This window comes from Hyperoodon ampullatus (assembly GCF_949752795.1).
Source record: "Hyperoodon ampullatus genome assembly, chromosome: 12".
Classification (NCBI taxonomy): Eukaryota; Metazoa; Chordata; class Mammalia; order Artiodactyla; family Ziphiidae; genus Hyperoodon; species Hyperoodon ampullatus.
In genome coordinates, this window is record NC_136925.1 from 81,841,594 (window position 1) to 82,075,629 (window position 234,036).

At 48.2% G+C, this 234,036-nt stretch overlaps 2 protein-coding genes and 1 pseudogene across 3 annotated transcripts; 2 read left to right on the forward strand and 1 right to left on the reverse strand.

The window, feature by feature from the left end:
- Positions 1 to 63,964: 63,964 nt before the first annotated feature.
- IGF2R (insulin like growth factor 2 receptor) lies at positions 63,965 to 172,218 on the forward strand (the record flags this gene model as incomplete). The annotated part of the gene is made up of 48 exons (XM_079716398.1): positions 63,965 to 64,113; positions 84,255 to 84,394; positions 93,776 to 93,891; positions 95,490 to 95,588; positions 101,079 to 101,211; positions 102,123 to 102,252; positions 104,238 to 104,343; positions 106,859 to 107,021; positions 107,180 to 107,354; positions 108,195 to 108,298; positions 113,677 to 113,841; positions 116,283 to 116,423; positions 117,543 to 117,683; positions 118,761 to 118,898; positions 119,482 to 119,629; positions 120,133 to 120,310; positions 121,006 to 121,121; positions 121,567 to 121,735; positions 123,269 to 123,448; positions 125,794 to 125,895; positions 127,059 to 127,160; positions 129,718 to 129,913; positions 132,674 to 132,844; positions 133,643 to 133,786; positions 133,867 to 134,042; positions 134,305 to 134,392; positions 134,845 to 135,060; positions 142,067 to 142,197; positions 142,456 to 142,553; positions 148,335 to 148,471; positions 149,605 to 149,795; positions 151,241 to 151,367; positions 152,098 to 152,217; positions 152,510 to 152,766; positions 153,033 to 153,251; positions 155,263 to 155,412; positions 157,579 to 157,740; positions 158,861 to 159,068; positions 159,404 to 159,550; positions 160,274 to 160,508; positions 161,197 to 161,333; positions 163,523 to 163,637; positions 164,365 to 164,511; positions 165,081 to 165,268; positions 169,187 to 169,373; positions 169,853 to 170,005; positions 170,980 to 171,049; positions 171,770 to 172,218. The coding sequence occupies 48 exons, from the start codon at positions 63,965 to 63,967 to the stop codon at positions 172,166 to 172,168; spliced, it is 7,464 nt and encodes a 2,487-aa protein (XP_079572524.1). The 3' UTR covers positions 172,169 to 172,218.
- Positions 172,219 to 177,909: 5,691 nt separating this feature from the next.
- Positions 177,910 to 211,633, forward strand: LOC307061574 (solute carrier family 22 member 1; the record flags this gene model as incomplete). The annotated part of the gene is made up of 11 exons (XM_079716750.1): positions 177,910 to 178,320; positions 183,694 to 183,797; positions 189,003 to 189,157; positions 191,445 to 191,613; positions 192,818 to 192,932; positions 193,170 to 193,276; positions 197,022 to 197,236; positions 200,487 to 200,595; positions 207,628 to 207,740; positions 208,912 to 209,011; positions 211,525 to 211,633. The coding sequence occupies 11 exons, from the start codon at positions 177,910 to 177,912 to the stop codon at positions 211,631 to 211,633; spliced, it is 1,707 nt and encodes a 568-aa protein (XP_079572876.1).
- Positions 202,757 to 203,093, reverse strand: LOC307061091 (large ribosomal subunit protein eL42-like; annotated as a pseudogene). Its single transcript has one exon. The product of its transcript is annotated as a large ribosomal subunit protein eL42-like (transcript).
- Positions 211,634 to 234,036: the final 22,403 nt, after the last annotated feature.

Below are 234,036 nucleotides of genomic sequence, written 5' to 3' on the forward strand. Positions count from 1 at the left end.
TGTCCTTTGCTGCTGGTGTGACCTCAGGTTTAACCCCCAGGGACCTCATTTCCTCAGTATAAAATGGTAACAGTAATAGTCCATACCTCCCGGGCTTGTGGTGAGGATGAACCGAGAACATGAGGTATGCAAAGCACATGGCACACCTCAACGTTAAGAAACCTCAGTCTTTCTGATGCCTTTAAGTGGAAGAAGAAATACACATTTCTGTTCTGTAAAGCACAGACACACACAAACACAGACATGCATACACACACACACGTGTACGCACAACTCTATGGTGTACAAACATTGTTACCTGTTTTTATTTTTATTTTATTTATTTATTTTTTTTGTGGTACGCGGGCCTCTCACTGTTGCGGCCTCTCCCATTGCAGAGCACAGGCTCCGGACGCGCAGGCTCAGCGGCCATGGCTCACGGGCCCAGCTGCTCCGCGGCATGTAGGATCCTCCCGGACCGGGGCACGAACCCGCGTCCCCTGCATCGGCAGGCGGACTCTCAACCACTGTGCCACCAGGGAAGCCCTGTTACCTGTTTTTAAATGTTGAATGTTCTTTCTGTTTGCTACTTGAGAACTTTTCATGGGACAACACTTCTATAGAAAACATCTGCAGATGTTATAACCCCCCAACCGTCGTGTGTTAGAGCATCATTTCCGGCTGTGAGGGAGAACGTTTAGCTACCAGTAGAGGAATTTCTCACGGCTTCCCTTCCCTCTGTGGGAAGGCTTGATGCAAAGAAAGTCTGTTTTGAAATCTTTTGCTGGATATAAATGTTTATGAATGAAACTTACTTCATGAGTTCATGAGGGTGATTGGAACCTCACCACTCCCCCTGCCCCGCCCCGCCCCCATGAAGTGGGTGATGTGTTTATAGCCACAAAGTTCCCGCCTGCAGGCAGGTACAGGGTCCTGAGCATATTCTTCTGTCATTCCTGGAAGGAGGCTCCGCAGCAGGGGCTGAGGAGAGTGTGGCCATATCTCGGAGGGAACCCGGACATTTCTCCCAAGACAGATCTTTGCAGGCTTTCATTGGCATCTCAGTGCCCTGCGGCTTGCCTGCCGTGACTTGCGTCCGTACCTTCAGGCACGATGTCCCAGGTTTTAGCTGGGAAGCCCATCGTAGTTTATGGACCACGTTGCTGTGTTTGGTTTCCTGCTGCCTCTTCTGGACGTCCCATGAAAATGGCCACGCTTCATGTGACTCTGGGGGAGTAAAGTGTTCACACCCATAAATCAGCTCATTAATATTTATATAACTGTGGGTCTCCGAAGGTTCAGAGAAGCTGTGATGAAATGGTTCCCTGTTCCCACCTGTTTCTGCTCCATCCTCTTCCTTTGCAGGAAACGGTCACCTGTAACCATGGGGCCAGCCTCGCTGGGAGCGATACGCAAAGCTTTCCCACCCAGCCAAACTTGGAGGCAGGAGGCTTTTCAGTGGGTGATGACATCTGATTCAGAAACAAAGCAGCTTGCTTTCAGGAGCCCAGATGGGTGTGGAGCAGTGACATTTAGGATGATCTTATTTTTGATTGAAAACAGAGCATCTTCGCTGGGAAAGAACAGAATATGGAGATCAGAGTCAGTCTCCTCCGTTCCCCATCGTCTGCCCTGAGGCCGCGCTGCCTCTGGGTTAGTGAAAAAGGGATCAACCTCATCTCATCTCAAAGGGATCTTGGTCTCAAAGAGGAACTTAAATACTCTTAGAAACCAGGAAATTTCTACACCGCTGAGACCACTAGTCTCTGGCCATGGCATCTGCCCTGTGTGTGAGCCCCCTGTGCGTCATCTCTCGCCCCGTCTGGGAGACCTCTGGTGGCCCTGGTCCAGTCACTCTCACTGTGTCCCCCTCATTCTCTGTCTCACCCAGGCTGTTGAGTGGGCAGAGAACCCTCCCCATGGTCTGATTAGGGCTCCAGCCGAGGTGCGGTCCTAGCAGGCTGGCCTCTTGTCAGGGCCCCGTGAACTCTTCCTCCATAACCTGGGCAGCTCTTCCAAACCCCCTCTCTCTCTCTGAAATCTCTCTGTCTGGAACCTTTCCCCTCACTGTCACTCTCTCTTCACTACCTTCAGACATAGGTGACTGGAAAAAAAAAAGAGTCAAGCCGTTAGGCAATGACTCTCAGGTCCCCCTCCATCTAGGAGGACCCCAATCCTCACCATTCCTTTCCTCTTCATCTCCACTATGAAGATTTTTCTTCTCTTCCAAATTTTCCTGTCCGCCAGCCTCCCAGACAATAATCCAACACTTATATTAGCAACCAAAGTGGTTTTCTTTTCCTTTGGCTGAACAGCGTGACATATGGGGTCTTAGCTCCCCGATCAGGGATTGAACCCACATCCCCTGCAGTGGAAGCATAGAGTCCCAACCACTGGACCGCCAGGGAAGTCCCAAAGTGGGGTTTTTTTTAAAGTGAAAAACCAAGTCTTTGAAGTGGTCCAGAAGGTTCTCCGTGACCTGCCCCCGTGTGACTCTCCGGGGCTCGTGCGGCTCACTTCTCCCGTCCCTCCTACCCTCCTCGAGATCCTTTGGAAATGCCAAGTGCACTCCTATTCCTGGGCTTTCCTCTTCAATGTTCCTTCTGCCTGGGATGCTTCCCCACAGGTCTCTGCTCCCCCCTCCCCTCAGGATCTGGTCAGATGTCACCTCAGCAGGGGGCTCTCTGCCACCGGACAGCAGCCCCTGCCCCCTCGCTTCTCCTCCCTGGTTCTCCTCCGCACTCATGATCATCACTGTGTCACACATCGATTGGCTCGTCTGTGCCTCTAGAAGGTCAGCTCCCTTGTCTGTGCACCTAGAGGGTCAGCTCCCTTGTCTGTGCACCTAGAGGGTTCAGCTCCCTTGTCTGTGCACCTAGAGGGTCAGCTCCCTTGTCTGTGCACCTAGAAGGCCAGCTCCCTTGTCTGTGCACCTAGAAGGTCAGCTTCCTTGTCTGTGCCTCTAGAAGGTCAGCTCCCTTCTCTGTGCACCTAAAAGGTCAGGTCCCTGGAAGCACAGCTGGAATCCGCTGCTCCCCTCTCTGGGCTCATTTTCTCCCACAAACACGCAGGCTCTATTGCTTGCATCTTCACACAAACCAATAGTTCAAACAGGGAAGCCGTTCTCCACACTCCTGTTCAGCTCCTCCGCCATCTCTCCTTCCCTTCACAGACAACCTTCTGGAAAGGCCCTTGCACGCTCATGCTCTGTCTTTTCTCCTTACCAGCCCCCTCCACCCCCTGCAGGCTGACTCCAGACCTTCCCACCAGCCCAACTGGCCCAGCGAGGAACATGAGTGCCTTCCACGTTGCTCAGCTGATGGCTTCTCTTCTACTCATACCGTTTGAGGCATCTGACATGCTGACCATCCTCTTCCTGAGAATCTCTCTTTTCTCGGATTCTAGTTAATCACTCTCCCTTCCAGCTCTCATTTGAATCCAATCCTTCCTATTCGGAGTCATCTCATCTCTGTCATTGCTCTTTCTCTGCTCCTCCTTTATTTAGTTATTTTTTATTGGAGTCTAGTTGATTTACAATGTTGTGTTTTAGTTTCTGCTGTACAGCAAGGTGATTCAGTTATACACACATACATATATGCATTCTTTTTCATGTTCTTTTCCATTATGGTTTATTATAGGACATTGAATATCGTTCCCTGTGCTGTACAGTAGGGCCTTGCTGTCTTTCCTGCTCCTCCCTTAAACGTGTCTGTGTTTCCCGGGATTCAGTACCTGGGCCTGTGCCCTTCCCCCTCTGCACCGTCTCCCTGGGTCCTGATCCACAGTCGCTCACACAGTCATGACCCTCAACTCTGCACTGACTGACAACACTCTGCACTGGGCTCTGGTCCTGTACGTTCAGCCACCTAGAGGACACTTGAACTTGATGCCCTGCAACACCTCAACTGCAGCCTGATCAGTCCCCACCATTCCTCCTGTATTCCTCTCTCAGGGTGACACCCTAGTCACCCTGTAACCCAAGCGATGCTATTCCCTTTGCTGAGATGGCCCTCCCCCACTATTTTTATTTCTTTATATATTTTAATTTTTTTTGTTATTTTATTTATTTTTATTATTATTATTATTTTTTTGCATTACACGGGCCTCTCACTGTTGTGGCCTCTCCCGTTGAGGAGCACAGGCTCCGGATGCACAGGCTCAGCGGCCATGGCTCACAGGCCCAGCCGCTCCGCGGCACGTGGGATCTTCCCGGACCGGGGCACGAACCCGTGTCCCCTGCATCGGCAGGCGGACTCAACCACTGCGCCACCAGGGAAGCCCTCCCTCACTCTTTAATCTGGCAAACTCCACTTATTCATCCACATCCAGCTCCCGCATCAGCCACTTAGCTGCGCCTGCCTGGAACCTGGCTTCCTGGGTGACCATATCACACCTTCTCTTTCCTGGTCTTTCTTCCTGCATCTTCTTCCTGCCCTCACTCTCAGCTGATGCCTTGCTTCCCTTTACCAAGAATAGAAGCTTTCCACGTCTTACCAACATCCCATCTTCCGATCCAGCTGCACCTCTCTGCACACAGCTTTCTCCTCCTCTCCCTCTGGGCCCCCTCCCTTGTTGCCTCCGCCCAGGGACATTTCTCCAGCAATTCTGTCCTCGTTGTCCTGTATCATCAGCTTCAGTCCAGGCCAAGAGAAGACAGATGTTCCGGAAGCAGGAAGGGGGCGAGTCGGTGCAGCATCAGCCTGGGCTAACTGGTCCCCCGCCCTGCGTGACGGTTGTTTCTCTGCAGATAACACTTGTGCACTGAGTTAGCAAGCAGAGGGCCCAGTGGTCCCCTGTCCTCTTCCTCTGCCCTGTGCCTGGTGGAGATGGACTCGGGACAGAGCTGTATGGGGAGCACCCGGCAGATGTCTCATGAGATTCCTACAATTTCACTGCTAGTGCAATAATTCCCCTGAGATTAAATTTGGACTTTTCACTCAATCCTTTGTAAAATTACAAATCATCTGTGGAAGGGACAACATACCAAGTCGTATATAATTCTTTCTGTGCTTTTTCTCAAGGAAAGGAGTATTACAAGACTAGACACCCTGGTGTTAAGGCTGCAGAATCAGGAAGTGGAGAGTTGGGGGCAGGGGTACAGGAAGCAGGAGGAGGAGCCATAAGGTACCTGGTCTCCTGATAACACGTACAGGGAGCTTCTTTTCTTTTTATTTCACATTCGACTCCCTAACATTACAGAATCGTATTGAGAGTGAAAATCCTCAAAACAGGAAAACACTAATAACCAAATGTGTCATTTATAAAACTGGTTCCCACCAAGCCTCCCTCTCTGCTTAGAATGCGGCTCTCTCCCACTGCCTCATCAACATTTTTGTGAATCAATCTCACAACAGTTGACAATGCAAACACCACGCAAACTGACTGCAAAGTTAAACTGGCGATCCTGCAAGATATTTGAGATTCTGTGGAGCTGGTAAGAGAAGTAGGGGTAATAACACTGCAAACTATTGTCAAGAGAGCAGGGGGCAGAGTTAGACCTGATGGCAGTTGAATCAGAGGAAAATAAATAAGGATAGTGATGAGATGAGAGCTTCCCAAAAGAAGGGTTTTAATGTGAAACATTTAAGGAAGGGTCTTGGGAAAACTGATGAAGCCCTCAGGTATTTTTGCAAAAATTAGCCATTTCTCAACACTCAGCAAAAGTAACCATGAAGTAAAGGACATCATATCATGATATCGTGTCATTAGCTCTTTTCTGCAGCTGACAACAAGAAGATATTGTCATTTCTCAAGGTTCTGTGGGATCATTGAGCTCAGCTGGGTGCTTCTCATTTGGGGTCTCTTGTAGCTGCCATCAGATGTTGGCTGAGGCCGCAGGGGTCTGAAGGCTGGACTGGGAAAGAATCCAAGATGGCACACTCACATGGTTGATGGGCGGGCCGCTGTGGGCTCAGCTGGAGAGGCCGTCCAGAGCTCCCACACGTGGCCTCTTGATGTGGCTAGAGTTTCTTACAACATGGCCACTGTGTTCTGAGGGAAAAAGCTCCTGAGAATGAGCTTTTCCAAAAGGCCCCAAATCAATATGTGGTTGATATTACAGATATTCCCCATTTTATTGAGATATAATTGACCTAAAACATTGTATTAGTTTTAGATGTACAACATTACAATAAGTTTTGATAAAAAACAAAATAAAAATTTTTTTCATAATTTTAATTTTACTTTTCAAAATAATGTATTCAGCTTTTTCTTTTTTTCAGGATTTACTGTGAGATTTTGGTCTTCATTTTAACAAGTTTCCTTTCTAAGAAACTTTTTAAAGAACGTTATTAAAACTAGTCATTCTTGGATAAGGAGATCCTCTTCACTAATTATTATTTTAAAATGTGTACATATGCATGTAACACAAAGGTTTAAATTGTCAAAGCAGATTCAATGTGAATTATAGATCTTACCCAACAGAAAACTAATGATTCAAGTAATACAGGCAAAGGCAGGCACCAATGAAACATTCTGTCCTGGAGGAGCCCAAAACTGAGATGCAGTTCTCCAAACGTCCCCTTTTCCTACACCAGAACATATTTTAGTTTCCAACTGACTGATGAGTTTTGAGTGATGAAGACAGACATATGGTTCTCGAAGGAAGACATTTAGGTTTGGGGCCCCTTGGCTTTATACTCTGTTACTTACACAGATAGAAAATATGTATGTGACCACTTCCCCTTCTCTGCCCCATAAACCTGTATATTCCAAAATTTAAAAAAAATTTTATTTTATATTGGAGTATAGGTGAATAATAATATTGTGTTAGTTTCAGGTGTACAGCAAAGTGATTCATATAATATATATATACATGTATCTATTCTTTTTCAAATTATTTTCCCATTTAGTTTATTACAGAATATCAAACAGAGTTCCCTGTGCTATACAGTAGGTCCTTATTGGTCTATACATTCCAAATTTATTCACAATAATCAATCTTGACAGATCAGGTATATCCTGCCGAAAATAGGACCATTTCCCTGAGTACAACATGTTTACAAGGCAGTCTGACTGAGGTTAGATTCTCTTCAAGGAGCCCCAGTTGAGGTGATTCGTTCCCCAGGGCACTCCCTGTAGGGAAGAGAGTTCCAGGCAAACACTGCCTTTCTAATCTCTTAGCCAACACCTGACTAAATGCTTGAGGCAGAGACCTTGTCTTACAAGTAGGGGAGCGGCGAGAGGACACTGCACTTGTGGTGAGGAGATGAAGACTAAAGCCTGACTATTTCCTAACTGTGCAAGAGTCAACACATTAACCTCTCTGACTCCGTTATCTATACTCAGTGACTTAGTTGGAATTCCCTCCAAAGCAGAGCCTGAGGCAAGGATTTTGTTCCTAGAATCTAAATGTGTAGAAGCTCATCCCAGGGAGCACGAGAGGGAGTGAGGAATTCAGATGGAAACAAGGAGGTCAAAATAGGGTGACTCAGTGAGTACAGGGACCCAGGACAGTGGGGACCCTCTGAGGGACCACAGGTAACTCACCTCAGAACTGCCCTCCTTGGGGGTTCAGGTGGTGCCGAGCCACCACCTCCTGCCCCTCATAGGCGAGGGTCACTTTCAGAGTGACAACATCCAGCTCTTCTGGGCCTGCCCTGTGCCAGGTGTAGTGTGGCCTGAGGTGAGCACACTGCTTGTAGGTGACCTCAGGTGGCCCCGTAGCTGCCTGACAGCATCTGCTCTAATGGGATAAAAATAACCTGCCTCACAAAGTAATTGTGCCAAGTAAGTGAGATAATGTGTGTGAAACTCTGTGTAAACTGGGGAGCAGCCACCAAAAGTTAGCTGTTCCTTGAAGACATCACGCTAAGTGATGGACCAATCACGGAAGCACAAATACCATACAATCCCGCATATGAGAGGCGCCTAGAGGAATCAAATTCCCAAAGACAGAAAGTGGAGGGGTGGGTGCCAGGGGCCGGCGGAGGGGGGACAGGGAGCTATTGTTTAATGGGGACAGAGCTTTAGTCTGGGAAGACGAAAAAGTTCTGGCGACGGTGGGGATGAGTGCGCGACAATGTGAATATATTTCATGCCACTAAAATGTACACTTAAAAATCATTAACGTGGTAAATTTCACGTGATGTATATTTTAGCGAAATAAAAACAATCCGTGCTCACACGTTCGAGGCAGTAGGTGTGATTCTCAGCTTGCTCGATGGTATCTGGCCCTGTGATGAGAACCAAGCCCATGGTGCTGATGGCAAAGAAGGAAGACAGACTTCCTCTGTCACCCCGGGGGGCGTGGCCCTGGCGCTGTCTCCAGGGACAGCGCAGAGACAGGAGGCTAATTAACAGTACAGCTCAGAATCAGTTTTTTTTGTTTTGTTTATTTGTTTTTTGCAGTACGTGGGCCCCTCACTGTTGTGGCCTCTCCCGTTGTGGAGCACAGGCTCCGGACGCGCAGGCTCAGCGGCCATGGCTCACGGGCCCAGCCGCTCCGCGGCATGTGGGATCTTCCCGGACCGGGGCACGAACCCGTGTCCCCTGCATCGGCAGGCGGACTCTCAACCACTGCGCCACCAGGGAAGCCCCAGAATCAGTTTTTTGAAACAAGTGGCGTCTCCTCTGAAGCAGCCCCACTCAGCCTCAGCGAAGCCCCTGCAGAGGCCACAGAAGGAGCTTTTAGGGCTTCGTGGGCCTTGCTGTCTGTGTTGCGATGACTCAACTCTGCCATTTCTTGTATGAAAGCAGCTGGAAACAATAGTAAATGAATGAGTACAGTGGTGTGCCGATAAAATTTTCTTTACAGATACTAAAAATTAAATCTCATGTAATTATATGTGTCATAAAAATTCTTTTTTCCTTTAACCATTAAAAAATGTCAAAAATTACTCTTAGTTTGTAGGAAAGCAAGTGGTGGCCAGCTCTGGCGTCAGCTGTACTTTGCCACCCTGGCCTAGAGTATTCTGGGAATCTCTCTTCTGGAATGGCCTTCAGTGTGGCAGCAGCACTTTCATTTGGACTCCTGACCTCCCTGGTGGCAAATCTTCATTGCTTCCTGGAGACTGGACTTTTCAAAAGGACCAGCAGACATCCTGACCCAAACCTGATGGATGAGACTGGTGTAAAGCTGAGAAATTTCATTTTTGGAAAATCATAAGGTGATACTAGAAAACGAAGGAGAAATTTTCTATGGTGGAAATATTCTTGGTTGTAAATAGAATTCCAATGCTATGCTCAGAGACCATTTTACGCAGTCATGCCAAACTACATTCTCTGGATTCAGAGGGACTTACTGGAGTTTTTCAGAAACCAGGAATGAAATATTTGTGCGTAAGAATTCTTGTTGGGGTTTTAGAAGGATAAAGATCTCGCATATGCCTCTTGGGTACAGCATGAATAAACTCTAATTGCTAACAAATTAAAAAACCAGAACATTTCTAATATTGGGTTGATTAGCACTTGTAAGCTTTGTACCATCACCATCTTAATCTAGGAACATAAGCCTTGTCCCGAGTTGTGGGATAAATATTACAGGATATTATTCATGCAAAGGTCACGATCACACTGATTTGTTGATGTATGCTTTTGATCAAAGTGTACCCTTTAGAATGATTTGCTCTTAGTCAAACACAGAAAGCTAAAAATATTCCTTAAAGCACAAACAAAATAACAGCACAATGAACCATCATTAAAAATCCTTCAGCCTGGGCTTCCTAGGTGGCACAGTGGTTAAGAATCTGCCTGCCAGTGCAGGGGACACGGGTTCAAGCCCTGGTCCAGGAAGAACCCGCATGCTGCGGAGCAACTAAGGCCGAGAGCCACAACTACTAAGCCTGTGCTCTAGAGCCTGCGAGCCACAACTACTAAGCCCACATGCCACAACTACTGAAGCCCAGACACTTAGAGCCCGTGCTCCGCAACAAGAGAAGCCACCGTAATGAGAAGCCCGCGCACCGCAACCAAGAGTAGCCCCCGCTCTCTGCAACTAGAGAAAGCCCGCGCGCAGCAACGAAGACCCAATGAAGCCAAAAATAAATAAATTAATTAATTTAAAAAAAATCCTTCAGCCTCATTACTGGTTGAGTGTGCACGAACGTTTATGGGAAATCGAAGTGGGCTCCCGTGTCTTCCTATCTTCCTTCTTCCAAGGAGAGAGGAACTCGATGGGGCCGGAGGGACCAAGGGGCCCTTTCTCCCTGCATCTGAGTCAGGGACTCACTAACCCAGTGAGGGCACGACAGCTCAGATTGTGTGTTTGGAGGGCTTAACACCCAACTCTTGCCTTTTATCTCTATAGACCAGAACAAGGGTGTTTTCAGTGTCAGGTTTGAAGGGCCTTCGGTTAGACACATGAAGTAGGAAGATCAACGTTAGTTTCACATGGATGGAGTGTGTCCATCAGGTGGGTGGCCCGGCTCAGTCCTCCCCATCCAGCCGTGTTCTCTGGGCCCGTCCATGGGGAAGGGGTGCAGCGCCCTCTCCCCAGGGACCCGCGGGTGTTAATCATCACTCTTAGATCATTCCTGCTCACCTTGGCTTTTCCTCACTCACCTTGTTCCCTACTTTCTATCATTTTCCTTACTCGTCTTAAAATCTGATGAACTGAGATGAGAGAAGACGATGCCAGTGAGGGCCCAGCATCGTTGAGGCTACAGATGTCGGAGAGAACCCCTGGGTCCCCGGGCCCTCCTGGCACAGATCACGGCACCAAGGAGAACAGAATGAAATGATAACGCTGCGCAAGTGGCCTGGGAGATGGGGTGAACCTGTGCCCTCTCTCTCGGGTTAGAGAGAGACCCCTGAAAGACCGGGGGTGCTCATCAAAGCTGGTCTGAGTTCAGTGAGGGAGCATCGGGAGGTCGAGGCAGGACACCTTTGTCTTAGGAGTTGAGCGGTATCTGTTGGATGACAGACAAACTCTGCAAGTTAGGGTTTCTCAGGAGGTGTCCCCAGAGAGGTCCCAGCTCCCGCCTCGGTCCACAGCCTGGGATGAGACCAGGGGACTCCTCAGAGAAAGAGTCCTCCCTCCAGGCCCAAGTGGCTCCTGGAAGGGTTCCTGGTCCACAGGGAGACCACACCAAGAGGAAGTGCTGAGATAATTTATAGTCATTGGACAGAAGAGTTTCACGTCTGTTGAATCTAATAATTAAGACATTGGACTTGTATTTTACATGACTTTGTTTTTCACTTCATTTTTCAAGTCGTTTATTTTTGTTATATTTTGCAAAAGAAAGAGTCTGCAATGGATTGTTAATAAAAACAAAAGGATAATGTCCGTGGCCACAGATTGTTGGCAGACACTGCTCGAAGGCTCTGTGGACTTAGATCATCCCTACTTCTCCTTTCTCCTCCTGGGGAGTTGTTCTTAACTGTAAAGTCATGCTCTTGTGTCCTGTTGTGCTGTACCATGTTATGCTGGGTATGGGAAAGCAGGCATCAGCAACCTGAAGAACGGAAAGTTCTTGGGTTTCTGTCGAGGAGGCTGAGTGGCAGCCTCAGGGTTGGCTGCCCTGATGAGTTGGTCAGGCTGCTGCTGTTGACACTGGCCACATCCATCACCTGGACACCCCCGCGGAGGCCGGGCTTTGCTGCCTGCTGCCTCTGCCCGCCACACAGTTACACTCTCATCACGTGTGGGCAGAGTCCTGGGCGAGTTTACACACTCAGGACCTGGTCACCACAGGGCAGGTGGAGGGGGTACCTGCCCTCGTGACACCTGGGCCTCTACAGTCCACAGATGCTCCACATCAGGGGACCCTCTGAAACGGCAAATGCCTGCTCCACGACTTTCCTGCCCACACATGTCCCTCCCCCATTTCTAAGTGCTCCCACCTCCCTCTCCAGCTCAAAGCATCTCCAGTTATTGCATCAGCTCCGACTCTAGGATGTCTTGGAGATGACTTTTCTCTTCTTTTTTCTTGCCCTGGAATCCTTTTCTGGGTTTAGAGAGAAGCAACGAAATAGGAAACCCTAAGAAGAAAATCACGGGGTAGCGAATATTCATCATTTTGGTAATTAGCCTCTGAAAAGTTATTTTTCATTCAATTTACATTCTGTCAAGCTTCAATCTGTACACCTAAATGGTGCGTCCTAAGGTACAGCTTTAGCACGACCTACATGTGAAGGAGTGGATGATAGTAAAAAATTATATGATGACCAGCTGTGAGAGCTTTTTTTCGATTCCATGATTTTTCATAAGAAACTAAGGGACAAACTTCCTTATCGTTTCAAGAACCTTGGTCAGCTTTAAGTTTGGGTATGTGTGGGACTTGTGTTTTAAACAAAAGGGGGTCAGTTGATTTTGTACAGTGAATTTTTCACATCTTTTAGAGCAATATTATTTTTTAAAAATTCGTTTTATTGAAGTATAGTTGATTTACAATGATGTGTTAATTTCTGCTGTACAGCAAAGTGATTCAGTTATACATATATATTCTTTTCATATTCTTTTCCACTACAGTTTATTACAGGATATTGAATGTAGTTCTCTGTGCTATATGTGTTGTTTACCCATTCTATGTATAATAGTTTGCATCTGCTAATCCCAGACTCCCAATCCAACCCTCCCCATCCCCCATCCCTTAGCAACCACAGGTCTGCTCTCTATGTCTGTGAGTCTGCTTTTGTTTCGGAGATAAGTTCATTTGTGTCATATTTTAGATTCCACATATAAGTGATATTATATGGTATTTGTCTTTCTCTTTCTGACTTACTTCACATGGTATGATCATCTCTAAGTCCATCCATATTGCTGCAAATGGCATTATTTCATTTTTTTATGGCTGAGTAGTATTCCATTGCATATATATACCACATCTTCTTTATCCATTCATCTGTTGATGGACATTTAGGTTGTTTCCATGTCTTGGCTATTGTGAACAGTGCTGCTATGAACATAGGGGTGCATGTGTCTTTTTGAATTATAGTTTTATCCAGATGTATGCCCAAGAGCAGGATTTAGAGCAATATTCTTTTCTGGAGTGCACATGAGTTCACAAGTAAGACCAATTGGCCATTGTTATGAGACTTCATTTGCATAAAGAATGATACCTACCTTGTGAGAAGTAGAAACTAATACTACCAACTCACATCGCTATCTACTGTTTGCCAGGCACTTTTCTTAGGGCTCCAGTTGTGTATCTCACTTAATACAACCTTATAAAGACATACTATTATTATCTCTACTTTTCAGACCAACGTCCTCACACTAGTTAACGGTAGATGAAGAATCCAAGCTGTGATGGTCTGACTCCGGAACTTCTGCTCTTTGTCTTGCTCCTATATTAGAATCTTTCCCATGTTGACCAAAGATCACTTCCACTGTGGATTCTGAAAAGGAAGCTGAGAAATCTATGCCATGTAGACGACATGAGGAGTCACTGGGGAAAGATGAAGATGTTCCTTCAAGCTTAATATCTTTCGCAGAGACGAGCGGTGCAGAGTTTAGCTGTTAGGAAAACAAAGTCTTGATGTCCTGTCTCCTCCGTCGTTCCCCTGTCTTCCTCCCCCAGCCCAGCTGCTGCGGTTTGCTGATATAACTGCTAAACTCTACGGAAAAAACAGAACTGGGGCTGCTCCAAGATTCTCATCTCAGGTTTTAAAGGAAGGTTCTGCAGGACACCGGGCTGCCATTGCCCACCAAGCAGACCAGAATAACCCAGGGGATGGAGAATTAGGGCTGCCTCTAGGGAGTGTCTGCAAATTCCTGCTTCATGGGCCATTTTTACCTTTGGTGGTTCCTCCTGGGAACGGATCCTGTGGACCTGTGCCTTGTAGACATTCCAGTGCAGAACCTGGCAAGTTGAAGGGTACAGAATGAGAATGTAAGACAGACGGGGCTGGAAACACGATGGGCTCGAAAGCACCTTGAGAAGAATTGGAAAGAAATTAGTCAATACAACATAAGGCTAAAGACGTGACGAAACACTTGATAAATGAACTAAGAAGGCTGAAATTGGTTTGAGAAAGATAAGAATGAACAGTACACAAACGTATGAATAAAGCATGAATTGTGTCATGATTAGCAGGAATCCATACCTTCTTTCATCAAGGAGCTTAAATGTTTTAAAATAAATTTTAAACTCTTTATGTACCCTATTCCCCTCCCCATTTTTGGAGCCCCTTCCTTTTCCAGAATGATCCAGGACAGTAGATCAATGACCCACCCTTTTAGCCTCAAGCCTCCAGAGAGGCCTCATCTCTGACAGCTTTCGTCTCTCTCAACTAACTGTCGAGTGAATGAATGAAAAAAGCTTTCATATGAAAAACTAATAATGAATAAATGAATTTCCTCTTTCCCCTTCTGTGTGCCAGGCTCAGATTCTGCTTTGGGAAATTCCTTCAGGGCAGTCCGTGTTTCATCTACTCACACCTACATCAACGGCTGCCCTACATTTTCTCATTATCACTGTCTTTCAATTAACATTTTGTCACACATGCTGCATAACATATCCTTTTTGTGTGTGTGCTTTTTATAAAAATGGTATCATATTCTATGTAGCTTTCTGAAAAATTCTTTTTCCACCTAACATTATGTTGCGGAGTTCACCTGTGCTGTTGTGTGTGGTTTAGTTCTCTTACTTTGACTGCTGAAATACCACAGTTTATTTATTCTCCTGTCAGTGAATTGTTTCCAGGTTTTTTTTTGTTTGTTTTTAAGCTGGAAATGGTTCTGTTTGGGAGCTTTTCTATACATGTCTCTTTGTACACTTGTGCAAGAATTTCTCTTGGGCACATACCTGGAAGTAACATTTCTGGGTCAGATTTATGATACCATAGCAGAGTGTTTTCTGAAGTGCAGCAGGTCAGATGGTGTGAACCAGTTCACACTCCCCCACAGTACACAAGTCCAGCTGACCCGCTCAGTGGGTGCAGAAGATCCGGCTGATCCTCCGTACATGTCTCAGCGTTTGCCAGTCTGGAGGGTATAAAACAGTATACTGCTGTGGACTTAATTTGCACTTACCAGAGTCCAAAAGAGTTGAGCATCTTTTTATGGTTATTAGCCATTTATGCTGGACTGAAGTGAAGAGTGTCCCCTCTGTCCCCAAAATTCATGTCCACTCCAAAAAAAAAAGAAAAAAGAAATTAATTATAAATAAATAAATACGAAAGAAAAACAGACAAACAGACCAAAAAATTCATGTCTACTTGGAACCTCAGAATGTTACCTTACTTGGAAATAGAGTCTTTGTATATGGAATTAATTAATTTACGATGGGGTCATTCTGGATGAGGGTAAGCCTTGAATCCAATGACGCGTGCGCTAATAAGAGTGCCCTGTGAAGACAGACTTAGAGGGAGGGCAGCCATGTGAAAACAGAAGAGGAAATTGGAGTTGCATCTACAAGCCAAGGAATGCCAAAAATGGCCAGCAACCACCAGATGGAGACAAAGAAAGATTCCTCTCTCGAGCTTTCAGAGGGAGCATGCCCCTGCCGGCACCGTGCATCTTTTCCACTGGTCAAATTTTTAAAAATCTCTCTGGCAAGACCATACTGCCTTAATTATTATAGCTTTAGTAATTAAGTCTTGATATCCGGTAGGGAAATTTCCTCACCCGATTTATTTTTTTAGGAGTAATGTAGCAAATGCTGTCAATGTACCCCTTGGGTTCCTTTACAAGGTCCATTTCACTACTAGAGTTTCCCAGGAACACTTCCTAATAAATTACTTTCCTATGTACCCCTGTCTCAGGGTCTTCTGGAGAACTATTTAAAAATTTTGATATTCCACATACATTTTAGAGTATCTTTTCAGGTTACATAAAAATCCTGTTGTGATTTTATTTGGAACTGTGTAGAGTATATAGATCAGTTTAGGTGGAGAATTATGCCCTTATGTTATGAAATATTTTTTACATGTGAATATAAAATATTTTTCTATTTATAAGTCTTTAGTAACTTTCAACAAATGTTTCATAATTTTCTGAGTAATGATCTTGCACATATTTTATCAGATTTATTTCTATAGTTTTTACTGCTGTTGTAAATGTTGAGGGTTTTGTTTTAATTTCGCTTCCTAACTGTTGCTACTCTATAGAAAAGCGATAGACTTTTACTCTTGGTCTTAATGTTTGGTATGCCTGGTAATTTTTGGTTGAATTCTGGACGTTGTATATGAGAACTATATGTCAGGATCTCTTTGTCAGTCGAGTGAAGCGCAGAGACTCCTTCTTAGAAGATTATTTTTAAATGCAGAAAATAAAATACATGAGATTACAAAGAAATCAGTGATACTGAATTGTAGCCCAAATGATCTGGGGGGTCCATAGATCCTAGTTGAAGAACATGTAGAAGTTCTGGGTGATGTTATCTTCCACCAGAGAAGGCTCACGGCAAACTGTGGTGAAGTAGAGAGAGTGGAGTTTGAGGACCTCAATCCAGTCACGAGCTGAGCTGATCTGAGACTGACCTGCAGTTTTGGAAGGCTTTGTCTGTTTCTGGTTTGCACTCCCCTGCTAGGGTGCCACCCCTCCACGAGTTCCAAATAGGAGCTTCTTTTAGTGTTTGATACCTCCCAACAAAGTGAAAATCTCAACCACCCAGTGTTTTAGGGAGTAATATATTTAGCAGAAGCAGGTATATTTCTGCAGATAATAGCCTCTGACAGAGTGTAGATATCAAGACTTCATCACAGGGTTCTGACATTTAAGAACTCAGGGGTTTGGAGTTTTATTGGCTTTTAAAGATAGGCAGAGCTTAATAGGCCAAATAAATTATCATTTAGTTTTCTGCTTAAAATGCTATAAATGGCATTTTACAAGTTCTGTCTGTCATCTCTTTTTATGAGGAACATTAACTATTCCTCTAGCATAATATTTTTGTGAAGGACAGGACATTTCTAAATATATTAATTAATTACTAAATAATAAGACAAATGAAAGGTCAGAGGTCACTTGTCTTCCATCTTTTCTTTCAGTGATCCAAAAAATTGTTTAAGATGTTCTTAATGTACAGTTCTGAACTTATAGTTAATTTACATTGGGTTTTGGCAACAGAAAGGGTTATATAATTGTGCAACCTCCTTCTACCAAATAGAGATCTGAGTTTTAAAAAAATCTCACTATTTAAATTTAGAAAATATTGACCCTGGTTACGAAGGAAAACTTTTTAAGACTTATTTTTTTAGAGTCATTTTAGCTTCACAACAAAATTGACAGGAAGATACAGAAATTTCTTATAAGCCCTGCCCCCACATATGCATAGCCTCCTCCATTATCAACAACCTCCACCAGAGGGTATATTGGGTACCACTGATGGACCTGCATTGACACATCGTAGTCATAGTCCATGGTTTACATTACAGTTCAGTTCTTATATTGTACATGCTATGGATTTGAATGAAAGCATGATGGTATGCATCCATCATTTTAGTATCATACAGAGTAGTTTCACTGCCTTAAACATCCTCTGTGCTCTATTTATCTCTCCCCCAAACGTCTGGCAGCCACTGATTTCTTTTTTTACTGTCTTTATAGTTTTGCCTTTTCCAGAATGTTATATAGTTGAAATCATACAATATATAGCCTATTCAGATTGGCTTCTTACACTTAGTAATTTGTATTTAAGGTTTCTCCATATCTTTTCATGGCTTGAAAGCTCATTTTTTTTTAGCTCAGAATAATATTCTATTGTCTGTATGTACCATAGTTTATTTATCCATTCACCTATTAAACGGTACCTTGTTGCTTCCAAGTTTTGGCAATTATGAATAAAACCACTGTAAACACACATGTGCAGCTTTTTGTGTGGACATAAATTTTCAACTCCTTTGGGTAAATACCAAGGAGCATGGGTGCTGGATCCTATGTTTAGTATGATCAGTTTTATAAGAAACTGCCAAACTGTCTTCCAAAGTGAGTGTAACTTTTTGCATTCCCATCAGCAATGAATGAGAGTTCCTGTAGCTCCACATCCTCATTAGTATTTCGTGTTGTCGGATTTCTGGATTCTGGCAATTCTAATAGGTGTGTAGTGGTATCCCACTGTTGTTTTAGTTTGTATTTCCCTGATGACATATGATGTGGAGCATCATTTCATATGCTTATATGCCATCTGCGTATGTTTTTTGGTGAAGTATCTGTTAAGGTCTTTGGCTATTTTCATATCAGGTTATTTGTTTTCTTACTGTTGAGTTTTAAGTGTTCTTTGTATATTTTAAATAACAGTTCTTGATCAGATGTGTCTTTTGCAAATATTTTTTACCTAGTCAGTGCCCTGTCTTCTCATTCTCTTGACGTTGTCTTTTACATAGAAGTTTTTAATTTTAATGAAGTTCAGTTTCTCAGTTTATCAACTATTTTTTCATGGATTGTGCAAGAAGAACTTTTTTTCTTTTGATTTTTTACATATTTTTTCTTGTTAATAAAGATACAACAATAAATATAGTATAATACTCTCCATATCACATTATTTCAATGACTTGAGGTCAGCTGGAAGAAAAATACAGTCCTCCATAGTATGTGGCTTTAAAATTGTTATTCTGATTCTCCACCTTATCTGTTTAAATCAGTTCAACATTTATTGAACATCTCCTACATGCCATACACTATGCTAAGCATCAGTAATGTGGTCCTGGCTCAAAGAGTCTATATGTTACACCATGCCTGAGTGTCAGCAGTACAGGATTGCTCCATAGACTAAGTGTACCAACAAGTCAGGAATCAAAAACAAAGCAAAACAAAATATTTTTTGAACGCAATATTTATTTTCCATGAATTTATTTAGCCTTTTGCATTCAGAAAAATCTAGAAATTATTTTTAATTTCAGCACACATGTAAGTTTGGAGTTTTATAGTTTAGTGTTCTTATTTTGAAGTTCCTTGAGGGCAGGTGGTGGGCATCATACCCTTTTCAGTGCTGGGGAGTACTAAAGGTCTCAGTGTAGTTTGAGTTTAAATTCTGACTTTGCAAACTCAGTTGAGAGAAACTTAGAAGATAGAGACAGAATACTTCATTCACCCTGCCTGCTTCTCCTCCCCAGCACACCCTCTAGAATTCTTTGGGCTAGGGGCAAGAAATTCAAGGAGGGTGGGGAAAAATTTGATTCAGAGAATGTGGGGATTTCAAAGTTACCTCTCACCTCCCAAGAGTTTGAAGGGTGGGCAGGAAGGGTCATACAAACGTTCTTCCATGAGACGCGACTCTTGTGGTCAGTCAAGAGTTTCAAGGCTGATCAAGGAAGAGACAGGACCACGAGGTGGCAGTGTTGCACAATAAGAATTATTGGGTTGCCTCTGGGGAAGTCCCTCTCAGCAGGCGACCCTCCAGGGACAGTGGGCACTGGGCCACCACGAAACTGGGGAAAAGGGTGGGAAACTCCCAGGGTGTCTAGGTGATGTCACTCAGCAGCAGGGTGGATTGGAGAGCTCCCAAGGGCAGCAGGGATCTAGGGTGGTTAATTTTATATATCAACTTGACTGGACCATGGGGTGCTCAGATTTTTGGTTAAACCTGATTCTGGGTGTTTCTGGATGAGACTGACATTTGAATTGATAGACCGAGTGAAGCAAATTGCCCTCCGCAACATGGGTAGGCCTCATTCAATGCACTGGAGACCTGAATAGAACAAAAAAGCCTTAGTAAGGGAGACTGTGCTCCCTCTGCCTGCCTGTGCCAGGCTGGGACCTTGCCTTTGGACTTGGACTTGGACTTGAACTGGAATCTACACCATCAGCTCTCCTGGATATCCAGTTGCCAACTGCAAATCTAAGGAAGTCTCGGACTCCAGAACCACATGAGCCAATTCCTTATAACAAATCATTTATATGTATATATATGTGTGTGTGTATCTCTATATCTATATATCTTTCTAGCTATCCATCACTCCTATCGATTCTGTTTCTCTAAAGAATCTAATAAGGGGTCTTTTAGAGCTACAGGGTTTGTCTTATCCATGGCTAGTGGATGTGTTAAGTGCAGTTTCATGTGGTATGTAAAGTAGGCAGTCTCCAAATGGCTAAAAATACATTTATTTGGACTATATGTGAAACAACTGAATGTGTGAGAAATTGAGTTTGGGTGCCAGTGGGCTCTGAGCTAACAGTCCTAGCCTGCTGTGAAAAAGAAAATGACATGGGGACCATTTTAGGCCAGCGTACAGGAGCCCTCTGTGGCCCATTTATATAACAACTCTGGAGGGAAAAGAGGAGGGTCCTTAATTAGTGAAAGTCTTGATAGCTGATTGCGCTTTCCCTAATTCTGGAGTCCTCTCTGTTATGGGATGGCAGTGCGCTGAGGGGACCTTATATTTCATGTGAACTCTCTATCACCCTTGTTTGTCCACTCCACACGAGCCTGGAGAGGGGAGTGAGGACTCAGGTAACCATAGCAACAGTAACAAGAAGAGCTGCATCCTCTCAGCCACTATCTATGGCTTTACGTTTCCCTGGCAGAGTTCCAGGCAGTTCTACATACTTCAGTGCGTCTACTGCAGCCACTGTGTTTGCTTAATAGTGTTCATTTTGTTTTAATAATTTAAAGATATTAAATGCTTATTATAGAGGATCTGGGAAGTAGAAAAACATTGAGAATTAAAAGGGACCCATACTAGAGATAACTACTAACATTTTTATATACTTCCTCGTAGTATTTTTTTTTTTTTTTTTTTTTTTTTTGTGGTATGCAGGCCTCTCACTGTTGCGGCCTCTCCCATTGCGGAGCACAGGCTCCGGACGCGCAGGCTCAGCAGCCATGGATCACGGGCCCAGCCACTCCTCAGCATGTGGGATCTTCCTGGACCAGGGCACGAACCCGTGTCCCCTGCATCAGCAGGCAGACTCTCAACCACTGCTCCACCAGGGAAGCCGTCCTCTTAGTATTTTTAAAGGCATATTTGTAAATATTGAACATCATTAATGTTTTGTATTCAGCTTTTTGCACTTTACATTAAATCATATGCTTTTCCTGTGTCATTAAGTATGCTTTAGAAGGATAATTTTAATGTCAGCATAAAATGACACTCTACAGTTTTAGCATAGTTTGTCCAATTGTTGGATGTTCAGTTTGGTTCCCCGTTTGCCCATTGATAACCCATGGCCAGTCACTGCAGGGCCCTGGATGCACCCGCTGCTGTTGCTCCAGATGAGGTCGGGAAGGGCTCTCTGCCCTGTCAGTGTTAATGCTTCTAGGCATCAAAGAAGATGAAAGCACTTTCTCAGTCTCTCTCTGCATCTCTGATCTTACAACATTTGTTTAATGTCATCCTATTAAGTGGGTCCAAGCCCTCTTCTGAGAAAGGCTGAAGCTGCCAAAGCCAATAAACCAAACTGGCTGGAAAAGGAGAGCAGGGCTGGCTGACTGGAAGCTTCCTGGGTGATAAATGAGGCATTATCCCAAAAAGAACACTACACAAATGTGGTGTTTTCACATTGAATTCATGTTAAAACCCATAATGAGCCACTTCGTACCCATTAAGATGGCTGTTATTAAAAAAATGGAAACTAGCCAGCGTTGGCAAGGATGTGGAGAATCGGAGCCCTTATGTACTGTTGGTAAGAATGCAAGTGGTGCAGCAGCTATGGAAAACAGCATGATGGGTTCTCAGAAAGTTAACGCAGAACTACCATATCATCCAGCAGTCCCTCTCCTAGGTATGTGCCCAAATTGAATTTGGGCATAATTGAAAGCAGGGACTTGAACAGGTATCGGTCTACTCTGTTCATAGCAGCCTTATGCACAGGAGCCAAAAAGTGGAAACAATCAAAATGTTTACCAGGAGATGAACAGAAAAACCAAATGTGGTATATCCATACAATGGAATATTATTTAGCCTTGAAAAAGAGTGAAATTCTGATACACACTACAACATGGATGAACCCAGAAGACAACATGCTAAATGAAATAAGCCAGACAGAAAAGGATTCCACTTATGTGAGGTACTAGGGTAATGAGATTCATGGGACAGAAAGTAAAGTGGTAGTTGCTTGGGGCTCGGGAGCAGGCCAATGAGGGATCATTGTTTACTGGATATAGTTTCAGTTTTACAAGACGAAACAGTTCTGGAGATGGATGGTGGCAGTGACTGTACAAGACTGTAAATGTACGTAATACCACTGAACTGTACACTTAAACATGATTAAAATGGTAAATTTTTTGTTATGTATATTTTCCACAAAGAATAAACATGCACACGATGGTTGCAGAGCCACAGGAGTAGAACCTGACGCTAAAACCTAGTAGAAGAGTGAAAGACTATTTTTTTAACCTTTAAATTTTATTAATTTTTTTATATTTAGGAGTTTACAAACTTCTTGATGTTTTCCTTAATGATTCCATTCTTTAAAAAAACTTTTTAGTTTATATTGGAGTATAGTTGATTGACAATGTTGTGTTAGTTTCTGGTGTACAGCAAAGTGATTTAGTTAGACATATACATATATCTATTCTTTTTCAGATTCTTTTCTCATATAGGTTATTACAGAGTATTGAGTAGAGTTCCCTGTGCTCTACAGGAGGTCCTTGTTGGTTATCATCTATTTCATATATAGTCGTGTGTGTATGTTACTCCCAACCTCCTAATTTATCCCCCCCACCTCTTTCCCCTTTGGTAACCCTAAATTTGTGTTCTAAGTCTGTGAGTGTGTTTTGTAAATAAATTCATTTGTATAATTTTTTGGATTCCACATATAAGTGATATCATATGATATTTCTCTGTCTGACTTACTTCGCTTAGTATGATAATCTCTAGGTCCATCCATATTACTGCAAATGGCATTATTTCATTCTTTTTTATGGCTGAGCAATATTCAACTGTATATATGCGCCACATCTTCTTTATCCATTCATCTGTCGATGGACATTTAGGTTGTTTCCATGTCTTGGCTGTGGTTGCACAGCAGCAGAGGTGGAGCCCTACGCTAGAACCTAGTAGAAGAGTGAAAGACCTAAAAAAAAAAAAGAGTTCAGGTTGATTGCCAGGTCCACCCAGGGAAGGAATGGTGTGTCTACCTTGCTGATATTATACTCTCTGCAAATAGAACAGGGGGTGCTCAAGGTTTGTTGAATGGATGCACCTAAGCTGGAAAGGCTCCCAGGGAGCCCTCTGGGCCGGTCATCAAGTTATTGTCTCTCAGCAAGCAGCCTCTGCACTCAGCTGTGTGATGCTGGGGCCGGGGCTCTGCAAACAAAGTGCTGCTTTGCTAGTGGCTCCTCCAAGTTACTGCCAACTGGGGGCCCAAGAGGGAGGTTGAAGGCGGGGGGGCACTCCTCCTTGCTTCCTTCCTATGGGCTCCGTGTCTGCTTGTGTGCTGAGAAGCCAGAGCTGGTGTACTGAATTAAGAATATGCAGATTTTGACCTGCTAAGTGGGGGTGGCAGACAAGACATCCACTCGGGGACGGCAGGGAGCTCCCTCAGCATCTGAGCTCCCACTTTGAGGGCGTGAAAACCCTGGGGTCACTTTGATTGAAGGTGCAGTTTCAATAGACCCACACAAAGAAAGTAGAGTCACAAGATTTATTATTACTTACGGATCCCAGAAACGAACGGGGCACAGAGAGCCGAGGGGCGGGCAGTCCCCCATCCCAGGTCACCTGGGAGTAGGAGACAGCAGGGCAGCGAACAGCCAGTGCTTATTAGATGGTTGGGGCGAAGGTCACGGACTTTTCCCAGGCTTCACTCTAAGCGGTTATTGTAAAAGATGTCCCAGGAAAACTAAAACAGGAACTGTGGCGGGTGTCCTAAACTCAAGTCTCCAGACCCTGGGTGTGAGAAGTTATCAGACTATAAAATGCCTAAGCAGCAACTCAGAAAAACAGAGTTGTTTTCCTTAAAAGTTGTTTTTCTCAGAAGTTGTTTTTCTCATCACAGCTTGTGATCCTGTGATCCTCAACTCTGCCGGTATCACTGAGCCCACTTCAGAGACCCCAGCATCAGCTGCCAGTAGCCCCTCCTCAGAGGCCGGGATTCCAGGGCCACGCCCCACCAAGAGTCTTAGTAATACCAACCCCGTCTCTTTGTTCTCCAGCCCCGGGGTATGTCTCCAGCAGTTCCTTTAGTGTATCCTTAAAGATACCTTAAAGGTACTATAGGAACCTCCATACTGTTCTCCATAGTGGTTGTATCAATTTACATTCCCACCAACAAGGGAGATGCAAGAGGGAAGACATACGGGAACATATGTATATGTATAACTGATTCACTTTGTTGTAAAGCAGAAACTAACACACCATTGTAAAGCAATTATACTCCAATAAAGATGTTAAAAAAAACAAAGTTATTATAGGGTTTCCTCTTGCCCTTTCAGTTACCTAATTAACAACTTTATATGTAAGTGACAGTCTTTTATATTAAATTCTTTCTGCTCCAATAAATGAGGTGGGCCCTGTCTCCTGCCCAGGAGCTGACTGGGGAGCCTTGCAGGAGGAAGGGTGTACAAGGGTTCCCTGGGGCATGGGGAATTGGACCTGGTGGGGAAAGCCCAGCCATCCTCATTATCTTTAACCTTCATGTGGCTACTCCCACCCTTAGGTGCTTCCTGCAGCTTCTGTCAGGTCCAGCCGCAGGGCCAGTACAGGAAGTTGTACAACCGGCTGTCCCTCCCTCAGGACCAAACTCAAATACCTACAGGGACCGGGCAGCGGATAGAAAAGACAAGGCTATCTGATGAGACCTCCACCTCCACCACGGCCCCCACTTAACCCTCCAAAATTTGGAAGTTAGTCTGGGGAAAGGCACTGACCAAGGTGATTTCTACTCTCCAGTGGATTGATGGCTCCACACAGAAATTAAATTCAGTGTCAAACTCCAATTTAAAAAAAAAGAATTAATTTAAAAAAAGACAAGGCTAGATAGAAAAGTGGCCGGGAGTACAGCAGGGAGCACTGGCAAGGAGCTGAAAGGTCAGCGTAAGGGGGGCAGACACTGTCAGTCCATCACTGCCAGGAGAGAGGCAGGCTCCGCGGCGCCTGATCTTCTCATGTTTTAAAAGCCACAAATGTGGGGCTTCCCTGGTAGTGCAGTGGTTGAGAGTCCGCCTGCTGATGCAGGGGACGTGGGTTTGTGCCCCGGTCCGGGAAGATCCCACATGCCACGGAGCGGCTGGGCCCGTGAGCTATGGCCGCAGGGCCTGCACTTCAGGAGCCTGTGCTCCGTAACGGGGGAGGCCACAGCGGTGAGAGGCCCACGTATTGCAAACAAAACAAACAAAAAAGCCACAAATGTGGATTTTCATGTGACGTAACCCCATTTTATTTTTTGTTTATGTATTTTTATAAATTTATTTATTTTATTTTTGACTGTTGGGTCTTCGCTGCTGTGCGCGGGCTTTCTCTAGTTGCGGCGAGCGGGGGCTACTTTTTGTTGCGGTGTGCAGGCTTCTCATTGCGGTGGCTTCTCTTGTTGCGGACCACAGGCTGTAGGCGTGCGGGCTTCAGTAGTTGTGGCACACAGGCTCAGTAGTTGTGGCTTGTGGGCTCAGTAGTTCTGGCGCATAGGCTTAGTTGCTCCGCGCCATGTGGGATCTTCCCGGACCAGAGCTCAAACCCCTGCCCCCTGCATTGGCTGGTGGATTCTACCACTGTGCCACCAGGGAAGCCCCATAACTCCATTTTAAAACCTTGGTAACTAATTTTTAAAAAGTCATATATGAACCAAACATTGAATGACTGTGGGCTATTGATCTGCCAGGTTGTGACATCTGCCCTGGAAAGCCAACCCCTGGAATGCCTTCATCCTGCATGGTCCCAGCAGGCCTGGGATGTGTTTGCCACAGTCTTTCTCTGAGAGCTTTAATGTCGAGTTCTGTGAGTTTCCGCGTGTGCCTTTACTTCTTTTCCCAGGAGGCCGACTGACCTGGGAAAAGTCCCAGCTGCATCCCTAACATGCCAGGCTTCTTCTAGCAGATATGCAGATCGGGACCCCGCAGGACCCTGGCTCCTTTTGGTGTTTCTGACTTTAAATGGATAAAATGCGAGACCCAGTTTTAACCTGGCCAAAGCTACCTTGCTGGGCTTGGGGAAATCAGAACAGCATCTTCTTGAAGCGAGTGTGGCAGCTTCAGGAAGTGGGGTGACCTTTCACCTGATTAGTACCTAAAGAAGTATTTACTTAAAAACCAAAGAAGACACAAGATAGCCTATTCTTATCTGCAGGGTTTTGAAGAGAAGATGAGACAAAGATATTTGGGGTTTGGGGGGGCTACCTGACATGCAGTGTTTCCCTGTAAATATGCCAAGTCGCTCTGCTCAGGATGGCGCGAGGGGTGAGGCCACAGGTGGGGTGGAGCGGGGAGGCGGGCGCAGGTGGAACCAGAGGAAGAGGAACGGGGGTGTGATAGTGAGGTGCACGGAGGCCAGTCGCTCCCCATCTTTTGCTCTGATGTCGCTCAATTTCCCAGTGACCTGTTCACTGGCGCCCCAAGTCCACACACACTTGTCCTTTGTTATCAGACAGCAACTGTTTCCAAGTTTTTTGCTTCTACACAAAAACTCACAAGCAGTCCCTAATTTTTCTCATGATAAAGGAAAACATGAGGTTGTCTCTATGGAAGAAAGAGTCAGCACGGGCGTTAACCTGGTACCAGTGATAACTGGGTACCCCACCTTCCCCAGACGCACTGGAGAATACGGACGGCACACTCACCAATGACTGTGAACTGTGGTCCAAGCTCGTGTAAACGTCCCTCAGCCTCGGGGATTTGATGGTACTTCGACCACAGGGCTCATTGTCGTCCCAGCGGTTCACCGATGAGGTGCGGGTCCCCGCAACCTGAGGGGATGACTTCTAATGCACCTGGGGTCTCTTTTTATTTTGCACAAAATAAAGAGAATAAGCAACATGGGGTATGAGGGCCACACAGCAGAGCTTGGCGTTAAAGGGACACTGAGAGCAAAGTAAGGGTGCCCCGCGCCTCCCAGAGGCTCTATCGCCGCGGCCTCAGCTCGGAGCTCACTCACGAGCCCCAGCGAGGCCAAGTTCACCGCCTGCCACACTTGGAGGAGAGCGGCCCTCAGCGCAGGGCTGTGCCGGGTCCTCGGTCTGGCACCCAGTCGTGAATGCCGCTCTCCCTGTTTCTGGGCAGGCGGCTGGCCGGGGAGATCTGGCTCTCCAGCCTGAAAGTTGGACAAAAGGCTGTGTAAGGTCGTGAGCTTGGTGACGGCCCCGCACGACTTCCCTCCCTTCTGAAGACTCAGTGTCCAACCACTCAAAGTATTGTTCAGTCTGAACTGCCCCTGGGGGACCAGTCCCTCCGCAGGCACAGAGTTAATCACAGCAGTGGACTCTAACATTTACACTTTTTTTTTTTGCAGTGAGCATTTTTTTTTTCCAAGGGCTTCAAATGCTTGGCTTTTTATTTATTTATTTATTTATTTATTTATTTATTTATGGCTGTGTTGGGTCTTCATTTCTGTGTGAGCTTTTCTCTAGTTGCGGCGAGCGGGGGCCACTCTTCATCGCAGTGCGCGGGCCTCTCACTATCGTGGCCTCTCTTATTGCGGAGCGCAGGCTCCAGACGCGCAGGCTCAGTAGTTGTGGCTCACAGGCCTAGTTGCTCCGCGGCATGTGGGATCTTCCCAGACCAGGGCTCGAACCCGTGTCCCCTGCATTAGCAGGCAGATTCTCAACCACTGTGCCACCAGGGAAGCCCTGCAATGAGCATTTATTCAAACAATAAGCAGATAAAAATCGAGCTGTTCGCTTGGACGCAGGGCAGACCTGAGACCTGCTTGCCCACCCGCCCCTTGACGGCAGCTCCAGCCCCGCGGTTGGCCCGAGTCCTCTGTGACCCCTGGTTCTCTCGGGTCGCACGTCCAACGTGGCAGCAAATCCTCTTCCCTCTACCTCCAAGATGTATCCAGGGTTCTCCTCCTTCTCGCGTCCCCGTTCTGCCACCTGCTCCAAGCCACCTTCACCTCTGACTTGGATCAGTGCAGGGGACTTAAGTGGTCTCTCGGCTTCTTTGCTTGTCTTCTTGCAGGAGCCCAAGTGCCCTTTTCAGGTAACAGCCACATCATGTCATTCTTCTGCTCAAAGTCTGCAGTGGCTCCCATCCCGCTCAGCGTAAAACCAAAGGCCCCACAGCAGCTTACAGGACCCGACCTGCCCCAGCCCTGTTAGTTCTCTGGCTCACCTCCTACCCCTCTGTCTCTCATTCTGCTCCAGGCACACTGGCCTCCTGGGTATTAACCCCAGCACACCAGGCAGGCTTCCACCTCAGGGCCTTTGCACCTGCTCTGTCCTGGCCATGAATGCTCTGCACGGCTCTCTGACTCCTTTCACTGCTCTGGAGCACAGGTCACTGCTGCCCTCTGGGTGAGGCCTTCCCAGGCCACCACGTGCAGAATATAACCTTTTCCCTCCGTGAACCCATCCCCCTCCCTGCTTTGTTTTCTCCACATCACCATGAACATAGGTATCTATTTTGTCTCTTTCCCACCCCTCCCCCAGCATAGACTCCACGAGGACAAGGATTTGTGTGTTTCCTTCTGAAGCATCTCCTCACAGAGCAAGGGTTGAAAAAACACCAGGTCGGAGGGCTGTGTATGGCCCATTTCTGTACTATATGACCATATCAGGCTATGAACACGAATGCTTATTTCAAACAACTGACCTATTCAGGTAAAAATAAATCATCATGCCCCCACGGTGTGAGGGTAACACTCATCCCAATATTCCCCTCATGTCAGAAAACCACTGGCGGGCTTCCCTGGTGGCTCAGTGGTTAAGAATCCTCCTGCCAATGCAGGGGACACGGGTTGGAGCCCTGGTCCGGGAAGATCCCACGTGTCGCCAAGCAACTAAGCCCGCGTGCCACAACTACCGAGCTCGTGTGCCACAACTACTGAAGCCAGCGAGCCTAAATCCTGTGCTCCGCAACAAGAGAAGCCACCTCAATGAGAAGCCCGCGCACCGCAATGAAGAGTAGCCCCCGCTCACTGCAACTAGAGAAAGCCCGTGTGCAGCAACGAAGACCCAACGCAGCCAAAAATAAATAAATAAAATAAATAAATTTATTAAAAAAAAAAAAAGAAAAGAAAACTACTGGCTCCCAGTCTCTTGGAGGTGTCTATGTCCTTCTACACCAAGTTGAGAACATGACACCTACTCCTTTAAAAAAAATGCTTTCTTACGGTAAATTTCAAATATAGACAAACATTGAGAAAACACTGGTTTCCCATGAACTCATGGCTCAGCTTCAACAGTTGTCAACATTCTGCAGCCTGTTTTCCTTTACCCCACCCTGTTTGGTGGTGGTGTTTGTAGTGATTGCTGCTGACGTATTTTAAAGCAAATCCAGATAGTGTGTCTCCTGTAAATAATTCCAGATGTATCTTTGGAGGTTATTCTTGATCTAAGAAGGGCTCCGCTCTGTCTGAGAAGGTCATGTCCTTCAATCGAAGGAATATCTTTGCAGAGAGGCACATGGGCCTGGAGGAGAAAGGGAGACCCAGGCCAGCCAGGCTGGAAGCCAGTCGGTAGTACACGGTGCAATGGTGGCTCCTCCAGCCGGCGTCCCAGGCAGCTAAGTCTGGGGTTCAAGGACCCCAGGCCCCCCATCATCTGGGAAGAGGTAGCTGCCCTACTTGCTAAGGCAGATCACACAGATCTTCTCTTGCCTCTTCTGGCCCCATGTCATCAGACACAACCCAAACTCAACACACCCACGGCATCTCAGCGGCTAATTGGTTAGAAATGACAAGAGTCTGCATGGCCAGCCCATGAGGACTCATCCTGGTCAACATCTCCAGGTGGGACAACACTGAAAGCTACTACTACTGTATCATCAGATGTGGTTTTCCGAGCATCACTACAAGGAATAGAGTTTTCCATTTGTGAAATGTATTGGACAGCAATCAGAAATGCACCAGGTCTTTAGCAGATTGAAAATTATGGGGGAAAAAGAGATTGTCATGAACGTGAAAGACCTTTTTGACAAAATGAAAAAAATGTTCGCCTAAGTGTGACTTGGAGGGTGTACATTACGGCTCTATGACACGTCCCACAGCTTGGCCTGATGCTAAAGACTCTGGTTCCACAGATGCCGGAAAGGGGATGCTCAGCCCCTCAGCTCCTTCTCCACAAGGGCTCGTTGGAACATTTACAAAATCTGTGTCGAAGCACATCAGAACCCAGGTGTGATCTCCTTCTGGAGCCATGTCTCTTTTCTCCTGGGGCTTACCTGAAAGGAAACTCACCACCAGGGTGTCAGATCTGTTGATGATTGGCTGGCATCATTGCTACATTAGCATGGTCAGGAGCGTTATGTCTGATCATTCTATATTGGTTTCAATGGGCCACCAAGGAGCCTTTGCCAAATGACCAGCAATGGCAGTCTTCCTACTTCCTCATTTTTGGGCCCTGGGCCAATTGGACCATCCCCAGGCTGCAGAGAAAGCCACAGGTCTCAGTGGATACCAAAGGGGCAGGTGACCCAGTGGAGGCTGTAATGTGGAGGGGTCCAGAGAGGGTGAAAAGCTAGGGATCTTGGAGTGAGACAGAGGAATCCCAGACCCAAAGAGGGTTGAAGGAGAGGGTGGTGGAGAATGGGAGGACATAAGGGTGAGGAGGATGGGCCCCTGGGCTGCTTGGTCCCTTCTGGGGGGGGGTATTGCATGTATCTAAGAGGTGACAGAACGTGGTAATGAGGAAGCTGATGGTGGGGGCCCCTTTGCCGGGGTCTGTGTTCTGGCTGTGGCAGCACCCTAGTTGGTTGCTCCAAACCTCACCCTCCCCGTGACCCAGTTTCCTTATCTGTACAACGGGGATGAGTATAACAGTATTCATCTCACCTGTGGTTGTGAGGAGTAAATGCCATTCTACGAACAGCACTTAGAATGTGGGGTGCAGGAAGCTGCAGAGTGTCAATCATGATGACTTCCTAGCCCTCGGGCCTCAGCTGTGGCTGAGATGTGGTTATGGATGCGGAATCGGCTCCGACTGGCTGGGTATTTATTAAACACCTTGGGCTCGGCTCTCACCCATGCCAGCTTATGTGCTCCCCATGGAGAGGTTGTCGGGCAAGAGACATTACCTTTATTCTATGTGGGAGAAGCTGAGGCTCAGAGAGGGTGCCTTGCTCTGAGTCACACAGCAGGATGTGGCTTCACGCTTACCTCCTCTCCTCTATCGGCACCCTCCCTCCTCCCCTGCCCCCAGGCCTTGGGGGAACTGTGGCTATCCCTAAGAGCATGCCTACTGAAATAAAAGTAGGAAGCAATGCAGGAGGCAAGCGCCAGAAGCCATTTTCCGAGGGCCTGACCAGGGACATGCTGCTCGTAAGGGCTCCGGTCCACGATGCAGCCGCTCTGGGGACACCAGGGCCACTGCGGGGCAGTGAGCAGCTGTGTTCCGGTCTCAGGAAGCCTCTTTCACATCTACTGCTGCCTTTGGAAGCTCCTGGTGCTCTTGCATCTCAGGTGGGCTTGACGGAAATCACGTGGTGAAGGAAGGAAGCCCGCAGGGGACCTCAGCCACCGAGCCCACAGGATGCTCAGCACCAAACTGGCCCTGCAGCTACTTGTTCAGTTATGTAGACTGGAGGGCATTTGACTCTGTGAGCTCAAAGCTTTCTTCCAGTGAGAGAGCCTACATTTCCATCTCTTTCTATGAAAAGACCCCCAAGAGTTTTGCGTGTAAGGAAAGAGAGAGAGAAATAGAAGCCAAAGCTTAGTTCTCTCTTCTCTCTTTCTTTAACAGGTTCGTGTTTGCTCTTCCGCTGTTCTTGATTGTGGGAGTAATTCAAAGTCCCAAGCATGCAAAAACCAGTTGGAAATGTTTTAAAAGTGCAGCCAAATAGGCATTTCTCTTCCAAATAACAAGTCTGATTCCACTGTTGGATTTTTTCAACTTTTCACGAATTATTTAACTTTGATTTTAATGCTTTCTCACTGAATAAATATGCCTAAATAGGTTAAAGGAACAGAGAAATAAGATCATCCAAAAACATGAGTCATACAATGTGCTCTAGTGATAAGAGTCCTGGACTGGGGATGAGAAAACGTGGTTTTGCTTCTGACCCTGTCATGGGGTGTGGACTCTGGAAGCCATTTACCTCTTGGGGCCTATTTCTTCCTCCGTCAAATTAAGTGGGTAGGACTCTCAGGGGGGCAATTGTTATTTTGGGGATATTCACTTCCTGTTTCCTTTTTCTTCTGGTCATGGGACCCTGGCTTTCCTTTGGAGCATCACCCTTCTTCCACTGTCATGTTTTCCAGATGGGGCTCCAACAGAAGCCTGGATTTGGGGATCCCTTCTGTGGCAGGAAGGAATCAGAAAGGATGCTTCTCATAGCATGAAGGGACCTCCTAGGAATGAAATTTTTATGTTAAAGTAAAAATGGCTAAGGCACAAAAGTATATCTCATCCCCTGTATCAGTCAGCAATGCTGCATAACAAACTGCCACAAATTTAGCAACTTAAAACAACATACATTCATCATCACAGAGTTTCTGTGGGTGAGGAGTCTGGGCATGGCTTAGCTGGGTCCTTAGCCTGGGCTGTGGTCAAGGTGTCGGCCGGGACTGAGTAAGACTTGTTCCCACACTCCTTCAGGTGGTTGGCAGAATTCATCTGCTTCTTGTCACAGGGCTAAGCCTTTGGCTTCTTGCTGGAAGCTGCTCTCTGAAAATAGAGGCACCCATGACTCTCTGTCTCCTGGGCTGCTCACTGTGGCCCTTGACTTCACAGCAGCTTCTTCAAGGCCAGTGATGAAGTGTCCAGCATGTTTGTTAGCAAGATGGATCTTATCAATATGTGGTAAACTGATCAAGGAGCGACATCCCATCACCTCTGCCATGTTCTCTTGGTTACAAGCAAGTCACAGGTCTTGCCCGCACTCAGGGGGAGGGGATCACACAAAGGTATGAACCCCAGGAGGTGGGCTTCCTTGGGGGTCACCTAAGGGCCACTCACACATTCTTACACAGGGCTCACACAGGGAAGGATTGACTTGACCTGTGAATGAGTATCTAACACCTTCCCTGTTCTGTTGGTAAGTACCTAAAAGTCTCAGATTGATGCTGCCCTTGTACATACTATGCAGTGGTCAGTATGAACCTGAACTCCTCCTTGTGACTTTTTTTTTTTTAAGTAATAACTGTGTTGAGGTCCAAGATAGACCTGCCTTTCATGGAATTCCACTCAATAGTGTGTATTGTCAGGGTCAGATTCCAGGCACTCTGTTTTCATTTAGACACTTGTGTTTACTGGATGGGCTTCCTCCCAGGCAAAGCTGTAACCAGGAGACAGGTTGGTGTTAGTGGGTGATAGACCCTGTGTTTTTGTCTTTATCCATTTGTGGGATTATCCCATTAGTGGGATACTCTTCAGTATCAGCCTTGTCAACCCTGCTTCCCAGCACAGAGAATGGATGTTTTTAAGTCCTCCATCTTTATTACACAAGAACAATGGTGACCATGACAACAGCCTGAAGTTCTCGTGTTTAAATTCCATGCTTTCATACCTTCTGTGAGCACTGAACATCTCCAGACTCTCCTTTGAGGAGGCTTTCAATATCTGTTCTACTTATCTCTGATTAAACCAGGAAAAATGACACAATCAGCACTGGGGAGAGGGAGTAACAGATGGGCGGGTGTCTTCATCCAGAAGGGTGGGGGAGAAACAAAAACACACCCAGGCTTCTGCTTCCTGGAGCATCTAAGGACCATCTTACAGCTTGAAGAAATAAATACCCAATCAGAGAGGAGCATCTGGAAGATGGAAGGTTAATGGTCAATTTTCAGTTGGGAAGATGAAAAGAAAGAGGATGGTTACTTTTTAGAACTGTAGTGTTATTTTTCAGCAATTTTAGTAAATCTTCCCTTTCCCTAACTTCCCTTTCAAATGGCTATGTTGACTTTTTAAAAATAATGTTTTAATTTTAAAATAGTTTTATATTTACAGACAGTTTGTGAAGATAGTACGGAGAGATTCCAGAGACACTACTTCCCTTTTGGCTCAAAGCTTTGCAGCGTGCAGTCGTGAAGCTGACACAGAGAGTCAGTACCGTGCCCGGAGGGTGTGGGGAGACGAAAGACAGTCTCTTTTTTCTATTTCCTTTTTAGTACATAACTGGCTCACAATTTTCAAAGCAGAGGGATTGGGAGTGATGTTGGAAGAGGGACAGGGAAGGAAAGGAGATAGGGCCATGGATTCTATAACATTCTCAAATTGTGTTTTAATGGCTAATTTCAGTCTCCTACCATCTGCACATCTCTAGAGAAACTGCTAGCAAGTGTCCAGTTGGGTGACCCCGTGCTGGGAACACCAGCAGGGCTCGTTCCTGAAGGAGGATGCTCCTCCCTGCCTGGGGGAGGGGCTGCACCCGGTCACTGGGTTTGCTCTTAGTTTGGCTCAGGTGCTGGTTTAGGGAGCAGGGAGCAAATGATGGGGCAATTTTCTGCAGTTTCCCACACTGATATTCTCCACAGAAGCCCAGAATATTCTCTGCTGCAACCTGTGTGGCAACTGTTCTAAGACCATTTAAGCAAAAGGTGGACCCTGCTGCCCTCTGGGAGGAGAACACGGGCTTTTCATTGTCCTGGGAAAGAAAGAGGAAACTGCAGACTCTCCTGCATGGAATGGACCTCAGGGACATTTTTAAAGCATTTTCTCATCCCACCTTAAATTCTACTACTGTAATCAAAACAGTGTGGCATTGATAGAAAGATAGATGAATAGATCAATGGAACAGAATAGAGAGACCAGGTGAATGGATAAACAAATGGTGGTATAATAGAATATTACTCAGCCAGAAAAAGGAACGAACCATTGATACATGTAACAGTGTGGATGAATCCCAAAATAATTATTTTGAGTGAAAACATCCAGTCTAAAGGAGTCCATATTATACGAATCCATTTATGTAAAGTCAAGAAAATGCAAACTAATCTGGGGTGCCAGAAAGCAGATCAGCGGTTGCTTGAGGGGAGCAGTGAGGGAGGGAGGGTTTACAGAGAAGAGACACAAGGAAGCTTTTGGAGGGGGGTGGATATTTTCACCATCCCGACTGTGCTGACGGTTTCACAGGCGGGTACATATATCAGAACTTACCGAGTTGTCTGCTTCAAATGGACAGTTTATTGTCTGTCAATGTACAAATTATTGCATGCCAATGATACCTCAATAAAGCTATTGACGTTTTCAAAATTCCTCTACTGAACAACTGCCAAGAGCTTTTCAGCAGAGTTCCCTTTATCAGAATCAGAGATAAGCCAGTGCCAAAAGCTGCAAACCAGGAATCACTCATACGGAATGAGAAGAGAATTTTCTGTGTTCAGTCAGAACGATGGAGTGAGGGGATGGAGAAGAACCAGCTGGTTGGCGTGTCCAAGAGCCTTCCCTTCATCCTTCACCTGGAAGACAGCTGCCTCGGATGTGCTGACCTCTAATAGCAAGGCTTCCTGGCACGGTGCAAATGCCCTGCAATTTTCCGCTGGACAGATCTGAACTTGAATCCTGGCTCCACCTCGCACTGGTCTCAGCCTTGTAAACTTGCTCTCTTAGATCCTGGCTCAGTCAACGTGGAGAGGTCATCAGCCCCTCGAGGGCTGTGGGGAGGATTAAGGTATTGATGATGAAGAGTGCCTGGCTTGAGCAGGTATTCAGCATGGGCTTGAATTCTTCCCTTCCCTTATTCTACTGGACATGAATCTCAGTCTACCAAGCCAGATGTGCAAGAAATTGGATAATTGGAAATTTTCTTTACTTTTCTGATAACTGAATTTTTTTTTTCTTTAACTATTTTCTAATTGAAGTATAGTTAATTTACAATGTATGTTAGCTTTAGGCGTACAGCCATGTGATTCAGTGATACATATATATCTATTCTTTTTCAGATTCTTTTCCCTTATAGGTTATTACAAGACATTGAATATAATTCCCTGTGCTGTACAGTAGGTCCTTGTTGTTTATTTTATACACAGTAGTGTACATATGTTAATTCCAAACTCCTAACTTATCTCTCCACCCCCAGCCCGCCATCTCTTCTGGTAACCGTAAGTTCGCTTCCTATGTCTGTGAGTCTGTTTCTGTTTTATAAATACTTTTTTAAAATTAATTCTTTTTTTTTAAATTGGAGTTTGACACTGAATTTAATTTCTGTGTGGAGCCATCAATCCACTGGAGAGTAGAAATCAACTTGGTCAGTGCCTTTCCCCAGACTAACTTCCAAATTTTGGAGGGTTAAGTGGGGGCCGTGGTGGAGGTGGAGGTCTCATCAGATGTCTTGACTGGCCTTTGAGGAACAAGTGGTGCGGCTCATGGTTGAGTCATAGCTCGTGCGACCTCAGCCCCCTGCAGGCTCTGTTCCTTTGCTTCCTCATGCCCCATTCAGGGAAGCAATTGGCACGGAAGTTAGAGGCATGGGCCTAGAGACTGCTTGGATGTGAAGATCTGCCCCACCATTTCCTAGCAAGGCAAAAACTTCATTTTCACATCCCCAAACAATAGGGATTAAAATCATTTAACTCATAGGGTGGTTGTGAAAATCAAATGAGTCAGAACTAAAACAGTGCCCAGAACTTGGTGAGTCTTTGATAAATGACATTTATTTTGTCGTACTGGAGTGTGCAGGGCCCTGTCTGTCCTTCTGCCTGAGCTCTTGGCCCCTCTAGGCTCTAACAGGAAAGGTGGCACTTGGCCCTTTTGGTCTTATCTTCCCCCAGATGATCTGGGGGTTGTCTGGGATGGAGAGGTCAGGGCCCAGGTTTCCAGCATAATCGACTCACTTAAGGCTCTTCTCTCCAGAGAGGCCCTATCTGGGAATCTTTATCCAGTTTGGGGGAGAAAGGGGAAGACCAGAGCACCTTGTTGCATTCTTCCCCAAAATACATTCAAAACGTACCTACAACCAGGCTCTCAGAACTCAAAGCCAAGTACTGACTCTTTTGCTTCTGCATTCTGTGTGATGCAGGACACCAATGATGAGCCATGTGGGTGGGCACCCTGTGACTGAATGTGGACACAGGGACATGCAGGGGGCACCCTGTGTTAGCATCTCCAAAGGTTATCCTTTGCCTGGCTCGCTGGGGTCTGAGAGGAGGTGCCTGGTACAGAGGGAGAATTGCCAGCAGAAGCCCCCTGGTGCCCTGACCCCACAGGTACTGCAGCCGAGATGACTGCATTAGACTTCTCCATGCAGAGACCAGACCTGCCGGGTCAGAACCTCCCACAGCATGGGCTCAGGAGAGCGGCGTTACCTGTGACCTGATGCCCTTTGCAAAGGTCAGGACTCAACAGAAAGGGGTGAGGATGACCCAGGAGTAGAATGGACTCCAACTCCACTTTCTTCTGGGGACACATGATGTGTTCTAAGGTAGCTTAACGGGGAGGCTAATAAAGTTTTGGACGAGAACTCAAGTTGAAAAATACAAATTGAAGAGCAATGTCATCCTGCCACCTGGTGGTAATAACATTCTGTGAATTCGTTTCTGTGGCCAGTAACCTAACGGCTGTCAGGGAGCACTAACTTTTCCTGAAAAGGATGACTGTTTAATCCTACACAGTGTCTTATTAACTACCACTATGCTTTCTATGAAAGATAGGTTATTTAAGTGTAAAATATATCATTAAGATCAGTCTTTGTCGTAAGGTAGATAGCTAGTGGGAAGCAGCCGCATACCACAGGGAGATCAGCTCCGTGCTTTGTGACCACCTGGAGGGGTGGGATAGGGAGGGTGGGAGGGAGGGAGACGCAAGACGGAATGGATAGGGGAACAGATGTATATGTATAACTGATTCACTTTGTTATAAAGCAGAAACTAATAAAAAAAAAAAGGTCAGTCTTTGAGGTGTATGATCCTTAAAATATTCATTCAACAAACATCGATCTTCCTATATGCAAGGCTCTGGGGGAAAATATACAATCTCTGTCCTCAACGAGGTCAAAATATACCAGAGAATAACAATATTTTATGTAAATTTCTATATTACAAGGCAAACCCCCAAAATGTATGTGTCATGTGAGGATCTCTGGATAAATGAGGAAGGAAGTTGATGACATGGGAAACTGGGGGAGGTCTAATGAGGGAGGTGACATCTGAGTCCAGGGAGTCACCAAACACAGGAGGGACATAAGAGGATCTGTGAGGTAGAAAGGTCACTAGATTAGTGGCGAGCAGTGACCTGCAAACTTTTTTGATCATGTACCACTAAAAATCAAACAAACAAAAAAAGTGAGCATGTATTCCATTAAAAGTATTTTATTTATAAAAGAGAAAAGCTTATGGATTTATGGATATAACATGTAAATTATAAGGCATATATTAAGAGGAAAAGACTAAAATAATAGAGTAGCCCTTGCACTTCTTTCTTCCTACTGGACTGTTAGACCTAGCTACTTTGGATGTTGCTGGTGTGGACCAGTGTGGGCAGGAAGATGGAGAGAAAAGAATCAGAGAAACTCTTGGAGGCATTAAGACAGTGCAGGCAAAAGCTATTATGGACCTAAGTAAGGTGGAGACAGAATGTGAGAAAAGGGAGAGACTTTGAGAGAGAGAACTAGAGGATCGCCAAGAGTTAGGGAGAAAGAACTGTTAAAGATACTTCTGAGTTTTTTGGTTTATTTTGTTTTGAAAGTATATACCTTTGAGAAGATGTTGAATCCTTTGCTGAAAGAGGATGCAGAAGAAAAGGCAGATTTCGGGAGAAGATAATGAGCTTGTACGTGTCGAGTTCTAAGTAGCAGCGAAATCTGTTTGACTTCCATAGGGATCTGGAAACTTCTTTCCTGAAGTCCAGAGTGGAGTAGTGTCACCTGATTCAGAGGTGATGGCTAGCGGTAGGAGGGTATGGAGTTGCCCAGGGAAAGATTACAAAGTGAGGAGAAAATAAGCCAAGGACAGACTCCCAAGGACACAGAGTCCCAGGGGCAGTTACGGTGCAGGTTCCCCAGGAATAGACTCTGCGATGGAGGATTGTGAGCTTGTGAGAGGCTCAGGACCATCACCTGTAAGGAGTGAGGAAACAGAGCTGAGTGGAGGAGACGTCGAGATGTGATGTGGTTTCAGCAGGTCTCAGCCGATGCCACAGGAGCTCTGAGTCTGGGATGGCCCTTCACGAGGTATGCGGAGGTGTGGCTGGCAGGTTCCTACCGGCTCGTGGAGGGTGACTGTGTGCATCTCCCTGCAGCTCCTCATTCAGTGATGAGCTTGATCTGGAAATCGGCCACAGTGGGTGGGAGTATTTACACCATGGAAATTGCCCAACTTTACAAACCAGGGCTTTTCTTCCCAGAGAACTGGTTGCTAAATATATACCAGGATACACAGCGATGTCTCTAATGAGGTAAGGGGATGGAATCTTCTTAACTTTGCATTAACTAGTCGTTGGCTGGGGGCTGCCCCTGGAGAGGGGATGTCACTCAGGTGGGGCATCTCCCTTCAGTTGAGGACCACACCCGGAAAAGAACACAGCTGTGAGCCTTCAGCAGTAAACATCCCCTGCATCTGGGGAAACTAGTGTCCTAGAATGTGAAGGGGGAAAGTGGGCAGGGCACCATCATCCACTACAGCCCACTTTTTGCACAACTGCTTCATATATTAAGTTCACCTCATCTGGAAACAGCTACTCCAGGATTCTGGTCAGTCTCTTTCCCTGGGAAACATACAGGAGGAAGATTGGTCTGCTCAAGGTCACATGCTATTCATCGTCCCCCCCTCCTTTTCCATCCATTCTAGATTCCCCTGCCACTCAGCCAGTACCTCTGCTGGTCTAGGCAGCCTTCCTGGTAGGATGACCCAAGTATTCATCTCCGGGGGTTGAAAATCCTGGTCATCATGCCCTTCTCAGGCTGTGGCTGTCACATGATGACTATTTACCATCAGAATTGAGCAGGGAAACATCAAGACCACCAGTGTGTAAATGTGTTCTTCGACACCCCCATGTGGAAGGACAGACTCTCCTGATGACCAGGGCCAATTCCCTCCCCCCCCCCGGCATGAAGAATCCTTTTTTTTTTTTTGCCAGCTTATCTCTTGGCACATGGAGATCTGGTGGCCACTGTGGCCCCAAGGGAAGCATTCCTTCTCTGGAAACCAGGGCCTCTCACCCTCCCCCTCACCCCAGATCCAGGATCCTTCTAGAGATTCATCCGTCCAACTTTTACCAAGTATGTTCCACGTGCAATGTTCTTCAGAATGAGTCCGGTTTCCTGTCTGGGAGGAGTTGAACCATTATTAGCCTGTGGTTTGGACTCAGAACAGGGATACAGCTGTGCTCCCTTTTAAGTGTCCCCTGAGCGCTCCCTGTGGGGAGTGCAGGCTCCTCTCTAAGGAACAAGAAGAGGGACAAGAAGAAACGTGATTCCTCCTGCCCAGACAAGCCTGGTAGGGAATAGCTGGGCAGTCCTAGAACAAACACTGCGTGTTTGTCAACATTTGGGATTTTATCCTGTATGTTGTATGATACTTCCTTTTCCGTTAGCATGTAAAGCATGTTCTCTTAAGCAAAGTGTATCACAAATAATATGGCATTTTCATCATGGACCTTTCCTGTTCATCAAACACCTCCACTCTGTTTTAGAGTTTCTTGCCCTGATTTTTAGATAATTCAAGGTGTCTCTGTCTCAGGGTTGTGGAATTCCTGAAGCGAAATTAATTTTCATTTACCTAAAATACCAAACCACACAATTATTAAGGGTGGAGAAGAGTAGAGAGGGAAGAGAAAGATTATTTGAACAAACAAGAGAGAGATGTCCTCATTCCCCAAATATAGGGAATGATAATAATAGGCTAGGTCTTACTCTTTAATTGCTCAGGCAGTGTTATTTTTGCCTCTCCCACTAGGTTGTTGATTCTTTGATGCTTCTGGCTTTCCATGCTGTTTACCACAGCTGAGGAAAAGTCAAGGGCTGGTAACAGCAAACAGGGGTGTTGAATCATTTAATTTTTGCCAGAGAAAAGTTCACTGAGCCCTTCCTGGACTGAACTGATTTTCAACTTTATAATGAATAGGCCACAACAGATTCTTCTACTATATGATCCAAGCCTTCACGTTAGGCAATTTTTGCCAAACGCCTAACCTAAAGCTTCCTCCTGGCATTTATCCCTCTTACTCAGTCTTCTTAGGAAAAACAGAAAATACTCACTCAAAGTATATTACTTTTCTGCTCATTTATTTATCAACTATTTTACTGAATTCTTCTTATGTGCACAGCATTGCATTGGTCACTTAGAGGCCACAGTGTTGAATGTGTTCCTGGTTTGAAAAGGTGATGAATAAACCCACGTACATATGGTCACCTTATGTTTGGTAAAGGAGGCAAGAGTATACAATGGAGAAAAGACAGCCTCTTCACTTAGTGGTGCTGGGGAAACTGGACAGCTACATGTAGAAGAATGAAATTAGAACACTCCCTAACACCATACAAAAACATAAGCTCAAAATGGATTAAAGACCTAAATGTAAGGCCAGACACTATAAATCTCTTAGAGGAAAACATAGGCAGAACACTCTATGACATAAACCACAGCAAGATCCTTTTTGACCCACCTCCTAGAGAAATGGAAATAAAAACAAAAATAAACAAATGGGACCTAATGAAACTTCAAAGCTTTTGCACAGCAAAGGAAACCATAAACAAGATGAAAAGACAACCCCAGAATGGGGGGAAATATTTGCAAACGAAGCAACTGACAAAGGATTAATCTCCAAAATATACAAGCAGCTCATGCAGCTCAATATCAAAAAAACAAACAACCCAACCCAGAAATGGTCAGAAGACCTAAATAGACATTTCTCCAAAGAAGATATACAGATTGCCAACAAACACATGAAAGGATGCTCAACATCACTAATCATTAGAGAAATGCAAATCCAAACTACAATGAGGTATCACCTCACACTGGTCAGAATGGCCATCATCAAAAAGTCTACAAACAATAAATGCTGGAGAGGGTGTGGAGGAAAGGGAACCCTCCTGCACTGTTGGTGGGAATGTAAATTGATACAGCCACTATGGAGAACAGTATGGAAGTTCCTTAAAAAACTAAAAATAGAACTACCATATGACCCAGCAATCCCACTACTGGGCATATACCTGAGTAAACCATAATTCAAAAAGAGTCATGTATCACAGTGTTCATTGCAGCACTATTTACAATACCCAGGACATGGAAGCAACCTAAGTGTCCATCAACAGATGAATGGATGAAGAAGATGTGGCACATATATACAATGGAATATTACTCAGCCATAAAAAGAAACGAAATTGAGTTATTTGTAGTGAGGTGGATGGAGCTAGAGTCTGTCATACAGAGTGAAGTAAGTCAGAAAGAGAAAAACAAATACTGTATGCTAACACATATACATGGAATCTAAAAAAAGGTCGTGAAGAACCTAGGTGCAGGACGGGAATAAAGGCTCAGACCTACTAGAGAATGGACTTGAGGACACGGGGAGGGGGAAGGGTAAACTGGGACAAAGTGAGAGAGTGGCATGGACATATATACACTACCAAATGTAAAACCTATAGCTAGTGGGAAGCAGTTGCATAGCACAGGGAGATCAGCTCGGTGCTTTGTGGCCACCTAGAGGGGTGGGATAGGGAGGGTGGGAGCGAGGGAGACACAAGAGGGAAGAGATATGGGGACATATGTATATGTATAGCTGATTCACTTTGTTATAAAGCAGAAACTAACACACCATTGTAAAGCAATTATACTCCAATAAAGACATTAAAAAAAAAAAGAAACAAAATTGAGTTACTTGTGAGGTGGATGGACCGAGAGTGTGTCATACAGAGTGAAGTAAGTCAGAAAGAGAAAAACAAATACCATATGCTAACACATATATATGGAATATAAAAGAAAAAAAGGTTCTGAAGAACCTAGGGGCAGGACAGGAATAAAGATGCAGACGTAGAGAATGGACTTGAGGACACAGGGAGGGGGAAGGGTAAGCTGGAACGAAGTACGAGAGTGGCATGGACATATATACACTACCAAATGTAAAATCAGTAGCTAGTGGGAAGCAGCTTCCTAGCACAGGGAGATCAGCTCGGTGCTTTGTGACCACCTAGAGGGGTGGGATAGGGAGGGTGGGAGGGAGGGAGACACAAGAGGGAAGAGATATGGGGACATATGTATATGTATAACTGATTCACTTTGTTATACAGCAGAAACTAACACACCATTGTAAAGCAATTATACTCCAATAAAGATGTTTAAAAAAAATAAAGAAAGAACAGATATGGAAAAAAAAAAAAAAAAAGGTGATTTATCCAGAATATGTGTGTTGGAAAACCTCTCTAAGTCCATTCCATAGCCTGCCTGGTCTTTTAAAAAATTATTATTTAAACAGGTTTGTTGAGATATAATTCACATACCATACAATTTTGCCTATTTAAAGTCTATAATTCATGAACCTATTTGTAGGACAGGAATAGAGACATAGACATAGAGAACAGACATGTGCACATAGAGGGGGAAGGGGAGAGTGGGACGAATTGGGAGATTAGGTTTGACATAAATACACTACCATGTGTAGAATAGATAGCTAGTGGGAACCTGCTGTATAGCATAGGGAGATCAGCTCAGTGCTCTGTGATGACTTAAATGGGTGGGATGGGGGGGAGGAGGTCCAAGAGAGAGGAGATATAGGTGTACATATAGCTGATTCACTTCATTGTACAGCAGAAACTAACACAACCTTGTATAGCAAGTTTACTCCAGTAAAAATTAAAATAAAATAATTCAAAAAATGTAAAGTATATAATTGAATGGTATTTAAGTATATTCACAGATATGTGCAGTCATCACCACAGTCAATTTTAGAACATTTTCATCACCTCAAAAAGAAACCCCATACTCTCTAGCTACTTGTCCCCCCGCCATCCCTCTCCCCACCCCTAAGCTACCCCTCATCTACTTTCTCTATAGATTTCCCTTTCCTGGACATTTCATATAAATGGAATTACATAATTTGTGCTATTTTGTGTCCTTGTCAACACTTGTTATCTCACCTTTTTGATTTTAGCCATACCAGTGAATGTGAAGTGGTATCTTGTAGTTTTGATTTGCATTTCCCTAATAACTAATGTCATTGAGCATCTTTTCATGTGCTTATTGGCCATTTGTATATCTTTCTTGGAGAAATGCCTATTTCATTCCTTTGTCCATTTTAAAATTAGGTTATTTGTCTTTTTATAATTGAGTTGTAAGAAGGTGCCTGGTCTTTAAGGAGGTGGGGGTGGCGGGTTAATATTTGAAGCAGCATATCCCAGTCTGGGGACACATGGTCCTTAGGAGTTTCATAGATGTATTATAATTTTGAAAAACATTTCCAAAAAGTATACGTATACCAGTCACGAGTTCTCACAGAATAATTACACTCTCAGATTTCTTTCCTTGAGTCAAGAATTACAACAACCCAGAATGGTCACACGAGTTATGTCAGGCTTGTCAGGAGTTGATGACACAGAGTTCTCTGGAATGAGATTGACACGTTGGACAGAGCTCCAACACATCGTACAGAGCCATGTCTCAGGCAGCCACAGTTCCTGACACATCCAGCATGCACTCAGCCTCAGATAAGAATGAATATAAAGTGACACACCAAATCTTAGCAGTGTTTAAGATCATTTCTTCATTCAGCAAACAGTAGACATTTTGTTGGTGGTGAAACTAAAAGAATAATTTGTAAGGAAATAATTGACTTCATTTATCTCTTCTGTAAATACGAAATTTCTTCTTTAAAAAGACACCACTTGTATTATCATTATTTTTCAGCATTCTTCTGGCTAAAGATAATCCACTCCATTTTCTCACACCTTGTTATCATTTATCATGCTCTCTCCAGGGTCTTCATTAGCAAATCAGCAATGTGTATGGAGTATGACGTTATAATTTGGATACATTGTTCTATTTAGAACCTCACCAATGGGGGAGCTGAAGGCTGGGTATGCTGTATTCCTATTGATACACTCCAGCATCCCCTGACCTGGTTGATAACACTCTAGCATCCCCTGTTCCTAGTGATGATACAATCTGGCATCCCTCTTATACTAGAACCCCCTCCCTCCTCCAAATCATAGGCAACACTTTCTTTTCTAATATGGAAGAATTTTTTTAAAAAATTTATTTACTTTAGGCTGCGTTGGGTCTTCATTGCTGCATGCGGGGGCTTCTCACTGCGGTAGCCTCTCCCACTGCAGAGCACGGGCTTCAGCAGCTGTAGCTCAAGGGCTGTAGGGCACAGGCTCAGCAGCCGTGGCCCGCTTGCTTAGTTGCTCCGCGGCATGTGGGATCCTCCCGGACCAGGGCCCGAACCCCTGTCCCCTGCACTGGCAGGCGGACTCCCAACCCCTGCGCCACCAGGGAAGCCCCTCTAATATGGAAGAATTTTAAAGCTGCGGTAAGTGTTGTTGTCCTCTCTGGATCTTTTCTTCTAGCGTATTTGTGCCTTTCGCACTCTCGTCTCTTGACCACAGCCTTGGTTTTCTCTCCCGTGCTGTCACGGTGTGCTCCTTCTGTGAAACCTTCTCTAAAATCCTCTAAGCAGAGTTAGTCATTTCCGACCTTGAACTTCCAGTGCACTTTCCGGAGTCCTTAATGATGCTGGTTAATTTGTTTGCTTATTTATCCATTTGTTCAACAAATTTGGTAGGTGCCTACTATATGTAGGTGCTGTGCTAGGACTACAGGTTCCACTGCGGCAAAATCCCTACCCTCACCAAGCTGACAGTCTAGTAGGGGAACCTACCATAACTAAATAAGTGACAATAAAGTATGAAATGCTATGTATGGAGCAAAAAAGAAAAGAAAAGAGGCTGAGATAGAGAAGAAGGTGTGGCGAGAACAACTGTTTGGCACGGTTGCAGCTGGCCTCTCCGAATTTGAGAAGGCGCCAGTTTCCTCTGCTGATGTGGGAAAGAGAGTTCCTGGAAGAAGAAACTGTAGAAACATACGCCTGAGTCAGGAAAGAAGGAGCGATCACGCTGTTCACAAAGGGGGCCAGTGGGACAAAAGGTTAGTGCGGGGGAGAGGTGGAGCCAGAGGACGAGGAACAGGTTCATGGTCTTGGAGGCCAGAAGCCAGGGCTTGGAGTAATTTACAAGTGCAATGGGAAACGATACTCTTTTAGCAGGAAATGGCTGTGACCTCATAACAGGCATAAATTTCTCTATCCACAAACTGAGGTGGGCAGAAATGTGACTTTTCTAAAATGGAATTCAGCTTAGCTGACAACCTGTCATTTCTTCTGAAGGAGGAGAACTTCCCCTTGCCATGATCCAGTTGCCTCTGGTTTACAACAGATCCTTTTGGGAAACTGCTTGGTTAATTGGTGATCCTCTCCAACCTCTCTCCCTTGTCCTTTCTCCCTGGGAGGTGTCGGGGTTCGGGGGAGGGTCCCCTACTGTTCTGGGGCGGGGAGGTGCTCGATGGTCCTTGGTCATCTTGTTCTCGCTACCTTCCAAGGAGGTACACTGTCCTGCAAGGCCACCCTCACCGGGGCCATCTTAGTTGGTCTCTGTCCCAATCGGGAGAGCCCAGGACCCCTGGCCACTCTGGCCATTTCCTTGCTGCCTTGCCCCCTGTCAAGCTTCTCAAAGGCTCACCTGCCTGAGCACCTCAGCACTGCTGCCCAACCACTCAGGGGCCCCGTGGGCGCAGAAATTGTCTCGGGGGTTTGCAGCCTCTGGGATGAGTTCCTGGGGGCCAGGCAGCCTTCAGTTTACCTGGGATCTCTACCACGCTTGCTGCACTCTCCCATTCCAGCAGCCAGCCCAGGAGATGGGATGCTGGACCCCTTCCCAGGGACCCCTCCCAGCATCTAAATTATGGGTGACTCACAATTGCCTTTTTCTCACTTGCAGGCTGAGCTTAGCCTTTTGGGTGGGAAATGGCTCTTGTGTTTCCACGTGCTTCCACTCTGAAGGCAGAGTTACCCAAGTCCTGGGAAGTGTAACAGGGTCACGATATTCCACCTGGTTGGGGAGAGTAAAAACTGGTTCCACTTAGGCCCTTGGTCAAAAGTCAGATTTCCCTTCATCCCGCCAACCCCACTTTCAGGATGCTCACATCCACGAGCACCTCTGTCCTCCACATTAGGGGACTCGGGAGTGACCTGGGCCCTCGGACAATAGACTGGGAAGTCTTGAGGCACAGGCGTGAGTCAACCAGAACCAGCGGACTGGGGGGCAACAGGGTGCTGATCATCAACAAAGGTACCAGGGGCTGGTCTCTCCGACTCTTTCAGACTCAAGGCTGCCAGAGGCCCACATCCGGCATTCTTGGAGGGACCCCCGCTTCCTCTCTGCTTCCTCAGCTCCTGTCATATTTTATCTCAGCTCTGGGAGCTTAAGCCAGCTCTGTAACTCTGCATCTGAGTCTTCACATCCTCAGGGCCCCCAGGCAACGGCTCCTGAGCCCAAGAGATAAGTATTTGCAAACGTTGCTGTTCCTGGTCTGGGTCAAGTGGGTGACTCAGGCCCACCGGTAGGGAGGAGGGGCCGCGTTACCAGAGGACAGCTTTCAGGTGGAGTGGGGTTGGATTGCTGAGGGAGAAATTCACCAGCGAGTGCGTTGAAATCTGATTCTAGAACATTCTAAACATCTAAAACTTCCCAGTGGCTGCCGCCTAGCAGCAGCAGATGAGGCTGCAGTAGGCTAGCACAGATGGTGGCTGGGCCTGGGGTGGCCCTAGGGATGGGGACACACAGAACTGTGATTTGTCTTGTATTTTGTATTTGTAGACCTACTATATTGTGTGTGTCTCTAAGTAAGGGACCTTCTTTCAATATATGAAGGACACTTGGAGACTAGTTCTGCATATGAGTGGAATTTATGAATTCTATTTCAGTCTATTAACCTTTCTCAACCTTTCAGGGTCATCTTGATTACATTCTTGTTCTGGCAAAGACTAGCCATTCCATATAAATTTTGATTAATGGCAACAACTAGCCAAAGAAAGCAGCTGTCTTTTGTAAACACACTCAAGATCTACTTTGTCTACTGAATAGTCATCTCCGGAGGGGCTATACTCAGGAAGGATCCTGTTTTGTAGGCGATTAGACAGTGTAATTAAAAGAGAATGTGCATTTGCTGTTTGTTCTTGAAAGGTGTCTAATTTCTCTTTTTAGCCTAAAACCGGCAGGTTCCAAAGTTCGGGCAAATTAGAGCTCAATTAGCCTTGGTGGAGCCCACACAAGCGGTCTCTCTCATTGTCCAAAAAGGAAAGTTTTGCTGGCGGGATGCCCAGGTCAATGAGCGACACACCCCTGGTACTTGGGTGCCTCCCGCCGAGATTTCCTGTCCCTTTGGTGGCAAATCTGTCCCTGCTGTGTGAACAATCACACCATCTGCCTTGAGTCTGCAGGACAGGATAGCGTGAAGCAACAGTCCCTAGGTATAATTAGCCCACCCCGCCGGCCTATTCTAACTTCTGTAACCACAATGCCTATAGCATACTCTTGGGAAACAGAAAATCATTATAAGAACTGCTCAGTGGAGCTATGTGACAAACTCTAGAGCAGAATTGCTTAAAGCAAAGCACAGCGTTCAAGGTGGAAAATCAAATGCAGAACAAAGGGACACTTAGAACAGCTGGTTTGCCGGGACCATTTTCTGGAGTAGCAGCCTGTAATGGTGTGCGTTTTTCTTAAGCTACAAGGAGGATTGATTTATTCCATGAGAACATCTGTAGGCCTGGAGCTGGAGAGGGTGTTGCTTTTTTTGCAACTGTAATTGTAAACAAGAATGCTGGCAGGGCCTCTTTCAACAGAGCAGAAATATGTATTCTAAAACCAAAGGGGATCTTCACCCCTGCTCCCATGACTTTATAACAGAGGCAATGAAGACTGTAAGGTGGCTGATGCAGGAATGTGGGTGAGGTGACGTCACACACTGCACTTGGAAACTAGTGCAAAAGCATCTAATTCTGGGGTTCCTGAGCCTTTTGCTCTCAGGATTCCTTGGCACTCTTAAAAATTATTGAGGAACTCAAAGTACTTTTTTTAAAATGTGGGTTATATCTACTGATATTTACCATATTCAATATTAAAACTGAGAAAAATTTAAAACACAGGAATAGTGAAACCCTTAAGCCATTAGCTGAGCAATCTGACATCATCACACCTCAGGGAGCCTCTGGAAAATGCCACTGTACATGTGTGAAAGACTGAAAAAAGCAAAATACATCCTAGTATTATTATAAAAATAGCTTTAACCTCATGGACACCTTAAAAAGGGCTCAGGTCCCTGGACCACACTTTGAGGACCGCTGATATAGAGAAATGTAAATAATTCCTGGGTCCCTGATGAATACCACTGAAGAACTGAATTCTGGGCACAGAGGGACACTCCATTAGTACTGTTTAGTTTACAATCTACAGTCCAAAGAAAGAGTCACAGCACAGTGTGGAACAGAAGAGGGTTCTCATTTTATAGAAATTAAAAATACATCTCCAGAGCAGGTGTACAGCAAGAGAGCAGCACAGCTGAATGTCAAATTTCTTTCTATTAATTCTTAGTCTAACTTTTCATGTGCATTCAACACATGATTTGGTCACTGATATTTAACAACCGTCACCACACCTATACTATTTATCAAGCAATGAATGTATACGGAGCACATGGAAGTTCTCTGTCAGGACAGTGGTGGGCACTTTCTAGCCACTAATTACTATTTGTATTTTGCAGATTCGGAAATTAAAGTGGAGAGAGGTTAAGTTAGTCATCCAGATGGCCCAGCTAGAAGGTAAGAGGAGAACACGTTTTCGGACCCAGGATGCCTTTTGAAAGCCCAGATGCTTAACCACAAAACCATAGTACATCCCATAAACACCCCTGTGCCTTCAAGGGCCTATGGAAAAAGGCCCAGACATGTAGACCTATGTCACCAGTCAGTCTCTCTCACCAGGTCGATTCAACATCAAATAAGAGGATGTTATTACGTGCTTCTTGTTGTCGGGAAGAAAAACTTTTCCCTTCCTCCTTTCGAGGTTCTTTGATTAAATTGACCTAAAAATTAATATGTAAATTGACTGGTCTAATAACTAAATTGATAGAAGACAGATTAACAGGAGAAAATTTTAATTACGTACATATGGGAGCTCAATGACGTGAGACGCAGGACAAGTTGGGCAGTTGGGGCTTATATGCCATCCTGAGCTAAGGAATGGGATGGGGTCTGGGGCTTCCAAGGGGAGGAGGGGGATTCGCAGGCCAAGAGAAGAGCAGGTGTTTGGTAATTAGATGTTTGTCCTGCCACAGGTAGGTCCTTAGGATAAAAAATCATCTCTGATCATAGATCTCTTTTTGGCCAGGCCCCCTAACTAAATTTTTTCAGGTAGTTAAAGGAAAGGTAAACGGTTTTCTTGAATCTGCTGGGTTTTGATTGCCTTCGGCTCAAAACAATCCACATTTTGGGGCGGCCTATTCTGCTCCCTTTCAGCGTTGTATTAGATTCTGTGGAGGACACAAAAAATAATATATGGGCACAAAAAAATCAATAAAATACAGCCCCTGCCTTTGAGTTTACCGAAATAAATGCCTCCACATGGGAAGCTAACTAACGACATGAGTGAGTCAGTACATGGCAAATGCCAAGGAAGAGGAGTGTCCTTGGCATTCAGAGTGGAGGCGCCACTGGGCTGGAGGGAACCACCACGCCATCATAGAGAAGGAGGGTTTGTGCTCGGCTGCAAGGCAAGATGGAAGGATTCCAGGAAGAAAGACTGGAATTGGGATCAGAAACTAGACTTCAGCTGAGCCCCAGTTCCATGCTGAGCCGGGCAGCCACGCAGCCGTGACATGTCCAGGGGCTGGCGTGGGTCTCACTACCTCTGGGCAGCTTGTTGTCCCCTTTCCTTGCTTGTGTGCAATGGGCACGTCCCGAGCCCTGCCACCCCAATGTGGCTCGTCCACTCTGGAGCTGACCCTCAGCCAGCAGCGCCCCAAAAACATGAGCTCTGCTCATACTTCTCATGGTTTCCCCACCGGCCTCTTCTCCCTGAGCCTCCTCTGAGATCTCACAGACCCGTATCTCACTCCAGGCCCCTCCGCTCCCTTGTTCTACAACCTTAGGCAGTCGCCTTATTCTCTTAGGAGCTGCAATTTGCTCATGTGTAAAATGAAGAAAATGATGCCTTACAGAGTTGTCGTGAAGGTGAATGATTGTCAACCCCGTACGTGTATAACACTCGGTACACTGTAAGTTCTTGATCAATGAGAACAGCTATTTATTATCCATCTCTCATATACTGTACCAAGGACATAGTTGCCAGCAATATAAGTTATGAAATGTTGTACTGGATTACTTCATTACTTCGTTTCAAATTTCAAATCGTCATGGAACTGGGTCATCATGGATAGATAAAAAAAGAAATAGAAAAAAAAATACTGCTAGTTGAGAGAACCGTCTCCAGGGGGAGTGGAGAGAGAGGGAGGGAAAATGAGACAGGGAACATTTTAACTTTATAATGTTCTCAGCACTTTTTGATCTTCATAAATAACCACAAGTCCCCATTAATACCCTTTTGATACTAGAGAATATTACTTATGAGGGCTAGTCAGATCTAGTATGTAATTATTTACTCAGGGGCAGAAGTTGGGTAGTGAAAGAAGATGATTTTTTTTTTTTTTCGGTACGTGGGTCTCTCACTGCTGTGGCCTCTCCCGTTGCGGAGCACAGGCTCCGGACGCGCAGGCTCAGCGGCCATGGCTCACAGGCCCAGCCGCTCCACGGCATGTGGGATCCTCCGGGACCAGGGCACGAACCCGTGTCCCCTGCATCGGCAGGTGGACTCTCAACCACTGCGCCACCAGGGAAGCCCAAGAAGATGATTTTTGATGCTAGTCCCACATTCCTCAAACTTAACTTTCCCCATTGCTGTTTTCCAGAAAAGGAAGGAAGAAAGAAAGAAAGAAAAGGAAGGAAGGAAGGAAGGAAGGAAGGAAGGAAGGAAGGAAGGAAGAAAGAAAGAAAGAAAGAAAGAAAGGAAGGAAGGAAGGAAGAAAGAAAAAGAAACTGCTTTATAAGAACCTTCGCCCACTCTTGCAGATGCCACTACTTCATCACTTTGACAGGCTAATAATCCCTGTTGGTTTCTTTCCACCAAGTCTTTCTTATGTTGGTTGGGTATCTCAAGCTAGGAGAAGTGATAGTTTGCAATTAAAAAAAATTATTCAAGAGAGATGATGATTTTCATTTTTAATGAAATAAGGGTGTCAAAGGCATGTGTAGACAATCAATGTGACTGAGACCCAGTGATGATCTGTAGGAGGATTTGGATGATTATTTCAATCTTACCAATACCCATATTGACAGAGATTTATATTGAAAAATTTGCATGCCATGTCACACACACTGCTATCACATTTAGATCTCATAACTACTCTTTCAATGGGGTTTTCACTTAGGATGCCTTTAGCTGAAATAACAGATGACCCAATTTAGAGCTAATAAAGAGAAGTTGAACATTTTCTTTTTTTTAGCTCACATGCAAAGAAGTGTAGAGAAAGGCTTCTCTCGGCCATCTGCATTGTCAAATATTCTCTAAGGCTGGTAGGATGGCTGATGGTGATGATTAGACCTATAAGATTCCCTGTTCATACCTTGGGGAGAGAGAGAGAGACTAATTTGTGCAGCAGCATTTTCTTAAGAGCAAGGATGCTGATTTCCCAGAAGCCTTCAATAACCCTCTCCTTGTGTATCACTGGCATGGAATGGCTTAGGCACAACCATTTTTGAACTAATACGGCCCAGGAGATAGACATCTTTGACTGGCTCAGACTAATCAGCTGGGATGTAATAGATATCAAGCAGTCAACCACAACATCCTCTGCATGTGTCCATTTTCTAGATCTGGGTTGGCAGACTATATAACACTTGGACCAAATCTGGCTGATGGCCGGTCCTTGTAAATAAAGTTTTATTGGAATGTAGCCATGCTCATTTGCTTACGTAGATTTATAGCTGCTTTCATGCTACAATAGTAGAGCTGAATAGTTGTGACAGAGACCACAAAACCTAAAATATTTACCATCTGGTCTTAAGAGAGTGTTTTTGACCCTGGTTCTAGATGAAGAAAGTGTGGTTGAGGTTAAATGACCTCCAAAGTCAAAGAGGCAGAGACTGGATTATAACTCAGATGCCCAAGGCTCTCTCTGCTACCAGTTCCACTGGGAGAGTTTCTTGGGATAGGCTTGCATTTTTTGTGAGGTGTGCCAATGCAGCCTTTTGTACACAGCATCACTGACATAGGCCTGCTGAAACAAATATGTCCATAATGACAAATTCAATTCTTAGGAACGACAAGTTCACATGCTACTATAAATAGAGAAATAGGTTGGGGTATGAGAACACTGAATTCTATAATTCATCATGATAAGTTTGACACACCATTAAAAAAACACAAACAACTGGGACAGGAATAAAATTTGTCATTAACCATTGGGAATAAAATTAAAGATTTTCAGAAAATAACTTCACATAGATGAAAGGTTGATTCATGTTACCTTGATGAATTTTATTCACAAGAAATTAGTTTTAAAAATGAAGGAGAGTGGAATCTAGAAAAATGGTACAGATGAACTGGTTTGCAAGGCAGAAATAGAGACACAGATGTAGAGAACAAACATATGGACACCAAGGGGGGAAAGGGGGATGGGATGAATTTGGAGACTGGGATGGACATATATACACTAATATGTCTAAAATAGATAACTAATGAGAACCTGCTGTATAGCACAGGGAACTCCACTTCGCTGTACAGTAGAAACTAACACAACATTGTGAAACAACTATATCCCAATTAAAAAAATTTTTTTTAAATGAAGGAGAAAACAGTGGAATGAATGAATACAGTATTCACAAAAAAGACTTACCTCTGATATCTGCTTTTCCTTGATTATGCATTCACTAACCCTTCCACCTTTTCTTCTTCAGCCCCTCACCTTCCCCTCTGCCTTTCTGTAGCAGCCAGTCTCCAAGATGACTTTCAGTTACCCTCAGCTTTTGGCATTCATGCTTTTGTGTAGTTCCTCCCACATTATATAAGTGTTGGTCTATGTGGCCAATAGAATATGGGCAAACTGATGGTATGTAACTCTAAGGCTTTGCCTTATAAGGCATTGCAACTCCTATCTTGGTTTCCTGGATTGCTTGCTCTGAGGGAAATCCAGTCACCGTGCTGTGAGGATGCTCAAGCAGCCCTGTGGAGAAGCCCCATGGAGAGGAACTGAAGCCTCCCACCAACAGCAACACCAACTTGCTAGCCACATGAGTGAGCACAATGGAAGCAGGTCCAGCCCATCAAACCTTCAGGTGATGGCAACCTTGGTTAACATTCAACTGCAACCTTAAGAGAGACACTGAGCCAGAACTTCTCTGCCAACCCACAGAAAGTGGGAGATAATAAATGCTTATTGCTATTTTAAATCATCAAGTTTGGGGATAATTTGTTAAGCGGCAATAGATAACATATACATTTCTTTCATATTAGGTCAAAAGATTCATGATAGAGTAGCAGGCAGGTCAGAATGAAGGGTTAGCAATGAAACAAAGGACAAAGAAGGAGACTAAGTAAGAAGTCAAATGACGTGAGGAGGAGGGAAGTAAAAGGGGGAATGTATGATAACTACATGGCCCAGATTTTTCAGAGCAGTACAAGCTCACTATTCTGATAACAATAACAGTAGTAGCTTTTATTGAGCACTTACTATGTGTGGTGGTATCTCTAAGTGTACTTTGTTTAAGGGACCACGGTTCTGATTTCTTGGATTAGAAAATATGCACCTTAGAATAAGGGAAGAGGAAAAGGGAGGGAACAGTAAGTATGCGGGAGAAAATCTGGACAGTAGGGAACTTTGAAAATAAGACTAAACAAAAAATATATATTTATATGGAACTTTTTTTTTTTTTTTTTTTTTGCGGTACACGGGCCTTTCACTGCTGTGGCCTCTCCTGTTGCAGAGCACAGGCTCCGGACGCGTAGGCCCAGCAGCCATGGCTCATGGGCCCAGCCGCTCTGTGGCATGTGGGATCTTCCCGGACCGGGGCACGAACCTGTGTCGCCTGCATCGGCAGGCGGACTCTCAACCACTGCGCCACCAGGGAAGCCCTATATGGAACTTTTAAAACTTGATGAGGGGCTTCCCTGGTGGCACAGTGGTTAAGAATCCACCTGCCAGTGCAGGGGACACAGGTTCGAGCCCTGGTCCGGGAAGATCCCACATGCTGCGGAGCAACTAAGCCCATGGGCCACAACTACTGAGCCTGTGCTCTAGAGTCTGCGAGCCACAACTACTGAAGCCTGCACACCTAGAGCCTGTGCTCCGCAGCAAGAGAAGCCACCACAGTGAGAAGCCCACGCACCGCAAAGGAGAGTAGCCCCCGCTCACTGCAACTAGAGAAAGCCCGCGTGCAGCAACAAAGACCCAACTCGGCCAAAACAAATAAATAAATAAAAAACAAAAACAAACAAACAAAAACTTGATGAGGTAAGGGGAAATGTTGAAAATATCTATGTGTGTATTATAGATATAAGACACTCTTCCTCTTTTCCCTATTTCATTTCATTTTTCCATTCATTCAATAAGTATCTAGGTACTGAGCAATCACTGTTCTGGCCCTGGGATCCAGCACGAGCAAACAGTCACAGAGCTTGCATTTTAGGAGGACTTTCTCTTTCTCAGTGGATGGTATCACCAAATACCCAGCCATCCTACCAGAAACTTGGGAATCATCCTAATTCCTCTCTCTCTCTCTCTCTCTCTCTCTCTCTCTTCCAACCTCCACAGCTGGTCCCCGGCATGCTGATGAGTTTGCACTTCTTTCTGTTCTCTGTTCCCACTGCTGCTGCCTTCACGTGAACATTCATCATTCTACCCTGGTGGATCAGTTTCCTGGGGCTGCTCTAACCAGTGCCACAAACTGGGTGGCTTAGAGCAACTGAAATTTATCGGCTCATAGTTCTGGAGGCCGGAAGTCCGAGATCAAAGTATTGGCAGGGCCGCGCTCCGTCTGAAGGCTCTAGGGAAGGGACTGTTGCGGGCGTCTCTGCTAACTTCCGGTAGTTCCATGGCTCATGGTGGCATAACTCCAACCTTCACTTGGTGTTCTCCTGGCGTGTGTGTCCGCCTCTTCACATGATGTTCTTTTTATATGGACACCTGTCATATTGGATCATGGGCCCACCCGACTCCGGAATGACCTCATCTTAACTAATTGCATCTGCAAGAACTCTGCTTCCCAGTAAGGTCACATCTGGGTTACTGAGGATTGGGACTTTAGCATCTTTCTGACGGGTACAATTCAACCCATAACACCTGGGTTAAGTTACAGTCTTTTCAACCAGCCTCCCTGCCTCTAGTAAGTCTCCCTCACATGACCCCTACACCTGTCCTTCACAGGGTGGTCAGTGTGATCTGGCTAAAATAAAAATCTGATTATGTGGCTACTCAGCTAAAAATCCTCCCGAGTTTCCCTTCTCTTTATTATTATTATCATTATTTTTTATTGAAGTATAGTAGATTTACAATGTTGTGCTAATTCTGCTGTACAGCAGGGACTCAGTTATACATATGTATATATTCTTTTTCACATTCTTTTCCGTTATGGCTTATTACAGGATATTGAATATAATTCCCTGTGCTCTATGATAGGACTTCATTGCTTATCCATTTTATATATAATAGTTTGCATCTGCTAACCCCAAACTCCCAATCCTCCCCTCTGCTACCCCTCTCCCCGTTGGGAACCACAAGTCTGTTCTCTACGTCTGTGAATCTGTTTCTGTTTCATAGATATGTTCATTTGTGTCATATTTTAGATTCCATATATAAGTGATATCATATGGTATTTGTCTTTCTCTTTCCGACTTACCTCTCTTTAGCAAAGCACAAAGTTCCTCAAAATCTGGCTTGAGCTTCCCTCACTAGCACCTCCCCTCCTCAATTCCCCACCCCATCCCCAATCCTTTACTCTGACTTGTGTTCTGGCTAAATCAGCTCAAATTGTCTCCTTCGGGAATCCCTCTTAGAGGAAATTCTGTCTCCCTTAGCTCCCTGTAAGTCATTGCCTACCTCCTTATGACACTAAGTAGTAAATCGTTGGTTTCTCATCTTTCTTCTTAAATCTCTGAGTCCCTTGAGGCAGGGACTGTGCCTTCCTTGCACTCCTAGTGCTGAGTACAGTGTCAATTAAAAAATAAATATTCAATATGTGTTTGTTGAATTAACTTTACTGTCTTCTCATGGAATTATGCATTTTGTGGAGAGTGAGTAGAGAAGAGAAAGATGATGGTCCAATTGTCCTATTATAGTTTTTTTTTGTTGTTGTTGTTTTTGTGTTCACGGGCCTCTCACTGTTGTGGCCTCTCCCGTTGCGGAGCACAGGCTCCGGACACGCAGGCTCAGCGGCCATGGCTCACGGGCCCAGCCGCTCCGCGGCATGTGGGATCTTCCCGGACCGGGGCACGAACCCGTGTCCCCTGCATCGGCAGGCGGACTCTCAACCACTGCGCCACCAGGGAAGCCCTAAAGTGAGATTCTTGCTGGAGTTGCCACAATGCAGCTGCCACCATTCATTCTCACATGTGTGTCTCATAATGAGCTCCACACAGTTTTCAAGGGGAACTTCACAGGAACTTTCTCTTCCTCGGCTCCTATGAATCCCCTCTGTTTTCTTTCCATGTCTCTGCTTCTTTTCTGGCCTGTTCTCTCTTCTCCATAAACATGGTGCTCCCCAAAGGGGCACTTTGCATTTTCCAAACATGGCCACACCTTAATACCTGTCTCCTTCCACTTGCTCATGGAGAGCTGGGGTCCAGGGCTCCTCCCCCTGGATCTGGGCAGGGCCTAGTGACTGCTCTGACCCAGAGCGCACACCCAAACCAGTGTTCTGGGACTTTCAAGCTGAGTCTCCCTCTCTCCCCCTTCTCTCTCTCTCTCTCTCTCTCTCTCTCTCTCTCTCTCTCTCTCTGCTTGGCTTGGAGCCCAGCCACCCCGTTTGAAGGAGCTCAGGCCATGTGTCGAGGCCACATGCAAGGCATTCCAGCTGAGGTCTCAGCCAACAGCCAGCACCAACCATCAGCCATTGGGGAGAATGAACCTTCAGATGATTCCAGCTCTGAGCCATCGAATCTTCCAGCTGAGGGCCAGAAGCCATGGAGCAGCAAGGAGACCTCCCTACTGGGCCCTGTCTGAATCCCTGACCCACAGAAACTTGTGAGAATTGATACCTGATGATTGTCACTTTAAGGTAATTTATCCTACTCCAGTAGATCACGAATACACCAAGAATCCATTTTGTTCTCTCCTGGGCTCTTTCATTCACTCTGCTGATGTCCACTCACCCCTCCTATCACCAATGCTCCTGTCTTTGCAACTGTCTCCCCTGTAATTACTCCCAGCTCTGTTTAGTGTTGTATTACCAGTGACTGCAGGGCACCTTCCCCTGGGTATTCCTGACTAGTTATTGCACAGAAAGACACAGCATCTTTCTTTTCAAATCCATTTTTCTTCTTCTGTTCCCTTTTTCTGTTCTTGGTATCACTTTCCAATCTAGAAACCTTAATCTTCACTGCCGCCTTCAGTCTGTCCTGTCCAACCAGTTGCTAAGCGTTGCACTGTGTTGTCAGTTGGTATGTTTTGGGCTGCAAGGAATACAAAAGCCAGAAAAACATGGTGTAGCAGTCTGGATCCAATCAGAGGATAGAAACAGGGGATATTCAATATGGAAAATGATTAACTATGACAAAAGAGAAACTATAAGATATAAAGGAACTCTATGTGGTACCCTAGGGCTGGTACCAAGGGAGGACCAGCTTGGAAGGGGTTTAGATCTCATTGGAGAAGGTGTGGTTCAGCTCACTGAATAGCAGAGAAGTTCCCTAGTATAGCCAGGCTGGTCTGTAGTTGCATTAGGTCACCCTCTGGCATGCAGGTAGGGGGGCAGGCAGTCAGCAACCAGTGGTGTGGATGTCCTGGAAACAGCAGGAAACTCTCTTCTCTTGAGATTTCCCTCCAGAGCGTGTTCTACTCTCGGAAAGCTTAACATCATGCTCATTGTAAAGAGAACTACTTACAAGAATCCCTTTGTTCATAAAATAGCATATATTGAAGGGTGCACTTGGAGCTGAGAGGCAATAAATTATTAACTAACACACATGGCTTAAGCAAATGTATTTATCATGTCGTAAAGTGAATGATCAGATACTGGCCAGTTCTATGGTTTTGGTGAAGTGGTCAGCAACGTCACCAATGATCCTGATGTTTTCCATCTTTCTCCCACTGTGTTGGCCATATCTTCCCTTGGAGTTACAAGGGGCTGTAGCAGCTACAAGTGCCTTATACAGACAGTACTGCTTCCAGGAAAAAAAAAAAAATAAGTGGGGTTGGGGGGAGAGGATTCCTTTGCATCACTTATTGGAGAGAAAAACATTTTGCAGAAAAATCTCAGGAGACTTCCCACCAATTTCCACGGTCAGGATTGGGGCATATGCTCTCTCTCCATTGTGAGAAAGGCTGTGTTGCAAGGGTCTCACATCTTTAGCTCTTTAGTGGGAGGTGGGCTTTGCCAGCAAACGAGGGCATGGGCAATGCCTGCGGGAAGGTAGCCAACTACATCCATCTCTATTCCCATGCCCCCTCTCTTCCCGCCGCCGCTGTTCCAGGTGGTCACTGGGCACCTAAGTGCCCTGCAGAGTCACAAGACCTGAGTTCTACTTTTGGCTGGGTGTTAACCAAGTGGGAACTAGGTGTTCCTGGGGAAGGGCAAAAGCCTTTCCACTGTCTCTTTTGTCACCTTAGTTCTGGTGCTTTTATTAAAGTGGCTTTCAGTCCATCCTGCAGCTAGATGGATTTTCCTGAAGAATAACTGTGAACTAACTCTCCCTCTCTCTCTCTCATGGTCCATATCTTTCAATGAGAAGGAAGTTTATGAGTTAAAATCTTGGACTTCCATACTAGATCATATCATTCACAATGAAGCTCTTACTAATTGCATGACCTCAGGGAAGGTATTTAATTTCTTTATACCTGAATTTCTCATGTTTTACGCGTGGATAGGATTACTATGCTCAGAGGATTCTATAAAGAGTAAACCATGAAATACAGGAATGGTTTTTGACACAGTGACTTTTTAATAGGTAGTATTTTATCAGCCATTATTGTTCCTCACTTTATATCCAATTAAATCTAAATTTCTTAGGTCCCCATTTAAGATCCTGTAGGAGCTGACCCCAATACAATTTTTCCAAACTTATATTAAAATTGACTATCTCCCCTACTAAATCATAAACTACTTGAGGGAAGGAGCACATTCCATAAGCCCAGGATTTAGTGCAGTCTTTGGCCAGAGTTGTTTCTCTGTGTTCCCATGTGGTTTTCATTCAAGCATTCCTTGGCCTGCAGATACCTCACTCCTCCATCCTCATAAGGCCGTCTTCTCTGTGTGTGTCTCAGTGTCTCTACACCATTTCTTACAAGGGCACCAGTCATATTGGACTGAGCCCACCCTCCTGTAGCTAACAAAAATTACCCTGTAATGACCGTATTTTCAAATAAGGTCACATTCCAAGGTAATGGGGATTAGGACTTCAACGTATCTTTTTAGGGGACATAATACAACCCATAACATGGGGTCTTGAGCTACATCTCCAAGTCTCTGTTTTCTCAAAGGTTTGCTGCAAAATTTAAATGAAACACAGGAGAGTTATGCCCTCTACCATTTGACTTTAGAGTATCTAATATGCAATTTACATTCAAGTTTTCCCAGTTATCCCCAAGTGTCCCTTACACCTTCCTTTTTAGGGATCTGGGCTCCAGTTAAGGGTCATGCATCACATTTTGTTGTCTTGCCTCTTTATTTTCCTTTAATTTAAGACAGTGGTGAGACAAGAGGGAAGGCGGCAGGGCACAACCATTAAAATAATGACACAGCCCCTTGAGGATACAACAAGAACTGGTTAGAACCAATTATGTCCAAGATGGCAGAAGATCTGACTTCCAGTAGACCTTGAGCCTCATTGTACACTCACTGTAATACACTAGCATATGCTAAAGGACACAGCCACAGGCGCCATGACAATTCCTAGGCTGACTGTAATAGGCCAAAAAGTGGGTGGTAGTCCAATTCCTGGAAATCCCCACCCCTTCCCCCAAAATAGTTGGATTAATCCTCCCACCTGTTAGCCTATGAAATTACCCAGCCCATAAAAACTAACCACCTCCACACCCCCGGGCCACTCTCACCTTCTGAGACGACTGCATTCTGTCTATGGGATGTGTATCTCTCTAAATAAACTCGCTTTCACTTTACTATGGCTCCCTCTTGAATTCTTTCCTGAGTGGAGCCAAGGACCCTCACTTGGCAGCCCATCCCAGGAACTCTCCAGAGACCTGGGAATTCTCTCACTCACCTTTTGCAACAGTGGTTCTCATACCATCATGTGTATGAGAATCTCTTACAAAGCTTATTGAAACAATTTTCTGGGGCCCATCTCCAAAGATTTTGAGTCAACAGGTTGGAGTGAGGCCCATGAATTGGCATTTCTAACAAGCTGGCAGGTGATGCCAAAGCTGCTGGTCCAAGCACCACACTTTTGATAACTACTGATCTAGAACAAGGGTTGGCAAACTTTTTCTGTAGAGGCCAGTTGGTAAAATACTTTAGACTCTGTTGCAACCAGTCAATTCTGCCATTGTAGGCAAAAGCAGCCATAGGAATACATAAGTGGATGCTGCTACATTCCAGTAAAACTTTATTTATAAAACAGCTACCTGGTCAGATCTGACCTCAGTCTGTTGTTTACTCTTGCTTTTTTTTGGGGTGGGGGGTGGAGGAGGGAAGGGGGGAAGTCTTTCAGAGCACTGCCATTTTGGAATTGTCCAGTTCAGTTTTCCTGTAGAATGTTTCACAATCTGGATTTGATAGTTTTATTTTTTATTAGATTTAGGCTAAACATCTTGGCAATAACACCACATAAGTGATATTGTGTACTACAGGGGGAAATTGTGAAAGACTTTGAAATGGACCAAAAAAATTATTGGGTAACTTCAGTGGAAAGCTAGATGCTGTCTAATGCAACTTTGTGCTTTAGCTGATTCTATGGGGTTTTGAGCCTTTCATTATCTTTGAGCTATTTTACAACTCTCTAAATTGTGGAATACTGATGGTAATGTCTAGGATTCTTGTCTTTAGAAATGCAAATTTTGTTCCTTTGACATCCATTGGACCCATGAGCATTGACTCATCTTCCATCTATTAGGCAACTTAACTTCAGCATTCCTGACTGCACGTGTATGTGTTGGATTGTCTTTGGATTCTCTTTCGAACCAGTTGGAACATGTTAGTGGTCTGACATTAATGAGTTAAGTATTATCTTTGACACATGTTCATTTTACACCTGCATCTGAGTCATGATTATACTCTCTTTTAAATATTATCCTTTAGCAGTATTTTTCATTGCATCATTTTAGGAAGCAGAAAATGTTAGTTTTACCAAATCTTGGTGATATGAACTTTAATTTCATGATAAAGGTGGTTCTACCAGACCTTTCCATTGTAAAGATATATTTTTCTTTATTAGGGAAATATCCTTTGCGACAAAGTGAATAATCCGGTTTGCAATTATTTTTCACCTGATGGTTTTAGTTTCCACTGAAGATCTTTGCCTGTATCAATTATAACTCTGGAGTTGCAAAATATGAACCCTTTCATGATGCCCACAGTTGGACATCTGAGCATGCCCTTTGAGCCATCACACCAACTTTCCTTTCTTGGGCCATATTCCTCTTTGGCAATATAGCTTCATGGCCAAGCCACACGCTCTGGGACTGTCTAGCTTGAGCTTAAACCCTGGCTTCTCTGCTTACTAGCCGTGTGACTTGCAAGCTTTTTAATCTCTCTGTGCCTCAGTTTCCTTATCTGTAAAATGGGTGCTATAAAGATACATCTCTTATAGGGTTGTGTTAAGATTAACTGAGCTAAATCAAAGCACCAAAACCGTACTTGGCACATAATTACCTGCTCAATAAATGTAAGCTATACTTGTATGTGTTTGAATTCCTGCTTTGCCACATCAAAGTGGCTTTGGGTAAGTTACTTAACATCTTTGTGCCTCCCTTCCTCATTTATAACACAGTTCCTGGATTCACGCATGTTAAGTGCTAACACAGTGTCTGGTATGGAGTAAGCATTAAAAAGGATGAGCGGTTACCATCATGATTATTCTGTATAATAATCAGATTATTCTCTGTAAGGTAAACTTTTTGAGTTCATGTCTTTTCGGATTTACCTTCTTATTTTCATTGTGCCTAGCTCAGTCAGTCACATAGTATGGGTTTAATAAAATATTTGAATAGAGGGATTAATAAAGCTTTGCTGAGTGGCACTCGCTTTATAGTTACATTTTTGCCTCCTTTATATTTCAAGTTCCTATATTGGTGCCGCCCTCCCTTATTGTAGGAAGCCCACGCTTGGGAAATAACATTGTTACACAAGGTTGTGAAAAGCTCTTCTGGGCAATGGTTGGAAAGCCCCGTGTAGGGCTCCGCGATCTACCTCCGTAGGGCAAGAAAAGTGGGTTCCCATTCATCAAAGATCCGAAATAACAGGGCTGTGCAGTGGCATTTACGGCACCTTAAGTCTAAGCCTTATTTTCCCCTCCCTAACGGTAGAGGGTGGGAAACGGAGACTCCAAGTTGGGAAGCACCCACATCGCAACCCAGAGTGAGCGCTGGGAGAAACTGAGGCGGTGGCCGGGTCCCCGCCGTGGCAACAGCCGGGACACAGGCCTCGAGCCCACACCTGCGCCCGCGAGGCCACCGCGCCGCTTCCTGCCCAGCGCGTGCAACGCTCACGTGACCGGGCCTGGGCGGAGCCCGGCGGGCGGGGATCACCTGAACAAGCGAGTCATGTGAGCTGGGCGGGGGAGGGGGGCGGTGCCGCCCGGTGGTCACGTGACCCGTTCCGGGGCCGCAGCTGAGCCCAGACAAGCCGCGCGCCTCTCGGGCTCCTGCTCTGCTCTAGCTCCTCGCGCTCCTCTCCGCCTCCGCCCCCGCCTCCGCCCTGGCGGCGCAGCCATGTCCCGAACGCGGCCCCCGGCAGCCGCGCGCCGCTAGCTCCGCTCCAGCCGCGCAGCCGGGGCCCGGTGCGATGGGGGCCGCTGCCGGCCGGAGCGCCCACCTGGGGCCCGCGCCCGCCGGCCGACCGCCGCGCTCTCTGCTCCTGCTGCAGCTGCTGCTACTGGTCTGGGCCCCGGGGGCCGCGGGGACCCAGGGCGCCGAGTTCCCCGAGCTGTGCAGGTGGGTGGCCCGCCTGGCTGCAGGCTTCTGTCGCGGTGCCCCAGCGCACGGCGGGCGGGGTGGGGGGCAGGGGCGCTCGGGGGAGGGGCCGGGGTCCCCGAGTCGCCTCAGGTCCGGGCTTACTCAGCCCGTCCCCGAGGGAAAGTTGCCCGCGTGGTGGCGGAGGATAAGAGACTGGGGGTCATGGGCGCGGGCGGGGGGCGCGGGGGCTCCGGCGGCCCGGCGCTGGCTGGGGTCCGTCGTCGGACCACTTGTGGCTGTCACTAAGTCCGGGGCGGCTTTGTGTGCGAGCGGCCGGCCGCCGCCACCCGCCCGGGTGACACGCTGCGGCCACCTCACGCCCAGCGCTTGCCCTCTCAGTGGTGTGCCTGCGAAAGTTGGAGGACGCAGGAACTACCGCTCTGCTTTGTTCCCACTCCACGTTTTCCTCAAAGTTCCACCAGCGGGGCTTTGAGGGGGCCCTTAGTGTGGAAAGACTCACCCGCACCAATGGCCGTGGAGTTGGGGGGGTTTTGGTTTCATTTGCTGATTGCTTTCCTCCATGTGGGTTTTCCATTTTTTCTTTAAAGTAGCCTTTCTGCAGGAGGTGACTTTTTGGGGGTTTTTTGGGATCGGGGGAATGGAGGGTGGTCATCCACTATTGGCTTTCAAGACTTCACCCTTCACTTCTCCGAGCCTAACTTCCTGTCTAGTTGTTCACATGATGTCATTGTCTCCGGGTGGATTATTCTAGTGGAGTCTTTTGCTCTGGGAACCATGATTGTATAATCGCACGTCCCAATGAGGGCTGTTAGTGTCCTGCCATGGCCGGGAGTCCTGGGGCTGGGGAACTGCCAATTCCGAGAATTTTCTAACCAACTTTCTCTGGACTGTTTAGGATGATGGAAAATACAACTTTTATTTATGTTTTAAACTTCGGTTTAAAAAAAAGGATGAAAAGTTCTGAAAGATTAGTGAACAGTCAACAGTTATCCCTGGTGTTAGCAAGTTACTTCGCAGAATGAAGTGAGGTTTAGCCCACTTTGAGCTGAATTTTGAGTTTGTGGTAGCGTTTATGGGGTTCATATTCTTCCCTGGCATCAGAGATGGTCCTATTACCCCTGAATTCAGAACTTGGAGAAATTATTACACTGAGGAGAGTAAGGCTGAGCTCGCAATCGAAACGGAAAGGCCCGTATTCTTTCTTTTCCCTTTTTTGGAAAGGGGTAGCGGGGCGGGAGGGAGAGTTTACAGCACATAAGTTCGTGGGCCAGTTAGCCGCCATAAGGTGGTTACTCACGGAAGCCCCCGTTACAGAGAAAAGGGCCCTAGCTGACACAAGGTCAAGCTGCAACTGACCTTTAAAGGAGGAAGTTTTGGAATAATGGCTGCTGTGACCAAACGCATCTGTGAGAAGTTAGCTCAGCTGGGCTAGTGGTGTTGAAGCCTTGGTGTTGTTAGCAAATTGGAATTGATTTCTTAATAGTTGAGGTTAAAGTTGGCCTCAAGGGCAGACCCCTACTCCGTGGCTGCGGCAGGGGCCCTCACTTTTGCTTTAGGGTGGTAGTCGTCCCAGCGCCTGGAACCTGGTTTATGAACCTCATCTCCAGGTGGACTTCGGCCTCTTGGTCCAGAAGGAAATGGCCGTTGTATCTTGAAATGCTTCACCTCATGGTCACACATGGGCATAACTTAGGAAATGCTCCACGATGTTCTGAGGGGATATGCATTTAGCATGTGCCCTCTGCGGTCATAGGAGAGCTTTCACGTTGGTTTAGGTCCTTTCTGCCAGCCTTCCTCAGGACCGCAGCCCCAGGCAGGTCACAGCTGGGCTTGTGCACGTTTCTTTCCCGTTACTGCTCTGTGGTTTCACCTTGAGACTTCCCCAGAGCTGTGTTTAAAAATCTACACTTCAAACCCACTACCTGCAAAGTGAATTCTTTTTATTTGTTCCTGTTTCAAATGGATTTCTTGGCTTAAATACTTATTAAGACTTGTTTCTTTCTTTCTTTCTTTTTTTACCCTTGGGGAAGGGGTTTAAAAAAATTGGTTTTCTTGAATGAGGTAACACTGGCTAAAAAATTCCTTAACTCTAGCACATATTTGAATGGGAACATGGGCTGAACATCTTTTTAAATGCAGTTTGAAAAATTCTACCAAGTAGCACCAAAGCCGGATGTGTTCAGCTGCCTTTTATTCCATCTCTGGGCGTCCACTTGTAAATAACTCCCCAGGTCTCACTGTGAGTGTGAAAAGCAGACTTCTGCTGTTACTGTTTGTGCAGCTTGTTGGTGGTAGCAGTCCCCATAGACAACGGGTCACGTTCCAAATGTTTGTAAATTGGTTGCTTGTAATGAGAAACATGTTTTTCCGTGGAAGATTCTCCTGTTCCTGGTGGTTTGGTGCCTGGTGCGGTTTCCAGATCCCCTCAGGCGCAGGTTTGGGGTGCCCAGATGCCACCCAGCATCAGCTAGAGCCCTGGCAGGCAGTTCTCGTGTCACTGGAAAAGGGAGTTGGATTTCCGGGAAAACAACCTCTCCTCCCAAGCCCAGCTCTCTAGAACCTGAGAGGGTACTCTTCACCTGCAGTCCCTTAGGACCAACACGAGGGAGGTCCGGGCCTGCTTCAGGGTTGCCTGCAGGGCACCCGTGTGGCTCTGACACCTCCTGGGGTGAGGGTGGTGGGCAGGGGGCTGTCCCCTTGCAGTTAGTTAATGGCGGGGATGAAGGCAACAGCGAAGCAACTGACTCAGCAGCAGCTTTAATATCTTTGTGTCTGTGGAGAGAGCTGGACAGTGAAAAGCGGGGACGACAAAGGCAAGTTTCCCAAAGTGTATCTGCTCTCTCGGCACTTTTAGTGCTTGTTCTTTGGAGAGCCTCAGTTGTGTGTTTTTTAAGCTTCACAAGGATTGACGCACCAGGTGAGTCCTATGCTGTGGAAGAAGTCGGTGATTCTTATCGCTCACCTATTTTTTGGGACGTGGTGTGTAGTAGAAAGAAAGCACTTGAATCCAGAGGTCGGTGTGACTGCCCGTGGGACTGGCACGCATGGAGGGGCCTGGGGCCCGAAGGAGTGCTGTGCTGGTGAGGGGTGTCCAAAGGTCGCTGGGGCAGGACCCACGAGAGCAAGAGGTGAGGGAGGCAGAGGGCAGCCATTCAGAGTCACGGAAGTGACCAGAAGGCCCTCCACTTGTCCCTAGCTTTACTCTGTACTGTGTGAGATACATTTTGTAAAAGGCCATCTTACGTATGTAATCGGTTAGTTTCCACCCTTTATTTTGGTGTTAAGAACGTTCTTAACGAGTGCGGTTCTAACCGTTTGTACCAGTTATCAAGTAACGCTTTGGGCTGGCTTGATTTAGGTAGTTAAGTACCTTAAAATTTATTCAGAACAAGTTTTCCCCCAACTGTTTGGGTATAAATACTGGAAAGTTTTTGTTACATTGAGGACAAGAGAATAATGAAGCCAGCTGGGAGTTGAGGTTGGTTTAGTTGATGTTTCTAAGGAGATATTTTTTTTTCCCTGTGATTTTTCTGAAGGAATAGTGCTTATATGCCTAATTTAGGCCACATGTTGAACCTGGACCACATCCATTTGTGTATGTTTCTTGCAACAATAAGTGTGTGTAGCCCAAGATTGTTAATTAGGGGTATGTTAGACCACATGCTTTAATTCTTAGAACAGCATCCTGACAGATTCCCAGGAAATGAATTCCTGATCGGGCTTCATGTCTTTTATCAGTGTTTCACGGAGGGATTTTTAAAAGATGGGGTCGAGTAGAATAATTTAGATGTCTCATCTTTATTTTGATCTTGGCATAAAACTGTATTGTGCTGGGCAGAGAGAATTCATAAGGGTCAAAGAACTGGGACTGATGGTGGAAAGGAGCTTGTTCCTTTGCAGATACTGTTCTTTTTCTCCTTTTTCTTTTCTCTTTCCTTTTTATTGTCCCAGCCACTAGCCCTCTTGGTACTGCCCCCACTGGTCATGGAGGTGGAGGTAGCTGAGACCTGGTATACCTGTGGGTCCTTTGTATCTTCCTCATAGCTGGCTCATGACCAGTGAGGGACAGAGGCTTGAATTTATGCCAATGGTGTCTCCTCCCCTTTAATCCTGGCAAGGTGACACAGGATTCATTTATTCTCCAAGTATTCCTTAGGCATTTCTTAAGCAGAGGGGAAAACTGGAAAGGGCCAGCGCTGGAGTGGAGACACCACCAACTGAACAGATCCAGAAGACCGCTGGCTACCGCTGCTCCCCCCAGGGAGGCAGCAACAAACGTCCTTCTCCCTTTATTTTTGCTAATTTTATTTTATTTATTAAAAAATTTTTTTTTGCAGTTTTATTTATTTATTTATTTTTGGCTGCGTTGGGTTTCTGTTGCTGTGCACTGGCTTTCTCTAGATTCGGGGAGCGGGGGCTGCTCTTTGTTGCGGTGCGCGGGCTTCTCACTGTGGTGGCTTCTCTTGTTGTGGAGCACGGGCTCTAGGCGCAGGCTTCAGTACTTGTGGCACACGGGCTCAGTAGTTGCGGCTCGCGGGCTCTAGAGCGCAGGCTCAGTAGTTGTGGCGCAGGGGCTTAGTTGCTCCACGGCATGTGGGATCTTCCCGGACCAGGGCTCGAACCCACGTCGCCTGCATTGGCAGGTGGATTATTAACCACTGCGCCACCAGGGAAGTCCTGCAATTTTAAATAATGTGTAGTCTTAGTTTTGATTTTCTTTTTGACCCAAGACTAATCTAAATGTTACTTGTTTTTGCCTATTATGAACAAAGCTGTTGTGCATATTTGTGTATAAGATTTTGTGTGGACATAACGCTTTTTTTTTGATACCTAGGAGTGGGATTGTTCAGTGAATGGGGAGTGAGTGAGTTGTCAAACTGACTTCCAAAGTGGTTGTTCATTTTGTATTCCCATCAGCAGTGTGAAGGTTCCAGTGTTTCTACATCCTTAACAACACTTGATCTTATCGGTCTTTTTAATTTTAGTCATCCTAGTGCGTGTCTCGTGGTATCTCAGTATGGTTTTAATTTTCATATCCCTGCTGACTCATGATGTTGAACATCGTTTTTTGTATTTATTGAGATGCCTAATGATGAACATCTTTCATGTGCTTATCAACCATTTGGATATCTTTTGTATTGATTCTTTAAAAATTTTTTTTTTTGTTTTTCCTTGTCATCCCTTAACACACTTTTTTGGAGGTCATCTTACTGTGTTTTAAGAGTTCTTTATATATTATGGGTCAAGTCCTTCCTCAGGTATGTATAATGTGTATTTTCTCCCAGTCTTTGGCTTGCCTTTTTATTTTCTTAATATATCCTTTGAAGAAAGGATATTTCTTAATTTTGATGGACTTCAATTTATCTTTTTTTTTTTTTTTAATTGTTTGTGCTTTTTGTAGCCTAAGAAATCTTTGCCTGTACCAAGGTTTCTCACCCTCAGCACATTTGACATTTGGCCTGGATAAATCTTTGTTGTGGGGCCTGCCCTTAGCATTGCTAAGAGCACCCCTGGTCTCACCCATTAGATGCCAGGAACAACCCTTCCCCCCATTTGTGACAAACAATAATGTCCTCAGACATTTTAAATGACCCCAGGGGGTGGGGAGGAGGCAAAATTACCTCCAGTTGAGAACCACTGGTCTACTCTAAGGTCAAAAATATTCTTTCCTATATTTGTTTCTGGAAGTTTTATAGTTTTAACTTTATGTTTAGCCCTGTGATGAATTTTGCAAGTTAATTTTTACGTATGATGTGAGGAAAAGGTGAAATAGAAATAGATCTGTTTCTATTTCCTGATATTTTATATAGGAGGCTTGCAACTGTGTTTTTAAGTGAGCTTGGGCTATAATTTTCTTTGCTGTACTATTCTTGGCTGAATTTAGTATAAAGAATGTTTGCTTTGTGGAGAGAGCCAGTTAGCTTTTAGTATTTTATATGCTGTGGAACAGTTTTTGTATAGGATGGACAATTTCTCTTCCTTAAATTTTGGTAGAACTCACTAGTAAAAATATCTGGGCCTGGTGCCTTTGTGGATGTAGAATGTAGTGGAAGAGGAGTTTTGATTATGGTTTCCATTTCATCTACTTTGTTTATTAAGATTCTGTACTTTTTTTTGAGCCAATTTTGATTATATTTTCTGAGGAAATTGTCATTTTAATTATGTATTCACATATAAATATGTAGCATGCTACATATTTGCTTTTGGAAATACTTTCTGAATCTGTAGGTACATTTTTTTAATTCCTGATTTTTTTTCCCTTAACATATTTACTAAAGACTTTTCTACCCTTTTTAGTCTTTTCAAAAGAACTAGCGTTTTAATTAGTTAATTAATTTATAGTTGACTGCATTGGGTCTTCCTTGCTGTGCGCATGGGCTTTCTCTAGTTGCGGCGAGTGGGGGCCACTCGGTTGTGGTGTGCGGGCTTCTCATTGCGGTGGCTTCTCTTGTTGGGGAGCACGGACTCTAGGCGCACCGGCTCAGTAGTTGTGGCTTGTGAGCCCCGTAGTTGTGGCTTGCGGGCTCTAGAGTGCAGGCTCAGTAGTTATGGTGCATGGGCTTAGTTGCTCCGTGTTGCTACTTAGGTTTTTTTTTTTTTTTTTTTTTTTTTTTGCGGTACGCGGGCCTCTCGCTGTTGTGGCCTCTCCCGTTGCGGAGCACAGGTTCCGGACGCACAGGCTCAGCGGCCATGGCTCACGTGCCCAGCCGCTCCGCTGCATGTGGAATCTTCCCAGACCAGGGCACGAACCCGTGTCCCCTGCATCGGCAGGTGGACTCTCAACCACTGCGCCACCAGGGGAGCCCTACTTAGGTTTTGATACATAGTTTTTTCATCCTTCAGTTCTAAATATTTCCTTCTTGTACCCAAAAGTTCTAACTATTTAAACTTCCTGGACCCACTAATTTTTAAAAATCTTTTCTTTCCCCAGGTAAATGGACTCCCCCCCGCATTGTGGGCAGTAAATGTGGTGAAACTGTGGCCTAGCACCTAGTCAAGTTAATAGTGTTCTGTGTGTTTGGAAAAAATGTTCTCTGCTTGGGTCAAAGTTTCATTAATTGTGCTGTTCAGCGGTTCGTTATCATAACGTATATTTTGTCCTGCTGGGTTTCTCTTTTATACTTTGTCTCTGACTACCACTTTGGTCAGGGCTCCAGAAGAATGTCTGGTGTTCTGTCTGCCAGGCTAGCAATTCTCCTGTTGTTCATAAGCTCTTCAACTTTCCTGTTTTTAAAAAAAATTCCAACAAGGTTTAGAGTTGATATATATTCACAGCTGCCTGTTCTTCATGGATGCCACAGCTTTCCTCATCCCCTGGAAGATGTATTGTGAAGTTCTGCTCTGATTGCTCTATTAATTCTCTTTCCTTGGGCCCAGTTTCTTTGTTGGCATTTGTCATCTCATTTTCATGGTGTTGGTGCCCTTGTGACGACTGGTGCTTCTTGATCGTGCTCTTTGCAGTAAGCCTTCTCTGGGACATTTGTGGCCTCTTTTTGTGCAGCTGTGCAGGATCGAGCTGGGAGCAGTTGTTCGAGCTTGGCTGCAAGTTGCTGGGGGGAGACCGGGGGATGGGCAGGGCGTTCCTCTGGCTGGTGTGTCTGTGTGGCTGGTCTGAGGTGCTTTTCTGTCCTAAGTATCACACCCAGCCCTGTTCCTGCTTGGAGACAGCTGCTGGATCTCTGTTGATTGCGGTTGGCAGGGTACAGTGAGGGCTGCCTGCAGGTGGAGTCGGGAGAGCTGGGTTACTGTGCTGGTGTGGCAAATCACTTCTTTTCTCTGGATCTCCGTTTCCTCCTCAAGAGGGCTGGGAGTGAAGTTTTGGAAGTCAACTGTCCTGCTTTTGAATGTGGACAGTTACTGATCTGCTGAGTTTTGGTTTCCTTCTGTGTCAAATCAGGGTGCTAATCATGTTTTTAGTGTGGTATGAGAACCAGAGTGCGTTCAAGTGCCTGGCCATCCTCAGTGTTCATAAATGGTGGTGACGGCAGTGATTGCTTTCTTTCTATATGTTGAGTCTCTGCATTAGGTCAGTGATATTTTTAGCTGGTTACTCTGAACCCCCGGGTTCTCCGTTAGTGCCTAGGGCTTTCTGCCTCAACCAGAGGGCGTCTTTATCCATTCTAGCCATTGGCACTCCATGTAAGAGTCCTTTTGAGAAAGAAACATCTCCATCATTTAAAAAAGCTTTAAAACCACTGGGCTGTGTGATTCTCAGGGTCCATTTTGCATCCAGAATTCTGTGGTTGCGAGGTATGTATCCTTCAGGATTCCTTTAGCTCTGAGTAGCAGAAAGCCCAACTCGAGTTCGCTTGCACAAGGAGGTGTAGGGTTGGGCGGGCGCCAGGTGCCATATGTCAGGCGGCCCCAGGCCCTTTCCTGCCGTTTTCTTGGCATCGCCCTCCTTCCTGTGGTGGCTGCATTAGTCCACCATCCAGGGGAGAAGAGAGAGCCTCCTTGTTTGTCTTTCGTAGGGGCCCTCAAGGCCCAGAGGACTTCGGCACGGTGTCCGTGGTCAGAAGGGGCTCCCATCCCGGCTTCCCTGGAGCGGGTGGGTGCTGGGTTCCGGGGCGTTTGTTGTAGGTGGGGAGCGGGTGCAAGAATGCGGGCCTGCGGGATGGATGTGAAAGTCCTTCGTCAGCTCCACTTTGCTGTACCACTTAAGAACCAGCTGCTGCTGCTGGGGTTTTGAGGTGCCCAAAGCAGTGTGTCACGCGCCTATTTCCGTCCTTATGGTAACCAGCGCGGGGGGGGGGGCGCGGCCTGTGTGCAGGGTGGGGAGATCCCAGTCCCTCTAGTTTCTGGGAGCGTGAAACTTGCCTCTCAGATCGACCAGAGACCTTCAGTGGGATTCTGCTGTTGCTTTTAGATCCTTTGGTGAACCTGCGGAGGGCAGCTTCCCCAGGGCGAGGGAGCAGTGTCCTGCACGTGTCACTGTTCACTGGGGGCCAGGAGAGTTGCAGGAGATCAGAGGTGGTGAAAGTATCAATTCTAGTTTTGTTTCAGGATATGGAGGGACCAGGGAAAGACGAAGGAATGTGGCAAGAGTGAAACGTGGCCTTTGCCGGCGGCAGCCTGGGAGGAGCCGTCTTTTAAATCAGAGCCTTTGTGCTTTAATGCTGTGAATATTCCTCGCACATACGTGTGTGTGGTGATAAAACATGCGGAGGGCACACGGAGAGCTCATCCAGGGGTCGACGGCCCATTGGGTCTCGATCGTGTGTGACATTAATTTGTTGCCATCTGTGTGATTCTCTCTAGTTGAAAACCAGTTAGACATTTAGAAAACACTGTTCTGTACTGAAAGCCACTCCCCAGCACTCCTGGCCCCTCACCTCTGGCCTGCAAACAGAAACCGAAACCACCAGCATGGACGTGCTGAAGGGGTGGCTTCCTAGAAGTGACAAGGTGGCGCCTCCACTGAGCCACCTTCTGTGTCCTCTGAGGCCCATCCACCTGCTGTCTGCCGGAGGAGTGTTACCACAAAACAAAGCGAGAAGCCCACAAGGCTCTCTCTCTTCTGCCTTTTGACAGTGGATCCTTTACAGGGGGCCGTGTGAGTTAGACACTTGGGTGGACGGGCTGACTGAGGCAGGGGAGAGGGTCTGTGGGTGGAGCTGTTTCACGGAGGGTGCACTGTCCCGAGGTCTTGCTGTAGGCGGAGACCTGCGCGTCTAACAGGGGAAGGGTGTTCTAGGCAGAGGGACCCACGTATCAGTGTTCCGGGGGGGATGCTGGCTGACGTGGCTGGAACACCATGAGCGAGGGAGAGGGTGGAAGGCAGGAATGTTTAGCAGAGGATTAGCTGGGGGCCAAGTCCCACAGGCCATCAAGATGACTCTGAAAAAGAACGTATGTGTGCGTATAACTGAATCACTTTGCTGTACAGCGGAAATTAACATTGTAAATCAACTAGACTTCAAGAAAAAAAAGTGAAAAAAAAAAAGTACAGCTCTGGCCTTTATTCTGAGGGAGGCAGGAGCCTGGGAGGATTTCGAGCACAGGAGTGACCTAGAGGGGAAGCTGGTATTTTTGATGGACCAGGTAAGAAGTTATAACAGATTGGACCAGGGTTGTGGTGACAAGTGGTCAGATTGTGTATACTTTGAAGGTGGAGCTGATACGATTTGCCCATGATTGGATATGGAATGTAAGGAAAGAAGGAGAAAGGCGGACTCTTAGGTTTTTGGTCTGAGCACTTGGAAGGATGGAGTTCCATTTTCAGAGATGGGCAGGGTTGTGGGGGAAGCAGGTTTAGGGACCGCCTGGAGGGATTGGGTGGAGGTTGTGACAGTGTTCGCAGGTCATTCAGGGAAAGTGCTTGGGGAGGGGTGGGGGGATATAGTTGTTCTTTTAGATGAACGCAGGAAGGTGACAGCTGACGTGGCACTGTGCTTCCGGTCCCCAGCTGGGTGTTAGGGTCTCTGAGTTGTATGACCCCAGCATCTTGAAAGCAGAGACTTTTCTCCTGTGACCACATCACTGGCCTTTGTGAAGAACTCCCCCCAGAGAGCGGCCTCGTCAGTATCGCGAGCTAACCAGCTGAGCTGACTGCCCGGAAATTAGGAAGGCAGACTTTCTCTTGTACTGAGGGCTCTGAAGGAAGGGTACCAGGTCTGGGAGGGTTTGGGGGACATTGGTGATGGCCTGTGAGGGGACCGAGCCTTAAGGTTTGATTTCTCTGCCATGGGCTGGGTTGACGTTAAAGGCAGTTGAATTCCGACCTCCATATAATTAAGGAGGAGGTTTAGCCTGTAATTCAACCCTTCTTTCTGCATTTGAGGAACAAAGTATGAGAGCATCCAGATTTTAAAAAGGTCCTCAGCGAGCAGGGTTTCGGGTTGAAATCCTGGCCTGCGTCCTGGTACCATAGAGTTGATGGGAACAAAAATGCAGCAGGTGTAGCAGAGGGAGGACAGGCCGGTCCTTCGTGGTAGATTTCTGTTGTGGAGGGCACTTGCCGATTTACTAAGAAGCCCAGCCTTGCAGTGCAGTGAAGCTTCTGACTCATCGGACCTCTGTTCTGGTGGCAGCTGGTGGCTGCATGGTGCAGGCTTGGGTGCTCCCAAGTGCCTGTTCTGTCTTCTGAGACGTCCCAGGAGGTGGCTGGTGTGTGCGCGTATCTCTGTGTGTGTGTGCGTGGGCGCGTGTGTGTCCAGAGCCCCCGGTCTCTGTCTTGAGCTGCTCCTGGAGATGGCCCCCAAACAAGGGCCTGCCCCCCGTCCCTTTCCCTCTCCTCTCCAGGGCCTGGCAGTGTCATGTGACAGTCCTTTAGGATGGGCTCGCCAAGGTAGGTTGGTGAACTCAGTTTTTAGGCAGTCTGAGTCCTGCTGTTGATCCAGGTGAGAGCTTAGATCGTAACAGTCTCAAAAGCTCCGTGTTCCCAGTCTTGGTTTTCCTCGCTGTGGCTGTGAGGTAGACAACTTTGTAGACTGGAAAGGCGGGGCTCAGAGAGCTTAAGTGTGTCCCACAGGGCTGGTCAGGGTGAGGCAGGATTCAGGCCCAGGTGTGTGGGCTCCTTCCCCTGTCGCCCTGGCACCTTTCTGGGGGAGCTTGCCTCTAGTTCACGTGACCTCTCCCGGTCACTCACTGATGATGCCCGTTTTAAAAGCATCCCTGCCAACCCCCTGGTGCCTCGGGCCCTAACGCTGACTTAGAGCCTCGCCTCCAGCGGATCCCTCTCCAGACACTGGCTTCCTGCTCCCAGACCCTGCGTAACTACCAGGGAAAACCAGAGACTAAAAGTCTGGCATTTCCTTGCTTTTTTTTTTTTTTTTTTTTGCTGGCTCCATATCTTTATCCACAGCTTTGTGGGCTTCTTAGAATAGGAAGTGAAGTACTTCCTATATAAGCTTTGGCCATGATGCTGTGTCAAACTCATGTGTCCCCCGGCCTTCAGATGAGGGTGCATATTTATTGGGCCAGATCAGGGTGCATGTTTATTGGGCCAGATCAGATTTTTCTCTCTTGGTGTCAGCAGCAAAAAGGTATCGACAACGGTGGTTACATGATGCTCTTGACATTTCTGCTGCAAATGTCCATTTTGGAAACCCTGCCTCTTTCCATGACCTTTCCCTCTGCCATTTCCCACCACTCCCTCCCCTCTTCCTATTTTAGGAGACTGTTGCAGATTTTGAAGGTTGGTGGTCTGGAGGTATGAGCTGAGAAACTATCTGATGATGATAAGGGGCAGTACTGAGCCAGATGTTTCCTGAGTATTCTGTTAGAGGACTTGGATGCAGGCCAGAAGCAGAGAAATCTTTTCTGATGTTCAGGTTGCAAAGACTTTGCATTCCGCACGTCCCCCAAATTTGGTATTTGCTGCTCACTCTAGATTCAGAAAAACATTCCTCTAGCCAGTGACCATGCTATGTGAGTTTAGCTTGTATATCACCAACTTTTTTTTTTTAAAAGGAAACCAAATTATAGATTCATACATGCTTACTAATTTTGTCACTGATCACATCGTACCTCTATCCTGCTTTATGTACCAATGATTGTAGGCCAGTAATCAAGTGTTTAATAGCCACATGGCCATTACCATAACCCCAAGACTCATGGCGAGTGGGGGAACTAAGATTTCAAAAGAGTGTGGCCGTGTGGCAACATGTGAGTGAAAGACAGGATGAAGGTTCATGGAGCTGTTCTGGAGGGAAGGGACTCAGTTTTCTTTTTAAAAATATTTTATCAATTTAAAAAATTATTATTTTTGGCCACACCACGTGGCTTGTGGGATCTTAGTTCCCTGACCAGGGATCGAACCCACGCCCCCTGCAGTGGGGGCTTGGAGTCTTAACCACTGGACCGCTGGGGAAGTCCCAGGGACTCGGTTTTTTTCTAAGGTTTTTTTTTTTTTTTTTTTCCTTTTCTTTGAGGGGTTGGGCATACCATACATTTTATAGTGGGACTTTATATACTTCATTTTAGATGTTTGCTTTTTTAAAAATTTAGAGAGAACCCCAAATTATATTTGCAAGGTGTTGCAGTTTTGCAGGTATTCAGTGATGATAATATATGAAAACTTGAGAGGTGTCACATTAACACACCGGTGTCACATAGTTGAGAATAATTGTCCAGTTGTAGCCTTCTGGCTTTTTACTTACTTATTTTTTTTGCGGTACGCGGGCCTCTCACTGTTGTAGCCTCTCCCGTTGCGGAGCACAGGCTCCGGATGTGCAGACTCAGCGACCATGGCTCACGGGCCCAGCCGCTCCGCGGCATGTGGGATCTTCCCGGACCGGGGCACGAACCCGTGTCCCCTGCATCGGCAGGCGGACTCTCAAGCACTGCGCCACCAGGGAAGCCCGGCTTTTTCTTTTGACTGCTCTCTCTTGGACAGACGTTTGCACCACATTCAGCGGAGATGGCTTTGTGTTTCTCTTCATGAAGCTTTCTGATCTCTGGGCACTTGTGATGGTCGGTTAGACTTGCTTCTTCCTTGCTGCCTCTAGCGTGGTCCCGTTTTGACCAGGTTGCGTCCTCAATGTGGCATTTGCTGAACAGGACTGGGAAAGTAGAAGTGCCTTCCTGTCTCTGGGGTGGTTGACACAAGCATGCTACTTGTGTACTTCCTTCTAATTGGTGATCTGCCAACACCTTTCAGGATATTATGAAATGTAAACCAAAGGAGGTTAAAATGGAACCTCTGTGCCACCGAATAGACGCAGACTGACTGCCATCGTCCAGGGTAGTTTCGGCAGAGGCGGTGGGATTACAGTCAGGGGCAGATGGTCTCAAGTTTTCTTTAACCAAGGGAATGACAGCCTGTGTGCTCACCTTATACAGTGAGATGAATTGTCCACCTCCAGGGCATATCTCAGCCACAGAATTCATTTTATTTTTGTATTTTTTAATATAATTAATGAATTAATGAATTCATTTTGGCTGAGCTGAGTCTTTAGTTGCGGCATGTGGGCTTCTTAGTTGTGGCGTGCATGAGGGATCCAGTTCCCCGACCAGGGATCGAACCCGGGCCCCCTGCCTTGGGAGCGTGGAGTCTTACCGCTGGACCACCAGGGAAGTCTCCAGAACTCACTTTAAAATCAGACATCTCTTAAAGTCGTTTGCCTTGTGTGTGACCTCTGTCCTCTGCCCTGTTCCCTGCTGGCTCGATGGTTTGATTGCAGGATGTTTCCCAGTTAACTGATGACGCTATTGGACTCTCGGCTGAGGTTTTCGGAGGGCAGTGTTCTGCTGAGCTCAGGAGTCTTTTTAAAGGAGGGTGTGAATCTGAGGCGGGGAAAACAATATAGATGTGTTCCTTCTTAGTGGAATTCTCAACCGGCCTGGATACAAAAGTGAGGTGAGGGCAGCCCGTGGGCAGGAGGGGGCTGAGGGAATTGATGTTCTTTCCGTGGAAACGAGTTGGATGAGGGAACACAGGTTGCTGAAGGCAGTGCCTCTGGTGTGTGGCAATTCAAAGTGTGAGAAAGAGAAAGCAGAACTGGACGGGATGGGGGGAAATAGTAGCAGAAGTTGAAAACTTAGGCAAGAACTTGAGCTCAGAAAAGTGTCTCATCTGTTGATCAGTTTGACTTAGGGTAGCCTGGATCTTCACAAAGGTCACAGCCTCTCCTTAGGGGCCGTGCTCAGATGCATTCACTCACTCTGGAAATCGACAGGCCACACAGGATCTGCCATTTTATTTTATTTTATTTAAACTTACTTTTTCAATTTTATTTTAGTTTTGGCTGCGTTGGGTCTTTGGTGCAGCACGCGGGCTTTCTCTAGTTGCGGCGAGCGGGGGCTACTCTTTGTTACCGTGCGTGGGCTTCTCATTGCGGCGGCTTCTCTTGTTGTGGAGCACGGGCTGTAGGCACACAGGCGTCAGTAGTTGCAGCACGTGGGCTCAGTAGTTGCGGCTCACGGGCTCTAGAGCGTAGGCTCAGTAATTGTGGCTCGTGGGCTCTAGAGCGCAGGCTCAGTAGTTGTGATGCACGGGCTTAGTTGCTCCACGTCATGTGGGATCTTCCTGGACCAGGGCTCGAACCCGTGTCCCCTGCATTGACAGGCGGATTCTTAACCATTGCGCCACCAGGGAAGCCCTGGATCTGCCATTTTAGGGGCATCTATTGTGACAAGGTTTAAACTGTAAAGTTTCCTGGAATGGTTTGCCAGCTTCAGTGTTGTCAATGAAAGTAAATATTTTCTGAAAAGTTAAAAAAAAAAAAAAACGTAAAAAAATTGCAAGTCAATGAGGCAGTTTACCTCAGTGTCAGCGCTGGCCTGTGGGGCTGAGACAGGCCTGGCTGATGCCCGGCCTTGTCATTTCATCCTTGTGTGATGTTGGGCAAGGGGCTTCGACTCTCTGAGCCTTGGAGGCTCTGGCTCTGAAGCAGAGGAATTCGGGGGAGTTGATTAATGGCGTGAGGTGCTTGGGTGGCTTGCTGAGCGGCCGTCAGCGCCTGTGGTTGAGAGTTTGCTGTGACGCGTTCTTAGTTCACTGACCGGCTTCCTTCCCAACCTGCCAGCATATATTGATTCTGTCCATATATATGTCCGTATGTCATTCTGGGGCAGGGGACACTCCTGTCCAGAACCACGGGGCAGTTGGGGATGCCAGACACCTAAGAAGATCTAGCGATGGGTGGTGGGAGATGCCAGGAGGGCTGGCATCAGAGCTAAGGACGCAGCAGGGACCAGCCCACGCGGTCCGGGGGGCGTTGCATGCGTATCCGTGTGTCTAATCGTCAGGTTTGCTTTGAAATGAATTTGGAGTTTTTAAGAGGACGACATTGGCTAGCGGCATTTTATACTCTGGAAAATGAGGTAAGAATGGCAAGGATCTTGCTTGCTTTTGCTAATTTTCAAAGCCAGGGTTCTAACATAGGTGGTTTTGTGTCCAGAAGAACATTTCTAACCGGGATTAGGCTGCCTCCTCAGAGGATATGAACTGAATTTTGCAAGACTTGGAAGTGGGCGGGGCTTCTGGGTGATGCCCCTGTGGACCACCCGCTTCCTCCGGCCGTTGTGGTTCTTCTGTGCCACCTCTTTGCATCCTGTTTCTCACAGATGAGATGGAGGACAGCATAGAACCACAGTGTCTTTTAGAAGAAGACTTGACCTGATATGAGTGTCAGAGTTTTGGTGAAAATGCCCACTGGGCTTTCATACCTATCCTGCTGCAGGAGATGCTTGTAGCGCAGATGTATTTAAAACATTCGTGTGTGTGTGTGTGTGTGTGTGTGTGTGTGTGTGTGTGTGTGTATCTCTGAATGAAGACTACATTTCCACACAACTTGCAGGTATTTTATTCCACGGTTTGTTTCCTGCTAAAAGTTTAAAATTTTAATATTACAGCTTAGTTTTCTCTTTGGTCTAATATGTTGGTCTCATTTTTTCCTGTTAGTTTTTTTTCCTCTTTATTTGTGTAGGTCCAAAAAGCGTAGTTTAGAATATAGACTTCTCTGGGAATCTCAGCTGAACGGTCTCAGTTGCTTGGCTCTTAGATAAATCATACTGTTGGGTTTCCTCTTTTTGGCTGTACAGGTTCACTTTATCGCAGAGAATTTTCTAGTGGAAAACTTTTGGAGAAAAGATTATTATTCATTAAATGTATCATTAAATGTTATTTAGTCTATGTACTTTTATTGTTTCTGAATCCATTCTCTGGTTCTAGAATATGATCATGGTGCTTTAAAACTTTAGCATAAATTTAAAGAATGGTTTCAGCCTAGGCCATTCTGGTCATGTGGCCTTCAATCTGGCAAAGAGTGTAGAATCATCTAGTTCCAAACATGTAATTTTCTTAAAAAGTGATATCAGATATTTCTGTGATTTTCAAGTTTAATGAAGTCATCTTTAAAAAATATTTCCTACTAGTGAAAGCTTATCTAGATGATACCTGAATCTAACTGGGGGCGTACCAGGATACACCGTAGTTTTTGGAGTGTGCTCCATGAGTTTTCAGATCGATGATTTCAACGGAATGATTATCCCTGAGCTCCTATTGATACAAGGCACTGGGCATGTGTATCTGTTTTAAAGCAAACACTTGTCCATTGGAATCCAAGCGTTTTAAGCCCTGACAGCCTGCAGATGCCCTTTCTCCATTTTTAAGGGAGATGACTAAGGACTCTTTGCCCAGGTGCTGCAGTTTGGATTTGTGAGTTGCTGCCCTGTGGTGTGTGGTTAAATGAAAGTCCTGAAGAAACCCAGCACTCACGTACTTTCACAGGGTCCTCACCCCTTAATCTGATAACCGCGTATCTTTTTTTTTTTTTTTTGCACGGTAGCGGGCCTCTCACTGCTGTGGCCTCTCCTGTTGGGCGCGCAGGCTCAGCGGCCATGGCTCACGGGCCCAGCCGCTCCACGGCACATGGGATCCAACCGGACCGGGGCACGAACCCGCACCCCCTGCATCGGCAGGCAGACTCTCAACCACTGCACCACCAGGAAAGCCCACTGCTTATCATTTTGATAAATCTTGACAGAAAGAAAATATGATGATATACAAATAGAGAAAAGAAATATAGTTGACTAGAGCAACGTTTTTCTAGGAACGCTGCTTTCCAGATAATCAGGACAACCTCCCGCATTTTACTCTTTTCCATCTCTTTGCTGCTCCACAAACACAGGCACTTTCCTTCTAGCTTATTTAACTATCACCTCTGCAAAAAACAGCAGTGGGTTTGTTTTAAGAAAAGCGTAGCATTTTCAGTAACCACGTGGATGTCTTTGGAGTTGATTCCTCCTCATTCACTCATTCTAAAATACCTTCACACACCTCTCATGTTCTTAGGATTCTGGAACACTTTCATGGTGCCATTGCTTTAAATTTGGCTTTAAATCTGATGTCTGCTATCCTGGAAAAGCTTAGGGGTCCTGAGTAAGAGATTCACGATTTTCCTTAATTAACTGTAATTAATAGAAAAGTTTACTAATCCTCTGCACATGAAGACCCTGGCTTAAATCTTTAAGATCCACAGAGTGGGTCTTTGAGTGGCCTTTCTTTGCTTCAAGTACAAAATCAAAACTGCTTCCTTTAATCTGTGTGACCAGGTGTCCCCATCTCCTGGACGTCATCTTCTCCCGGTCTCTTCTTTATCCACCTCGCTCGAGCCACAGGGCCTTCCTTTCTTTTCCATCCACGTGCTAAGTTTATTCCTGCCTCAGGACCTCAAAATGGCTAGTAAGTCTGCTGGATATTCTGCCCTCTGCATCTCCCCCTGGGTTGCTCTTCTTTTCATTCAAGCCCCAGGGTGAGTAGGATCTCAAAAGACTTCCCCAACGACATTAAGTAACGTTAAGTAACTACTGGGTCATTTCCTATCACATTCCGCTCTTTTGTTTTTGTGAAAGCATGCTCGTGTTAGGAGATGGAATTTTCCTTTGTATCTCTTTACCTGTTTGTTGTCTGTCCTCCCCTGGAATATACACTCCAGGAGGGCAGGGGTTTTTTGGTCTGATTGTTGTTTGATCATCGCTGTACTCCTCACTAAGTACTTAAGAAAATATTTTGTGAAGCGAATGAATGAAGGTTAGTGAAGGTCAAAAGAAACAGGCCTTGATGGATGATTTTCTCGTGCCTGGTGTTATTTGGGTCATTTTCTAGGGCCGTGTAACTCTCCTGACTCTGGGCGATATCTCTAAGGTGTTACCGATGAAGAAGCTGAGTTCAGTGGTGACTACTTTTGAGCCCAGCTGGGCCCTCACCAAAGCACCCCAGCCTGTTTTTCAGGTTTCTCGCACTTCCGAGGCTGTCAGAACTCCCAGGGGAGCATTCTGCAGCCCTGCCTGCATGCTGACTGTGCCCAGGTCCTTGGGTTCCTGGCAGGTGGAATGGATGGGTCCCGAGACCTGGGTTCAGGAGAGTGCTTGGCTCCTTGCCTGCCAGTAACCCTGTGTTAGGGCTCCTCCATTGCTGGGCGGGGCTCTGGGGAGGCGGGCTCTGGTCAGGGAGGGGTGTGTTGCCCGGTGTTTTGTCACCGCTGTGGTAAGTGGACTCCTGGGGGGAGTGCATTCTCTCATCCAGCTGGTACTGCTTTGGGTACTCCTGACACATACACAAGCACTTAGGGTTTAGCAACCTCAGGGCCTCACACCCAGGCCCTCCACAATTCCAGGATAGGCCTAGCCGAAGCAAGTCTGATTTGATTTATCTTTCTTTCAACAATACTGTTGCATGAATGTATCCTTGCGTTTTGCGAGGAACTTTTTATTTTCTTTCCTCATTTCCTGTCTACCCTTGCTGAGGAAGTTTTACAAAATGGACACAACATTTTCCCTGGGAAGAGTGGAGACTGGAGAGTAATTTTTATGACAGGACTGACAGAGCATTATCGTTGACCCTTGAACAGTGTGGGTGTTAGGAGTGCCACCCCCCTACCCTGCCCACCGCCGTTGAAAATTCGCATAGAACTATACAGTTCGCCCTCTGTATCCGCAGTTTGCTTCTGTGGAGTCAGCCAACCATGGATCATGTAGTTCGGTATATGGCAGTACAGTACTTAGGGGAAAAAATACACATAGAAGTGGACCTGTGCAGTTCAAACCCATGTTGTTCAAGGGTCAACTGTGTTTTGTCCCAAGTGTGCATTTTGGTTCATGGGCAGTTGCTCAATATCTACTTTGCCAGAGGTTTGAACAGACAGCAAGTTTTAATGCATGTAGAATGCTTGATACATTGAATCAACCTAAAGTAAATTTTGTCTGATTTTGGATCAGTTGCCTCATGGCACAGCTTCACTTTGTCAGTTCAGATCTGAACTGTAGCTGTAAAAGGTAAAACCAGAACTAGAACTGTCTTTCATGCCATAACTAGTTTTTAATTAAGATGAAGTTAAAAACAATCATCTGGCTTTTCAGCATTCCAGTGTGATTGGAAAGGTCACTATCTTAAAATTCAACATGATTCTTGAGCAATGACTTAGACTTCTGAGCTGATATTCTTAAATTAATGGTAGAATTTTAAGTATTTCAATGTTCATGGAGTCTTGAGGCTGCTTCAGGGTGGATTGAACCAGAGTGAGGTGGTATTTAGTGGTTTCTGCCCTGGCTTCTATTCAACTTAACATAGTTTGACTTTAGTATTTTTGGCTAATGAAAGTGTATCTTCTAGGTTATGGTAATCTTAAGCAACTGTGGCTTGAATATGAAACTAGAGAGAAGTTTAATTATTGGCAGATCAGTGACAGTGACAAATTGCTTTTCTTCCTTTCTAGTTATACATGGGAAGCTGTTGATACCAAAAATAACATGCTTTATAAAATCAACATCTGTGGAAATGTGAATATTGCCCAGTGTGGACCATCAAGTGCTGTTTGTATGCACAGCTTGAAGACAAACAGCTTTCATTCCGTGGGTAAGTAAAACTACCCTTAAATTACTGGATGTGCAGGATCCCAATTTTGCAAAAATGACTCTATGTATATACAGCTGTCTATACAATTATATATGCTTATGATACATAATATACATTTTATGCTTTATAGGAGTTAAAAGTGGTAACAATTTAAACGTCCAATTTGAGACCAGATTAGGTTACTCCCATCTAGCGGATACTGTGCAATCATTATGAAGAATTATGCACGTTTGTGTGTATTGATATAGAAGGACGTTTTCTACATGGATCTCCCTTCTCATGTTTTTCTTAAACCCTGTCTTTACTTTTCTCCCTCTTTCACCTCATTTCCTCTAGTACCTAGCTCCCTTCCCCCTTATACCTTTCTGCCTTCTTCTGTGGTGGTTTGAGTCTCAGGCAGTCTGTATTCACATCGGGTCAAAGACGGTCACTGGTTTTGGGCTTACACTAAAAATTAAATAGTCCTAAGGACCGCCCATCCCAGAGGAAAAGGCACAAACCTTTCTTTCCTAGGTAGGGCTCATTTCATTTCCCCAAAAGCCCTCTTTTTTTTTTTTGTCAGTATCCCTTTCCTTCGGCAGGGTAATCCCGGTGGTTGACAGCCCTACCAAGTTACGTGGAGTGGGAAAGGGACAGATGCCTAAAGAGACAGTAGGGCAGACATAAAAGCCGCCAGTGTCGTCCTTGGATGTGATGTCATGGATGTTGGTGGGTGGTGACCTTTTGACCAAGGCATTTTCAATGGTGAGGTCTGATGGTGAGGGTCAGTCATGAAGTGGAGACAGCGTGTGACCGGGGACAGTGTAGCAGTGAGAAGAGGGAACTCAGTAGGTTCTTGGAGTTGGGAGGGGCGGCTTACTTTGGTAGCTCCATCTCTCATCTTGAATGGAAATTCCTAAGCACAGTTAAAAGGGGCTTTTTAGAAAGTAATGGTTTAGAGTAAGAAGAGTGAGGTCTGGGAGGTCTCCTGTTCAGGTCCGGCGTGTGTTTGGTTTCCCTCTTTTCCAACACGGAGACGGTAAGAGGGATTTGAGGCCCTGGGTAGAGATCTGAGAAAGCACCAGGTTGTTCTGAACTCTTGGACCAAATTTTATTACTTTGTGATATACTTAAAAAACTTGGAAATGAGATCCCCAGTTTCCTGGTTGGGATCTTTTGACCATTCAGAGAGAGAGGCCACAAGTGGGCCTGTTGGCCAGTGTTACTTAGGTTTTCAGAAAGAGGAAAAGTAGTTTTCCTCTTGACTTTATTATAAGACTTGGCTATAGTATTTTTGGCTAATGAAAGTGTGTCTTCTAGTTTGTGGTAGTACAGTATAGTGTAATGTAACATAGATGTATACCAGATGCACACAAGTCACTAGGAGGGTGATTTGTGAGGTTGACACAAAATTTGAGAATGACCAAGTCGGGTCAGCTTTGAAAGCCAGGCAGGAGAGTTGATATTTTCTGGGGTAGGTAGTGGATCTGTTATAGGTTCTTTGTGATGGTAATGGGGGAGGTAATCTGATAGAATGTGTTTTTAGAAAGCTGAGCCTGATGGACTAGGAAAGGGTTGGTTAAAAGGGAGAGTTAAAAAGATGAGTTGTTACTAGTTGATGATGATATAAACCAGCTGTTTCTAATCTCATTTTACCCCCAGACACACATGACATACTTTTCTTAGGGCCTCAGACTCCCTGAGGGAGAGAATGGTATGCTAGCTGATGTGTACTTTCTGCACTAGGGGTTATTACCCTGTCCTTCAGCTCAGGAAAGTACACGACTAGGAGCGAATGAGACTGACATTAACATCATCACAGATAATCTTGAACCTGATCTAATTTTGCTAATTCGTGTTGTATGGTAGAAATAACTAAATTTGTTATTGTAAATTTAGTTTTATAACTAAAAACTAAATTTGGTGTGCACTTACATGCCAGGTGTTACGTTTTTAAGTAGACTTATCTCATTTAATTCATTCAACAACTTTTGCAGTAGATGATCTCATTTCCCTCATTTTATAAATGAAGAAACTGAAGCATTAAATGGATAAGCAGCTTGCCAGAGGTTGCATGGTTATGGATTTGAATGCTGGCAGGCCAGCTGCAGAGCCTGTCGATTTATTCAGGGTTCTTGCTCCGCTAGTCACAGGGTCACATCAGACAGTTGTAGAGCTAATATGGGAACTACGGTGGGTAACCTGAACTCCTGACTCTTAGAGGACAGCTGGAAACTAACATGAACTTCCCAAAAAGGAAAAAAAAATGTGAATTTTTAAAATAGCCACAAAAACTGGAGCAGATCAGAGGAACAGAAGAGTTAGTATAACAGTAGATCCAAATACATGCGAGAACTTAACGTATAACCTAAAATTTGTATGTAATCAAGCTGTTTATCTGTTAGGAAACAACGTTAGACCTCTCCTTCATATTGTGTAACAGAAATTATGGATTAGTTAAAAGTAAAAAGACAGTAGAACATTGGGAAAAACCTAGTAACGGAGAAACTTAATCTGGAGGAGGTAGGAATTTCTCTTAATAAATGGTAAGAAAAACAACCCAGTAGAAAAATGGCAAAGTCTAAGAACAGGCAATTCACAAAAGAAGAAATCCAGATGGTCCATTCAGCTTCATTAGTAAGCCAGGCATAAATGCAAATCAAAGCAATAATGAAGTCTAGTTTTCCTTCAGTCACATTGGCAGAAGTTTAAATGGTTGAATCATGGGCTACTGGCAAGGAGCCTAGAAGCGGGCACATTCATACATTGCTATAGGAAGATGGTTGTCTATAACCCTTCTGGGAAGATCATTGTTGATGTGAGTTTTATAGTGCCCACAAGGGCAGTTTTTGTACTTAGAAACAAATATTAAGACCTCAACTTTGGTTTAAATAATATTACATTATTTTTGATAAAAAATCCTGTGTTCTTCCTTAAGCCAAGGATATTATATTGTTACATATATAAATCTAACAGAGTTTAGCAGTCGTTTATATGGGGTCTGTGAACAACCATTTGGTTCCATTTACAACTGAATTGAATCATCTTCACATTTTAAAGTGATTTATACATTTTATGTATTTGATTTCTCTTTAAAGTACTTCAGATGTCTGATCTGACAGTAAAAACTTAAGGACTAATAATAATTCTTAAAAATTTAATAGTTTAAATGTAGAAATATGATAAACCTGAAGTTCTCTTAGTTGTTCAAATACTGTCACAATTCTAAATCAATTGCTTAGTTATAACCTTTGAATTAGTTATAAAATTAGACATTGCAAGTATGTAAACATACTGAATATTTTCACATTCCTCCTAAAATCCTAAATATTAATACCATGGTTTTCATTTAATTAATCTTTCTGGGGGTTAAAAACTAGGTGTCCACTTCATGAAGGCTGTTACCAGCCCATTTAACCGAGGTAGCAGACCCACTAAGGAAGGATGTTACGTGAGGTTACTCACCACCAAAGCCTGGGATTCTGACTGGCTTTTTTATAGGTGACCTGGGTGTAGGATAGAGTGAATTCAATTGTAGTTGCCGGTCATGTGACTTCATTTACTCTTAAGGAGCCTGACCCTTGACTTCAGGTGATACTTACTGTCTGATTCTTGTGTGCACTCACAGAAATCTACAGCAGCTATCCAGGTTGAATTTTGTGTCTCTATTAACATGTGAAAATACCTTTTCCTCTTGTAGCTTTCATTTTCTAAAATTACATAATTCTGTTGGATATTTAAGATGATATCTGGTGGATTTTTAGGTATAACTCATGTTTTCATCTCATTTATAGTCTCTCCTGGTTGTCTGGCATTGTCCGTCAAATTTTAAAACTTCGATTCCTGTAATGTACTTTTGTAATCTTACCAACAATGGAGGAATTAATACTGTACATAGATTTTTGTACAAAAACATTACTTGTAGCATTGGTAATTGTGGCAAATATGCTGAAACAGCCTAACTATGGGGATAGTTCAATAAATTTTAGTGTATTTTATTGATTTACTTGGTTAAATCACACCATGACAGATATATGTATATATAAATATTTTTAAAACAGCCAACACTTAATATTCATTTATTTATTTGTAACAAATATTTGAATCAGTCACCAAAACAGACAAAAATCCCTTTTCTCATGGAGCTTACGTTCTAGTGGCGTGGGAGACAGACAAGAACAAACAATGGCTCAGTGGTATATCAGACTGTGAGGAATGCTGTAAAAAAGAAAAGGAGTGTCAGGAGTGCTGGGGGTCTCAGGAGTGTGTGTTCAGGAATATTCACTGGGGTAAGTGTCGCTGAGAAAGTGACATTTGAGCAAAGACTTGAAGCCGAAAAGCAGTGGGTCACGTGGCTCTGGGGGAACAGCCCGTGCAGGGGACAAGGGGAGGGGAGTGTCTGGTAGAAGCGAGAGTAGAAATCTCAGCGTGTTCGTATAAAGAGGAGCGGAAAAGTGAGGCAGTAGCTGTAGGGGAAAGTTGGACAGAGGGGATTCTTAATTTGGTGAAATAACACGTGAACAGCACACGTCGAAAGACGATACAATAGAGAAGGGAGGGTGGACAGCGAGGGAGGCCTTCCTTGCTGGAGCACGTCGGAGACTAGCACGGAGAGGGCTGGCGGCCTGGCTGGCAGGCTCTGAGCGAGGTGCTGAGGAGGCCCGGCGGCCGCGAGCTGGGCCCCGAGGCAGGAGGTGGAGGCGCGATGGCCAGGCCCGGCAGCCTCAGCGAGGCCGGGTTGCGAGCTCGGCTGGGCTCGGCCGCGGACGGCGAGGGGGACAGGCGAGGCCTGGCAGGCCCGGAGCGCGGCCTGGTCGGGCGGGCTCTGGTGAGCGCGGCCTGGCGCGCAGGGTCTGCAGGACCCGGCGCGGCCTGGCTGGCAGCGCGTGGCCGGGGCTGGCGGGCGCGGGCGAGCGCGGCCGGGCGGGCCTGGCGCGCAGGGTCGGGAGGACCCGGCGCGGCCTGGGCTGCGGAGCGTGGCCGGGTCTGGCGGGTGCGGGCGAGCGTGGCCTGGCGGGCGCCCTGGCGCGCAGGGTCGGGAGGACCTCCCGGGGCCTGGCCGGTAGCGCGTGGCCGGGTCTGGCGGGTCCGGGTGAGCGCGGCCTGGTCTGGCGGGCCCGGGCGAGCGCGGCCTGGAGGGCCCGGCCTGGAGAGCGCTGTCTGGAGGGCCCAGCGCGTGGTCTGGCGGACCCGGCGCGGTCTGGCGGCCCCGGCCTGGAGACCGCGGTCGGGCGGACCCGCCACGGCCTGGCGGGCTCGGCAAGTGCGGTTTGGTCGGGCGGGCCCAGGTGAGCGCGGCCCGGTCTGGGGGGCCCGGCCTGGAGGCCGCGGTCGGGCGGGTCTGGCGGGCCCGGGGTGCGTGGCCTGGTCTGGAGGACCCGGCCTGGAGAGCGCGGCCTGGAGGACCCGGCGCGGTCTAGTCTGGTGGGGCCTCGCCAGTGCGGTCTGGTCTGGTGGGCCCGGGCGAGCTCGGCCTGGTCTGGCGGACCCGGCCTGGAGAGCGCGGTCTGGATGACCCGGCGCGGCCTGAAGGGCCCTGGTGAGCGTGGCCTGGCGGGCCCGGGGCGCAGGGTCTGAAGGACCCGGCGCGGCCTGGCCTGGAGACCTCGGCCTGGTCTGGCGGACCCGGCCTGGAGAGCGCCGTCTGGTGGGCCCGGCGCGCGTGGCCTGGTTTGGAGGACCCGGCCTGGAGACCGTGGTCTGGAGGACCGGGCGCGCACGGCCTGGCGCGGTCCGGAGGACCCGGCGCGATCTGGCGGGCCCGGCGAGCTCGGGCTGGTCTGGCGGGCCCAGCGAGCGCGGCCTGGTCTGGCGGACCCGGCCTGGAGAGCGTGGTCGGGAGGACCTGGCGCGCGCGGTCTGGTGGGCCTGGCGCGGTCCGGCGGGCCCAGCGCGCGGTCTGGAGGACCCAGCGCGCGGTCTGGCGGGCCCAGCGCGCGGTCTGGAGGACCCAGCGCGGTCTGGCGGACCCGGCCTGGAGAGCGCGGTCTGGAGGACCCGGCGCGGCCTGGTCTGGCGGGCCCGGCCTGGAGACCGCGGTCTGGCGGGCCTGGGGCGCGCAGCCTGGTCTGGAGGACCCGGCCTGGAGAGCGCGGCCTGGAGGACCCGGCGCGGTCTGGTCTGGTGGGGCCCCGCCAGTGCGGTCTGGTCTGGCGGACCCGGCCTGGAGAGCGTGGTCTGGCGGGCCCGGCGCGCGGTCTGGAGGACCCGGCGCGGTCTGGCGGGCCCGGCGAGCGCGGCCCAGCCCATTTGGCGCCGTCCTCGGGAGCTGGCCGTGGGCCTGGCGTGCTGGCCGCCGCCCCGCAGTCCTCGCCCGGCTCTCGTCCGGGGAGGACGGCCAGGCTGGCCGGTTGCCGCGGTTGTCTGCCGCGGTTCACTGCCGCGGTGCACTGCGGCCTCTCTCCGAGTGCCGGGGTCGGCAGTCGGTCCTGGCCGCCAGGTGGAGCGGGCAGAGGAAGAAGGCAAGGTGGACAGGCGGGCGCGATGCCGATGGGGCCTGACGTTGAGGGATGCCGGTGCCCCGCGCCGCGGTGGCAGAGGTCTGCCGGATCCCTCCCGGCCTGAGGCCAGGGCCCTCCTCGTTTTCTTTTCAGGGCGAACCCAGCAGTTACGAGGAGCCCCCAGGAGCTCTGGGCACAGGGCCGGATGGGGCCGCCGTGTGGGGGGACAGGAGGCGTGGGGGGAGGGTCTTTAAGGTGGGGGACCCGCAGCCCGGGAGCGCCCCCTCCTGGCCGCTGCGCGCCGCTTCCCACCGGCCTAGCCCGCCCTCCGTGTATCCCGGAGCGCAGCGCTGCAGGGCGTCGAAGCCCCACCCTCTCTCCCGGTCCCAGGCACGCCCACTGTGGGCGGGGCTACGGGCGCTGTCCTCGGTCCCGCCGCCGCCTCAGGGCATCTGCGCCTATGCGGTGGAGAAAAGATTTTCAAACAGAACCCTGGAGTTTCTGGCAGAGAAGGACGATTCTGGCAGGCAGAATCACGTAGGCAGGCAGGAGAAAGAACCGCTGTACTGTTGTTGGTATGGTGCTGTGGGTCTGAAAGCCATTATCCGCTCTCCATTGGCGTCTTAAGTTTTACCCTTTCTGCTCTCTGTCTCTCTCTCTTAAAGATCTCTGACGTATTTATCAAATTGGACCAGTTGTAATCCTGAGGTCATGACACGCACTCATCATCAATCTGTAAAGTAACCTCTTTCTGTTTTTTAATTAGTTGTTTTGGATAATGCAACGAACCCCTTCTCTAACAAAATCTAGGACCTTGACTATAACCACTGTCTGTGTGGTCTTCCATCCTCCTGTCTCTCTTCACTGGAGGTAATCATTCGCTCACATCCTGTATTTGAACATTTTCTTTCTTCTTTCCTCTCTTTCCCAGAGTCTGTCTGTCTCTCTTTCTCAAATGTCTGGCTGTATGTGGTGTTTTTAACTTAATAGAAAGTATGTATCACGCTGTGTGTAATTTTTTGGGACTTAAGTGGTAACGATATTATATTGTTGGAAAACAACTATATTATCTTTCACTGTGATTTATTCCTCTGATTCCTACGTACTATTGTAGATCTACCAAAGTTAATTTGTCCACTCTTCTCCTGATGGGCATTTGAGTTGTTTCCAGGCTTTTAAGAAATTAATTAATTAGGTTGTGCTGGGTCTTAGTTCCCTGACCAGGGATCGGACCTGGGCCTCCTGCGTTGGGAGCGCAGGATCTTAACCACTGGACCACCAGGGGAGTCCCTGTTTCCAGGTTTTTGCTAGTGTGAAGAACACGAGATGGTCTTTCACATGTTTCTTGTCATGTGTACGTCCATGGCTTTCGCTTATGTATTTACCTAAGAGTTGAATAGCTAGGCCTTAGGGTACATGAATGTTCAGTGATAGGACACAATGCCATGCCCACTTATGCAGTGGTTGTACCAGTTCACACTTCCACCAGCAACACAGGAGAGCTCTGGACCTTCTCTTCTCCCACATTTGGTATTTAATTTTTGTCGATAGAATGGCTGGAATTGGTAAGCCGCATGGTCTTGATCACCAGTGATGTTGAACACCTCTTTATTTATGAAGGTGTTTTTCTCCTGTCTGATCATGTCTTGTCCATTTTATATTGAGTTATCTGTTGCATGTGATCAATTCTTTCCCTCCAGAAGCTTTAGAATTTTATCTTTGCCTTTGATATTAGAATCACCATACGGTGACTAGGTGTGGGTTTCCTTCTCTCTCCTCTCAGCGGGTTTTCTGTGTCAGACGTCGTTCGTTTTATTTTCTAGAATTATAAAAAAAACTTTTCGTTTTTGTTTGTGTGTGAGTATATATCTTCTTGATGCTAGTTCTTTGCCAGCTCTTCGTATCTCCTAGTTTACAACTTGTTCTAAACTTTTTAAAGCTATTTTTTAAAAATAGCTTAAATAGCTTTCCTTAAGCTATTTTTTCATGAATATAAACTTTTAAATTTAATAAGCCACATTTATTATTTTTTTTGTAGTTAATGCTTTTGAGTCTTCAGTATTTTCCTACATTAAGATCTAAAAGATAACTCTAGCTTTTACTGAGTTAAAATTTGGTTTCTGATGTTTACATCTTTTAATTCATTTAGACTTGATTTTTGTATACAGTGGTAGGTAGGAATTCCGTTTTTATCCTTTTTCCTGTATGGATTGCCATTTTGTTTCCAGTTTCATTTATTGAACAGTCTCTTTGCTCACTGACCCGATACGTTACTTCTATTGTATATCAAAGTTTGACTCATAGATATGTCTGTGTGCTCTCTGTTCTGGTGTCTTGATCTCTGTTACAGTCTGTCAGTTTATTTGTTCCTATGCCAACTACCATCATATTGATATTATAGAGACTTTTTATTGCAGTAATATCCCAGGCAAACTGAGAAGTGATCACCGTACTTATGGACCATTCTAAAGAATTTTGATTTTATAGCATGTATGATGGGAAGTTATTGAAGAATTTCAGCAGCCGAGCTATATATTTCTCATTTATGTTTTTGGTGCAAGATGGACGGGGAAGGGAAGATGGTGAGGGACGAGACAGGAGTTGGAGGCAAGGGGCCCAATTAGGAGGCTGTTGCCAGAATACAGGTGAGAGGTGACAGTGGTTTCAGTAGTTGTAGAGAAGGAGAGAGGTGGATGCATTTGAGGTGCAGGTAGAAGCAATTCAACTTTCTGATGTGATAGGTGAGAGGAAGATAGGACTGAGTGCAATGTGTTTGGGGCTTAAACAGCTGGCTGTGTGGGGATGCCATTCCTGAGATGGAGAATTCTGGGGAAGGGGCAGTTTGTAGGTTGGTAAGCTTTCAAATGAATTATAGTGCCATGTTTAATCTGCTCATGCTTGGAAATAGCTTTATGGTTATGAGTGTTTTGTGGCTTGTTCATGCTCTTTTCTTTCCGAATAGGTGACTCTCATTTTAAGAATGCAACCAGATCTCTCCTGGAATTCAGCACACCAGTGATCTGCGAGCAGAATCACAGAATCCAGAGTAGCATCACCTTCTTATGTGGGAAAACCTTGGTGAGTCCACACAGAGGCACTTTATCATCTTTCTTTTAAAAATGTTTGTCCTTGGGGCCTTCTCGCTGTAGCGGGTATTCTAGGACAGCTAAGTGAGCAAAATTAAAAACGCGAGCAAACAGATGAACAGAAACCCCAGCCTAATTACCGTCACCATTAAGAACCAATAAGTAAACAAAGCCTAAGCCTATAGTTACAAGGTTTAAGTGAAACTTGACCCACATCCTGTGTAAAACTACAGTGTAAAGATTAGGGTGTTTAAACTCAAAGCACTGTTTAATGTTTATGTTGCAGGCATACATTTTTTTTTTTCTTTCTGAAACTTCTTCTCCCAGCCTTTTGTTTTGATAGTTTTCAAGGCAGTGTGTTTATTGTTTTAAACATTTGTCCTCATTTACATTAAATGGAACATATTAACATCTATCTAGAAGAAGCCTTGGCCAGTGGGTAATGGGGTTCCCAACTTTTGGGGGTCTTACTAGTGTTGAAATGGGACCTAATTGTTTAAAACATGATGTTTGTGTTCTCACTATCTGCATATTGTATGTGATTTTTTGATTTTAATCTTTAGTGTTTAGAAAGGGGCTCTCAGCAAATGATTGCTAGCTTTTAGCAAAAGCAATTTGTGTACAAACCCTGTGAATGTTCTCTAATCAGAGTAAGAATCCGTGTTCAGAAAAATCAGGTTGAGTGAAACTTACGCAGTTACCAGATTGCTTTGAAATATCATTTTTAGAATTTGGTGCTGTGACTGTTGCATTTTCAGGGCCATACTGTCTTGTCTGAAGAACTTTAAAAATAGAACTTATATTGTTAACTTTGGACCAGCCTATCAGTTGCACTATTGCCCATGTTGAAACCTTGGGAAAAAATCTGTTTGCAGTGGTATGAAATCTGGAGGTCTGAGTTACGGAATAAGCTAGCTTGTTGTTTGAATTTTAAGTAAATGGTCTTCGAGAATTCTGTGTTCACCGTGTGAGAACCAGAATTCACAGAACTCTTTAGATTTGCACGTGGGCGCACAGAGGTAAGTCCCCGCCATGTCTTATCAACCAGCCACACTGTGGCTGACCAGTTCAGAGTCCTCGCTGGTCCCCTTCTGCTGGGAGGGGCCGCCCTCAAGTGCAGGGGCGTCTGAGCAAGGCTGGTGTACGAGCTCGGTCAGGTCCAGATGGGCCTCCTCCCTCGGCTTCCAGGAAGCATGAGGTCACATTTTCTGGCTTTGGTTTTGTTGGCATTTGGTTCAGAGAACATTTGGAGTTTGAGAGTGGGAGGTCAGTGAAGATTACTTCCCATGAGCTTACTGTACTTGCATAGTTGGGGCAGTAGAACAGTTTTGGATCATTTATAGCCAAATTCCAACATGATTTTATGAAGCTTTTGTCTCAGAAGTTTTGGGTTTGGGAACTTCTTGATGACCTTGTTTAACTAAAACAGTTGTGTGTCGTTCCCCACCTCCCGCTGCTGGTTTAAAATTTTTCGTTAGCCTTCACTGTTTCTGACTTTAAAAAAAAAAAAAAAAAAAAAAAAGAACACTTTACAATATGCAGTATGCTAACTTATTTTTCCTTTTTTTTTTTTTTTTTTTTTTTAAATAGGGAACTCCCGAATTTGTAACTGCAACAGACTGTGTGCATTACTTTGAGTGGAGGACAACTGCAGCCTGCAAGAAAGACATATTTAAAGCAAATAAAGAGGTAACAAGGGCCCTTCAAGGTTACATGCTTGTGAAATACATTCTGGGAGCTTTAGGATTTGAAGTACTGATGCCAACCTTTTGGGGTAGAAATCTTTTTGTGGTTTTCAAACTCCATTTGAGCAGAGATACCATGTGATTTAATTGTTAAGTTGCCCTGGATGGTTCTTATTTCTACGACAGGGCATCTTAAATACACAGGGTGGACTGGAAATGGAATGGCTCACTTGTGTAGAGCAGGTTAGTTCTTGATTTCTGATGCCATGCAACTCAAGAGCTAAGTCACAAGTCGAGCTTGGGTTTAAGTATCATGCCACCTACAGATGGCATCTCCTCAGCCTTGGGGTGGCTTCTGGACACCTTGTGGATCCAGGTCAGGTGTGCCTGGCCCTTCAGTTCTTTGCCAGCTCACCTCAGAGACTAGACGACTGTCATCATTACTTCCGTTCTTTCTCTGGTATCTGGTCACGTGTTCCTGGTGATCGATGAAGCACCCTCTTCCCTAGCCTAGAGCCTCTGACTTTGCCTGGTGCCGGAGGGCAGTTTCCTCTGCCGCCTCCCCACCCCCACCAGCCTGGGTCTTAAAGGTGACTTCCTGTGTCCACCCAGACAACAGTCTTCACGGGTTGAGTTTTCTCACTTTTCTCTGTTAGTTTTCTGTTCTGAAGGGTTGAGTTCAAAGACTCTCAGGAACCAGGAACTGACAGATGAGAGTAATCAGTCACTTCTGCTGAGGACCTAAAGTGTCGTCATTTCAGAAGGGCAAAAAGAGATGTTTGTTCTTAAAAAATAAAACCGAATTTAGGGATTCGGAGGAGGAGGAGGAGGGAGCGGGAGATTAAAAAACAAAAACAAAAACGAATTTAGTTACGAATAGTAAGTTATCACCGACTCTTCAGATGTGGCAATCTACAAAAGAAAAGGCAGTCGGAATGCTGCCTCCATGAGTGTAAGGAATGTTCAATGGGAAGAAAGTTCAAAGTGTGGAAAGAAATAAGGCCTAATGAAATGACACCGATATTTAGTAGGAGATGGTGTCCAGTTTAAACTTTGCATTTTGAAACTTAGCTTAAACTGTTTGCCAGTGTACGGTTAACGGCAGGAAAAGCATCTCTGAACCACAGTGCCAGACACCTTCTGCTCTCATGTGAGACCCCAGGCCTTCCAGGCCCCATGGAGCTTCCTTCCCTTGGGCCCTGATTCTCCAACTGACAGTTATTACACCCACTTTTCCTGTTTTAACCGAGCGTTCTTTTTACCTTGCTTTGCTGAACTGACAGTTGTTTCCCACCACCTAGGGAATAATTGCTTCCCCAAAGAAATATAGAAATAGTGACTTGTTTTTGATTTTCTTTGTGCTGTAGGTCAGAAGTCACAAACTACATCCTGTGTTTGTACACCCTCAGAACTAAGAATGGTTTTTACATTTTTATAGGATTGTAAAAAAAGAAAGCAGAGAAGAATACACAGCAGAGACCTACGTCACTCACAAAGCCTAACATGTTTACAGAACAAGTGTGCTGACCCCTGTTCTAAGTCGTTTTGGGGGGTGGGAACGGGGAGATACAGTCTGTGTTTTTCTCAGAAGTGACGTTTAACTTCTCTTAGAAGCTAAGCTGATCCAAAGATGCAGGAGGAATGTTGGTATGTTCCCAGTGATCATTTCTTTGGGCCTGGTTGGCAGCTGGGCTTTATTCATGGAGTTTTCATTTACTGAGGGCATGTTGTGGGCTAAGCATTAGGAATTTTATTACATTTTGAAAGGGTTGTTGCATTCATGGAGCTCATAGACCAAAGGTATGGAGGGCATCGCTCTGCCTTAGGTGTAGCTAAATTAGACAGGAAGAACCAGAGAGCATGAAGGCTGCTGCAAAAGCGGCGCTGTCACCGCTAGCAGATGACTATAAAGCACAGTCCCTTTTCTCTGTCTTCAGTAGGATTTGATTAAACCTTACAGACTATATGATATAACTTCAAAAATTATATGAAATGTAGAAACACTCATCATTCCTTTAAAAAAAAACCTAGATTTGGTTTAGTGGCAGTGTGGCCTTGATTTCCACACCTTATTTATATCTCCTCATTTCTTCTGTTGGTTTGGCTTTGTCAGATTTAGAATGGTGTGATGGGCAAAGAACAAGGTGGTTCCAAAAAGTGCCTTTTAAACCCACCCGTGTGGTGCTTGTTCAGTGGATTCTGGTGGGGTCGTTTTAGATCATAATTTCTGTAAAAGCTCGTGGACGTACATCCCCTACCATTCCTACTCTTGGGAACACAGAGAATGCAGAACTGGCAAGCTAGTGGTCTTACCGGAGTTACATAAATACGGTTAATGTACAGCCATACACCGTTAACAAGGGTGACTCAGTGTGCAGTGTGGGGAGCTGGCACCAGCCTCCTTCCCCGGCCGCTGCATTCCTGCGCTGATGAATGTCTCCATTGCTCTGCTCGGGGGAGCAGGAAGTGGGAGGACTTTCCCCAGGAGCCTTGCTTGTTTTTCCGATGCTCCCTCCAGTTCTGGGGGGCGCTGCACTGGGCGTGTCTCCTGTTCCTTCCTGGAGTCGGGAGACAGCCAGAAGTTGCTCACGGCCTTGAGCTGGGTGTCCGCAGGCGTGGCTCACTGGAAGCCCTCAAGCCTTTCGGTGACTTGGGGCTAGTTTCAGGAGCGTGACCCCCTCTTCCCTCCTGCTGTGTACCGTCCCGCTCCCTCTTCTTTATTTTGTAGCTGGAGAGTTGCTTCTTTGTCTCCTTCCTTGAATTGCTGCCCCGTTGAGTTGAGTTCATGCTTTCTGTATTATCCTGCTAGGGGATGACAAGCTTTAGATTTGCAGGATTATGGACACGGGTTACTTTTACTAGAGCCTCCTCCGGGTCTGCAGTCCTCCCTTTCTTGCACTTCCATTGCCTTTCTGCAGGACGTAGTGCCAGGCGTGGTTCTGGCCTCCTGACCTCACCTGCTCTGTGCCCATGCTTGGTTGGCATCAGGATCTCTGGTCAGCGTTGTAGGCAACGGGAGACTTTGCTTTAAGGGTTTGGTTGAAGTGAGTTCAGGTGCCCCCCCTGGGGCTCCGAGGGGGCGAATGTCCTTGGGTTCCATCCGTTTGCGCTCCACGAAGTCTCTGCACACAGGACAGGGGAAGAGGGTTAGTGGGTCAGCGCATTCCTGCGGGTTTGATAGCATCTTTCCGAGAAACATTTAAAAGCTAAACATTAACGTTAAGCAGTTAACTTTTGTAAATGGACCTGCCTGTGAATAGCTTCAGTTTTCTAAAGGACAGTTTAAGGAAAATTATCCATAGGAAGTGATGAAACAAACTGTTTTGAAATGATTGCAGAGAACATGAGTTTTTAGATTATTCCTTGGCTGAGGTGATTAGAATGATATGGGGATGTTTCACATAAAGACTGGGTGACCTGGGCCTTTACGCGGGGGCACATCTCTGGGCTTGAATGCTTTGCCTTCCGAATTTGGTGGAACTTTGAAAGCACAGGGTCTTGCCACCTGTAATGGGTTCCTTGACATTCCTCCTACACCCCTTTTTTTTCCTGCCAGCTTTATTGAGGTATAATCGACAAATAAAACTGCATATACTTAAAGTGTATAATGTGATTTGATATACTCCTTGACTTTAAAAAAAATAAAAGACCATTCATTCATAGAGATGAGAGAGTGCTCATAAATTAGAATCCAGCTAGAGGCCCAGAGGAGGAACTTCTCTTCATGTTAGTGAACAAGATGTTTAACGGACCCTTGTTAGGTTCTGGGTACTGTCCTAAGCCTTGCTTAGGGCTACAGCGGTGACAAGGCCCCTGTCCTGCGGGAGCTTACACTCAGGTTAGCAGATGGGGGTGCCTGGTGATAGACACCAGTGCTGTGAAGAAGAAGAGAGCTGGCGATGTCAGAAATGGCCCCACTAAGCAGGTGACACTTCACCTGAGGCCTGAACGCAGTGAGAGAGCCGTGGGGCTATCAGGGAATCATTCCAGGTAGAGGCAGCATCGCTTCCATGGGGCTGAACTGCACCCAGAAGCCAGCGTGGCTGCGTGGAGGGTCCCCGAGGTTGGAGACCGTGGAGGAGCTGAGATTTCACCCTCAGTGTGATGGGAGGCCACTGGTGGATTTTGAGCAGGGAGTGATGTGACCCAGTGGAATTTTAGAAGGATTGATCTGGTGCTTGTGGAGACACTGGCTGGGGGTAGGGGACATGGAAGCTGGAACCAGGGGTCCTGTTAAAAGAGACTGTTGCAGGCGAGAGGTGATATCAGTTTGGACACGGGTGGTAACGGAGGAGCCGATCCAGGGTTGGGTTTGAAGTGCTGAGAGGACTTGCTGATGGTTTGGATGTGGAACGTGCGGGTTCTCCATGGCCTTCATAGTTTGGCCCTGAGCAATGGGCTGAGTGATTGTGTGTTACTGAGGTGGGGAATGCTGGGATGAGAGCAGGTTTCGAGGGGAAAAAAGGCCTATTTTAAATATGCTAAAGTTGAGATGCTTTTGTGTATCGAAGTGACAATGGTAAATAACAACAAATGACACTGACATTGACTCACCAGCACCCGCACCAAGATCTTTACGTGTATTAACTCGTTCAGTCTTTACAGCAACCCTATGAAGTATCGATAGTTACTGTAATTATTCCCACTTGACATATGGGGAAACCGAGGCACAGAGGCTCGATTGGCTTGTGGTCATACTAAGTGTCAGCCCCGGAGTTTGGACCCGGGCATTCTGTCTGCAGAGTCTGCCCGTGAGCACAGCTTTTCTGCTGGCGTTGGCTGTGAAGTCTGGGCTTGCGGGGAGAGGTCACGGCCAGAAACATACACTTGGGAGCCAGTGGCGGGTATCTAATGCATCGTGCACAAGGTCACCAGGGGAATGAGCATAGACAGGGACGCGGCTGAGAAGTCAGCCGTGGGATACCTCTTCATTTAGGGTCCGTTCAAGGGAAGTTGAGGCACATTCCCAGGAGGCTGAGAAAGCAGGCTGTGGGCAGAGGGACCCCAGGAGCCCCTGGAGGCCAGGCAGCCAAGTGAAGAAAGAGTTTTGGGCAAGGGAAGGCCATTGGCCTGAGGCCGGGGGGAAGGCCGAGATTGGTAGTGGGGTCAGAGTGGGTAGTGGCTGCGTCCAGCAGAGGGTGACGGAGAGGGAGAGAGGACAGTGACGGTGGGCAGGCGGGAACGTCTGCGCTGGTTGCAGGGCTGCGGCGTGGTGGCCGCGGGGGTGTAGGGACAAGGGAGGATGTGTGTGAGAGGCGGCAGCAGGGCAGCACGCCAGGGGGGGACAGGGATGGCGCCGCTGGGAGGGAACAGGTGGGCGGAAGCAGCCGGAGCCCTGTCGTCCTTGGCTTTGCGGTCATCAGGGGACCTCACGGCCTGGAGACCCTAAGGCGTGGAGACTGGTGTCCCATGATGTGGGGCATAGGCTTTGCTGAGCCTGCGGCCCCCAGGAAGGTATGTGTCGAAGACTTGTGTTCTCTCCTGTCTCTCCTAGGTGCCGTGCTACGTGTTTGACAGGGAGCTCAAGAAGCATGATTTAAACCCACTGATCAAGATCAGCGGTGCTTACTTGGTGGACGACTCTGACCTGGACACTTCTCTGTTCATCAACGTTTGCAGAGACATAGGTCTGAGTCTGGGGGCGTTGTGGGTGGGGATGGTGAAGGATTTCTCTGGAGGCTTCAGTATCTTTGTCCTTGCACCGTATTCCTTTGTGGATAACCCTGTCACCTATTGGGCCCCTAAGAAAGCTTGTCCCCAAAGATGCTCTCTGCACAACCCCTCCCCTTTGCCCCCAGGAAATTCTGATGCCATCGCAAAGTCCATTCTGACCCTTGGCCATGCCAGCGTGTTCTGTCTGCCACATGCTTTGGGTTTCAGGATTCTTAAGTAAACCTTCCTTCTCACGATGAGGGGAGAATTGGCTGATTTGGGTACTGGGGGTGCTGAGAGCTGCCGGGGCAGAGGAGACATGGAAACCCCCAAACTGGTGAGGTAGCGCCCTGGCAATTGGATCCGTCTGTAGTTTGACCAAAGTTATAGAGACAGAAAAGGGTGAATCTAAGATTCGAACCCAGAGCTGTCCGTAGGTTGTTTCCATGAATCTACTCATCTTTCCACCAATCCACTCCATGGAGACCCTGCATTTTCTTGTCTGTAGGTGATTCTAAGGTTCCTGTAGCTCTAGGAGAAGGGCTGTGTCCCTTAACTACCAGTAGCGTCTTAGTCCCTCTTTATAGGCACCTCTTATGTACCAGGGACAGGGTGAGCATCTTACATTGTTTCGCCCTCACCTCCGGCTGCCCTGCAGAGCAGGAAATCTGTTCCCATTTTCCACTTTCAGATCGGTCATTGGCTTGCCCCGGGTCTCAGGATGGGATGTGATCCTACTCTTCTTGGTTTCCAAACCTCTGCTACCTTATATCAGTTATGGAGACTTAAAAAAATTTGATAAGTTTTACAAGGGACCCTGGACCTAAGGTTAAGTGTGATTGCTACACTTGACGCATTCTCTGATTCAGTGTCACACGTTTTACAGAGGCGCTACGGGCCACGAGTCCGGAGGTGCGTTCCTGTCCCACCGGCACTGCCGCCTGCCTGGTGAGAGGGGGCCGGGCATTCGACGTCGGCCGGCCCAAGGAGGGACTGAAGCTCGTGAGCAATGACAGGTCGGTCTGCTGGTGGCACGTGTAATCTTCAGCAAGAGCCTGGCTTTTCAGGGAGTTGCAAGAATATCCCTTTTCAACAGGGCTTGCAGAATTGCTACTTCGCACATGCTTGTAAAGTGATTGGTCATTGCTTGAGTCATGTAGGCTTGGTGACTTAGGCAGGAAAATGTATGTCATGATCCAGCCCATATCCATACGGGTATCCACTTCATGAAGTCACACCTACCTTAAGGTGTGTTTGGGTATCTTCCCTCTTTGTCACCTGTGACGTTGGTTTTATGTCCGTGGTTTTATCTGTTCTTTTTTTTTTTTTTTTGGCGGTACGCGGGCCTCTCGCTGCTGTGGCCTCTCCCGTTGTGGAGCACAGGCTCTGGACGCGCAGGCTCAGCGGCCATGGCTCACGGGCCCAGCTGCTCCGTGGCATGTGGGATCTTGCCAGACCGGGGCACGAACCCGTGTCCCCTGCATCGGCAGGCGGACTCTCAACCACTGCGCCACCAGGGAAGCCCTTATCTGTTCTTTAAAAACACCGTCCTGGAGGCGAGTGACAGGAGGGCCGCTTTGCCACCGCCCTTCTGGGCGCAGAGTTTGCTTCCCGACTGGGACAAGGGGGCGCTCCTTAGTTCCCGGTGGGGATGTTTCATTTCTCCTAATAAGCTGTGTTGCTTACACACATTCTTCTCATGCGTTTGTACCTCTCTTGGCGGGGAGAGGTTTTTCTCCAGTGTGTCACACGTGACCACATCCTGAACTTGGATCAAGGATTTTGATTTTCTCCCTGTTCCAGGAGTCTTTGGTAAACGCCTCGCTGCACCTGCTCTAGTCTGGAACTAGTGGTGTGTCACCGTGTGCAATAGATCACACTTCTGTCCCCAGAAAGAGCTGGAGCCTAACCTAAATTTAAAAACATCTGAGAGGTTTCTATATGTGCGTCTGTATTCGTTTGCCAGAGCTGCCACAGCAAGTACCACAGACTGCGCAGCTTCAACAGCAGAAATTTGTTGCCTCTCAGTTCTGGAGGCCGAGCTGTCAGCGGGTTCTTCTGAGACCTTTCCTCTCGGCTCGTAGACAGCCACCTCCCCGTGTCCCCTCACGGCCTCTCCTCTGTGTGTCTGTGTCCCGATCTCCTTATAAGGACACCCATACTCTCTGATTAGGGCCCACAGCAGTGAGCTCAACTTACTCACCTCTTCCAAGGCCCTGTTTCCAAATACGGTCACATCCTGAGGTCCTGGGGGTTAGGGCTTCAACATACGAAGTTTGCGGGGACACAGTTCAGCCTCTCGCACCGTCCTAAGTGATAAATGGGTGTCTTTCCCTACTGGGAGGGCTAGAGACGACTTCGGAAAGTGTGGGCGTCGAGCGAAAGCCTAAGCGTGTATTCAGAGGAAAGGAAGGTCATCTGTTTTCGGTGGTCCTGTGGCCGGTGCACCGGGAGCCGCGGCCACAACCCACAGCGAGGCCAGCACCCCCGTGGGCGGTTCCAGGCTCTGCCTGACCGCGGGAGGCCGTGTCGCCAGCGTGCTGGGCTGTCTCCAGGCTTAAAAAAAAAAATGAAAAGATCTTCGACTTGCCCTGAGAAGTGGTCGTTTAGAGAATAAGTGGTCGTGTAGCCTTGTGGGCTGAAATGCAATTGGCCGGCTGGGCTGTGTTTGTTTTGTTTTGTTTGATTGTTTATAATCTTTTTTGTTGTACTCAAACAGCTTTTCTTAGTATTTAAGTTTATATGTTGGTTGTTCTACTTATTTTTTTTAAGCACTCATTGAAGTTTACTTAAAAAAAATTTTTTTTTTCCCAAATGGAAATAAATTTAGGTTACTTCGTACTATGGCTTCTTTCATATTGTAAGCTTCTGTTCTCCCTTTCCGCACACCCGGGGAAAAGGAGAACAGAAGCTTGAGCTGAAGGCTCAGGCAGCAGACTAATTGGAATGTAATTTGTACTTTTGTAACCCTAACCCTCTTCTCTCAACGTGTATCCTCCAGGCTTGTCCTGAGTTATGTGAAAGAAGGGCCAGTTCATCCAGACTTCTGTGAGGGTCACAGCCCGGCAGTGACTATCACGTTTGTCTGCCCGTCGGAGCGCAGAGAGGTGAGTGGCTTGTCTGAGAGGACGCCCCAGTGGCGTGAGCACAAGTCAGGGTGGGGCTGGTGCAGGATAGATGCCTCCGTGGAGGCGGCAGCCATGCTTCCCGGGACGGACTCGGACGCACGTGCTTGGCTCGCTGTTTGCTGTTTCTCAACGACCCAGAGGGGTGTCTATGCTAAGAGAATGGTGTTCGGTTCAAGGGTCAAGTGAGATATTAAGTGGTTCATAGACAGATTTTAAAACATTGTAGAGCGATGCTGGTTGGAATGAATATTTGAAAAGACTGTATGTATCATCCTAAACCTGTGATTTCACATCTGTTATTGCTTCAGACGAGGCAAGGTAAAAGTAGCTCATCGGTTTATAGAAACATAGTAAGAAAGGAGGAGTACAGGTGGTATGTAGACCTGGCAGAAACGGCTCGGGCCAGCGGCTGAGGTTCCGGGGATGGGTACCAGTGTAGGAGAATTAGGGCCAGAAGGGAGGTTCCTGCCAACTCAGAGTGGAGCGTGTCACCCCGTCGCCTGCCTGCCTCCCCCCTCGCACTCTCCCAGGCAGATTGACTACCCTGTCCTCTGGCTGTTTACTCAATTCTAGTGCGGTTGTAAACTCCTTGAGGGTAGGGCCTGCGTCTGGGGTGTCCTTGGGCCCCGTGCCCAGTGGTGTCTCACCGGTCCACTGCTGCTTAAGTGTCTTCGCAGATGCCGTGCTGATGAGGGGAGACATCCCCGGGGAGGAAGGGTAGGGCTTTCCTCCAATTTATTTCTGCCTTCTCCTTGTAGAATGAAGTAGGAGGAGCTGAATTCTTTTGCCAAAGAATGTCCTCCCCTCCCCCCAAACAAACGTGGAATTTGCTCTGGTTTCTGGCTGGCAACTGGCCTGTTTTGTGTGTGTGTGTGTGTGTGTGTGTGTGTGTGTGTGTGTAGGGGTGGTGTATGGAGACAGAAGTGCAGTCCAGCCAGCTTTCCATTTGTTGTCCCCAGACTTCTAGGGTCGCGTGATGTCAGCTCAGCAGAGACCCGACTGACCAGTAATCAGCGTTAGTCCTGAACGTGATACTGAGGACTGTTTATTTATACTATCCATCCTACAGATGTGATACTATCCATCCTACAGATGTGAATCAAAATCTTTTGAGCCTGATGAGATGTTCTAAGCCGGCAGTGGTTTTAGTGTTTCCCTTTCTTACTTGTGCTGCATTCAGTGAGAAATCATTTCACACTCTCACGAGGGAGAGAATGGAGAGTTCCCCTCTGTTCTCCATGGGATGTGAGGCCGTTGCGCTGGTGGCTGTCAGTGGAGCTAAGGGCTCTGTTTCCAGCCTGACTGTTCCCTGGGAAGAACTTGGCTGACGTGGGCTTGGACCCCTTAATACTTGAAGGTTTACTGAAGAATTTCCACTGGCTCGTTGAATGCTTTTAGGAGCTGGAACTTGAGGAAACATTCACCTTGCCACACAGGTCTTTTTAAAAGGGTTTTATTGAATTTACGTACTATAAAAATACACCTGTTTTAAGTACAGTTTAACGGTTATTAGTGTACTAACAGAATTGCACAGTCATCGCCACGGTCCGTGTTAGAACTTTTCCGTCACCCCAGAGAAGCCTGGTGCCCGGTTGCCATCACCCCCTTGCTCCCCCAGCCCTGGCAGAGCCGTGGACCACCTTTCTGTCTCGCCTTTCCTGACATCCCACACAAGTGGAGTCACACAGCGTGTGGTGTCCAGCTTCTCTCGCTCAGCACTTGGTCCACATCACTGTATGCACGTCTGACTGCCCTGAGCCAAGGGGTTAAAGCATAGATTTTGAGTCAGTAGTCGGGGCTGGACTGCAGCTCTACACCTTACTAATCATGTGACGGTAAACCCGGCACTTAGTCCCGTGCCTGGCACGTAGCAGGTGCTTCGTAGACGTTTGCAGAGTGAGGGGCCTGGAATCAGCACAGCTACTCCTGATGCTAAGGCCAGTGAGCCGTTTCTCCCAGGGAAGGTTAGAAGATGGCACTGCACCCCAGTGAACAGTGACTTCATGGCATCCTTCCCAGAATCCGGGTTTGCGGTGGGTGATACCCTGGCTTCACCCAGGGGCAGGAACAGATTTGAATACAGGTGAAGTGTGCCCGAGAGCCATGGACATTCCTGTGGAAAGGGGCTAGGGACCATCTCCCCAGATGCATGCAGGCTCAGTGATGTCCACCCAGCGGGCAGGGGCGGGGGGGCGTCCATTTGGCACAGGCTCAGCGACACCTGTGATTGAAAGGAGTACATGGACCACAGGCCCTTCACACATCATGACTGCTTGCCAGGGGCGTGGTGGGCGGGTGCTACCGTGTTCAGGGCGGGCTCACAGGCTGACGCTTGCGTGTGACTCTGGAAGGGTTTCAAGGAAATGCAGTCGGAGGAAACAGAAAAATGTCAAACCCCAATAACATACCTTTGGCTTTTCAGAAGCATAGAAACATCTGCATTTAAGCTTCATGAAAAGAAGTAATTCTGTGCCTTTCACCTCGTTCATGATAGGGCACCCTTCCCAAGCTCACGGCGAAATCCAACTGCCGCTTTGAAATCGAGTGGATCACCGAGTACGCCTGCCACAGGGATTACCTGGAAAGTCGGAGCTGCTCTCTGAGCAGCGAGCAGCACGACATTGCCATTGACCTCCGGCCGCTCAGCCAGCTCGGAGGTGAGTGGGTGCCTGGGGGCCGGGAGGTGGGAGAGGGAATGAGAGCCCAGGGGCCGAGCTCCCCCTGCCCGGGGGTGGGCGTTTCAAGTTTGATGCTGTCACTTTGCCACACCTGTGTGCGTAACAGAGCCTCTTCTTGTTTATTCCCCTTTCCTTAGCTTCAAACTCCTCGTACTATACTGCAGAGGGAGAGGAATATGTTTTTTATTTGCATGTCTGTGGAGGAACTGAAGCACACATCTGTGGTGAGAAAGATGCTGCAGTTTGCCAAGTGAAGAAGTCAGATTACACTCAACTCAAAGTGGCAGGGAAGCTCCAGAATCAAACCCTTCGGTGCGTACGGCCTTCACGTTAACTTTAAGTGCATCGTGCGTGTTTCTGTGAAACATAACATACTCCCCTGCCTTCCTTCTCCTTCCATTTTCCGCAAAGCACAGGGAAATCAGTTAAGCTGGCATGATTTTCCTGCATGAGTCAGGCAAGTGCCGTTCGTCCCTGACCAGGTGGATGTTTTTCCTGGCTTTACAGTAAGAATGCTTCTTTAATATGGTTCGCTTTATAATCTGTTGTTTGTAGGGAACCGTACTGTAGGAAAGCTGTGTCATTAGTTGATTTGGCTTTTGTAGTTTACAATTTACGTTTCCGAGGAGTTTTGATTTTTCTCTGGCGGTTTGAGAATCTGAAACACCATTGGCATCACACAGAAGTGTTGAACAACTAGGAAAACGCATTGATCACAATTCTCGTGACCCTTACCTCGGTAGTTACCTTCACAAAAGCTTTATCAAAATGTAGTGTCTCTGACCTGAGGGACCAGGATCCCTCAGGTCAGACTTTTTATGGCGGTTGCTGGAAAAGCTGTGTCTTCTTGGGCATTACTTATTTTGTACAAAATCCAAAAAAATGAGAGCAGAAGAGTCCTCACGGTCCTAGCAAAACCTTCAGTGCCTTTTTCCAGCCAGTTCTTACTTTGAAGTAAGAGGACGAGAAGCCCGTCCATTTGGAATTCATTTCCTGTAGACGGTTCTTCCCCAGCCGACGAGAGGGCTCGCTGTTCTGTGTCGGTGCTGATCTGTGCACGGTATGCGAAGGCTTACTGTAGAAATGTTTAAAGATTCAAGTTTCTTTCTTGGTTCTACCAAACGTCTGCGTGTGTGTATTACAAAAACCTAGGTACTCAGACGGAGACCTCACCTTGGTATATTTCGGGGGCGATGCATGCAGCTCCGGCTTCCAGCGGATGAGCATCATCAACTTCGAGTGCAATCAGACTGCGGGTGAGTGCGCCCTGGGTCAGCCGTGTATCTGCATGGGTGGGCGGGGTCCGTGGAAACGTGGAGCGCTGAGTGGGGTGGTCACACGTCCTCCTGCAGACGTGGCCCCTTTGAGGCCCCCTCTGTCGTAGCGGGTAGGAGTACCCCACCCCGCCGTGCCAACGGCTGACACACACGTCTTGTTTCCGTTTTCTGTTTGTTTGGGGACTGGGCCCAACATCAGGCTCGCTGGGAAAGCCTCTCTGTCCTGAATTTTTGCTATCACGGAGTGCGTTCATAGCCGGCAGTCTGGGTTTACTCACCACCTTCTGATGGGTTGTCACTAAACAACTCTTCTTTTAGGAAATGAGTTTCTAGGTGACCCTTTTTGCAAATGGTGGCCCTGCTGTAGAGGTGGGATTTGGGGATCTCGAGAGACCCCAGGGCAACTTTAAGTAGAATGTTTGGTTTTTCTGAGTGACTCGGAGAGGCTACCTTGAAGTCACAGTGGCACTGGCATTTCACAGAGCTGCGCTGCCGTCCGTATCTCAGAGATTCTGAGCACGGTTTGCACCCCTTGAGAGGTGATGGGATCCCACCATCGTGAGAGAGCCACCCCATCAGTGGATCCCCAAGCTGTGACCCCAGGTGCCCCGCAAGCCGGCCGAGCCCCTGCACAGAGCTCTGGTCTGGGAGCCGCCTGGGTCTGGCCCCGTCCGCACAGCCGGCACAGCCTCGCACGGCCGCCCCACCCCTGAGGGTCTCCTGGCCCCTCACTGTTTGTTTTGTGCGTTTCTATGGTAGAGCTCTTAACCCTCTGGTCACGGGGCAGGTTCCTGCGTGACTCACTGCGGGGCCTGGGGGAGGCAGCTGTGCGTGACGGGAGCTGTGCTCCAGAAGCGGGTCTGGTGGTGGAGGCAGGCAGGAGGGGTGGCAGCCACCGCCGAGCGCTGGTCACCCGCCCGGAGAGCCGGCAGAGGATCACCTGGGCTGAAGCAGGAGGGACACCTCACAGCAGGACGCCCCTTGACTCCTGGCTCCGCCGGCCGTCGTCACCGTTGCTCTCAGCCCCCTTCCCCCGCCACGTGCGCTCCGAGCTCACGTTGGAGGCATGTTCTCAGTTGATGCGTTGAACACATTTTATTAGTACCTGTTTGCTCAGACCCTGCGAAGCCTAGGGATGCTGTGATGGCGGAGAGCTCCCCGGGCATTTACACACCAGAAGCAGAGAGAGAGGTGAGGGCGGTGATGACCGTAGTGCAGGCGGACACGGGCAGGTTGCGGGTGCCTGGCCAGGTCTGTCACCTGGGCCTTTTATCAGGAGGGAGGCACTGAGGTCAGGGGTCTGGGGTCTGGGTGCCCCCGAGGACCGAGGCACTTGAGAGGAGGTGCTGGGTGAGGGAGCCCTGCAGGACAGTAGGGGCAAGCCGGGTGGCCATGGGGGCTGGTCTCTGTGGCAGGAGGAACAAACAGCTCACGCAGAGGCGGGAATTTGGGTAGCTGTGAGCAGGTCAGAGCTGGGTGTCCAAGCCATGGCTAAAGAAGAGGTGGAGCGACATTGTGCAAAGCTCGTGTGTCCTGCGGAGGAGCTGGACTTTTATCTAGAGATCAGCGTGAAGGGACTAAGCAGGGGTGGCCGTGCATCTGGCTTGGGCGTGGCCTTTGGATCCATCTCCCTTTGGTTTGAATGCCCGCCCTGCCTTCCCCAGATTCTCCATCTTTCTTCCGTCATCCTCACCTCTTCCAGGCTCGTAGGAGACCCTCTCCGAAGTCCACCCCTTCTACTCTGTGTCCAGGCCTCTGGGAAATGCAGCCTCCGTCTCATCCCAAGTCCCCAGACCCTCAGGCGCTCGGGCCGCCCGGGTCTCCCGACGCTGGGCTGCTCTGCGGTGGGCGACTTGTGTGGGCCGAGGCTCCCTCTGTCCTGTCGCCACCTCCTTTGGCCCTGGTCTGTCTGCACTTTTTATAAATGACTTGGCCGCGATCTTTGGGAATGCGCTGATCTCATTTGGGCATGTTGGGAGGATGGAACAGTGATCCAGAAAGATCCCAGCAGACGAGGAGGATGTTGAGAAGGGCCCGTGGTCAGGGGCTCCCAGGGAAGAGGGATGGACATCCAGGAGTCGTGCCAGGAAGCTAGAGCCCAAGGGGGCTGAGGCGGGAAAAAATAGGAGAGGCCATTTGTTTTTCCTTTATTCCTTTTTGTCATACAAGTGTTCAAATATATAAGTAGAAAGAACATTAGAGTAAAAACCTACACACCCACCACTCAGGCTTAACAGCCGTTAATGTTTCACCAAACTTGCCTCATATTTATATGCTCTGTCACGTTACCAGTGGATCGTAACACTCCACCCAAACTGCAGGAAAGGACATTCCTTCACGTAACCTCAGTGCCATTATCAGGCCTGGCAAAACTAATAGCCAGTGCCTTAATCCTGAGGACTCATGTCATTGTGATTGTGACACGGAGACCAGATCCAGAGACTTTAGATGTTTTTGAGCCTACTCTCAGGCTGGAGCTGGATTATGAAATATTTAAGACTCCTCTAGCTCTGTGATTTGGAGCCAACTGTAGGTACTATACTCTATGTACGCTAAAGTTATTTCATTATTACCTTGTTTGAATTTAAATTTAGAGTTTTTAGAGAAAACCCCTTGGTGGATTCTGTGTTTATTGGCTAAATGTAATAATGTATTTTTGCATGTTGAATTGGGTGTTGATTGGCTATGGAATATTATGAAATGTGGTTTATAGTTCAACTTGGATCTCCAGGAATTATTTATGCTTCTGAATCTAGGGTTTCATGCATTTCAAGTCACAGAGGTGCATAAGTTTATTTTTTTGTCCATAATATATGTATATTTTACCATTTGTTTCAATAACTTATATCTAGTTTGATGTAATGTGATAACCTGATTATTGGTGATCCTGTCACATAAGGACATTAGACCGTTTTGCGGGGAGGAGAGGGGTGTTAGCATAGGCCAGTAAAAAACTGTCCACAGATTCAGGTGACTCATGATCACGCTGAAGACTTATTTTCTTTAATTCCGTGCAGGCGTTAGGGGGCTGTGCTCCACGTGGTCTTCTGGGGACCTTTGCATTTTCCACCTCGTGTTGCTGCTGTCTGTGGACGTGGCTTCCAAGGACTCTGCAGAATGGGAACAGCAGTTTTTTTAATGGACCAGAACTAAGAGGCATGGCCCAACCTCAAAGGCAGTGAGGCGGGAAGTGCAGTTTAGCCGTGGGCCTAGAGGGAAAGATAAACCGGTTCGGTGAGCAGGCAGCATGGGTTTCTGTCCCAGAGCGGTGGGGGGATGGGGCAGCCGGTGGGGGGATGGGGCAGCCGCCTGCTGCTCAGGCAGGAGCTTGGTTTCACTGGGAGGGTCCACTTTTTGCCTTCAGCTGGCGCAGAATCCACGTACCCCCAGGACACGTAAAGGGTGTGCTGGGGAATGTGCTGGAGCCTGGAGAGCCAGGAAGCTTTCAGGATTGAGATTGATGGAGAGATTACAGAAAGTCATCCTCATCCTGCTGGTGGGTGGAAACCGTGGGGCATAGCGATCCTGAAGGCAAGGCCATTGTGTTTAAATAAACAGCGTGGTTTGGTAGTGAGGAGACTTCCTTTACTATTCTCTGAAAATTCTTCGAGGAATTAAATAAGAATGCAGGTAGGGTGCATGCCAGTGGTTATTTAAATTTTATTTAAAATGGGCTCTCCTTTTATTTAAAATGGGCTCTCCCAGCAGATCATTAGTAAGTTTCAGATGCAAATGTAGCTCCTGTGTAGGAATGGACCCTGGAACCATTCATAGTATTATTTAATCGTCTGTAAACTTATCTGGTAAAAGAAAAACACTGAATGCATCAAGTTTTCAGGAAACACAGATCTTTTCTGAACAGTGAAATACCAATCCAGTGGGACTAAACTGTATGTAAAGCTTGAAGGAGCAGGGGTGGGGAGCATGTTGAAAAGAGGCGAAGCAGCTTCACTGCTCCCTCGGTGGAGGGCACGGCGGACCCCCAGCTAGAGCGGGTGCTGTCGGAAGGGAAGTTGGGAGCACTGGTTCTTAAAAGAGAATGGCTTAGAGGACTTACTAAAAAAAAAAAAAAAAAGAAAACAAACCAAAGACACACAGTAGCGCAGGAAAGTCTTGCCTTGTGGTTATGAGTCTGGCTCCAGGGCCAGACCGTCTGGGTTTGATTTCTGGCTCCTCTGCCCTCTAGCTGTGAAGCCATAGGCAAATTATTTAGCCCCCCTAAATCTGCAAAATGGGACTAAGAGCGTCCCTGTGTCGTAGGATTTCACGGTTGAAATACGCGAATGTATGTGAAGTACCTGACACAGAGCCTGTTCTCTGCATCCAACCCCTGTGGAGGGCTCAGTGCTTAGCATGGTGCCTGCCTCAGCTTGTGCTCCGGGGGCCTTAGCCGCTGTCGCTGGTGTTATAATTATGATGTTTATAATATTAAAGATTCAATAGAAGTTGCAATTGAAACAGCATTCGCCCTTGGTACAGAATCTTATTTCCCTTTCCGTTAGAACAATGTGCACTTCAGGGCCCTAAACCTCAAGAAAGGTAAATCATGTAGGAGGTCCAGAGGAGGATCATTAAACCATCAAGGGGCGGAAAACGGACCTAAGCGCCAGCAGTGCACTAGCTCGGAAAGGCGAGGGGATAGAATTTCTGGTACGGGAAAAGTCAACAGAGTTTGCTGAATCCCAGGCTACGTGGACGCGGAAGCGGCACATGAAGGCCTGGCTTGCAGAGCGGAGCTGAGCCGGGAGGGCTCACGGTTGAGAACCCCGTGGGGCTCCCTCAAGCTGATTGGAGTGGGGTGTTAGAGACCCACGCGTGCCAGAGTCCCCAGGATCCGGGATGCTGGCCCCTCTCGGGGCGAGGTTACTAAACCTCAGCGCCCTTCAGCTGGGAGCGGCTGCAGACCGTATCCCTCTTCCGTGCTCATTTTAGGGGCGAGTCCTGGGGAACCTGTCCTGCTCACACTCACATCATTAAGCCAGTGGCACTCCTCTGGAACTGGAGCCCTGATCTCTGCCCCCCTTTGGGTGACTCCCTGTTCTGGCTTGGTGTTTATGAGCCTCTCGGAGACTGACCGCAGCCCTTGAGCAGCCAGGCGCTGCCTGGGGCTCACACCCCGCTGCAAACAGGCTTCTGTCCTCTTGAGACCATCCCACCGAGATGAAAGGGACACAGGCCTGCCCTGCAGGGTTTAGGTTGTGTGAAACGCAGTAAAGCCCCTCTGATCTCTGGGTTTGAGCCCGGAACTTGTTTGCCTGCACAGCTGCTGTGGGTGTCCTGTTTGCTGTCTCTGCCCCTGGGGCGTTCCTGGGTTTTGGTCACATCATGGGTGCTTTCTTCCTTCTGATGCGGCACAGGTAACAACGGGAGAGGGTCCCCCGTGTTCACCGGGGAGGTGGACTGCTCCTACTTCTTCACGTGGGACACGAAGTACGCCTGCGTGGACGAGAAGGAGGCTCTGCTCTGCGGCGTCTCCGACGGGAAGCAGCGCTTCGACCTGTCGGCCCTGGCCCGGCACTCAGGTAGGCCCACCGCCCGCTCGAGCACGTTCTCTCGCCTCTTTCCCACGAGTACGTTTGGAGATGCTGTTCCTGTTTTCCTTGTCAACTGACTGTATCGTGGCCTTTCCCCGCTTCTCACGGAGCAGTGTGAATTATCAGAAAGGACACTGAATCAGGAGGCGAGATATCTGAATTTGAGGTCGGCGTTACTGTTTTCTACTTGGAATACCTTGGGCTCATCTTATCGTAGTTCAGTAAAAACGGCCAAGTGCCTTCTGTGTGCCAGGCCTTGTGCTTTGTGATTAGAAAAAAAAAAAAATTTTTTTTTTAAACTTTTGTTGCTAAGAGGGTAGATCTTAAAAAGTTGTCAAAATCCCCACGAAAACGGGCGCCTCTGTGTGGTAATGGTCGTTAACTGCACTTGCTGAGGCAGTCGTTGCGCAGTATATACATACATCAAATCATACTGTACACCTAAAACCGCTGCGGTGTCATGTGTCAGTCATAGCTCAGTTAAAAAGAGTTTAAGCTCTTAGAACAGCCTTCAGGCAGGCAGTGTTCCCACTTAACAGAGACTGTGAGGCCCAGAGGGTTGCACACCTGGGCTGACAGGTGTATGTCGTCCCCGCCGCCCGCCCCGTCTCACTGCCTCTTTCCTGTCTCTAAATCAGGATTTGCATTCCCTGACCAACCTCAGATTCTTTTGTGAGGCTGAAAGGAGGCGGGATGTGGGACCTGTCACAGGGGCTGGCTCACGGTGAAGACCCGTGGAGGTTAATTTATTTGTCCTGTGAACCAAGGCTTGCGGAGTGTTTGTTGCTGGCGGGGGCTGGATGAGGTGTCGGGGATACGGCAGCAAAACCTGGCGAGCACGACCCCTACCCCCCGGGCCTTGGAATTTAGCAGGGGGCACAGAAGGCTGAACAAAAAGCGTGGGGCCACCCAACAGGGATAACCAGATCTAGGTGGGGATTTCTAGTTTCACCCTTTTAGCAGCCCTGGGATTGGGCATAGATAGAAGCAAGTTGCCTCTGTAAAGTGGAATAATACACAAGACGGAGAATGGCCTGAAGTCACATGGTAACCAGCTACTATTGGAACGATTACTCACGTGTTCAGAGTCCCAGCTGCTTGGGAAAGCATCACATTAGAAGGAGAATTCCTCCTTCGTGGGGTGCTGGAACGCTCTCCTTTGAACGCGAGCCCCACTATAGATGCTGTCGGGCAGCGAATTGCCCGGGGAATAACCGTCTCGGTGCTTTCCTGGTTCAGCACCTTTGAGCCCTGGGGCAGGTGCCGTGGTTACAGTCTGTGCCCTGGCCAAGAGGCTGGATTTCTGTGTGCCGAGCGGGAGGAGCTCTCACCTCCGCTCAGACCCGGGTTTGAGGCCCGGTTCTGCCGCATCCAGCTGTGGTTACTTGAGCAAGTTACACCCCCGCCCCCCAATTTTCTTACGGTAAACTGAGTGGTGGTTTCAGATCCTAGGATCTGCGAGGATGCAGAGATGCGTTCGTACTCAGCCGACTTGGGCCACCTCTCCGGTTCTCTGGGACCCAGGTTATTTGTGTAGCGTTTGCACCCAGATATCTAAGGAAGCTGTGAGGTGAGAGCTCACATCCTTCCCTGATAGTTTAAAGAAGTCCTCCTGCCTGAACGCTCTTCAGCCCTCCCCAACCCAGCCACAGCTTTCAGGACAGTGTTTGTCCTTGTTCACTGCGTGGTCGGCCGTGAGTCCTTCCCGGTTATTGACACCGGCGTGTAGTCGCTGTGTTACCAGCGATGCGGGATTTTCCTTTTAAACCCCAGTGTCCAGTCCGCACAAGACGCATCCTCACTATCTGTGTGTCCACCTTCCCACGCGGTTCCAGTGATGCCTTTGGGGGCTGTTTGGGGATGGTCCGCCTTTGACTTGCTGTCTGCTCTCAGCCTGTGTTCCTTCTACCTTCCACGGATTTTCTTCTGTTCGTGCACGACTGAGTCATGAACGCTTTGAGTTAAGGGACCACACGTATCTTGTTTATCTTCCGGGGGCACTGAGCACTAAGCCCTGGGCCAGGTCTGCCTTATCTGTGGTCTGGAGGCAGATGCGTCACCAGTGGCATCTCAAGTCCGGCCTGGCGTCTGGCTTTGCTTTTCAGTTTCTGATTCCGGACTTTGGGGCTTGGGAGAATTTTGCTGTTTAATCCTCTGGCAGCCCCCCCACCCCCACTTAAGCCTCCTCTTCGGAGGAGCTGTTCGGGGCTGGCTCGTTTCTGTCACATTCAAGACAGGCTTGAGATTTTCACTGAGTTTGTGTGCCCTCAGCCTGCTGGGTCCAGAAACGTGCGTGCCTGATGTCTAGCAACCACAGGCCTGGTGAGCTTCAGGCCTTTACCTTCCGCTTAATCACCATTTATGGTGTGACTCACAGAGAAGTAATCACTGCCTTTGGCTGGAAGACTCTTTTTTTTTTTTGGTTACAGAACTGGAACAGAACTGGGAAGCCGTGGATGGCAGCCAGAGGGAACCAGAAAAGAAGCATTTCTTCATTAACATCTGCCACAGGGTCCTGCAGAAGGGCCGGGCGAAGGGCTGCCCCGAGGACGCGGCCGTGTGCGCTGTGGGTGAGTGATGCCCTGTGCCTGTAGGTAACGCGGAGCCCGGCTGCATCCAGGTTGGAGTGAATTAGAAGTTCTTCCTGCGGTTTATCTCAGCCTCCTTTCTGTGGGTTCAGCGTATAAAGGATGGTGAAGAAAAGAGTTTAATGACTCAAATGTAGGGAACTGGTGCACTCGGGTGTCTTGAAGTTGGCTGAAGCCTTCTGATGTGGCCTCACTGGAAACGGGAGGCGGCGGGTGGGGGGAACTGGTTACCTTTCCGCTCCGTCACCTGTGGAGGAGCATTGCCAGTGCTCGTGTTGAACTGATTTTGATTTTTAACAACCTTTCTGCCTGGAATTGTTCAAGCGTTACGGCTTCAGGCCAGTGGTGTCTCGTAGCCTCGTGTGAGAGCACTGGACCCCTTGGGTTCCTTTTGCTGTAACTGTGTTGGTTGCGACTTCTCAGTTGGATGTAAGTGTTTATAGCATATTAGTTGTTTGTCACTTAAGACTCCCCTGGAAAACGACAGGCGGTGACAGTAATTGGAATCTGTTACAAGCATTAGCTGAGGGATTGTGAACCCAGGTTGGATTTTAGGAATTCTCCCAGGATTCAGACTGGGTGGTGTGTCTTTTAAAAGCAGGTCCAGCCATGTCCCTGCCTTTATTTAAGAAGGACTCGAGACAGACCTTCAGTAAAAGTTCACTGAACCAAGAAATAAGTGGTCACGTTTTTGGCTGGCTGAACAGGTTTAATTAGTTTCTGCTTTGGTCATGGGACAAATAAATGCTGCCCCCTCGGTTTCGACAGGCCTCGTGTCTCAGGAGAGCTGAGGGCCCCGCAAATGGGGGAACAGTGTTGTTTTCCGGGTGGTGTGACGTGCGTTCTTGCCTTTCTGCCTCTTGTGCCCTCAGAGGATGTTGTTTATTCACTCTCGGGCTTTCCTCCTAAGCCTGAAGGTGCCCTTGGGGTCCTCAGTGTGGCTGCCACTGACTGCCCTGCCAAACTTGTCACTCGAGAGAAACCCACTGACCCTCCGAACACCTGCGGGGTCTCGGCTCATTTCTGGTACCTCTTCGTCTGTGTCATTATCATTTTTAATCACGTCTCCTGTTTTTTTCCCTTTTCTTTTCTCTTTTCCAGATAAGGACGGAAGTAAAAATCTGGGCAAATTTCTTTCTTCTCCCACAAGAGAGAAAGGACACATTCAGCTCTCTTACTCAGATGGTGATGAGTGTGGCGGCACGAAAATACACACAAATATAACACTCGTGTGCAAGCCAGGTACACGTTACAAACGCGCGGCGCCTTCGTGGGCTTCCCCAGCGGCAGCCGCATTCTTTAGTTTTCGGTCTGCTGCCGGCCCCTGCCTGGGTGACCAGGCAGAGCGGGCTCGGGCCGAGCGCGGAGGCTCCAGAAGCATTAGTGTTGGTCCCTCGGACTCGACGCCCCTCCCCAGCCCCAGCGCAGCGATGGAGAAACCATATGGTGTCCAGGGGGGTCGTGCTGCAGTTTTCCAGATGAGTTATGCTCCTGGCACGGCTTCCTCTTCCTGAGGCCTGGTGCAGGCTGATGTGGAGGCCGCTCCACTTCCTCCGAGGGGGGAGCATCACAAGTGCTTGAAAACACTGTCCGTGATCTCAGCGTCGATACACACAATGCACCTTGTTTTTCGGGGTCAAGGTCTATACAGATCCACACATTTTTATGTTCCTCAAAACATAGTATTTTGTGAAGACTCTTTTATGTTTCACTGTTGTGTTTATAATTTTTAGGGGCTTCCTTGTTGCTAATGGCTTGGTTTTACTATTTTTAAGCATTTTCCCTATTGTTGGGTTAATAGCATGTTTCCAGTGTTGGTGATTGTGCTGTGACATATCCTCTCTACCTCTTGTGGGGAAATTTCCTTTGGATAAATTCCCAGCTGTGGGATAAGTTCAAGGACCAGGACAGTTTTTTGTTTTGTTTTGTTTTTTAAATTTTTTAAAATGGTAAAATATACATGATACAAGATTTATCGTTTTAAAGGAATTGTGATAAAATAGATGTAACATGTAATTCACCATTTTAATCATTTTTGAGTGCACAGTTCAGTGGCAATTAAGCACCTTACATTTACATTGTACCTTAAATACGTTTACACCACCATCCATCTCCAGAACGTTCTCGTCCTCCCAAACTGAAGCTCCGTCCCCATTAAACACGGACTGCCCCCCAGCCCTGGCCCCCAGCCTTGTCCTTTCTGTCTCCGAAGGTTTGACCACTCTAGGGGCGTCAGATCAGCATTTGTAGGAGGGTATTTAGAACAAGGGAAGCTTTTTGAGACCGGATCAGTGATGGGTCTTTCTTCCCCATTGGCAGGTGATTTAGAAAGTGCCCCAGTGCTGAGAACTTCTGGGGTGGACGGTTGCTTCTACGAGTTTGAGTGGTACACGGCGGCGGCCTGCGTGCTGTCCAGGACCGAGGGGGACAACTGCACCGTCTTCGACTCCCAGGCAGGTGTGTGTCCGAGCGCCTCGTGGGGCGGGCAAGCCTGCACCTGCTTAGCTTGTTTTTGTTTTGTTCTTAACATTTTCTGTGAGTGTTTCAGAGGTAATCTGTGTTCGAATTATATTCATACGGTTTGACCAAAACTCTGAAAATCTGGTGTTTCAGGCTTATCTGAGATAATGAAAAACCGGTCATATTCAAAGTCGAGGTAGGTTTGCTGATCGCAAAACCTGAGGAGCACAGGAAGTAAATCATGTTTGAAAAGGCTTTTCACATGAATTTCTGGCCAGGAAACCCAGCACCGTTGACTTCTCACGGCCGTTGTATTGTGGTCGTCCCACTTTGAACACACTGGTTGTTTATTCACCCAGAGTTCTGGGCTCTGACGTGGGTCTTCGGTGACTGCAGCAGAAGGGGCGTGGTGATGGAGGACCCGCCTCCAAGGGGAAAGTGTAGGTGATGGCGGTCCTGGTAGCTCCCGTCCCAGCCGTTGGGCAGGCCTGGCCGCGAGCTTCTCCTGGAGGCCAGGAGCTGAGGGGGCTCTTCTTCGCTGTGGTCTCACTGACCTGGGATGGTCTTGATTCTTTTTTAGGGTTTTCTTTTGACTTGTCGCCTCTCACAAAGAAGAATGGTGCCTACAAAGTTGAGACGGAGAAGTACGCGTTTTACATCAACGTGTGTGGTGCGGTGTCCGTGGGCTCCTGCCAGCCGGACTCGGGAGCCTGTCAGGTGTCAAAAAGGCAAGTGACTGTTCCCAGTTCCCGGTCTTGCGTTAGGTATCTTGTGCTCACAGGTATTTTATTCTGGAGTAGGTGTGTTGTCTGCTGACATCTTTGCTTTATGACGAGTGTGTAAACTCTGGGAAGACCTGGACTGAAAACCGGAGGATGCTGCTGGGGGTTTTCGTTTCCCAGAGAAGGAACAGGACAGGAAGTGGACTCGTGCAGCGCCTCACCTCTGTGGAGTTGGCACTTCTCAGTTGCTAGATGGACTTACGTACACGCTTCTCCTTCCAGTGTTGTGTTAGTCCAGGGAGCTGTGCCTTAAACCAGCCGCGCTGAGCGTGGATTTGGGTCTGGTGTGGGGTGGGATTGCCCTCGCCACACCGCTGTGCTGAGATCCTAACCACGGTCCCGGCGCTGCCACCCCCTACGCTGTCCCCGGCGCTTCCTTCAGCCTCGCAGCATCACAGAGCTTCTGGTCTTGGTATCTTTCCTGAGAGACATTTGTTTATTTGTTTTAGTGGTGGGAAGTCTTGGAACTTGGGACGCAGTAATGCTAAGCTTTCATATTATGACGGGATGATCCAGCTGAACTACAAAGATGGCACGCCCTATAATAATGAAAGGCACACGCCAAGATCCACGCTGCTCACCTTTCTCTGTGATCGAGATGCTGGAGTGGGTTTCCCTGAATATCAGGTAGGGGTTGTGCTGTGTGTGTGCCCGGGTGTGCACACGTGTGTGCCCGTGTGTGTGTCTGCAGAGCGACGGGGGCAAGGAGGGAGAGAACGTCAGTCTTGTAAAGGCAGGGGAAGAGAAAAAAGTGGTCAAGACAGAGCTTGTGACTTTTCTGGAGCGAGACAAGATTCTGTTGTTGGTGACGTAGGAGCTGGGATGGTCCCTGGGGATAAACCGTGAAGTTATCTGGCTCCCCAGGACTTACACAGGAGCCTGTCCTGGGACCTTTTATTTAGAAGGAGAGCTATTATTAGTCTGGTTTCCTGGGCAAATCATCATCTCCTACGATTTGCCAGAGGACATGGGCAGTATTCATTTTCTGAGCTGTTGCTTCAGTGGGCTGTACATCTCAGTCACAGCCCATGACACTGTTGGTTTTGGGTACAAAACACACAAAAGCATCAAAACCATCCCATATTCCCGTTTAACAGAGGATAGCTTTGCATCTTAATTTATTGCTGGGCAATCTTCCTTTTAATAAAATGAGAGGGGATGGGCAAAGTAAGTGAACTTTCCTGTGGTTTTTATTTAGAAAACAATGCCCCGTCTTTTTAGAAAGGCTGGCTTTGTGCCCCGTCTGTTTAGAAATGCCGGCTTTGTGTAACGATCACTCTTCTCTGCCACCCCTCCCACGTCTGCCCTCGTCCTGAGATTAGGAAGAAGATAACTCTACCTACAACTTCCGGTGGTACAGCAGTTACGCCTGCCCGGAGGAGCCCCTGGAGTGTGTGGTGACTGACCCCTCCACGATGGACCAGTACGATCTCTCCAGGTGAGGCGTGTCAGCCAGCCCTTGGCCTGGCCCCAGTCCAGACAGGGCTGACTGAGGTCGATTAGACCCTGCTGGTGAGCATGCAACTCAGCCGATGAGAGGGAGTCACGTTAGTTCTCGGTACAGGACCGAGGTGGGGAGCTTTAAGCAGAATGAATTCTGCGAAATGGTCCTGTAGCCTGTGCGAGATTAACCAGTCTTCGCCCAGCAAAGCCTCAGTCTTCACCGCATCATTTAAAGCAATGCCTGTCGGTGCAGAGGTGCGGGGCCAGTTCCAGGTGTGCCGGGGGCTGCATTTAGTGAGGTCGAGAACAGAGGTGTGCCGGCTTTGGTAGTTTGGTGGGCAGGGCATGTTTCCTTCAGTATTTCTCTAACTGCTTAGAAATGAATCGTAGGACCGAAATCTGTCAGCTTGAAAAGCATGCATTTCCCTTTGAAATTTCAGTCTAGCAAAATCCGAGGGTGGTCGTGGAGGAAACTGGTATGCCCTGGACAATGCCGGGGCACACAGCACGTGGAGGAAGTACTACATAAATGTGTGTCGACCTCTGAACCCAGTGCCGGGCTGCGATCGGTACGCGTCCGCTTGCCAGATGAAGTACCAAAACGACCAAGTGAGTCTGCCGTCCCCTCCTGAGCCCAGGACTTGGTGGTGGAGGGGGCTGTTTCGGGACTATCGGGTCTAAGCAGGCCTGGCTGCTGACGAGAAGCCCTCTGAGTGGGAGAGGGGCTCGGGGTGAGCCCTCCTCCCCCCACAGATGTCGTATTTGAGTCATTGTTCAGATTTAAAAGTTTAAAAAGCCTGGGTGTCGGGGACCTGTGCTCACAGTACTCAGCAGAGGAAGTGTCTCTGGGTGAGCAGCAGACATCTGTAAAGAATAGCTTTTGCTTCCAAAAGCTCTTACTTCTGGACTCATTAGGGGGCCACCTGCTCGGTAGAGTTGCTGTGGATGAACTAGATCCAAGCGTTAGCTCTCGCCAGGGTGCAGACTGCGCTTTGTCATCCGATGGAATGCAGTTACTGCCGGAGCTCTGGTATGTTTCCCTGGGCTCCGTGTACACGGTGCGTCTTAAAATAAAGAGGTATGTGTGCTTCTTTAAAAATAGCATGTCGGGAATGTACTTTCCTGGCTTCTGTTGCACGGCAGCTTGGAGGTGTTTTAAAGGAAGCTGGCGAGCGCTCTCTGGTGGTTCAGGGTGAGCGCCCCGCGGTGTGTGCACGTGTACGTACGCGCGCGTGCTCTTTGTCGGAGCAACGGCCTCAAAGGACAGTCAGTCCTCATTATTCACAGATTCTGTATCTGCGAAGTTGTCTACTTGCTCATGTTGATTTGGAACTCCAAATCAGTACCGGGTGCTTTCACGGTCTTCTGTGGACGTGCGCAGAGTGGCCTGACGTGGCTCTGCGTTCTCGTCTCAGCTCTCCTACCCAGATGTCCAGAGGGTGGAGACACAAGGGGCGGGCGGTGCGGTGCCAGAAGCTCCTGGCTCCTGGCCCGGTGGGCGGGGTTTGAGTCCTTCCTCTGATGCCCGTTAGTGGGGTGGCCTTGGATAAGTCACTTAGCATGTCTGAACCTCGTTTTCTCTTTTGTAAAATAAAGAAAGTAGAATCTATCAGGATCTTGAGGATGCAAGATCACAGTCTGTGTGACATAAGTGTACGTTTAGGTACCTCCAGTCGTCCCTTTTGGTGTGTGGGGAGAGGACTGGTTCCAGGATCTCGGCAGATACCAACATCTAAGGATGCTCAAGACCTTTATATACAGTGTCGCAGTGTTTGCACATCACCTACACGCACCCTCACTCTTAAGTTCCCTCTAGGTTACTTATAATACTTAACACAGTGTAAATGCTATGTTAATAGATGCTGGTGGCAAATTTAAGTTTTGTTTTTTCTGGAATTTCTTTCCCCTGAATGTTTTCGATCTGAAGTTGGTTGTACCTGCAGAGGTGGAACCTGTGGACATGGAGGGCTGACTGTGTTTCCCCTCTGTGTACGAACGGTGGTTCTGTATTCACTAATTCAGCATTTGTGGCGAGTTTCTAGAACACAAGTACTGTGAATAATGAGAATCCACTGTGTTAGTAATGAGGAAATCAGTTGTTTTCTCTTCAGAGGGAAACATAACGGACATGCATGTTTGCAGGGTTCATTTTCTGAAACCGTCTCCATCAGCAACTTGGGGGTGGCGAAGACGGGCCCCACGGTGGAGGACAGCGGCAGCCTCCTCCTGGAGTATGTGAATGGCTCAGCCTGTACCACCAGCGATGGGAGACGGACCACCTACACCACCAGGATCCACCTCGTCTGTTCCAGGGGCAGCCTGGTAAGGAAGGCGCCGCTCGTCACCTGTGACCTTGGTTGCTTTGGGTTCCTCTGTGTCTCTTCACAGGGACAAAGGTTGATCTTAATTCTGCTTCAGGTCAGCATGTGATACAAACTCAAGGAGGCCAGGAGCACGGTAATGGTGCTTTCGTGGCTGTCCTTTCTCAACTTTAAGCCTGGTCTCTTACTGCTGGTTTGTGACGTACACTGTATGGTCTTCTGTAGACTTGAGTTCTGTCTCTGAGTGGTACAGACGCCGCCCTGCCTGATAGTTCCTGTGAGTTGGTGATCTGAGGATCACGGCTGCAGAATAGGTCTTAGAGACGGTTCAGTCCAAACAGCAGACTTCATAGATGAGGAGACTGAGGCTGGGTGCAGCTCAGGCCAATGGGTGAACACGGAGGGAGGTGTGTGTAATATGTCAGAGAAGCAGGAATGAAAAATCAAGGCTGGGAAATGGAGAAGGTGATGGAGATTGCATTTGGGCCCGAGTTCCTCAGCCAGGGCAGAACAGAAGAGAAAACTCCAAATAAAAATGCTCCGGGGTCATTGGGAATAGTCCCCATTGGTTTTTAAAAAACAATGTGGTGGAAGATGTATAACGTAAGATTTACCATTTTAGCCATTTTTAGATGTACAGTTTAGTGGCATTAAGTACATTTACAGTGCTGGGCACGCATCACTGGTGTCCATTTCCAGAACTTTGTTATTCTAAACTTAATTTGATTTTTTTTTTAACCTGGAGCTTTACATTTATACCTGGGTCACATGTTTTTTTGGATAATTGCCAAACTCTTAGATGAACACTGGTGGGAATAATAAAGAGCTCATGTTTATTATCAAACAGATTATTTCCAAGGGCTGGTTATACTTTTTAAGGGTCTGCTACAGCGTCCTCTCACTTCGTAGACAAGAACCCGGCCCGGTGTGTCCACTCCTCTCCGCAGGCAGGGGGCCTCAGTCACTTAGATACTAGGCGTCCTGCAGACGCCAAGTTTTCTCTGTCCTTTGCCAGCACACGAGTTCTTCCCAAGAGATAATGTCATTAGAGCTTAAGGTCACTCTGATAAGGGAAGGAAAATGTTAGCTGGCTGAGCACAGCCTGAGTTGTGCAAGGAAAGTGTCGCATAACTGAGCTGTAAACACACGCTCTGATAAGCCGGAGTCGGCTTCCCGATTTCTGCTCTCCGTCCCAGGAAGGAATGCTGGCTGCCCAGCCCGGCCCTCAGCCCTCGGCCCTTGCCTCCTGCTGGGCACGTCCGGGCGTCCCCTCCCTGGGCCTCATCCCACTCCGCTTCCCCTCTCTGGTGTCTCGTTGCCACGGAGATAGTGGACAGTTCCAGGAAGTTCTCTCGGACCCTTATTTTTTCAGCTTTCCTGTGACATCCCATTTGGACAGGGTTGTTCAGTTTTCAGAGCGAATGCACGTTGTTACTGTATCCCTCAGCGGTGCTGCAGGGGGAGGCGCATTTCATGGGCCCAGGAAACACTGAGTGAGGGTCATGTCCCGGGGGGTTCCGCAGTCCCAGGACTTTCCACAGCCGCGTGGTGAGGCAGAGGGCTGGGTGTGTGTTCAGTTCACTGTTGGTGATACTGCGGCTGAGAGGGTGGGGACTTCAGATCAGAGGGCGCTTGGTGGGTGAGGCGTGCGGGACAGCCTAGCATCTCCTTCAGCCGTGCGTCTGGGCGGGCGTCTCACCTCCTCCGTGCCTCCATTTGCTCCTCTGTACACAGAGGGCGGGTAGAGGTTGTCCTGAGGCTCAGTTGAGGAATGCTCATCACACTTGTTATTGAAAACACACCCAGGAAAGTGCCCAGATGGTCAGTGACTCACAGCGGGATGAGCCTACCCGTGTGACTAGACCCACGGCTGCAGATAGAGCCCGGGAGCCTCCTGGAGCCCCTTGCCGGTCCATTTCCCCCGCCCCGTGCCGGTCCCTCACCCCATAGGTCAGTCTCGCCTGTGTCTGCGCTTGCGTGGCTGTGATCCTGTGCACGGGGACCTTTGGCTCTGGCTCTTGTCCTGCATCTGGGTGTAGAACGGTTTTCAAAAGCGTGGACTGGACTCAGACCTAGGTTTGGATCCCAGTTCTACCACTGACTCCTGGCGTGACCTCAGGTGAATTTCCCAGCATCCGAGTGTAAGAGAGAACAAGAACATGTCCTTGGTAGGAACGCTGAGGACATTAAGTTATAATCAGATAAGGCACGTGAAGCACCTAGCCTAGCACTGTCCCATGGTAATCCATAGATTTTAGCTCTTTTTATTTATCAGGCAAGTATTCTTTTGGTTAGAGCCAGTTCCACTTTCTCATATTGACGTTTATCCCGGATTTGTCCTTTCAGAGCACCCATCCCATATTTTCTCTCAGCTGGGAGTGTGTGGTCAGCTTCCTGTGGAACACGGAGGCTGCCTGTCCTATCCGAGTGACGACAGACACAGACCAGGTACGGGTGCGGTCCCGGGCCTCTGGCCATGCCCACCCGGGTGTCCAGGCTCCGTACCCACCACCCCCCGCCCCCCGTGCTGCCTAATCCCTTACAGCGTCTGCATTTCCCCCGCCTTGACAGCAGGCGTCTGGAAAAGTCATCCCGTGTACCTCTCCCTCAGCCCCGGCTCCCAGTCCCGGGACGAGACCCAGGACCTTCAGTTTTCCTCTGGTTTCCTTCCTTTCTCTCCACATCACTGTCCCTTCAGCGTGGCAGTGGCTCTGGGCTCTCCGTCACCGCAGACAAGGGTGCTTCAATAGCACGACCATGCCTAAAGCGTGCCCCGTCGTCTGTCGGACACAGCCTGTGTGGTTTAACGTGATGTTTAAGGTTTTAGTGCTCCGCTTCCAGCCACATCCCTGCTTCAGCCCCGCGCCCACTGCAGTGCTGGCCTCGTGCCGCTCTTCGGCCTTGGCACGCGCTCCTGCCCTCGGGTGAACCCCTGCCTGCAGAACGTGGCAGCCAGCTGCTCTGAGATGTGTTCTCTGCCCTCCCAGGGGTGCACCTTGTGTTCACAGCACGGGGTGTTTTTCTTTATGATGGGACGGATTTCCCTCCCTCCCTCCCTCCCTTTTCAGGGCTCCGTCAGGCAGCAGAGCCCACGCTCACCCAGATGAATGTTCCCGGCGCGGGGTCCCGGGCTTGTGGGACCCAGGGAGGGTGGGAGTCGGGGCACGCCGCCCTGGCCCGCTGGCAGTGCTTTCTGAGGCTGTGGCCACTGCTCCATTCTCCGCATATGGCGAGTGGGGTGGAAAAAAGACACGAGGCGGTGGGGGAAGAGGGGTGCTCGTTATCCCTCCTAGAAGAGGGGAAGAGACAGGTAGTTATTTCTGGGTCTCTTACGGTTCCTCACTTTTCTTTGGGGGTCAGCAGTGGTCTTGTTCAGGTAAATGAAGCAGCCTTAGGAGCTCAGATGAGGTCAGCATCTCTGAGCTGGTGCCCCCCTTGGAGTGCTTCAGATGCGGTGTTGGAAGGGGCCGTGAGCTCTCCCAGGGCTGCTTCTCGGACGGGGTTTAGCGTCAGTGCAGTCCACACGGGGCAGGCTTTGGAGCCGCTCTGTCTTTGCCGTGTTCTCATGGACCAGGTTTGAATGTGCCTCTTTGCCTCTTTTGTTCCTGCAGGCCTGCGCCATCAGGGACCCCAACAGTGGGTATGTGTTTGATCTGAACCCACTAAACAGTTCCCAAGGATATGTGGTCTCCGGCATCGGGAAGACTTTTGTGGTAAGGCCTGTGTCATGATTTCCGATTTGCCTTGCAAGGACGGGAGGCTGCGTGAAGGTCACCTGCAGCTGGTTGCAGGGGAGGCAGGTGCCCTCAGGACTTGCCTGGGGCCCTGTGATGGCGGCGTTTACCCAGGAGGAGATGAGAAGAGCCAGCCTGAAGGGGAGATGAGGGGAAACCGTCGCCCCATCCTGTTACGGGGCAGATGGGAGGGTGTCATTCTTTAGAAAAGAGGCTATTCCTAACCCGTGACCCTGCGTCTGGAGTGGTGGTCCCAGGCCAGCAGCGTGGGCATCGCCTGGGAGCTTGCAGGAGGTGCAGTGTCTTGTGGGTGGGGCCCAGCAGCCTGGGTTGTTTGTTTGTTTAAAATTTATTTGTTAAAAAAAAAAAGGGGGGCTTCCCTGAAGTGGTTGAGAGTCCGCCTGCCGATGCAGGGGACACGGGTTCGTGCCCCGGTCTGGGAAGATCCCACATGCCGCGGAGCGGCTGGGGCCATGAGCCATGGCCGCTGAGCCTGCGCGTCTGGAGCCTGTGCTCCGCAACGGGAGAGGCCACAGCAGTGAGAGGCCCGCGTACCGCAAAAAAAAAAAAAAAAAATTATTTCCTTATTTATTTCTGGCCGCGTTGGGTGTTAGTTGCTGCGCGTGGGCTTTCTCTAGTTGTTACTCTTCGTTGCGGTGCCCGGGCTTCTCATCGCGGTGGCTCCTCTTGTTGCACAGCACGGGCTCTAGAGCGCAGGCTTAGTAGTTCTGCCGCACGGAACACAGGCTCAGTAGTTGTGGCGCAAGGACTTATTTGCTCCATGCCATGTGGGATCTCCCCGGGCCAGGGCTCGAACCCGTGTCCCCTGCATTGGCAGGCAGATTCTTAACCACTGCGCCAACAGCAAAGCCCCAGCCGTCTGTTCTGACAAGGCACCACGTGGCTCTGATGCCCACTGGGGTTTCAGAGCCACTGGTCAAGTGGAAATTATATTCGCCTATAAGAGGGAGACGACCGATGGCAGTGCTCCGGGATCTTCTGACAGCACTTCCTTCATGGGCGGCCCTGACAGGGTGTCTGGAGCGGTGAGGAGGAAAATCTCCACTTAATGCTGTTCTGTCATAAACTAAGCGCTGCTAGACAGGGAGAAAGCTTTTTAAAAATCTTTATTGAGGTTTAACTTCTTCTAGCAAAATCCACAGTGGAAGAAGAGAATACCCTTTGAAAGCAGGAAGTTGGGGTGAGAATGTCATAGCACTTTGCAAAGGGGACTTTGCAGGCACAGCGCATGCGGGAGGGCCTGCGGATTGTTCCAGAGCCAAAAGGCACCTGATGGGGTTCGTCATTCAGCAGCACGGTGGCTTGCAGCCCTCCCTCTCCCCACCCCCTCTCAGAAGTTGCTGCTCTGGAGTTTGGCTTGTAACAGGTTATCATAGGTGACATATATTTGGCTGTCTGTGTGAGTGTGAGAAGCAGACAGGAACTTTGTTGAGCCCCACAGGGAGCATGTCAGAAGAGGAGAGTCCCATAGAGCACATGCCAGAGGCGGCGAACCCAGGGAGAACATGCCAGCAAAGAGGAACTCTGTAGGGGACATACTGGAAGAGGTGACCCCGTAGACAATATGCTCAAAGCAGTCCAGAAAGGCTGTGCCCGTGCGGTAGCAGGGGCGGGAGGCGGCAGGTGCACAGTTGTGGACAGCAGGGACGGACTGTGGACAATGCAAGTGGAAGCGGAGTTGATTAGTGGGTGTCTAGGCTCCTCGGAGTCAGGACACAGCCCTTGTGCTGCCAGAAGGGCTCAGGCCACCACCGCCCACCAGCCGGCTGCTTGGCACTGTTCCCTCATCACCTGGCCCTGCTGGGCTCAGCTGCCCCTACATACTACGTACTTCTGTGACCACGCAGCCCACGTGGCTGCAGGGCACCTGCCTGGGTGTAGTCTTAAGTGGCCATTTCTTAAGTAGTAAACTTTGGTCTGAAGGAAAAATACTTTGTACATGTAGTTCTTAACTTTTTATATGTCATCCACGGACGCATACCAGTTGTAGAGAAGTCTTTCCTTTCTGTGTCTCGTACCGAAGACCGTATCCTACTTCATTATATCGACCACTGGATTTAAATCGAATGGTATCAACAGCTTTAAGAAATACAGGGGTGTCCCATTATATTTACTTTTAATTAATGTGACTTCAACCATATATGCTTTTCCTCATATAATCAAAAATACTGTAAAATTCTGGCTACTTATGGTCTCTCTCTTATACATGCTGCATTGTGATATGCAATGTGTCTCATGCATTTAGAGATACAGGGCTGTATAAATAAAGCCTTACAGGCAATTTATGGGCATTGCCGTTTGGACTTTGCTTTTTGCTTTATGTGCTAGCTTCAGGGTTTAATTGCCCAGGCATGGAAAGTTGGTCATTTGCCTAATAAGGAACAAATTATGCAGTTGTTTGGATAACAAGCAGGCAACGCTGTTTGGCTGGGCAGGGTTTGGGTTGCTCGGGGTTATGTTCGCGGTGAGTCACGTGGCCTGAGTTGGTGTGTGGTTCTCGCTGTCTGGCCTGCAGTTTAACGTGTGCGGCGCGATGCCTGTCTGTGGCACCTTGGATGGAAAGCCAGCGTCCGGCTGTGAGGCAGAGACCCAGACGGAAGAGCTGAAGAATCTGAAGCCAGGAAGGCTGGTGGGACTGGAGAAGAGCCTCCAGCTGTCCACCGAGGGCTTTATAACTCTGACCTACACGGGGCTTCCTTCCCACCCCAGAGGTGAGCTCACGTCCCTGTGCTTGCAGCTGACCGGTGTCCTGGGGGTTCTGTGACTGTAAACCTTTCAGAACGTGACGGGAGTGCCTGTAGACTGGGTCCCGGCCACCCTCCCCACCTCTGAGCCCCACGGGCCCAGCCTCTGGTGTGTTCTCCCAGCCGCCTGAGTGCGTCCCGCGGCCGGAGGGGGCCTGGCCACTAGGTTCTGCTGCGCCCGCCCCCAGGCGTCCTCCACCAGCACCTCCAGCGGCTCCTCTGATAGGAGTGTGTTCGCTCGGCCTTTTGTGCTGTGTTTTTCAGGTATTAAAGAAGCGGTGGGTGAAGATAACAGCAGTTACTTTGTTTTTTCCTAAATTTCTTTCTTTCTGCCAATTCCTCTACTCAGTCTTTATTGTATCTTTAAATACAGTTTTGCATCTCCAGTGGGTTCACACTTCTACTCCTTCCTGCAGCTGTGACTGTAAACTGAAAGTTGCCATTTTTGGTGTCATAAGGTGCAAGGCCGAGTCTGAGGGCCTCGGGAGGACAGTGGTGGTGGAGTCACAGCTACCGTCGTGAATGCTCGCCGTGTGTGCCGGTCCCGTGTGGAGTGCTGTGTGCGCTTAGTGGGTTGGTTCTCCGCCAACCCCGTGCATCTCATTTGCGCTCACACCCTCTGCTTAGCCACCTTCTTGCTTCACAGGTGACGAAGGCCCCGGAAGGCCCTGAGCCCTGGACACAGCCACTGGCTCAGCGCTGGGCGGAGCCAGGGCTGACAGCCAGGTCTCTCGATCCTCATCCTGGCTCTGCGGGCTAACACGTTTCTGTTTTGCGTTGAGGATCGGAGGCCCACAGAGGTGCAGTCACACCCACAGCCAGTGAGCAGCAGGGCTGAAGTTGGAACCCACGCCTTCTGACTTCTAAACCTGTGCTCTTCGCACCGCACCGGGATGGACTCAGGAGGGGGCAGTCGTGTGATGTGTGGGGCGGAAAATATGTGGGACGTCGGAGTCGACGTCAGAGGAGCTTAGTATCCAGAAGGGAGTGGGGATGGCCCTGCCCTCCTGCACGCGTGACAGCCCGCGGTCATCGGCTCCTTTTGTGCATCACGCTCAAGCTGACGGACCCATTAACACGCTGGGAAGGGAACTCCTAGGGCTCGAAGGGATGAGTTCAGGATTCCTGTGAAGGGGTTTTAAGAACTGGGGTCTTCTTAACTTCAGGGACAGAAAACATGGGGCCTGGGGGCTGCTCTCAGATCCTGGAAGGGTTGTCCTAGAAAGGGAATTGATCTTGTTCTGTATCATTTGTCGGGGAGGGTTTGGACCACAGACTGAGAGAATTTTAGTTGGTTGGAGGAGAACTTAGTAGAGCCGGGGGAGTGGTGATCCTTCGCTTTACAGATGGAAAGTTCTTCAGCTCTTGGTCAGAACAGTCAGGTGCTCACTCACTCCAGTATCCAGAAAGCAGCGTGCTTCATTCTTGTTTATCATTCTTCTGCTCTCCAGTTCCAGAGTGCGGTTTAAAAATGAAATAGATTAGGCATTTATATATAGTTTTTTTGGGGGGCCCTAATTGTGTGGCTGACAGCCGCTGACATTTATTCTGCTGAGTTTGAATCCAGGCGCCGGCAACCCCAGGGGCGCAGCACATGTATAACCAGCCCTTAGAGCCGTGCTGCCCCGGACTTGCTTCTTACCCTCTTTTTGCCTCAGTTTCCTCCTGTATTAGCTGGGCATCTCTGGTCCCCTGTGAGGGTTAACGTGTTGCTGACCCTAGGGTTCTTCCCCTAGTGCAGCCTGCGGCGCTCACCACCCACCCGTGGTCCCCTCCCTGCGGGAGCCTCCGCGTTACCCGTCCTGCTTTGCGTCCTCCCCACCCCACCCCAGTGGCCTGTGTTCAGCTGGGCAGTTGGAGCGATGTTTTAAGTGTTGGGCGACATCTCTCCCAGCTCAGACCCCCCAGGGCTCCACGTGCGCCCAGAGTAGCAGCCAGCCCTGTGCAGTGGCCGAGGGACACTGGCTGCTCCTCTGACGGGGTCACCCGCCCCTGTGCTAGCTCACTCCCGCTGACCTCCTGCTTCTGGAGCTGTGGAGGCCCGCTCTCGCCCGTCCTCCCCACCAGAGCCTTTGTCCTTGCTGTTCCCTCTGTCCGCAGTGCTCTCCCCTCAAGACTGCCAGGCAGTTCATTGCTTCTCTTCACTTCTTCGGGGTGGGCTCAGATGGCACCTTCTCAGGGAGCCCGGCCACTGCGTTGGAAACTGCCATGCCTCTTCCCCACCACCCTTGGGGTTTCTTAGGCCCTGTCCCTGCTGCGTTTTTCTTCATTTCCAACTGGTCTGTGAGGGGTTGCCTTTAGTTTGCTTACTACTTGGGCGCTGGACCGGTGTGTCAGCTCCCAGTAGGGCGGGTTTTCTTGTTTCTTTCACTCCTGTGTGTAGTAGGAACTTAGTAAATATTGTCGAATAAACCCATAAAGAAGAGTGACATTTTTCTAATGTTTGGATGGATAAACGGATATAGCATTTGCACACTTCCTGGAATAGAAGAATGCCAAGACACCAGGTTCACGGTGTAAACCGTCTTTACGTGGGTCGCTATCACAGTGAACATGGCCACTTTGTACTTCAGACTGGGTCCCTGAACCAGACCTGGCGCTTCGCGGTGATTGTCTTAGAGGGTGGCTCGGAGGCTCATTCCCGGGCACACTGTCCTGGTGCCACACGCATGTACGGCTGCACAGTGATTGCTGTGGTTTCCTACAGTCTGGTCTTCTTGTTCCCAGGGAGGGCTGATGCTTTCATCATCCGCTTCACCTGCAATGACGACGTTTACCCAGGGACCCCCGGGTTCCTGCATCAAGACATTGACTCTGACCTGGGGATCCGGGACACTTTCTTTGAGTTTGAAACTGCATTGGCCTGTGTACCTTCTCCGGTGGATTGCCAAGTCACGGGTGAGGCCGGGGGACCAGGAATTAAGAGGCCGGTCAGAAGCGTGTGTCTTTGCCTGCATGTGTGTCTGTGTGTGTGTGCACGTGTGTCTCTGTGTACCGTATGTTTTACTTTACAGGCAGCATGATACATGTGTTACATATTTTCTTTGAACGATACTAGAATTGTAAAGCTTCTCTTGAAGAGAATCTAGATACATAATTAATGGTTTTGAGCTATAGTTAGGGATCAGAAGCTGGTTAAGAACGGAGAAGAAAACTAGGGGAAAAAAATCAAGTACACGGTCAGAGCTTCTTACAGTGTAAGAGAAGAAAAGAACAAGAGGATAAAGCTCCGTAAGGTGTACCTGGATGCTGAGCCGCGTCTCCAGCAGCCCTCATTCTCTGTGGTGGCCCCCAGCCTCACCTCCACACCTGTTGTAATGGAGGTTTTGAGGGTCAGGGCAGGTGTATGTTTCTGTAGGAGAAGCCTCTCAGCTTCCTGTGGATCTCCTCATTTCTCTGTTATGAATGTTTTTTTTTTTTTTAAAAAATATTTATTTATTTATTTATTCGGCTGTGCTGGGTCCTAGTTGTGCCAGGCGGGCTCCTTAGTTGTGGCATGCATGTGGGATCTAGTTCCCTGACCAGGGATTGAACCCGGGCCCCCTGCATTGGGAGCGCCGGAGTCGTAACCACTGCACCACCAGGGGAGTCCCTGTTATGAATGTTAAGTTCGTGCATCCTTGGTCTTTGGGGTTGAAAGGCGGTGCCCAAAGCTGCCGGGAAGGCAGGGATTTCCAGCGTTTTCATGTGTTTCAGACCTCGCTGGGAACGAGTATGATCTGAGTGGCCTAAGCAAAGCCAGGAAGCCTTGGACTGCAGTTGACACCTCGGCTGATGGAAAAAGGAGAACCTTCTACTTGAGTGTCTGCAATCCTCTCCCGTACATTCCCGGCTGCTACGGTGAGTTCCGAGCATTGGACTCAAGTTTGTCCTGCCTTTCCCTCCACCCCCAAGTTCATCGGCTTTCCTGGCCCTTCCAGGCAGCGCAGTGGGGTCCTGCCTAGTGTCGGAAGACAACAGCTGGAACTTGGGCGTCGTGCAGGTCAGTCCTCAAGTTGCCGCCAACGGGTCCCTGAGCATCGTCTACGTCAACGGCGACAAGTGCGGGAACCAGCGCTTCTCCACCAGGATAACGCTTGAGTGCGCCCACACCACGGTGCGTGTCTGTCGTGCCTCATTCTCACGCCCCTCCAGTCTCCAGATCTTCTGTCTGATGTAGAACTTGCCTGAGTTTTCAGGGGTTTTAGGCCATCCATAGAGTTTGACTAGAATGTGCTGTTTCCCCCCAGATCTGATGTGTTTCATAAGTGCCATGTACTTTTCTCGTGGAAGTTAAAAGTTGGGTATTAGTTCTAGCTACCATTTGACTCATTTTTTAAATAAATGAGAACACAGCGAGCTGTTGGTTTCTGTTGTAGGGATCCCCGACCTTTCAGCTCCTGGACGACTGTGAGTATGTGTTTGTCTGGAGAACCGTGGAAGCCTGTCCCGTCGTCCGTGTGGAAGGTAAGACCCGGCCCTGCTCACTGATGCTGGTGAATGTGTGAAGTAGGGGCTGTTCTAACAGCATCTTAGATGGGAAACCCCGTGCGTGATCATGAAATGTCCATTAGTGGGCGGACAGCTGCTTATCCTTGATTTTTTTACTCCACTCCATTGCTCACTTTGCCAGCTACATTTTCCTCACCAACCCAGACTGATGGCCTCTCAGCATCTCACGCTTGAGAATACGAATGTGGGGTTTGGTTTTGCTTAAGTGGACCTTCGTCCTGTGACCTAAGCTTTTCGAGAAAGCTATTTGCCAGGCGGTTTGTCTTATGTATACAGACAAAAGGAGAGAACGTGGAAGTGATGTTTAATGCCTCTTTTAAGACAGTACTCAGCTGATTAAAAGTGCAGAACTTTTGCCTCAAGGTGTAAGTGTGTGTAATTGCCCTTCCCTTCTCGTGTTCTTGAAGGGGACAACTGTGAGGTGAGAGACCCAAGGCATGGCAACATGTATGACCTGAAGCCTCTTGGCCTAAATGACACCGTCGTGAGCGCTGGCGAATACACCTATTACTTCCGGGTCTGTGGAAAGCTGTCCTCAGGTGTCTGCTCGACCGATGACAAGTCCAAAGTCATTTCATCCTGTCAGGCAAAGCGGGGACCCCAGGGATTTCAGAGAGTGGCAGGTACCATGGTTGTTTCTTCTCTTTTTGCAAAAGAATGGAATTCCACATTTAAGATGTTATGATTATATCTTATGATTTAAGATCTAAAGATTATAACTTTCCTGAGTAGGAGGAATGTCTGTTGTGTTCTGTAAAACAGTGTGTGAGTGATTTTTTTTCAATCTTTATTGGAGTATAATTGTATCACAATACTGTGTTAGTTTCTGTTGTACAACAAAGTGAATCAGCGTATGCATACATATATCCCCATATCCCCTCCCTCTTGAGCCTCCCTCCCACCCTCCCTATCCCATGTCTCTAGGTTATCGCAAAGCTGATCTCCCTGTGCTACGCTGCTGCTTCCCACAGCTAAATATTTTACATTCGATAGTGTATACATGTCGATGCTACTCTCACTTCACCCCAGCTTCTCCCTCCCCCTCCACCCCGTGTCCTCAAGTCATTTCTCTATGTCTACGTCTTTATTCCTGTCCTGCCACTAGGTTCATCAATGCCATTTTTTTTTAAGATTCCATATATATGTGGTAGCATATGGTATTTGTTTTTCTCTTTCTGACTTACTTCACTCTGTATGACAGACTCTAGGTCCATCCACCTCGCTACAAATAACTCAATTTCGTTTTTTTATGGCTGATTAATATTCCATTGTATATATGTGCCACATCTTATTTATCCATTCATCTGTCGATGGACACTTAGGTTGCTTCCATGTCCTGGCTATTGTAAATAGTGCTGCAATGAACATTGTGGTACATGACTCTTTTTGAATTGATTTTCTCAGGGTATATGCCCAATAGTGGAATTGCTGGATCATATGGTAGTTCTGTTTTTAGTTTTTTAAGGAACCTCTATACTATTCTCCATAGTGGTTGTATCAATTTACATTCTCACCAGCGGTGCAGCAGGGTTCCTTTTTCACCACACCCTTTCCAGCATTTATTGTTTCTAGATTTTTGATAATGGCCATTCTGACCAGTGTGAGGTGATACCTCATTGTAGTTTTGATTTGCATTTCTCTAATAATTAGTGATGTTGAACATCTTTTCTTGTGCCTCTTGGCCATCTGTATGTCTTCTTTGCTGAAATGTCTATTTAGGTCTTCCACCCATTTTTTAATTGAATTGTTTGGTTTTTTTTTGACATTGAGGTCCATGAGCTGTTTGTATGTTTTGGAGATTAATCCTTTGTCCTGTTGTTTCATTTGCAAATATTTTCTCCCATTCTGAGGGTTGTCTTTTCATCTTGTTTATGGTTTCCTTTGCTGTGCAAAAGCTTTTAAATTTCATTAGGTCCCATTGTTCATTTCTGTTTTTATTTCCATTACTCTAGGAGGTGGGTCAAAAAAGATCTTGCTGTGGTTTATGTCAAAGAGTATTTTTCCTGTGTTTTCCTCTAAGAGTTTTATAGTCTTACATTTAAGTCTTTAATCTGTTTGGAGTTTATTTTTGTGTATGGTGTTAGGGAGTGTTCTAATTTCATTCTTTCACATGTAGCGGTCCAGTTTTCCCAGCACCACTTATTGAAGAGGCTGTCTTCCCTCCATTGTATGTTCTTGCCTCCTTTTTTGTAAATTAGGTGACCATATGTGCATGGGTTTATCTCTGGTCTTTCTATCCTGTACCACTGATCTATATTTATGGTTTTGTGCCAGTACCATACTGTCTTGATTACTGTAGCTTTGTAGTATAGTTTGAAGTCAGGGTGCCTGATTCCTCCAGCTCTGTTTTTCTTTCTCAAGATTGCTTTGGCTATTTGGGGTCTTTTGTGTTTCCATATAAATTGTAAAATTTTTTGTTCTAATTCTGTGAAGAATGCCATTGGTAGCTTGATAGGGATTGCATTGAATCTGTAGATTGCTTTGGGGAGTATAGTCATTTTCACAATATTGATTCTTCCAATCCAAGAACATAGTATATTTCTCCATCTGTTTATGTCATCTTTGATTTCTTTCATCAGTGTTTTACAGTTTTCTGAGTACAAGTCTTTCGCCTCCTTAGGTAGGTTTATTCCTAGGTATTTTATTCTTTTTGTTGCGATGGTAAAAAAATGGGATTGTTTCCTTAATTTCTCTTTCTGATTTTTCGTTGTTAGCGTGTAGGAATTCAAGAGATTTCTGTGCGTTAATTTTGTATCTTGCAACCTTACCAAATTCATTGATTAATTCTAGTAGTTTTCTGGTGGCATCTTTAGGATTTTCTATATATAGTATCATGTCATCTGCAAACAGTGACAGTTTTACTTCTTCTTTTCCAATTTGTATTCCATTTATTTCTTTTTCTTCTCTAATTACCATGGCTAGGGCTTCCAAAACTATGTTGAATAAGAGTGCCAAGAGTGGACATCCTTGTTTTGTTCCTGATCTCAGTGGAAATGCTTTGTTTTTCACCATTGACAGTGATGTTTGCTGTGGGTTTGTCATATACAGCCTTTATTATGTTGAGGTAGTTTCTCTCTATGCCCATTTTGTGGAGAGTTTTTATCATAAATGGGTGTTGAATTTTGTCAAAAGTTTTTCCTGCGTCTATTGAGATGATCATATGGTTTTTATTCCTTAGTTAATACGGTGTATCACATTGATTGATTTGCATATATTGAGGAATCCTTGCATCCCTGGGATAAATCCCACTTGATCATGGTGTATGATCCTTTTAATATGTTGTTGAGCTCTGTTTGCAAGTATTTTGTTCAGGATTTTTGCATCTATATTCATCAGTGATATTGGTCTATAATTTTCTTTTTTTGTGATATCTTTTTCTGGTTTTGGTATCAGGGCGATGGTGGCTTCATAGAATGAATTGGAGAGTGTTCCTTCCTCTGCAATTTTTTGGAAGAGTTTGGGAAGAATGGGTGTTAGCTCTTCTCTAAATGTTTGATAGAATTCGCCTGTGAAGCCATCTGGTCCTGGACTTTTGTTTGTTGGAAGATTTTTAATTGCAGTTTCAATTTCATTTCTTGTGATAGGTCTGTTTATATTTTCTAATTCTTCCTGGTTCAGTCTTGGAAAATTGTACCTTTCCAAGAATTTGTCCATTTCTTCATAGTTGTCCATTTTATTGGCATATAGTTGTTTGTAGTAGCCTCTTATAATCCTTTGCATTTCTGCAGTGTCAGTTGTTACTTCTCCTTTTTCATTTCTAATTTTATTGATTTACGTCCTCTCCCTCTTTTTCTTGATGAGTCTGGCTAAGGGTTTACCAATTTTGTTTATCTTCTTAAAGAACCAGCTTTTAGTTTTATTGATCTTTGCTGTTTTCTTTGTTTCTATTTCATTTATTTATGCTCTGATCTTTGTGATTTCTTTCCTTTACTGACTTTGGGTTTTCTTTGTTCTTTCTCTAGTTGCTTTAGGTGTAGGGTTAGATTGTTTATTTGAGATATTTCTTGTTTCTTGAGGTGAGATTGAATTGCTATAAACTTCCCTCTTAGAACTGCTTTTGCTGCATCCCATAGGGTCATTGTGTTTTTGTTGTCAATTGTTTCTATGTATTTTTTAATTTCTTCTTTGATTTCTTCAGTGATCTGTTGGTTATTTAGTAGCACACTGTTCAGCCTCCATGTATTTGTGGTTTTTACAATTTTTTTCCTGTAATTGATTTCCAATCTCATAGCATTGTGGTCAGAAAAGATACTTGATACAATTTCAATTTTCTTAAATTTTCTGAAGCTTGATATGTGACCCAAGGTGTGATCTATCCTAGAGAATGTTCTGTATGCACTTGAGAAGAAAGTGTATTCTACCACTTTTGGGTGGAAAGGTCTATAAATATCAATTAAATCTATCTGGTCTGTTACGTCACTTAAAGCTTGTGTTTCCTTATTTATTTTCTGTTTGGGTGATCTGTCCATCGGCGTAAGTGGGGTGTTAAAGTCCCCTACTATTATTTTGTTACTTTTGATTTCCCCTTTCATGGTTGTTAGCATTTGCCTTATGTGTTGATGTGCTCCTATGTTGGGTGCATAAACATTTATAATTGTTATATCCTCTTCTTGGATTGATCCCTTGATCATTATGTAGTGCCCTTCCTTATCTCTTGTAACAGTCTTAAAGTCTGTTTTATCTGATATGCGTATTGCTACTCCAGCTTTCTTTTGATTTCCATTTGCATGGAATATCTTTTTCCATCCCTTCACTTCTAGTCTGTATGTGTCCCTAGGTCTGAAGTGGGTCTCTTGTAGACAGCATATATACGGGTCTTGTTTTTGTATCCATTCAGCCAGTCTGTGTCTTTTGGTTGGGACATTTAGTCCATTTACATTCAAGGTTATTATCAATATGTATATTCCTATTACCATTTTCTTAATTGTTTTGGGTTTGTTTTTGTGGGTCTTTTTCTTGTGTTTCCTGCCTAGAGAAGTTTCTTTAGCATTTGTTGTAAAGCTAATTTGGTGGTGCTGGATTCTCTTAGCTTTTGCTTGTCTGAAAAGCTTTTGATTTCTCCATCGGATCTGAATGAAATCCTTGCTGGGTAGAGTAATCTTGGTTGTAGGTTTTCTCTTTCATCGCTTTAAGTATATCCTGCCACTCCCTTCTGGCCTGCAGAGTTTCTGCTGAAAAATCAGCTGATAACCTTATGGGGATTCCTTTGTATGTTATTTTTTGTTTTTCCCTTGCTGCTTTTAATATTTTTTCTTTGAATTTAATTTTTGTTAGTTTTATTAATATGTGTTTTAGTGTGTTTCTCCTAGGGTTTATCCTGTGTGGGACTCTGTGTGCTTCCTGGACTTGGGTGACTATTTTCTTTCCCATGTTTGTGAAGTTTTCCACTATAATCTCTTCAGATACTTTCTCAGAGTCTTTCTTTTTCTCTTCTTTTTCTGGGACCCCTATAATTCTAATGTTGTTGCTTTTAGTATTGTCCCAGAGGTCTCTGAGATTGTCTCTGATTCTTTTCATTCTTTTTTCTTTATTCTGCTCCTCAGCAGTTATTTCCACCATTTTGTCTTGCAGCTCACTTATTCATTCTTCTGCCTCAGTTATTTTGTTATTGATTCCTTCTAGTGTATTTTTCATTTCACTTATTGTGTTGTTCATCTCTGTTTGTTTGTTCTTTAGTTCTTCTAGATCTTTCTTAAACATTTCTTGTATTTTCTCCATCCGTGCCTCCATTCTATTTCCGAGATTCTGGATCATCTTTACTGTCATTACTCTAAATTCTTTTTCAGGTAGATTGCCTATTTCCTCCTCATTTATTTGATCTTGTAGGTTTTTACCTTGCTCCTTCATCTGTGACATACTTTTTTGCTGTCTCATTTTTTTTTTTCCTTTTTTTAAACGAGTGGAATTGTGTTCCTGTCTTACTGGTTGTTTGGCTTGAGGCTTCCAACACTGGAGTTTGTAGGCTGTTGGGTAGAGCTGGGTCTTGGTGCTGAGATGAGGACCTCTGGGAGACCTCACTCCGATGAATATTCCCTGGGGTCTGAAGTTCTCTGTTAGTCCAGTGGTTGAGACTCAGAGCTCCCACCGCCGGAGTTTTGGCCTGACCTCCGGCTTGTGAACCAAGATCCTGCAAGCTGTGAGGGGTGGCAAAAAAAAAATAAAAATAAAAAAAAATAACAATAACAAAGTAAAAAATACAGTTAGACTAGGAAACTAACAGATATGTTAGAAAAAATATAAAAATAAAAATATAGATGAAACAACTGGAAGGTAAAAAGGAACCACAACAGTAAAAAAAAGAGGAGGAGAAAAAAAAGGTGGAAAAGGCCTTGGCTGTGGAGGGCGGGGCCTTAGCAGGGGTGAGGTTTGGGTGGTGGGTGGGGCCTATGCTCGGTACCCACAGGGCTGGAAAAGGCCCTGGGGGGCGTAGGGGGTGCGGCTCAGGCTCAGGGAGCAAAAGGGGCCCAGGCGTGCCTCCCGCCCCTGGTCTCATAGGGCGGGGGACCCCACCTGGGAGCCCAGCAGCCTTCCTGGGTTCGAGTGGGCAGGGCAAACGCCCTTGGTCCTTTCCGGCTCCTCTGGTCCTGGAGAGCCGCCTCCCTCCTGCCTCTCCTGTTCTCTCCTGGCCTCCCTCCTATGTCCCCAGGATTAACCCGGCCTGGAGGGGACCTCTGAGGGTGTAGGACCCGGTCTGGGAGCTGGGCAGACTTCCCCGGCCGATTGGGCAGGGGAAACGCTGGGCCTGCTCCCCGCTGATCGGAGCCCCTCCCCACCTCAGCCACCCCTCAGGGGCACTGGTCCTGTCAGGTCTCCACTTCTCCAGTCCCCTTAGCCCCCCACATCCTGCCAGTTTGCTCGGGGGTTCTTCCCGTCTCCTTAGGTGTTAGGGTCCCCCACCAGCGTCCAGCAGGCGCCTTAGTTGTGGGGACATGCGAACTCTGTGTCTTCCCACCCTGCTATCGTGACTCCGCCCCTGGCCCGCCCCCCACCCCCGCGCGTCCAGTGATGTTTCTGATTTCATTTGAGTTTTGTCACCGTGACGTGTACTGATACGTGTTGTTAGTGTTTATTTCATTCTTATTTAGCAGTACCAGTTACCAATTCTGAGATCATATGTCTTCTTTTTATTCCAACTTTGGGACCCACTGGACTATTAATGGGTGTTCTGAGGTAGTACTTTCTAGAACTGAGACAAAGGGGACACATTTCATATAGGGTTGGGCTGTAAAATGTATAAGACAGGCTGTTGGTCCTTATGCTGTCTCAGCAGCTGGGCAAATGATGATAAGTTTAAGAATTTTTAAGAAAGAAGTTGAAGTAGGTGATGGGGTGAGTACATGGGCCTCCCTGAGGGGCTGTGAAGAGGAAGTGACATCCTCTGAGCTCGTCGGGCCAGGGGTCTCTGTACGTCATTGATCCCGGGGTTAGTCTCTAAGGTCGCAGCCTTGGGCGAGAGGAGGACTGATTCTGGTCTCTACGGTGTCATGTGACGGAGCCGGTGGTCCAGTGCCAGTAGGCCAGGCACACTTGGTCTTGTGTTTGTTCAGCGTGTGTGAATCACCATGTCTGTGTTGACCAGCCTGGGGCTTCCTGAACTGATCCTTGTTGAACTGGCTGCTTCTTGAGCAGGTCTCCTTACCCAGAAGCTGACCTATGAGAATGGGGTGTTGAAGATGAACTACACCGGTGGGGACACCTGCCATAAGGTGTACCAGCGCTCCACGACCATCATCTTCTACTGTGACCGCAGCACCCAGGCGGTGAGTGTGCTCAACGCAGCAGGGGGCCGCTTTGCCCTCACCCCGTTGCCTTTGTCTTCACAAAGTGAATCTGCTCTTAAGTCTCATAATACTTCCTGGTTAGCTTAGTTTAAGTACGTTATTTACAGAAACTGTGTTCACACCTTGATCCGTCTGTGTAGAGTGTAACGAGCAGGCCCATCCCTTACTATTTGCATCCTTAAAGCACCGACTATCTGACGTGTCCCATTTCACGGACGCGTCTCTCCACTTCTGCAGCCGGTGTTTCTCCAGGAGACTTCTGACTGCTCCTACTTGTTCGAGTGGCACACGCAGTATGCCTGCCCGCCCTTCGACCTGACCGAGTGCTCATTCAAGTAAGTTGATGTGGGTGTTCACCCTGGGGCAGTCAGGTTTACTTGATAATATTTTGCTTTAATAGTTAGTGGCTGGGGGACTTCCGTGGTGGCGCAGTGGCTAAGACTCCATGCTCCCAATGCAGGGGGCCCAGGTTCGATCCCTGGCCAGGGAACTAGATCCCACGTGCATGCTGCGACTAAGAGTTCACATGCCACAACTAAGGAGCCCACATGCAGCAACTAAGACCCGGCACAACCAAATAAATAAATAAACATTAAAAAAAAAAAAAAGTTAGTGGTTGGGCGGGGGACGGGATTAGATTAGTCAGGTGATTTTTCTAAGCCTTAGTTCCTGCATGTTAAACTGAGGAGTTGGATTAGGGTAACTGCTAAATCCTTCACGACTTTCATATTCTTTGATTACCTTGTGTTAAGGTACAGGGAAGTGACTGGAGTTGAAACAGGAAACCTTGTATGATTCATGGGTGTGAGTGGATTGGAGTGACCGGGGTGTCCCCTGGCCTCTGCTCCGCCCTGGATGCTGCCTGTGTCTGGTGAAAAAGACGTGGAGAGGGAGATGGTGGAGCTGCATGGTGGGGGGGAGGGGTTGGAGAGAGCGCCAGGGGGTGACACCCACCCTGCAGGTTCTCGGCTGCCATCACTGGTTCCTTTGTTCTGTTACCTGTGGCTCAAGTAGGCTCCTGAAATGAGGTGGTTGGCAGCTCCTGAGATACGGTGGAAGTCTTCAATGTGGGTGAATTTCATCAGCGTCACCCTCAGAACTGTTACAAATACACATCTTGGGTTCCATCCCTGGAGATTTTGGTTTCACGGGTCTACACATTTCTGCATATTTAAGGGACATGATGACATTTCTGTTGCATGAGGACCCAGCCTGAAAAGAATCACTGAGTTATATAGCATTCCGTCCTGAGGAAAAATTAATCATTTCCCTGTTTCCTTCCAGTTTTTATCCTTAATTGAAGAATCAGTTAAAATGAAAGCTTATGTATGTATATTGTATGAATTCGTAAGTGTAGAAAACTGTGTCAGATGAAGTACGCTTCCCCCACCTCAGCCTCATCCCACTTTTTACCATGTCTTGTAGTTCTGTCTGGAGCCTTGCATGACTCTGAATGATCAATATACCCGTGCTTGTCAACCTCAGACGGTATCGGTTGACCCTGTCTTCAGACACCAGAAATGTAATTCTGGTCTCCTCTCCAAGCTTCCCCCACCTCAGCCTCATCCCACTTTTTACCATGGCTTGTAGTTCTGTCTGGAGCCTTGCATGACTCTGAATGATCAGTATACCCGTGCTTGTCACCCTCAGGTGGTATCAGTCGACTCTGTCTTCAGACGCCAGAAACGTAATTCTGGTCTCCTCTCCCCTCTCCCCTGCCCCACTTCGATTGGTTCCATTTTTATTTCCTCTTCTGGCCGCCTTTAGAATATGGGATGATCTACTCTAAGCTCAGTTTCTTGTTTCATCACCTTTAGACATCTCTTGACTTCCCACTAAGTATGATGAGGGCCTCAGATGGCCTCTCCCTCTGCTGATCCTCCCCACTGCCTCAATGCCAGCAAGCTGTCGCTGGTGCATTGCCAAGGTTTAGAACATGTGTATCCTGCTGGGGAACTCTAATGGTCTTACCTACTTTATTCAGAGGGTGGTTCTAAAGAATTAAAAACTAATAAGCGGCGTTTACAGTATTGCATCATCATTTGCTGCAAAATCACATGGTCTGATTGTATCTGCAGAGAAATGACATAATCTTGTGTCTCTTAGCTTCCTCTTACTGAAGGAAGATAGGCTTAGTGTTTAGGTCAAAAGATTCCCATTTGTTCTATTTCATAAGTTGCTCCAAAAATCATTCCACATTTAGTTTGCTTAATATTTGGAACATAGCTACCTTGAATAGGTTTTAAATCTTGGCATTTTACGTTGTCTTTCTCTTTTATTGTTGGCAGAATAATATGCCTTCCCATTGTATCTCAGACTGTCAGGGCTCTTCACGATGCTGTGTCTATGAATAATCACCGTTCTCCTTCAGGAACGTCTCAGTTTGGATTTGGGCCGTGTGTTTTCTGCTACTTGATCAGAGCTCATTTTGGGATCACTCCTGGCTTGGATCCACTGCTTCTTGGATTTCATGTCCTTTGTTTTGGCTTCCTTTTTTGTTTTGTTAGAGTGCATCCTCCTATACTTTAGAGAGGTTGGATGGGAGAGAACCCATGCATTGTCTGAAAATGCCAATAACTTGCTCTTAAATCTGACTGGCTGTAGTAAGATTACAGATTCAAATTAATTTCCCCTCAGTTTTGAAGGCATTGTCCCATTTCCTACAAGAATTGTGTATGTTTGGTGGAAAAGTTAATTGCTCATACTCTGTTTTCGTGTTTTTACTCCATTCTGGAATATTTTCTGAACTTTAGAAAATCAGCTATCCTTTGGAGATATTTATTTTGAATTTCAAATAAGTCCTTCTAATCATCTCTGAGGATACTAATTACAATTTTTTTGTTTCTTTTTTAAAAATCTCATCATGCATTCCCTGAATTATAATTCATTTTCTTTTAATGATTGCCTTAAACATGTATTTTTGATTTAATGGAAGGCTAAAGTTAGTAACTATACCCATCTCTCCAACAATAAAATAACGTAGAATGTTGTGGCACCAACACTCTCTCCCCATCTCCATGGTATTGTGGTCGAGTGCTTTTGTTCTGACTTGTTTTCTTACCTCTTGAATAAGTCATTATTGTGATTTTAAAAAATATTCATTGGTTGCTTGACTATATAAAGTTCTTCTTTTGAAGAGGAAAAGAAATGTCTCTATTTCTTTGGCTTACTCTTCCTCTTTGCATTTTACCCCTTGCTTTTGACCTAATTCTCTTTCTTTAAGTACTCTGTTTAGTATAATGCTATGCATAGTGCTGGTTTGCAAACTATTTGCTTCTGGTCTCTGATGGGGTGAAGAGCTGTGTCACCTTGCACTAGGGACAGTGAAGGAACCAGTGTCCATTACTGGTTCATCTTGTGGCGCTGGCTCCTTCCTCGGTTACTGACTGGTCCTGGGTACACATCGCACTGTGAGTCACACTGCTTGGTGGTTCGAACAGAGATTCTGTCGAGTTAAATATTGGTCTTTACTTGAAAAGGCTTAGTTTTATTGTCACTAGCTTGGTACAGAATTCCAGGTGAATACTTTTTTTGTGTGTGTCAGCACTTTGAAGGTAATCTACCATCTTCCGGTGCTTAGTATTGCTGTTAGAGAATCTGCCCCCGTCCGTCCTGTTTTCATTCCTTTGTAGATAACCTACCTTTTCTGTATATTTTCTCTTGTGTTTGTTCTGCAGTCTCAGTCTGATTTGTTAGGTATGGCTTTGTTATTTATGTTGCTTGGAAGTTGATGCCTTCTGAGCTAAAGATGAATGTCTGTTATTCACTTAGGAATATTTGCAGTGATTGTATATTTGAAGGTTGCCTCTAACCTATTCCGTCTCTTTTCTTCTGGGACTTGTATTAATCATATCTTAGGCTTTCCTATTCTATCCATCTTGTCTTTTATTTATTATTTTTTTTAATTAAAAATATTTTTTTCATTTATTTATTTTTGGCTGTGTTGTGTCTTTGTTGCTGCACGCGAACTTTCTCTAGTTGTGGTGAGCGGGGTCTACTCTTCGTTGCGGTGCGCAAGCTTCTCATTGCAGTGGCTTCTCTTGTTGCGGAGCATGGGCTCTAGGCATGTGGACTCAGTAGTTGTGGCGCATGGGCTTAGTTGCTCCGTGGCATGTGGGATCTTCCTGGACCAGGGCTCGAACCCCTGTCCCCTGCATTGGCAGGTGGATTCTTAACCACTGTGCCACCAGGGAAGCCCTCATGTCTTTTAAAAAGCCCATGTCTTTTAAATATCTTATTTATCTGTTTCTGGACTGTATTCTGTTTCCTTAGACCTATTTCCAATTTAGCGATTCTCTTATCAGCTGATTTAATTTGCTGTTTTGACTGTTCCCTTTTTAATTTTCATGACTGTCCTTTTCATGCTAGGAGTTCTGTTTGGTACTCTTTCTGTTTTAAAACTTATTTTAGAAACAGTTTATTATTTTTTTTAATTAAAAAAAATTTAATTTATTTTGGCTGTGTCGGGTCTTAGCTGCGGCACGCGGGATCTTCGTTGCGGCATGCGGGCTTCTCTCCAGTTGTGGCGCTCGGGCTCAGTAGTTGCGGCGTGCAGGCTTAGTTGCCCCACAGGGCATGTGGGATCTTAGTTCCCCAACCAGGGATTGAACCCACGTCCCCTGCATTGGAACATGGATTCTTAACCACTGGACCACCAGGGAAGTCCCTGTTGGTACTCTAATTCATCATTTCTTCCCTCCATTCTACTCCCCCTTCTTTTATTATACTTTCAATTTCTTCTTTTAGGTCTTTAGCCATTTACAATAAGTCTCTGTCAGATGGTCCATTATATGAAGTTCTTGAGGAGCTGCTTTTGCAAATAAATACCTGTGTCTCCCACATAGGCTGGTATCAATGCCAGCTCCATCCTTTCACTCTGATCCCATTTATGGTCCATCAGCTTTCAAAATACCTAGAGTTCTCTCTTCCAGAAGCACCTCCCTGCCCTGGTTCAGGCCGTCTTCATCTCGCCCCTGCATCGCCGCAGTGGCCCTGTTAGATTGTAAGTCGGCCCAGGCTGTTGCTGCAACCCCTCAATGCGATGAAGCCCCTGTCCCTCCTGGCTGGAACGCTCCACGTGATGCTGCCCTCAGCCCCTGCTGTGTCACTCCTCATGTCTGCTCTGCTGCAGCCACATGGGGCTCTTTGCTTTCCTGTGAGCGCACCAGGCTCTCTGCACCTCAGGCCCTTTTCTTCCGCTGCTGCCTCTGCCTGTGCTACGCTTCGCCGGGTCCCTGCGTGACTGGCTCTTCCGCGTCTTTCTGAGTTTATTCAGAGGTGGCCTCCTCAGGAAGGCCTTCTCTGGCCATTGTCTAAAATCTCACCTCCTCTTTCCCCTCCCAAACTTCATACCCACTTCCCTGCCTTTTTTCCCCTCTTTGCTCTAATTGCCATCTGACATACTGTACATTTTATAATATTACCTTGTGACTTATGCAGACTTCATAAAATGGGCGATTTTTATCTCTTTCCTTCAACACAATAGCCCCAGTTGGCATGTAGTTTTTGAATGAATGGGTGATTCTCAGTCCCCTCTGATGTGCTGAGGTTACCGCCTGGTGAAGTGGCATCTGTGGCTGTCCTCTGTCTCCACCTGGATCTGGCGCCCTGCAGAGGGAGTGTTTGTCTTTCTTACCATTAACTCTGCAGCTGGCGTAGGGCTGGCTCTCAGTGTCTGTCCCTACTTGGGGTTCATGCAGTAAGTAAACCTTTACCTGAGCAGGTCAACATCAGCCTGTTTTATTTCAGTGACTGCTGGTGTCCTCCAGCTTGGACAGCTGGTGGCCTGCCCGGGCTGCCCTGGGCGCTGTGTGTCTTAGCTGTCTGTGTACCCTTGTCTTCTCACTGGCCTGAGCAGGACAGGCACTTACTCTTGGCTTTTTTTGGTTAATACATAATTTTGTTGAGCTAAGGCTTGACATTTCCTGAACTCAAGCTGTGTTGTTGCTGATTCCGCCTGGATCTGGGGGAGTCCAGTGTCGAGTTCTGTCCATGACAGGGTCTGATTCCCAGGGTGTCAAGAGTAGACTCTGCCTTTATACTGATCCTTTGCAGACGGAGCGCTAGACTCTGTTAGAATCCAGCCGAACCTCACCGTGGTGCTTTCTTTCCTTCAGAGACGGGGCTGGGAACACCTTCGATCTCTCATCCCTGTCGAGGTACAGTGACAACTGGGAAGCCGTCACGAGGACGGGAGCCACTGAGCACTACCTCATCAACGTGTGCAAGTCGCTGGCTCCGCAGGCCGGCTCCGGTGAGTGAGGTCTCTGGCGGAGGTGCTCATGGCTTGTAGTGAATTTATGGGTGAAGAGGAAGTAAGAACGGATTCTTCGATGGCGCATTGCTCTCTGACACATGAGTGGTTTTGCCAAGAAGCAGCAGGAGGAATTATCTGAGGATCTTGATGACCCATCCCTGGCGTGGTCCAGGGTAAATCAGTGCTGAAGGCTCTGTTGGGAGCATTATAACCATTGTTTGAACGTGGGGAGCTGGAGGGTAGGTAGAAACAATCACCGTGGCAGGTAATTCTTAGCCAGGGCAGGAGATAGGAGGGTGGGAAATGGAGCTCTGGGTATGTGCCCTCTGTATTCATTGAGTGCAGAGTGGGTGGGGTCTTGTTAGGATGCACCCAGACCCTTGGTGCCAGTGATGAGGCTAAAACTCAGTTGTGCCCGTGCAGCTGGGAGCAGCAACCCACGGAGACCTTGGTGCCATCCGTGGCCCCCTGGGATCCTGGGGACGAGACTTGTCCCGTTTTCTTAGAGTTTTATGCAGCCTCACTGAGGCAGCCTCTCGTCTGGCTCAACTCAAAGCGGGTGCTGTTCCTGTCTTTTTTTTTTTTTTTTTTTTTAAACCCAGAAAGTTAGTTTTCTCCTCTGCGTGGTTTGAGGCCATGGCCCACTTGCCCTTGCCTTGTATGCGGGCTAGATTGGTGACACCGAGGCTCTTACTAATCCAGGAAGTGGGACTCGGTCTTTACCCAGGGCAGATGACTCGGACATTCCGGGGACTGGGAAATTGGCACAGTTCTTGGTGACTTCTTAAAGTAAGATAGCACGTGAATATAGGCCATTTAAAATGTCCCATGGGCGTAATCTGGGTGTTTCAGCTTCATCTTGTTTGGGGATCAGAAATAACTGAGGGTGTTCTGCCTTGAATTCTCCCCACACCCCATGCTCACCTCCAACCCATCTGTGGTCAAACAGTGTTTCATGGAGTGAGAACTCATGGTGTCACTGGCATCTGACTTAGTGAAAGAAATCGCTGATATTTTTGCAGTGATTGTTAGAATCAACTCTGTCGCGTGCTGGATGTTACGTCCCTTGTTAAGTCCTAGACTGGCCAGGGGCTGATGGTCACTCCTAATTGTCTCTGCTTGTGCTGCAGAGCCGTGCCCTCCGGAGGCGGCCGTGTGTCTGCTGGGTGGCTCCAAGCCCGTGAACCTGGGCAGAGTGAGGGATGGCCCTCAGGGCAGCGAGGGCATGACTCTGCTGAGGTACGTCGATGGTGACCTGTGTCCGGACCGGATCCGGAAGAAGTCAACCACCATCCGCTTCTCGTGCAACGAGAACCAAGTCGTAAGTGACACAGCTGTCTCGGCCCCAGTGCGAGTCCAGGGCCAGCGAGACTGATGTCTTACTTCCTGGGATGTGAGTTGAAGAGCTTGGGGTGACCCAGCCTAACGAGGGGCATGCGCGGCGCGGCCTCGGGCCCGTGGCCCCGGGGTGTCCACCCTGGCAGTTCTTGCTCCAGAATTCGGTGGTTCTCTTTGGAGTTTGACTCAGATCCCTGAAGGCCGGAGAGAGAACTGATATTTGGTAACCTGCCCTGGTCTTCACGGAGGCACTTGGGTACAGCAGAAGGTCGGGCAGACCCGGTTCCAAGGTCGCTCTTCCACTTCCTGGCCGTGTACCTCGGTCACTTAGCCTCCCTAAACGGGGCATCTGTTACCAACGAGTTCAGCCTGTGCTGCCAAATCGCCACGAGGTTAGAGAGAGGAGGCGGGAAGCGCCGGGCACCGTTTCTGGCATGCGGTTGGTGCCTGGTAACTGGGGTCTCGTCTCATCTCTGGATGATTCCTCCCCTGACCGGTTGGTACGTGTAGTGCAGCAGGTGGGGGCTGAATCAGTGGTTTCTCTGGACTGTTTTTTCACCGCGGGAGCATCTCTGCCGCGGAGATTAAGGTGCAGCCTGTGTGCTGTCTGGTGAGATTCGGGAGTGAGGTCAGGCTGGCCCAGGGCACCCCATCCTCGGTGTCAGGACAGCACCACCGTCCAGCTGCGTGCGGCCGGCCGTGGCGGGGGGGGCCTGAGGTCCGCCCCCTTGACGGGGTGGCAGCTGAGGTTTCCCCCTCAAGAGGCTATGCAGAGGCTGAGCCTGGGCCCCTGTGCTGCTGGGGTCCGGACTCCTGGGCCCCCATAGACTCGCTCAGCTGTGTATCTGAGGAGAGAGGCTCACGGCAGAGCTGCTTGGTCTGTGGAGGGCTCTGCACGCGGGTGCCGGGGGCTGGTTTATCTGGGAAGGAGGGCGCTGCTGCACGAATCTTACCCTTTTACCCTCACCGTGTGGACGAGACTCGTCTGAGAGGCAGGGAGCCTCAGCCCAGGTGGTGGAGGGACGGGTTAGGTCATGACTAGCTCTTCCTGAGGGTCTTCCTGTTTGTCCATCGTCACGGATGTCGGTTCCGTTTTTCAGGACATTATCATTTATTTCCTCATCCGCGCCTCACAGTAGCCCTTTGAGCATCCTTCGCCACCCTGTCCCCGACCCCACCTTAAAAGCCTTAGCTGTAGGAAAACGTCCCTGTCCCCCGAGTGGATTTCCGCCCCCAGGGGTATCTCAGGAGCAAACCCTGACCCTTTGCTTCTCCCGAGTCTGCCCTCGTCCCGTGAAGACACCGAGACGGGTGTGTCACGGGCTTGTGGTGCGTCACCGGGGAGCTCCTGCTTGGCGCCCGTGGGTGCTGTTCCCTGCGTCAGGCGCGCACCCTGGCAGCAGCTGTGTGCCCTTCGCTTGTTTCTAGAACTCCAGGCCCATGTTCCTCAGCGCCGTAGAGGACTGCGAGTACACCTTCTCCTGGCCTACGGCCGCTGCCTGCCCTGTGAAGAGCAACGTGCATGACGACTGCCAGGTCACCAACCCCTCCACGGGTGAGGGACCCTGCCGGTCACCCATCCCCACACCCTCAACACACGCGCACGTGCACACACAGACACACACACGCAGGTACACACGCATACACATGCGTGCACGTGCATACACACATGCACACACGTGGGCACACATGCACATGCACACACATGTGTGCGCGCGCGCAAGCAGTGAGAGACCCAGTGTGAGGCTGGGGGGTAGGCACCCCGGGCAGCAGCATCCTGTCCTGTGGGTGCGCGTTTGGCCTTTTCTGCTGGATCTGCCCGGTCCTGTTGACTTGTGGTTCTTCAGTGGAGAAGAGAATGAGCACCTCCCTGAAAGCCGTGCTCCCCGTAACTCCTGTTTCTGGGGTGCTGGTCCCAAGCTTTAGGCTGGCGGAGCTGGAGTCAGCCTCCTGTTCCTTTCAGAGTTGACGTGGGGCAACAAGGAAACCACAGGATCTCAGCTTTGGGCCCGGAAAGGTTTGGGGGTGGGTGACTGGCAGCGGGAGGAAGGCCGGTGGGCCCTCCCAACCCCACTGGAATCGCCGTGGCCGCTGTGGCCCAGGCGCAGGACGCCCTGAGCCGCTGTCTCCTGGGTACTTTCTAGCTGTCAGGAAGGTTTTGGGGGCCACGTCAGTGAAGGGGGGCAGTGGCACGTGACGAGGGATCAGGAGGCCCGACGGCTGGCGGGAGCTATGTGTGAGCGCCGGTGATGGGTCACCGTGTCCCCATCCCTTCCCCCGAGCAGGACACCTGTTTGACCTGAGCTCTCTAAGCGGCAGGGCCGGGTACACTGCCGCCTACAGTGAGAAGGGGCTGGTCTACCTCAGCGTGTGCGGGGACAACGAGAACTGTGCCCCTGGCGTAGGTGAGTGCGGCCTGCCCTCCCGGCCCCGAGGTCAGCCTCGGCCTCCGCGTCCCTCCGGCGAAGAGGTCAGATGCCTTCCTTCGTGGGCAGCAGTGGGCTGGTAGGGGTCTGGGGGCTTCGTGGCCACGTGATGGAATACTAGACGTGTAACATTTGCTAAAACCACACGGGACCCTCCAGAGGGTTAGCTGTGAGTCTCAAAGTCTGGTTCTGCAGAAGATTCTCATCGGAAAGCAAGTGGTTTGAATCCATAATTGTGTGTTTTCCACTCTCCCTTCTGCGTTTGGGACAGGGGCCTGCTTCGGACAGACCAGGATCAGCGTGGGCAAGGCGAGCAAGAGGCTGAAGTACGTGGACCAGGTCTTGCAGCTGGTGTACGAGGACGGCTCCCCCTGTCCTTCCAAGACCGGCCTGAGCTACAAGAGCGTGATCAGCTTCGTGTGCAGGCCCGAGGCCGGGCCCACTAACAGGCCCGTGCTCATCTCCCTGGACAAGCAGACGTGCACACTCTTCTTGTACTGGCACACGCCCCTGGCCTGCGAGCAGGTGGTGAGTCGGGCTGGGCACGTGTGGCACGGCCCACCCAGGGGCCGTACTCCACTTCTCCTGCGACTCCCTCGGGCCCCCAGCCTGTCTCATCCACTCCTGGGGCCCCAGTCGTACCTGGTTCAAAGTGCCCGATGTTAGGTAACCAAGCATTTGGGGACACTGGTCCACCCTTCGTGCTTTTTTGGTTCAGCTTATATTGTCGTGGGTGACTTGGTGGTCAGGACACGTATTGCAGACACCAACGAGGCATGTTTCCTGCTTGACAGACGGAATGTTCTGTGAGGAACGGCAGCTCCATCATCGACTTGTCCCCCCTCATCCACCGCACCGGGGGGTACGAAGCGTACGATGAGAGCGAGGACGACGCCTCTGACACCAGCCCTGACTTCTACATCAACATCTGCCAGCCGCTGAACCCCATGCACGGGGTGCCTTGTCCCGCCGGCGCAGCTGTGTGCAAAGTTCCCATCGACGGCGCCCCTGTAGTGAGTAGGGAACCAAGGGCGGAGACCATCCTGCAAGATTTTTAACAATCTCCTTCGTGCCGTGTTTCTGGCTTTCACTGGAGAGTTTTCAGGCAGAAAGAATGGGGAAATGAGCCAGGACTACGTGAGTCTGAGTCCACTAGGGGAGGCGGGCTGTAAGGAATTGTGCGTCGAGCTGCCAGCGGATGAGGGTTGTTAGCAGTTATGGGAGAAAACGTGGACGCACACGTGTAGACACACTGTTTTGTATCGGGTCAGGAGGCTCAAGGACGTTGATGGAACTTGGTTTCTTGGCTGACACGCGGGTCTTGTGTCATTGAAACGCTTGTGAAGTGCAGGCAGGTGCTTTGGTAAATGAGTTGTAATTAAGGGTATAAGCTGGTTTGCTAATAGCTAAGTATTCTGCCTTCCAGTATAGATTTGGAACTCTAAACATTGTCTCCGTGAGTTATAGTCATGTTTTGTCAGATTCTTGGTATGTTTTATTTGAAATGCATCTCAAAAGTGGTGTGTTTGTCTGCATTCTTTACACAGTGAGTCCTGTCATAAGGTATCTGGACGTCCTTTTAAAAAATGGATGTTGTCTGTGGTGTTGGTGGGGAGAGACGTTGGGAGGGCTGGGGAAGCTGGCCGTGATGTGAACTTGACAGAGGCGTAGCTCCGTGACAGGTGCAGGGCCTGGAGCAGCCAGATGTTGGCAGGAAGTGCTGTGGTGCCAGCCTTTCTAGTGGTGCAGCGGGGAGCCTTGGTGTGAACCACTTGCTGACAGATCCAGTCTGCTTTTCCCATCTGGCTACCTTTCTCAGATTTAAAAAAATGCAGGAAGTTCTCTAATTAGAGAACTAATTAGAGAGGGTGTTGTGTCATTGTGGACCTAACATGCCCCACAGTGGTGAACAAAGCACATTGTGGCTTCATTCACATACACACACTCATCACACGCACTCATCACACACACTCGTCACCCACACTCATCACACTCACATGATGATCACACGCACACTCGTCACACACACAGTCGTCACTCTCAGTCATCTCACACACATCACACGCGCACATCACACTCATCACACACATCTCACACTCGTCACATGCATTCATCACACACAGTCATCACACTCTTCTCACACATGACACACTCATCACTCATCACAAACTCATCTCACACATCACACGCACACTCATCACACTCATCACACATGCATCTCACACCACATACTCATCCATGCACACTCATCACACACGCACTCATCACATGCGCTCATCACACATCTCACTCGTCACATGCATTCATCACACACCCTCATCTCACACTCATCACAAACTCATCTTGCACACTCACCACACACGCACTCATCACACACAATCACACTCATGCACTCATAACACACTCATCTCACACACACACGCATACTCATCACACACATGTACGTACACACCGTTCTTGGCCGGTCACTTTCCTTTCACTTGCATGTTTATTTGCTCGAAAACACTTGCTGAGCAGCCAGTGTGTGCCAGGGGCTGTGCGAAGCTGCGGAAGATGGCGGGGAGTGAGTACGCGTGTGCTCAGTGCCCTCTGAGGCCACGTTGTGGGCACCACCGAGGAAGCAGCTGTCCCAGCGCAGTGCTGGGCAGGAGACGGGGCATTGTCGGGGCAGCCACGTGGGCTCCTGCTTCCCACCAGCCGGAGCCAGAGACCGTGCAGCCGCCCTGGTGTAACTGGGGAGAGAAATGCCTGTTGCCTGGAATCGTCAGAAATTGACCCTGAGTAGAAGTAGAACCATTGTTATTAATGTAGGACTGAAACTGCTAACCACTGGCAAACTAGGTTTCTTTGTGGCGCCTCATTGTCAGGACTTGTCAGGTGAAGCTGCTGTTAACCCGGCGTCTTTAGGTGCTACTCGTCTTTGAAACAGATGGCATGTAATTTTTGCAGTTCTCTGCTAGCCGTTACTCCACTAACTTGAGTAAAAAATTACTTTTCTGAAACATTGCTTCTTTCTTCGTTTAGGATATTGGTCGAGTCACAGGACCTCCGATACTCAATCCGATGGCTAACGAGGTTTACTTGAACTTTGAAAGTAGTACTCCGTGCCTGGTGAGCAAGCATTTCAACTACACCTCGCTGATCGCCTTTCATTGTAAGAGGGGTGTGAGCATGGTAAGTGAGCGCCTGTTTACAAGGTAGGAGCCAAGGTGTGGGTCGACGAACCAGAGCTGGAAACCCATAAAGCCTGTTTCGGACCAAGGATGCCTGTATTCACAACGCCTGCCTTGCGTCATGTGGTATGCCAGTGGTGCATGGAATAACTTAAAGCCATTAATTTAACAATAAGTAAGCCCACCCTGAGTTGCCAGGGCAGATTTTGCTCACAGAGGCCTGTTGTAATTTAAAAATGTGAAACACTTGAGCATAGAAGTGGCCTTCACCTTTGCCTACCAACATACAAAAGTGTCAACTTTGGTTTTCTTTTTAGAAATGATAACATTAGTGATCTTATTCGGAAGTCAGGTGTTTTGGCAGCTGTAATCACTCAGGACAGAATCCAAATTTTGGAAGTTAGCAAACGAAAGAAGACCTCTGGAATCAAAATAGCTACAACAAATTTGTACGATCTACTTTTAAGGAGGCCATTGATTTTTGTTTTACATGCATTTAAAAAACAGAACTGGTTTCCATTTTTTAAAAAAAGGTGCTATTTTATAAAGAGTTTTGCATTAGTTTTCTCTCGACCTCCCTCTGAGAATGGGAGATAAATTGGTAGATTGTGGCCCCTGTTTTGCACTGACTCCGAAGGGCCGCTTGATGTCACATGACTCTGCAGGGGCAGCTGGGTGTCCACCCACTGCTCCAGTGGAGAGCTCTTTGCTCCAGGCAGCCTGGCTTTCAGCCCCTTACCTGTGCTTCTGAAATCTCTAAAACTCCAAAAACTTAAAATCCTTTGACGTGAGTGGACTGGGGCTCCTTATGGTCTGTATTTGTCACAACTAATGTGAATATGTAGAAGTGTTAATGTACTTGATTACAGGACCGTGTGTGTGTGTGTGTGTGTGTGTGTGTGTGTGTGTGTGTGTGTGTGTGTGTGTGTGTGTGTGTTAAGACAAACGCATATCCTGAACTGCCTCTGAAAACCCTGAAGGGGATGAATTCTAAGGCTCTTGTGGCTGAAGGAGTGCAAGTAAAGGTCGTGGTTCTGTAACATGAAATCTCAGGAAGATGGCATTCTGATTCCCTGGCCTATAGCAGGTTTGTGAGGGAGAGGGGCTGTGGCTGCCACAGATGGGTGACTGGGCAGTGGCCTGGCAGCAGCCTGCCAAGGGGGGACAGACAGAACAGTCATTGAGAGAAGGGGGAGAAACAAACCATTGCTTTCTGGGGCCTCTGCATATAGAGCCCCAAAGCTCCCAGACAGACCTTTCCCTGTTCAGAGACTGTTGGGTGTGAGGATAATCCTGAGTGATCAAGGCGAGGGAAGCCGTGATCATCGGCTCCCTTGTCTCTGCAAGTGGGGGCGTCGGGACACACGTCCGCAGGCACCGCTGGACTTGCGCTGGTCTCGGAGCAGCGGTGCGCTAAGGGTGATCAGTAATTTGGGGTTTTAGAAACGGTATCTCACGCTGCATGTGCAGTCAAGTTTGGAAAGATTTTCGAGGAGATTTTATTTCCCTGTGTTTTTTATCTTTAGTGGAGGTATTTTATTCACTTACATTTATAGAAAAAGAGATTCTCAGCTACAGCTAAAAATGAAATTCCTCATCTGTTTTTGTGGCTGTTGCTGAATGAGGGAGGGAGAAAGCACCTTGATTTATATTTATCTACGATACTTGGCCTGTGGAATGTCTTGCCCGGTCACTTCTCTACCTGACTGTAAACATCCTCAGTTTCCGGAGACGGTGGATCAGAGATGCATACAGAATTACCTGCGTCCGTCCTTTGCAGTGGGAGGGTCTTGGTTTCACACATTTCTCTGTCACGACGTTTAAAGATCCCTCCCTTTCTGCCTTTGAGCTGGGAGCGTGGAGCATTGAGATGCTGTCCCTCTCTAGGTGCAGGGCCACGGCCTCGGGGCAGCGAGGAGCTGGGGCATGGGCAGGCCTGCCTCGCAGTGCTTGGAGGGCAGCGCTGCTTCCTTGCCGCTGGCAACGACGATGGCTCCCTCCTCTCGGAGAGGGGCCACTGTGGGTCGCCCCGTGCCGCTGGCGGTCTGGAGTCAGTGCAGGAGCCCGCAGCCCCCGGGCAGGTGTCTCTGGCACTTGCGGGGGAACAGGGAGGACGCTGTGCTTGTTTACCCGCGTGGGTTCAAGCCCGAGCCCTTCCTTAAAACAGGGGACTCCGAAGCTGCTGAGGACCAGCGACTGCGACTTTGTGTTTGAATGGGAGACCCCGCTGGTGTGTCCTGACGAGGTGAAGGCAGAGGGCTGCTCCCTGACGGACGAGCAGCTGCACTACAGCTTCAACCTGTCCAGCCTCTCCAAGAGCACCTTCAAGGTAGCGCTGCTCCTCCGGCGCCCGCCATCTCGGGGCCGCCGCCTGGGTTCTTTGTGATGCTCGCTTGCATCTCGCAGCGTGGCACGTGCGATCATTGGAGGACGTGTGGCCGCGAGGCAGTGCGTGGCCGGGGGCGGCCTTACTCCGTCCCGGGCGGGGCTCGGACGGTGTGCAAGCCAGTCGCGGCTCACACCTGAGACGAGCCTCGCGGTCGGAGCGATTCTTTGTTTTGGAGGGTTCCGCGGCCCGGTGAGGGGGCAGGAGGGCTCTTCATGTCGCAGATGGAGAGCAGGTGGCTGCTCGTGTGTGACCGCACGTGGACACGTGTGTGACCACGTGCCCGTAAGGGGCGGGGCCGGCAGAGGCCACGTGGACCCCCCTCCGTCTCCGGCGTGACCACAGAGGTGCCGGGGGGACGGAGCTGTGGGCCCCCCAACTCGAACACGTTTGGGTGTGTAGGGGGCTGGTCCGGCCCCGGCCTGAGCACTGTGGACTGTTCGTTACGTGGCTGGGGCCGTGGCCTACGTCTGTGTGACATAGGCGTTGCTGAGTCGTACGGCAGTGGACCGAGCCCGCGAGATCCCCTGCCTCCCAGGGGACCACAGCTGGTGAGCGGTGAGCTCCGAGTTGTGTGCCCAGGTGCCAGCGGCCTGGCTGCTGTAACAGAGACCGTGCCTGGGTGCAGGCCCTCCTGACGGGTGCGCAGCAGGTGCGGCCTGCAGAGGCTGGGCGGCAAGGGAGGCCCCTTCGGTCAGGCTGCGGCTGCTCTGCGCTCAGCTCTGAGTCCTCGGCGCTCCCAGGTTACAGGCGGGAGACGCGGGCTTCGGGAAGGGGGGCGAGCCGCCTGGGGTCTCGCAGCTGCCGCCCCCCACGGGCCCGCAGGAGCACGGCCAGCAGGGCTGCCACCGGAGGGCAGGGCCTCAGTGCGGAAGGCGCCCAGAGAGTGGGCAGGGCGTCGCCCTCTGGAGGGGGTCAGGGCCCCAGAGGAGGAGGTGAGCGCCAAGGCGCCCGGGCACAGCCCGCGGACCCAGCTGCCGCTTGCCCGCACGCGCCTGCCTCCCGCAGCGCCGGCCCCCTGCACCTGGAGACCCCTCACGGCTGCGGGGTGATGTCTCTCCAGGTGACCCGAGACTCACGCACCTACAGCGTCGGGGTGTGCACCGCGGCTGCGGGCCTGGACCAAGGAGGCTGCAAGGACGGAAGCGTCTGTCTGCTCTCCGGGAGCAAGGGGGTGTCTTTCGGGAGGCTGGCGTCGATGAGATTGGATTACAGACACCAGGACGAAGCTGTCATTTTAAGTTACGCCAACGGAGATAATTGTCCTCCAGGTAAATCTTCGCAGGGGGTGAATTTTACGTTCCCAGGAAACATGAAACTAGACCTGGTAGCAGGAAAGAACTGAGGAATGATGCTGTAAATGCTGCGAGCACCGGGACCTTGGCTCGGACCATGGGATGACCCATCCTAACAGCCCTGGGTGTGAGCTCTCGGGCCCTCGAACTGCTTGTCACATTGTGGCCGGGAGGCCTGGCAGTCCCCACGTTGGCGGAGGGTGACCATTACCATTTCTATGGGGAATCCTTGTTTGAGGTGACGGCGCCTGGTAAGGCACAGCCAACGTGGTGCTGATAATCAGGGTCACGCAGACTTCTTCTCTTTCCAGAAACTGAGGAAGGCGACCCGTGTGTGTTCCCGTTCGTGTTCAACGGGAAGAGCTATGAGGAGTGTGTTCTGGAGGGCAGGGCCAGGCTCTGGTGTGCGACCACCGCAAACTACGACAGAGACCACGAGTGGGGCTTTTGCAGACACTGTAAGTGGGAGAGCGCCAGGTCCCAGCCAGGCCCGTGAGGTAGCCTTGTACCCGCTGGAGGCCTGCTTCGTGCTCAGGTCTTTCTGGACGTCCAAGTAAACGGCAGTGATTCTGTTGCATATAATCTTCTAGCCAGGGCTCTTTTCCATAAAGAAAAGTCGTCTTTAATTGTTCCGTGGGGTGTGTTGCGTAACCGTGAACGTACACTGCGGCGGGGCCAGGTGAGGGGCAGGTTCGAGGTAGTCAGCTTATGCACGAGAAGTTGTTTAGCGTTTGTAAGTCATCAGGGAGCAAAATGATACAAATTAAGGAGTTAGAAACGTTAAGTTTACCAGGGACTACTGTAGCTTTTGTTTGGAGGCTTGTTAGGGCAGGACCTTTCTCCTGGTCTGTCAGATGACACGTTTTTAGGTAATGAATTACAGGTATCTTATTGTTACTGTTTTCATTTTTCATTGTCATTCACACATTAATCAAACACTGAATACCTGTCTGCAAGGCACTGCGCTATTATTGTGAGAAGGAGATACTGTGCCCCGAGGGAACTTGGTCTATCTAGGGTTGAGATACATGAATGGAGCACAACAAGACCTGGCCGGGGCTGCGTGGGGAGCGGCCAGGGATGGACAGGGTCCCTAAGGGCCAGTGCAGCGGAGGCGGGGAGGAGCCTAAGGACGAGCGAGGGACAGGCCGGGTCTGACTGGTCCCCGTGTGCTGCCCCAGCCAACAGCCACCGGACGTCCGCGATTATCTTCAAGTGTGACGAGGATGCCGATGTGGGGCGGCCACAGGTCTTCAGTGAAATCCGTGGGTGCGAGGTGACGTTTGAGTGGAAAACCAAAGTCACCTGCCCCCCGAAGAAGATGGAGTGCAAGTTCATCCAGAAGCACAAGACCTACGACCTGCGGCTGCTGTCCTCCCTCACCGGCTCCTGGTTCTTTGTCCACGACGGGACCTCGTGAGTAACCCCCACCTCGGCCGCGTGCTGGCGGGCTGGGTGCTTGGTGCTTTAGCTCAGACTCTGAAGGCAGGATGGCCTCATTCCTCTGACACACCGCGGGTGGTTTGGAAACAGAGGCGACAGAAACCTTCAGAACCCAGAGAAGCCGCTGGTCAGCTGTGGGCCTGGTGGAACTGGTCTCGGTTTGGTTCGTGTTTGTGAGGGTCAGCCGTCCGTGGCGGCGTGTGTCGGGGCGCATGAACCGTCCCAGCTCTGCTGCCCGAAGTCCCTAGGCCGTGCTGGCCCACGGTGGGTTAGCTGGGCTGACTGCTCCCTGCATAGAGCCTTCCCCCAGGTGCTCCGGGATCCTTCCGTCCACACAGCAGGGGGGAGCGTGGACCTGGAGGGCCTAAGTAGCCGTAAGCGAGGGAACGACTCGCCGGGGTTTGAGCCACTGCTTGTCCTGACTCTAAACCACCCGAGTCTCGGGGCTCACCCCGTGTGCCTGGTTGGCACACTCGCTTCTTCAGCATCCAGCCACTCTTTGGCCTTTCTTTACCCAGAGACCTGTTTCAGTGCTGCGTCCAGAGGTGCTGTGAAATCCTTGGCTATCAGGACGATTACCTTTTCTGAAAGGAATGGAAGGAGCTGCCCCCGAGTGTGCAGGACAGACACTGACCTTGCCTCTCTCTGTGTCGTTTTACAGGTACTACATCAATCTGTGTCAGAAAATATACAAAGGGCCCCTGGACTGCTCTGAACGAGCCAGCGTTTGCAAAAAGAGCCTCTCCGGCGACGTGCAGGTCCTGGGGCTTGTTCACACGCAGAAGCTGGACGTCATAGGTAAGGCCTGGACCCTTGTCGCCTGGTCACAGGTGTCGTGTCAGATTCGGGAAGGTGGAGGTGTCTTCCTGTGACCAGAGGGTCAGCACGGGCTTTGGTTGAAGCCTCCAGGTGTTATTCTCAGTGACTGTTTCTCAGACACTTGGCACCTCCCGGAGCATCAGAATAAGTACTGCTCTGTGTCCTCCGAGACGGCAGGCCCTAGTCTGTGTGTCTAGAGTGTGGGCGACCTTGGGAAGGTATGTGTCCTCAGGAGGAGGGCAGAATGTTCAGGGTTCCTCCGAGTCCCTGCTCCAGCCTCCGTGTATACATGCAGGTGTTCACCCGGGGAAGCCGAACCATGACATGAGAACCTGGTAAAGATGATTCAGGGTACATTTTCGTAATGTTTTCATTCGGAAACGCAAAACGAAGCTCGTCTCAATAGTTTTCATAGAAAATTCATCTTGCAGTTGGTTGTTGAAAGATTCTTTCATCATGTAAAAGGAAAAGGCAGGGTTTTTTCTTAGTTTAGGAACAGGTGCGTCGGGAGGACGAGGAAGAAACAACGTTCGCTGGGCCTGTTTGGCTGGAGGGGGTCCCTGAGCTGTCCTGATTAGAACACGGGGAGCCTGTGTCCACTCCAGCTGTTGACAGGGAGAAGGGGAATTCTGGGGAACCACTGTCACCCTTGAGAAAAACTCCGACTCTGCAGGTTGGAAGTGGGGCGGGTCACCCCCCCGCCCGGCAGGAGTGGCCAGACCTCCTGGCCCACGGCTCGCCCTCCGTTGGAGATCTTGGTTGTAGCCGCCATGAAGGGCACAGGGGCTGCGGGTGGGTCTGTCCCTGCTGTCTCGTCCTCACGTGTGGATGTTTGACCTGTCTCTCCCTCGGTTTCCCACAGCCAGGTGAGAAAAACTAGAACATGGAAGCCTCGGGAAAAGATGAGCTAGTAAAACCTGTTCCCTGACACACCAGGCGGGGTCTTACCCTTAGGCCCCAACAGGACGACCATCTAAGGCCAGTCACCATGACCCCCACGAGCATTTAGGGGGTGTGACCTTGTGGGGTGAAGAGATGGACTCTTGTCCCAGGAATTAACAGTCCCCGGCAAGCAGGCTTTATACGTGTGTGTATGTATGTGATTTATGTGTATGTACACGTGTAGTCCTCAGTGGCCCAGGTAGGTGTTAGAGTCCATTTCACAGGTTGGGTAACTGGAGGTGTGGAAGGTTGAGTGTGTTGTCCATCTAGTATGGGACTGGGGGCACTTCATTAAGACCTATACCTGTTGGTTCCACGTTCCAGAAGTTTAAGAATTTTTCTTGAAAGCTGCGAAACCCTTTCTTACAAAATTTTCACCAAAGCCCAATATTTAAAACAAACTCACCCAGAGCAGCCTTGAGCCTCGGTGGGTCCGGGAGAGTGGGCCTCACCTCCTGTCGAGGGGTCCCCGTGCCTTGGCCACACCCCGGAGAACACCTGGGCAGCGGGTGCCGTCCCCTCTGCGTCCCCTACCTCGAAGGACGTGGGTCGGGTGTGTGAGGGTCAGGCCGGAGGACTGAGAGCCACCGTCTGTGCGCTGAGCTGGGCTGGCCTCGGGCACCCCCAGGACAGCTCTCGGCTGCCGGTCGGGGTTGCTGGCCCCTGTGAGACGTGCCCCTGGAAGCGCGGCCTTGCTTATCGCGGCCCCTGCAGGCTGGGCTTCCCCTGGTTCTTTGACCACATCATCTTCAGAAGCAGAAAGAGCTCCACGTGGAGCCAGGGGGCCTGAGGAAACCAGAGCCGTTGTGTGGGTGGAGTGTCACGCTGGAGGGTGGACGTCTGGCGCCTGCCCTGTCCTGCCCGGGAGGCTCAGGGTGGGGAAGCGCCTAAAATGGCACAGAAGTTGCGCATGGCGGGGGGGCCCCGCCCACCCGCTGCACCCGGGCACTCCCCACTTGGCCCCGGACCGCACGCTGCGGGGGTCTCCCAGCCACACAGGTGAGGAGACGGTGAGCGGGGGTCGGCTGGGGTCTGAACCCCGGTCTCCTCTTGCTGTGTGGGCAGCGACACGGGCTGGGCACGGTCACCAGGCTTGGCGGTGCTGATGACCCGCGTAATGAGTCTCCAGAGGCACAGACGTTTGTTCGTGATGCAGGTTTCACTTCTGACACTGGGGCTCCTGCGATGCCCTAGAAATAGCATCAGTTGAGTCGTTTGTGTTTCAGATGACAGAGTCATCGTGACTTATTCAAAAGGCCATCAGTGTGGTGACAATAAGACGGCATCCGCTGTCATCGAGCTGACCTGTGCGAAGACAGTGGGCCGGCCTTCGTTCACCAGGTGAGGGGATGGGGTCCCCCAGGGGAGCTGTGTGCAGGGTGTGCTGGGACCCCTTCGGAATTTCTCCCCGTGGTTTCCCCTTGGGGGTGGCGAGGGGCACTGGCCGCTGAGACCCACGGCCTGGTGGAGCCAGGGCTGCCCCGCACGGGGAGGGGTCCCTGGATGGGGGCTACGACAGGCGTAAAAGCAGGATTTCACTGGCTTCCGGCTTCGAATGTCACAGTGTAACCAAAAGGGCATTGATCGGTGCCACCCAAGGCCAGCTGTTCAAGCAGCCTGTCTGGGACCCGTGGCCGGCACGGTGGCACCTGGGATGCTTGCTCTTGGATTATCCTGGAAATCTCTGGGCAGCTCCGTGTCTGGGGCTGGGGGGGACCGTTTGGCCAGCAGAGGGAGCGTGTGAGCTGCTGTGTTTGTGAACCGACCGATTCCTTCCAGAAGGTGGGCTTGGGAAAGGGGAGAGCCAGGCGTTGTCAAAGGATTCAGTCAGGTGGAGAGTCTGAGGTGCTTGTAAAGCAAATATTCAAAAATCTAGGAGCAAATCTTTCCAGCTTTTAGACGTTGCACAGTTTCTAAATTTTAAGAATACGTGTAAGCGCTTGCCTGCTTTTTCACATGGCAGATATGCTGGATGGGCATCTTCCTGATCGTAAGTCGCCCTCCTAGCCCGGCGGCGTCCTCTGGTTTGGGAGGGTGGCTGTGACTGTGGTCTGTGTGCCGCCTGCAGGTTCGACGTGGACAGCTGTGCCTACCACTTCAGCTGGGACTCGCGCGCAGCCTGCGCAGTGAAGCCGCAGGAGGTGCAGATGGTCAACGGGACCATCACCAACCCGGCCAACGGCAGAAGCTTCAGCCTCGGGGACATTTATTTCAAGTCAGTGGAGCATTTTCCTTCTGGGCGCTGCCACGTATTCAGATCTCTCCCCGGCCGAGGGCTGAGAGATAAAGAAGCCCAAATGTTTGTGGGGTTTAGTTACTGTTTCCAGGTAGTCGTCATATTTCGCTCACACAGGGCAAGCACTGCTCAGCTACTGAGTGTAACACCAAAGATGCTGAGTTCTCTTGAGTGTAAAAATAAAGTCGCCCCTCCTCCCTCGCCCAGGGGTTGGAGCTGGAACCTTCTGAAACAAGTTTTGATGAGGAACTTCTGGGCTTACTAGTTTGTGAATTTAAAAGTCAGTTGCTCAGTGGTGTCTCTGGGTGGGTCTCGGGGTCCGGGGCTGTGCCTGGGCAGGGGGAAGCAGGCGTGGTGTGGGGCACAGCACCTGAGAACAGCGCAGCGAAGCTCAGAGCGCGGAGGGGTGGGCAGTCGGACGGAGAGACGGCAGGTGGTGCCCTCGGCAGTATCCTGCAGCCCTGCCCCGTACCCTGGGCTTTGGGCCCAGGTGACAAGGGCTCTCCTGAAGGACCGTTGGAGTCACCCGACCTTCTCTGTCTCTTTAGGCGATTCAGCGCCTCTGGGGACATGAGAACGAATGGGGACAAGTACCTGTACGAGATCCAGCTGTCCTCCATCACCAGCTCCACGAACCCCGCGTGCTCCGGGGCCAACATCTGTCAGGTGAAGCCCAACGACCAGCACTTCAGTAGGAAAGTCGGGACTTCGGACAAAACCAAATACTACGTTCAAGGTAACTCTCTCCATCCAGGTGCCACGTTTAACTTCCTTGGAGGAACTGTAACATATTTTCATGAACAAATGTCCTGTGGTTGAAACGTCAGATCAGTTTCAGCACAAAAGCCCTGGGTCCGATCCTGTGTCTTGATACGCGCTTGTCATAGCGGACTGAGCAGCGTGTGTCAGACCCGAGCGGTTCACCGTAGGGAAGATTTACCTCCTAAACAAACAAGCAAAACGTGGTCTAAACCAGAGGTGGTGAGGTGGGCATGCGTGGCCACGTCCGGAATTTCCTTTGGTTTGGTTTTTGTCACGATACATCTTTATTTTGAGACCTCAGATGTTACTGTAGAAGGCTAAGTAAGAGGTTTCGTGTTTGTCAGAAGGATGAGAAGAAAAGAGAGACCTGACCCAGGTATTCGGGTGGGCGTGGAGGGGAGGGCCTTCCGCTGCGCTGACGGAGCTTTTCCTTTGTTCCCTTCCAGTCGTATTGAAATATAATTGACATACAGCAGTGTATAAGTTTAAGGGGCACAGCATAATGATCTGACTTACACACATCATGAAATGATGACCGCAGCAAGTTTAGTGAACACCTGTCATCTCATATGGACACAAAATTAAAGAAAAAGAAAATTTTTTTTCTTGTGATGAGAACTCTTAGGATTCACGCCCCTAATGACTTTCAAATATAACGTACAGCAGGGTTAATTATGTGTAGCATGTGGCATACGATATCCCTGTTATTAATTTATAATTAGAAGTTTGTACCTTTTGACCACCTTCATCCAGTTCCCTCTCCCCCCAGCCTCCTCCCCTGGTAACCACAAATCTAATCTTTTTTTTCTGTGAGTTTGTTTGTTTTTGAAGTACAGTTGACCTACAACGCTATTTCAAAATGATCACCACGAAAAGTCTGGTTACCATGTGTCACCACACAAAGATATTACATGATTATTGACTATATTCCCCACACTCTACACTTCATACCCGTGACTCATTTATTTTGCACCTGGAAGTTTGTACCTCTTAATTGCCCTCACTTATTTCTTTCCTAATTCCTTCTTGACCTTGAAAGAATATTTCCAGGAGGCAGCCTCATGTGCTTTTGTTTTAAATAGCTAGTCTTTCACTATATACCATTTCATGATTTGATTTTTTTTAAAATTTATTTATTTATTTATTTATGGCTACGTTGGGTCTTCGTTTCTGTGTGAGGGCTTTCTCTAGTTGCGGCGAGCGGGGGCCACTCTTCATCGCGGTGCGCGGGCCTCTCACTATCGCGGCCTCTCTTGTTGTGGAGCACAGGCTCCAGATGCACAAGCTCAGTAGTTGTGGCTCACGGGCCCAGTTGCTCTGCGGCATGTGGGATCTTCCCAGACCAGGGCTCGAACCTGTGTCCCCTGCATTAGCAGGCAGATTTTCAACCACTGCGCCACCAGGGAAGCCCCATGATTTGATTTTTGAACCAGGTGAATGAACTTGCTTTTTTTTTTTTTTTTTTTTTTTTGCCGTACGCGGGCCTCTCACTGCTGTGGCCTCTCCCGTTGCGGAGCACAGGCTCCGGACGCGCAGGCTCAGCGGCCATGGCTCACGGGCCCAGCCGCTCCGCGGCATGTGGGATCCTCCCGGACCGGGGCACAAACCCGTGTCCCCTGCATGTGAAGGCAGACTCTCAACCACTGCGCCACCAGGGAAGCCCCTGAACTTGCTTTTTAAACAATTAAATGTGTTTACAAAACCAGCTGACTTTGACCTCAGAGGGCTGCTGAGAGAGAGATTCCCGGTGAGGAGGGGGGAGCAGCTGCTCCCTGAGTAGGTGCAGCCTAGAAGAGGGCGTTTCCATGCTCAGGTACCGAGCTGGTCACTGCACTTGACAGTGCCCACCGGGGGCTGGGCAGAGACCTGCCAGGTCAGTCTGGCTCGCTTCCATGATTCCCTGTCATGGGGTCAGCCCACTGGTCCCCTGTTCTCTTCCGGTGATTCTGGGTCAGATACTGGAGTCGTGCAGTGGCTGGTTGGGCCTTCTCTTGAGGTGCTGTCCTCAGGGCCTGGCCCTGTAGTGCTTGGTAAATGTTTGTTGACTGACTGAAGGGCTGCTTTAAACACCTCCAAGGCCACTGCTCTGCAGAGAAGGAAAGTCCAAGCTCTTTTGAACACAGCCTGGAAGATTTTGACAGACTCCCGTTTTGTTAGCGGCTGGTTCTGTAAACGCACCCAGACCCAGCCATCAGGTTACTCACGAGCCCCTGCAGGCCCCATGCCGCCCATGCACAGGCCTTTCCGCTGGACTGCCTCCGCCCGCCCCATCCTCCTCCTCCTGCCTGTCCCAGCTCCCTGCTCCCTCCTTCTCACACCCAGGGGCGCTGCTGCAGGTGTGCCTGCAGCAGTGGTCAGGCTCCACGCCACAGCCCAGGTCAGGTCCCAGCCACTAGAGCGAGGACCTTCGCGTCCATAAGGCCTGCGTCTAGTCTAGTTGGCCTCCTGCGGCCCCCCAGCTTCAGGGTGTGCGTATGTACACGCACACTTGTGTGCACGCGTTTATTTATTCTTGGTTAACGAAATCATTTTCAGACGTCTTCACTGCCTTCGTTCACCAGCGCTAGGAAGTAGGTTTACTTTGAAGCCTTCGTCCACATTTCAGGAAGAATGCAGTTTAACACCCTTCACGAGTCTGCATGCATCCGAGTGGGCAAGAGCGGGAAGCCGCAAAGCCCGTCTCCGGCTGAGATTCTGGCTGAGATTCAGAGCTGCCACCTCGGCCCCTCACTGGCTCACCAGTGTGTGCCCTCATTCCAGCCTGGGGGACAGCCCACTCGGGTCACGGCTCAGCCAGTTATGAGTGAGGACGCACGGGGTGTTCCCGAGCCCAGCCCGCGGGGCCGGGTCTCGGCTGCCCTCCAAGCGTGTCGCTGCACACGCCGCACTCCCTGCTGCTCCAGTGGTGGCCACTCATGAGGGTTTTGAGTCTCCAACCACCAAGTTGTGCACACAAGGCAGAGTCCACACAAGCTCCTCTCACTTCTGACACCAGCTGCAAGTTCAGGGGGCTCAGAACTGAGAGCTGTTTTAGTTGTGCGTACAGTTTATTACAATGAAAGGACACAGGGTAACATCAGCCGGTGGGAGAAGTGTGTAGGGTGCGGTCTGGGAGGGAGCCAGTCGCTTCTGTTGTCTTCTCCCTGTGGAATCAGGACGTGTTATGTTCCCAGCATAAACATGACAACGCACACACAAGAGCTCAGGAACTGACCAGGGAAGCCCACCCATCCCTCAGTGTCCAGAGGTTTTATTGGGGCTTCATTGCATAGGCTTGACTGATTGATCACTCGGTTGGTAGGTTGCATGGCTGGTCGGTTGGTTGACTGACTGGCTGGTTGGTTGGTTAACTGATTCGTTGGTTGACTGGTGGGTTGGTTGACTGGCTGTTTGGTTGGTTAACTGATTCATTGGTTGACTGGTGGGTTGGTTGACTGGCTGGTGGGTTGGTTAACTGATTCGTTGGATGACTGGTGGGTTGACTGACTGGCTGGTTGGTAGGTTAACTGATTCGTTGGTTGACTGGTGGGTTGGTTGACTGGCTGGCTGGCTGGCTGGTTGGTTGATCGGTTGGTCAGCCTCTGTCTCCAGGTGGACTGATACCGTGTAGACAGCACCCCCCTCCAGATCATATTGTTAGCTGAGGACAAAGGCCAGACCTCTTTCTGGGCAAGGTTCAAGTCTTTCCCACATTCTGACTTAGGGCAGGGGCCCCATAATGTGTGTTGAGCAGTCTGTGAGAGCTCATCTGGGACATTTGATGAAGGACCCTTACGTCTGATTTTAAGTCTCTGCAAACTTTTTACAGGCTATGAAAAGGTAAACTTGGCCCACTACTGAAACACCAATGGTAATGGTGCTGTGCTTGTGTGTGCGCCTGCTTTGTTGACAGATGGCGATCTGGATGTGGTGTTTGCTTCTTCCTCCAAGTGTGGAAAAGACAAGACGAAATCTGTCTCCTCCACCATCTTCTTCCATTGTGACCCCTTGGTGAAGGACGGGATCCCCGAGTTCAGCCACGAGACTGCCGACTGCCAGTACCTCTTCTCCTGGTACACCTCTGCCGTGTGTCCTCTGGGGTAAGTGGGGTCCTGCCCCACGGTGTTCCCTTAACTCCAGGAGCATTGAGGCTGTGTCCCAAGGTGAGTTGTTGAGAGGGAGAAGCTATCACCTGGGCTGTGATCACTGTTTCTTCCCAGAGAAGAGAGCTGTGTTCCCGGGAGGTGAGGGCGGCCAGCGTGTCCCTGAGTCTTTGCTCCAGAAGTGCCTCTGTGCTCTCGGGGCCCTGCAGAGGGATCAGAGAGGCCTGGGGGAGGCATGTTGCCCAGAGCTCAGCTTTTCTCGGTCCCTTAGTGACGAAGGGTCGTGTGGCTGGAGGATCGCCTTTCCTAGTCCTCCTGCCTTAGTCTCATCATCAGAGGGGTTTGTCCGCTGTTGTCCTCCACCTCTGGTGGATCTCGTCTCACTGTGCGGGGCTGCAAAGGCAGGGCCACCGCCTGAGCTGGGCCTCGCCAGGCACCGGCGGTGGCGGTGGCTGAGTGTTGTGGCCTCCCCGCAGGGTGGGCTTCGACGGTGAGAGTGCCGGGGACGCTGCGCAGGAACACCAGGGGCTGTCGGAGCGGAGCCAGGCCGTCGGGGCCGTCCTCAGCCTGCTGCTGGTGGCGCTCACTGGCTGTCTGCTCGCCCTGCTGCTCCATAAGAAGGAGCGACGGTAAGCAGAGGGGAGTGGGCCGGGGGCACAGGCCGGTGGTTCGGAGTCGGTATCTGGGCTCCTTTTTTTGAGCCCGTCAGCAGCCAAAGTGTGGAAGTGGTCCCCAAAACTGTGTTTTGTAAACGTCTGCGTCCTTGTGACGATGTGTCCTGTCTGACCAGGGCTGTGGACCCTGTCAGGTCACGTGGCAGATGCTCTGCGGGCCTTGGACTGGCCCACCTGTTCCCAGGATGTGGCTCTCTGCACGTGTCCACAGATGGACAGAGAGTTAAAGCACCTGTCACGAGCTGACTTCCTTCTGATGAGCTGACTAGTCTGCCCTTTAGAAGGGGAGCATTGTCAGGTACCGGGTGTGCCACCTCCTCCATTGGCTCCCCTTTGCTGGTGAAAGGTCTTGTCACTCACAGGCAGCATGACCGCCCAGCAGATTTCATGTCACACATGAGTGAGGCCCAGGGTTCTGTGTGTAGTCAGCCCTGTCCAGAGCGCAGGGGTGGTCCAGCTCTGGGGCTCCCTGTTGCCCCTTTCACCTGCCCGAGGAGCCAGAGGCAAACGAGAGAGGGTCGGGGAGCGCTGACCGCGGCCATCCCGACCCTGAGAGGCTGTCAGTGGGACGCAGCACTGGGGTAGGAGGTCTGGGTGTGGGCCGGCCCTGCGTTTGTCCGTTGGCCCAGTAATCTCAGCGCAGCCCCGGGGTGGCGGCAAGGTGTGGGTCATCATATTGACGTGGAAAAGCAGGAGGACAAATGCTGGGCCGCTCACTCTGGCCCTTCTTACACCGTGACAACGGGGAGCAGGATTTGGATCCGCGTCCGTCTGACTGTAAAGCGTTCTTCCTGCTGAACTGGTTTACAGCCCGGCTGTCGTGGGTTGAGGGGGCACGCGCTCTTGGGGGTGTAGCCTCCCGGTAGCGGGCACTCGGGGGCCACAGTGGGGCGCGGCTGCAGCCTGGAGTAACTTGGGTCTCCTTCCAGGGAGACGGTGATGAGCAAGCTCACCAGCTGCTGTCGAAGAAGCGCAAACGTGTCCTACAAATACTCAAAGGTAATTCCCTGCTGAGGTCTTTGGGTGACTCAACACGCACGCACGCGCTCGAACTGTTGTCATGATGTTGGTCAGTGACTACAAGGAAACTGTCATTGTGGGAAGTTTGAAATGGACAAAGAGAAAATGTCCCTCTGCTCTTAACCTGAACACACTTTTTGTTCTTTTTCCTTCAAGTTTTTCTCATTGTGGTTGCAGCTAATTTCTTGCAGTGTTTAGTATTTAGCTTACTTCTACTTTTTTGGCTATTCTACAAAAAAAGATGGTAATGAAAGTTTCTGTGCCTCTGGCATTTGGATGACTTCCTTAGGATAAATGCCTAGAAACTTAGGCCAGGGTGTCTGGATGCACTCGTGGCTCTTGAGCGTACTGCCAGCTGCTTTCTGAAAGGCTTCTCTCAACTACACTCATCCGCGCGGCCCCCGCACGGCCCCTCTCCCTGCTGCCCGAGGGCACCTGGAGCACAGGGCCCCGTCCCCCAGCACTGTCGCCTTGTCGCTGGCCGCCTTCCTGCCTCCTGACACCGTCTGCCTTGGTTGGGTCTCAGCAGGAGCCGGCAGTCGCCAGCCGTCCGCTTCTCCCTGAGGGGGAACACGGGACCGTGATGGCTGCGGTGGGCCGGGAAGAGGGCCCCGACTCTGGGTGGGTCATGGAGAGACGGGGGCAGAGGAGGCCGACGAGGTCTCAGGCGGACCCACGGTCTCTGCTGTGTCCCGGCAGGTGAACAAGGAGGAAGAGGCGGACGAGAACGAAACTGAGTGGCTGATGGAAGAGATCCAGCTGCCGTCGCCGAGGCCCGGGAAGGAGGGACAGGAGAATGGCCACATCACTGCCAAGTCCGTGAAAGCCGAAGCCCTCACCTCCCTGCACGGGGACGACCAGGATAGCGAGGACGAGGTGCTGACCATCCCGGAGGTGAAAGTGCACCTGGGCAGAGGGACCGGGGCTGAAGGCGTGCACCCACTGCGGCCCCCGCCGAGGAAGGCACTTCGGGAGCGAGCAGACGACCGGGTGGGGCTGATGAGTGGCGAGCAGGCCAGGAGGGGGAGGCCGCGGGCCGCGCAGAAGCCCGTGAGCTCCTTCCACGACGACAGCGACGAGGACCTCCTGCACATCTAGACCGCGGGGTGCGCTCGGCGACCCCGCCGGCACCTCCAACCAAATAAGACTTGGACTCCGTGATGCTTCTATCATTTTTGCCTTTAACAAAAACTGTTTCAAAAGGGAAGAGTTTTGGTGATGGGGGAGAGGGTGAGGAGGTGGGTGCCGCTCTCTGTGGTCAGCGGGATGGGGCATCGCTCCAGCTGCCGGAGGGCGGCGCCGGGGCCCCGTGTTCAGTCCCAAGTCCTCGCATAGAACGCGGCCGCCGGGCGCTTCCTACCGCGCCCGGGCCAGACGTGTCTCAGAACAGAGGGCTGCATTTGCGGAAAACCCTTGCTGCTTTAGGCCCTGTAGGGTATTTGATCATTATATTTTAGCATTTAATTCTCTCCTCCTATTTATTGACTTTGACAATTACTCAGGTTTGCGAAAAAGGAAAACAACAACAACAACAGTTTTTTCCTGCCGGCAGGGGGTAATCTATCTGTCCATCCATTAGCGGGGAGGCTGTCGGGGTGCTCGGGTGGTTTCATACGAGGCTTTGAACTGCTCCACGACACGTCCTCTAAGTTAGACTCTGCCGTTCTGTCTCTTTTCCCTTTTGCTTCTGTCTCGTAAGGGCGCGTGCGTGCGCACACACACACGTGTGGGTCCCTAGTGCCTGGGCTCTGGAGGGTCTGCCTGCTGTCTGCCTCTGGTCAGTAACGGCTGCAGCTTTTTGCATGACGTCTTCAATCCTAGGTGCACAGAGCACAGTTATCAGTATTTCTTTCGCCAGCTGGTGAAGTCAGACAACCCACCCAAAGATTGATTTGTGCGTGCGTGTGTGTGTGTGCGTGCGTGTGTGCGTGCGTGTGTGTGTGTGTGTGAGTGAGAGAGAGAGAATGGAGTTGAGATGTCAGACTTTTTTCCGGACTTGGGGGTGTAGGTCTCACCTCTTCAGGTTCACATGATACCACCTTTACTGTGCTTTTTTTTGTTTTTTAAGAAGAAAGTGTTTATCAACCATTCGACCTATAAGAAGCCTTAATTTGCACAGTGCGTGACTCACGGAAATTGCATGAAAGCCAGTGGGCCAGATTCTCGCTCCTAGCGTTGCACCTGGATTCCTGCTCGGGGTGGGGTGGGGAGGAGGGCGGCCAAGGCCGGCCTCTCAGTCTGCAGGACGGGAGGGCGAGACCACTGTCCTTCCCGGCTGTTGGCTCCTTTCTTGAAGTGTTTAATGAATGACTTTTCTTGCATTATAGAACTGTATATAGACTCAGTGGTATTCATATCCTGGAAAGCAAACCAACCTACAGGGTTCCTTGGTTTGTACTCCGTTTGGCTGGCTTATTTGATTTCAACATGAGTGTATTTTTAAAAATTGATTTCTTTCCTCATTTTTTTTCAATCAAATTTACTGTAATATGAAGTATTCAACAATTTGAATAAAAGATAAATTATTAACCGGGTGCTCCTGCTTTTTCCCCACGAGAGTGAAAAGCTGCCTGGTTAGTCGCCAAGCCCAGCGCCCTCTCTGTGCCTCCTGGTACATGTCCGGATGGCAGCCGACCCTTCACGAGCAGCACATCAGCTTTCCCTCTGGAGTCTCCCTGCGTGTAGGTGCTCACCCGAGGCCCCTGGGGCTTCTGTCAGCTTCATCCACACCTGATTCTCCCTCCTTCCGAGAAAGGGTATTGTTACCAAAACAACCACTGTGCGTGCAGATCCCATACTACCAGAAAGCATCCTGGTGCGCAGCCCAAGCTAACATGGGGGCAGGAGGGGTTCTCTTGCACAAATTTGGTTTCCATCTGAAATTACTGACTAGTGATGAGAACTTCTTAGATATTAATGTGAAAGCAGACCAAACGGAGTTACTACAATGTCAGACTAGACTTCGGAGTTAGCATCCTCCCCTCCTCAGTTTCTGATTATTTCCAATTGGGGTGACTTTTTTTTTTTTTTTTAAGGATTTTACAGTGTCTCTCCTGAGACGGGACACTCTGGGGTCTTATAAAGGTTTACATTGTGACCCCAGAGTTGCTGGTCCTCGGACACTGTGTCCAGGGGACTATTCTCCAAGCCACTCCCTTCCTGCTAAGACGCAGGAGGCCCTCTCTGTCCGGAGGGGCACTTGCAGGTGCTCACTGGCCCTGTTGGTAAACTTGATGGTGGGGAAGTTCTCTGCACCTCGGGCCACCTGCCCTGGTGCCCAGCTCGTGCGGGCCGCAGAGGGATGGGGAAGTGACCATGTGCGTGAAGCTTTTGCTCAGGCTCTTGAGCCCCTGCAAACAGACTAACAGCCCGTGCCAGATGTGGTCATAGGTGGTTTAGGAAAACGCTCCCTGATAGCAAATAGGAATTAGAATCTTTTAAGATTCTAGTTAGTTTCCTTTTAACCAAACTTTTTAAGCCCCCCCACTTTTTTGAGACTGTCCATTGAATGGCGGAGGAATGGGGATAAGTGGAGGGTCAGGACGGTGTAGGCAAACCCTGGGCCCAGGAAATCCACGGGGGAGTGGAAACGCGACTTCCGCCAAGAACATTCTAAATGCAGCTGAATCCATTTCTCCACCAACCTCTGACATAGGCTGATCACCCGACGATTCCTTTAGGGAGGCCAACTGCCACCCGGGCATTCAGAAGGAATTCTTTGGTCGCTCTGTACCAGTTCAAGAAGTGGGCATGGAGGTCTTAGCTCCCTTCCAGGGGATCAGGTCACAAGGGGACGGTGTGCCTCTGGAGCAGAAGGTACTGGCCAGCTTAGATTGACAAAACCCCCTTCACCAGCTTTGGAGAATCCCCGCGACTCTGATGTCGCGACACGACTTCTTATTTCCCCAAATGAACGTGGCTGACATGGGGCCGGCGTCTCTCAAGGGAAGCTGAGCGTGCTGTGCCTCCTGGAAGGACGGGGACCCGGGATGGCCCACTGCACAAAGCCTGGACGCGGCCCACCCGTCCCCGCCCCACTGCAGCACAGCCCGGGAGGAGGACGCCCAGTGGCGGCAGGGGCGGGAGCTCTGGGGACCGGGATCGCAGGGTGGCAGGCAGGCCCGTCCTCCCACAGCCCTTCTGGAAAGTCAGCCCGCTCGTGGTGAAGTCACGCCACTGTGTGAGGGTCACCTGAACCTCGGGAGCCCTGGTGGCCGGGTTTTCACCTGCAGATCTGGGCTTGCCCCTAACGCCTCTTCCTTCTCTGTTTTCCCGGAGGGGAGCCCAGCCTCTCTTCTTACCTCTGAGGCCTCAGGAGGTCCCAAGGCCTGGGGTGAACTGTCCTGGAACAAAAGAAGCGTATTTGCGTGAAATCTGTGTTTCATTGGCCCTTGGGCAAGTTGAGTGGCAGCACAAGAGTCCTGGAAACTTGGTCCTTGGTCACTGGCCCTGGGGCTTTCGGTGACTCGATTGCTTGAGAATTGGCCGAGAGCCAGCAGCATGACAGTGGACAAGGGACTGACTTCCTGGGCCTTGGTTTCTTGTCTCTAACACGTGGGTAACTCGAGGGTTCTCGCAAGATCATGTAACTATCCAGATCAGTGAGGACCCTGGCCCATCACCCGAGAGGCCAGTGAGGATGGTGGCACCGGCCTTTCCCAGCTGGCGCTTACCCACGGGCCTTGGTCGCTTCTGCCCTCTGCAGTCGGAGCCCAGGAGGACCCGGCCACCCCGATGTGTGCCTGGACCAGGGGCTGGGGGACGGGGGGCGGGAGGGATGCAAGGCAAGGGGAGGACCTCCCTGCTCCCCGGTCCGGGAGGAAAACGGAGCTCCCAGGCCACGGAGAGCCAGAGGGCGCTGTCCCCCCGGAGCAAAGTGGGCAGTGGTGTCGGCCTGGCCGGGGAGGCGGGGGCAGGGAGGGTCCTGCTTCCTCCCCAGGTTGTGTTGGGGGCAGGATCGCACCCTGGCTGCTTCCCAAGCCGAGGACTCGTGTCAGGGGAGCCCATGCATTTGGGGCTGGCTGTGTTAGAAAAACCCAGTAGCTTCCTCCAGGGCAGGGAGAACCCAGCTCTCCATTCTCCCGGGAGTCCCTTCACTCCTCAAACAGGACACTTTACTTTTGGTCACCAAATGTGGGGTGTTTGCCCCACGCCAAGCACTTCTCTGCAATACCAGCTGAGTGTCCCGCAGTGTAGCCCAATTCTGCCGCCATCTACCTGGAGAGAGCGTCAGAGCCCGCAGGTTAAGGGCTCTCGGACCCACGACACTGCCCCCGCCCCTCAGAGGCCAATCACCGTTAGGTCTCCAGGTTACGCACAGTTGTGTCCGGCTTAACTGTAAATCAGGGTCCCATGACCTCTTCCCCCTTTGGATTCAAGTGATTTGCTAGAGCGGCTCAGAGAAGACAGGGAAACATTGATTTGTTCACCAGTTTATGAGAGGATGTGGTGGAGGATCAGAGAACAGCCCGAAGAGGAGATACACGGGCGAGGTCGGGGAGGGTCCCAGGGCAGGAGCTGCTGTCCCCATGGGGCTGGGCTGTGTGGGTGTGTTCGCTCCGAACCCCGGCTACTGGGATTCTAATGGACACTTCACCACGTCGTCAGCACGAACCCCCGTTTCAGCCCTTCTCCCTGCTCAAGAGAATGGGGGCAGGGCTGAAAGCTCCAAGTCTCTAATCACGGCTTGGTCTTTCCTGTGGCCAGGAGCCATCCAGGAGCACACCTGGGGCCACCTCGCTGAACGGAAGACACTCCTATGGCTAGGAAATGTCAAGGCTTTCAGGGGCCCCGTGCCAGGAACAGGGCGGGTCGGGGGAGACCAAGATACAGTTTCTATTATCTCACTCAGCGCCTGGCCTGGGCGTGCCCCCAGCCCTCTTCCCTCCCTCCCCAGCAGTGAGCGCTCAGTCCAGGTGGGGGGTTTTGCAGAGCTGCAGCCCCCTGAGGCGGGCTGTATTACCAGGCCAGCCGGTGGCCAGCTCCCATTGTCCACGGAGGGAAGAGGCGAGAGAGTCCCAGGAGCGAGCCCGTGCACTGGCAGCCCCCGCATCTGTTATCTGGCCCTCCTGTGTGCACAGGGAGGGACCTGGCCTGAATGTCCGGGCTGAGGTGGGGGGAGGGGGCGGTGTTTTCTGCCTGTGGGTGTCTGAGGTCTTCTATCAGCATCTCTGGCCGGGGCCCACGGAGGTCTGTGCCCAGACGGCCCCCATGGCCTGCTTTCCCGGGGATTCAGGGTGCCTCACAGTCCAGCAGCCGGGAGTCTGCCTGGGGACGCAGTGAAGCTGGGTGAAGTCCCACGTGGGTCCCAGAGAACGTGGTCGTCCTACGTTGGGACAAGGAGGTAGGGAGGCGGGTCCGTTTGGAGGGCTTGGCTCTCCCATCACCCCAGCCAGACCCTCACTCCACCCTGCACCAGACGCCAATCACAAGTAGTAGGTCCTGTAGCTGTGCCTGGTGGCCAGCGTACTGTCTTTGGTTTATCTGGATGCTAAAGAGTTTTCAAGTAGGGAATCCCTTTGGAAGAGAGTGCGGGGAGGCTCACGGCGCCCTTGCTCACTGCTTTTGCGCCGTGAACTCCAACTCAGCAGAATTAGGCCCTCAGCCCGGGGGACTCCCTGGCCCAGCAAACAATTTGGCCAGTCATCCTCCCGCCCTTGTCTGAAACCCGTACCACAGGGTGAAAGATTATTTCCAGTTGGTTGGCTTCCAAGGGTGTTACGCTTAGACAGCAAGTTGATTTCAGACCAGCGCATTGCACAGAAACCCACATGAGACACTGACCCTGGGCCCTGCGGCCGAAGAGGTCTGGTCAGAGCTATGAGGGTGGTGGATCAGTCATGCTCACCGTGGACGACGCTCTGGAGCAGGTCGGGGAGTTTGGTTGGTTCCAGAAGCAAGCCTTCCTGACCCTATGCCTGCTCTCTGCCGCCTTTGCCCCCATCTACGTGGGCATCGTCTTCCTGGCCTTCACCCCGGACCACCGCTGCCGGAGCCCCGGGGTGCCCGAGCTGAGCCGGCGATGCGGCTGGAGCCTGGCCGAGGAGCTCAACTACACGGTGCCGGGCCCCGGGCCCGAGGGCCAGGCCTTCCCCCGCCAGTGCCGCCGCTATGAGGTGGACTGGAACCAGAGCGCCCTCGGCTGCGTGGACCCGCTGGCCGGCCTGGCCGCCAACAGCAGCCTCCTGCCTCTGGGCCCCTGTCGGCACGGCTGGGTGTACGACACGCCCGGCTCCTCCATCGTGACCGAGGTACGAGCAGGCCCTGCGCTGGGCCGAGCCTGTGGGTTTCAGGGCCAGGGAGGAAATATATGACAAAGGCTACAAGTTTCAGCTTCACGCCAGGGAAGAGGGAGCGGGGCTGTGTTCCCTGAACTCTAGCGTCAGCAGGCTCCAGGCTGGGCACCCAGGATTCTTCCCTTGTTTAATCCTGCACAGACTCTGGGTGTTAAAGGAAGAAACTGAGGAGAGACCACTGGGAGCCGGGCTGAGCTGGGTTGTTTGGACGCGGGGCTCTGGGGAGACCGGGGCTCCTCCTCTCTCTGCCCCGCTGGCCCCTCGGCAGGCCTGCAGAATTCACCTGGGGTCTAGGTTCCCCACTATGAGAAGTGTGAAGCGCCCCCCGTCCCTCCCCGCCCCCACCCCACCCCACCCCCACTGCATTCAAGAGCCATGGACACGTGACAGCCAAACACTGGCCTCTGAGCTGGGTGGAAGCTGCCCTGGAGTCAGACAGAGTCCCAGCCGTGCCCCGGATTGGCTGAGCGAAACTGAGTCGGTTTCTCAACCTCTCTGAGCCTTCGTGTCCTCATCAGTAAACCAGCGATGATAATGCCCCGCCTTCACAGGGGTCAGCGTGAAGGTGCGGACCAGACAAGCCGAGCTACGCTGGGTGTCCCACTGACGGCACACGGGAGAGGGGATGCTGGCAGAGCCTTTGCCTGCACAGTTTAATGAGTTATCTGAGCGTTTTCTTTGCGAATATTCTAGTAAAAAGGCACCAGGTTTTCTTTCCTTCATGGACCCTTGGGAAAGTGTTGTACCGTGACAAGTGTGGGCACTTGGAAACTGGCCTCAAGGTCACGTGGTGAAGCCGCAGACCTGAACTATGCAGAGTCTGTCTGTTAGCAAAGCTCGGTTTCGGTGAGGGTGCTACTCACCGGAAACAAGGGAACTGAGTAGTCTCAGCATCAACACATCTGGGCTGTTGCCGGAGAAAAGCTCCGTGTCCGCTCCTCTGGCCTCACCAGCTCACTGTCTCGAGGAGGGCGGGGGCCAGAGCAGGGAGTTTCCCCCAAGGGGGGAGCAGGTGCAGGTGCTGCTGCACAAACATCTGATCTCCGAGGCATCCTCCAACGATAGACGTCCAATTGGAAGACATCTCCCAGGGATACTGAACCGTCCACTATTCTCGCTGGGAATCTAGAAACAGACCAGGACGGGGAAGGATTGTTCTCTGTGCCTGCAGTATACTCTGCTGGGAAAGGATCAGATGCAAGAATTCATCCACTCACTCCTCCATCTGTTCATTCAGTAAACGTATTCCGAGCTTTTCCTCTGTTCGGGTACTGGGTGTGATGCCAGGAGGGAGACAGAGAAGAAACCTATGAGGTTTAAGGAGTTTGCAGTCTCCAGGGAGTGAGGGACAGATGGCAGTGGTGAGAATAAGACCGGCCTCCCAGACCATGTGTGGGCGATGCGGAGGGGCCAGTGGGCTCTAAGGAGGGGGATCTTAGCTACTGAGGTGATCACAGGGGTCTTCCAGAAGGAGGTGGCATTTTTTAGAAAATTGAAGTATAGTTAATGTACAGTGTTGTGTTCTATTTTTTTTCAGATTCTTTTTCCTTTAAGGTTATTACAAAATATTGAGTATAGTTCCCTGTGCTAGACAGTAGGTCCTTAGGAGGTGGCATTTGAATGGAGCCTCGGGTGGTATTTTGAGCAGCAAGGAGGGGGAACAGAGTGGGCGGGGAAGCGTGAGCCAAAGCTCAGGGGAGAGGGAGCCGGTGCTACATTCGGACAGCAACGAGCTGTTAAATTGATTGGAACCCAGGGTCCAGTGGAGGAGTCCCAGGGGAGAATGGTTGTGCCAGCTCACCTTCAGGCCAGAGCACTGAGTCCTTACGCAGGTCACCAGATAAAATACAGGACGCCCTTTAAATTTGAATTTCAGGTAAACAAGGAACGCTTTTTTAGGATAATTAAGTCCCAGGCATTGCACAACATTTGATACAAAAGTTGTGCAATACCTGGGAATACAACCGAGGCTGGGAATGCAAATACTGCAGGGGGCATACTTATACTAAAACAGGAGTTGTTTATCTGAAATTCCAATTCAGCGGGGCACCATGTACTTTTTTTTCTCTAAATCTGGCCACCCTGCCTTCGTGCCAAACAAGGGAGCTTGCTGGTCAGGCAGAGGAGGAAGCCCATCCTCGCTGGGCCTTGGGGATGGTCCAGGCGCTGGTGGGCGTGGGGCTGGGGGCTTCATCAGGTGGGGAGAGCTTGAGGAGGCCCAGACATGAGTCCCGGCGGGACTGTCAACCAACATTGTTGTCACAGGAATGAAAAGAAGAACCGATTTAAGAGACACAGGCCCGGCAGGGGCTGGGGGGCCAATTTGCCAGAGGGTTCTGGCTGCGGAGGAAGGGGAACCGAGCTCCTGAAAACTGAGGCTGGAACACAGGGCAGTAGCCGTTTGTGCAGGTGTGGGAGCCTGGCCAGGTGGTGGCCTGAGCGGGGCAGTGGACTTGGAGAGGAGGGGACACAGAAGCGATTGGCCAACTGTGGGATTCCAGTTGCCCTACGATCCAGCGTTGGGGAGGCCTGGGAGGCCGAGGTGAGGGGCTGTAGGGTAGAGCGCATCTGGGGACCCGCGGAGTGTGAGGGCCGGTGGGGCCCGGCTGGAGGCGGTGAAGGGCCATGAGAGTGCGGGCCTTGAGGTCAGCAGAGGGAGAACAACTTCCCCCGGAGGAGCGGGCTTTCCTCTAACTCTCCCTTCCCATCGCCTCAACAGCCCTTTTGCACCCTCTCCTCATCCAAAGCTGAAGCTTAATTTGGGGGGAATTCACCTTTGTTGTTCATTTCTGCAGAAATAATCTTTAACTCGGCCTTGCCTTGGACATTGGAACTGGCTTAGGGGAGGACGATGAGGCGGCCTGTTTGAATACCCGGCTCCGCTCCCGCCCCGTCCTGGGGGCGGAGGTCAGGGTCCATCTGGGGCAGGAATGTGCCGTTTCCAATCTCGCCTGATCCCAGGGATCACCTGGATTCCGATCCGTATCTGCTGAGACAGGATCCATGGGAACCTGTATTCTAACGAGGACGCTGGGTGATTCTGTGCTCGGGCGAGCTTGGTGAATAGCATGCTGCTCTATAGGTTGTATTCCCACCACACGGCCTGGTCCCAGTGAAATTCCAGCAGGGACGGTGACCCGACCTAGGACACCCCATGCTGCACTCCCCCTGTGCAGCCCCAGGCTTTCCCCAGGGGCCAGGCTTGTCTTCCTGGTGGCACAAAAGTGTCTGGGGGCAGTGGCAGGGTTTGGGATCACAGGGCCAGGCAGGCTTACGAGCCTTGCGGGTGCCTCCAGACGGAGACCCTCAGCGCAGCTGGGGGCAGAGTCCTCAGGGAAGGCGGGGTTAGCAGGGAAGGCCGGGTGCCCCTTCCTTGAGCTCCGTGAGCACCTCTGGCTTCTGCACGTCCCCAGGGAAGGATGGCACCCAGGGCATTTCAGGAAGGGTGGCAGGGACACCTTACAAAGATGCTGACTGCAAAGAGTAGAACAAACCCAGGGCAAAAAACCGGTGCCCTGCGGCTTTGGTGAAATCTAGAATGCACAGAAAGTCGTCTTGGGCGAAGTGGGCGGAGGCTGCAAGGAGGCAGCTGCAGGTGCAGACCTGGGACAGCTAGATAACACCCAGGAGTGGCCTCCCCCGCGCTCTGCTGACAGGGACCAGGCAGCAGGAAAGCCAAAGATCTGCAGGAGAAGCTTCCTGGCGAGGGCGTGTTTTCAGCTGAATTTTAAAGGGAATAAACACCTGGACCGGCAGAGAATGGGAGTGACTGGTATCTCATCCTGTCTCTCAGATCTGAGCTACTCTTGCGAGCAGACAGCGGGCTCTGGGCATGAGATAGATGGTAGCGCGAGCTCAGTATTAGTTTCTGAAAGTCCAGTGGTAGCAAGGAGTTTTACCTATATTTTATTTTTTTGTTTTGTTTTTTTTTTTTTTGCGGTACGCGGGCCTCTCACTGTTGTGGCCTCTCCCGTTGCGGAGCACAGGCTCCGGACGCGCAGGCTCAGCGGCCATGGCTCACGGGCCAGCCACTCCGCGGCATGTGGGATCTTCCCGGACCGGGGCACGCACCCACGTCCCCTGCATCGGCAGGCGGACTCTCAACCACTGCACCACCAGGGAAGCCCCCTTTATTTTATTTTTAACAGTGCTCATGATGGATCCCCGGGACCAGGAAAAGGGCATGGCTCATGTAGGCAACTTTAGATTTTTAGAGGTGGTGGGTAACAAAGCCTCCACTGAAAAGTTAAATGGTTTATTATCTACCAAACCATTTGCACATGATTTGCCCCTGCAGTGCCTGCACTAGCTCTGTGACGGTGACAGGACGGGCACCACACACCTATCAGACTGGGAGACTGGGAGAATAAGGCCCGAAGTTGCTAAGTGACCTCCCTGCATCCCACCCCACAGTGTCGCCTGGTGGGGCGGAACCATGAACCCAAAGTGTCCCTGGACACCACCCAGCTGGTGCTGTGCCGGGAATGGGGAGGCGAGAGCCCCGGCTGCCGCCCCCCAGCCCCTCTCGCGTCCCTGGGGCGCCATCCTGCTCTCTGCACCTCTGAGCTCTAAGCGGTGATGCTCCCGCACTCGGGCCTCCCAGCTTGCGCAGGCGTGTGGGCATCACCAGGCGTGTGCCAGGCATGGAGGGAACCCCACGCACACCAGTGTCCTTCCCCAGGGGACCCGCTCCTGCCTTTGCCTAGGCCTTTCCTCCTCAATCCCTCCCTCCGAGTCTCCTGCCACCCCTGGGTGCCCCCCTACCCCCTGCACACCGGGCAGCACACAGGCTGCTCCCTAGAAGCTCCCAGCGCCGGGCCTCTGTGTCTTTGCTCAGCGATTCTCGTGTTGACACTCACAGCTCCATCAGTCATGACCAATTTCCATAATTACTGGTAGAATTTACATAACTAAACATATAATTAATATGTACTTAATTAAGGGCCTTGACCAATTCTGGAAAACATTTATTTTACCACATTTCTGTCTTTGGATAATTACTTTGCTGTATTTCCTTTAGAAACCTTCCCTTTGGGCCATGCAGTCGTTTGATAACTGTCAGTGACACTTGACAACAACCTCTTTAGTGTATATTGAGGGTAAAGCCAAGATAAAGGTATTAGGCGTATAATGACATTGACTGAGATTCACCAGAAGCCTTGAATTTGTCTTATGAAAACGTGGTAAAGAGAAAAACATGTGAAGCACCTGGGGGATCCCACATTTTGTGTTGTACGTTTACGTTGTCCGGAGAGAGGATGGAAGGTGGAGTTTGACTCACAAACGGTCTTGTGTTTTCGGCCCCTCCGACCGCGGTGTGACCCGCAGTTTAACCTGGTGTGCGATGACTCTTGGAAGGTGGACCTCTTTCAGTCCTGTGTGAATGTGGGCTTCTTCCTGGGCTCTCTGGGCGTCGGCTACATTGCAGACAGGTACGTAAAGGCCGATCCCACTAAACAGCATCAACACCATGGAGAGAACGGACTTTAGGGGCCAATGGCGGGAGAATGTGGCCAGTGGGAATCTTTGCAGAAGTTGAGGGAGACAAGACATGGCAGCGAGTGCTTTGGACTTCGTGGGGCAGCAGAACGGAGGCAGGATGGATTTCAGAGGTTGAAACTGCATGCAGAGTGTATAGCTGGGGTGCGGGACTGAAAGGAAGGGGGACAAAGCCACTGTTTATGCTTCTAGCGGATGGGTGGAGGCGGGCAGGGCCATTTTTTGAGACGGGACAGAATGGGTTAGGAACAGCCTTGGTTGCTGCTCTTTGGGGTGAAGGGGGTGGGAGCAAGCAAGAGTTCTGTCTTGGAAGTGGTAACATTGGAGATGTGTTCAGAGTAGCCTGTGAGACAGAGAAGAGAGGCCAAGTGGGCAGCTGGATTATGAGGTTTGGGCTAGAGTTAAATATTTGGGATTTGTCACCGGCAATTGGTATTTAAAGCTATAAACCATGTCTGAGATAAGCTAGGAGAGGGTATATGGAGAGAAGATCCACACGTAGAAGTCGGTGGGCAATGGCAGTGTCTGTGGAAGGTTGAAGGTAAGTGAGAGATGAGAGAGTGGATTTTTGTGTGTGGACGACTCTTCCCCACCCCCACCCCCCACCCCGTATTTCCTTAAAGCATGTTAATTTCATTTTTACATGTGGGAAGAAGTTGGAGTGAATTTTTCAGTCACAATAGATTAGAATATTTTTAGCATTTATTTATTTATTTTCAGGAGTAGATAATTTTCATGTATGAGTTTAAAAATATATATATATGTTTTGTTTCTTAAATTCCACATATGAGTGAGATCACATGGTATATGTCTTTCTCTGTCTGAGTACTTTCACTTAACATAATACCCTCTACGTCCATCTATGTTGTCACAAATTTATTCTTTTCTATGGCTGAGTAATATTGCATTATTATATATATATATATATGTATACACACACACACACTAAATCTTTATTCATTCTTCGATTGATGGACATTTAGGTTGCTTCCATACATTGGCTATTGTAAATAATGCTGCAATAAACATAGGGGTGCAGATATCTTTTTGAATTAGTGTTTTTATTTTCTTTGGAAAAATACCCAGATGGGGAACTGTTGGATTGTATGGTAGTTCCATTTTAAATTTTTGGAAGAAACTCCACACTGTTTTCCATAGTGGCTGCATCAATTTACATTCCCACCAACAGTGTACTAAGGTTCCCTTTTCTCCACATCCTTGTCAACACTTGTTATTTATTGTCTTTTTGATAATAGCCATTCTGACAGGTGTGAGGTGATATCTTGTAGTTTTGATTTGCATTTCCCTGATGATTAGTGATGTTGAGCATCATTTCATGTGTTTGTTGGCCATCTGTATGTCTTCATTGGAACAATGTCTATTCAGATCCTCTGACCATTTTAAAATCTGGTTGTTTGGTTTTTTTGATATTGAGTTGTATGAGCTCTTTATATATTTTGGATATTAACCTCTTATCAGATATATTGTTTGCAAATATCTTCTTCCATTCTGTAGACAGCCTTTTCATTTTGTTGATAGTTTCTTTTGCTGTGCAAAAGCTTTTTAGTTTGATGGAGTACCATTTGTTGGTTTTTGCTTTTGTTTTCCTTGCCTGAGGAGACATATCCAAAAAATATTGCTAAGACTGATGTCAAAGAGCATACTGCCTATGTTTGCTTCCAGGAGTTTTGTAGTTTCAGGTCTTACGTTTAAGTCTTTAATTCATTTTGAGTTTTTTTTTTTTGTATATAGTGTGAGAAAGTAGTCTAGTTTGATTCTTTTGCAAGTAGCTGTCCAGTTTTCTCACCATCATATATTGAGGAAGCTGTCTTTTTCTTATTGTATATTCTTGCCCCCTTTTTCATAGATTAATTGACATATAAGTGTGGGGTTACTTCTGGGCTCTCTATTCTGTTCCATTGATCTATGTGCCTGTTTTTGTGCCAGTACCATAGTGTTTTGATTACAATGGCTTTGTAGTATATTTTGAAAACAGGGAGCCTGATACCTCCAGCTTTGTTCTTCTTTCTCAAGATTGTTTTGGCTATTTGGAGTCTTTTGTGTTTCCATACAAATTTTAGAATTATTTGTTCTACTTACATGAAAAATGTCATTGGTATTCTATGGTATTGTATTGTATTGAATTCAACACATTGTTTTGAATCTGTAGATTGCCTTGAATGAAGTATGGTCATTTTAACAATATTAATTCTTCCAATCCATGAGCACAGTATATCTTTCCATTTTTTTGTATTGTCTTCAATGTTTTCATCAATGTCTTATAGTTTTCTGAGTACACATCTTTTACTTCCTTGGTTAGATTTATTCCTAGGTATTTTATTTTTTTTGATGCAATTGTAGATGGGATTATTTCCTTAATTTCTCTTTCTGATAGTTTTTCAGTACTCTATAAAAATGCAACAGATTTCTGTACATTAATTTTGTAGCCTGTAACTGCTGAATTCATTGATTAGTTCTAATAGTTTTTTTGGTGGCATCTTTAGGATTTTCTACATATAGTATGTCTTCTGCAGTGACTGTTTTACTTCTTCTGTTGGATTCCTTTCTTCTTTCTTTCTTTTCTTTTCTCTTTCTCTCTCTCTTTCTTTCTTTTTCTTTTCTTTCTTTTTTTTGTCTGATTGCTGTGGCTAGGACTTCCAATATCATGTCGAGTGAAAATGGTGAGAGTAGATATCCTTGTCTTGTTCCTGATCTTAGAGGAATTTCTTTCAGCTTTTCACCACTGAGTATGATGTTGGCTGTGTGTTTGTCATATATGGCCTTTATTATGTTGAGGTATGTTCCCTCTATGCTTACTTTCTGGAGAGTTCTCCATTATAAATAGAGGTTGAATTTTGTCCAAAGTCTTTTCTGTATCTATTGAGATTATCATATGGTTTTTATTCTTCAATTTGTTAACATGGTATATCACATTGATTGATTTGCAGATATGGAACCATCCTTGTGTCCCTGAGATAAATCCTGCTTGATCACGGTGTATGATTTTTTTAAATGTATTGTTGTATTTGGTTTACTAATGTTTTGTTGAAAACTTCTGCATCTATGTTCATCGGTGATATTGGCCTGTAATTTTCTCTTTTTGTGGTGTCTTTGTCTGATTTCAGTATCAGGGTGATGCTGGCCTCTTAGAATGAGCTTGGAAGCATTCCTTCCTCTTCAATTTTCTGGAATAATTTGAACAGGGTAGGTGTTAACTCTTCTTTAAATGTTTGGTAGAATTCACCAGTGAAGCTGTCTGGTCCTGGGTTTTTGTTTGTTGGGAAATTTTTTAAAAAATTACTGAGTCCATTTCATTACTGGTAATTGGTCTGTTCATATTTTCTATTTCTTCCTGATTCAGCCTTGAGAGATTGTATATTTCTAGAAGTCTATCCCTTTCTTCTAGGTTGTTCATTTTATTGGTGTATAATGATTCGTAGTAATCTCTTATGATCCTTTGTATTTCTGTGGTGTCAGTTGTAACTTCTCTTTTTTCATTTCTGATTTTATTAATTTGAGCCCTCTGTCTTTTTTTCTTGATGAGTCTGGCTAAAGATTTATCAATTTTGTTTATCTTTTCAAAGAAACTGCTCTTAGTTTCATTGACTTTTTCTATTGTTTTCTTAGTCTCTATTACACTGATATCTGCTCTGTTCTTTATAATTTCTTTCCTTCTACTAACTTTGGGTTTTATCTGTTCTTCTTTTTCTAGTTCCTTTAGGTGTAAGGTTAGGTTGTTTATTTGAGATTTTTCTTGTTTCCTGAGGTAGGCTTGTATCACTATAAACTTCCCTCTTAAAACTGTTTTTGCTGCATCCCATAGGTTTTGGATCATTGCGTAGATGACTCTTTAAAACAAGATGGCTGTGAAGGAAATGGGGAAGTGGAGAGGTGAAGGGTCCAGGAAGATGAGAACAATATCATGGAGAGAGCAAGGAACCAAAGGGGCTCAGTCAAGGGCTGGACCCAAGTGCAGTGGGTGAGGCTGCCTTTGGGAGGAGACACAGGAGAAAATGGATGCTGGCACTATTATGTCTGAACATTCTTGGGTAAGAAGATGTGGGCTTCAGACAAGAAGTGTCTCTATATAGAAGTTTGAGGCAAGAATACATGGAGTAGATAAATGAAGTAGACATGCTGGAATCCAGGAAGGAGGATGACAGAGAAAGGCAGAGGGCTTGCTGGGCCTGGTGGGGAGGGATCCTTGGTGTGGGCAAGTTCAATGTAACCACATAAGAGGTTGGTCCCTTCCTTCCTTGCCTTACTGCCAGAGAATGTGGGATAAGATTTAAAAGATCGAATCAATAAAGCACAATTATGGGATGAAGTTTTAGCAAATAATTTGCCCATTTTATTCATGAAAAAGGAAGGGAAAAATGCTTTTCAATAGTTACACTATTAGGGGCTTCCCTGGTGGTGCAGTGATTAAGAATCCGCTTGCCAATACAGGGGACATGGGTTTGAGCCCTGGTCTGGGAAGATCCCACATGCCGCGGAGCAACTAAGCCCGTGCACCACAACTACTGAGCCTGTGCTGTAGAGCCCGTGCTCCACAACAAGAGAAGCCACCGCAATGCGAGGCCCACACACCACAACGAAGAGTAGCCCTCACTCACAGCACCTAGAGAAAGCCCACACGCAGCAACGAAGACCCAACACAGCCAAAAATAAATAAAATAAAATAAATAAATTTATTAAAAAATATTTATACTATTAGAACTGAAGGTTTTCCCAGAAAAACTTGTATGACCATCGATAAGACTATGTGGGGGGAAAAGCCTGGTTTCTGGTGCACCCTGTTAATAATAACACAGTCTGTTAAATACAAAGGTAACGAGAGGAGATGAGTCTGAGAACTAGGAGAGTCAGTGAGGGAGGCCACTCATCCTTGGCTGAGACGCCATATTGCTGAGAGCGATCAGGGTTCCTCTTCAGAGTGGCTTAATTAACCTCGCAAGAGCCGCTGGTCGCTCTTCACTGAGGATGGACCGGGTCAGGCTTTGAGGAGGGACAGCGATCAGCGGACTGCACGATCCCTCAGAAAAACTGTCTTGTCTCCCACTAGAGACACTTGCTGTCCCATCGTCCCTGTGAATACTCAGTACTCACCTCACCTCGCTGTCTCCTTGCCTCTGAAGGTTTGGCCGTAAAGTATGCCTCTTGGCCACCACCCTCATCAGCGCCATCTTGGGCGTCCTGACGGCGGTTGCTCCAGACTACACGTCCCTGCTGCTCTTCCGCCTGGGGCAGGGGCTGGTCAGCAAGGGCAGCTGGACGGCTGGCTACACCTTGAGTAAGCATCCACTGGCCTGAGGTTTGCACACACTTTAAGGAGCCACGGAAGTCAGGTCGTGGGGTAGAATGGGATGAAGCCGAATGTGGAGCTGGGTTTTTTGGGGGAAGAGGGTGTTTGCAGGGTCTAGAGAAAGTGTGGTCATTCTAGCTGGATTTGTTGTCTGCGTGACTAGGGCTGGGCATGCTGTCAGGATGGCCTTCTCTCTCTCTCTTGCTCGCGCTCTCTCTTTTTGTTTGAGAGACACTTAAATAAATCAGTGCTTCCGTATCAGCTAATCCGTTTGGGAAAAGAAGATCACACGTGATGTGGTTACAGCGACGGGGGTGTGCAGGAAGCGGAGACAGGTGGGAGAGTATCTTAACGTTTTAAATATGAAAGAACCAGCATCTTTCAAAGTAAATACAACAAACTCAACTGGTTTGAAGGACACGAAACAGTTAGGAGAGAAGACATAGAGGAAATAAAAGAAGAGATAAACATAATGATTTTAAAAAATGAAGTGTAAAGCAATGTAATTCTATATACTTTTTTTTTTTTCAAATTTTCTCTGAAGGGTAAGAATAGAAAATGAAAACTACTTCCTTAGAAGAAGGTAGTATGAGAACCATCTGTGCTTCCCTCAGCCGGTTTTTGGGCACATCAGACATCAGTGAGGATAATCCACATCTCTGCCATGTCTTGCCATCTCTGAAAACGACATCCTATGGCTTGGCATCCTGAGAAATAGTTCACTAGAGCCAAGAAAAATCATATTCCTCCCTTGAGAAACCATGCACACCCTGGTTTAGTGAGGTCAGCACATATTTAGTGACAGCCCAGCCACCTATACGCTTACCGGGCACTACTTGGCACATGGTGAAGAGGATTAATTCTGAGGTCAAATCTACACCCAACACTGACCGGCTGTGTGGTCTTACAGACAAGTTCCATAACCTCTCCGTGCCTCAGGATCCTCCGCATGGGAATGACAAGGCTGTGAGGTAGATGAAGTGCCCCAGGTGTAGCCCAGAGGGATGCCCGCCCCGTACTCCTCCCTGCAGCGTGCGCACCTGCTGCCACTTGGCAGGCAGGGGGCAAGATGGGGTGCCAAGAGAGATAAGGCCCCCATCCTCTCTCAAGGAGCTCAAAGGCTAGAGAGAAAGGGAGGCCCACCGGGAACCCCCTTTACCTGTGGTGGAGGGATAGCTACCCCTGGCCCCGTTCTTCCTGCGGCTGTCCCCGCTTGCTGTGGGCCACACACTCCCTGGTCCTGCGTACGCGGCTCCTGCGCAGTCCCCTGTATTGACTCCTCCTCTGCCCCCTGACCCCTCAACGTGGCAGGACCCAGGAGACTTTCCTCCCCCCTCCCCAGCCCTGCTGTGCCCTTTACTTTCAAAATCCCTCCGGAACCCCATTCATCTCACTCCTCTGCTGCTTCCACGGCTCCCAGACACCAGCATCACCTCACCTCCACGGTGGTCTCCCTGGGGCACCTACAGGCAGCAGCACGGCGAGCCTTTAATAGACGTGGGATCGCGTCACCCCTGTGCCGCGGCGGCTCTGCGTTTCCCGCAGTGGAAGCCAATGTCCTCGGCAAGCCTATGAGGCCCCCCAGGAGGGCGCATTGCCCCACTGACGGGGGTCCTCGTCCACAGGGCCACCGTGCTGCTGTTTCCTCTGGCTGGAACTCGCTTCGCCCTTCTGTGTTCGGCTAAACTCCCTCACCTCTCGCAGGTCTTGGCTCAAATGTCACGCACGAGCTCCACCCCTCCGCTCTCTGAAAATCTGCAACCCCTCCACCCTGGACTCTCCCGAATCCCCTCGGGCCATCTATCTGTTCTCTCTGCACAGCGCGCAGCGCGTTAGGACCCGGCTGTGACCTGCTCACTTGTGTGTGTCGTCCACCATCTCTCACGAGAATGCGGGCTTAGGAGGGCAGGACTCTGCCGGCTGAGCTCACGATACATCCAGACACCCACAACAGGGCCAGGTCCTCAAAGATGGTCGTGAAATCAACGAGCGCTCCCGGGGGTCGTGGAAAATAGTCCAGCGCGGCCTGGAGCCCATGGGAGGAAGGAAGGGTCCGGGGAAGAGAGCCCGGCAGACTGAAAAGGAGAACTCCAGACGGCGGATGGGGGTGTTCAGAAAGGGTGGAGAGCCGGGACAAAAGGGCCGGGCCTCGTGCGGGGGGGAGGTGGAAGGGCGTTTGGGGAAGGAGCCGCGGGGGCGCACGGAGGGGGCGGGGGCGCGCCGCCCTGGCTTCTCTCCTCGGGGGAGCCCACCAGTGACGTTTCTCCTGTTTCAGTCACAGAATTCGTGGGCTTGGGCTACAGAAGAACGGTGGCGATCCTCTACCAGGTGGCGTTCACGGTGGGGCTCGTGCTGCTCTCCGGGCTGGCCTACGCTGTCCCTCACTGGCGCTGGCTCCAGCTGGCCGTCTCTCTGCCCACCTTCGTCCTCCCGCTGTGCTACTGGTACTGTGTCCTCGCGGGGACCCCGTCTTCCCGGCGGCCGGGGCGGCCCTACCCGCAGGCCTGGGGCTTACAGCCATCTGTGCCGTTTAGGGAGTTCCGTCACATTCCCCCGGGGCGCTGCCCTCAAACAGAGCTTCTTTCTGCTCGCGTCCCCAAGATAGAGGCTGGGATGCTACGAGTCAGACAGAGGGCACCGAGTCCCAAAGGAGGCATCTGCTGTCTGTCGAGTGGATGAAGGGATGAAATGATCTTTGGGGAGCGTGCACATTGAACCATTATGAACAAAACCCGTTCAAGTGAGCTGTTAATCTTCGTAGCTGTCAGCCCTTGGCAGGGTGAAGGGCGGAGCACCTAGACAGCTGAGTTTTTCTTGCGGGAGAGGGAAGCGGGGGTCGGTGGCGGGGAGGTGCGTGGTAGCAGAGGTTTGTGGAGAGAACGGTCGCGTCCATGCAGCTTTTGTCACTGTTTTGCTGAGGGCAGATCTTATCCGTGGGAGGCATCGAGTCCACCCAGTTTCTCAAGACTGCGGCTCTAAGTACACTCCCGTTCAGGAAGAGCCTGCGCCCTCCTTGTCATGTGAAACAAGGGGTCCTCCAGTGACGGGACCCCCTGGCTGAGTCCCGATGGCCGGGCTGGGTGAGACTATACCTGTGTGTTTTCAGATGACCAGAGATTCCCAATCTTTGACTTTATAACATCCTTGTCCCATTTGAAATAGACACCATGGTGTACCTGATGCTAAAGAAAAGTGACTATAGTTTATTTTGTTTTGGAAATATTTTGAGACATGTTCTACAGCCCCTGTCTTACAAGGAGGCATCTGCTGTATCGCAAGGGGTGGGGCGTGTGGAGCATCTATTATGTGTGAGAGAGTTCCTGGGGTGGGGAGAAGGGCTGCTGGCTTCCAGGAGAGAATGGGACCCCCGCCCCACCGGATGAAGGCTACATAGGAAGCGATGGTTCTCTTCTGGTCCGTAAACCTTAGCAGGTGGCAGTAAGACCTCGAGTGACTCACAGAGCTCCCGTGTGGGCTCTCTGGGCCAGCACACAGTGGCCCCAGATCCTCGTCCACCAGACGCTTGAGGAACTACAGTCCCAGCGTGAGGAGGGCAGGCTGGTCTGAGCAGCAGCTTCGCTCTGATCGGGGCTTAACATCAGATGAGCTCTGCAGAAAATGAGACGTAGTGATGATCTGTGTCCACAGGTTTGTGCCCGAGTCTCCCCGATGGCTGTTATCGCAAAAGAGGAACGCTCAAGCAGTAAAGATAATGGACCACATAGCCCAAAAGAATGGGAAATTGCCTCCAGCTGATCTAAAGGTGACAAACTAGCAGAGGGTTTCTCCCGTCGCTGAACTTTGGGTTGCATTTATGACTTAGAGCATGCCTGTGGGGCTGCCTTGGGAGGCAAGAGGGCACTGGTGACATTTGGGGTGATGGGTGTGGGGGCCAGCCATGTGAGGACCGACCTCGGGGCGGGGGCCGGGAAAAGGGGCCCTGATAGTGTTTCCTGCTCACGGCAGCTTGGATGCAGCTGATGCCCTGACTCCTTCCTAGATGCTGTCTCTCAAAGAGGATGTCACTGAAAAGCTGAGCCCCTCGTTTGTAGACCTGTTCCGCACGCCGCACCTGAGGAAGCACACCTTCATCCTGATGTACCTGTGGTAAGGGGCCTTTCTGACGCCTGTCTCCAGATGGAACTGGTGGGCTTACCTACGTACCCAGGTACAAGTTAAAGACAGTGGAACAACTCAGGTGGAAAAAGAGAAGCATGAAAAGGAATTTCCAGATGGTTTTCCAGTGGTCAGAGAGCCCTTAAAAAGACACCTGATTTCTCCCTTGAGGATTGCATAGTAGAGGAAGGGCCTCATTTTAGTAAGAAGAAATTCTTCCATAAGAAAGGTCAACAGTAAGCTGCACGGAGGGTTCTCAAGGTTGCCTCAAATCCCACACGTCTCGTCTTTGGGGAGTAGCCAAGTCTTGACATAGCGTCAGAAGGTGGATGAGATGTCAGTGGCTCCTGGTGCTTTCAAGGAGGAAGAGCCCTTCCTCGCATCTAAGACCTTTATAGACCCCGATGAGAGTATCAGTGCTTTTTTTCACCCCCGATTAGGAAACTCACATCCACATCCAGATTCACCCATGTACGCCCGGCACACCCCCAGGGCTGCGTCCACCTCCCAAGTAGCTACCTGGAGATGGGGCCCCCACCCTCTTTCCTCAAGGGGTGCTGGGTCAGCTCCCGACATCAGGGCTTTCTCCTCAGCACGAGGGAGGTTATTCAGTTACTCCCCGAATACCTGGGCTGAGTAGCTGGACCCTGGGCTTCCCTCCCACTGGAGTCGCTCTGCTGCCCTGCACTTGTTTGCCCTTCCGGGAAATAAGGGTTCCAACTAAGAGGGCAGCCCCTGGCACCCTCAGTAAATATTTGTTGAAGGTTGAATGAATGACCACTGTTCCACAGAATCCATCCCAAGTTCTTTAGATGCCAGGCTAACCTGACCCTGTCCTGGCAGCCCCAGTCACTGTGTCTCTGGGAAGGCCCAGGAGTCCTGTGCCCGCTACGTGATGGGCCTCTGCAAACAACCCAGGTGCCTGGTGCATTTCTCATGATGCTCAGTATTCGACTCAGCAATGTCTCTTCGGTGTGGAGGCCCGGGACTCTGCAGATAGGAAGGCTTACTCCCCTCCTATATGACTGCACGGCCCATTCCCACTCCTGTCAACGTGGCGGTTTTGTCCCCTCTGCTGTCTTACACCCCTCCACGCAATCCTTGGGCAGATTCTGCTCTGTCTTGAAAATATACTGAGACTCTGCCATTCCTCATCACCTGCACTCTCGGGTCCCCGTTGGAGTGTCGTGATCTCTCGTCCGTGTTGTTGCAGCAGCCTCCTCACTGGCGATCTGACCCCACTCCTGTCCCCCCAGGAACTGCTCACAGAGCAGGCAAAGGTCACGGACCGGGTCACCTCCTCGTCCACATCCTCACTGGCTTCCTAGTCCACCGAGAAGGAAACCAGATTCCTTCCTACGAGGCCTCACGCGCTCTGGCCCCTGGACTCCTTCCCCCCCCACCCCATCCAGTCCATTCATCACAGCATCTCGGGAGGCGTGCCCATCACTTCCTGGCTGTGTGACTGTCAGGAAGCTTCGTGATCTCTGTGACTCAGTTTCCTCATCGGCCAGTGGATGTCATGATAGGACCTACTCACAGGCCTGTTGGAAGAATTAATGAGATAATATGTGTAAAGGGCTTAGGCCTGACAACTACAAATTGCTGTTTGTGTTTTAATATGTGCATGCAATTCATGGGTCCTGCCAAAAGATGGCAGCCCTGCACATTTGTTAACTGTTGCTAGTTTTTTGTTTGTTTTTTGGGGGTCTTTTTGGACAGAAAATTCAGGGTTCTCCATTCCTTTCTCTTGGATCAGTCTCTTTATGGGTTAAAGGTGACCGTTCCCATCTAACCGGCTAAGCTGACCAGCATGGAGGACCCCACCGGGCTCATCTTAACCCACTGAGCTGCTGCCAGTGCCTTTTTCTTGTATGCTTTTTTTTTTTTTAATTTACATTTTTAAAAATATTTATTTATTTGGCTGCGTCGGGTCTTAGTTGTGGCACACAGGATCTTTGTTACAGCATGCAGGATGAGTGGGCTCAGTAGCTGTGGCACGTGGGCTTAGCTGCCCCGCAACATGTGGGATCTCAGTTCCCCGATCAGGGATTGAACCTGCGTCCTCTGCATTGGAAGCCGGATTCTGAACCACTGGACCACCAGGGAAGTCCTCTTCTTGTATTCTTGACCCTTTGGTTCAACCAGGAATAATTTAGGACTAGAAACAAAAGCATCCCATGCTACTCTGAGTGCAGCTTTATAAAACCAGGGGGTATAGTAATGAGAAACATACGCTGTGATCTCAGTTTTGGAGCTGATGGGCAATTGGCATTTCTATAAGAAAATAATTTCTTATCCACCTAAATCTCTTCTCACAGCGTAAATACAGTCGGCCCTCCATATCTGCAGGTTCTGCATCTGGGGATTCAACCAAATGCAGATCAAAAATATCTGAAAAAAATTCCAGAAAGTCCCCAAAAGCCAAACTTGAATTTGCTGCATGCTAGCAACTATTTACATAGCATTTACATTATATTAGGTATAATAGTTATTTAGAGATGATTTCAAGTATACGGGAGTATGTGCATAAGTTCTATGCAAATACTACGCCAATTTATACAAGGGTCTCGAGCATCCTTGGATTTTGGTATCCTGGGGGCTCCTGGAACCAATCCCCAAAGGATAGTGAGGAACAACTGTACCAATAGAATCATTCAATGTTCCAAAATTATGTAGTCTGACCAAAAGTGACACATGGGACTCTCTAAATTTCCCCCTGAGTGGGAGTGACTGTGCTGGTCCCCATCGGTCTGTGTGCCATTTTCTGTAACACTGCTATTCTTTCCTCGAATATGGATGAAGGGGTCGTGCAGCGGGATATGAGGTAAAAGGAGTAAGGGGCTTCCCTGGTGGCGCAGTGGTTGAGAGTCCGCCTGCTGATGCAGGGGACGTGGGTTCGTGCCCCAGTCCGGGAGGATCCCACATGCCGCGGAGCGGCTGGGCCCGTGAGCCATGGCCGCTGAGCCTGTGTGTCCGGAGCCTGTGCTCCACGACAGGAGAGGCCACAACAGTGAGAAGCCCACGTGCCGCAAAAAGAAAAAAAAAGAGTAAGGGAATAATGCCTGTTAAAGATGGTGTGATGTGTGGGGGGGAGGACCACTGTGGAGGTGGAAAGACTTGGCTGACTTCTCCACCCTGTTGTGCTCGGGATCCTTGCCCTTGGAAAGATAACAATGACAGCAGTAAAATCTCATCTTCACTGAGTGCCCACTATGTGCCCGGAACTATACTGAGCACTTTTTGTCCATTACCTCAATGAATTCTCAAGACAACCCAAATTCACAGCTGAAGGAATTGAGGCACAGAGAGGTTAGTTCACTTACTTAAGACCACACAGCTCATACAACAGTCTGATTCCTGAAACTGCTCACTCACCACTGCTTCTCCTGCCCTTCCCCTTGGAGGCCGTTGGAGCATCTGATGAGGTAGGGCACATGCAGTGCTCAGAGCAGGGCCAGCACCCAGGTGCGCAGTAAACAGTAGCTACCATTGTTTGCCATTTCTCGAAAACGTAAACCTATCCTGTAAGTCACACCCTCACATAAATTGTGAAAGGAGGGTCTCATCGAGGGCCCCTCAAGGGCACCTTTCTTGATTTTGATCCCCCTCTTCTCATATTGCTCTAGAACATTCTACACCCAGCTTGCAGTGTCCTTTATCCTCCCAGCCAGAATTCTAAATCTCCCCTCCTCCGAGGAGCTTGCCTTTGACCCGGACTCTCCTCCCTGCTCAGGTTCACCAGCTCCGTACTCTACCAGGGCCTCATCATGCACATGGGCGTCACCGGCGGGAACCTCTATCTGGATTTCTTCTACTCAGCTCTGGTCGAATTCCCGGCGGCCTTCATCATCCTCGTCACCATCGAGCGCTTTGGCCGCCTCTACCCGCTGGCTGGGTCCAATCTGGTGGTGGGGGCAGCCTGCTTCCTCATGATCTTTATCTCACATGGTGAGTGGTCCACTTTCATCATCTTCCGGGTAATTGAATTGTGGGAATAGTGTGTTAACTCTTTCATAAGCCTCTGGAACAGACACAAAGACAAGGCATTACCTGAGTCTAGAACCATTTTTAAAAACATTTACATTGAGGTATAACGTTCGTACAATGAGCCCATTATAAGTGTTCAAGCCAGTGAATTTTTACATGTCTGTAAGCCTGGGCACCACGACCTACAAAAAGGTAAAGAACATTGCCAACATCTCGGAAGGTTTCCTCACCCTCCTTGACCATCAGTATTCACCACCCCTGCATGGGTCACCACTACTGTGGTCTCTGCCACTGCAGATTAATGCTGACTGTTCTTGAACTTCATACAAACGGAACCATACCACGCGTACTCTGTATGGTCTCACTTCATTTGCTTATCCTTACGTCCACGAGGTTCGTCCACGTTGTCACGAGAGTGAAGTTTGTACTTTTTCCTTATCGTGAAGCATCCCAGTGTATGAATACCCCACTATATATCCACACCACTGTTGATTGACAGTTGTGTGGCCTCCAGTGTCTGCCTATTGGGATTAAGGCTGCAGTGAACATTCGGGCACATCTTTTCGTGGACAGTCGTTTCCCTTGCTGCAAGGGGGACGTATGTTAGTTTTAGTAGATATAGGCAGACAGCTTTCCATATGGTTGGACCAATTCACATTCCCACTGCGATGCATGAGCCTTCCCATGGTTACACATCCTTACCAATGCTTGGTTTTGCGAGTCTTTCTAACACCAGCCATTTTGGTACCATGTGCTTTACTCCATAATTCTTAGCAATCCAAGATAAGCCAAAGCAGAATCATTTGGGTGGTTTTAAGTACATAAATTGCCTTTCTCATCTCTTACTTTTGGAAATGTTAAAAACATACGAAGGCAGATTTGCTATTTTCTCAGTTTTTTTTTTTGTTTGTTTGTTTGTTTTGCGGTACGCGGGCCTCTCACTGCTGTGGCCTCTCCCGTTGCGGAGCACAGGCTCCGGACGCGCAGGCTCAGCGGCCATGGCTCACGGGCCCAGCCGCTCCGCGGCATGTGGGATCTTCCCAGACCGGGGCACAAACCCGCGTCCCCTGCATCGGCAGGCGGACTCTCAACCACTGCGCCACCAGAGAAGCCCTATTTTTATTTTTTAGTAACAGCATGGAGTGCTGAGAGGGAGCCTGAGGTCTGAGACTGTTTATCACCTCAGGGTTAACCCTTAGGTGATGCCTCAGCTGAGAGGGAGTTCAGGCATCACCCCCTCTGTCCTGCACCCCCCAGGACACTCCTCCCAGTGCCCACCCTCTCCACTTACCCCCATTTAGTCCCCATCACATTAGATGATAAGCCTTCACTGCCACCCCCCCTAAGAAAGAAATATTTCAGTTACCTTCTATGCACTTGATGTAGCAGGCATCTCGGCCCTAGGATCTCAGATGTGAGCAAAGCAGAGAAAGTCTCTGTTTTGTGGAGCTTATGTTCTAGATGAAAAAGAGAAGGAGGAAGAGGGACGGGCGATAATTCTTTGTCTGGTGGTCACAGGTGGCCTTAGGAAACCTGAATGAAGTGGGGACGAGCCATGTAAACATCCTCGGAAGGAGCTTTCCAGGCAGGGGAACAGCAAGAGCGAGGACCCCATGGATGGGGAGAGCTGGGCATTGGAGGAGGAACAGCTGGACCCTTGTGACTAGGGCTGGGCAGGCAGGGGCAAGGATAGCCAGAGTGAGGTCAGGAGTTAGCAGGAGATGCCAGCGTGGATCTTATCCCGATCATGCAAGGAAACCACCTGGCTCTGCACAGGGCGGCCACGCGGCAGGACTGTGGTTCTAACTGGGCCCTCTGGCCGCTGAGGAGAGTGGCCCGGGCCCTGTCAGAGGCAGGGCAGTTCTCTGAGGGCAGGGGTGCTGTGCATGTCTAGTAGAGCATCTTGCCAAATGGATCAAAGGCCACAGAATTTGTGACAAGGGCCCCCCTCTAGATATCTGAGTGAATTCCTTTATCTTCTCTCTTTTGGGAGCTGGGAGGTGTGGTCCCTAACTAAAGGCTTGGCTTGGGTTCTCCACCAGGTGGAGGGCAGCCAAGACCTGGAGAGACTATGCTGGCCCTGGGCCATCTCGGTCCTAGGGCCAGCAGGTCCGCTGTCCTGGGAGCCTCATGCTGGTGGAGTGAAGGAAGCATGCCTTCCATGAGTAGCCGGCTCATGGGGACAAGGGTCAAGATGACACGCTGTCTGTGACCCCAGAGGCTTTGTTGGTGAGCTGGCCTGTCTCAGGAGTCACTGGTGGTTTAGGGTTCGGGTAAACACCTACCAACCAGGTGAAGTGGATGACGGTGCCTAATGCTTTGATGGCTCCCCAGGAAGAAGAGGGCTTCCTGTACCTTCAGCTAATCAAGAACCGAGAGCAGTCTGCTGGGAGGAGACGAGGGTTCACTTTCCTCATATTCTCAGACTGTTCTGAAAGATGTTTGGGTTAAAAAATGTGTCGGGAAATGAGCACTAAACTGAGGATGAGAAATCTGCTCTACCAGCTCCAGGACTTCTGCCCGAGAGAACCATGCTGTTGAGGACCTATTACGTTTCAGGCACCGTGCCAGCAACCACACTATCCACGGTAATTAAAAAGCCAACACTTATGGAGTGGGCACGGTGCACATCTGACACACATTATCTCTAAATCTCACAACAACCTATAAGCTGGGTAAAATTATTCCCATTTTACAACTGAGGAGACTGAAGCATGAAGAAGTAAATCGTGGACGTCCCTGGTGGTGCAGTGGTTAAGAATCCGCCTGCCAATGCAGGGGACACGGGTTTGAGCTCTGGTCCGGGAAGATCCCACATGCCGCGGAGCAACTAAGCCCGTGAGGCACAACTGCTGAACCTGCGCGCCACAACTACCCAACACAGCCAAAATATAAATAAATTAATTAATTTTAAAAAAAAAAGAAGAAGAAGTAAAGCGTTTGCCAGGTCCCACCGCTGACGGGAGGCCGAGCTGAGATTCGAAAAGCACATTCGTCCCTCTGCCCAGCAGGGCCTTCCCTCATGCGTCATCATCAAGTCCCGAAACCTTTCAGGACTCAGTTTACCTATCCACAATGGAGGGGTCAGATAAGACAATCTTTCTGGCCCTTCCAGCTCTGAAGTCCAAGGTTCCAATCATGGCTTCTCCTGGCAACTCCATGGGCACAGTCCTCACTTGCTCTCCATGCCCTCTGTGTGTTTCTTCTCCAGATCTGCATTGGTTGAATATCGTGGTAGCTTGTGTTGGCCGAATGGGAATCACCCTCGCGTTCCAGATGGTGTGCCTGGTGAATGCTGAGTTGTACCCTACGTTCCTCAGGTGAGTGCACGGTGGTGTGGGCCGGGTGGCCGCTGGCAGAGCTGTGGGCCAGCCAGGCTCGGTGAGGACCATCCACCAAGATGCCCCAAGGGTGGATTGTTTGACATTGAGATGGGGGCAGGGCATCAAAGACAGGGCCCTCGCCTAATCTGGTAGAGAAGGTGAAAGGCACAGGTTCGGTGGACTAAGGGTCGCATCGTGCCCTGTACGGAGGGCAAGCGCAAGAGGAAAGGCGTCTGGCACAGAGGAGAGAGCCCTGGGCGGCACGTGGGAGGCTGAGGTGCAGCCCTGTCCTTAGCGCCGACTAGTTGTCGAAACTTTCGCAGCTCCACTGACACCTCTGGACGTAACTTGCTTAAGAGCAGTTCATATTTGTACAGTGACATACAGAGCATTGCCAGACATGGGCTGCAGGTCATCCTATAATATCATTGTGATCCCCATTTTACATGTGAGAAAGCTGAGGTTTACAAAGAGAAAGAGACCTTCCAAGAGTCACACAGCTAGAAAGTGGCAGGGCCCAGACAAGAACCCACTTTCTTTCTTTCTCTCCCTCTCCCTCCCTTCCTTCCTTCCCCCCTTTCTTCCCTCCTTTCTCTCTCTCTCTTTCTTTCATTGAAGGATAGTTGATTTACAATGTTGTGTTAATTTCTGCTGTACAACAAAGTGATTCAGTTATGCATAATATATATATATATATATATTTTTTCGTATTCTTTTCCATTATAGTTTATCCCAGGATATTGAATATAGTTCCCTGTGCTCTACAGTAGGACCTTGTTGTTTATCCATTCTATACATAATAGTTTGCATCTGCTAATCCCAAACTCCCAGTCTATCCTTCCCCCACGCCTTCACCCTCTTGGCAACCAAGAACCGGCTTCTTTCTGACCTTGAAGCTGATGCTTTTCCCATGATGACTCTGTAAACATAGCAACAGGCCTAGATGACTCATTGTTTAAGGTCAGGTTTGTTGAGGTAGAATTTTCTTAGAGCAAAATTCCCCCTAAAAGGTACAGTTTGATTAGTGTTGATTGTATTCGTTTCACCACCATCACAGTCAATGTAATATAGAGACATTTCCATCACCTCCAAATGCTTCTTCATATCCCTTTGTGGTCCACCTCCCACCTCCAGTACCTGGCAACCACTGGTCTGATTTCTCTCCCTGTGTTTTTTTTGCCTTTTCCGGAATGTTACGTAAATGAAATAACATAGCGTGTAGCCTATTGTGTTTGGCTTCTTTCACTTGGCATCACGGGACCCATCCACGCTGTGACGTGTATCAGTGCTTCATTCCTTCTTATTGCTGAGTAGTGTCCCGTGTGTGGAAAATGTGCCACGATATGTTTGTCCATTTCCCAGCTCATGGAGGTTTGGGCTCTTTCCAGATTGGGGTAATTATGATACAGCTGCCAATAAGAATTCACATACAGGTCTTTGAATGGACATATGTCTTCATTTCTCTTAGGTAAAAACTTAGGAGTGATTAATTACATGGGACTCAGTGAACGGATGAGGATGATTATAATTTTTGTGACTTTCTGTTTGAATTTAAAAAAAATCCCACAAGGACTCAGAGGCAAAAAATATACCAATCAATTTTCACTGCAAAGTAAAGGAGCTGTTACAGTGGAGGATTGCTGGACTGAATGTCAATATTATGACACAGTGTGAGTGTGTTTCGTGTTTGGTAATTGCAGTCATTGTTGCTTTTGTTGTGGTCATCCATTTACAATGCTTGGTGTCAGTCTATTTATCTCTTGTAAAAATAAAATACAGTGTGTGTGTGTGAAAAAAAATAAGTAGAATAGCAAAAAAAAAAACAACTTAGGAGTGGGTCACGTGGTGGATGTGAGTTTAAATTCATGAGAAACTGTCCGAATGTTTTTCAAAGTGGCCGCAGCATTTTCTGTTCCACCAGCTGCGCGTGAGAGAGCGGGTTGTTCTGCATCCCCATCAGTCCTGGGTAGCGCCAGCTTTTAAAAAAATAAGTAATTCTTGGAAATGGTGGTATTATTGTGACTTTTTTTTTCCCCCAAGGAGAATTTTATGGATGGCACTCGTTTATTTCCCTTCCAAAATAAATAAACAATTGAAACTAAATGAAGTAAACAATCTCAAATTTTTATTGTCTTCATAACAAAACAGACTACGAAGCTCAGAACGGGATCACTTGGCCCTTTCTCTTCTTATCGCCTCCCAGCTCAGAATGCTTGCGTCTCTTAATAGCCGGCCTTCCCTTAGAACTCTGCAGTTCAGCTCAACACATTCAAGCCTCAGCACAATCTTCTTTGTAGTTTTAGCCTTTTTCCGGAAAATCGGCTTAGTCTGCCCACTATAGCCACTCTGCTTCCTGTCATACCGCCACTTTCCCTGGGCATACGGAGAATCCTTGCCCTTCTTGTACTGTGTCACTTTGTGGGGTTGGTGCTTGCCACGCTTCTTACAGAAAGTCCGGCGCGTTTTAGGAACATTCATCATGTTTGCGAGAGCGCTATCGGCATGGAAACAGCTATTATTGTGACTTTGAAACACATTGTCCTAATTACTAATAATGTTGAGCGTCTTTGCATGGACTTGTTATCATCTGTATCTTAGAAGACTTGGTTTAAATGAAGAGCATTTTTTTTTTTTTTTTTGTGGTACACGGGCCTCTCACTGTTGTGGCCTCTCCCGTTGCAGAGCACAGGTTCTGGACGCGCAGGCTCAGCGGCCATGGCTCACGGGCCCAGCCGCTCCGTGGCATGTGGGATCTCCCCGAGCCGGGGCACGAACCCGTGTCCCCTGCATCGGCAGGCGGACTCTCAACCACTGCGCCACCAGGGAATCCCTAAATGAAGAGCATTTTTATTGTAAAAGTAATTAACCACTTTATCTAAAGCTTTAATTCTGATCTTTGTTAGCATTTGGCAGATTTCCTTAAACTCGTTTTTCCTCCGTATAAATTGTTTCTTCTCCCCATGTCATCAGACCAGTGAAGTCTAAGAAATATTCCAGCTGCTCCTCCCCCTCTTACAGTGGGACAGCTCTCAGAACCCCTCCCTAAGCCAGAAGACACAAGCGTGACGCTGATTCACTTTTTCCTCTCTCCTGCCCGTCCCTTCGTGAAAAGGCCCTCTCTCATATTCTCATCTGGAAAAGGTTGCTTGGAATGAGTACAAAGAGACGAAGACAAATGAAAGAGAAAAACCTACATCTGGCAGTTCTGAATCGAGTCTAAAATAGCGGGGCCAAAGAATTCCATTGTCATGGCCACCGGACCCAGGGGACTGACTCAGAATGTAAACTGCCAAGGGTACTGAATGCCTGGCCCTGGGTGGAGGAAGGCCAAGTGACGTGTCCTCAAGGAGCCCTTGACTGTTTGTGCAGAGAGTCAGTTTGATGAGGATTCTCAGTAATTAGGAAGGGAGGCCAGATGTTCAGAAAAAACTTACACTTGATCCACACACACCACACACAAAAGTAAGACAGTCATGAAAGTTTCGATATTTTCAATCAATTGAATCAAATTGAAATTGGAAAAAAGGGATTATTACTTTACAGACACTTCAAGTGCAAACAGGTTCTAGTTAAACCATTTTGACCCTGCTTCTTATTCACAGGAGGCTTTAGAGTTGAACAGCATCCTCCTTCTGACTGTCTGCAACATATATTGTCAAGAACATTCTTTTGGCATCAATATGCTATGCCTTGTATTGAAAATCATCCTCCTATTTTTACCTCATCACTATATTATGAGCTCCTTGAAAGCAGGAACTACATATCATACCTCTCTGTACCTCCTGAAACTGTTCTATAGCTGTACTAACCAGTCACCTGGTGCTTGTAGAATGAACGAATGAAGTATCACAGATATATGAATTTTATTTTTTATTTATTTATTTTTGTGGTACGCAGGCCTTTCACTGTTGTGGCCCGCAGGCCTTTCACTGTTGTGGCCTCTCCTGTTGCAGAGCACAGGCTCCGGACATGCAGGCTCAGCGGCCATGGCTCACAGGCCCAGCCGCTCCGCGGCATGTGGGATCTTCCCAGACCGGGGCACGAACCTGTGTCCTCTGCATCGGCAGGCGGACTCTCAACCACTGTGCCACCAGGGAAGCCCACAGATATATGAATTTTAAAGAAGGGGATAGTTCTTCACTTCCTCTAGCTTCTGTGTGCTTATCAAATTTTTCTCTCTTTTTAAGACTTATTTTCTTAAAATTGTAAAAAAGTAATGGTGTCTTTTTTCCCTCCTCTTAGAAATCACACTAACGCTATTAGAAGAATGAGAAACAGAAGAAAAAAAAATGCAAGTGTCATTTTTGAAACTAGGATGACCCTGAAAGACAATAGTGAAGATGAAGGGCTGCCTAATGCAGTGCGTCTAAGAGGGTCTGGAAGACTCCAGGGAAGCTCACTGTGACAACAAACTTGAGACAAGGCCAGTGGTTTTCCAAAGTAGGAAGTGTACATTGAAGGGTCTAACCCACAAGCCCTTGTTGCAATAAGAGGGAGGATGCAGGGCTGGGGGCATGTGCTTCCTCCCCCGGATGTTGTGTGGCTGGAGATGAGGCAGGGAGGGCAAGGCTGTGGGATAACATTCAGGAACCTTTGAGGGAGCAGTGTGCTGTGAGGTGGGGTGGAAGAGAAGACCCTGCAGGGTGAGAAGTCCTGTACTGTCAGCCCCTGTAGACTAGGGATAAGAGAGGCCAAACCATCTTATCACAGACCACCCTGGTCAGAAAGAAAATTTCTAGTAGCCTAGAACATGCCCCTCCCTGCAAATCCTTCTAAAATAGCTGATACAGAAAGAAATCATAGTACTGAAAGAAGAAGAATAAATTAAAAAGTAACTTGCCCAGGAGCTATACAAATACATCATGAGATGAAAGGGGGAAAGGAAGAGGAAAAGCAAATGGCAAATGAAGAAAATGCACAGGGAAAAATATTGTCAGAAAGCAAATGAAAAGTGTGGCCAAATATACTACAACTAAATGCAAAATATTAATGAATCAATCATCTCTATAAAATAAGAGTGTAAGGCTTCCCTGGTGGCGCAGTGGTTGAGAGTCTGCCGGCCGATGCAGGGGACCTGAGTTCGCGCCCCCGGTCTGGGAAGATCCCACATGCCGCGGAGCGGCTGGGCCCGTGAGCCATGGCCGCTGAGCCTGCGCGTCCAGAACCTGTGCTCTGCAACGGGAGAGGCCACAACAGTGAGAGGCCCGCGTACCGCAAAAAAATAGAAAAAAAAAGAGTGTAAAGCAGAGATGCAAGTTCTTGGGAGACTATGTGATAAGATAATAGATGAAGTCAGCTCAGGCTAAAAAAAAACAAAAAGAAAAATTAAAATATTTGACAAATGAAAACTACTTTGAAAGCAGTACAAAAGAGAACTGATATAGTAAAGGAAAGACAAGACAGGCCTAAGAATTGCAAAATAAGATTGAAATAAGCAGAGTTTAAAAGGCTTAGAGATCATGTTTAAACATATGTCCCCAAGAAGATAATTGAAATAATGAAACAAAAGAACTTCAAGAAAAAAATAAAACTTGAAGAAAATGTCTGAAAATAAAAGAATGCTTGGATTTATAATTTGAAGTGGCATGCCGTGTAACAGAACAAACTGACCCAGAACACACACACACAACATCAAGAAAGGCACATCACAAAAATCTTAAAAAGCAGTCAGAGAAAAAAGACTTCAGAAAAAGGAACAAAGATAATAAGGACAGTAGGTTTCTCATTGGAAACAACGCAAACCAGAAGATGGTAGAATGACATGTGTGATGCACTGAAAGAAAAACTGTCAACCTAGAGTTCTTGGCTCATCCAAAAATAAACTTTCAAAAAATGGATGGAAAATAAAACCTTTTTCAGATATATAAAAGCTGAACAAATTCATCACAAGCAGACCTGTACTACAAGAAATGTAGAAGTCTTTCAGAGATAAGGAAAATGATATCAGACTGGCAAAAAAAAAGACCCAACTGTATGCCGTCTACAAGAAACTAACTTTAAATTTAAGGGCAGAGATAGCTTAAAAGTAGAAGTACGGGGCTTCCCTGGTGGCGCAGTGGTTGAGAGTCCACCTGCTGATGCAGGGGACACGGGTTCGTGCCCCGGTCCGGGAAGATCCCACATACCGCGGAGCGGCTGGGCCCGTGAGCCATGGCCGCTGAGCCTGCGCATCTGGAGCCTGTGCTCCGCAACGGGAGCGGCCACAACAGTGAGAGGCCCGTGTAATGCAAAAAAAAAAAAAAAAAAAAGTAGAAGTATGGAAAAAGATATTCCATGTGAACACTAATAAAAAAAAAGCCAGAGTGGTGGCTATATTCATAAAAGACAGTAGATTTCAGAGCAAAGACTATTGTCAGGGCTGAAGAGGGAGGTCATTTCAAGTAGACAGTTTCCTTACATTTCCCCTCTGGCTTTCTTTGTCCATTTCTTAATATCCTCTCTTTATCCTTCCCTGTCCCTCTATGTGAAAGGAAGAACTCTAATGACACCAACCAATTCTCCAATCTCTAAACAATTCTTACAATCCAACTCTGATATTAACTACCTGGAAGTAGTGCAGATTTCACAGGTTAAGGCTTAGTCCCACATGACTGCCCTTACTTTAGATGCTAGTTGCAAGCCCTGTATTGTCCACCTACACTTCTGACCACTGGCTATAAATCAGATTCCCATGACTCCCTCCTTGAGTTCAGTAATTTACTGTAATGGCTCACAGAACTCAGGGAAGCACTTACGTTTACTGGTTTATTATAAAGGATATAAACATCCAGATGAAGCGGTACACAGGGCAAGGTCTGGAAGGGTCCTGAACACAGGTGCTTCTATCCCTGTGGAGTTGGGGTGTGCCACCCTCTCGGCACATTATGTAGGTGTGATTGCTTAAATCATCAGTGATTAACTCCATCACCAGCCCCTCTCCCCTCCCCTCCCTGGAGGTTCGGGAATGGTGTGCTTGCTTTAAAACAAGTTTACCATTTGGAAAATTGATGCACAGAGATGTCATCTTTTTTGTTCTCTGTATTTCATCAGGAACCTTGGAGTGATGGTGTGTTCCTCCCTGTGTGACTTGGGTGGGGTCATCACCCCCTTCCTGGTCTTCAGGCTGATGGAGGTTTGGCACGGCTTACCACTCATTTTGTTTGGTAAGACTTCATGAAACACTTATCATTCCTTCTTTCCAGCTCAGTGTGAATACTCGAGAACTATTTGATGAGCAAATGGTATCCCCCAGCGAGTGTACAGAAGGGAAGGATGGTGCCTGCTCTTTCATTGGCTCCTGGTTCACTCTGTCTTGCTTCACGGGGAAGATAGATGCTGTTCCTAGAAGGTGGGCCAGAGGTTTATGTCCGATGGCTCTGAGGTCCAGTAATTCATTCTATGGAATAGAATCGGAGAGAACATTTGACATAGCCTCCTGGTTTCTTATGAATTTGACTCCCAGTTTTTGTGTATTTAACATGTAATTGCTAGAGGTTTGAAGATGCTAGATTATCATCCCTGTTCTGCTTCCAGATCTTAACAATTGACAGCAGACACAAGGGGACAAATGGGAATCAAAGTTTAGTATCAGCTTTGTTACTGATTATATTGGGTTAGAGAAGGAGGAGGGGACTCTCCCACCTCTTCCCAAACCTACCACTGGGTGGAGGGCAAAACGGCTGCCCATGTAGAGAGTTGCCATGCCTGGGCCCAGGCGAACCCACGGGGGGTGACGGGGAGTGATGAGTAACAAGAGAGGCCCACACTGCCCACACACATATCACCTAGGCTCCATATCAAATGTATATATGGTGACATAATATTTATATATAGTAACTGTAATATAATGTTATAGTTTGTATATAATATATGTTATAAAGTATTATATAATTATATATTACAACAAATTATTGTATATAATATATATTATAGTTACTGAATATAAACGATAATATATAAATTATGGTTAGTATATACAAATACTATATTATATTATGTTAAATTAATATAGTATTTTGTATATATAGTAACTAGTCAAAATTGAGTCCCATATTGTTGTTGAAGTACCTGAATCAATAAATCCCCCTAATACTTAAACATCAGTTACTGTAGAACTATATACTTATGTGGAAGTAAAACAAAGACAATATTCCCTTTTCTTACTCTGCTATTTCCCCAGTTACCCTATTGCTTTAATTTTCTAGATGTTCCCAACTTTTTAAGAGTGACCCTCACACACATGTTACCTAGGCATCTCTTTAGTTAGCTGTCATCATATGTAAATGGTATTGACCATGCTCTAATGGCTCCATGTGAAATCTGTCTCATCTGAAGCGGCTTTGGGGCTACTTGCTGGGGGAGTGACGCTGCTTCTTCCGGAGACCAAAGGGGTTGCTTTGCCAGAGACCATCAAGGACGCGGAGAACCTGCGGAGGTGAGCCCTCGGCGCTGGGGCAGACAGTCATCTGGTCTAAACTGTGAGATAGAATGATTTGTCTGTGATGCTGGCCACGTGGAGCACCAAGGTCCCCAGGTCACCCCCCGAGTTAACAGCTTAGAGTTGGAAGCTATTTTTAAATCAATCTTCTGTCTTTTTAGCGATTGTTGGTTCAGATTCCTTAGTGACTTTCTTCACAAAGAAGAATGACTTAAAACTTTCATTCCTATGATGGGGACAAGTGCTCAATGGAGTCCCAGGTCCTACCCTTAAAGCCATACAAAAAGAAAGGAAGAAAGACAAAGCGTTTGATGATGTGGTCGTTACAGGCTCGGTTCTCTGGATCCCACAGTAAGGACACACGTGTCCCTGGGAAGTAGAGAGTAGACTCTGTGGACTCATTAAGGCCTGGGTTCAGTCCAGGGGTGGTTGCCTACTTGGCCAAGTGACTTTGGGAACGTCATGGAACCCTATAACCTTCATTTCCTCACCTGAAAAATAGCCACAATAATACTTGAGAGGGTTGCTGTGAAAGTTCAATCAGATAAAGTAGGTGATAGCGACTAATCCATTGCCTGGCACATAGTAGGTATTCAATAAAGCTTAGATTCTCTCCATTCTTCTTGCATATGGTGTGATTTCCTCAGTGACTCTCAAACTTAGTATGCAGAAGAATGCAAACTCCTGGGCCTTCTAGGTTTCTGACTTGGTAAATGAATGGGGGAACCCGGAAACCTGAACTTTTAATGACAGTCGATACCCGTTCAGGCCCTCTGTGCTTCTCGCTTTGAGGAAATCTGCATTTCTCAGAAGGGACAAACACTCTATTTTAACTGTAAACACATTTTGTAATTGCTGGCAATAAGCTTCTTTTTGGTCCCAAGTTGTAGACATATATAGCTAAGGTTGACTACCTGATTTTAAAATATTTCATTATAGGGCTTCCCTGGTGGCGCAGTGGTTGAGAGTCCGCCTGCCAATGCAGGGGACACGAGTTCGTGCCCTGGTCCGGGAAGATCCCACATGCCATGGCGCGGCTGGGCGCGTGAGCCATGGCCGCTGAGCCTGCGCATCCGGAGCCTGTGCTCCGCAACGGGAGAGGCCACAACAGTGAGAGGCCTGCGTACCGCAAAAAAAAAAAAAAAAAAAAAAAAAAGTTCCATTATAATTTGTTAATAGGCACTTTGTCATCTTTTAAGATGTTGTGTTTATCCCTTCACTCCATCGTCATAGCCATTCCTGGTCTGCCAGGTGAGGCCAGGGGCTTCTGCTCTGAGCCCAACACCTCCCTGTTCACCCTGTGTTCTTGATAATGCCCTGCACAAAGTATAATCATCACTTATTTCATTATCTGTTTTCTCCGCTATCCTAATTCCATAAATAGTGGCCACAGTCTATTGACGGAGAGATCATTTCAATGACACCTTCTTCCCTACTTTCCAGGAAACAAGGTCAGGGAATGGGAGTAGTGGTAGCTCTAGCTAACAGAGGGCTCACGGTGCGTCAGCTTCACTGAGTTTCAGGTGCCTTCTCACTCCATCCTCTCAAAACATTGCGAGGCAGCTCCTGTCATTAGCATACCCATTCTACAGATGAAAGAAATAATGACAGATACCCTCCAAGTCCCCAGCTTCAAAATGGAATGTTGACTGTCAGGTGATGGAGTGAAGCAGCAACACAACAGGTGCTCTATGTGAAGGGTTGGCAAACTCTTTCTGTTAAAGGGCCAGGGAGTAAATATTTCTGGCTTCGGGGACATTGTCTCTGTTGCTAAGTTCTGCCCTTTCGGCATGGAAGCAGCCACAGACCGTACACAAACGAACGGGTTTGTGAGTTTCAGCACAACTTTATTTATGGATGTTGAAATTTAGATTTCATCTAATTTCCAAGTGTCAAGAAATAATATTTTTGATTTTCGAAAACTATTTAAATATGTAAGAAACCGTTCTTAGCACACAGGCCATAGCAAAACAGGCAGAGAACCAGAACTGGTCACTGGCGGTCTCTGCTGACCCTCCTCTTCTTTGTCACCTGCTGTCCTTGTTCTCACCTCTTCTTTTGAGACTTATTCCTGGGTACAACTTGGCAACAGTTTCTTAATCAAGCCACTATGTATTTTATTGAATTAATTAATTAATTTTAATGAATTAATTAATTTTTAATTAATTAATTTATTTTTGGCTGCACTAGGTCTTTGTTGCTGGGCACAGGCTTTCTCTAGTCGCAGTGAGCGGGGGCTACTCTTTGTTGCGGTGCGTGGGCTTCTCATTGCGGTGGCTTCTCTTGTTGTGGAGCACGGGCTCTAGGCGCACGGGCTTCGGTAGTTGTGGCACGTGGGCTCAATAGTTGTGGCGCTTGGGCTTTGTTGCTCCGTGGCATGTGGAATCTTCCCGGACCAGGGCTTGAACCCGTGTCCCCTGCACTGGCAGGCAAATTCTTAACCACTCTGTCACCAAGAAAGTCCCCCATTATGTGTTTTAACTTAGATTTTAAATTTTTGATTGCTACAGGAAAACAAAGCCCAAAGAAAACAAGATTTACCTTCAGATCCAAACATCAGAATTCAACTCGCAGGCACCCGAGAGGGATGCTTCGCTGGGGACCGCGTGCCAGAGCTGAGGACAGAGTCATCCTCTGAAGAAACGCCCGGAAGCCCTAAGCTTGTCCTCCTGCATGCCTGCCCCTAAGTCAATATCAGCTCTAAAGAACACTACATGTGCTTTGTTTTGTTTTATTTTCTTTGTTTTTTTTTTTTTTTTTTTTTTTTGTGGTACGCGGGCCTCTCACTGTTGTGGCCTCTCCCGTTGCGGAGCACAGGCTCCGGACGCGCAGGCTCAGCGGCCATGGCTCACGGGCCCAGCCGCTCCGCGGCATGTGGGATCCTCCCAGACCGGGGCACGAACCCGTCTCTCCTGCATCGGCAGGCGGACTCTCAACCACTGCGCCACCAGGGAAGCCCTATTTTCTTTGTTTTAAGTTTCTCAGAGCCCTGGCTGTCTTTTATCTACTTATCCTTTCCAGTGAGAGCTGTTGGTGGTTACCAGGTACTTAATTATCTAAATTATTTGGAAGGTACAATAGAATTTAAATACTGTTATAAAAGAGGCCTCCGGAGCTTCCCTGGTGGCGCAGTGGTTGAGTGTCCGCCTGCCGATGCAGGGACACGGGTTCGTGCCCCGGTCCGGGAGGATCCCACATGCCGCGGAGCGGCTGGGCCCGTGAGCCATGGCCACTGAGCCTGCGCGTCCGGAGCCTGTGCTCCGCAACGGGAGAGGCCACAACAGTCAGAGGCCCGCGTACCGCAAAAGAAAAAAAAAAAAAAAAAGCCCTCCGGAACTGGTTTCCTAGAATAAGTATTGTTTTATTCACTCTCTGAAAGAAAATGTCTTTGTATTTGTAGGTGCCTGTGTTGGCAAAAGTATTTCAACATGTAGATTTCTTGGAGGGCACTTGGTTTTTAAACATGGTGATTCCTCCAGCAAACTCTACCCCAGTCCTGCTTACACATAATGGCATAAAACACACTCCTCATCCAAAGACCAGGAGGACTGTGAGCTTTTTTAGGGAAGACGTTTCTGCCACTTACATTCTAAGAATACTTTATTCTATTTCACTCTTGCTTTTAGTTCTTGTTGGAGATACTAGAAGGTGAACTCATGCCAACTATGGAATATCACAGTAAACATAGCAAAAAGAGGAGTTCAGTTTACTGTGAGTTAGTAGTAACTGGTTCAAGGTCTGGTTCAAGAAGTGATTTCATTCCTGGAGTACACAAAATCTTTACTTAAATTTCTTTAAGTGTGAGACAAACCACAAAGACAACACACTGGGCACCCTTCAGAGTACATTGGGGGAAAAGAGATTCTAATGTGAATTGGAGGCACGATCAAAGACCTGTGGTCATTTTATAAACACTTACGGCCAGATTGGCTAAGCCAGGGGATGGCCTCGGGGACATGAGATCTCCGGATTCTGTCCTGGATGGCATCTGACCTTCCCTTGAGAAGGGGCGTGGGTTACTTGGAAACCTGAAACCGTGCCCTTGGCAAAAAAAACCCCACAAAAACTAAAAATCAACTATACTTCGATTAAAAAATTATAAATAAATAAATAACCAAAACAAAAACACATCTGGACCCATGGAGGGAACCTAGTGCTTCATTTCAGCTTCTCCCAATCAAAGCCCTGACTCTATCTTATCTTTTTGACCATTGCAATTATACTCTTTACTGGTAACAAATATGTAAATTTCAGGCTTTGAATCAGTTTTTCAAATGTGTATTAAAAATGCCCTCTCTAATCTTTCTAGAATCCTTGGGCAAAATTCCTGAGGAAGGCTTTAGACAGAGAGGGCTCATCGTTAAAACAACAGAGAAACCTATGTCTTTCTGCTCAGAAGACATGCCTGGACAAATTAGATGGCCCTGTTTCTGGAAGAGAAGCGGGTCAGGCTTTACTTGAACAACACAAGGGTTTGGATCACAGTGTGGTCTAAACAGTGAAGGATTGCGTGTCTGCAGACCCAGGAGCAGCTCCTACGTGTCAAGAGATGACGCTGGTCTTCTTCCCTTCCTGCCTTCCTTGCTGTGGCTACAACGAGCCAATGTGAATCCCATTAGAGGAGGGTGGAGGGCACAGATGGCTTGTGAATACTTGCAGAGCCCGGGAGGTGTGACTCAGCCCTCAGAAAACAGAAGAAGCTCCTGGAAAGGGCGTGACAGCCAGGGGCCCCCTCCTTCCCAGCGGCTGTGAAGACCTGTTCCTTCAGCAAGCATGTGCTGAGTGCCTGCTCTATGCCTCTGTCATCTTGGGCTCTCAGAAAGGCCGAAGGCAGCTGCAGGGTGTGCTGGGAACAGCGCCCACATGGAGATTCACAGTAGGAATGAAGCCTTTGTGAGGCCATTTTGGTCGTATTGTTAGATGAGCAGGATCAGCAGGGCCAACCTTTTAAGTAGGTAGAGGGATTTGAGGGTCTCGAAAATCACCTCCCCAGTCCTGCCCCAACGTTTCCTTCAGTGCCTGGAACCCAACCTTTAGAGATTTCTCTCTGTGGGTCTTGAAAGCCAACCACTGAGATGGAAGAAAACGAGCAATGGGGATGGGGTGGCCTGCCAGGTAGGAGCCGAGTGGAGCGGGGACAGGAGGGGTGGGGACGGTACCTGAAGAGGGCAGGTGACCGCAGGGCAGGAAGTGCTCCCTCTCGGCCTCACTCCCTGGGGCACTGCGTGGCCATAAAGCAGCAGCCTTATGTCACAGAGGAGACCCGACCCTGGAATGAGCTGGATGTGACTCCTAAGCCTCCTCTACCATCTACTGATTTTATGGTTTGTCCCAGCCTCCATGCCACCTGGTCCCCACATCTGCATCCTGCAGGGGACCCAACGAGCTTCCGCTGGAGAAAGAACCGAGCCGTCCCACCAGCTCCCCCCCCGTGCCTGGTTGCTAAGGGCAGTGTGTCCTATTGTCCACCCCACTTCCGCCTCCTCCCTGCAGGTGAGGGTTCAATGTCTGATGCTTCAAGATGTTGGTGGAGCTCCCAGGGGGTACATTAGTCTGGGTTAACTTTGCCTGTAACTGAAATCCCCCAACTATCAAAGGCTTCAACTGGATAAAAGTTCTTCCTTTCTTATATTCAAGAAGTTCGAGGCTGCCTGCCCAGGGCTAGCTGGTGGCTTGGGAACAGCCCAGGTGCCGCCGTCTCATTGCTCTGCTGAGCAGGGCTTCCCAGGTCCCAGGTGGCTGCTGGGATGTGCCCATCCTATGCACACATATTGCAGGGGATGGACCACAGCGTGGAGGACAGGCTTCCCTTGAAGACACTTCCTGGAAGAGTGGGGAATTGAGATAAAAACTAAGTTTGAGAAAAACAAGATTACATTTCCCACACATTTGAATTTTGTGGCCTGAGAGCTCGTGGAGTCATGCCCCACACATTGGTCTGCAAGTTAATATTCTTCCATTTCAGGCCACATGGGTCTGAGCCTTTTTAATGACCGCATAGTGATGCACTGAGCGAGAGAAGTTATTCAACCATTTCTGTTCCTGGAATTTGGTCCCCTTCACTGGAAATTAAATGACGGGGATCTTGTTGGCTTTCTTGCCCCATCTCGTTTGCCAAACCCTCTCTGCCTGGCCTGCCTCTCCTTGGGGTGGCCAGGGAGCCATCAGGACAGCAGCCCGACACTGCCTTCCGGCCAGGCTTTCCCTCCCAGGTGGGGCAAATGGGCTCCAGGACTCACTGCGCTCCGTCACCCTCCACAAACCCTTCACAAGCTCCTTTTTTTTTTTTTGCTCCAGGACTCACTGCGCTCCGTCACCCTCCACAAACCCTTCACAAGCTCCTTTTTTTTTTTTTTTTTTTTGCGGCACGCGGGCCTGTCACTGTTGTGGCCTCTCCCGTTGCGGAGCACAGGCTCCGGACGCGCAGGCTCAGCGGCCATGGCTCACGGGCCCAGCCGCTCCGCGGCATGTGGGATCTTCCCGGACCGGGGCACGAACCCGTGTCCCCTGCATCGGCAGGCGGACTCTCAACCACTGCGCCACCAGGGAAGCCCCACACAAGCTCCATTTTAACATCTCCTCTTTCCAGTGTTTGTCAGAAGGTCCAAACAGTATACAATGTATCTCTGCTCTTCTAAGCATTTTGTGTGCTTACATGTATTGTTCTTGCTGAACCAAATCTGGTTTGATTCATCTTACAAAATCATTCTGTTCCCTCTCTCTATTACATTTCACGTTGCCTATTACATTACATATAAAATCATCCCAAACGTACATGACTGCATATGAAATTTCTCAATAGGTACACTTCCCAAACATCTCAGTTAAAAATTCTGCTCTGTCTTAATTAAATAACTCCCTACCCACTAGGTACGATACTTACCCCTCAAATGCAAGCGAACGTGTTCTCACCTTCGTCCCCTTGAGGAGTATGGAGGGAGGGGGACTCACTGTCCCCAAGGCTGCTGTCCCCTTGGGGAGTGACATAATAGATCCCAGGGACCAAATGGCCTTTTGTTTTGCAAATCTGCCTCCCTTGGCCATTTTGGGAATGAAAGCTGGGTTGGGAAGGAGATAAGAAAACAAAGAGCTGGCTAATCTGTAATTTATAAAACTGGAAGCTCAAAGCTGCCTTCTAGATCAAAAATGGAGGGACAAAGGGGATCTTTAGAAGAAGGGAAGGAAGCTAGAATGAAGATGTGGGAATGAGGCGCACATCTGAGCAGGCCAGCCCTCAGAGGTCAGGAGGTCTCTCATAGGCATCCTCTCATCCCAACCATGACACCTGTCCACTGTGCTTCCCCCAGTGGCCTGAGAACAGGAGACCTGATCACAGTTGCTAAGTGCTCCAAAAGGGAGGTACTGCCTGCTTTTCACACGCACCCTGGCTGGTGATGTCAGGATTCTCTGCTGGTTCCAAGAGGGTACAGTGGGGGTATTTCAAGAGCTTGAGAACAGAGCTTGGTGATGCATGGGCCCATCTTCTAACCTCTTCAAGTCAGATGCTAGTTTTGTTTCCATCTAGTCCTGGAGGAAGGGTCTGGACTATTTAGAGGATCACACTTGGTCATTCAGTTTCCCTAGTTTAGAGAAACCTTCTCAGTGTCCATCTATGCCTCAGTGACCCTCTAACTGTATTAAAATGTTCCTCCCGGGCTTCCCTGGTGGCGCAGTGGTTGAGAGTCCGCCTGCCGATGCAGGGGACACGGGTTCGTGCCCCAGTCCAGGAAGATCCCACATGCTGCAGAGCGGCTGGGCCCGTGAGCCATGGTCGCTGAGCCTGCGCCTCCGGAGCCTGTGCTCCGCAACTGGAGAGGCCACAACAGTGAGAGGCCCGCGTACCGCAAAAAAAAAAAAAAAAAAAAAAAAAAATGTTCCTCCCCTTTCCAGGCCTAGATTTCAGGCCCTTCGTCCTCCAGCTCTCTGACTTCTTCTCCATGTGCTGACATCCCCTCCGACTCCAAACGCTGGCGCTCATAATCTACCCTCAGCAATTTACCGTCCAGTCCGAAGGTCCATATGTCTCTAACTGTCCAAAGAATGTTTGGTTTTTAATCTGCACTGCTATCATAGTCCCAGACATTAATATTAGTAATAAAATCTAGAATAGTTCTTCATTAAAAGAAGTGCCCTTTAAACATTTGGTAGTTGACCTGCGTACGGCAAGCTTTTGTGGCCTAATCTTAGTCTCAGTCCAAATTTGTTTTTTTGTGTTTTTTTTCTATATTTTCAAAGGTTTTTATTTTGTTTTGTTTTTTTTACATCTTTAATGGAGTATAATTGCTTTACAATGCTGAGTTAGTTTCTGCTTTATAACAAAGTGAATCAGTTATACATATACATATGTTCCCATATCTCCTCCTTCTTGCGTCTCCCGCCCTCCCACCCTCGCTATCCCACCCCTCTAGGTGGTCACAAAGCACCAACCTGATCTCCCTGTGCTGTGCGGCTGCTTCCCACTAGCTCTCTATTTTACGTTTGGTAGTGTATATATGTCCATGCCACTCTCTCACTTTGTCACAGCTTACCCTTCCCCCTCCCCATATCCTCAAGTCCATTCTCTAGTAGGTCTGTGTCTTTATTCCTGTCTTACCCCTAGGTTCTTCATGACATTTTTTTTTCTTAAATTCCATATATATGTGTTAGCATGCGGTATTTGTTTTTCTCTTTCTGACTTACTTCACTCTGTATGACAGACTCTAGGTCCATCCACCTCACTACAAATAACTCAATTTCATTTCTTTTTATGGCTGAGTAATATTCCATTGTATATATGTGCCACATCTTCTTTATCTATTCATCCGATGATGGACACTTAGGTTGTTTCCATGTCCTGGCTAGTGTAAATAGAGCTGCAATGAACATTTTGGTACATGACTCTTTTTGAATTATGGTTTTCTCAGGGTATATGCCCAGTAGTGGGATTGCTGTGTCATATGGTAGTTCTATTTGTAGTTTTTTAAGGAACCTCCATACTGTTCTCCATAGTGGCTGTATCAATTTACATTCCCACCAACCGTGCAAGAGGGTTCCCTTTTCTCCACACCCTCTCCAGCATTTACTGTTTCTAGATTTTTTGATGATGGCCATTCTGACCGGTGTGAGATGATATCTCATTGTAGTTTTGATTTGCATTTCTCTAATGATTAATGATGTTGAGCATTCTTTCATGTGTTTGTTGGCAATCTGTATATCTTCTTTGGAGAAATGTCTATTTAGGTCTTCTGCCCATTTTTGGATTGGGTTGTTTGTTTTTTGATATTGAGCTGCATGAACTGCTTGTAAATTTTGGAAATTAATCCTTTGTCAGTTGCTTCATATGCAAATATTTTCTCCCATTCTGAGGGTTGTCTTTTGGTCTTGTTTATGGTTTCCTTTGCTGTGCAAAAGCTTTGAAGTTTCATTAAGTCCCATTTGTTTATTTTTGTTTTTATTTCCATTTCTCTAGGAGGTGGGTCAGAAAGGATCTTGATGTGATTTATGTCATAGAGTGTTCTGCCTATGTTTTCCTCTAAGAGTTTGATAGTTTCTGGCCTTACATTTAGGTCTTTAATCCATTTTGAGCTTATTTTGAACTTGTGGCCAAGTGTCTTGGAAATACTTGTAATTTCACTCATGGTTGAGGCTGCCTCTGCCCTGCCTGCTGACAGAGTCAGTGGGACCATCTCATATGCACTCCAGCACCAGTATTTTAGTCTCCCATACACAACTTGCTTGAAAGAAATTAAGATCCCAGGAAGAGTTGCTGTGGCTAGGCCTATCGGGACAAGAAAAATTCAAAATTCAAAAGTGGGGGGAACGTTTTTGCCAAAGAGCAAAGACTGTCAGGGATGACTAAGGTCACGCTAAAAAGACAAAGATGCCTACATATGGAGGGCTCATAATGGCCAAGCAGGGACAATTTCAACATCATGAAAACAGTAATTAGAGTCTATTGGAACAAGCTGAGACTATAAAAAGAGTCACAATCCATGATAATACTTAAAAGGAGCAAATAATAGGAAACGAGCCAAGGAAAAGCACACATGAGTTTCCAATAAAGTTTATAAGGCATTCTATTAATTGTTCAACACAACTAGTCTGAATTTACTACTCAGGGTTAGATTAATGCCAAGGTTAACAATCATAAATCAGAAACAGATGTAGAAGGAAAGAAAACATGCTTAAAATATATAATGTCTATGCTTTGATCATTTTAAATTAAAATATGTGGGCCATCCAGAATTAAACTGACCTGGAAACCAAGGTCAAATCTTTCAGGGACTCATTCCAAGTTGAGAATGATAGGTTAGGAATAGAGCATGTAGACTTGCTTGGTCCACATGGAAAAAGATGACCCGAGCAAGGATGGAGGGCTGGCAGATGGAGAGGGGCTACAGAGGTTCATGGGCATTGCCCCAACCATGACTCACGATGCCAACAGGTAGCTGCTGTTGTGGGCCTGGCTGCCCAACAAGCCAGATGTGTGTTGGGCAGAAACAGTCATGGAATTATCACCTTCAAAGATTAAAAAAATAATAATAATATTTCAAAATGATACAATTTCTTAACTCATCTTGAAAAAATGGAAATTACGAGACTGTTCCTTCCTACCTTATCTATCACACTCTAATAGTAATTAGAGTCAAACCTTCAAGGGGCACTATAAATCCCAGGCCAGCACCCTGAAAAATTCTGAAATGTTTGCAGACACGGGCTCTCCCCACTTCCTCCTGCTCTTGTGGACATGACCAGGGAGGGTGAAGACAGTGAAGGGGCCATGGCCCAGAGAGACCTGGGGAAGCCCACCTTCACGGGATGGCATGGCACCCCATGGAGGAGCAAGTCCAAACTGTTGCCTTGATGATTGAATTGGAAGATAACAATCAGACATATGCACTTAAAACAATATGTATTCTTCTTTTTTTCAGAAAATGTGAGGGACTCACTTGATGACAATCCACTAACAATTAGCCAGAAGGCTAATAGGGGAGGGGCAGAATAAGATGAAAAACCCATGACTAAAATAGATGATAATAAGGACCTGCTGTAGAGCACAGGGAACTCTACTCAGTCCTCTGTAATGACCTATATGGGAAAAGCATCTAAAAAAGAGTGGAGGTATGTACATGTATAACTGATTCACTTTGCTGTACACCTGAAACTAACACAACATTGTAAATCAACTATACTCCAATAAAAATTAAACACAGAAAAAAGAAAAACCTATGACCCAATTCAAAGGCATGGAAAAATATTGTCCAGAGATTTGGGAAATAAAACTGATGACACACTGTCCTTTGAAATTGGGAGAGTCTTGAAGATTTTTCTTTTCCCAGAATGGTCCCTGTGGACCCGCTGCTCCTGACATGGTTGTGATTGTTCAAAGCTGGAGACACAACCCACTACATCTGACCACTGGAGTTCCAGGTCCCAAACCAAAGGCTGCCCTCTAACAAGAAAGATGGATTTCCATCCCATCCCAAAGGCTCATGGAAGACATACAAGTGGCCCTTGAAATCTTGTTCTGTGCTGGCTTTGCTCTAAAGGACAGTTGTGCAGTGTTGGACCACCACGATCTGTGGGAAAAGGCTGGGTAATTCTAGCATTTGGTGCAGGAATCCTGGTTAATTCGAAGTAGCATAGTTTCTGGCAATGCATGTGTGAGAGCCACTGCATAGAAGGATGCAGAGATGCTAATTAATGGTAAGTTAAAGAAAAATGACATACTTGGTAATGACAAAAAAAATCAACACCAAAGAAATACAGTGAATGAATTAATGCTCTTACCTAGGAATTGGATCATTACCCGATAATCATTGTTGTCAGGCTGCACAAATGGACCTCTCTCACCTATATCCCCAGACTTTTATTTTGTCTTGGATAAATAAAGGCCAAAATCAAGGCATACTATGCCTCAAGAAGTGTCTTAACTGCCTCCATCAATTGATCAATCCATCAATCCAGCCATCCACCATTAATTCACTTAGCAGTCATTAACAAACCATCTATTATGTTCCAGACAGTTCAGGTACTGGGGATCCAGTTAGAGAAGAAGAAAGACAAAATCTCTTGCTCTTACAGAACTTAAATTCTAGTTGGGGGAGACAAACTAAACCAATAAACAAATGATTTAAGTAATTTCCAAAGGAAGTGAAGTCACACAGGACAACCGGATGCAGAAAGACTTGAATGTAACCTCCCCACCCCCTGGGCTAATTTAGTTTAAGTAATTCTGTAAAAAATGTTTTCCTCTTTTCTCAGATAGAGAATATGTATACATTTATACCTTGGTTCCTGAAAAGTGTATATCCCTTCTCTCTCCTGAGGAAGGATTAAAAATACATGTAAATCCTTTTATTTGACATTCTTTTCTGCCCCCTGGTTGTAACACCCCTTCCTAAATCTATTTAGACAGAGAATTGTGTCTTAGTCTACTGTTCTTGTCCAGTAAGATTTGTTGACATTAAAACTCTGGGAGGCTGTGAGTGAATTTCTTTATGAAGCTACATATTCTGCCTTCTTAACTTTCAATTGCTGGAGTGGAATGGTCCCCCAATTCCCAAATTTCAACTCTAGGCAGTGGGCACACTATTTTGTTTGTCTGCTTCTAGTGGGAACAACAGCTCCCACTGTTGTTGTGATTTTCTTGATGTAATTTTGGGAGCAGGGCCTCCCATCTGCTCTTGTAATTTTCCAATCCCCATGCAGAAGGCTGAAAGCAACCCAAGTAATATTGAGATACTGTTTAGGTGTCACATTTAATCAGAAAAAATGGGTGGAATCCTTTAACCAACATCAGACTTTTTTAAAAAGTAAATTTATTTATTTACTTACTTTTGGCTGCATTGGGTCTTCATTGCTGCATACGGGCTTTCTCCAGTTGCAGCGAGTGGGAGCTGCTCTTTGTTGTGGTGCACAGGCTTCTCACCGTGGTGGCTTCTCTTGCTGTGGAGCACGGGCTCTAGGCCCAGGGGCTCAGTAGTTCTGGCGCACGGGCTTAGTTGCTCTGTGACATGTGGGATCTTCCCGGACCAGGGCCCGAACCTGTGTCCCCTTCATTGGCAGGCGGATTCTCAACCACTGTGCCATCAGGGAAGCTCCAACATCAGACTTTTGATGCCAGGACATTTCCATCTCATTGTGAGCCAAAGAATCAAAGTGCAGTCTGGCTGGATATGGGGGGCAAACCCATTTTGCAGCGAATTTAAACTGTTCTAATATCCACTTGTCTGTACCCCCAAACTTTGAAGAGTGACCCACACATTCTGCTTGTGTGACTATGGTGGTGACATTTCCATTTAATAGCAAGAAACACACTCCAGGAAACTACCTTAGTTAAATTCTAGGGGAAAAAAATGTAGATTTCATATTCAAAAAAGAAATGAGCAGAGAAAACGTAACCAAACATTAGAAAGATTTAGGAGTTCAAGCCAAAGTGACAAACACAAAAAGTGAGCTATCAGCAAATGTTTCCTTTTAAAAGAGTTCCACCCACAAAAAGGAGAAAATTCAAGAAAATCTCTAATTCATGTCCTCTCCCAGTTTCTAGAAGATAATGAAGTCATGAAGAAGGAAAAGAAATTTTTAATAGATATACAGTAAGTCCCCTAAGTATGAACCTTCAAGTTGCGAACCTTCAAAGATGTGAACGTCCCTTCCATCAAAGTCAGGCGAGCGTGAAATTGCAGCTTGCCCTCCGTCTCCTGTTGCTGACGATCCTTCAGCTCTACCATCTCCCGCCTTCTCTCCCTCCTCCATTCAGTAACTCTTGCCTGTTCACTCGATGCCAGCCCCTGGATGCCAGCTGTTGTACTGTACTACTGTACCTTTCAAGGTACTGTACTGTAAGATTAAAAATGTTTTCTTTATTTTTTGCATTTGTTTTTTATGTATTGTTTGTGTAAAACGTATTATATACCCATTATAGCACAGTACTATGTAGCCGATTATGTTAGTTGGGTACCTAGGCTAACTTTGTTGGACTTATGAACAAATTGGACTTCGAACGCACTCTCGGAACGGAACTTGTTTGTATGTAGGGGACTTACTGTATTACTTTTAGAGGAAAAAAATCTGGAACACCAACAGAGGCAACAAAGAGCACACTGAATACTACAGAAAACCAAATTAGTGAATTAGGAGATGAGCTTGAGAAATTCTGCTAGAACGAGGAGAAGTGTGGCAACGGTGAGCAAGCCACTCATGCAGCTCAATATCAAAAAACAAACAACCCAATCCAAAAATGGGCAGAAGACCTAAATAGACATTTCTCCAAAGAAGATATACAGATTGCCAACAAACGCATGAAAGAATGCTCAACATCATTCACATTAGAGAAATGCAAATCAAAACTACAATGAGATATCATCTCACACCGGTCAGAGTGGCCATCATTGAAAAATCTACAAACAATAAATGCTAGAGAGGGTGTGGAGAAAAGGGAACCCTCTTGCATGGTTGGTGGGAATGTAAATTGATACAGCCATTATGGAGAACAGTATGGAGGTTCCTTAAAAAACTACAAATAGAACTACCATATGACCCAGCAATCCCACTACTGGGCGTATACCCTGAGAAAACCAAAATTCAAAAAGAGTCATGTACCAAAATGTTCATTGCAGCTCTATTTACAATAGCCAAGACATGGAAGCAACCTAAGTGTCCATCAACAGATGAATGGATAAAGAAGATGTGGCACATATATACAATGGAATATTACTCAGCCATAAAAAGGAATGAAACTGAATTATTTGTAGTGAGGTGGGTGGACCCAGAGACTCATACAGAGTGAAGTAAGTCGGAAAGAGAAAAACAAATACCGCATGCTAACACATATATATGGAATCTAAAAAAAAAAGAAAAAGAAAAAGAAAATGGTCAGAAGAACCTAGGGGCAAGACAGGAGTAAAGATGCAGACCTACTAGAGAATGAACTTGAGGATATAGGGAGGGGGAAGGGTAAGCTGTGACAAAGTGAGAGAGTGGCATGGACATATATACACTACCAAATGTAATATAGTTAGCTAGTGGGAAGCAGCCGCATAGCACAGGGAGATCAGCTCGGGTGCTTTGTGACCACCTGGAGGGGTGGGATAGGGAGGGTGAGAGGGAGACGCAAGAGGGAGGGGATATGGGGATAAATATAGCTGATTCACGTTGTTATACAGCAGAAACTAACACAACATTGTAAAGCAATTATATTCCAATAAAGATGTTAAAAAAAAAAGTCAAGGAAAGCAGAAACCCTCGATGCAATATGCATATGTAGAATATTCGTTATGAAATCTCCTTTTGTTTTACCCCTAAGCTTGAGGCTTCGTCTGAGTTCCACAGAAAGCAGAGGAGTGCTTTGCTTGGGAATGGAATCTGGGCGAAGCTGGCAGTGTGGGAAGAGGAAGTGGGACAGGGAGCCCGTTCCACTTGGCAGACATATGGTGATATCCAGAACTACTGGATCGAGACAAAAGACCTTCCCATCTAATCACACCAGTTACCCCACAAGCACGGAGACAATCCTGAACACCCCTAGAAGGTGGGGAATTCCAACAATGCCCTCCAATTTCCATCAAATACATTCCAGTTGAATTATCTAAAAGTGGAAAATAAAACCATTTAAAATACTAGAAGATGATATAGGCCAACATTTATATAATTTTGGTTTAGGCAAGACCTTCTAAATATAATACCAATCAAGAAACCATAAAGGAAACCACACATAGATTTGTCCACTGAAATTTTAAAAACATTTCTATCTGTGAAAAATCCCAAATAAGAAACTAAAAGGCCAATGATCAACTCCAAGACACAAATTGAGGATTCCATGCCAATCAAAGTGTTAATATTCTTAATATATAAAAGGCTCTTGCCTATTAATGAGGAAAAGTGGAAGATCCCAAAGGGAAAATGGGCAAAGGACAAAAATAGTCACGTTACAGTAAAAAGAAAATTGCCAAGAAATATGAAAACATGCTCAACCTCACTGCTCAAGGAAACTCAGGGAAAACAGCCATGAGGTGTGATCTTTTGCGATCTTTTGCTGATCAACTTGGCAAAACTGTGCGTGTCAGTGGTGCGTGTGTGTATGTGTGTGTGTGTGAGAGAGAGAGAAAGAGTGAGTGAGCAGGAGAGAAACTGTGTGTGGGGATGCGGACAGGGAAAAGCACACTCTCCCGGGTATTGTTGGTGGAATTAATTTGTAACACATTCTGAAGGACAATTTGATACATGCAGCAAAAGTCTTTAAATGTACATCATGCATCTAGTAAATGGAAAACTCTCATCTCTACACTATCCCAGCTCTTAAGCACTCCTGTCTACTGCCTCAGCTTTACTGCAGTTGCAGACACAAAGTAACAGCAGTAAAGACAAGTCAAGCCTCTCTCTCTCTCTGGCCTTCCTCACTTCTCTCTGACACTGTCTTCCCTCTTTATCTTCTACTGTCTATTCACCCCATCTCAATGACTTACCTAGTTTGATCTGTTGGAGAACCCTGTTTAATCGGTTTAATGGGACTTCCTTTCCTTAGGGACACTTGACGAATCCCCCCTTCTCTGGGATGCTTTAGAAAGAATCACTCACTAGTTGAACTTGGCCATGCTCTCTGGAGCCAAATTTAAAAGGAGGGAGGGGGAATCTCTTTTGTAGAGTTTCCCTTTGTCCTCTCATTAAATTAATTACTATCCCCGCTGCACTTCACATTGAATAGCATTCTCTTGCCCCTAGAAGAGAGAAAACCGTTACGTGTTTGAGCTGAGATAACTATGTGTCAGTGTCTCACCCGGGGCAGTCAATTCCCACGCGGGAAACTTAGAGACAGCAGGGTTTGGCTTTGGAGGACTCCCCAGAAAGCACCGGTGGCTGCTCTCCTTTGAAGACCCAGGAACAGATGTTTTCCTGGCCTCCCAACTCAGCATGGCTCAAAGAAAAAAGCAACCCACATTGTTGGCTGTGGGAAAATATTTTTGTGTATTTTGTACCAACCCATGTTGATAAGGGGTTTAACAGAGCCTGTGAGAGGGGATGGAGCTTTGGGACTGTCTCCCAGTTACGTTCTGAGTGTGAGGGTCCCATCCAGGGAACATGGGACAGGGGTACAGGACGTGGGGAATGCTTCCCAGGTGGGAGCAGCCTCCCAGACAAGAATCAGCCAATAGCCTAGTTATTTATGATGGTTGAAGCTCAGAGTCTAAGTGGTTATTCAGAATAGGGAATGAGAAAAAGAACCACAGAATAAACCCAAAGTAAGAGAAATGAAGATAAAGGTGGGGGCTATTCTTCATTGCGGTGTGCAGGCTTCTCATTGCGGTGGCTTCTCTTGTTGCAGAGCACGGACTCTAGGGGCACAGGCTTCAGTAGTTGTGGCTCGTGGGCTCAGTAGCTGTGGCTCACGGGCTCTAGAGCACAGGCTCAGTAGTTGTGGCACATGGGCCTAGTTGCTCTGCGGCACGTGGGATCTTCCCAGAACAGGGCTCGAACCTGTGTCCCCTGAATTGGCAGGCGGGTTCTTAACCACTGCGCCACCAGGGAAGTCCCTAACAAATATTTTTTTAAAAATACATGCATTACAGAAAATCGAGGAAATGCCAAAATTATGAAGAAGAAAACTTATTATTATCCCTACTCTCAATCTTTTTTTTTTTTTTTTTTTTTTTTCAGTACACAGGTCTCTCACTGTTGTGGCCTCTCCCATTGCGGAGCACAGGCTCCGGACGCACAGGCTCAGCAGCCATGGCTCACGGGCCCAGCCGCTCCGCGGCATGTGGGATCTTCCTGGACCAGGGCACGAACCCGTGTCCCCTGCATCGGCAGGCGGACTCTCAACCACTGCGCCACCAGGGAAGCCCCCTACTCTCAAGCTTAATGCTATTTCTCTTTGAACCATTTTTGGATCGAAGTGTTTCTAAAATGTTTTCTGTTTTTTCTTGCTTTCTGAAAGAGTACTTGAAAATACTTGAAACTGTTTTTACGATTTCTGGTTGTTTTGTGGACAAAAATTACTGTGTGGTGCTCTAAGCTACCGACAGTCTCCGGACCTCTAGAGCGGCTCCTGGACGTTTGCCCCTTTGTGAAGTGTCCCCGGGCTGCCGAGCACGTGCAGTTAGTTTCTAGTGTGTTTGTTTTCTTAGATTGTTATGGGATAAGTCACACTGCTAGCCTCTTCTGAAATGCCTCCTTAGCTTCTGGCCCCATATCTCACAGCCATCCTTTTGCTTTTCTCCCTAAATCTCTCTCTCATCGGCCTCCCTCTCTCAGCCCCTGCTGGGCCAGCACTTGGCGGCTCCATATGCCTCCTGCTGCCCACCCCAACTCTCCCTGCCCGACTCTCTGCCCACAAGGTCAAGGTCAACACCCCTGGCCACTCTGCCTACCTGTCCACTTGCTGCACACACTGAACCTCAACCACCCAAGGTATTTTCCCCAAACCTGCTGCCATCTCCGCATGGAACGCACTTTCTCCTTCGTCTGCAGATTCGTAGAACTGTAGCTAAGTGTCACCTTCCCAGGGAGACCTGTCCCCATTCAGGAAGCAGGCCCAGCTCTGACTTTGGGAGCGCAGGCATTTCCTTCCTGTCTGTCCCCAGGCACACTCTCCACACTGTGCTGTCATTACCGGGTCACTTCCTCCATCGCCCATGAAGTCAAAGCCCACATCCCTTTTGTTCATCTCATCCCGATGCCTGGGGTCACGCTGGCACCATTGTTCAGTAGCCCGTAACTCCCAAGTAGAGAAGACCTGCCCACTTGGACTGCACTGTGGTTAGTAGTCCATGGTTAGCCCTCTAGTGATGAGGGACATTCCAGGTACGGTCTGACTTACAGCACCTGTTTGTTGTGTTTGAACTGGGCCCCTGCTGGGCTATGACCTCCAGGGCTCAGCGTCTGGGCAGGCTCACCCCTCCTGTGGTTTCTGACCCTTGTAGCTCTGCCTGACATGAAAATCATCACTGGACATCTGTTCGGGGGTAAACACCTGTAACATTCCACAAGTTTCCCTGGGGATGAGGGTTGGCTTAGAAAATATGAATATTTTCTAAGCCAATATATTGTGCAAGCGAAATATGAATATGGACCTTTTCAGAATTCTTCTTCTTATCAAAACCTAAAGATGATAAACATTTTTGTCATTGGCAGTAAAATCTCAAAAAGAAATGCTGGCTACAAGGAACCCTCAGGACATCTGGAGCTGGGAAGGGAGTTCTTGGCTGGGGCCAATGACTTGGAAATCCCAGCCAGCACCTGGTGTTCGGAGTCATTGCTTTTTAGGAGTCTCTGGGCACAGGAGCACTGAAGTGATTGAAGGACCAATGGCCCTGGGATGGAGTTTCCACTAGTTTCTACAACACAGCCAAGCTGGTTTCCAGGATTAATGCCCTCTGCCCCCACGGGTCGCTCCCCAGGAGAGCCTTAAGATTCTGGGTCATAGAGTGCCTCTCTTTCGATGAGGCACCAGAGGGGAGATTGCTTGGTGTCAAAGGGCCTTGGATGGGCCAGAGAGAGTGGGTGTGGGGAGGGAAGAGAGGCAGCCCAGGGACAAGGGAACCCGGAACATGGATGCCTCAGTTTTGCCAGAACCAGTCGTGATAGAGGTGGTATGTTTGTGAGATTTATGCTTGAAGAAAAGCACTCCTGGTGCAAGATGTGTTGGGCTCCAGGCAGGGAAGACACAGGGTGAAGGCACATTGATGTCACACAAACCTGAAAATGACAGCAGCTAGAGAGTGACGGATGTGCACACCTCTCGCTCCACATCTTCCTGCCTTAAAGAAATTGTTGCCAAAGACATCTGAGAGTGAACTTGAGCCCAAGACCCATTTGTCTGATGACATAACGTAGAGTCAGACTCTTCTGGAAAAGAAGTCTTTGCCAAGTCACCTTTGATTCCAGAACTTAATGGGGGTCAGTCCAGCTCATGGCTTCAGAGTCCTTGTTAATCGTGGATCTTGTACTAAAAGCTGCCAAAAGGGAAAAGGGAAGAGAGTTTTATTCTTTGGGTGCAGTTCGGGTAGTAGTGTTTTATATACATTGTCCTATTCATCGAGTCTTGCATGAGAGAAACAAAGAAAATTCTATGTTTTGTTTAAACTACCAGCATTGGGCTTAGGAGAAGCTCATGAAACCAGCCTCTACTAAACCGGTTTACAGGATTAGCCCTCTGTGACGATTTTGTGTCCAGATTAAACATGATAACTGGGTGAGTCTGTGAGGGTGTTTCCAGACGAGATTAGTGTTGGAAGTGGTGGACTCAGTAAAGTGGACGGCTCTCCCCAGCGTGGGTGGGTATCATCCAATCCATGGAGGGACTGAGCAGAAAAAGAAGCAGGGGAAGGGAGGGTTGTCCCCTTCCTGCCATCCTCCCTTCCTGACTGCTGTTGAGCTGGGACATCTGTCTTCTGCACTGGGACTGAGTGTTACAGCATCGGCTCCCCTGGTTCTCAGGCCTTCAGACTGGGACTGAATGGCACCACTGGCTTTCCTGGGTCTCTCTGGCTTGCTGACAGTAGATCATGGGATTTCTCAACCTTCACAAGCGTGTTAAGCCAAAGTTTCCTTTCGTGTATGTGTATATGTATATATCTTCCATTGGTTCTGTTTTCTCTGGGGAACCCTGACCGGCACACCACCTCTCTGTGAAACTGTAACTGAGCAGGACCCTATGGGGCCTTTCTGGGACAGACACCCTCCCCCATATCCTCTGCTGTAGCTTCTCTCTGAAGTACCCAGATAATAGTATCTCATGCATATTTCCTGAGTTTTTCAGATGCTAAAAACCACCACCACATGGAAGAAATTAACTACTTGATGATCACGTAGCCCCCAGACCTACTGGCACCTAAGGACTGACAATGCTAACCCCTATGACACTGCCCTGTTACCCCAGCATCAACCAGTCAGAGAACTGTGCACGAGCTGATCACCAAACCTGCCACTGCCCCCCACCCCCAACCTTGTCTTTAAAAATGCTTTGCTGAAATCCTTCAGGGAGCTGCGGGTGTTTCGGGGGCATGGGCCACTCATTCTCCTTACTTGGCCCTGCAATAAAATCTTTCTCTGCTCCAAACTCTGATGTTTCGGTTTGTTTGGCCTCATTGTGCGTTGGGCACACCGACTTGTGCTGGGTAGCAAAACCAGCTGATGACCCCTCAGCTCGGCTAGGTGGCCACATTCTAATGTGCCCACCCATCTGCATCTCCTAGTTGAGTTACAGGCTGATGAAGGATCAATTAGATTTGTTCCTAAATCTGTTTTTTCTCATTGAACTTGGTATTGTAATTACCTAATTTGATGACATCATGTAACCTGATGAAATAGGAAGGTGAAAATGCATTTTTATTAAAATGTGATTAAAGTAAATTAAATGTCTTCTTGATATTCAGTGAAATGAGTGCCTAAAAACGTCATCTAAACGTTGGCAAGTCAAAAGTTAGAAAAAGTTTGTGGTAAGAATCTGGGATTTTGGATTCAGGTTGTTTCCAAGTGTTTTGAGTTCTGGCTCTACTTTAAAGAGACCCAAATTGCAAATCTTAAACAATGCATTAAGTTTATGCAAGAAAGAGCACGTAGAACTCCTATCAGGAGGCCTACACTTAAAGAAAAGATCTTCAGGGCTTCCCTGGTGGCGCAGTGGTTGAGAATCCGCCTGCCAATGCAGGGGACACGGGTTCGAACCCTGGTCTGGGAAGATCCCACATGCCACAGAGCAACTAGGTCCGTGAGCCACAACTACTGAGCCTGCGCATCTGGAGCCTGTGCTCCGCAACAAGAGAGGCCGCGATAGTGAGAGGCCCGCACACCGCGATGAAGAGTGGCCCCCGCTTGCCACAACTAGAGAAAGCCCTCGCACAGAAACGAAGACCCAACACAGCAAAAATAAATAAAATAAATTAATAAACTCCTACCCCCAACATCTAAAAAAAAAAAAAGAAAGAAAGAAAAGATCTTCATCTGTCGTTGAAGAAATGGAAATATGTTCTTTTTGTTTTAGGTTAAATTAAAATAATAGTCTTTGATGACTGGGATGTTAGGTAATGGGGATTCTGCTGAGCACATCTTACAACACAGATAGAGTGGTCCCCTGCCCTTCCATTCACAAGCTGCCTCTCCCAGTTTACACAGCCAACCCATTTCTTTTCCTCAAGGGTGTTGGGGCTTTTGGGGATCACCACCCCCAGAACACACCCCGAGGCCTCTGGGTCCAGCCTGGAGGTCGCAGCCCAGCCCACCTCAGGGAATAGGGAGGGATCCAGAGGGGACCATGTCCACAAGCACACTGACATAATGTGAGCTCTTCTTCTTTCCAAACTGCCACCTTTTCATCTGACTTCTTGCCTGTTTGCCTGCCTACAAAAAAATGGTGTTGCATTCCAGGCATACAGAAAAGGAAATGCGGATTTCAGAATGTTAATTGTATTGCCCTCTCTGTGCTCTTATTATGTTTTTATTCCAATGTTTCTTTCCGTTTACAAGAGGCGGAATTCTACCTAGGGGTCAGCAGACTTTCTCCATAAAGGGCCAGATAGTAAATCTTTTAAGGTTTGTGGGTCAGAGAATCTTTGTAGCAACTACTCACTCTGCTGCTGTCACTGCAAAGCCACCATAGAGGGTATAGAAGTGAATGGGTGTGGCTGTGTGCCAATAAAACTTTATTTAAAAAACAGGCAGTGGGCTGGATTTGGCTTATGGACTGAACCCTGTGTCTACAGTAAGAGTTCTTAACTGAGTGAGGGATTGGTAAAACCTGTGAAAGTGTATGCAAATTTGGGGTATGTATTTTTCTGGACAGAGGAACTGTAGTTTTCTTTGGATTTCAAAGGCATTTTGATCACTAACTATAAGAAACATTGTTATAGAGAAATGGCCTCTTCTGGGTCCCCATAGGATTTAATTTTTTAAAATATTATACTTTTAATCATTTATTTTCAAAAATTTTATTTTGAAATAACTATAGATTTACAGGAAGTTGCAAAGATAGTACAGAGAGGTCCTGGGTCCCCTTCACCTAATTTGCCCCAATGGTTACATCTTACGTAATTAAAGTATAATATCAAAACCAGGAAACTGACATTGATGCAGTATGTGAATATGGATCTATGTCATTTTATCACTCATGTAGGTTTAGGTAACCACTACCGTAATTAACCACGAATCTGTTTTCCATCTCAATAGTTTTTCTTTAAGATTGGCTTTTATCACTCAGCATAATGCCCTTGATATCCATTCAAGTTGTCTGTGTATTGTTGCTTTGTTACTTTTCTTGCTGAGGAGTATTCCTTGGTATGAGGGGCATTTTGGTCATTTCCAGATTTTGTCTATTATAGATAAAAACTGCCATGAGCAATTGTGTATGGAATTTTGTGTGGATATATGTTTGCCTTTCTCTGGGATAAATGCCCAGGAGTCCAATTGCTGGGTGATATTGTGAATGCATGTTTAGTTTTTTTAAGAAACTGCCAAACTATTTTCCAGAGTTAATCATTTATTTTTAAAAACAGCATGAACATGCCATGGACATGCACATGAAAACATAAAAATGCAAGAATTACAGAAAAATCTAAAATCTTTCCTTGTGCACTGCCCAGTCCCATTCCTCTTCCCCCTAGATCATTAATTAGATGTACATCCTATCATTCCTACATTATTATTCCCAAACTCACCTTTGCCCTTCATCATGGAGGTCTTTCTATGGAGTAGATATACATCTTTTTTATTCCTTTTTAACCGTTAAGTCGATATACCATATTTAAGGACTTTGGTTATTTCCAGCTTTTGCTGTCATCAACAAATGATGCAATGAATACCTCTGAGATGCATCTGTGTACACATTTGTGTTTCTCAAAGATAGATACCTAGGGGTGAAATTGTTGGGTCACAGACACGTGCATTTCTACTATTGGTGGACACTGCCAAATTGCTTCCTTAAAGAACGTGCCAATCAATACTTCTGCCAACAATGCATGAAAGTTTCTTCATATCCTCATCCATACTTGATACTTCCAATTTTATTAAGTTTTATTAATTTTATTAATCTGATGAGTGAAAAATATTTCACTGTTATTTGTATTTCCCTGACTAACAGTGAGGATGCACATCTTTTTTGATATAACTTAACCATTTTTCTGAAGTTTTATTTTATTTTTATCCATTCATTTATTTATTTTTGGTTGCATTGGGTCTTCCTCTGCACATGGGCTTTCTCTAGTTGTGTCGAGCAAGGGCTGCTCTTTGTTGTGAAGCACGGGTTCTAGGTGCATAAGCTTCAGTAGTTATGGCACATGGGCTCAGTAGTTGTGGCTTGCAGGCTCTAGAGGGCAGGCTCAGTACTTGTGGCACATGGGCTTAGTTGCTCCGCGACATGTGAGATCTTCCCAGACCAGGGATCAAACACTTGTCCCCTGCATTGACAGGCGGATTCTTAACCAGTGCACCACCAGGGAAGTCCCTAACTTAACCATTTTTTAATGCTATTTCTATAAGTAACTTTGTATTCTTGGACAATTATTTTTTTCTAATGGTCTGTCTAAAGGATTGTCTTTTCTTTATTGATTTTTAGTAGCTCTTTATTTCTTTTGGATATTAGCCCTTTGAATATTTTATATATGTGGCAAATATGTTCCCAAACCTGTCACTCATCCATTAAATTTATTTTTGGGGTGTGTGTTATACAGCTAGCCTCATTGAATTTAGCCTTGTTTTGTGTAGTCACGTTGATCAATCAATCATTCACTTTATGGCTCTTGGATTCTGTTCTTGCCTAAGAAGTCCAACTTATTTCAAATTATGGAAATAACTCTCTTATATCTTTTCTCATGTTGGTCTGCTAACTGCTGGGACTAATGCTAGATGCTCTGGCTAGCACATTAAATCTAGAATCTTGGTTTAGAGCACTCATGTCAATAAATTTGACCCGATCCATTATTATGTTTCATCCTCCTGGGCCTCGTATCATTACAATTCATTCCTAAACTCTTAGCCAGATTTCTGCTGATATAAGTTACAAAATCTTGACATTCTTTTCATGTGTAAGCTATCTCTTTCCTAGACAG